Source organism: Oncorhynchus keta, chromosome 17 (genome assembly GCF_023373465.1).
Source record: "Oncorhynchus keta strain PuntledgeMale-10-30-2019 chromosome 17, Oket_V2, whole genome shotgun sequence".
Taxonomy (NCBI): Eukaryota; Metazoa; Chordata; class Actinopteri; order Salmoniformes; family Salmonidae; genus Oncorhynchus; species Oncorhynchus keta.
In genome coordinates, this window is record NC_068437.1 from 27161314 (window position 1) to 27412501 (window position 251188).

The 251188-nt window shown below is 42.4% G+C and overlaps 6 protein-coding genes and 2 long non-coding RNA genes across 18 annotated transcripts; 4 read left to right on the plus strand and 4 right to left on the minus strand.

The window, feature by feature from the left end:
• The first annotated feature begins 521 nt into the window (after positions 1-521).
• Positions 522-120051, plus strand: LOC118396714 (talin-2). 2 transcript variants are annotated; one of them, XM_052465767.1, is made up of 58 exons: positions 522-602; positions 36083-36114; positions 36556-36603; positions 56768-56941; positions 57667-57764; positions 57855-57984; positions 59744-59902; positions 60351-60493; positions 69720-69847; positions 70135-70198; positions 70324-70428; positions 71741-71896; positions 73036-73137; positions 73211-73287; positions 76080-76266; positions 76390-76503; positions 76956-77064; positions 77797-78005; positions 78297-78395; positions 78564-78731; positions 79017-79311; positions 80474-80640; positions 83238-83366; positions 85523-85636; positions 85779-86027; positions 88131-88259; positions 88361-88463; positions 89622-89830; positions 91435-91554; positions 91837-92034; positions 92649-92788; positions 93362-93455; positions 94305-94394; positions 94510-94632; positions 94853-94996; positions 95189-95350; positions 95549-95689; positions 96417-96598; positions 97455-97590; positions 97676-97777; positions 97885-98055; positions 98248-98394; positions 99206-99307; positions 99427-99546; positions 100773-100919; positions 109288-109454; positions 109717-109900; positions 110351-110476; positions 111205-111321; positions 111950-112135; positions 112626-112733; positions 112933-113038; positions 114632-114756; positions 117025-117150; positions 117238-117300; positions 117443-117625; positions 117728-117853; positions 119005-120051. In XM_052465767.1, exons 4-58 carry the CDS (start codon positions 56806-56808, stop codon positions 119131-119133), a joined length of 7644 nt encoding a protein of 2547 aa, XP_052321727.1. In that variant the 5' UTR covers positions 522-602; positions 36083-36114; positions 36556-36603; positions 56768-56805; the 3' UTR covers positions 119134-120051. The 2 variants fall into 2 exon arrangements, with proteins under 2 accessions (XP_052321727.1, XP_052321728.1); XM_052465768.1 differs by lacking the exon at positions 36083-36114 and having other exon boundaries at positions 525-602.
• On the minus strand, positions 79218-84089 carry LOC118396715 (uncharacterized). Its single transcript, XR_004828254.2, has 3 exons — positions 83964-84089; positions 83253-83360; positions 79218-79318 (listed from the first exon to the last, which is right to left on the minus strand). It is a non-coding gene; the product is annotated as an uncharacterized LOC118396715 (long non-coding RNA).
• A 32186-nt stretch (positions 120052-152237) lies between the features above and the next one.
• Positions 152238-165792, plus strand: LOC118396717 (tropomyosin alpha-1 chain). 6 transcript variants are annotated; one of them, XM_035791099.2, is made up of 10 exons: positions 152239-152469; positions 152900-153025; positions 153177-153302; positions 157228-157361; positions 157953-158070; positions 158237-158307; positions 159116-159191; positions 159603-159665; positions 159811-159880; positions 164101-165792. In XM_035791099.2, the coding sequence occupies exons 1-10, from the start codon at positions 152356-152358 to the stop codon at positions 164181-164183; spliced, it is 981 nt and encodes a 326-aa protein (XP_035646992.1). In that variant the 5' UTR covers positions 152239-152355; the 3' UTR covers positions 164184-165792. The 6 variants fall into 6 exon arrangements, with proteins under 6 accessions (XP_035646991.1, XP_035646992.1, XP_035646988.1 ...); XM_035791095.2 differs by lacking the exons at positions 153177-153302; positions 164101-165792 and adding exons at positions 160708-160786; positions 161925-162132; XM_052465770.1 differs by lacking the exon at positions 164101-165792 and adding an exon at positions 160708-160790.
• A 141-nt stretch (positions 165793-165933) lies between these two features.
• On the plus strand, positions 165934-171602 carry lactb (lactamase, beta). Of its 2 annotated transcripts, none has more exons than XM_035791091.2 (6): positions 165934-169486; positions 169647-169713; positions 169849-170039; positions 170185-170491; positions 170590-170755; positions 170877-171602. In XM_035791091.2, the coding sequence occupies exons 1-6, from the start codon at positions 169115-169117 to the stop codon at positions 171397-171399; spliced, it is 1626 nt and encodes a 541-aa protein (XP_035646984.1). In that variant the 5' UTR covers positions 165934-169114; the 3' UTR covers positions 171400-171602. The 2 variants fall into 2 exon arrangements, with proteins under 2 accessions (XP_035646984.1, XP_035646985.1); XM_035791092.2 differs by having other exon boundaries at positions 165934-169480.
• Positions 171603-172327: 725 nt separating this feature from the next.
• LOC118396718 (pro-neuregulin-4, membrane-bound isoform-like) lies at positions 172328-174452 on the minus strand. Of its 3 annotated transcripts, none has more exons than XM_035791100.2 (5): positions 174329-174452; positions 174007-174079; positions 173795-173888; positions 173423-173575; positions 172328-173301 (listed from the first exon to the last, which is right to left on the minus strand). In XM_035791100.2, exons 2-5 carry the CDS (start codon positions 174014-174016, stop codon positions 173226-173228), a joined length of 333 nt encoding a protein of 110 aa, XP_035646993.1. In that variant the 5' UTR covers positions 174017-174079; positions 174329-174452; the 3' UTR covers positions 172328-173225. The 3 variants fall into 3 exon arrangements, with proteins under 3 accessions (XP_035646993.1, XP_035646994.1, XP_035646995.1); XM_035791101.2 differs by having other exon boundaries at positions 174300-174408; XM_035791102.2 differs by having other exon boundaries at positions 174332-174405.
• A 4452-nt stretch (positions 174453-178904) lies between these two features.
• On the plus strand, positions 178905-237353 carry LOC118396719 (transmembrane protein 266-like). Its single transcript, XM_035791103.2, has 11 exons — positions 178905-179408; positions 181249-181348; positions 195054-195248; positions 224003-224157; positions 226620-226693; positions 227824-227880; positions 228248-228386; positions 228872-228987; positions 229689-229881; positions 235442-235504; positions 235607-237353. Exons 2-11 carry the CDS (start codon positions 181335-181337, stop codon positions 236257-236259), a joined length of 1659 nt encoding a protein of 552 aa, XP_035646996.1. The 5' UTR covers positions 178905-179408; positions 181249-181334; the 3' UTR covers positions 236260-237353.
• Positions 207856-213835, minus strand: LOC118396722 (uncharacterized). 2 transcript variants are annotated; one of them, XR_004828256.2, is made up of 4 exons: positions 213545-213835; positions 213119-213200; positions 210908-211084; positions 207856-210818 (listed from the first exon to the last, which is right to left on the minus strand). It is a non-coding gene; the product is annotated as an uncharacterized LOC118396722 (long non-coding RNA). The 2 variants fall into 2 exon arrangements; XR_008066427.1 differs by lacking the exon at positions 213119-213200.
• On the minus strand, positions 237310-248011 carry etfa (electron transfer flavoprotein subunit alpha). The gene is made up of 12 exons (XM_035791104.2): positions 247849-248011; positions 245604-245753; positions 245397-245478; positions 245147-245229; positions 244794-244893; positions 244088-244198; positions 243748-243849; positions 243576-243644; positions 242606-242688; positions 239077-239142; positions 238672-238752; positions 237310-237669 (listed from the first exon to the last, which is right to left on the minus strand). The coding sequence occupies exons 1-12, from the start codon at positions 247885-247887 to the stop codon at positions 237634-237636; spliced, it is 1002 nt and encodes a 333-aa protein (XP_035646997.1). The 5' UTR covers positions 247888-248011; the 3' UTR covers positions 237310-237633.
• Positions 248012-251188: the final 3177 nt, after the last annotated feature.

Genomic DNA, 251188 nt, shown 5'->3' on the forward strand with positions numbered 1-251188 from the left:
ATTGGTAAATATGAATACTGAAGGCCTAAATATTTATGGGAGATATTTTTAGATGATTACTGTATATTATGAAGTATTTATCATTGATATCGGCTACTTACCTGTTATGAGGTTTTATGAAACAGATGGTATTGCCCAGGGAATCGATAATAGCCCTTATGATCTCTTATTTATTATTAATCATACATTGAAAATGTGTGCTTACATTTTGTTTGTTTTTACTCGAAGGTTAGTGATTCTCTGTCTTTCTCCCCCTCTCCCTCCCTCACACACACTCACACAAATACACACACATGTAGTTATTGCTGTACAATTAGTGCTACTGAATATGCGCCACGTTCTTTGGTATATAGGGCTGTAGGTCTACATATACTGCATTAATGTCAGCCTACTGTATTGAAAAGACAGGCTGGAAATGTGTTGCGTGCGAAGCGCTTCCTCGTTTCTGCCCACAGAAATCGGTCAATTTTTCTCTTCGGTCGTTTACGATTCCACAAACTAGGAGAGGCTTGATACGGTGGAGGCAGGACTGCTACTGCTTACACTGTGATTGTGTGTACATCCACTTCAACCCGCATGCACTAACGATTGACAGATTTCAGGTAGGATTTAAGCTTTTTTGTCGTTCCAATGTGTTTTTAACACTGATGTTTTAGGTTAGTATGTGTCTTTGTATCTTTTATTAGGCTAGTATTTATTCACTTGTTTTCACTTAGGCTAGTGTGTTAATTTCATATGACGTTTGCCCATAATTGAATGATGGTTGATTTCATTGCACCTGCAAACACGTAGGCTATTTAATATGGGGCAATTGTATTACTTAATTATATATAATTGCCTATATTGAGTAAATATTTGGACTATAGTTTCCAGAACCTTGTCTTGCTAATGAGACATTCAGTCCGTTATCCGAAGGATGTGCGAACTTGTGAGGCAATCCCCTATTGACCGGTGTTACATTGTAACGTTTGATATTATGTAGGCTACATTGTATATTACACAGTCACTGCTGTCATATTTTAATGGTATGTCCTTCACCTATCAATGCCACTGTCATGTTCCCAAAACTAATAGAATTAGGCTACTGTAGCCTAACCGAACATTTCAAGGCACTAACGTTACCCCACCACTACTCTACTACTAGCCTACAGTACATCAAGACAACCATTTCCCAGATGATGAGATTGAGCTGTAACCTAATAAATGTTGTCCATGGGCTATTTAGAGCATCATTGATTAAAATGAGAACCGGGGGGAAAAAATTACATTTTGGGTGTTTTACTTTAGCCTACATGTAGGTACATTGCACGATAACTATAAACGACGAGCCTCCCTCCCCCTCATTGCCCTACATAAGCCAATAGCTTACATTATAAGCCTATGATGCTGAGTGCATGTTGGAAGCAGCAAACTGTTTGCGATTCCTGCTACTCCTGCCTTCTTGTTCATGTAGTTGCAGACCTGAGTTGGGTCCAGATTTAGTCACAGAAGGCTACGAGTTAGAGTCCTTCAACCATCGCCAGTGACACTGCATGGTAATACAGCTGCACTGCATTTTAAAGACATCGTAGTAGCAGGTGTCCAAAGGCGCATCCCAAGATATGGTCATAATAGCGGTCCAAATTGACCAGTCAAAGATCATATTTATATTTTTCTAGACTCATTTGGAGTGGTAAGAGGACACACAATAGCATGCGCCAAATATCATGGTAATACATGGTATTCGAGACTACTTGGTCATGCATATGCATAACTTGGTCAGATATCAAATACATTTAAATTTAAAGTGTGATCTTGTGGTCAGCTTTTGTCAACAGACACACTGCTTAATAGTCGATATGCCTAGGGCATTCTGCTCCACAGCAAGCTTACTTGTTAGGTAGCCTATATGTGTACCATTCATTTTGAGTCATGTGACAAGTTTTGTGCTAACTTGTATCCTTGGGACATCCTTAACCCTTCCTTAACCCTTACCGTAACCATTTGAAAGTTCAACTTTAATGGCGGTAGGGACATCCCAAGGACCTGAACAGCATGGACCCCATCTGACATGCTGAATTCCAAATTGACCCCTTACCCCCGAGGCATTCCTGTAGATCTGAAAGGATTGCTTATGTGTAATGGCAAGATTTCGACACAGCCAATCAGATGGCAAGTTGAATAAAGTTTATATGGGCATATCACATTTTGTGTCAAATGAAAGCTAATCTATATTTTGGGGAAATAAAGGCATAAATATGTTTTTCATCCATTTTCCACCCTAAAGATTAGGAATAAGCAAAGGCTTTGATTGCTGGTCACACATAGAAAAGGGTTCTTAAACATATTTATCATTTGTATTTAGTTTTGAAGAAAATATTCTGCTTTCTATAAGTTTAAGAGATATTGCTTCATGTCTTGTCATTCTGTTACCAAAACCCCACATATCTTTAAAATGTTTTCACATTTCTCTTCCTCATGAGGAGGGAGAATTATGTAAGTTCACAGAATTAACAAGTTAATGTAGACCTATCAAGTAGATAATGTTTTTACTGATAACAATTTGGTTTATGAATTATAAAGTGATTAATACGCATCACTCTGTTACCAAATCGGTAACAGATGGACTGAAAAATAAGTAACAGAATTACTGCAATTGAATTGGCCATAATGGGAAATCATAGTAGTCACAAACCAGAGTTGCAGTTGAGCACAGTAGAATACAGTCAAAAGTCGGTACAGTAGAAATACAGTACATGAGAGCACATATTAGTAGGCAGTATACTGTGATATACTCTACTGGACACTACTGTGCTCTTCTGTACTGAACTATACTCTATTTTATTTCTTTACTCTAGTCTGCTCTGCTGTACTCTACTTTTTGTGCTGTACTGCACTATACTCTACTCCACTATACTGTACAACAGGTGTAGACCTTAGCGTGAAATGCTTACTTACAAGCCCTTAACCAACAATACAGTTCAAGAAATAGAGTTATGAAATAAATATTTACTAAATAAAGTAAAACATAAAATAAAAAGTAACAACAAGGCTGTATACATTTACATTTACATTTAAGTCATTTAGCAGACGCTCTTATCCAGAGCGACTATACAGGGGGTACCGTTACCGAGTCAATATGCGGGGGTACAGGTTAGTCAAGTTAATTTGTACATGTAGGTAGGGGTAAAGTGACTATGCATAGATAATAAACAGCAAGTAGCAGCAGTGTCAAAACAAAATGTAAATAGTTCGGGTGGCCATTTTATTAATTGTTCGGCAGTCTTGTGGCTTTGGGATAAAAGCTGATAAGGAGCCTTTTGGACCGAGACTTGGCGCTCCAAACAATGTTTGGAGCCTTCCTCTGACACCACCTAGTATATAGGTCCTGGATGCCAGGAAGTTCGGCCCCATTGATGTACTGGGCCGTATGCATTACCCCCTTAGTCAGATGCTGAGCAGTTGCCATACCAGGCGGTGATGCAACCAGTCAGGATGATCTCAATGGAGGAGCTGTAGAACCTTTTGAGGATCTGAGGATCCATGCCAAATCTTTTCATTCACCTGAAGGGGAAAAGGTGTTGTTGTGACCTCTTCACGACTGTCTTGGTGTGATTGGATCATGATAGTTTCGTTGGTGACGTGGAAACCAAGGAACTTGAATCTCTTGACCTGCTCCACTACAGCCCTGTTGATGTTAATGGGGACCTGTTCGGACCTCCTTTTCCTGTTGTCCACGATCAGCTACTTTGTCTTGCTAACATTGAGGTTGTTGTCCTGGCACCACACTGCCAGGTGTCTGAGGCTATTTCTTCATTGTCGGTGACACTGTTGTGTCGTCGGCAAACTTAATTATGGTGTTGGAGTCGTGCTTGGCCACGCAGCCGTGGGTGAACAGGGAGTAGGGGACAGTAGGGGACTTAACACACACCCATGAGGGGCACCAGTGTTGCAGATCAGCGTGGCAGATGTGTTGTTGCCTACCCTTACCACCTGAGGGTGGCCTGTCAGGATGACCAGAGTTTAGTCCCAGGGTCCTTAGCTTAGTGAGTACTATGCTGTTGAACGCTATTCTCACATATGTTTTTCTTTTGTCCAGGTGGGAAAGGGGAGTGTGATTGAGATTGCATTATCTATGTGAATTGGAGTGAGTCATGACCAGCCTTTCAAAGCACTTAATGGCTACCAACGTGCGTGCTACGGTGGTGTCCAATTGTTGTAGTAGCTACTATCTTGTCTCATCGCTACAACTCCCGTACGGGCTCGGGAGAGACGAAGGTTGAAAGTCATGCGTTATATGCGATACACAACCCAACACAGCGCGCATCCAACCCGGAAGCCAGCCACACCAATGTGTCGGAGGGAACACCGTGCACCTGGCAACCTTGGTTAGCGTGCACTGCGCCCGGCCCACCACAGGAGTCGCTGGTGCGCGATGAGACAAGGACATCCCTACCGACCAAGCCCTCCCTAACCTGGACGACGCTAGGCCAATTGTGCGTCGCCCCACGGACCTCCCGGTCGTGGCCGGTGACCACAAAGCCTGGGCGCGAACCCAGAGTCTCTGATGGCACAGCTGGCGCTGCAGTACAGCGCCCTTAACCACTGCGCCACCCGGGAGGCCGAATGTTCACCTGTTTTAAAGGTCTTGCTCACATCGGCTCCGGAGAGCGTGATCACACAGCCGTCCGGAACAGCTCGTGCTCTCATGCATGCTTCAGTGTTGCTTGCCTCGTAGCGAGCATATAAGGCATTTAGCCCATCTGGTAGGTTCCTGTCACTGGGCAGCTCACTGTTGGGTTTCCCTTTGTAGTCCGTAATGCAAGCCCTGCCACATCCGACGAGCGTCAGAGCCGGTGTAGTAGGATTCAGTCTTAGTCCTGTATTGAATCTTTGCCTGTTTGATGGTTCTTCTGAGGGCATAGCGGGATTTCTTATAAGCATCCGGATTAGTGTCCCACTCATTGAAAGCGGCAGCTCTAGCATTTAGCACGGTGCGGATGTTGCCTATAATCCATGGCTTCTGGTTGGGATATGCACGCACAGACACCAGCTGTTATTGTACTGAACTATAATCTACTCTTTTTTTTACTGCACTTTACTGAGCTATACTGTATTAGACTGTACTGTACTGTGCTGTACTGTGATGTGATGTTAAAACTTGAGAAAAATGGATGTCGATAATTGATACCGATTTTGTCCTATCTGAACCAACCAAATTTGCTCTTGTTTGGGGGCTGAACTCATTAAAATAATAGCCAGTGTGTGGAATAATATACAAACATGGAAAGGAGAATATTACAATTTTCTACCTTTTTGTCTACATTTTCAGGATACATCACCATGAAGAGAATGACATTCATAACCATGCATTTCTGTATAGTACAGATCATTGACCCATGATGTCATTCTGTTACCATCCTTCTGTTACCGGGTGTTGAGCCACTTCACTTACTGTAGTTCAATAACCAAAATATATTTTTCAAACATCTTTCTGCAGACATCTTTGAATCTGAATGCGGAGTAGATATTTAAGAGTTTTTGGAGAATGTGGTCACATAAAAAAACTGATGGAGATTTTATTGTCATTTTGTTACCTTTGCATCAGCAATGTTCCTCAAGTAGATGCGTTTCAGGAAAATGTTCAGTGGCAATTGTTAAAAGTAGACTTCTGCATATCGGTGTATGGTTTATCAATCACTGGTTTTTGGTTGGCAATGGTTTTTAAATCAAAAAGTGAGTCTCGGTGTCAATCTGTTAATGTGGAATTGCCCATATTGCCCTATCAAACTCTTTCAGAGCTTCATTTAAAAATGAAAATAAAATAAAAATCCAGAATTTCATGATATCCAAATGGTAGTTACAGTCTTGTCCCATCGCTACAACTCCCGTATGGACTCGGGAAAGGTGAAGGTCGAGAGCCATGCGTCCTCCAAAACAAGACCCTACAGTATTTCTGCAAAGCTGTCATCAAGACAAAGGGTGGCTACTTTGAAGAATCTCAAATATAAATATATTTTGATTTGTTGATTCCATATGTGTTATTTCATAGTTTTAATATCTTCACTATTATTCTACAATATTAAACAAATAAATAAAAACTGGAATGAGTAGGTGGGTCCAAATGTTTGACTGCTACTGTGTGTGTAATATATATATATATTATTGTTTATTTTGCTTTAGAAAACTTAATTCAGCCCGCAGGCCACCAGTTGGGGCACCCTGCACTAGAGACTGTGTGCCAAAATCAGACTTAAAGTGCACTTAAAGTGCACCTCATAGATATCATCCTAACCAACTTGCCCTCTAAATACACCTCTGCTGTTTTCAACCAAGATCTCAGCGATCACTGCCTCATTGCCTGCATCCGTAATGGGTCAGCGGTCAAACGGACCTCCACTCTTCACTGTCAAACGCTACCTGAAACACTTCAGCAAGCCGGCCTTTCTATTCAACCTGGCCCGGGGTATCCTGGAAGGATGTTGATCTCATCCCGTCAGTAGAGGCTGCCTGGCAATTTTTTGTTAAATGCCTTCCTTCACCATCTTCAATAAGCTTGCCCCATTCAAGAAATTTAGAACCAGGAACAGATATAGCCCTTGGTTCTCTCCAGACCTGACTGCCCTTAACCAACACAAAAACATCATATGGCGTTCTGTATTAGCATCTAACAGCCCCCACGATGTGCAACTTTTCAGGGAAGCTAGAAACCAATATACACAGGTAGTTAGAAAAGCCAAGGCTAGCTTTTTCAAGCTCAAAAAACTAAAAAAACTTCTGGGACACTGTAAAGTCCATGGAGAATAACAACACCTCCTCCCAGCTGCCCACTGCACTGAGGATAGGAAACGCTGTCACCACCGATAAATCCACTATAATTGAGAATTTCAATAAGTATTTTTCTACGGCCGGTTATGCTTTCCACCTGGCTACCCCTACCCCGGTCAACAGCACTGCAACTGCACCCCCCCACAGCAACTCGCCCAAGCCTTCCCCATTTCTCCTTCTCCCAAATCCAGTCAGCTGATGTTCTGAAAGAGCTGCAAAATCTGGACCCCTACAAATCAGCCGGGCTAGACAATCTGGACCCTTTCTTTCTAAAAATAATCTGCTGAAATTGTTGCCACCCCTATTACTATTCTGTTCAACCTCTTTCGTGTCATCTGAGATTCCCAAAGATTGGAAAGCAGCTGTGGTCATCCCCCTCTTCAAAAGGGGGGACACTCTTGACCTAAACTTCTACAGACCTCTATCTATCCTACCTGCATTTCTAAGGTCTTCGAAAGCCAAGTCAACAAACAGATTACCGACCATTTCGATTCCCACCATACGTTCTACGCTATGCAATCTGGTTTCAGAGCTGGTTATGGGTGCACGTCAGCCACGCTCAAGATATCCTAAACAATATCTTAACCGCCATCGATGAGAAACAATACTGTGCAGCCGTATTCATTGACCTGGCCAAGGCTTTCGACTCTGTTAATCATCACATCCTCATCGGCAGACTCGATAGCCTTGGTTTCTCAAATGATTGCCTCTCCTGGTTCACCAACTACTTCTCTGATAGAGTTCAGTGTGTCAAATCGGAGGCCTGTTGTCCAGGCCGTCTCTATGGGGGTGCCACAGGGTTCAATTCTTGGACCGACTCTCTTCTCTGTATACATCAATGATGTTGCTCTTACTGCTGGTGAGTCTCTGATCCACCTCTACCCAGACGACACCATTCTGTATACTTCTGGCCCTTCTTTGGACACTGTGTTAACAACCCTCCATACGAGCTTCAATGCCATACAACTCTCCTTCCGTGGCCTCCAATTGCTCTTAAATGCAAGGAAAACTAAATGCATGCTCTTCAACCGATCACTGCCTGCACCTGCCCGCCGGTCGAACATCACTACTCTGGACGTTTCTGACTTGAATATGTGGACAACTACAAATACCTAGGTGTCTGGTTAGACTGTAAACTCTCCTTCCAGAGTCACATCAAACATCTCCAATCCAAAGTTAAATCTAGAATTGGCTTCTTATTTCGCAACAAAGCATCCTTCACTCATGTTGCCAAACATACCCTTGTAAAACTGACCATCCTACCGATGTCACACCCTGACCATAGCTTGCTTTGTATGTTTCTATGTTTTGTTTGGTCAGGGTGTGATCTGAGTGTGATTTCTGTTACATGTCTAGTTTGTCTATTTCTATGTTTGGCCTGATATGGTTCTCAATCAGAGGCAGGTGTTAGTCATTGTCTCTGATTGGGAACCATATTTAAGTAGCCTCTTTGGTGTTGGGTTTTGTGGGTGATTGTTCCTGTCTCTGTGTTACTTTGCACCAGAATAGGCTGTTTAGGTTTTCACGTTTATGTTTCTTGTTTTGTAGTGTTCGTGTTTATCTTTTTATTAAACATGAATCAAAATAACCACGCTGCGCTTTGGTCCGCCTCTCCTTCAACTCAAGAAAACCGTTACAACCGATCCTCGACTTCGGCGATGTCATTTACAAAATAGCCTCCAATACCCTACTCAATAAATTGGATGCAGTCTATCACAGTGCCATCCTTTTTATCACCAAAGCCCCATATACCACTCACCACTGCGACCTGTACGATCTCGTTGGCTGGCCCTCGCTTCATACTTGTCGCCAAACCCACTGGCTCCAGGTCATCTACAATACCCTACTAGGTAAAGTCCCCCCTTATCTCAGCTCGCTGGTCACAATAGCAGCACCCACCTGTAGCACGCGCTCCAGCAGGTATATTTCTCTGGTCACCACCAATTATTCCTTTGGCCGCCTCTCCTTCCAGTTCTCTGCTGCCAATGACTGGAATGAACTGCAAAAATCTCTGAAACTGGAAACACTTATCTCCCTCACTAGCTTTAAGCTCCAGCTGTCAGAGCAGCTCACAGATTACTGCACCCATACATAGCCCATCTATAATTTAGCCCAAACAACTACCTCTCCCCCTACTTTATGTATTTATTTTTACTCCTTTGCACCCCATTTTTTTACTCTACTTTGCACATTCTTCCACTGCAAATCTACAATTCCAGTGTTTTACTTGCTATATTGTATTTACTTCGCCACCATGGCCTTTTTTTTGCCTTTACCTCCCTTATCTCACCTCGTTTGCTCATTTTGTATATAGACTTATTTTTCTATTGTATTATTGACTGTATGTTTGTTTTACTCCATGTCTAACTCTGTTTAATGTGTCGAACTGCTTTGCTTTATCTTGTCCAGGTCGCAATTGTAAATGAGAACTTGTTCTCAACTTGCCTACCTGGTTAAATAAAGGTGAAATAATACAAATTTAAAAAAAACATTTTTCAGGTGTTATGCATCCATGCTGAACTGTTCCAGTGTTAGCCCTTGTCCAGTCCATGTTCAGAGCTAGAGTGGGTTCTCCCCATGATCCTACAGTACAGAGCATCTGTGCTCCATCAGTCTGCCATGTACCTAGTTATAATTATCTCACATAACCAGTAAATTCAGATGCAGCATGCACTTGCCAACGGCAACTGATAAAATCCTATACAGTTAATCTAACATCACCTCATGGAAAACACAGAGGGGAATTTAGCAGCTTCCGATTCTGTGGTTACATATGCAGGGTGACCAGAGGTTACAATATCAGCAGCCCTGTACCACTTTTAAAACTGGCTGAGGTACACAGCATATTTCTGGATCCCTCCAACAGAGTTCGGTAGTCAGATCCATGTGGGTGGCTCGTTCACAGGTAGAAACTCAGTTCTTTACTACTGGATGGCTTTCACCATATTCTATCAGTTATTGATGTAGTCGTCACACTATGCAAGATATAGGCCTACCTACAGTAGCACAGTAGATTACCTGTCTTAGAAAATTAACAAGTGAAGTCATCCTGTCTCTGTCATGTGTGCAGTATCAGATTATATTCAACATACACTCAGTACAGTCAATACACACTGAAACCTGATATCAGGTCAGACCGTATGGCTTATTACAGTTTATGTTTACCTCTTATTGTCATTTCCCCATCTGTATCGCCATCTAGCTGGAGTAATTAAACTTCAGCTCTCTCGTTAATGGTTTGCATTGACTTTATCTGATCAGAAGCCACCCATTTAAGAGGCCATTACGGTTGTGTTTACACATGCAGCCCAATTCTGATGATTATCAAAAGACCAATAAGTGGAAAAAATCTGAATTGGGCTGCCTGTATAAACACAGCTATGAAAATTACTCTGGATTATGGGAAGCTATTAAGGTCCAATTCATGCAAAATTGCCCTCTGTGTAAATTATTCAACTTGTAGGTTTATTGTATTTTGTGGAATTACTAGTACTTGAGATCCCATTTGGGACTCTGCAAAAATGTCATGGGAAACGGCACAGTGATCCATGTTAGAGAAATATTGTCTTTACATTTTAATTTTGGCAAATTAATGCATTTTGTGGCATGTGTTTTAGATAAACAGGTGCTAATGACAGTGTAATGAACTATGCTACTCTCTCTTCATCACTCATGATCAAAAGGCTTTAATAAATCCAATTAATTACCCATGTGTTTACTTCCTTAAAGAAGGCCTCTGCTCCAACAGAGCCATTCTGATTCTCATTGGCTATTTCCCAGGTCATAGAGGAAGGACAGGATCCCATCAGAAAAAAGCTGTCAAAAAATAAATATCATCATAGTGACAAAGGTCACTCAGTCAAAGGTTCATTAGAAACAGTCAGTCGTTCTTGATCTACTGCACAGTGCCAGTGAAGATGACAAGCTGCTGTTAAGTGTGTGAGAGAAGGCCCATGTTTCCCTGTCATCCGTTAGAAAGTAGTTTTCCTCCCAGCTGTTGCAGTTGCTCCGTCACTAACATAGCATTCCTGGACGGAATTCCCCAGGAAATGTTCAGTCAGAGGTTTGGGAAGTAAGGGATTGGGGAAGTGAGGGTTTTGGAGTCATCAGAGAGTGTGTGGGAGTTGGAAACTGCAACACACCCTGTGCTACTGTAGCTCTGACCCTGCCTTTGTGTTCTCTGTTTTCAACTGAAATAGATGTGCTGCTTACTGCTCTCTATATGGCCACAGCATATCAGACTCTGTAGGGCATGCCTGTTTTTTAAGGAACACAAGGTAGCTATCTTATTTTTTTCTTCTTGGGTTCAACAATATGTATTTCTAGCATGGTGGATGGGTTTAGCGATGACTAACAGTGGGTACTATGAACTATCCCTTTGATCCAGTGGCAGTGAAAGGATTGGAGAGTAGGTTTTATGTTTTTTTTTATTAAGTTAAGTCTGTATGGATGTTTGCTTGGGTGGTTGTTGGGGGGGTCTGTGTGTGTTCAGGTTAAATAGCAAGACATTATTTTACTTAGACAGTGAGAGACAGTTAATGTTTCATTGGTTCGATTTTGTTCTATCCACTAGATTTAGATTATGGTACATAATGCCATGTGACTTTTCTATGGCATTTTCTAGAATGATCTATGCATATTGACTGGAATGAAGTAAGTGAAGTCGCCTTGTCTCCTGGGAGGAATGAACTGAGTGGGGCTCATTGTTGGAATAATTCCCTCCTCATTCCTCAAATACACATTTTCCAGAATCACTTCCCTCACTTGCTCTCTCACAGTGTGTCAGAGCTTCTTTTTTTCCAGGGGAAGTCCTGGTCTTTTACAGAGTTAAAGGACAAGTACAATAGAAATAATGTTCCTGTGATTAAGAGGTCACTCTCTCGCTCTACACAACAGCTGAGCAATCCACCTCCACTTTCACTCTTACTTAGATATTATTGATGATGCATAGCTACAGTTAAATGGAACACAACATCTTGCTACCGGAGTCTGAGATGTTAGAGAGACAAGGGACTGTTTCTGAACACTACTGATGTGTGGTTGATTTTCTGGCACTTTACTGCAGCGGAAGCATCACTCAGCTGGGTGCTACGCTGTCGGCAATGGAGGATCAGCTACCTATGGAGGAGCGGCTGCTATGGGGGAACTGGGAGTGTCAGACAAGGCAATAGGCCCTGATGAAACGCTCTTGGCCTGTCTGACAGACTGACTTTCTCCCTGGCTGTACTGTACCATCGATGCGCCCTCCGCTCAAGCCATACTCAAGCCATCATCTATAAGTCTTTGCTAGGTAAAGCCCCGCCTTATATCACCTCACTGGTCACCATAGCAGCACCCACCCGTAGCATGCGCTCCAGCAGGTTTATTTTACTGGCCACCCCCAAAGCCAATTCCTCTTTTGGTCGCCTTTCCTTCCAGTTCTCTGCTGCCAATGACTGGAACGAATTGCAAAAATCACTGAAACTGGAGACTCATATCTCCCTCACTAACTTTAAACACCAGCTGTCAAAGCTGTCACTGCACCTGTGCATATCCCATCTGTAAATAGCCCATCCAACTACCTCATCCCCATACTGTTATTTGTTTTGTTCCTTTGCACCCCAGTATCTCTACTTCCACATTCATCTTCTGCACATCTATCACTCCAGTCTCGATCACTACAGTGGTTAATTGCTAAATTGTAATTATTTTGCCACCATGGCCTATTTATTGCCTTACATCCCTTATCTTACCTCATTTGCACACACTGTATATAGACTTATTTTCTATATTGTGTCATTGACTGTATGTTTGTTTATCCCATGTGTAACTCTGTTGTTTGTGTCGCACTGCTTTGTTTTATCTTGGCCAGGTCGCAGTTGTAAATGAGAACTTGTTCTCAACTAGCCTACCTGGTTAAATAAAGGTGAAAAAATATATAACTGACATTTCCTAACTGCCTTAATTCCATTCTTCCATCTTTAATTTGTTGTTAATTTATGCATTATGTATTTTGTTAACAAGAACCACAATGGAAAAAAGTATCTACACCTTTTAAATGCATTTTATCCATGTGTGGTTGTATTCAGTTTTTGTTTTTTTAAATGGTCAAATAATCGTATCATATTTACATAGATTACATTTTTTTGAAAATATTTTGATGTGGCTCCGCATTTCAATAAAGACGGGGTCTTTGCTCTTCGGATTATTCTAGAGATATTTTTGAGTGGCATGACAATGAAGCAGCTTTAGATGATGGTTATGAAACATGTTATCATCTGTATGTATATCAGTGACAGTAGTAATTGGAGCTGTGGTAGACTCTGCCATGGCAGCCATATGACATGGGTCAGTAGACTGACTCCAGTTTGTTAGGGCTCAGGTCAGTACACTGGTAGGTGCCATGCTGCCAGCCTGCTCATCTATGGGTCAAACAGGGTGCCTGTCTGAGCCAGCGGCCAATGTGGCAACATTTGGATATGTTCCCTCAAACGCCCTGTTTGGGTTAGGTTCCATGTTTGTGTTCTCGCAAATGTGTTCTCTCTTTGTGTAATACATTGAAGTAAATTTGAATATAGCAGTATGTATGTATGGTATCTTGAGGTGAGCTTCTAATGTGAAAGGTCCAATTTAATATTGAAAATGGGAAAGCTTTATTATTGTTAAGTTTCTATTCGGCCTTGGAGGATGGTTGGGAACTGAGTGAATTACTTTCTGATAAGCATTTCTTCAGTATTCAGATATTTTATAGAATTGAATACTGCAAACTGTCATTTCATTTAAACTAGGTTTTGACAGCAATTATGCATGGTATTGTATGCAGTCATCATTGGTATGTATTTAAGCAATAAGGCCCGATGGTGTGTGGTATATGGCAAATATACCAGGGCTAAGGGCTGTTCTGCACGACGCAATGCGGAGTACTAGGACACAGCCCTTAGCCATGGTATATTGGCCATATACCACAAACCTGTGAGGTGCCTTATTGCTATTATAAACTGGTTACCAACGTAATTAGAGCAGTAAAAATAAACGTTTTGTCATACCCATGGTATACAGTCTGATATACCACGGCTTTCAGCCAATCAGCATTCAGGGCTCGAACCACCCAGTTTATTTTATATATATATATATATATATATATATATATATATATATATATATATATCAAGGTCAGACGGATACTTATTAACATGCTGTTAATGTGTGTGTGTGTTTGTTTATAAATATTCTGATTGTTACTAGATAGGCAATACTTATAGAGAGTTTCTCATGGGAAAAGCTTGATCAAAATATCTGATGTATTGAAAAGAAAAGGAATGCCTTTGGACTTGGTTCTGCTTCCCCTACAGGGAAATCTATTATCTGTGGTAAGGATCATGAGATGTCTTCTATTCAGCTGCATGTGAAAAGGATGAAAGTTGAAAAGTTCAACTGATGCTCCTCAGGGTTTTATATGATTGTTTCCACCACTAACGATTTGAATGAGTACTATTGAGTATCTGGCCACAGAATCAATGTGGTCAGTTATGGAGCCACTAACTAGAGCACATACTGATCTACTGCACTGACAAACTGTTCACCTAACACTTGTTGGCTGCTTTTTCTTCACTCTGCTGTGAAACCATCTCAATTGTGTTGAGGTCGGGTCATTGTGGAGGCCAGGTCATCTGATGTAGCACTCCATCCCTCTTTCTTGGCTATCTTCTGTATAACACCCCTACCTTGTCACAACACAACTGATGGTAGCTCAAACTGATTGGCTCAAACAAAATAACTTTCAACAAGGCACACCTGTTAATTGAAATGCATTGCCTCATGAAGCTGGTTGAGAGAATGCCAAACGTGTGCAAAGCTGTCATCAATGAGATGGTGGCTACTTCAAATATATTTTGATTTGTTTAACACTTTTTTGGGGTTACTACATGATTCCATATGTGTTGTTTCATAGTTTTGTCTTCACTATTATTATACAATGTATAAAATAGTACAAGCAAAGAAAAACCCTTGAATGAGTAGGTGTGTACAAACATTTGACTGGTACTGTATATCAGCAATCCTTCCTCCAAAGGACCATTCAATGGATTACATTTAGTGAAAATCTCCCAAATCATCATGTTCTTGTTTCCTGAGTAATCACTCAATTTTAGCAGCAAGCTCTGTGGGGTCCTGATGGCATTGTCCCCCTTCCTACATCAGCATACTGGGAGTGCTCGGTGTTGGCAGTCTCTCACAGGACCACATAGGATCCATAGGAGTGGGATGCTAAGACTGCTGATGGAGCCACTCATCGATCCGTATTGATGAAATATCAGAGCTCAATATGTCAGTATACCAGTATACCTCCTCGACATAGTCAGTTAGATTTGATTCATTTTAATTAAAGTAGTTCTCTCTATTCTAAATGACGTTTTCTATCAGACTGGCAAAATGTAAATACTGTATAGTTTGAAAATCATCCCACTGTTAGTGTGTCATGATGGCAGTTGGCCAATGACTTTAAATGCAGACTCACTGGACAACAGATGAGGCCAAGGGCTGGGGGAGCAGGGAGCTTGGATTGAAATAGAACGACAAATGAACCAACAACACAATTATATTGTTCAACACAATTATATTGTTGTTGAACTGCACAGTTGATCTCATCTTATTTGTCTGCAGGAGACGACCCTACTGTCTATAGAGCACCACTGAAAATACTTCTGTCCTCTACTTAAGGCCGTCTGTATCGTGCTGCTCACCGTGCTGCTGACCCAGTGACACCTACAGGCTCCAGCCCTCTCTCCCTCCTCTCCAGAGCCCTGTGTCTTCCCCAGGCCAGCCCAGCCAGGCAGCCACTTTGCTCTGGCTCATGGCTACAGCGTCAGAACCTTGCCTCACAGGGAGAGAGGAGCGTGGGCCGCTTTGGCAGACAGCAAATTATTTTACATTTGGGAAGGAAATGCACTTGGCTGTTAGAAGCTGTGTTGAGTGAATGCCTTGCTTTAGTCCTGTGCATTCAGCACATCATCAGTAACCTTGTCTTAAAGTCGGAGCCATTCTCAGGTTACCCACTGGGGAAATGATATCTAGTATCACATCTGTAACAGTGGCTAATGAAAGATACCTTTTTAAATATTTATAAGCAATGAATTCACATATCATGAAAATATTACAATGTACCACCAATTTGAAACATTTGCTGTGAAATAGTATTTAATTTAGCAATAGTTTCTATTTTCTGACATTAGAGTGTTCAGCTTGTGTGTTGCTACCACTCCAGCTCTGGTTTTCATCATAGTTGTCGTCACTGTGTGGTCTTCCCTCTCTAACAAAAGAGCATGCATTGCCTTGTTTTGTGCAAGCTTTGGTCTGACAGTCACAGTACACTGAAGAGCTGGTTGGCAGCTTGTCTGTGTTGAGTACTTTGTGTTCTGTGCTTTTCTGTCTCTAATTGTGTCAACAGGACTCTTAGATCGAGCAGGAGCCCCCACAGCAGGTCTTGATTTAATTCAGCACTCCTATTACTTATCCCCTCCATCCGTCTAGCCAGAGGCTGTTAGCGACACCACACTCCTCTCAATTGGTTGTGTAGCTGAGGCACTGGATAGAGTGTTAATTTCTAGGAACCTGCCTGTGTATTTGGTGCATCTCTGGTACAGTAGGATTAGCTGTATCATTACTGAACTATGATCTGAGTTAGAATCACAACAGCTGTTAAGGAGGTTAAGATCAGTATTGTACTATACTGTCAGTATATTGTAGGCCTATATCCACAGAAGCGTGGGACTCTTCTAGTCTTCTGACCGATGTTGGAGCAAGAGATTGATTATTTGGAGCTAATGTTCAACAAAGCCTGCATATCATATTACTCTACATTCTATACTGAACAATAATATAAACGCCACATGTAAAGTGTTGATCCAAGAAATGTTCGTTGTGTTTTATGTTTTTGTTCAGTGTAGAATGTAGATTTGCCTCCTATTGTGCTCCCCAATAACTATTGTTTGTGACATTTATTTGACATGCTTGTTAGAAACTGTGCAGCTTCTATGGTAGATACTTTTTATTTATAGATGATTTATTGCATTTTAAACCATAAATACCACTATTGATTATCATCAAAACAAAACCATTTTCATTTTGACCATTTTCATCATAAAGCAGAGAGCTACTGCATTCATGCACTGTTCAGCACAATGTATTGAGCTCTATGAGCTGTGCTTTTCCACCGTGTAACATAACAGCAGACCTGTTCTGGGAAATGATGACCTCTCTAGTGTTCTTAACCTCCCAGCACAGCACCATGAACATGTCCCAATTAAATAGCTTCATCCTCAATTCCCACTGCAATCATGTCCATGCTTACACTCTGTCTCCTGTGCATCCTCTTGTGTGTGATAATCTGCTCTTTCACTATGCAATATTTATGGGATGAAGCAGCCACAGTGTCGCTTTGAGCTCTTTCCACATGTCCTATATGAAAAGAGAGGAATTCGCTAGAGACACTAAAGCTCTCAGTCTATCAATTTGTTACAAGTATCTTATTTACAATGTCAGGATCTACTTACTTTGGTGCCAGATGCATTCAATAATGAGAAATTATGAAAGTAGTGGGAAAAAAAGTTAACGTTTTAGTTATATCAATCTATAAACTGGGTGGTTCAAGCCCTGAATGCTGATTGACTGACAGCTGTGGTATATCAGACCGTCTACCACGGGTATGACAACCCGTATTTATACAGCTCTAATTACGTTGGTAACCAGTTTATAATAGCAATAAGGCCCGAGGAGGTGTGGTGTATATGGCCAATATATCACGGCTAAGGGCTGTGTCCATGACCTCCGTGTTGCGTTGTGCATAAGAACAGCCCTTAGCCGTGGTACATTGGCCAAATACCACATCTCCTCAGACCTTATTACTTTATTATATGATTCTGTAATGGGTAGGAAAGGTTGAATTCCAATACCTACAGTAAGACACTGACTTAGTGCAATCATACTCTCATTGTAGGGTTTTGAGAGCTGAGATGGGTACAGGGATATGTCAGGTACTATGATGGATCATGCTATTTCATCATAAGACATTTTTCATTAATGTATTTTTTTGTTCATCACTGCATGCATTCAATCATGGCTTTGAATTAATCATAAGTTACATACCCCCCCCCCTCTCTCTTTCCCTCTGTCTCTCTCTCTCTCAATCTTTGTAATGTACCCAAACTCAAATGCAATATTTAAAGATTATATAATAATAATAATAATAATAATAATAATAATAATAATAATAATAATAATAATAATAAGGACGAAAAGAAATGAAGCTTTAAGTAAATGTCAGAGTAAATGCTTGTGTCCAGCAGAGCAGTGTGCTAAAAACAGCATCAGTGGACATAGTGAAAATGGCATGGTGTCTGTATGGTAGCTGTCACTGTGGAGAGCCTGTTCACACAGCAGTTTACTCTGTTACTGTACCAATAAACATTACCACTGCTTTCTAATGCAGAGCCTGCAATGCACAAACTACTGAGGCTGTCTGGAGGGTTTTCTCCAGAAGACGATGTCTGGGCTGTTCCACGAAATGAGTGCCTTTTGTGCACTTTTGATGTTTTAAGTACAGATTGTGTACCAATATAAAATCCTGTTATATTAAATGAAGTTCCCTTTACTATAGACAACATGGAAAATTCAATCAATTACAGTGGGGCAAAACAAAAATTTGTCAGCCACCAATTGTCACGCCTTGGTCATTGTATTTTGTGTTTTTGGTATATGTTTGGGTAGGCCAGGGTGTGACATGGGTTTATATGTTGGGTTTCGTATTGGGGTTTGTATTAATTGGGATTGTGTATGATTAGGGGTGTGTCTAGTTAGGCTTGGCTGCCTGAAGCGATTCTCAATTGGAGTCAGGTGATTCTCGTTGTCTCGGATTGGGAACCGTATTTAGGTAGCCTGAGTTCGCGTTGTATTTTGTGGGTGTTTGTTCCTGTCTCTGTGTAATAGTCACCAGATAGGCTGTAATTAGTTTCACGTTTCGTTTGTTGTTTTCGTATTCAGTTATTTCATGTACCACGATATATTTCATTAAAGTCGTGAGTAACCTACACGCTGCATTTCGGTCTGACTCTCTTCATTCAACAGACAAACGTTGTTACAGAAACACCCACCACTCACAGACCGAGCAGCGTGTGAACTGGCAGGAGCTAAAGGACGACGTTATGGACAGCAGAAGCATGGATTATACGACGTGGGAAGAAATCGACAGGTGGGCGGCCGACCCGGAGTGAGTGCAGGAGCCCGCCTGGGATTCGCTTCAGCAGTGCGAAGAGTGCTACAGGCGAATCGAGTCAAAGAAAAAAACACGGCGGAAAAAACGGAGAGGCGCTGGTTTTAACAGGCAGCGACAGCTGGAGCAGCAAAGGGAGGATGAATTATTTGGAGAATGGACATGGGAAGACGTGTTGGATGGTAAAGGTAGTTACACTTGGGAGGAGATATTGGCCGGAAGAGATCGCCTCCCATGGGAACAGGTGGAGGCACTAAGGAGAGCAGAGGCAGCGGGAGATAGGAGCCGACGATACGAGGGAACACGGTTGGCAAGGAAACCGGAAAAGCAGCCCCAAAAAATTATTGGGGGGGGGGGGCTAGAAGGGAGAATAGTTATGCCAGGTAGGAGACCTGCGCATACTCCCTGTGCTCACCGTTGGGCTAGAGAGACCGGGCAGGCACCGTGTTATGCTATGGAGCGCACAGTGTTTTCAGTGCGGGAGCATAGCCCGGTGCGGCACATACCAGCTCTTCCTATTGGCCTGGCTAGAGTGGGCATCGAGCCAGGTAAGCTTGGGCAGGCTCGGTGCTCAAGAGCTCCAGTGCGCCTGCACGGTCCGGTCTATCCTGTGCCACCAACACACACCAATCCTCCGGTAGCAGCTCCCCGCACCAGGCTTCCTGTGCGTGTCCTCGATCCAGTACCACCAGTTCCAGCACCACGCACCAGGCCTCCAGTGCGCCTCGCCTGTTCAGCGCAGCCAGCGCTTTTCTCCTCTCCTGCGCTGCCGGAGTCTCCAGTCTGCCCAGCTCTGCCGGAGTCTCCAGTCTGCCCAGCGCCGCCAGTGCTCCCAGTCGGCCCAGCGCGACCAGTGCTCCCAGTCTGCCCAGCGCCACCAGTGCTCCCAGTCTGCCCAGCGCCACCAGTGCTCCCAGTCTGCCCAGTGCTCCCAGTCTGCCCAGCGCCGCCAGTCTGCCCAGCGCCGCCAGTCTGCCCAGCGCCGCCAGTCTGCCAGGATCCGCCAGAAGTGCCAGAATGCCAAGATCCGCCAGAAGTGCCAGTCTGCCAAGATCTTCTAGATCGGCCAGACAACCTGAATCATCCAGATCTGCCAGCCAGCCAGGATTTACCGGAGCCTACTACCTGCCTGAGCTTCATCTCAGTACTGGGCTTCCTCTCAGTACTGGGCTTCCTCTCAGTACTGGGCTTCCTCTCAGTACCGGGCTTCCCCTCAGTACCGGGCTTCCCCTCAGTACCGGGCTTCCCCTCTGTCCCAGGCTGCCCCTCTGTCCTGAGATGCCCCTCTGTCCTGAGATGCCCCTCTGTCCTGAGATGCCCCTCTGTCCTGAGATGCCCCTCTGTCCTGAGCTGCCCCTCTGTCCCGGGCTGCCCCTCAGTCCCGGGCTGCCCCTCTGTCCCGGGCTGCCCCTCTGTCCCGGGCTGCCCCTCTGTCCTGAGATGCCCCTCTGTCCCGGGCTGCCCCTCTGTCCCGGGCTGCCCCTCTGTCCCGGGATGCCCCTCTGTCCCGAGCTGCCCCTCTGTCCTGAGATGCCCCTCTGTCCCGAGCTGCCCCTCAGTTATGTGGGGATCTGGGTGAGGACTATTAGGCCATGGTCGGCGGAGAAGGTGGATGATCCCAGGACGCGAAGGGGAGGAACTAGGACATTAATGGAGTGGGGTCCACGTCCCGAGCCAGAACCGCCACCATGGACAGACGCCCACCCCGGACCCTCCCTATGCTCTTGAGGTGCGTCCGGGAGTCCGCACCTTAGGGGGGGTTCTGTCACGCCTTGGTCATTGTATTTTGTGTTTTTGGTATATGTTTGGGTAGGCCAGGGTGTGACATGGGTTTATATGTTGGGTTTCGTATTGGGGTTTGTATTAATTGGGATTGTGTATGATTAGGGGTGTGTCTAGTTAGGCTTGGCTGCCTGAAGCGATTCTCAATTGGAGTCAGGTGATTCTCGTTGTCTCGGATTGGGAACCATATTTAGGTAGCCTGAGTTTGCGTTGTATTTTGTGGGTGTTTGTTCCTGTCTCTGTGTAGTAGTCACCAGATAGGCTGTAATTAGTTTCACGTTTCGTTTGTTGTTTTCGTATTCAGTTATTTCATGTACCACGATATATTTCATTAAAGTCGTGAGTAACCTACACGCTGCATTTCGGTCTGACTCTCTTCATTCAACAGACGAACGTCGTTACACCAATTGTGCAAGTTCTCCCACTTCAACTATGACAGACAAAATGAGAAAAGAGAATCCAGAAAATCACATTGTAGGATTTTTTATGAATTTATTTGCAAATTATGGCACACACACATCCTACAATGTGATTTTCCAGTTGTTTTTTTCTCATTTCGTCTGTCATAGTTGGTGTACCTATGATGAAAATTACAGGCCTCTCTCGTCTTCTTAAGTGGGAGAACTTGCACAATTGATGGCTGACTAAATACTTTTTTGCCCTATTGTAGATATTATTTATGAATAAGACTTGCTAAAGTGCTAAAATTCAGCATTTTGACATGTGCCTCTATGCACCTTCTATGACTTCTAGGAAGATTTTAACCCACTTAACCCCAAAATGTCTCCAGGTTTTCATCATTGTAAAGTCCCAGTTATTTTGTTCCCTTGACAGACATTTATGAGTACTATTATCTACGTGATTAGTGATTTATATAAATGTCACTCATGTTAAGGTCAACCCTGTTACGTCAACTGAACTCTCGTTATTAAGGTGAAGCTATTCCTTTTCAAATATTTTTTGCAAAAGAAACATTGAACGTGTAATAGTCAAATCCTAGTGTATATAATTGGTTCTACTCTTTATGGCCATTTGCTTGTGTTTTGTGGTGGAAAACTGAGCAGACCGAGCATAACACACCAACCCTGTTACATATAGATAGACAGGCTAGAAATGTTAACACTGAAGCTTGCATTCAATTGCCACTCCCTGTTCAGCTTCCATTCCCCCTTTCACAAGGGGATTTATGGCTGTTTTAAGATATCGTCAGCCCTCTTACGGTCAACCCTGTTTCTTTATTTGGCCCCTAATAGGTACATACTATTGTCATTGCATTTTCTTCTATTTAACCTATTAAGAAATGTTTAGGATGAACTTCTAAGGATGAACATGTGCTCCTCATGAAATCAATTTACACTTCTCAAAAAGCACCGCATTGGTGGAACGACTCATCTAATATACAGCAGCCGACTGGCAATGCAAGGTGTAGTCAGAAGAGTTACTTTAAAAAACAATCTATTAATAGAAAAAAGTAAATGCAAGCACTTTTTGTCTAGTACCCAAATGGGTATGCTGTGTGTAGGTTTAAGATGATACTGTGTTAACTTCTTGCCACCTTTACCATCTGTTCTGTTTGATGCATGGCAGCTGCAGTCTGTCCCATGTGGGTCTTCAGTTTCCACAGACTTGAGATTACCCTTTACCCAGTGGTGGGCCACACAGGGCGGACAGGCTTTCCTCTGCCATCCCCAGGGGATGGCTCCTGTAAAGCCTGACTCGTTCCGGGCCAAATCAATTGTATTTATATAGCCCTTCTTAGATCAGCTGATATACAGTATCAAAGTGCTGTACAGAAAACCAGCCTAAAACCCCAAACAGCAAGTAATGCAGGTGTAGAAGCACGGTGGCTAGGAAAAACTCCCTAGAAAGGCCAAACCTAGGAAGAAACCTAGAGAGGAACCAGGCAAAGAGGGGTGGCCAGTCCTCTTCTGGCTGTGCCGGGTGGAGATTATAACAGAACATGGCCAAGATGTTCAAATGTTCATAAATGACCAGCATGGCCAAGATGTTCAAATGTTCATAAATGACCAGCATGGCCAGAAAGTGTCATGTAAAACTGACCAGCTGTGTGTGCCAGTCTTAGGTCAAAGGTCATACCATCACTATGAACACTCGGTTGGTCTCCCCATTTGATATACACTCATTGGCCAGTTTATTAGGTACACTGTTCATGAAAATGGTTAGCTCCTACAGACCGTGAGTCACGTGGCAGTTGCTTGTTATATAAAGCAGGCAGACGGGCAACAAGGCATTGTTACTGTTCGATTGAATATTAGAATGGGAAAAACGAGTGACATAAGCAACTTTGAGAATGATATGATCGTCTTGCCAGGCACGCCGGTTCAAGTATCTCAGAAGCGGCCGGCCTCCAGTGGGCATGTGATCACCAACACTGGACAATTAAGGAGTGCAAAAACATCACCTGGTCCGATGAATCCCGGTTCCTGTTGAGTCATGCTGATGTCAGTGTCAGGTGGCGTAACGGTGTGGGGAATGTTTTTATGGAACAAAATTAGGTTCCTTCATACCAATTGAGCAACGTTTGAACGCCACACCTGTGAGAGACAGAGAGAGAAAGAGCGCGAGCTAGCTCTACTACTGACACATGGAGGAAGCTAGCTGCTGTGCTGGAGGCTTACCATCTTGTCATGCGACAACAAAGGGACCATGGCAGTTCGCTCTGTACTTTGATGGCTGCAGCATGCAATCTGTTCACCTTCACAAGACATATTTAGTCAGTGTACCAAGTTCAGGCTTAGGTTGTCAAGGTGCCAGAACTTAGTTTTTCAAAGCTTGTGTTTACCACCTGAGGGATCTACAGTATGTCAGACTGGCTTTAATGCTCACCACCATTTCCTGTGACATTGATGTCAGTGGTCCTCTGTGTACCAGGAGCGTAGCCAGAAATCTGTTGGTGGGTGGGCCTGCAGAAATCTGGGTGGGCCAATAGAACAGCTAACTTCCTGCAGTTCTACAGAGAGGAAAATGTGCAGTTGATTAGCTAATCACATGCTATTCGGCACATTTTTGTCATGAGGCTGAGAAATGTTGAGTTAAAGCCGAAAATATGTGTGTTGACTGATAAAAGCTCTGGATTATGAGCTGTCTTGTTTGCTAAATGAACAAATTAAGTAGGCAGTGACATTGTGTGTATATAGCCATAGAAGCACAGTGACATACAGTATCCACCAATGCAGTCAAATTCATGTGTTATTGGGGTTGTGGCTTTCAGTTAGTTATTTTTGGCCACCCATCACATGGTGCATGGGGTGGCCAAAGTGAATGGTCATTCCATTGCACTGCTTGTTATGAATTTTATCTGATGGTGTGTGCATGTTTAGGTAAATTCACTAAGATCCCATTTGCATTGGTGGGAACAGCACTGAAAATCTGTACTTAAATTAAATTACTGTTACTCAAGTAAAACCTACGGGATCGGTGTCCTTAAACCGGTACAGTTTTTGCTCAATATGCGATAGTGTGACTAAACGTTGTATACAACAGCTAACTTTCCGGGTCATAGACATGTCTTATATGGGCAGAAAGCTTAAATGTGTGTGAATCTAACTGCAGTGTCCAATTCACAGTAACTATTACAGAAAAAAATACCAATGCTACAACAACAAAACAGTATCATGGCAACTTGTTTGATACATTCCCCTCTGAAGGTAAATAAGGTACTTATAATCAGTAATTTTGCTCTGATTTGTCATCCTGAGGTTCCCAGAGATAATATTTAGTATAGTTTTGTTTGAAAAAAATCTATTTTATATATTCAAATGTAGGGACTGGGTTCTATAGTTTAACCCCACTGCTGTCTCTGGCTCCACACCCACCCCGCCCGGCCATCTAAATATGTGAAGGTTAGTGTCTTTTCTGTAGAGAAGCTAATGATCCATTCATGACATTCCTGGAAGTGTGTAAACTTTTTTTTATTACCATAGGATTACCATAGGACTACAATATCGAAATGTCACTATCAATCATGTTACTTGTATGCAAATCGGACACATTACAGCATGGAATTAAACATAAAAATAGGTATTCGGGTAAGAATCATATAAGTAAAAAATAATCAAACAGTGCAGATATCAATTGCCGTAGTCAACTCCATCATCTTTTTCCTGCCAAGGTAGTATTTACCCTCCATCCTCCTCCTCTTCCGAACAGCTCCTTTACACTTTGAAGGGTGTTTTCTTTTCTTGGTTGGCCCATTTCCCCTCCCCCTCAGTTGTGCCACTACAAGAAAAAATGTATTTAAGTACATGGAACGCGTAACTTGTAACAGGATACTACCCACCTCTGCCCATTTGGAACACTGACAAGTAGATAGCTTTTTTTTTGCTCAATCTGATATGGTGGGCCTGGCTCCCCATTGGGTGGGCCCCGACCCATGCCTAAGCGGCTGCTGTGTAGACTAGATCCAGTATAATGTAATATAATCTACCCCAGTGAGATGGATATGTTTGATTCCCTTCACAGCTCAGACCTGGTGCAGAGCTGAGAGGCTAATTTAATTACACCCCCCCCCCGCATCCTTCCTGTCCCGTGGGAAGGCACAACTAATCATTTGGGATCTCTTTTTTTCCAGGAAAGGGGGGTGAGAGTGGAAGGGGGGTGTATTCCTGCATTGAGCAGGGGGGCAGGCCCTGTGACCCTTTTTTGTTTCATTTTCAACAGAATCTCTATTTTGGGATTAGATGGTGTCTCTCTGCTAACCTACTGAACTCTAAAGACCGCCGGGCCGGGTTGGCAACAGCTGCTCCCCAGATGTGCCCAACTTCTAGTTATCTTTTCAAAGATGATTAGAAATGTAGAACTTGATAGAAAGAGACTCTTGATGCCTTTTATGGCATAGTTCCTAATGGCTCATTTCACATGTCTGTCTGAGCATGTAAATGGTGATTTTGGATATTTTGTTCAAAAGTATTATTTGAGTGCTCTGCTCAGTTTGAATATTTGACCATGTTATTTGTATTTGTTTGATTCATTTATATGTCCTGTGCCCTCTGTGGTTTAGAGAGCTGTTACAAGTACTCTACATTCTGTACTCACTTTTTAAAGGGACACATTCAAAACAATTTGGAGTAACCATGATGTATTTTGCTATAATTGAGATAAAAATCACCCAGTCTGGAGTGGGTTGCCTGAAGCTGGTAAAGTTGTGGCTAAGCATCAGTCTTGTATTATTGTTGCCAACATCCTAACATTTAGCAGCAGTTATTTTCCATGAAAAAGGATAACCAACATCTGATATCATTTCAAATTTGCTGTCAAATGAAAGCAAAGAGTCTATATTTTGGGTTAATTAAGGCATTTTCCGTCCATCCCAATGTGGAATAAACAAAGGCTTTGATTTCAGGGGTCTTGAAAGAAAATCTACTTGAAAAAGTCTTAAGAGGTATTAGAAATACATCAAAACATAATAATGTTGAGGTAAAGGCCCCTGTATATTTAGTTTTGCAGAAATGATTTGCCTTATGTAAGTTTTAGAAATATTTCCTTGTGTCTTATCATTCTGTAACCAAAACCCCATAAACCGCTGCGCCACTCAGGAGGTGATAAAAGGCATTGCAGTGCAAGAGGCGAAACTACAGACGAGGGTTTGATCCCGGGCTGTATCTCAACCGGCCTTGATCGGGAGTCCTATAGGGCGGCGCACAATTGGCCCAGCATCATCCGGGTTAAGGGAGCTTTTGGCTGGGGGGGGGCTTTACTTGGCTCATCGTGCTCTAGCGACTCCTTGTGGTGGGCCGGGCGCCTGCAGGCTGACACCGGTCATCAGTTGCAGTGTTTCCTCCAACATATTGGTGCGGCTGGCTTCTGGGTTAAGCCAGCAGGTGTTAAAAATATGCAGTTTGGCGGGTCATGTTTCGGAGGACGCATGACTCGACCTTCGCCTCTCTCGAGCCCGTTGGGGAGTTGCAGCAATGAGACAAGATCGAAATTGGAGAGAAAAAGGGGGTTAAAAAAAGTGCTATGCCATTTTCCCCCATGTGGGCCAGCCCCCAAGCAATTAAAGTTCTAGCCAATGAGCTTCAGATCCTCGCCATTTGAGTGACAGCAGATGCACACACAGCAGAGCAAGACAGAGAGCAATGACGTAGTGCACGTATCTGCACATACAGTATGTGACAGTACGCCATTTCCTGGGACCACTTTTGGCTCATGAGCGCTACTTTCGGAACTACTGACTTAAAAGTATACACAGGGGTAACACATTACAAAAAAACTGTAACTGTAATCCGTTACGTTACCAGCAGAAATATTGTAATCCGATTAGATGATTACTTATAAATTCAGAAAAGTATTTGACACCATTCTGTTTTCTCAATGACATTTAAAACAGAATTTTAAAAAGGTGCAAATTTAAGTTCCTCCTGAGCATGTCTGACCACAAGTTCCTATGATGACACAGCAAATACGTTTGATGGGTTACAGGAAAAGAGCAGGATTAGGCTTTTGTACTGTAGGCTACAGTCCAAGCTATGTCTTCCAATGGTGCGACTGCTGTAGGCATCCAAAGATTATCCAACTTGAATAAATGCTTGGAGGTAAGGATGACCGCAGTGGTATGGTCTACGAGCAATATGAATATCACTTATTATTGATATCTACAGTGCCTTTGGATTGTTACGTCACAGCCTTATTCAAAAATGTATTTAATTATTGTTTTTCTCATCAATCTACACACAATACCCTGTAACAACAAAGCAAAAACATGTTTTTACACATTTTTGCAAATGTATTACATTTTTCTTTAAATCACATTTAAATAAGTATTCAGACCCTTTACTCAGTACTTTGTTGAAGCACCTTTGGCAGCGATTACAGCATCAAATCTTCTTGGGTATGACGCTACAAGCTTGGCACACCTATATTTGGGGAGTATCTCTGACCTCTCTGCAGATCCTCTCAAGCTCAGTCAGGTTTGATGGGGAGAGTTGCTGCATAGCTATTTTCAGGTGTCTCCAGAGATTTTCGATCGGGTTCAAGTCCGGGCTCTGGCTGGACCACTCAAGGACATTCTGAGACTTGTCCCGAAGCCACTCCTGCATTGTCTTGACTGTGTGTTTAGGGTCGTTGTCCAGTTGGAAGGTGAACCTTCACCCCAGTCTGAGGTCCTGAGCACTCTGGAGCAGGTTTTCTTCAAGGATCTATCTGTACTTTGCGCCATTCATCTTTCCCTCGATCCTGACTAGTCTCCCAGTCCCTGCTGCTGAAAAACATCCCCACAGCATGATGTTGCCACCACCATGTTTCACCAAAGGGATGGTGCCAGGTTTCCTCCTGACATGATGCTTGACATTCAGGCCAAAGACCTCAATCTTAGTTTCATCAGACCAGAGAATTGTTTCTCATGGTCTAGAGTCCTTTAGGTGCTTTTTGGCAAACTTCAAGCGGGGCATCATGTACCTTTTACTGAGGAGTGGCTTCCGTCTGGCCATTCTACCATAAAGGCCTGATTGGTGGAGTGCTGCAGAGATGATTGTCCTTCTGGAAGGTTCTCCCATCTCCACAGAGGATCTCTGGAGCTCTGTCAGTGAACATTGGGTTCTTGGTCAGCTCTCTGACCAAGGCCCTTCTCCCCTGATTGCTCAGTTTGGCCAGGTGACCAGCTTAAGGAAGAGTCTTGGTGGTTCAAAAACATATTCCATTTAAGAATGATGGAGGCCACTGTGTTCTTGGGTACCTTCAATGCTGCAGACATCTGTGCCTAGACACTGTCTCAGAGCTCTAAGGACAATTCCTTTGACCTCATTGCTTGGTTTTTGCTCTGACATGTACTGTCAACTGTGGGACCTTTTATATAGACAGGTGGGTGTGCCTTTCCAAATCAAGTTGAAGAAACATCTTATGGATGATCAGTGGAAACAGGATGCACCTGAGCTCAATTTCGTCTCATAGCAAAGCGTACTTATGTAAATAAGGTATATCACTTTATTTTTTATTAATACATTTGCAAAAATGCCTAAACCTGTTTCATTATGGGGTATTGTGTGTAGATTGATAATACATTTTAGAATAAGGCTGTAATGTAACAAAATGTGGGAAAAGTTAAGAGGTCTTAATACTTTCTGAATGCACTGTATATGTGTGGCATCAATATGCTTTGTGTTTGTGTTTGTGTGTTGGAGTGTCAGTGTAGTATGTCTGAGTGTGTGGTTCGAGTCCAGTGAGTGTACATCGAGCCTGTGCAAGACAGTCGGTGCAAAAAATAATTATCCAAAAGTTACGTTAATGATTACCATTTTGGACAGGTAACTAGTAGAGAGAGAGGGCCGGGGAAATGTTTTCCTGTACACTCTGTAATACTCTTCCTCTGGCTTGTCCAGACCTCTGGAGCGTAACCTATCCTCAGCCTTGTTAGCTACAGTTTGAAGTATGGTGTGGCAGGCTCCTTTCAGCTCCACTCGTCTGGACAATGGAGGCCATCTGATAGTGTAGGCGAATCCCTGTCAGGGATCTTTCCCTTCACAGCTATGAGCTGGGCCTCACTGAGGCCGGTCAAGTTATTATAGGCCAAAGCTATAAACAATTAACTGCCTGTCTGTCTACCCATTCTGATGTAGCTAGTGGAAAAGGGCAGGCTTGGCAGAGCACAGCTCCAGTGGTCTCTGCGCTGATGGTGGTGGTGTCACGTACAACATTAATGGTACTGGCACTGTAATAAACTCCACCACTGCAAATACAGTAGATACATCATTCTCATCAAAGTGTTTTCAATGTGCTTATGCCAGCTTTTCCTAATTTGTTTCTGTCCACAAGTGCATCAGCAAGTAGTATTGAGTTTGTATTGATAAAGGCTTATCATGTGAGCTAGCTGTACATTCTGTTATAACTCTTCCTAAGCACGACATTGGATAACGTACCTATGTACTTTGATAATTCTGCAGAGTGGATGGTTTACATATGTAAATGTTATATATAAAAGTAAGATGGATACAACTTGAAGCAGAGCTAAGCTGCTTCTCATACTCTTTCCTGCCCTGATAATGTTAGATCTCGTTCTATAATGACATCTCAATACAGGCACTCGTATGGAGAGACACAGATTATTAAGTAGACTACTATGTACCCTTACAGTAAGTTACAAAAGCCCGATGGCTTATCTATCCCCTCTCAGGATTCTACTGTGAAGTGGGACCGAATGAGAGAGGATGAGTCAGAGGTCTGGCAGATTGCTACAGGCTCTGAGGCGCGGTCACGAGAGAGATAGCTCCCATTCCATTGCTTTTCTACAGACATAGGGATTCTCCGGTTGGAATATTGTTGAAGTTTTATGTTAAAAACATCCTAAAGATTGACGCCATACATCGTTTGCCATGTTTCTACGGACAGCAACGGAACTTTTTGACATTTCGTCTGCAACTAGGGAACGCACTTCATGACTTTGGATTTGTTTACCAAACATGCTAACAAAAGTAGCTCTTTGGACATAAATGATGGACATTATCGAACAAAGCAAACATTTCATGTGGAACTGGGATTCCTGGGAGTGCATTCTGATGGAGATCATCAAAGGTAAGTGAATATTTATAATGTTATTTCTGATTTCTTTTGACTCCAACATGGCGGATATCTCTATTTGTTTTCTGACCGCTGTTCTCAGATTATTGCATGGTTTGCTTTTTCCGTAAAGCTTTTTTGAACTCTGACACAGCGGTTGCATTAAGAAGTATATCTATAGTTCCATGTCTAACACTTGTATTTTCATCGACATTTATAACGAGTATTTCTGTAAAATTATGTGGCTCTCTGCAATATCACCGGATGTTTTTAGAACTAGTGAAAATGTGCCAATGTATACTGAGATTCTATTATGTAAATATGCACTTTATCGAACAAAACATAGATGTATTGTGTAACATGAAGTCCTATGAGTATCATCTGATGAAGATCATCATAGGGTAGTGATTGATTTTATCTCTATTTGTGCTTTTTGTGACTCCTCTCTTTGGCTGGAAAAAATGGCTGCATTTTTCTGTGACTTGGCGGTGACCTAACAATCGTTGGTGGTGCTTTCGCTGTAAAGTCTATTTGAAATCAGACACTTTGGTGGGATTAACAACAAGATTACCTTTTTAAAATAGTATAAAATACATGTATGTTTGAGGAATTTTAATTATGAGATTTCTGTTTGAATTTGGCGCTCTGCACTTTCACTGGCTGTTGTCATATCAATCCCTTTAACGGGATTGCAGCCCTAAGAAGTTTTTAAGAACAAAATACCCTTTTCAAACATCTTTCCCATAAATAAAGGTGTTTTATCAACCAGCACATTTGAGTTCAGCCATAATATTTGTTGTAATATTTGTTCTATCTTTTCAGGGGGATGAAATTGATATTGTAGCCAGCTCTGCAATGCTTGTTTTAAAAAGAGAGACTTTGAAAAAAGTATAATTTTCAATTAATCGAAAATGAGACATGGCAATCTGCACAAAGGCAAAAGGATCATTTTTAAATAATGGAGCTTTTCTTAGTAATCTACTTGAGAACCATTTAGGGTTCAAGTAAAACTTTTGAATAAGTGAAGCTTTTAGAGAGAGGTTTTGTGCTTTTATATTTAACAATCTCAACCCACCCTATTCATTTATATAGATAGGTACACTTTATTTTGTCTGGTTTAGCGTCCCAGATAAAGAAATATATTTCTTGCTCATATGATTTGAAAAACAAATCATTATGGCAGTGCCATAAGTAAGTGAGGAAACTGAGATGACTAAGAATTTAATCAGGGGAATTTTTCCATAAATAGACAGGTATTTACCTCTCCATGGTTGCAGGATCTTGTCTATTTTTACAAGTTTTGTATTGAAATTCATTGTGGGGAACTTGTTTATATATTTTGTGAATATATATGAATACCAAGTATGTCTACTTCACCATCAGCCCATTTTATAGGTAAACTGCAGGGTAATGTGAAAGTTGTATTTTTAAAGGGTTAGGGTTAGACAGATTTTTCCCTTGTCAGCTTGGGGATTCGATCGAAGACCAACACTCTAACCACGAGGCTACCTGCCGCTGGCATTAAACAAATCGTGTGTGTCCATGTATGCTGATGATTCAACCATATACGCATCAGCAACCACAGTTAAGGAAGTCACTGAAACCCTTAACGAAGAGTTGCAGTTTGTTTTGGAATGGGTGCCCAGTAATAAACTTGTCCTGAACATCTCTAAAACTATGAGCATTGTATTTGGTACAAATCATTCCTTAAGTGCTAGACCTCAGCTGAATCTGGTAATGAATGGTGTGGCTGTTGGAGACTAAATTACCTTAGATTGTAAATTGTCATGGTCACAACATATAGATTCAATGGTTGCAAAGATGGGGACATGTCTAGCACACTCCAAAAGCAAGTTCTGTAGGCTCTAGTTTTGTCTAATCTTGATTATTGTCCAGTCATGTGGTTCAGTGCGGCAAGGAAATACCTAGTTTAGCTGCAGCTGGCCCAGAACAGAGCAGCACGTTTTGCTCTTAATTGTAATCAGAGGGCTGATATAAATACTATGCATGCCAGTCTCTCTAGGCTAAGAGTTGAGGAGAGACTGACTGCATCACTTCTTCTTTTTATAAGAAACATTAACGTGTTGAAAATCCCCCCAAAAAATTCCTAGTCAACTTACACACAGCTCTGACACACACTTATCCCACCAGACATGCCACCAGGGGCATCTTTTCATAGTCCCCAAATCCAGAACAAATTCAGGAGAACGTACAGTGTTATATAGATCCCTTATTGCATGGAACTTCCTTCCATCTCATATTGTGCAAATAAACAGCAAACTTGGTTTCAAAAAACAGATAAAGCAACACCTCACGGCAGAACGCCTCTCCCCTATTTGACCTAGATAGTGTGTGTGTATACATTGATATCTAGGCTACGTGTGCCCTTTTAAAAATGTATGTAGTTCTGTTCTTGTCTAATGATGTTCTGTATTATGTCATTCTTTATTATGATTGATATTTTGTGTGGACCCCAGGAAGAGTAGCTGCTGCTTTTGCAACAGCTAATGGGGATCCTAATAAAATACCAAATGGTAGATATAAATTCTCAAGTTGAGAATGTATGTTGGTTCAGCTACAGTATCCTATTGCAGCTGTTTGGCTTACAATTGTTTGTTGAATCAAAACTATATATATTTAAGTGTAGTTCAACTTGACAATTTTCAGTTCTGTCCTATTTCTCGACTATGTAACATGTATCTAAATATAGAGGTGTTTGTCCACATTAAAATATCTATAAAAGTTCTAGATATTTTCCATTCCCTAGAATGAATGTATTGTTTTAACAGTAGGTGGTTGTGTGTGTGGTCGAGATAATGAATTGTCACTATTGCATTTGATTTGAAGTCTGTGTCCGTGTTTATTAATAGTGAACTCATTAAGGCAATTAGGAGCCTAAGTAAGCAGCTACAGCCAAATGCTGAGCTCCAAATATTGAGACACTTATGATTCAAAGAGTTGTGAGGCTATGCGCTAAGTTGCTGCCAGCGTTATTGGACTTTGACAATGCATAACAGCACTAGGTGCATGCTTCCTACATGGATTATAGTGGGTGTTTTCGAGTGATTGAGCCTGAATTGTGTGGCATTTTAAGTCTGGGTTTGTTGTGGAAGGGAGGAATTCCGTCAGATGACTAGAGATTTGGGTTACATTCAGCCCAGAATCAGTGGCAGTATAATATTTAACCCATGCAGCTAAAGGAATGCTAATGGTGTCTACATGTTATGTTTCCACCCTGGTGTATTGTTTTCAGATAGAGCTGTGAATGGTCTTAATCTGACTCGTTCCCCTATTCCTAGTGGTAAAGATTTGCCAGCTGTTTATTCTCTTGGCACCAGGTCTCACAGGCACCACTCTCACTGAACTGGGTGAATAAGAATAGATTATGCTAATAATGACAAATATAATATATCACACAGACCAATAATGCCATCCAGATCATCACAAGAACAAAATGAACACCATCATTAGATGATCATTCAACACATTAATGATTTATGGTAACAGCTGACTTTTTAAACATTTTTCGTTACCTTTTTGTCGTTTACTGCTGCTGCTCAAACTTCAATTCATATTCCAAAATTACTGTATGCTCTAGCGCCTCAAACATTCACAGGAACGGAGAGGGATTTTGAATAAGGGTGTTTATTTAATCTAAATCAGCTCAAAGGCAGTGTTATCATTTGCAACACGTGATCTCTTGCCATATCCAGCCAGTGAACTGTTACTATATTGTATGAGTCACAGATAGCTCGATAGCTGCTGAACATTCTCTAGCTACACATCAGTATATCTCACAAATTAGTCCCTTCCCCTGTTATCATGCCTTAAACGCCTAGACTACTCTGAAGCTAAAACATGATGAAAATGACAGAGATAGTGTGTCAGGTATTATTTCCTGAAGAATGCATTATCTTATTTTACTGCTTCAGTCTACAAGCGATAGTCAGTAGAGTAAAGAAGTAAAGGTAATGCTATCCTTGTTGGAAGGATAAGGATTACGACCGCAACGTTCTCCAAATGGATTGTCTTCGTAAATGAAGTGCTGTTGATAGTAAGCCTAATAAATTAAGGAAATACAGTATGAGCATGTTGATCATATGTGTCATTATAAAAAAATTGGTCTGCTTATTGATTGTTGTAGACAACATTCCTGCAACCACATTCGCCAAAGACTAGATACTGTACACCCTTGAGTGTCTGTCCCAGACCCTATTCTTGCTCTCAGAATATTACTTAGCGGTCACTAAAGGGACCTAATTTCACCAGCACCAAAACAGATCAAATTATATATTTAGGCCTATCTCTATGTGCTTAAATTTCACTAACCTTGGTACATATTTTCACGTGTGCTACTCAATGTCCCTGGAATCCATTCAGTGATTTTGTGTGGACATATACTGAGTGTACAAAACAATTAGAACATCTTCCTAATATTGAATATTGAGATGCATCTTTCCTTTTTCCCTCAGAACAGGGCATAGATCCATGTTGACTGGATGTCCTTTGAGTGGTAGACCATTGTTGATACACACGGGAAACTGTTGAGCGTGAACAACCCAGCAGTGTTTCAGTTCTTGATACAAACCGGTTCACCTGGCACCTACTACCATACCCCGTTCAAAGGCACTTGAAAGTTTTGTCTTGCCCATGGCACATACACAATCAATGTCTCAAGGCTTAAAAATCCATCTTTAGCCTCTCTTCTCCCCTTCATCTACAGTGGTGGAGTGGGTTTAACAAGTGACATCAATAAGGGATCATAGCTTTCACCTGGATTCACCTGGTCAGTCTGTCATGGAAAGGAGATGTTCTTAATGTTTTTATACACTTGACGTAGACCGTGACGTACACTTCAGGGGTAGGCTACTTTCAGTGTGTTTTTAAGTGAATTGCTGTATATTTTGGGAACATTACAAATGGCCAGTTTGTGCATTTGATGGTTGTAGATTGAGTGCTGAAACATAAAGTAAGACCATATAATAAAACATTGATCAGTCTTTCTAACCGGGGCTCATTCCATCAGACATGTTGTCCTCCCTTCTGAGCAGTGATCAGACCCCAGCTTCCTCCCACAGCTGCTGCAGAGAGCCATCAGGAAGTACTCCTGTCCTCTGCTGGGTTAGCTCCATCCAACCAATGTCAAGACTGGGCTCTTCTCCCATAACTTATCCATTACTTTTACTGCTTACGGAACATCTTCCTCTATGACAGCTCTTTATTCCTCCCTAGGAAGTTAAAGAATTATAAATCATTACAGTTTTATGGATTTATCTTTGAGATGATGACACAGGTTGGCTTCCACAATGTACAACATGGGCAGGCAATCCTCAGGTCTTTTGCAGATGTGAGGACAGTTTGTTCCTTTCTACAGTAAATGCTTCACTGTGCAGAGGAGGAGTCAGTGTGCTAAATTGAATGACTCACTGATTCTGAAGAATAAAAAACCACCCCTGTAAAGTGTATCTTATTTCAACTAATATGTCTACCTCCCTCATGTTCTTGCAAGGTTGTTGACATAGTACTTTAGTGTGTGTTTATTTGTTTGTTTATCTAGTGGGGGCACTATGCATATTTATTAGATGATAGAAAACATTGCACTCCCCTGTGCCCAAGCAAAATGTATGTACTGTACAACTTCAGAAATGAGTAGCAGTAATTTTGACCATGTGACCATACCATGTGTATCCTTTACATACGGCTAATAAAACTTGTAAGTGTTTGATTGTTTTCCAACAGTCCCCACACGCAGTGGCTGAGTGACACATTTGGTAAATACCTAATATTATCCTCTGTAATTACATCCTCTTGCACAGATTAACCATTGATCATTTTAAAGCCAAGCTTTGAGCTTACCTAATGATGTTACCACTTGTGCTGTTGGGAAATGTTAATGTAATATGTGTAATTATGTTGTTTATTTTGTTTTTGTAACAAGATATGAAGTAATTCCATTTCCATTTTATGTTACCCTGTCATCCAAGAATGAAGATAAACCACACACTGCTTTGATTGATCACTGGGTGTATGTTTTGAGACAATACATGCTAGTATTCCTGGTTCATGCATTAGCAATCTGGTTATGGGGATAATCTTTTAGTAGGCTACAGCAGCAGAATGTGCGCTACTGAGAATCCATGATTCAGCAGTATTATATTTTCAGTCGTGCATATTGCCTTCCTTTTTCTTACTGAGCCTTTGTTTCTTTCCAGCTGTAAAACCTGCTGAAATCCTTGGGCATTTTATGCTTCAGCAATAAGGTAAGCTTTGGTCTTTTCTCTCTCTGATCAAGGCATAATAATAATCAAATGAGGTTGAAGTTTAAATTAAAAGCTCACAAAATAAGAAATAAAGTTGCTCTTCCATTCTCCAGTCACAATTTTTCACTTGAAATGTTGTGAGTGTGTAGGCAGCGATTAGCGAGAGAAACTTCAATGACCATTGATTGCCTTTGTCAATCTTCGCTTGGGCCTGGTGCTGTGAATGGCTAACTGCAGAGCAAAGGCCCAAGTGCTGTCAAAAAGGTGATATTTTTTTCCCCTGTGTTGTGTATATATTTCTACACTATGACTTTGTTATAATATTGTGAAATTGTGAAAATGATGATAATGCCCTTTTAGTGTAAGAGCTGTTTGAAAAGATTGCCTGAAATTTCAGCCTGTTTTGTTCAGATGGAGTTTTGGCCTGCCTGGTGTCATCATTAATAGACCAATAAGAAAGAGAATTCCAAACATCTCTGCCAATGACAGCTAGTTTTCAGTTTCCTCCTCCCCATTCAGGCCACTTCCAGACAGTCTGAGCACAATTCTTGCTTAAGCGATTATTCTTTGCTAAGAAGCTATTTTTGTATATTTTTGACCATTTTAATTGAAAACAATTATTTAATATTGAGATGTTGTAAAAACAGCTACATTGAACCTTTTTAATGGTTATTTCACTGCATGGAGCTGACAGAAGCCACCTGACCTGGGTATTCCACAAAATGCTGTTGCTATGGCAACCGACAGATGTGGAGCATGAAAAAGTGGCTTTAACTAAGTGCGGCAGGATCCTTCACATGCTCCAATCCCTAATCCTGTAGCTGCTCTTGTAGCTCCTCGGTAGGTCCGTCAGTCCAGGAACCAGCCCTGGCCTGCCCTGTCCTGGAGGGGCTCATTGTACCCTTCCCTATTACCCTATAGCACTGTCTGTAGGAAGCCTACAGACCCAAACACATTCCAGATGACCCTTCAGATATAAAGCATGTGTTGAACAATGAATGTGGGAGCCTAATTATGGTGGAGAGGGATGTGTTGAGCTGATCAGATGTTTGAGCTGGATTTCTGCTGGATGTTTTTAATCAGAAACAGGGCATAGCCTAAGGTCTGATTGTAGGGTGTAAATGCAGTTCTAGGTGAAAAGTGCTTACAAGGGAGTTCTGATTTGATGCCTAGATGACTTTCAAAAATGTTTAATTGCAGTGCACAACCATATCAATTCCTGTGAACGAGCTGTATGCTAAGGAGTAAACACAAACAAGTAGATTACCTTTCCTCTCTGCTACATTGTGGGGGCAGATGTTCCGAAGGGAGTTTTTCTGTTCTTTCCATAAAGTATGTTTGGATATGTGGCCAGTACAGGTCATGGGTGCTCTGGTTGGTGGGCTTGAATCAGAGGGAAAATATGGATATTTGCTGGGTAGTTAATGGTTCTCAGCTGTCAGCATGTGACACACCCAGACCCCATCTGAGACTAACCATAGAAAAAGGGGGTTGAAATTGTATGGGTAAAATGCTTCATGATTGGGAGAAGGCTATGTTTCTTCCTCCTCCTTCTCTCACTTTCTGCCATATTGTGCTCTGGATGTTTTTGCTCGAACAAAGTGTGAAGTCGCTGATGAACGTGGTTTGTGCTAGTTTTCACTTAATAAGAAATGTAGCAAAAAACAAATCCTTATTTGAAATAAATTGGAGTATTGGCATTTTATCCATTATTTTACCAGGTAAGTTGACTGAGAACACATTCTCATTTGCAGCAACGACCTGGGGAATAGTTACAGGGGAGAGGAGGGGGATGAATGAGCCAATTGTAAACTGGGGATTATTGGGTGACCGTGATGGTTTGATGGGCAGATCGGGAATTTAGCCAGGACACCGGGGTTAACACCCCTACTCTTACAATAAGTGCCATGGGATCTTTAATGACCGCAGAGAGTCAGGACACCCGTTTAACATCCCATCCAAAAGACAGCACCCTATCCCAATGCCCTGGGACATTTTTTAGACCAGAGATGTAGTGTGTTTGGAATGTGCTCAGTGTTCATTAAACAATGGAGGAGAGGTGCTGTTAGTTTGCTTTGACCTTTTATTGTTCACTCTGGATGTTGACCAATCATTAATTATCTTGAAAGGGAACATGTAGTAAAACGCTGCCTTCCTAATTCAATGTGTGGAGGGGAGTTTTGCCTGAGTGCTTTAACTGCTGGCTTGTTTAGTCTTGTTTGGTTACCTTGCCTCCATGGCGTGTAGGAAAGTTTAACTTTTTTTCAGGCCGTGAGTCCTGTGAGAGGATAATTGGTCCACAGCAGTAATTGCCTGTAGCCAGGGTTCTGGAACGATGTACAAGCAGTAGTAATGTGGTTTGATAAAAGGACAGGTCATACCAGCTGAACACCAAATGAGCAATGCTCCTCTAAAAGCAGTGGTTGGTACTTTTACCTTTTCACTTTAGTTAGTTTAAAGTACAGAAATAACAGGTCTCAGGTTTATACAATGTAATAGTTTTATAATGCACTCCTACAGAGAGCACCCTCACTGATGCAGTTAAATTAAGATGACAGTTTGGCTGAGAGGTGTTGTAATTTTTCAGGCACACTCCATCAAAATGAATCAATCTCTTTTCCTGCCTCCAAGATGGCTGAGCTCTTAATACTATCTTTGTTTATCTGACATTTGAAAGCAGATTTTGTTTTAAATGTTAAGCACAGCAGGGAAAGCTTTTATGAGGATGACCTTGCAGGGAGTGGCAGCTCTAAACCTGTAGTAACTGAAGTGGCCCAGCCTGCCCCTGCTGTCCAGCCTGAAATGTCCAGGAAAAGGTGGGAAATGCAGAGTCATGGCAACAGGGGCCAGAGTCAGTGATGTGGAAACAATGGGCCAACAACATAATCTCTCTCTGACCTTCTTCAATCAGAGAATAACAAGGTTGACTCAGTTCTGAAGTTCTTTATGATTAATAAAACATTCACATGGATGCTGTTCAAAATACATTATGCATCCTTGATCTAAATACAATTAGTCAAAAATCTGCGTGCAGATAAGGGAAAGGCTCATCCCCAACAGTAGTGTGATGGTGATATACACAACCTTTCAAAGGTTTGGGGTCACTTAGAAATGTCCTTGTTTTAAAAATAAAAGCTCATTTTTTTGTCCATTAAAATAACATCAAATTGATCAGAAATACAGTGTAGACATTGTTAATGTTGTAAATGACTATTGTTTCTGGAAACAGATGATTTTTAATGGAATATCTATGTAGGCGTCAAGAGGCCCATTATCAATGTGATGTTATTTTAATGGACAAAAAAAAGGTGCTTTCTTTAAAAAACAAGGACATTTCTAAGTGACCCCAAACTTTTGAACGATAGTGTATACTGAAAGAAAATATAAACGAAACATGCAATTTCAACGATTTTACTGAGTTATAGTTCATATAAGGAAATCAGGAAATTGAATTAAATTCATTAGGCCCTAATCCATGGATTTCACATGATTGGGCAGGGTCGCAGCCACTTGGGAGCCAGGCCCACCTTCTGGGGAGCCGGGCCCACCTACTGGAGAGCCAGGCCCAGCCAATCAGAATGAGTTTTTCCCCATAAAAGGGCTTTATTACAGACAGAAATACTCCTCAGTTTCATGAGTTGTTCAGATGGCTGGCCTCAGACGTTCCAGCAGGTGAAGAAGCCGGATGTCAACCTTTACCTGGCATGGTTACACGTGGTCTGCGGTTGTGAGGCTGGTTGGACATACTGCCAAATTCTCGAAAATGACATTGGAGGTGGCTTATGGTAGAGAAACTAATATTCAATTCTCTGGCAACAGCTCTGGTGGACATTCCTGGAGTCAGACGAGAGGCTGGACCAGGGATTGTTACCTGATTTACAGGACATGACACACTGGCCAGGATTTATGACCGGCAGGCAATGATCTGAGCATGCTTCTAAATACTGATGCTCTGATGCTCCCAGTCTCTTGATCTGAAGGCAAGGGGATATCTCCCAGAGCAACACAGATTGACCTACTACAGTATGTGCTGTATTAATGATGATTCAATTTCAAATCATAATTACCCATATGTTTAACGATGCACGACTAGTAATTCAATCACAAGAACCATTCATATTGTAGTTGTTGGTATATGATTCCCTAAGCTTTGTTCCTTGTAAGTCACTCTGTACAGTACCCGTATGTGTTACTGTAGGTGTACCTAAGAGCAGCGGAAAGCTCTGCCAGGTACATTGTGTTTATATGGCGTCTGTGCTGGTTTTACTGTGTGTGACAGACAGGAAGAGGGAGTATCCCAAATGTCTGTTAGCCTATGGAAGCAGTAGCACACTGATTTTCATATGCCCATTTGAATCAGTGCAGAGGTAAAGCATGTTTGCTCTAGCGCTGTTCAGAGAGGGAGGTCATAGATTCCGATGTTTGTTTCTGTAACCCCACCATAGCCTCTCTCTCTCTCTCTCTCTCTCTCTCTCTCTCTCTCTCTCTCTCTCTCTCTCTCTCTCTCTCTCTCTCTCTCTCTCTCTCTCTCTCTCTCTCTCTCTCTCTCTCTCTCTCTCTCTCCTTAATTACTGTCACATTACATGATGCTCCTCTCTCCCGCTCTCCTCTCCCTCTGGTAATAGTGCATATTACTCCAACTACGACTAGATTCAAACTCTAGAGTTACTGTAGCACGCACCAGTCAGCTTCAGTGCAGGAGCAGAGAGAAGAGCAACATTATTGCCATAATGGAGTCCTTTTTTGTTTTCGAAGAGACGGATAGCTGTTTTTGACCTTGATTCCATTTCATTTATCAGAATACTCTCATTTTTTCTAAGCTTTTTGTTTGGCCGATAAATAATAGGAAGGCTGTTTCCAAAGCCCTTACAAGTAGTCTGTCTATATGTGGTCTGATCCCATCTTGGATGTGCACCCAGTGGTGTTCGCAGAAGACAGCAGAGCAGTATTTCCATTAGCCGGATTTTGGCATAATTTTTTTTTTTTAAAGCCGATAAATAAAATTGGCACAGACACGCCGGGAGAAGAAGAAAACATCCCATTTTGAAATAATGCTTGTTAGCCTATTCATTTATGGAAATACCAGCAGATGTAAATACATTTGACCGGTCATGCTTATCAGTCTAGGTTCATTTGCATAATTGATTGGAATAAAATTGCTGTGTGTGTAAATTCACTGTCTTATTTATCACACGCACACAGCATACAGATAGATAAAGAGCCTTTGAGTGGACAGTCTGTCAGACAGCTGCTGCTACTGTACAACATCTCAAGCAGCATAGGCAATGGAAGGCAGGCTTCATCAGTGTGTCACACACAACTTTGCAGTGAGCTGGAGGCAGTATGCATTTTGAAAACATATATATACATAATTGTTGGACACCTGAAAATGTTAATACATGTTATGAGGTATGTCTTACCGTGCTTTAAAGTACACTAGACAAAAATCCAACCATATCCGTGGGGCAGGTTATTTTAAATAAACTTTCTTTCATTGTCCAGTAGCCAAAGGCACTATCCTTGTCATATTAGCAACCCGTGTGAGTTTGTTGCATATTAGACCTCCCCTCTTTCTACAGTCGTGGCCAAAAGTTTTGAGAATGACGCAAATATAAATTTCTTTAGATATTTTTGTCAGATGTTACTATGGAATACTGAAGTATAATTATCAGCATTTCATAAGTGTCAAAGGCTTTAATTGACAATTACATGAAGTTGATGCAAAGAGTCAATATTTGCAGTGTTAACACTTCTTTTTGAAGACCTCTGAAATCCACCCTGGCATGCTGTCAATTAACTTCTGGGCCACATCCTGACTGATGGCAGCCCATTCTTGCATAATGAATGCTTGGAGTTTGTCAGAATTTGTGGGTTTTTGTTTGTCCACCTGCCTGTTGACGATTGACGACAAATTCTCAATGGGATTAAGGTCTGGGGAGTTTCCTGCCCATGGACCCAAATATCGATGTTTAGTTCCCCAAGCCACTTAGTTATCACTTTTGTCTTATGGCAAGGTGCTCCATCATGCTGGAAAAGGCACTGTTCATCACCAAACTGTTTCTGGATGGTTGGGAGAAGTTGCTCTCGGAGGATGTGTTGGTACCATTCTTTATTCATGGTTGTGTTCTTAGGCAAAGAAGCAACCTTGGCTGAGAAGCAACCCCACACATGAATGGTCTCAGGATGCTTTACTGTTGGCATGACACAGGACTGATGGTAGCGCTCACCTTGTCTTCTCCGGACAATTTTGTTTCCGGATGCCCCAAACAATCAGAATGGTGATTCATCAGAGAAAATGACTTTACCCCAGTCCTCAGCAGTCCAATCCCTGTACCTTTTTGCAGAATATCAGTCTGTCCCTGATGTTTTTCCTGGAGAGAAGTGGCTTCTTTGCTGCCCTTCTTGACACCAGGCCATCCTCCAAAAGTCTTCGCCTCACTGTGCGTGTAGATGCACTCGCACCTGTCTGCTGCCATTCATGAGCAAGCTCTGTACTGGTGGTGCCCCGATCCCGCAGCTGCAACAACTTTGGGAGACGGTCCTGGCGCTTGCTGGACATAGTGGGTCAGAAGTTTACATACACTCCATTAGTATTTGGTAGCGTTGCCTTTAAATAGTTTAACTTGGGTCAAATGTTTTGGGTAGCGTTGCACAAGCTTCCCACAATAAATTGGGTGAATTTTGGCCCATTCCTCCTGACAGAGCTGGTGTAACTGAGTCAGGTTTGTAGGCCTCCTTGCTCGCACACGCTTTTTCAGATCTGGCCACACATTTTGTATAGGATTGAGGTCAGGGCTTTGTGATGGCCACTGCAATACCTTGACTTTATTATTCTTAAAGTATTTTGCCACAACTTTGGAAGTATGCTTGGGGTCATTTTCCTTTTTGAAGACCCATTTGCGACCAAGCTTTAATTTCCTGGCTGATGTCGCTTCAATATATCCACATAATTTTCCTACCTCATGACCTATTTTGTGAAGAGCACCAGTCCCTCCTGCAGCAAATCACCCGCCCAACATGATGCTGCCACCCCTGTGCTTCACGATTGGGATGGTGTTCTTCAGCTTGCAAGCATCCCTCTTTTTCTTCCAAACATAACGATGGTCATTATGGCCAAGCAGTTCTATTTTTGTTTCATCAGACCAGAGGACGTTTCTCCAAAAAGTACCATCTTTGCTTCATAGCTGAGCGGGCTTTCAGGTTATGCCGATATAGGACTTGTTTTACTGTGTATATATATACTTTTGAACCTGTTTCCTCCAGCATCTTTACAAGGTCCTTTGCTGTTGTTCTGTGATCGATTTGCACTTTTCCCACCAATGTACGTTCATCTCTAGGAGACAGAACGCGTCTCCTTCCTGAGCTGTAGGACGACGACGTGGTCCCTTGGTGTTTATACTTACATACTATTGTTTGTACAGATGAACGTGGTACCTTCAGGCATTTGGAAATTGCTCTCAAAAATATATTTTTTAAAATCTGAAGTCTTAGTTGATTTATTTTGATTTTCCCATGATGTCAAGCAAAGAGGCACTGAGTTTGAAGGTAGGCCTTGAAATGCATCCACAGGTACACCTCCAATTGACTGAAATGATGTATTTAGCCTATCAGAAGCTTCTAAAGCCATGATGGAATTTTCTGGAATTTTCAAAGATGTTTAAAGGCACAGTCAACCTAGTGTATATAAACTTCTGACCCACTGGAATTGTGATACAGTGAAATAATCTGTCTGTAAACAGTTGTTTGAAGAACTTTCTGTGTCATGCACAAAGTAGATGTCTTAACCGACTGGCCAAAACTGTAGTTTGTTCACAAGAAATTTGTGAAGTGGTTGAAAACTAGTTTTAATGACTCCAACCTAAGTGCATATAAACTTCCGGCTTCAACTGTATATAAGACCAACATCCTATGTACTGGATATTCAGCAGAGATTTACTAAAGATTCAAGATTATCAAGAAAAGTTACTCATTGTGTTAGTACTCTAGTGCTGCATGCAGATAAGCCAGGTAAAGGCTTTGTCTTTCTCTACCCTCTTGACCAAAGGGACCACTCAGGCTTGAAGAGAGGAATCCAAACGGATCCTCCCACAATCTTTTTAGAGTGGAGCCAGGGAATCAAGTCAGGATTGGAGCCCGTGACGACCCTGGGTAGGAGTACAACCCAGTCAGTGACTGCAGCTATTGGGTTGGAGTGCTGCTCTGCTCTCTTCTCTTATCCTCTAGTAGCTCATCCTGCCTTGGCCAAGTCACAAACTGATTATTCATGTCTTACAATGTATACTGTATCATCTGATTGCCATATTTTTTAGACATTACATAGTATATTATAAATCCCTTGAATGTTCTACAATTATTTCCACTAATAAGCTGTGCTCCATGGAAATTAGTGTAAGTGGAGCAAGTATCATTTTAGAACCACCAACATAATGATCGTAGAGGATTGACTCTGTTTTAATTACAAAATCCTCTGTTATGTTGGTTTAATCTAAGGATTTATCCTCAAGATTTAGGAATAAAGATTTTTGACCCGATTTTGAGTATCAATGGAGGTTTTGTAGAGGTAAACCATCATATTAGCTCAACAAAATGGCTGAGTGGTTTCCACTTAAATGCTCAGGGAGACAGGGGTCTATTTATTGCATGTATCTCAGAGGATCCGTGTGAAGCATTGCTGGAGGACGTTCTACTTTGCTGGGTATTTTTAGCTAGAGTAAAAGGAGCTGCTTTCTCCCTCCCCACTGCGACGAGGGCAAGATTGACCATTTCTGTCAGCATCTGTACCTCCAAATGACAGAGGAAAGCCTATATCCTCTCTGAGTCAGGGTCAGTGGAGACACAACAGACTGCTCCTCGTTACTGTTGGAGACATATTTCCTGTATGCAGGGGTCAAATGGTGAATTTCCTGATGGTTTAATGTTGCTGGTTGCTGAACCATTGGCCTTATTTATAGTACAGTGGGCCTCCACAACCAAAACCATATTTTATTAAATTTATGCTGTACTTTCAAAGCCGCTACTGATGACCTTACAAAATCCTTGAATTCGATTTTGTGCAATGCATTTTCTGTAGAGAAGGCCAAACATGGTTCATTGTTCATGGACACAAAGCTAGTCTGAAGATGTATTATTATTGGAAGAGTTTTAATTAGTTTCATCACAAAATTAGAGTGAAGGCCTCAGATTAATGGTTAATCATGGTGGTTGAGTGAAGGCCTCAGATTAATGGTTAATCATGGTGGTTGAGTGAAGGCCTCAGATTAATGGTTAATCATGGTGGTTGAGTGAAGGCCTCAGATTAATGGTTAATCATGGTGGTTGAGTGAAGGCCTCAGATTAATGGTTAATCATGGTGGTTGAGTGAAGGCCTCAGATTAATGGTTAATCATGGTGGTTGAGTGAAGGCCTCAGATTAATGGTTAATCATGGTGGTTGAGTGAAGGCCTCAGATTAATGGTTAATCATGGTGGTTGAGTGAAGGCCTCAGATTAATGGTTAATCATGGTGGTTGAGTGAAGGCCTCAGATTAATGGTTAATCATGGTGGTTGAGTGAAGGCCTCAGATTAATGGTTAATCATGGTGGTTGAGTGAAGGCCTCAGATGAATGGTTAATCATGGTGGTTGAGTGAAGGCCTCAGATTAATGGTTAATCATGGTGGTTGTATTTAGTTCAGCACACAAATAGGCCAAACTATGGCTAAGTGTTTTGAAAAAGGAAGTAGGTTAAACAAGGACATCTTGTCTTGATATGAAAATACTATTAGGAAGATATTGTGTTTGATTTTGCCATTGCCTTCTGTGTGCAATTGCTTGAGTCTTATGTGCAGCATGTTTGTATGAATGTATAATAGTGAAATAGATAAGTGTGTGATTACAGTATGTTTACTGCTACAGATTTGCTCTCCTATCCATCCTATTCATACAAAAAGTATTTTTGGTTCCAAAACCATCTGTGGATGTGGATTCATCTGACAGAGTTTAGTAACTCCTGTCTCGTTTGATATTCAGAACCCAATGTAGTTAAAGGCCTAGTGCCATCAAAAAATAGATTTTTCCACACTGAGGTTGGATTAATACTGTGAGAATTACGATAATGCCCTTTTAGTGTAAGAGCTATTTAAAAAGATTGCCTAAAATTTCAGCCTGTTTTGGTGAGATGGAGCTTTGGCCTGCCTGGTGATATCACCAGACGGTAAATTTGTTAATAGACCATTAAGAAAGAGAGGTAGTTCCAAACTTCTCTGCCAATAACATCTAGTTTCCAGTTTTCCCCTCCTCTCTCAGACCACTCCCAGACAGTCCTAACAAAATTGCACTTACAGTTGAAGTCGGAAGTTTACATACACTTTGGTTGGATTTATTAAAACTCATTTTTCAACCCCTTCACAAATTTCTTATTAACAAACTATAGTTTTGCCAAGTCGGATAGGACATCTACTAACTGATGTCCTAACATCTACTAAAAAGTCATTTTTACAACAATTGTTTACAGACAGATTATTTCACTTAGAATTTGCTGTATCACAATTCCAGTGGGTTTACAAACACTAACTTGACTGCATTTAAACAGCTTGGAAAATTTCAGAAAATGATGTCTTGGCTTTAGAAGCGTCTGATAGGCTAATTGACACCATTTGAGTCAATTGGAGGTGTACCTGTGGAGGTATTTCAAGACCTACCTTCAAACTCAGTACCTCTTTGCTTGACATCATGGGAAAATCAAAAGAAATCAGCCAAGACAACAGAAAATAAATTGTGGATCACAAGTTTGAAATTGCTCCCAAGGATGAACCAAATGCCTGAAGGTACCACGTTCATCTATACAAACAATAGTATGCAAGTATAAACACCATGGGACCACGCAGCCGTCATACCGTTCAGGAAAGAGACTCGTTCTGTCTCCTAGTGACGAATGTACTTTGGTGAGAAAAGTGCAAATAAATCCCAGAACAACAGCAAAGGACCTTGTGAAGATGCTGGAGAATACAGGTACAAAAGTATCTATATCAACAGTAAAACGAGTCCTATATGGACATAACCTGAAAGGCCGCTCAGCAACGAAGAAGCCACTGCTCCTAAACAGGAAAAAACTGCTTTCCAAAACGCAACGTCATTTTTTTAAATTAAAAAAGTTGCCTATAAACTTTGACAAAACACTTCAAACTACTTTTGTAATCCAACTTTAGGTATTAGTAAATGTTAATAATCGATCAAATTGATCACGGGGCGATCTGTATTCAATAGCAGCAAGTCTTGAAATCATGGTCCATATTCTCCCTTTCATAACTTCCTCCGGTATACTCGACGACAGGAAGTGCCTATTTCTCATATCACCAAGGATTAACTTCAACCCAATTGCCAAGACTGGCGACATCGTGTGGAAGCTGTAGGAACTGTAAACTGGACGCTATCTATTTTCCCTTGCCATAGACAATACAGAGACTGGCGGAGGGATATTTTTTTTGTGTTTTTTGTGAACAGTTTTCCTTAGGATTTTGCCTCCTACACACGTTCTGTTATAGTCACAGACATGATTTAACCAGTTTTATAAACTTCAGAGTGTTTTCTATCCACACATACTAATCATATGCATATACTATATTCCTGACATGAGTAGCAGGAAATTGAAATTTTGCGCGATTTTTAACAAAAAGCTGCAAACAGCCAATTTAAGAGGTTTTAAGGACAACATGGTCAAGGTATTGGAGTGGCCATCACTCAATCCTATAGAAAATGTGTGGCCAGAACTGAAAAAGCGTGTGAGGGCAAGGAGGCCTTACAAACCTGACTCAGTTACACCGGCTCTGTCAGGAGGAATGGGCCAAAATTCACCCAACTTATTGTGGGAAGCTTGTGGAAGGCTACCCAAAACATTTGACCCAAGTTAAACAATTTAAAGGCAATGCTACCAAATACAAATTGAGTGTATGTAAACCTCTGACCCACTGGGAATGTGATGAAAGAAATAATAGATGAAATAAGTCATTCTCTCTACTACTATTCTGACATTTCATATTCTTAAAATAAAGTGGTGATCCTAATTGACCTAAGACAGGGCATTTTTACTATGATTAAATGTCAGTAATTGTGAAAAACTGATTTCAAATGTACAATCATGGCCAAAAGTTTTGAGAATGACGCAAATATTAATTTACACAAAGTTTGCTGCTTCAGTGTCTTTAGATATTTTTGTCAGATGTTACTATGGAATACTGAAGTATAATTACAAGTATTTCATAAGTGTCAAAGGCTTTTATTGACAATTACATGAAGTTGATGCAGAGTAAATATTTGCACCCTGGCATGCTGTCAATTAACTTCTGGGCCACATCCTGACTGATGGCAGCCCATTCTTGCATAATCAAAGCTTGGAGTTTGTCAGAATTTGTGGGTTTTTGTTTGTCCTGTGGAGGATTGGTCACAAGTTCTCAATGGGATTAAGGTCTGGGGAGTTTCCTGCCCATGGACCCAAATATCGATGTTTAGTTCCCCGAGCCACTTAGTTATCACCTTTGCCTTATGGCAAGGTGCGCCATCATGCTGGAAAAGGCACTGTTCGTCACCAAACTGTTTCTGGATGGTTTGGAGAAGATGCTCTCGGAGGATGTGTTGGTACCATTCTTTATTCATGGCTGTGTCCTTAGGCAAAATTGTGTGTGAGCCCACTCTCTTGGCTGAGAAGCAACCCCACACATGAATGGTCTCAGGATGCTTTACTGTTGGCATGACACAGGACTGATGGCAGTGCTCACCTTGTCTTCTCCAGACAAGCTTTTTTCCAGATGCCCCAAAGAATCGGAAAGGGGATTCATCAGAGAAAATTACTTTACCGCAGTCCTCAGAAGTCCAATCCCTGTACCTTTTGCAGAATATCAGTCTGTCCCTAATGTTTTTTCTGGAGAGAAGTGGCTTCTTTGCTGCCCTTCTTGACACCAGGCCACCCTCCAAAAGTCTTCGCCTTACTGTGCGTGTAGAATCACTCACACCTGCCTGCTGCCATTCATGAGCAAGCTCTGTACTGGTGGTGCCCCGATTCTGCAGCTAAATCAACTTTGGGAGACTGTCCTGGCGCTTGCTGGACTTTCTTGGGCGCCCTGAAGCCTTCTACACTACAATTGAACCGCTCTTCTTGAAGTTCGTGATGATCCGATAAAAGATTGATTTAGGTGCAATCTTACTGGCAGCAATATCCTTGCCTGTGAAGCCCTTTTTATGCAAATCAATGATGACGGCACGTGTTTCCTTGGAGGTAACCATGATTGACAGAGGAAGAACATTGATTCCAAGCACCACCCTCCTTTTGAAGCTTCCAGTCTGTTTTTCGAACTCAATCAGCATGACAGAGTGATCTCCAGCCTTGTCTTCGTCAACACTCACACCTGTGTTAACGAGAGAATCACTGACATGATGTCAGCTGATCCTTTTGTGGCAGGGCTGAAATGCAGTGGAAATGTTTTTGGGGGATTCAGTTCATTTGCATGGCAAAGAGGGACTTTGGAATTCATCTGATCACTCTTCATAACATTCTGGAGTATATGCAAATTGCCATCATACAACCTGAGGCAGCAGACTTTATGAAAATTAATATTTGTGTCATTCTCAACTTTTGGCCATGACTTTAACTTCCGACTTCAACTGAAGCTAAAAAGCGATGTTTGTTTCTTTTTGACAATTTTAATTGAAAAGAATCACTGTATGGCACTTCATTGTTACCCTGAAATGATATGATGTTGAGATAAAAACATCTGCATTGGACCTTTTTAAAGATATGGGTTATAATTTGCTGCTGCATGTTCTGTAGATAAATCTGGCCCTTATCTGTGGATGTACTGTATTTATGATCATGGATTAATGCCTCTCCTACCAGGCTGTTCTTCACACCTACACTCTCTTCCAATTTTAGATGTGTTACACTCAAATTGATAAGGCTACCGGCCTTGAAATCAGAGGAAATGAACACACCTGACCTTGACTTTCTGCCATAGTTAAGTGCAAATGTTTGTGGTAGGTTGTGTTAATGTTTGTGGTAGGTTGTGTCGTAGTCATGGGGCTTGAATATTATTTGCTCTTGAGAGTTGGTGTTGGTATGATATGGATTTAATCAGATCTGGATGTAATATATATTGAACACAAAAATAAACACAACATGTAAAGTGTTGGACCCATGAGCTGAAATAAAAGATCCAAGAAATGTTCCATACGCACAAAAAGTATTTCTCTCAAATGTTGTGCACAAATTTGTTTTTATCCCTGTTAGTGAGCATTTCTCCTTTGCCAATATAATCCATCCACCTGACAGGTCTGGCATATCAAGACGCTGATTAAACGGCATGATCATTACACAGGTGCGCCTTGGCTGTGGACAATAAAAGGCCACGCTAAAATGTGCAGTTTTGCCAATTCCACAGATGTCTCAACCATAAGCCGCCTCCATTGTTGTTTTAGAGAGTTTGGCAGTATGTCCAACTGGCCTCACAACTGCAGACCATGTGTAACCACACCAGCCCAGGACCTTCACATCCGCCTTCTTCACCTGCGGGATCGTCTGAGACCAGCCACCCGGACAGCTCATGCAACTGAGGAGTATTTCTGTCGATAATAAATACTTTTTGTGTGGAAAAACTAATTCTGATTGGCTGTGCCTGGTTCCCAGTGGGTGGGCCTGGCACCCAAGTGGGTGCCCCTGCCGAGGTCATGTGAAATCCATAGATTAGGACCTATTGCATTTATTTCAATTGACTGATTTCCTCATAAAATTGTACCTTTTATATTTTGTTTCAGTATATCAAGTCGTCTTTAGTGGATGTGACTGCAGCTTCCAGGAAGTTATTAGCCCCATGTTGTTCAAACCTAATATAGGTAATGCTACAGACCAAAACGTGAGGGATATCCCATAGAGATTGTCATGTTTTATGAGATGACCAACAATAGATCTTCTGTTGACGTTTGCACAATCTCTTATAGTGCACCTAAGCATCACTTCGCTAAGCATCAGAGACGGAGATAGCAAGAGAGAGAGATAGAGACCCCCCCTCCCCCTCTCACTGCCTAGAGTTGATCCCAGGAGACATGCCCTGGGACTGCAGCAGATTGACCTGTCTTTTAATCAGAGGGGAATAAAAAATGGGGGGCTAATTTAGAGCACGAGTGGAGAGATGAGAGAAAGGAACCCAAGGAAAGCTTTCATTAGCATGTTCTCCTCAGTACATGGAACCTTTCATCCTTCAATCTCCCAGCCTTTCAGAGAAATGCTGATGATGGATTTATGCTCATACCACTTCAGCATGCCAGGGACATATTAGTTTAATTAACAATCATAATGATTAGGCTAGTGTAAAAATAAAATGTAAAAAATTCACTTTTTTAAAATCACTATTCAATGAATTTGAGATTAATGTACAGTTTAGGTATTTGCATGTTCATGAGACCGTTAGTTGGAGGTCTGAGGATGTTTTAATTCTTATTAGAGCTTGTTAAAATCCTCATCTTAACAATGACTAGGCTGGGATATGGAGCTGGTACACTAATCCACCGTTGATCCTGATATGGCTCTAGTTGTACTATTTACAACTAGTGCTGCTGCCGAGAGGGTTGATTCTTTTCGTAAAGCCAGATAAATGCTTTTAAATCTTGAACCCGTATTGTTTTTGTGTTCTTATTTTCTAATCGAGGATGAGCGTTGTTAAGAAATTACATGTTTATGATCCTATTCAAATGGTTTGTGTCTGTCATTTTAAGATTCTGTTTGTCTTTTCTCTACCATGACCTTGTTAAGGTGATTGGGATGGGTGTTTTGTTTGTCTATGTAGCCTAATAAGGGTGATGCAAGAATACAGAATTTAGTCTAGATTTTGGTGTTGCTAGAATAAAGAATAGAATTGAGAGGTTTCTGTTACTGCCTCATTTGATTGTAAACCTAAAATGTTTTATTATGGTGTGTGTACTGAGTGCATCAGTAAGAGCTTTCACCTGGTCAGTCTGTCATGGAAGGAGCAGGTGTAGGTCAGGTTATTTTGTTCTAGTGCTGAGCGATTAACCAAAATGTCTGTTATTTTACTTTTTTTTTAAACAACCAGTTGACCGACATCGGTTAAATTATTTTCATTCCATTTAGTTCAGGGGTTTTCTGTGAGCTTAATGTACACATTGCGCAGTTTCTCTAGAGGTAAATCAGACCAAGAACGAACTGTGCGATTTAGTAGGGAATTGTAGTGTCCAACAGGCCAATATTCTACATAGTTTAGCGCAGAAAGCGTGCCAGTTAACAAATGGAACTGGTACATTTCTTTATTTACTGTATGCAGGAAAATATTCTGCCTATTTTTATATTTAATATAGGGCAGACATATAAGTTCCCTACCTTCTCCCCTTCCACTTGACTACTCAATTTATGTGGTAATGCTGCAATCAATTGGTTGTTACTTTGTATTGAGCAAACATTCTCATACATTTTCGATAGCTGCATGTGTGACAACTCCACTAGTTTCCCACTGGGCACAGACGTCAATTCAACGTCTATTTACACATTGTTTCAATGGATTTCATTAAAATGTTGTGGAAACAACGTTGAGTCAACCAGTGTGCGCCTAGTGGGTTATTTTATTAGTATATTCATAATCACTGCACATTTGTGCAGCTAGTCTAATTGGTTTTGAACACATTTGAGAGGGTTCATCAGTACTGTATGTTATCATTTGACTTTATATATCCTCTTTTAAGCCATCAAGCAGCTAGCTAGCTGTAAGTGTGTATAATAAAACAGCTTGAAGTCATGGCCACAGCGATCTTTCCATTTACCTATAGTCTGACTTTGATTTTGATGGGGCATGAAAAAAATATTTCATGCAGTTTACTATTCTGTTATTAGTCTTAAAGCCACCGAATACTTGAACTGCATTGTGGCAGTATGTTGGGGATGTCCCAATTCCACAAAACGTATTGATCAGCTATGATCAAACAAGCTCCAATGAAGTGATCATGTCAGGGCTCCCATCTCAGTGCTAGAGGTGTCTGCATCTCAGTGCTAGAGGTGTCACTGCAGACCCTGGTTCGATCCCGGGCTGTATCACAACTGGCTGTGATCGGGAGTCCCTTTTGTCTAAATATTTGACTGGTGCTGTAATGGTCCACCAGGCTGAGTTGCAGACAGTGCCTGGGTGTCCTCATGAGCTCTCCCCTCTGCTATTGTTATTACAACAAATCATGTGACACATACTGTATCCCTTCCAGATGGCTCCTGACTTCAGCTCTTATTAAATTGTCCATGTTTACACTGCCCTCCCAGCTGCTCTTAGACACTTTCCTTCTCTTTGCAGATCTCTAATGTGTTGAGTACTAAACTAACCTAACTTAATACTAGAAGCCCTGTGGATGGAGGAGAGAAAGCCCTGGTAATGGTATAAGAGAAGACAGGGGGCTGGTAATACTATTTTAAGTCCACTTTGAAGCATCATGTTACAGGGATATAGTAGAAGCCCATTCATTCTGTATGTTGATATATCTCTGGTTGCGATCTGCTGTCTATGCTGTGTCCTCTCTGCTTAGTAATGGTTCGGTGTCGGCCTGAAAGCAGAGCTAATGAGAAGCTTGCTGCTGTTGAGTGATTGCCAGAGGAGAGAGAGGAGAGGAACTCTGTGAGAAATGGGTTCTCGCTCTGCTGCTGCTACTGCTACCTCCTACTAGCTCTGCTCCATAGTAGTGATTATCCTCCGGGGTTTCCTCATGTGGCTGCTCCTGAGCTGTTTCTCTTGCTCTCACTCTCTGTATTGCCTACAACAGGAATGGTATCATTTTTCATGCATGATGTATTTATTTGATTCCATAAAGAATATTTTTTACGATGGTTGCCATCACCAATCCATATCGGCGGCAAATGTAGACAGAGCTTTGTGCTTCCTACCCCTGCTAGGTGTATATATACCAAGGTCCCAATGGAGTGTCTGCACAGTTCCTGCTTTCACTTTTGATTATCCCCACACAGCTATACTCTACTGCACCCTCAGGCCTGTGTGGCAAAGCCCATACTCGTTGTGTTGTTGTTGTGTGTGTGTAGGGGGGGGGGGCTGGGTTAGCTGAGCATTCTGCAGCCTGTCTAACAAGGAATAACCATACACCTGAGCCACAAAAGTGTTGTAGGACCCCTGTGGCAGGCTGTATGGAGTAGGTCCTATGCAGAGCCATTACCTCTAACTCTTTGTGCTGATGGACTATCAGTAGAGAAGAGGCTCGCAGGGGGGCTGCAGGAGTAGGAGAGAGTCACTACTATGAAAGACTGCTAGTCAGGGAGAACATAATTCACAACCACTTCATTGGGAATATTTATTCTCTCCCTTTTCTCTGAAATGACTCACAGAACAATTGTATGGAACACACCTCCAAAGTATGAGGAAGCATTTTGTCATGGCTATATCTGGACTCTAAATGGAGTCAATTTGTTTATTCACAAGCACAGCTTCTATATGACCTTTGTCATTAAGAGGAACACAGAATGTCAACTCATTATCCATAATACAGTGTTGCCTTGTATAACATGAGAACATTTAGGGTTGACTGAAAATGTTCTTGTCATCCGGATTTGACAGTGCACTGGTTAAAGGAAAATATTAATTAACTATATTCTGAACAAAAAACATAACTGTTTGAGAGATCCATTGTGAACAGTTTTAACTCCTGGCTAAGGAAGATATACATCTAATAAATGGTGTCATTTGTGTTTTTTTTCTGCATGTTTTCTCAAGTAGGAATAAGAACTACAGTGCATTTCAATCGGTTTGGCCTTAAACGGATGGCATAACACCCACTGGTTTGACTCCGATGTCTGCTTGTAGGGGGAGAGGGCAAATAATGATGATACTCTATAATGTCATCATTCAGGTAGAAGATATAACCCTATTTGGTAAAATACCAAGTTTATATATTTAAAAAATATATATTATGGCAAGAACAGCTCAAATAAGCAAAGAGAAATGACAGTCCATCATTACTTTAAGTCATGAAGGTCAGTCAATACGGAAAGAATTTTAAAAGATTCTTCAAGTGTAGTTACAAAAACCATCAAGCGCTATGATAAAATTGGCTCTCATGAGGACCACCACAGGAAAGGAAGACCCAGAGTTACCTCTGCTGCAGAGGATACGTTCATCAGAGTTACCAGCCTCAGAAAATGCAGCCCAAATAAATGCTTCACAGAGTTCAAGTAACAGACACATCTCAACATCAACTGTTCAGAGGAGACAGGCCTTCATGGTCAAATTGCTGCAAATAAACTACTACCAAAGGACACCAATAAGAAGAAGAGACTTGCTTTGACTAAGAAACACAAGCAATGAACATTAGACCGGTGGAAATCTGTTGTTTTGTGCAATGAGACAAATGTGAGATTTTTGGTTCCAACCTCCATGTCTTTGTGAGATGCAGAGTAGGTGAACGGATGATCTTTGCATGTGTATTTCCCTTCGTGAAGCATGGAGGAGGTGGTGTGATGGTGTGCGGTGCTTTGCTGGTGACACTGTCTGCGATTTATTCAGAAATCAAGGCATACTTAACCAGCATGGCTACCACAGCATTCTGCAGCAATATACCATCCCATCTGGTTTGGGCTTAGTGGGATTATCATTTGTTTTTCAACAGGACAATGTCCCAACACACCTCCAGGCTGTGTAAGAGCTATTTGACCAAAAAGGAGAGTGATGGAGTGCTGCATCAGATGACCTGGCCTCCACAATCACCCGACCTCAACCCAATTGAGATGGTTTGGGATGGGTTGGACTACAGAGTGAAGGAAAAGCAGCCAACAAGTGCTCAGCATATGTGGGAACTTCTTCAAGACTTTTGGAAAAGCATTCCAGGTGAAGCTGGTTGAGAGAATGCCAAGAATATGCAAATCTGTCATCAAGGAAAAGGGTGACAATTTTGAAGAATCTAAAATATATTTTGATTTGTTTAACACTTTTTTGGTTACTACATGATTCCATAAGTGTTATTTCATAGTTTTAATGTCTTCACTATTATTCTACAATGTAGAAAATTGTAAAAAGAAAGAAACTCTGGATAAACCTACTTATTCAAAACTTTTGACTGGTACTGTATAAATCCAGTGTCCATTTAAACACATTTCCTTGACTAACTCAGAGTTATATCTGAACTGATCCGTTTAGTTTTTTTCAGGTGTGTAGGTTGGCGACGCCAATACACCACCAATCAAGATGGTGGCCCTTTCACTGAAGATCTGTGTCCGCCAGTGCAATGTGGTGAAGACCATGCAGTTTGAGCCCTGCACTCCTGTGTATGATGCCTGTAGGATAATCAGGGAGAGGGTTCCGGAAGCCCAGACTGGCCAAGGTGAGAGATTGGGGAAAGCTACTGTTGATGTGTAATGTCAGAATGTTTCACAAGCATAAGGATCACTTTCACTAAGAAAATTGAAATACAAAAACTACGCAATTACTCTTTATTTTACATCACTCTGTATGAAATACTCCAGTGTCATTGTAATGCAATTGTCAAACAAGGCATTAGAGTGCCTGATCTCCAGTTTTGTCGGTCTGGTCTTGAGCTTTTTAAGCAGGAGATAAAAATCGATGTCACCCACAACATTGCTTTCTGACTACAGACAGACAGAAAACAGTTTCAAAACAGTCGATGCGCTCTGTCTGAGGAAGCTGATTCAATCTGGGTTTGTGGGTGGTATTCTTCCCTGGGGGAGGTGTTAGTTAGGCAGGTTGGAGAGGCTCTCTGTGGTGTTAGCTAGGCATGCTGGAGAGGCTCGTTAAGCTGTGATCTCTCATTAGGCTTTAGGACAGATTCATATCAGCTAGGCTAGAGGGTCTGATGGCAGACATAATTACTCCTCTTTCCCAACTGAATGTCATAACATGGATTATTCATGTGAATGTCAATGAGATCAGAAGAAGAGGCATCCTATGTATCATAAACAGTAACTACATGAGACAACTACATTGTCAACATGTGTTCACTTAGTTGGATTTTTCCGTTTAAACATTCAATCAAGCAATTGTTCCCATTACTAAATGTTACCCTAACACGTTCTCTGCTATGTGTTTCAGCCTCTGATTATGGCCTGTTTCTCTCTGATGATGATCCCAGAAAAGGAATCTGGCTGGAGTCTGGGAGAACTCTGGATTATTACATGCTCCGGAACGGGGTAAATCCCAATCATAGAACCCAGGGCAGAGTCCCATCAAACATTCAATCAAAGGACTGCATATCATTCCCCTCTTTCCTTGTTTCTAAGGATGTCTTGGAGTACAAAAAGAAACAGAGGCCCCAGAAGATCAAGATGCTGGATGGGGCAGTTAAAACTATCATGGTGGATGACTCTAAAACTGTGGGAGAGCTGCTTGTAACCATATGCAGTAGAATAGGTGAGTAACCGCTCTCTAACTGGAATCTACACAAGTCAAACCATCCACTAGCCTCTCAGAGTAGGAGTGCTGATGTTACAGGTCTCAGTTTTGGGACTGGTGCTGCAGATGATAGTTCTTGTAACACAGGATAAATGATGAAACAGGAGAATGTGGCTTCTCTTTCAAAGGTTCTCTCAATTATTTTATTCAACATTCTCTCAAGCGCAAATTGTCTTTTTCTGTATTTTCTGTGTATTTCATTTGTCTCGTAATCCCTGACATATTATTTCATAAACATATTAAAAAAATACATCAAGAATATTAAATTCCAATCCAATTCACATCCTAAAATTCTTTACATTTATCCCCCAAACACATTTACTCTTAACTTTTATTCACCTGTTTACAGTAGGTTATAATTCTGTAGTTGACTGTTGTCCACTATAGCCCTATAGGAGACTAAAGCATGAAAGCCTTTTTAAAGACTGGTATAACTCATTAGAAGTGACTTTATACCCATTCTCAAAATACAGTCACCCAGTGTCAGAAGGGCTAATAGAAAGACAAGGCTATTGCGAATGACATTCATGCTAATTATTGAAAAATGACAGAACATGCTAGCATATTGCTAACCGACGCTAGCAACCAACTGACCGGAGCTGCCAAAAGCTATCTCGAACTAGCTAATAGCTAACCGGAGCTAGCTCTAAGCTAGCAGCTTTTCTGACATTTACAGTACAAGTACAGTACAGTACAAGTTCATAAACAGCACAGTTACAACATTAAATTGTCAGGCGTGTCTTTTTCAAAATAAAAACGTTCAGGTGTTCAGCCATCATTTCATTTTATACTCGACATGCGTTTTCTGTCTAGTACGAAATTACACAATTACTATGTTGTTCAAACCCATTACATTCACTTCAACAGGCAAGTTACACTGAATACCACAATATATTTTTGTATTTTTGCACTTTACTGACTGTAACATGGGATAAATTATGAAACAGGAGAACAGGACTTCTCTTTCAAAAGGTTTTCTCAATTATGAGAACACACAGGTTCAGGACCGCATACAGTCCCAGGAGGACTGACATTTCAGTAAAAGCATTCTTCTCCAATACAGAGAAACAATACATAAACACAAATGTGACCATACATTTTGTGTGTGTCACTCTGATCTAGGACCTGTCTATATAATCTTATTCATTAAGATCTAAAAGGCAAAACAGATCCTAGATCAACACTCCTACTCTGAGACCTGTTGTGCATACGGGCCCTGATCCTATTTATAGCTCACAGTTACTGGCTCTGCCATACATTATGGATGCAGATTCCCTAGCTTTTAGAACATGATATTTAGCTATGGTACTGGTATAGTCTAAGTTTTCTATGGGTATTTTTGATAGGGGGAAAAATGCTTTTTTACACCATGTTGAAATTACGAGTGGTAATTGTGAAGCCAAAGACTGTGCTGTACTCTCCTGTCATGTAGGTGTTCCCTTAGCCATGTACTGTATTTCAATTTTGCTGGGCTGCCTGTGCCCAATCTCAATTGGGTAAGGAGAAGAGAGATGTTTGGCAGATCTCTTCATTGGCTGGTGTTTGTTTATAGAGGGCTTTCTGCTTGGCTTCTCCTCTTCTGAGTTCCCACTTTAGTTTTCTGGCTGCTCTCCCGTTTCCCCCATTGGTACTTCTGATATGGCACAGCTCAAAGTGCTGGCTCTGTGCTCTAAACTGCTCCCTCTCTGAGAGTTTCCCGGCTGCCGCTCCTCTTCAGGAATCACCAACTACGAGGAGTACTCCCTAATCCAGGAGGCGGTGGAGGAGAAGAAGGAGGACGGTCATGGGACTGGCACCCTGAAGAAGGACAGGACTCTGCTCCGAGACGAGAGGAAGATGGAGAGGCTCAAAGCCAAGCTTCACACAGACGATGACCGTGAGTTTGAAAAGCACTTCCAAAAGAACACAATGTGTTTGTAGTCCAGTATTACATGCTTCCAGTCATCACCTCTACCCCTCTATCATTAAGTCCAATTTCTCACATTGGTAAGTCCAGTATCATCTCATTTGAACACGTTTTATACCTCAACGCAGTCAAAGTACTGTATCAATGTTTAATGAAATTAAGATGGTAATTTCTGTCCTTTGGGGGTGAGATAACATTTGGAAAACATGATTGTATAAATCATCCTCAAACCATCACAAAATATATTGTTATTCTCAGCAGACGGTTATGCAAATTACTGCCCTCGTGGTTTAGGACAAAAAAAACAGAACAAAAATCATTTTGGCTACATGTCTTTATTACTGTTTTATTTCACTGTCAGCGTGTTCAATCCCAGTAGTAGAAGTCTATGCTACTGTGTATTTTTCTCTGTTGTTAGTGAACTGGCTGGACCACAGCCGGACCTTCAGAGAGCAAGGGGTGGAGGAGAGCGAGATGCTGTTGCTCAGACGCAAGTTCTTCTACTCAGATCAGAATGTGGACTCACGAGACCCTGTCCAGCTCAACCTCCTCTATGTACAGGTCAGACCTCTCTCACTGTGCTCATTCCTGTCCAACATGTAGTAAACTGAGCTCTTCAATTCCTTTCTCCTCTACTTAACAGTTAATTAAATGGCTACACTGACTATTTGCATTGATCCACTTACTTTATTCTTATTTTTTGCACTGACTCTTGCACAGGTCTTGATGTACACTCACTGGACTCTAAACACACACTCATACATACTATCTATCTTAAACTAGATAAAACTATACTAAATATATTCACGTCACCAAATAGTTAATTAAAACACACTGTTTTGCAATGACGACGGTCTACAGTAGCCTCAACAGCACTCTCTAGGGTAGCACCATGGTGTAGCCGGAGGACCACTTGTTTCCGACCTCTGGGTACATTGACTTCAATACAAAACCTAAAAGGCTCGTTGTTCTCACCCCTTTCCATAGACTTACAAAGTAATTATGACAAGGAGGACGTCCTCCAACCTGTCAGAGCTCTTGAAGCATGAACTGACATGTTGTCCACCCAATCATAGCATCCGATAATTAATATAGTACTGAAAGCATAAGCTACAGCTAGCTAGCACTGCAGTGCATACAATGTGGTGAGTAGTTGATGCAAAGAGAGAGGAAGACAATAGTTTAACAGGTTTAAACAAATTAATTTTTTCAAAAATTAAGAAGCAATACAGAGAGTGTGAGTTATATTGTGTTGTATATTTTAATTTCACTTTTACTTACTTAGCTATAAAATGCAGCTAGCTAGTTTAGCCTACTCAAACAGAGAGTGATTATATTCTAGTTGGCTATGGCTATCCAACACTGAAACCCTTCCAAGTCAAGGTAAGTTTTTGGTTTTATTAATTTATTGCCACCCGCACCCGCCGGTGTAACTGCTCAACTGCTTGCTGCTTACTGTACTCTGTACTGCATGATTGTAGCAGGTTTACTAACGCGTTATTCAACATAGCTACTAGGACTACAACGTTAAAATGGTGACATCAATGTAGGCTGTGTGTAGCGGTTAGAGGTTATGATATGAATGTTTGGCTTGGGAAAGATTTTTTTTTGCCTGGTCACAGACAGCTGATTTGTTGTGCACTGAACTCTCCAAGCTAACAGAGTGAGTGAATGAGAGCATGTAGATGCTAGATGGAATTGTACAACGATAAAAGGGATCATGCTAGATTGTAGCATCCTAATGATGGGTACAGGGAAAATGTTTGTATCATATAGTAAGTAGCCTAACCTATCGATGTTACGTTGAGCTGGGTGAATGGAATATGAATGAAAGACATCCAGTATGCTGTAATAGAATAAGGCCATGCTCATAAAAAAAATGTTTTTTGATCATCCTCCCTCATCTTAAATGTCACCGACCACAACCGATGCATAGTCACTTTATGCCTACCTAAATGTACATATTACTAACCCGTACCCCTGCACATTGACTCTGCACCGGTACCCCTTGTATATAGCCTGATTATTGTTATTTTATTGTATTCATATTTTTAGTTAGCAAATGTGTCTTACTTTTTTAAAAACTCTACATTGTTGGTTAAAGGCTTGCAAGTAAGCATTTCATAGTAAGGTCTACATGTGACAAATACATTGTGATTTGATTTACCGTCCTCCCTGACTGGTCCTGTAGTCCTACAGTCAATAAAACAGACATCAGCTCAAATACAGTTGGATCTTCTGTCCAAGGCTATGGTGCTGGAACTCCTATAAAGCCTGGCTTGACGTACTGTCCTATATAGCCTTGCTGGTTCTGTTGGATCAGAGGCCAGCTGACTTATGCGGCCTTGCTGGTATTCCAGTTCTCAGAGGATGAGCTGGGCCTGGTTTACAGTATATGGATCAGGTTAGCTTGCCGTGCCGGTGCTGCTGTGCTTTGGTCAGTGTAACAGTATAATTTTAAACCGTCCCCTCGCCCATACCCGGGCGCGAACCAGGGACCTTCTGCACACATCGACAACAGTCACCCACGAAGCATCGTTACCCATCGCTCCACAAAAGCCGCGGCCCTTGCAGAGCAAGGGGAACTACTACTTCAAGGTCTCAGAGCAAGTGATGTAACCGATTGAAATGCTATTTAGCGCGCACCACTAACTAAGCTAGCCGTTTCACATCGTTACACTCACCCCCCTTTTGACTTTCCTCCTTTTTCCGCAGAAACCAGTAATCCGGGTCAATAGCATCAATGTAACAGAATAACTTTAGACCGTCCCCTCGCCCATACCCGGGCGCGAACCAGGGACCAGGGACCTTCTGCACACATCAACAACAGTCACCCACGAAGCATCGTTACCCATCGCTCCACAAAAGCCGCGGCCCTTGCAGAGCAAGGGAAACTACTACTTCCCCTTGCAGAGCAAGGGGAACTACTACTTCAAGGTCTCAGAGCAAGTGACGTCACCAATTGAAACGCTATTTAGAGCACACCGCTAACTAAGCTAGCCGTTTCACATCCGCTACATCAGCATGGACTGTCTGGTTTTGCACTGCAGCGTTGTTGCACACTATAGCATTGTTGTGCTCTACAGTGTGGATGGAGTCTGAGTGAGAGAGGGCTGCTGAGACAGGGAGTCCCCTGGGGGGTCAGCTGAGCCTGCATTACACAGGGCAGACTTTGCTCACTGCACGCCTCGCTGCATCTGCATTAGCTTCCCCTGCCTTGAGTTGAAGGGAGCTCCCCCCTAACACCTGAGCTCACAGAGGAGCATGCTATGCACAGTACTTTGTGCTGTTCTGTGAAGGAAGTAGTACACAGCGTTGTACGAGATCTTCAGTTTCTTGGCAATTTCTCACATGGAATAGCCTTCATTTCTCAGAACAAGAATAGACTGACGAGTTTCAGAGTAAAGTTTTTTGTTTCTGGCCATTTTGAGCCTGTAAACGAACCCACAAATGCTGATGCTCCAGACACTCAACTAGTCTAAAGGCCAGTTTTATCGCTTCTTTATTCAGAACAACAGTTTTCAGCTGTTGCAAAAGGGTTTTCTAATGATCAGTCAGCCTTGGATTAGCTAACACATCGTGCCATTGGAACACAGGAGTGATGGTTGCTGAAAATGGGCCTTTGTACGCCTATGTAGATATTCCATACAAAATCAGCTGTTTCCAGCTACAATAGTAATTTACAACATTAATAATGTCTACACTGTATTTCAGATCAATTTGATGTTATTTTAAAACTTCTTGTGACTCTCAAACCCGGATCCGGGAGCATAATCATCGCCTGACACGAATTAGCATAACGCAACGGACATAAATCTTCCTAGAAAATCTTCCTATTCATGAAAATCACAAATTAAATATATTGAGACACCGCTTAGCCTTTTGTTAATCACACTGTAATCTCAGATTTTCAAAATATGCTTTACAGCCAACGCTAGACAAGCATTTGTGTAAGTTTATCATAGCCTAGCATAGCATTATGCCCTGCTAGCAGCAGGCAACATTTTCAAGAAAATAAGAAAAGCAATCAAATTAAATAATTTACCTTTGAAGAACTTCGGATGTTTTCACTCAGGAGACTCTCAGTTAGATAGCAAATGTTCTTTTTTTCCAAAAATATTATTTTTGTAGGCGAAATAGCTCTGTTTGTTCTTCACGTTTGGCTGAGAAATCAACCGGAAAATGCGGTCACTACAACGCCAAACTTTTTTCCAAATTAGCTCCATAATATCGACAGAAACATGGAAAACATTGTTTAGAATCAATCCTCAAGGTATTTTTCACATATCTATTCGATAATATATCCACCGGGACAATTGGTTACTCATTAGAAGCGATTGGAATAATGGCTACTGCTGTACTTTACGCAAGATTTTCTGCGGGAGCCATCATGTGACCACTTGCTCAATGTGGTCCCTTACGGCTATTCTTCAACATAAATGCGTAAAAAGACGTCACAATGCTGTAGACACCTTGGGGAATACGCAGAAAGTGTAATCTCATTCGTAGCCCATTCACAGCCATATAAGGAGTCATTGGCATGCAGCGCTTTCAAAATATGGGGCACTTCCTGATTGGATTTTTATCTGGGTTTCGCCTGTAACATCAGTTCTGTTGCACTGACAGACCATATCTTTGCAGTTTTGGAAGCGTTAGAGTGTTTTCTATCCAAAGTCAATTATATGCATAGTTGAGCATCTTGTTGTGACAAAATATCCTGTTTAAAACGGGAACGTTTTTTATCCAAAATTGAAATACCGCCCCCAGAGTTCCAAGAGGTTTTAATGGACTTGTTTTTTTTTTCAAAAACAAGGACATTTCTAAGTGACACAACTTCTGAACGGTAGTGTACATGCACACCCAACAAGCACACACTCAGACACAGTACATACCTTGCAGAAGTATTCAGACCCCTTTGATTTTATCACATTTTGGTTAACAAAGTCTGATTAACATGTATTTAATTGTCACTTTTTTGTTTACAATCCACACAAAATACTATGTGGAAGATTGGTATCATTTAAAAAAAAATATTAATTGAAAATAAATCCCTAAAATATAGTTGTTGCGTAAGTTTTCAGCTCCCTGAGTCAATAGATGAAACCCCTTCTGCATTGATTACAGCTGTGAGTCTATAAGAGATTTGCACACCTGGATTTTGCAATATTTGCCCATTATTCTTAAAAAATTATTTCATTTCTGTCAAGATGTTGGGGATCATGGCTAGACAACAATTTTCAAGATTTACCATAGATTTTGAAGCAGATTTAAGTCAACTGTAACTTGCCCACTCAGGAACAGTCACTGTCTTCTTGGTAAGCAACTCCAGTGTAGATTTTGTCCTTATCCTGCAGGTTATTTTCCTGCTAAAGGGGAATTCCTCTCCCAGTCTCTGGTGTAAACCAGACTGAAGCAGGCTATAATCTAGGATTTTGACTGTGCTTAGCTACATCCCGTATCTTTTTATCCTGAAACTCCCCAGTATTTGCCGATGTCAAGCATACCCATACCATGACGCAGCCACCACCATGCTTGAAAACAAGGCTGTTACTCAGTGATGTGTTGTGTTGGATTTGCCCCAAACAAAGCCAACAAGGCTTTGCAATTAGGCCAAAAAGTGTATTCCTTTGCTGTTTTTTTGCAGTATTACTTGAGTGCCTTGTTGCATACAGGATGCATGTTTTAGAATATTAATTTCTCTATATGTGTGTTCTTCTTTTTACTCTGACATGTAGGTCATAATTGTGAGTCACTACAATGATGTTGATCTATCCTCAGTTTTCTACCATCACAGACATTGAACTTTGTAGCTGTTTTAAAATCACCAATTAACTTTTTTTTTATCCAGGGGAAGCTAATTGAGACCAGTGTCTCATTTATAAGTTTGCTCTGAGGACCAAGAAAAACATGAATACAACAATAACAAAAAAATATAAAAACTACAAGACAGTTATAAGTAAATCACATCAGTATATTACAACTTAACCAATTAAAATAGTTGCACACTTCAATGAACTCTTTTAACTGCCCTACTTGCACCAGGGAATCCATGTCAAGCCCTATTATTTCACACCGAGTGAGTCCATGTCACCTTATAATGTGATTTGTGAAGCCAAATTTGACTCCTAATTTGAATAACAAAGGGGCCGAATACTTATACTATTATAATGACTATTTTAGTTCTGCATTTTTTATTTATCTTCACTGAACATAAATATAAATGCAACATGTCAAGTGTTGTTCCCATGATTCATGAGCTAAACTATAAGATCTCCAAAATGTTCCATACGCACAAAAAGCTTATTTCTCTCAAAAGTTGTGCACAAATTTGTTTACATCCCTGTTAGTGAGCATTTCTCCTTTGCCAAAATAATCCAGCTACCTGACAGGGTGGCATATAAAGAAGCTGATTAAACGGCATGATCATTACACAGGTGCACTTTGTGCTGGGGACAATAAAAGGCCACTCTAAAATGTGCAGTTTTGTCACACAACATAATGCCACAGATATCTCAAGTTTTTAGGGAGCATGCAATTGCCATGCTGACTGACGGAATGTCCACCAGAGCTGTTGCCGGATAATTGAATGTTAATTTCTCTAACATAAACCGCCTACAACGTCGTTTTAGAGAATTTGACAGTACGTCCAAACCGGTCTCATAACAGCAGACCACGTGTAACTACTCCAGCCCAGGACCTCCACATCTGGTTTCATCACCTGCGGGTTCATCTGAGACCAGCCACTTAGACTGCTGATGAAACTGTGGGTTTGCACAACCAAAGAATGTATGCACAAACTGTCAAAAAACGTCTCTGGGAAGCTCATCTGCGTGCTCATCGTCCTCACTAGGGTCTTGAGACCTGACTGCAGTTCAGCATCGTAACCGACTTCAGTGGTAAATGCAGGCCATTCTTCCATGGCCTGCATACTCACCAGACATGTCATTCATTGAGCATGTTTGGGATGCTCTGGATTGACGTGTATGACAGCGCATTCCAGTTCCAGTCAATATCCAACAACTTCGGACACAGCCATTTGAAGAGTGGGACAATGTTCCACAGGGCATAATCAATAGCCTGATCAACTCTATGGGATGAAGATGTGTCGCGCTGCATGAGGCAAATAGTGGTCACACCAAATACTGACTGGTTTTCGGATCCACGCCCCAAATTTGATTTTGTGACCAACAGATGCATATCTCTGTTCCCAGTCATGTGAAATCCATAGATTAGGGCCTAATGAATTCATTTAAATTGACTGATTTCCTTATATGAACTGTAACTCAGTAAAATCTTTGAAAATGTTGCGTGTTGCGTTTATATTTTTGTTCAGTAAAAAAAAGACGTTTCTTCCACTGACATTACATAGTATTGTTGACAAAATATGACAATTAAATCCATTTGAATCCCATTTTGTATTACAATAAAATGTGAAGAAATATTTTTTCAAGGCATTGTACATAAATACTATACTGTACATCAATAGTTAACTTCCTCCTTGTAATCCAAGCTGCCTCTGAGCTATAGTCCATAAATACATCTATAGTTAAGTCTCTCTTTCTGCCTATCCTCCCTTTCACCCTTTTATCTCTTCCTCTGGCCCCGACTCCCTTCTCTCATTCTCTGTTTTTGCCCCACGCCCCCTTAATCCCATAAAAATCCTGACAAAATCACACACACACCCACACCCGCTGACTCTGGCACACATTGCAGTGCTCCATCATTCACTCCCTTCCTTTACAAACAAGCCCGTATCCTTTCTCACAAAAACACAATTATACCCTCTATCTATTCCTCCCTTTTCTCCTCTTCCAGCTTTCCCCCTGTCTTTTTTTCCCTCCACTCGGGCACACAGAGTCTCACACACATGGTGACAGAGAGAGAAGAGTAGCAGCATTCTTAGGCTGGAACACACCCCAGGCCACACATCCACTCTATGCAATGCAGTGCTCTCCTCAGCCCCGTCTCCTGCACATGACTGTAATAAACATGCTTCAAGTCAATGTCTATATTCTGGTACGATGGAACAGTCCTCATTCACCATGCATCCATTACCATAGGAGTCTGAGTTAGTAGGTTAATATAGTGAGTGTGTAGATTATGTTATCATCCCTGGCATTCCTTAGGGAGAGCCTCCTAGTGATGAGCTCCAATGTTTATTAATGATATGTAGCTTCCATGAGCTCATCCTCCCACCCCTCCACGCAGCGGGGGTCTCTGCCAGATACAGCGCCAGCCTTAATACCCAGACACACATCTCTACTCCACTACTACAGGAAATGCACTATTGAGCCCAATGGCAACAGCCTGTGAGTGTGTGTGTGGGGGGAGGCAAAAAGTGTTTGAGCTCATAGTTTTTCCAAATTATGGGGTTGTGTCCTGCTGTTGATGATGTGTTCAGTAATCCAGTCTACAGGTGTTCTAAACCTAATATGCCTTGTGTTTCGCTGTGAAACAACTATTCTTGTTATCTTGGTATGCCTATTGATTGATTTACCTGGTTAGTCAGGTGATTTACAGTGGTATTCTCTAAACAATTTTACATTTGTCAGCGTTTGTTTTTGGCTGTAGTATTCTGCCCAGGCTAATGGTTGAACTTTTTATGTTACTGTATAGTGGGCTGATTGACATCAGTGTTACAGCCCCAGGCTGAGTTAGGACATCTGGGTTGTAATGAAGCTCCTCCTCCAGTACAGTACAACCCTGCTTCTTCTAAAGGGGCTCACAACTGGTTGTCCTTGAATGGCCGTGTACTGGAGGGCAGATGGCCCCACTCATACTGATCAGCGCCACTCTAAAGAGGTGTTTGTTGAAGATTGTCTAAATCTCAGACTAGATAGTGCTGTTTAGCTTGCAGTTGATGTAATGAGACATTAACATGAGCTGGGCTGAGTCTGTGCCGTCTGAGGCTAAAAGCACGTAGGGAGGCTTTCTCACTGTCAGTCAGGCATCTCAGCATTAAGAAGCCATTAATCTTGCAAGGGAGGGAGAGAGGGAATAAATACAGGCCCCTTGAGGAAACACAAGGTACTGTATGTCAGCTAATTTTAAAGATGTGCTGCGTTCCTCTCCACACAAAATCAGTGTCACCCGCAATTACCTGAACGGTTTTAGAAAGTGTAGAGTCGGCCAAATTTTCAGGTAATGCTTTAATGGATGGATGAGACATTGAAATATAACAGATGTCTGAGATGATTGGTGACATAGTACATTCCAAGTAGGTCTTGATTGAAGTGTATTGAAAATGTAATTATTGTTGTGGCCAAACGGGCCAGGTTGCTACAGTACATGGCTGCTATCAGGCATTCTTGAGGCCTGGGTAGTCTTAATGTAGACCTTTTTTACATCCGGTCTATTGTTTTACATACACTTCGTGCATATTGTACTCATAAAAAATTACTCTAGTTGCTCTTTAACAGTTTATTAATGGAACATTGTGGATCAGTTTGCAATGTTGATGCAATATTCTGAGAAATTGCAATATATATATTGACGTATTTGTGATAATACTGTACGTCACCATTGACTGTGATGATGAATGATTGAGGCTGTTAGATTTGATATGTTAGCCAATGTCTTGGATTGCTTTACAACTAATCTTGTTTAGTTCCCCTGAGTGCATTAATCTAAGCGAAGTGTTTGTGTGATGTCCCTGCTCTTGGGTATTCACTTAGCAGGCATTCTTCTCTGAAGCAACTTTCAAACCAGAAACTGCAGCATTACTCTCTAGTTTGAACTCAGTATAAAGTCTAACTTTCTCTCTTCTGTCTCTCTTTCTCTCCTCTAGGCCAGAGATGACATACTGAATGGCTCCCACCCTGTTTCATTTGATAAAGCCTGTGAGTTTGCTGGAATTCAGGCCCAGATCCAATTTGGCCTCCATGTCGAACACAAACACAAGACTGGATTCCTAGAGTAAGCCCTTTTATCAGATGGCATTATCAACAATAACACTATTGTATCCAACACTACCATTCAATACATTTCAATCTTATTTAGACACAATACTAGCATCGTAGTTTAGGAGAAATCCTTATTTTTGTCATACCTATTTGAGTGCAGTACTTAACGGCATACGAGAATGATAACACTTGTGAATATAGGTACTGAGGCAAGAATGACCTTGTGTGAAAACATGTTTTGGAAAGGGAATGTATGTACATGATGAGTGTAAACTTGTAAAATTTGATTTATCTCCATAGCCTTAAGGAGTTTCTACCCAAAGAGTACATCAAGCAGAGAGGTTCAGAGAAGAAAATATTTGTGGTATGTTCAGTATTATGCAATATGTTGTGGACATATGGATTAAAAGCAGTGCAATTCCCAAATACTCTACTGTTTTAAACTCTGAAAGGTTTATATTGCTGTATCTATTTCCCTCTGATCGTCAGGATCACAAAACCTGTGGAGAAATGACAGAGATTGAGTCCAAAGTAAATTATGTGAAACTAGCGAGGTCCCTTCCGACATATGGGGTCTCCTTCTTCCTGGTGAAGGTAAGATATAAGGAGAGAGGCTTGTGTTCTCCAACAGACAGTAAAATGTTATGATTTACTGTGTAAATACATCTTACTGCAAGGTTAAGATTAGGTGTGTGTGAGTGTGTGAGTGTGTGACTGTGTGAGAGGAAAATCACAGCCAAAAACATAGAAGCACATTTTGGGTGTTTATTGCAACCTTCCATTTGATATGTGTCACTCTTAAACCAGCTCAGTGCTCACAGAACAAGCATTCCCTAACTGTAAGGCTCTTAGATATGATCAAAGTTTATTGGTTGCATTCACAGTTTAGCAGGTGTTATAGCGGGTGCAGCGAAATGCTTACGTTGCTAGCTGCTAACAATGCAGTAAAATGTCAAACAATTCAAATGTAAGTGATTTTCTTTCTCCAAACATACAAGAAACTTTGAATAAAAGATATAGAAGGAGTTCAACCTATCTGGTGGTGTTGAGACTACAGCCAATAAAAGCTCTATGACATTAGTTCAACCTGTGGTGCTGTGAGTCCCAGACCAGCAGATGTTTAAAAAAACTCACCAACTTACCTTGTATGAAATACAAGCTCACTGATTTAAGATACTCTCTCTAACTTGGCAAACCACTTCAGATTCCAAAATCTGACTTCCTGAGTTGAATACACTGTGAACAACTACTTGAATAAGCTAAGACAATGAACAACTGGAATAGTTCTCTATACATAGCTACCATGATAATGAAGATAATGTTATCTGCCCTTGTATGAAAATCCTTGAGTCCGTACAAGCTGCTCTTAAGCTTTTACCTTGTTCCATTATTGGAGCTCTACTTTTTGACCCTGAAATAAAAACAATAGCCTGGACAAGTGAAAAGGTAGTTTCCTCCTAACCGTTCATTTTGTGTAGTGTTCAGCTTTGCTGGAATGGAGCCAAGAGTAGGCTCATGATCTGAAGTGAGGCGTAATGGATTGTGTGTGGGCAAAGAAGAGGATGGCACTAGAGCCAGTCAGAGTCAGTCTGCTGCTGGAAGCTCAATCCTGACACACTGACAGCCAGGCTGAGGCTCCCCTAGCAACAGAGGCCTAGACTGGGGATGGAGGGACTGGGGATGGCCTGATCAGCAGAACAGCAGGGAGGCCCGGTTAAACAAGCCTGAACTCTGCAGGGTCAAACCCCATCCGCCCTCCTCCTCCTCCACTGGGGCTCCTGACTCAGGACAGACAAACAGAACAGTTTGCTGTTTTAATTTCTCAGAATAAAGAGATGCCCCCAGTTTTTCATCTGTGTAGGCGTTTAACACCTGTGAAAATATTATCTTATGTCTTGTCTGTTAGGAAAAGATGAAAAGCAAGAATAAACTGGTCCCACGGTTACTGGGGATAACCAAAGAGTCGGTGATGCGGGTTGAAGAGAAGACTAAAGACGTGGTTCAGGAATGGCCCCTAACCACGGTGAAGAGATGGGCTGCTTCTCCGAAGAGCTTCACCCTGGTATGACCTGGTCTCAGTCCACTCCAATCCAACATTCACAGGAACACATTCTACACCCTTACGGCTTGCACAGATTGCACCTAATGTGGATTTAGTATTCGTCTGGCGAACGATCAGCGCACTGTGTTTTAGGGACCACCTGCTGTAGAGGTCTGACTGCCGACATTTTTCACGTGATTCTCCATGGAAAATTGGTGCGCACTCGGTTTGCAGTTTATGTTCAGAGGTGCTAAGTACTCTCGGCCAGAAAACGCTAGTGGTGTGTCTGAGCCCTTAATTTACCTCTTCTGTCCCTTTGTCTCATTATAGCAACAGAAATACACTATATATACAAAGGTATGTGGACACCCCTCCAAATTAGTGGATTTGGCTGTTTCAGCCACACCCGTTCCTGACAGGTGTAGTGTAATTGCAAAATAGTATGTGTTGTTGATACTACCCCAATCCACAGTGTTATTGTTTTCAATAAACAGTTATGTTAGTGTATATATTAGACTGTGTAAACAAGGGATTTTACTAGAAGAATGTGAAGCACTTGGATGTTTTATTTATTTGAGTCCTTTTTCAATTTAGTGTTTTGGTTGTTGTCAACACTGCTGTTTTTTAAATTGTATTTCTTCATCTCGTTTTTTAAAACCAGATTGCGTTCAAGATTAATAGGGAGTACAATTTTGCCAACATTGATTTGTCTCGCTTAGGAAGCCTTTGAAGTATTTGGAGTTAGATATTAAAATGAGTATGTCTCATATTTTATCAGCTCTTTGAAGACTTCAGGATCGTAGTGGAATGGAGTCAAAGTATGTCTGTTCATCAGGAGAAGGAATGGGGAAGGTGTTGCCACCATACTCTTAGTCCAATCAAAGATTATTTCTAAGCACTACAACATCTTCCTGTCCTTGTGTAGAAGGAAATGAACTTTGTGAACTTAGAGCACAGCATGGCAAAGAGCTGTGACACATGCTGTACTCCCCATACGACAACACATACACTTCTCAATTTCCTTGATATGAATACTATGAGCCTAGATAATGACAGATGGGGATTTATGTGATGACAATATTGCCACGAGAGTAATCTATTCTTGTGGGCCTGTACTGTAACTTCATTGTCTCTCCTGACAATCTTGTTGTACCCTGCAGGATTTTGGGGAGTACCAGGAAAGTTACTACTCTGTTCAGACCACAGAGGGGGAACAGATCTCTCAGCTGATTGCAGGATACATCGACATCATTCTCAAAAAGGCAAGTCAAGTTAAACCAGAAACACTTCCCACAAGTATTTTCTTTTGACACCTTTTGTTATCCCCGTCCACAGAAGCAGAGTAAGGATCGTTTTGGTTTGGAAGGAGATGAAGAGTCCACCATGCTGGAGGAATCTGTCTCTCCAAAGAAGTAAGGATCCCTCATTCTGCACATATTATACAATACATAGGATGCTGGCCTATTTACATAGAGAATGTTGACCATCCATATTCAGGGACTACGGACAAGTTATTCCTCATGTCAATGTAAACCTTGATTTAATTGTGCATATACTGTAATCACATTTCTGCCTGCCCGGCATTACACCCCTGAGAAAAATAACACGACATGAGTTAGACTCTGCATCCTGAATTTTCCAATAACATACAGTACCTGTGAGATCATGTGTTCTCTGAAACATGATAACAGAATGCCCTCTGTTGTCCCTCTCTCCTTAAGGAATATTAGCTTTTATGTTTATTTTTTTCTAGCCTCCATAAGAAAAATACCCCAGGGCAAGGCGGATATGTTAGTATTCTGCAAACAAAAACGAAATCACCGGGAAGACAAGAATTAAAGGGATACTTTGTGAGTTTTATCTACTTCTCCAGAGTCAGATGAACTCATGGGTACCATTTTTATGTCTGTGTTTTTATGTCTGTGTTGAGGGGGTGCATTGGGATTATTTAAGATACTCTTTGTTTGAAGAGGTAGAGTTTCAGATGTTTTCAAAAGATGGGCAGGGACTCTGCTGTCCTAGCTTCAGAGGGATGCTGGTTCCACCATTTGGCTGCCAGGACAGAGAAGAGCTTGGCCTGGGTTGAGCTAGGGGTGGGAGGACCAAGATACCAGAGGTGGCTCGGGTTGGGGTATGAAGGTAGTTAGAGGTAGTTTCGCAAACCAATGCTAACTAGTGTTAGTGCAATGACGAAGTCGATGGACATCTTCTAGTCAGTCATTATGTTAAGACTAATTAGCAATCGTGCAAGCGCTAGTTAACAACTTCCTTCAAACTGCAAGCAGAGACATAAAAATGGTATCCACAAGTTATCTGACTCTGGGTAAGTAAAGGGCCTCATTGCCAAAATCCCGAAGTCTCCTTTTAATTTGTCATGTTCATGGAAGCCATTTTTTATTTATTGCTTCTCATCTCCGATGATCACAGCTAGCCTAGTTGTTATCTTTGCTTGGCATTGCAGCTTGACACCTACAGTATATAAACTCAGCAAAAAAAAGAAACGTCCTCTCACTGTCAACTGCGTTTATTGTTTAGCATACTTAACATGTGTAAATATTTGTATGAAAATAACAAGATTCAACAACTAAGACATAAACTGAACAAGTTCCAAAGACATGTGACTAACAGAAATTAAATTATGTGTCACTGAACAAAGGGAGGGGGGGGGGGGGGGGTCAAGATCAGAAGTAAGTAAGTATCTGGTGTGGCCACCAGCTGCATTAAGTACTGCAGTGCATCTCCTCCTCATGGACTGCACCAGATTTGCCAATTCTTGCTGTGAGATGTTACCCCACTCTTCCACCAAGGCACCTGCAAGTTCCCGGACATTTCTGGGGGGAATGGCCCTAGCCCTCTCCCTCTGATCCAACAGGTCCCAGATGTGATCAATGGGATTGAGATCCGGGCTCTTCGCTGGCCATGGCAGAACACTGGCATTACTGTCTTGCAGGAAATCACGCACAGAATGAGCAGTATGGCTGGTGGCATTGTAATGCTGGAGGGTCATGTCAGGAGGAGCCTGCAGGAAGGGTACCACACGAGAGAGGAGGATGTCTTCCCTGTAACGCACAGTGTTGAGATTGCCTGCAATTACAACAAGCTCAATCCGATGATGCTGTGACACACCGCCGCAGACCATGACGTACCCTCCACCTCCAAATCAATCCCGCTCCAGAGTACTGGCCTCGGTGTAATGCTCATTCCTGATGATAAATGCGAATTCGACCATCACCCCTGGTGAGACATAACCGCGACTCGTCAGAGAAGAGTACGTTTTGCCGGTCCTGTCTGGTCCAGCGACGGTGGGTTTGTGCCCATAGGCGACGTTGTTGCCAGTGATGTCTGGTGAGGACCTGCCTTACAACAGGCCTACAAGCCCTCAGTCCAGCCTCTCTCAGCCTATTGCGGACAGTCTGAGCACTGATGGAGGGATTGTGTAACTCGGGCAGTTGTTGATGCCATCCTGTACCTGTCCTGTAGGTGTGATGTTCGGGCATCTGGGCATCTTTCTTTTGGTGTTTTTCACAGTCAGTAGAAAGGCCTCTTTAGTGTCCTTAGTTTTCATAACTGTCACCTTAATTAATTGCCAATCTTCTGTAAGCTGTTAGTGTCTTAACGACCATCCCAGAGGTGCATGTTCATTAATTGTTTATGGTTTATTGAACAAGCATGGAAAACAGTGTTTAAACCCTTTACAACGAAGATCTGTGAAGTTATTTGATTTTTACGAATTATCTTTGAAAGACAGGGTCCTGAAAAAGGGACATTTCTTTTTTTTTCTGAGTTTATAACACAGATAGACTGTTGTCCTGTCACGCCGAGCCCAGACACCGATTGTGTCTCATAGCGGATCCTGCTGGGATAGACACTGAGCATCATATCACTCCCTGCTGTTTAGGGGCCAATGGACTCATGTTTTGTTTCTTAGCAAGGAGCATAATTGCTGCCTCTCAAAATAAGCAGTAATTAACCAATAGTGAATGTGACAATCTGTTTACAGGGGCAGTGGAACAGCTCTTTTCATGTGTTTTAGTCTACCAGTACTAACTCACTGTTATGGCTCTGTTATTACTATCCTATTGTTATGGAGAAAATACTGAGTATTATGTTTCCTTATCAGAAGATGCCCTGTAAAGGTCCTAACATCCATCTCCCTCTCTCTCTCTCTCTCTCTCCATCGTTCCCTCTCTCTCCCTCTTCTCAGGTCGACCATCCTGCAGCAGCAGTTTAACAGGGTGGGTCGTGTGGAGCATGGCTCGGTGGCACTGCCAGGTATCATCCGCTCCGGGTCCATTGGTGGCCCTGACAACACCTTCAACATGGGCACCATGCCCTCTGCCCAGCAGCAGATCACCACAGGGCAGATGCACAGAGGACACATGCCCCCGCTGGTGAGCATGCCCGCTGGCACCCATACCAATGTCACACAGTAGGAGCAGTGATGTGCAGAGAACCTTGCTTACACCATCACTAACTACGATCTTTGTCTGTTTAAAATGTGTGTGTGTTGTCAGAGCTTGGCCCAGCAGGCCCTGATGGGGACCATTAACACCAGTATGCAGGCAGTGCAGCAGGCCCAGGCTGATCTGGGGGAGGTAGATAACCTGCCTCCTCTTGGACAGGACATGGTGAGTTCCCTCCTCCATTCACTGGACTAATCCATACACCACAGCCACAAAATTACACCATTCAATACCGCTCAACTTCTCCCACACGTTGAACCTTTTAGTCCACGCAGCCTGGTCAGTGAAGATTAATTCACACGTTTTTTTGTGTTTTTGGAAAATATATTTTTGTACCCCATTGAATGTATTCTTTTAAAGTTTGGCATTTTTCCTCTAGATGTGCTTGGCTAAGCATACTGTAGAGAAGGGCTGAGTTTGTTCGTCTTTTTGAACTCCCATGGTTCACGTGTAATTAGGTGGTGGAAATTGACTGTAAATGTGAAAGATGTACTTTAAAGCTGGAAACTGGTTGTGAAGAAGCCCTTGTCCTGATTTCTTTTTATATATATATATATGAGCTGAAAATCCCCCACTGTGATGAAAGCCAATAGCCGTCCTTCTCCCTCTCCTGAAAGGCGTCCAGAGTTTGGGTTCAAAACAAAGTGGATGAGTCCAAACATGAAATCCACTCTCAAGTAGATGCCATAACTGCCGGAACCGCATCTGTGGTCAATCTTACTGCAGGTGAGTGCCCAAGAGTTTCCTTACTGACATTTTCAACCATGTACTCATGTAGAGTTTTCTGTAATATTTGCACAAGAATCCTTGTTTATGAAAGGCCTCTAGACTTAGGTCGAAAATGCCCTCTTAAAAATAACAGCCACTTATCTTCAAGGGCAAAACCCACAGGGATAGAATCAAAACACACATTTTCCAAGTCGATCTGGAACGACTAGGGAGGAGGGGTCTGAGTTCCCTTTAGATAATGGAGCATTTCCCATTTGCCCTAATAAATATTTCAATTGATGAATAAATAGTGAGCATGTTGTCCTGAAGCTTAACTAGCTGACAGCCTCTCCATGCTGTCCATTCCTCTCCCTGCCTCTTGTCTGGAGTTGTGCCATGCTGCTCCAACACTGCTCCCTGCAAGCCTTTCAATAGGTTTTAATCTATCCCAGCCATCTGTTGAATGGCACTGAGGCTCCCTGTTATCATCCAATAGAAACTTTTACCTCTCCACAAATGACTATCACAAATGACTATCACTCTCTCTCTCTCTCTCGCTCTCTCTCGCTTTCTCTGTGTGTGTGCATTTGTCTCCACAATACCATATCCAATGTGTTTTCATTATGATGGTGACACTGATTGTGTGTGTTACTATGGCACCACTCAGGTTGCTGCTTGTGGTTTGGGCTGAGAGAGTGGCAGAGCAGAAGGTATAACAAAGGGTTAACAAGGACTGTCTCTTTTCCCTAGGTGACCCTACAAATACAGACTACACAGCGGTTGGCTGTGCCATCACCACCATCTCCTCCAACCTGACAGAGATGTCTAGGGGGGTGAAGCTGCTGGCAGCGCTGGTGGAGGACCAGGTGGGCAGTGGGCAGAACCTGATGGGAGCTGCCAGGACCCTGACAGGGGCCGTCTCTGACCTGCTCAGGTCTGTGGAGCCTGCAGCTGGAGAGGTACAGACACAAAACAGCACTGTTCTATCAATCACATCTGCTCTATTCTCCATATTACAATGATTACACAGAGATTGAGACGTACTGCATGTAGACTCCCTTTTAACAAATACACTAGTGTGTTTCTTTTTAGTATGTTTTCGAAAACAATAATGATGTGTTGTGTAGAAATAATCACTGGGAGCTGGTGATGTGAACTGTATCTGAGAGCAGCGGAGTGCTGTGATTGTGCTGTGGTGCCGCGGTGGGGTCAGTGTTGTGAATGTGGCGATGTCACCCCCTCCCATGCAGCCCAGACAGACGGTGCTGACTGCAGCAGGAAGTATAGGCCAGGCCAGCGGAGACCTGCTGCATCATATGGGGGAGGGCGAGACCGACGAGAGGTTCCAGGTTGGACTGGACTTTCCTTGCTATTTCTATAGTAACTGCTGCCCCCAGTCCCCGTTTAAAGCTTCACACACACTTATGTAACGGCTTTGTTTTCTTTAGCTATTGTAATTGAATGGACAGCAAAAAGTCTGCTCAACTCAGTGAGTGACATTGATGAATGTGTTTCAGGACATTCTAATGAGCCTGGCCAAAGCGGTGGCCAACGCAGCTGCCATGATGGTCCTCAAGGCCAAGAATGTGGCCCAGGTGGCAGAGGACACAGTGTTGCAGAACCGAGTGATTGCAGCTGCTACTCGGTGTGCCCTTTCCACCTCACAGCTGGTGGCCTGCACCAAGGTACTGCCCTGACTGACTGCCACACCCCTGTCCCTGTCTCCTGTAGACATGAAGGACAGCTCAGGGCAAGAACTGAGATGAAATAAGAGCTGGCTTACTGAAATTAAATGGCTGTTTGTTTGTCCTATCTCTAAATTCCTAGTCCAGAGTAGCGTATGCTAAGTTAGTTTTGTCAACAATAAAATGATCATTCTTGTACACACCAAAATGAGTCCACTAGCACCTCTGGATGTGTTGTTTAATTTTGAGTGGCCAGTCGAGACTGATTGTGGACTGTTCGTCCAGGTGGTGAGCCCCACCATCAGTTCTCCGGTGTGCCAGGAGCAGCTGGTTGAGGCAGGGAAGCTGGTGGACCGCTCGGTGGATAGCTGCGTCAAGGCCTGCCTGTCTGCAACAGACGACAGTGAGCACCTGAAGCAGGTAGGTGCCGCGGCCAACACTGTGAGCCAGGCACTCAGTGACCTGCTGCAGCACGTACGCCACTATGCCAGCTGTGGTGAGCCCATCGGACGTTACGACCAGGCCACAGACACCATCATGACCGTCACCGAGAGCATCTTCACCTCCATGGGAGACGCAGGTGAGCTCTGGAAGGGGAGAGGCGGATGAAGTTAGGAGGGGAGAGACAGCTAAAGTGGAAGGGGAGGGGAGTGGTTCAGAACTTTTTGGGAGGTGGGGAGAGAACCTTTCACTCTTGATTCATCTTGCAAGTATTTTCACATTCCTGGCTAGTTCTGGCATTCAGCAGTTTGAGTCTCAAACCTTTAGCTAGCTATTATCAAAGGACGCAAGATGTAATAATTATCATTCAAGTAGACAGGACTATTCAGCCTGTTTCTTGTCTTTTGATTTTCTTGAGACTTTCACTGGGGTTGTTCCTATGTATTTTGACTGAGTGGGACCTAAGATGTTGTCAGTTTATGGTTTATATTAACCGACCTTCAATACCCTGCTGTCGAAACATTTTCAAAGCCTGAAATGTTTGTTATGGGTTGCCCATGAGTCTGAAGAATTCCCAACCCCAGCCAATCCTCAAGGGGTCGTAGAAAGCATATCATCGAAAACCACTACAGAGCTTCAAATCTGCTCTCAATCACATTCAGTGCGGCTTTGAAATGTAACTGGAAACATATGACTTTAAAAAGTTGTATAGGGCTTAACACTCTGACTTTCGTAAAACATCGTAAAATAAAACTGCAGTAGATCAGCCAAGTATAATTTATTATGAAATATGTCTTTAAAAGTCCCATTTCACTGATAGGGGAAAAAATGTGTCTCTAAGGCTGTAGTCTGTAAAGTACCCTCGTTGTAGTGCCTTTGATAGTCTTCTCTCCAGTTATTTCTAGCTGGAGGTGGGTGTTTAGCAATAACAGTTTTTATAGGCTGACTGGGGGAAATACGGTATCTTCTGTACAGCACTATAGAGGTTTTATAGTGCTTTTATTCTTCTATTTCCTCACAGAATACACATAAAGACAGATGTATTTTTTATAACCAGTGAGGAAGACAAAAGTAAACTGCTGTGGTACTATCAGTACGATACCAGAAGGTGAAAAGGAAATTATGTAGTGTGTGAGGTCCAATGAGGGATCAGTAATCAGTGAGTGTAGTCTAGGCCATGTTTCTGTGTAGATACTGTAGCACAGTCGGGAGATATTGACCCTGGCTCTGTCTCTCTCCTCTCTCTCTCTCTCCTCTCTCTCTCTCTCTCTCTCTCTTTCTCTCTCTCTGACCCTGTGTAGGGGAGATGGTGCGTCAGGCCAGGGTGCTGGCTCAGGCCACTTCTGACCTGGTCAATGCCATGAGGTCAGATGCTGAGGCCGAGGTGGACGTGGACAACTCAAAGAAGCTCCTGGCTGCAGCCAAACTCCTGGCTGATGCCACAGCCAGGATGGTAGATGCTGCTAAGGTACAGGGACAACCACTATGCTAGCCTACTTAGAGATCTACGATAGATTGTTGTATGCCATTAGTGTGTAAACTGTACAGTATGTCATGTTAGTGTATTGTCATTAGTGTCATGTCTATAAGTAGAATTCCACTGCTGTCATTTGTTGGAAAGGAGATTTATAGTATTCCTAATGTAGTCTGGGCTGTAGATTCTCTTTAGAGCTGAAATAATGAAAGTGCAGGACCAATGGTTCTTAATAAGCCCTTGGCGCTGTAGACAAGTATAAATGAGCAGGATATTATCAATGTGAAAATGCCAGGCAAGTGAAACGATGCTGATGCTTTTGCTCTGTGACACATTCATCACAACACTGCTGCCATTACAAAGAGGAAATAGGAATCTTGCACTGGTGGTTTCCTTGGAAACTGTCAGAAAGCAGACCGTGTCTAATGCTGCTCTGCATTTAATGCACAGTCACAGTGTTTGGAAATTGTTCAGAGTGCTACTGAGACATTAAATGTACAGTCAGTGTTGGGAAAATGTTCAAAGTGCTACTGAGACATTAAATGTACAGTCAGTGTTGGGAAAATGTTCAAAGTGCTACTGAGACATGTGGAGTACAGTCACAGTGTTGGGGAAATGTTCAGTGCTACTGAGACATGTGGAGTACAGTCACAGTGTTGGGGAAATGTTCAGTGCTACTGAGACATGTGGAGTACAGTCACAGTGTTGGGGAAATGTTCAGTGCTACTGAGACATGTGGAGTACAGTCACAGTGTTGGGGAAATGTTCAGTGCTACTGAGACATGTGGAGTCCAGTCACAGTGTTGGGGAAATGTTCAGTGCTACTGAGACATGTGGAGTACAGTCACAGTGTTGGGGAAATGTTCAGTGCTACTGAGACATGTGGAGTACAGTCACAGTGTTGGGGAAATGTTCAGTGCTACTGAGACATGTGGAGTACAGTCACAGTGTTGGGGAAATGTTCAGTGCTACTGAGACATGTGGAGTACAGTCACAGTGTTGGGGAAATGTTCAGTGCTACTGAGACATGTGGAGTACAGTCACAGTGTTGGGGAAATGTTCTGAGTGCTACTGAGACATGTGGAGTACAGTCACAGTGTTGGGGAAATGTTCAGTGCTACTGAGACATGTGGAGTACAGTCACAGTGTTGGGGAAATGTTCAGTGCTACTGAGACATGTGGAGTACAGTCACAGTGTTGGGGAAATGTTCAGTACTACTGAGACATGTGGAGTAAAGTCACAGTGTTGGGGAAATGTTCAGTGCTACTGAGACATGTGGAGTACAGTCACGGTGTTGGGGAAATGTTCAGTGCTACTGAGACATGTGGAGTACAGTCACAGTGTTGGGGAAATGTTCAGTGCTACTGAGACATGTGGAGTAAAGTCACAGTGTTGGGGAAATGTTCAGTGCTACTGAGACATGTGGAGTACAGTCACAGTGTTGGGGAAATGTTCAGTGCTACTGAGACATGTGGAGTACAGTCACAGTGTTGGGGTAATGTTCAGTGCTACTGAGACATGTGGAGTACAGTCACAGTGTTGGGGAAATGTTCAGTGCTACTGAGACATGTGGAGTACAGTCACAGTGTTGGGGAAATGTTCAGTGCTACTGAGACATGTGGAGTACAGTCACAGTGTTGGGGAAATGTTCAGTGCTACTGAGACATGTGGAGTACAGTCACAGTGTTGGGGAAATGTTCTGAGTGCTACTGAGACATGTGGAGTACAGTCACAGTGTTGGGGAAATGTTCAGTGCTACTGAGACATGTGGAGTACAGTCACAGTGTTGGGGAAATGTTCAGTGCTACTGAGACATGTGGAGTACAGTCACAGTGTTGGGGAAATGTTCAGTGCTACTGAGACATGTGGAGTACAGTCACAGTGTTGGGGAAATGTTCAGTGCTACTGAGACATGTGGAGTACAGTCACAGTGTTGGGGAAATGTTCAGTGCTACTGAGACATGTGGAGTACAGTCACAGTGTTGGGGAAATGTTCAGTGCTACTGAGACATGTGGAGTAAAGTCACAGTGTTGGGGAAATGTTCAGTGCTACTGAGACATGTGGAGTACAGTCACAGTGTTGGGGAAATGTTCAGTGCTACTGAGACATGTGGAGTACAGTCACAGTGTTGGGGTAATGTTCAGTGCTACTGAGACATGTGGAGTACAGTCACAGTGTTGGGGAAATGTTCAGTGCTACTGAGACATGTGGAGTACAGTCACAGTGTTGGGGTAATGTTCAGTGCTACTGAGACATGTGGAGTACAGTCACAGTGTTGGGGAAATGTTCAGTGCTACTGAGACATGTGGAGTACAGTCACAGTGTTGGGGAAATGTTCTGAGTGCTACTGAGACTATGAGAGAGGGTTTGATATTCCCTTTGCCACTGCAGAACTACGATTGTAGTTAGTGGTGATTTTGCTTGTTGTGTGTGTGTGTGTGTGTGTGTGTGTGTGTGTGTGTGTGTGTGTGTGTGTGTGTGTGTGTGTGTGTGTGTGTGTGTGTGTGTGTGTGTGTGTGTGTGTGTGTGTGTGTGTGTGTGTGTGTGTGTGTGTGTGTGTGTGTGTGTGTGGTGCGCATGCGTACACAGGGAGCTGCAGCTTACCCAGAGAATGAGGACCAGCAGCAGAGGCTGAGAGAGGCAGCAGAGGGGTTACGTGTTGCCACTAACGCTGCAGCTCAGAATGCAATCAAGAAGAAGCTGGTCAACAGGCTGGAGGTGAGTTGGGTGGAGAATGAGAGAATATTGTAACCTTTGTGCTAACTTTGAGTCCCTGTCCAGTTGTAGCTTTGTAGCAATCAACGTTTTCGACTTTACACTACTATGTCCTTTTTCACAAACAAACCCCATAAGTCCATCCAACACCATGACACACCATTAAAGACGAGAGTGTGTCAGACACCCCTACATAGATATGTGTGAAGATGTATAGATCCCCCCCCCCAAGCCTTAGGAAAGAGCATTGCAAAAGGCTAAATGAAATATAATTAATTTGCACATATGAAGTGTTGTATTTATTCTCTACATTATTTCTGTTCCTGCAGCAGGAATATGTGAATCCTATTAGTTGTGTGAATTAGTTAATCATAGTGTAAAGATCTGGGTTTAGGCCCTAGTATTAGTAGACCCCTGAAGACCAGACCCGCACTGCACTGGAGCTTCCACTGCACACACTAACCGAAGGCTGGAATCAGTTTGATATCTGATGCATCATTCTCTGTAGCCTGTAATGGTAATGGCTTCCACTCCAGAGAGGAATCAGCGATAATAAAAACCATTTAGAATGTAATGTGTTTAGATTAACTGAGCACAAACCTTCACCTGCCCATTCTTATGGCTGAAATGTCTCCTACTGATCTCCTAAAGCGTTGTATCTGTTTGGGTTTCAACACATTGCCATGTGTGTTGTCCTTCGCAGCACTCTCTGCTTTTAAAATAATACTAAATATGTAGTCTGTTTGTAGTTTCTGTTTCTGTTTCACCAGAGAGAAATGAAGTCTCTCTCTCTCTCTCTCTCTCTTCCTCTCTCTCTCTTCCTCTCTCTCTCTTCTCTCTCTCTCTCTCTCTCTTCCTCTCTCTCTCTTCCTCTCCTCTTGAGAGATGAGCCAGACAGGCAGCATTGTGCAATCTGTTTGTTTTCCACAGGACAAAGATAGCATTGTTGTTCAGGTTCGTGTTTCATCCTCCATCCTTCCACCCACTTCTCTCACCACTTTCCATTTTGTTGATACTTCAAAGAAAGTAATCTGGGTGTGGATTAATGGCAATACAAAAAGTGTATTGTACAGTGCTTATGTATTGCATTTTGAGAAAATGTTGTCCTCGTCCCAATATACACTACCGTACAAAAGTTTGGGGTCACTTAGAAATGTCCTTGTTTTTGAAAGAAAAGCAATTTTTTTGTTGTCCATTAAAATAATGTCACATTGATCAGAAATACAATATAGACAGTGTTAATGTTGTCAATGACTATTGTAGCTGGAAACGGCAACCATCACTCCTGTCTTCCAATGGCACGCTGTGTTAGCTAATCCAAGTTTATAATTTTAAAAGGCTAATTGATCATTAGAAAACCCTTTTGCAATTATGTTAGATATCCCATTAAGCTACAATAGTCATTTACAACATTAATAATGTCTACACTGTATTTCTGATCAATTTGATGTTATTTTAATGGACCAAAAACGTCCTTTTCTTTCAAAAACAAGGACATTTCCAAGTGACCCCAGACGTGTGTGTGTGTGTGTGTGTGTGTGTGTGTGTGTGTGTGTGTGTGTGTGTGTGTGTGTGTGTGTGTGTGTGTGTGTGTGTGTGTGTGTGTGTGTGTGTGTGTGTGTGTGTGTGTGTGTGTGTGTGTGTGTGTGTGCCTTTCATTCAATTATTTGGATTCCACAAAAATCCAACATTTTGGTCAGTTGTTGATGTCCTCTAAGAAATTCTTAAAGAAATCTTTGGCTTAGTTTGTGACACCTCATTATGTTTGATCTATCTGGGAAGCTCAATCTGATACTCTATACAAAGCAGTATTATAAACCAGGTAGTTTGAGTCCTGGATGCTGATTGACTGAAAGCCATGGTATATGAGACAATATACCACAGGTATGATAAAAAATTACTTGTTTACTGTTCTAATTACATTAGTAACCAGTTTACTGGTAAGGCACCTTGGGAGTTTGTGGTATGTGGCAAATATATCATGGCTAAGGGCTGTATCCAGGCACTCCGAGTTGCGTTGTGCTTAAGAACAGCACTTAGCCGTGGTGTATTAGCCACAAACCCCTGAGGTGCCTTAATTATACCACCCTCATCTATGTCTCTGATGTAAAACACATACCTACAACAATTGTCAATATCTCTCTCTGTTTCTGGAACAGATTGCTGCTAAGCAGGCTGCGGCTGCTGCTACTCAGACCATCGCAGCTGCCCAGAATGCTGCTGTGTCCAATAAGAACACTGCCTCTCATCAACAACTAGGACACAGCTGCAAGGTACAGTATGGGTAGAGATTGATTCACAGCGAACAGGATCACTGTTAGATTACTCTGGTGAAATACATACAGTATAGAATCGATTACTACATTGGCAGCATTTCATTGTATTGATTTAATCAAATGATATGTCTACTTGAAGGCAGTGGCAGACCACATCCCTCAGCTGGTCCAGGGGATGAGGAGTAGTCAGGCTCAGCCAGAGGAACTCAGTGCCCAACTAGCACTGATAATGGCCAGCCAGAGCTTCCTACAGCCTGGCAGTAAGATGGTGACGTCTGCAAAGTCAACTGTCCCCACAGTGATGGACCAGGCTGCAGCGATGCAACTTGGCCAATGTGCCAAGAACCTGGCTACTTGCCTAGCTGAGCTACGGACAGCCACCCAAAAGGTAAGTTCTGTACCCAGAGGTGTAGCACACACCCTCACAGCCCCCGCAAGGCAGAGGTTGGGGGATTTGGGGGCCCCCAACCACCCCACACCAAAAAAAGTATACTTTTTATTTTTCATGTTGGGGTTGTTGTCCCCCCGGAGGTTGGGCTCCCCAGATAGTGGACATGTCATAAGCTGTTAATTTTGGGGGGGAATTGCAGGAAATTGGCTTTAAAATGGAAACATTTTATCTCAGCCTCATTGCAAAATGTGTCAAATAGCAGGAAATTAGGTCAGTGATTCTTGAAATTCGGAACAAAATAGTTATCCGGTAGGGGGAAATTATTTTTATTCTTGAAATAAAATACATTTTGTTGGATTATTTGAGCTTAAAATGTAGAGTGCCAGTTTTCTTTATTTTATCTCTTTCGTACATTGTAGAAAAATAATGAAGACATGAAAACTATGAACTAGCACATTGTAGTAACCAAAAAAGTGTTAAACAAATCTAAATAGATTTTAGATTCTTCAAAGTAGCCACCCTTTGCCTTGATGACAGCTTTGCACACTCTTGGCATTCTCTCAACCAGCTTAACCTGGAATACTTTTCCAACAGTCTTGAAGGAGTTCCCACATATGCTGAGCATGTTTTGGCTGCTTTTCCTTCACTCTGAGGTCCAACTCATGCCAAACCATTTCAATTGGTTTGAGGTTGGGTGATTGTGGAGGCCAGGTCATATTATTGATGTCCTTTAGTAGTGGTTTCTTTGGCTTTTTTGAGGAATCTCAAATATAAAATATATTTTGATGTAACACTTTGGTTACTACATGATTCCATATATGTTATTTCATAGTTTTATTTTCATAGTTTTGATGTATTCACTATTATTCTACAATGTAGAAAATAGAAAAATTAAGAAAAACCCTTGAATGAGTTGGTGTGTCCAAACTGTTGACTGGTACTGTGTATTTAGGGGAATTTAAAGGAAAATATTTGTTTGGGGAATTTTCTAAATACTTTCAATATCATTGATTTCCATCTCGGCTCTATGGTTGGAAATGCCGTTGTCCGGCGCAAAGGATCCCAAATTCAAACTCTCCAAAGGAATAGTTGAAAAGTGTTTAAAATTCTAAAAAATAATGGATATTAACTTTAAAAATCTCATGTAGTTTCTTGAAATAGTCCACTGTGACTTTACATTTTTTTAAACGCAGAACTGTGATTCCTAAAAGATGTGTCTGGAAATTGGTCAACTCCGTCAGATTTGTCTAAAATCCTAAATTAATCAGGAATGAGCAGTGTCCGCTATACCGTCAGGACCCCTTATTCATGTCCTCATTACATGTAGTGCAAAAAGACCACTCATGGTCTGTAAAGTTCTCTACTTTTGAGATATTTAAACAAGCAATATTGGAATCACCATGGTCACAACCATAAACTGTCAACTCCATCTGCCTGATAGATTAAGATAGAATAAGAATAATGGTTCAAATATGTTACATTTAATTAGGTTTTAGAGTCATAATGCAACTGAGGAAAAACTAAATTGCTACTATGTATACCACTTAAATGAAGAATAAAAATGCAATTTCTGTTTCCGTAAAACATCAACTCTGTCAATTCTGATAGAATGGTTATGTTTTTATTGGGGATTGTCAACTCCATCACTGATGGCTAACCCCCTTAATGAAGATAATGTTTTTTGTCAATATTTAAAAATATATATTTTAATCAATGGACAATAATTGTATAACTGAAATGCATTTTATAGTGTCTAATGGAATTGACAAATCCAGTTAGTTGCTTTTTAAGAAGAGGAACGTGATTAAGAGGTTGTTCCTTTACATGGTGTGATAGCTTTCAAGAATCCCTGAGCTCTAAATCAGCAACATTTTCTCTCATCCTCACAGCAAAATGTGTAAAATAGCATTCAATTATGGAAATGTTTCTCTCTGCTCCATGGCAAAAATATATATAATTGTTTTGCGGGGGCCCCGCGAAAATGAGCTATGCCACTGCCTGTACCCTTCTATCCACAGCTACTGATAGTCATATTTTCATACAGGAAGCACAGCTTCTGGGCTCTGTGTGAGAGAGGTTTGTGCATGTGTGCTTCTGCAGGCCCATGAAGCCTGTGGTCCTCTGGAGATAGACTCTGCTCTCAGTGCTGTCCAAACTCTCAGGAGTGAGCTTCAAGATGCCAGGATGGCTGCGCACGATGGGCAGCTCAAACCACTTCCTGGGGAATCGGTCAGTTCATTATAGAATGCATTGATTTGTTCCAGTCATGCAAAGCAAATCTGCAGATGTGTGAAAATGCATGACTTGGTGCTCCTGTGTTGTCTCTACAGCTAGAGAAGTGTGCCCAGGACCTGGGTAGTACCTCCAAGGCTGTTGGCTCCTCTATGGCCCAGCTGCTGACCTGTGCTGCACAGGGCAATGAGCACTACACAGGTAGGAAAGCAAACACAGCGTGCACTGAGAATTATTGAGCAGTACAAGAGGAATGTTCACCTAAACTGACAGACATCATTGAGTGGCTGTGTAGAACGTTTTTTCTGGACTAGACTTATTATTTTCTGTCCTTTTAGTTAGATGTTATTATTTGACATGAGGAACCGTTTCTTCAAATGTCACGATCAGCTACAGGGTCTCAGTAAAGCTCTACTCTACCAAGTGAGGTAAGTGAGGTTATGAAGTAGGCAGTAGAAACCCTAACAATCATTCACTTACCTTCTACCAATAGATATCCAAGTGTAATTCAATTCTTGATTTAGTGATGATGTTATCACTATTGCCTAAGAGCAATAAACCCAATGGGTCCTGCTGCACAGCCTGTCATTTTCTTTAGCCTCATTCTAGCTCCATTTAGTCTCTCAGGAGAATTGATGAAGACAGATTTTGAATAGTGTATTCTAACCATGGCTGCTCCCTCCCTCCCTCCCTCCCTCCCTCCCTCCCTCCCTCCCTCCCTCCCTCCCTCCCTCCCTCCCTCCCTCCCTCCCTCCCTCCCTCCCTCCCTGGCTGTGCTGCTTCACGCTGGGGCCCAGGGTGCTACTCTCTCCTCATTCATCTTATTTTCACTAGATTCAACATTCCATTAGCAATGGGCTCCACTCGGCTGGATAATGAAATTTGATGCAATTTGCTGCATTCCCTCATCTTAGCTTTGTGTGTAATAAGTAAAGCCCCAATCTCACATGGTGCCTCGTTCTCCTATCTATCTAATTTGTTTTAACAATAGGGGTGCTTTAGGTTGGGCTCACTGTGCTATTCCTACTGTTCAGTTACACATTACCAACAACTCATTCTATTCATTTTGAGCACAAAAGCTGCAGTCTGAATGTGTGTATGTCTTAATACAGGACATATTTAGTGAAGTGATAATGAGATTGAAAGGAAGTGAGATTCAGCTTGCAGTTTGTCGAGTGAATAAATCATGATGCAGCTATCCCGAGTCAGTAGGTTGTTTAGCTACATCTTAAAGAACAATGCAGAGGCACACTGGGATGTTGACACCAGGTTTTCCGTCATTATTTCCTGGACTAGCTTTGTTAATCCAACTCCAAGACTTCCACTCACTCCAACACTGTCTGTCTCTGTTGTGTGTAGGAGTGGCTGCCAGGGAGACTGCCCAGGCCTTGAGGACACTGGCCCAGGCAGCCAGAGGTGTCGCTGCCAGCACTAAGGAACCCCAGTCTGCGGGGGCCATGTTGGATTCTGCCCAGTACGTCATGGAGGGGTCTGCCATGCTCATCCATGAGGCCCACCAGGCCCTGGTCTCCCCCGGTGACGCAGAGAGTCAGCAAAGGCTAGCACAGGTGAGGAACTCCTGACATGCTGATGTACACATAGATGTAATTCAATCATTGCATCCAAACTGCTTGCGTGTGTCAACAAGCATCTGCGTAGCCAGGCGAGTTACACCAGGAACGCACAATCCCTCCATCAGTGCTCAGACTGTCCGCAATAGGCTGAGAGAGGCTGGACTGAGGGCTTGTAGGTCTGTTGTAAAGGCAGGTCCTCACCAGACATCCCCGGCAACAGCGTTGCCTATGGGCACAAAGCCACCGTCGTTGGACGAGACAGGACTGGCACAAAGTTCTCTTCACAGATGAGTCACGGTTTTGTCTCACCAGGGGTGATGGTTAGATTCGCGTTTATCGTTAAAGGAATGAGCGTTACACCGAGGCCTGTACTCTGGAGCGGGATCGATTAGGAGGTGGAAGGTCCGTCATGGTCTGGGGCGGTGTGTCACAGCATCATCGGACTGAGCTTGTTGTCTTTGCAGGCAATCTCAACGCTGTGCGTTACAGGGAAGACATCCTCCTCCCTCATGTGGTAACCTTCCTGCAGGCTCATCCTGACATGACCATCCAGAATGACAATGCTACCAGCCATACTGCTCATTCTGTGTGTGATTTCCTGCAAGAAAAGAATGTCAGTGTTTTGCCATGGCCAGCGAAGAGCCCGGATCTCAATCCCATTGAGCACGTCTGGGACCTGTTGGATCGGAGGGTGAGGACTAGGGCCATTGCCCCCCAGAAATGTCTGGGAACTTGCAGGTGGGGAAAGAGTGGGGTAACATTTCACAGCAAGAACTGGCAAATCTGGTGCAGTCCATGAGGAGGAGATGCACTGCCGTACTTAATGCAGCTGGTGGCCACACCAGACACTGACTGTTACTTTTGATTTTGACCCCCCCTTTGTTCTGGGACACATTATTCCATTTCTGTTAGTCACATGTCTTTGGAACTTGTTCAGTTTATGTCTCAGTTGTTGAATCTTATGTTCATTCAAATATTTACAGATGTTAAGTGCTGAAAATAAACGCAGTTGACAATGAGAGGATGTTTCTTTTTTTGATGAGTTTAGTTGGTTCAGAGTTTGTTTTGTTAATATTTATTTCAACCTGCGTGTCCTGATCGCGTCTGGTGTGGATGGACGAAATCAACATGCAAGCAATGGCACACGCGTGTGCCCGGTCTAGTCAGCGTGTGACAGATTTCCTGTATTGACGTCCTATTCAGACAGTTGTGTTAATGTTCCAAGCACAGTCTTTTCTGTTGGGCTCTTTCCTCTCCTTTACATTCTGGATGATAACCAATTTGTAAACCCTGCTACTTTCCATAACAATTATCTGCTTTAAGGGTTGCTATTTTCTCTTCTCAGTCTCCTGCTCACAGGAACGCTAGCTCCAGTAAAACTGCTTATTTGCAGCAGGGCCCTTTGGGAGATAAACATATTGGTTGGCATATGTCTGTGACGGTAGCATAAATTAGTGACATGGATTGTCGTGCTCCGCTTGCAGGCTGATTTGCATTTAAGATGTTTTTCCTTCTCAGAGCTGTGCTCTGTGACTGTGGAACGTGGTTCGAATGTGTAATGTCAGCCCACTGACAGGCTGATCTGTGATGTGTTGCAGGTGGCCAAGGCAGTGTCCCACTCTCTGAATAACTGTGTGAACTGCCTGCCTGGCCAGAAGGATGTGGACATGGCCCTAAGAAGCATCGGAGAGGCCAGTAAGAAGCTGCTGGTGGACACTGTGAGTCCTGCTGCCAGACCGGCGAGGCTGCAGTTTGGAGTGTTGATTTTATTACACATCTGAACACGAGTACTTATAGAGAGTCGATGCTGTCCTAAACCTAAATACACAGTTAGCATATTTTACCTCTAGTCATTAATCATCTACGCAGACATTTCACAACTATCCAAGGAAAAATTGAACATAAACATAACACAAATACCATACGGATTATTATGTAACAAATAATACTGATAATAATGTACGGACTACTATACTTGTGTTTTTCCTGTATGTCTCCAGCTCCCCCCCTGCAGTAAGTCCTTCCAGGACGCTCAGAGTGAGCTGAACCATACTGCTGCAGAGCTCAACCACTCAGCAGGAGATGTGGTCCATTCCTCCCGGGGTACCAGCAGCCAACTGGCCGTGGCTTCTGGGAAATTCAGTGAGGACTTTGATGAGTTCCTGGACGCCGGCGTTGAGATGGCTGGACACACTCAAGTAGGTATCATTATCTGTAGCAGGTCACAACAGCCCCATAGAAATATCTGATTCCTCTCCTATGAAATAGGTCTGGACAAATGTTATGACGCCTGAATATACTGTTGGTGGACAGGAGCGGTTTAGATTTAATAGGATAAAATGGAAATGCCTCTGAGGTAGTCATGTTGAGTATCTTCACATTTTTCTGTCACTTGAGCACTTAAGCTATTTTGATTAATTTGTTAATTAGGCCTATTCATCTAATTTACTTAGGCACATGATTGTCCCCGAGAGCGCTAACACAGTCAGACGTAATGAGATCTTTGATGATGTTCTGGTTATTTTGCTCATTAATTTGGATAGATTGTGTGGGAGAGCAGTTGATGTAGCATGACACACAGGCCTTAATCAGGCTTAAATGAGTAGGGGACTGGCTGGCTGAGGTGGGGGACACCGTTCACATGATGCCAGTTTCATAGGCCATTCCACCAGATAGACAGTGTGACAGTTGTTGACAATACGTACAGTTGCATTTTCCTGGAAAGATGTGTCTTAAATAACATGTTGACCACTCTTCAACATATTTTATTCCAAGAAACAGCTGAGTTGTCTTGTGACTTTGTCGTTTGCAGTCCCAAGAGGACCAAATCACAGTGATTGGCAACCTGAAGAACATCTCCATGGCCTCCAGCAAGCTCCTTCTGGCCGCCAAGTCCCTGTCAGTGGATCCTGGAGCAGCTAACGCCAAGAACCTGTTAGCTGCTGCAGCAAGGTGAGGCCACTTTATATGGAGCTGAATGGCATATAATAAGGATCTCACTTATCACAAACTACTTGAGTATAAGGAGGTCTACATTAGCACAAAGTAAGACTGTAAGGAGGGACTTAAATTAAGTCCATCAAAACAAAAACATATTCATATACTGTATATTCTGATTCGGTTTTCATTCAACTCCACATTAAACAAGTACACTATCTCCATTCTATGAAACATCTCTGCTGTGGTTGTACGGCCCATTTCACAGCATGTTGCTAGGTTGAGAGATAGACAGAGATAGTAGGGTAGAATCCCCCTTGGTGGAGAGATGGCAGGCAGCTGGCCCCGCTGGGCTTTGAGCCTGACTGACTTCCCTCTCTTTAATTGTGCAGATGGAAGCCATGGCTGGAGCTTGTCTGTAATCACTAAGCACAGCCTCCACACTCCTGTACAGTGTGAGATTGTCACAGGGAGAGAGGGGCGATGGGCTCTGCCATGCATGTGTCAAGTAAAAGTGTATGCGTGTGTGTGTGTATATAGAGAGATGTGAGTGCTGAAAAGCCCTGTGCTGCTGCCCTTGTGTTTCAGAGCGGTGACAGAGAGCATTAATCAGCTCATCACACTGTGTACCCAGCAGGCACCGGGCCAGAAGGAGTGTGACAACGCTCTGAGAGAACTGGAGGTAGCTGTTTTACTGTACACTAAACAACCCTTTTTATGTTCAGGCTAGGTAATATTCATGTATCTACACAAAGTCTACACAAAGTAAAGGGTTTTGATGTAGTAACTTTTTGTGGATCTGTCTGTTAGTACATTCATACGTTCATACATTAGTCACGTGATATCTGACAGCACTAGTCTGGTTTTGTTGAAATTTAGGAAAATGATGTGTCTTGCCAAAGAGATCCATAATTAACAGCATTACGCTGATTGGCTCAAGGGGGGGGTCTGCATCATTCGTGGGGAATGAGATATTTACTGCTGCCTTGTTTTGTTTTGAATCCTGTAAAGCAATGGTTTACCATTCCAATTCATTAATGATGGACCAATTGGATTATATTTAACGGCTGAATGAGATGCATGTTGCTGAGGGTTTCTGTATTGACATTATTTTATGCTCTGTCTCCATGGGAAATAATTACCAAGTCGTTTACTTCCTCTTTGCCTTGAGCCCCTTCAGCCCATGTCCCCTCCTTTTCACACGCTCTGATAGTTATTACCGGTCTCGCTCTGTATCTCTCCTGCATAACATTGAATGACAGTCACCTTTCATTTCAACCCCTGGAGTACCACTAATTATACTTTTATGTAACTAACAGATCTGTGGGTTATTCTCCTAAGTGACTGAGTAATAGTGCTTGGCGAAATGACTTCCCTCTATAAGTTAAAGATTACTTCATAACAGACCTATTAAAAACAGTTGGACTTGTTTTTCATGCAGCACACATTTTAATTCCCCCAAGTTGGATATCAGATTGGTTCAGCAGTTTGTGCCCTCCTTATTGTTGAGCCCCTCTCCCTCTGTGTACAGGCTGTGAGAGGATTGCTGGACAACCCCAGTGAGCCTGTCAGTGAGCTCTCCTACTTTGACTGCATCGAGAGTGTCATGGAGAACTCAAAGGTAAAGCCTTACAAAACATTCACAGGCATCATAGACTTTAAATATCAGCAATATCTAACGTAATAGACAGCTGAAGAGGTAATCGTACAGTTTATTTCCATTTCTCCATGTGCAGGTTCTTGGAGAGTCCATGGCGGGGATTTCTCAGCACTGTAAGACGGGCAATGTGCCAGCGTTTGGCGATTGTGTGGGAGTGGCATCCAAGGCCCTGTGTGGGTTGACGGAGGCGGCTGGACAGGTGAGATCCCAGCCTAGTACTGACTGACTGTCTGGAGCCTACAGCCTCCCTTCCACTCCTCCCTGCTATCTGGTCTGGGTCTGGCACACAACCAACAGTCCCTATCAGCTCTAGACCTCTGTTCATGTTTAGTTACAGCACCTACATGTACCTCTCTCTAAATCAGAAACGAAGCCATGAGCGTTCCTCTCTCCTCTCTATCCTTCTCCCCACACTGCAGGCCTCCTACCTAGTGGGTGTGTCCGATCCAAACAGCCAATCTGGTCAAGAGGGTCTGGTGGATCCAATCCAGTTTGCCCGGGCCAACCAGGCTATTCAGATGGCCTGTCAAAACCTGGTGGACCCAGCCAGCAGCCCCTCTCAGGTGAGAAGACCAATGTAGTGAGACATTTATTGAGATAATGAATCTATTATACAAATAGTGACTTAATCAAATGGATTGTTATATTTGAACAACAACATAACATCAAACTTGTTCTCACAATATGCATCTATTGAGAAATGTTTATACTGCTTTGTTTGTCATTTGTTTTGTTTGTGTCTGTTTGTTTATTAGGTTCTGTCCGCAGCGACGATTGTAGCCAAGCATACCTCAGCTCTTTGCAATGCCTGCCGCCTGGCCTCGTCCAAGACATCCAACCCTGTGGCCAGGAGACACTTTGTTCAGTCAGCCAAAGAGGTTGCAAACACCACGGCCAACCTTGTCAAAACTATAAAGGTATGTGTACTCTCTGCCATGGTCCACTCATAAATGGTATTCTTGTACTTTGTGCCTTCAGGAAAAGTAGATTTATTGATGTTCTCTGTTTCACTTAAAATATTTCCGTCATTTGTAATGAAGACAGATAGATGGCTATATTGTGTAGCTGAGTTGGAGTGTTGGCTTAGGAGGTCATCTCAAGTTGTTTTCTTCCAGGCCTTGGATGGGGATTTCTCAGAGGAGAACAGAAACAGGTGCCATGTTGCTACAACTCCACTTATCGAGGCTGTAGAGAATCTATCCACATTTTCCTCCAACCCGGAGTTTGCTAGTATCCCTGCACGGATCAGCAATGAGGTTCGTATGAGTGCTTGTTCAGGGGGTGACTTTGTATTGTGCAATATGTAAGCTCTTCAGTGAAAATACACATTTGTCATTATCTATATGGAAATTAAAATGCAGTTCTTGCTCAGAGGACCATTTGTTTTTATCTCCTAAGAGGTTTCTTCAGTCTACATTGTCACGTTGTTTTATTTGTCTGCTTCCTCATACATTCTGTAATAGAAAGGAGATGGCAAAGCTACTCCTACTCCTACTCCTACTCCTCCTACATGTTCCATGAATACATTGGTGACTAGGGAATTCAATCACATTGAAATAGGACCTCCGATATATAGAGCCAGTACAGTGCAGGAAAGCGGGTGGAATTGGTTTGATGCACCATTTCCCTCTAATTTATTTAATGTCGGTAAATGGCTCAAGGAGAAATCGGATGTATTTTATGTTACAATGTAGCAGAAAGAGTCCTCACACAGCCTTAAAAGCGTTGACTGTTATCTGTTGGAGGGCAGTGTTTAACTGCTCTCACTCTCAGCACAGCTGCTCTAATCTTCAGCTTGTTAATCTAATTGTCGAGGGAGGCTTTAGCTGCCATCATAAAGACTCTAGGTGTGCCTCTGCATCTCTGTGTGAAGCAGAACAATATTAATAGTAAGAGATCAATGACATCTGTGTAGTGTGTTGCTATTGAGCTGTTAGTTAGTCACTGTCCTCCCCTCCCTCCCTCCCTCTTTCCCATTTCCAGGGCTCTGTAGCCCAGGAGCCCATCATGTGTTCAGCCTGCTCCATGCTGGACAGCTCCACCCTGCTCCTGGAGACTGCCCGCTCGCTCATCATCAACCCCAAAGACCCGCCCACCTGGTCCATCCTGGCTGGGCACTCCCGCACCGTCTCTGACTCCATCAAGAGCCTCATCACCTCCATCAGGTCAGCACAGACCCCTCTGGTTCGGCACTATGGTGCTCTAGATATTATCATGTTAAGGCCTTGCCGGACAACTCACCCAGAATATAATTCCACTGCTCTATCGATCGTGCATACATTCAGAATCTGCCATCCTAGAAGTTGTTTGTGTGAGTTCAAAGTGAAGGGCGTGGTACAAAACAAATTAATCAGCGATCGGATCGTCTCTAAGAAATCTATCCAATCAGAGTATCAAAGTTGATAACATCGTCATGTAGGCTGGCTCCTGAACCCAACCCATCGGTTTCTGGGACTAATCAAAACGGTCAGAATATGTTTGCGTTCTAGAAATCGTAGGGAGGGAGGCAAATCCAGACTCATGGTGGAGAAGAAACGTCAGTTTGGCCAGAGCGCTGTGGATGGGTAGCCAGGCAAATTGAGACTCGGGGTGAGGGGGAGTTCAGCTATCTCTGAGTAACTGTCGGTTCGACTGAGCAGTGAGTTGACATGTAATTTATGGTGGTTGGGTTTCCACCTGCCATGTAATAGGAAGAGGAATGCTCTAGGGCACTGATAAAGATGAGTAGGCAGAGTTCCGTGGAGGATCTGCTGTGCTGCTGGTGCTGCTTAGACAGATTTTTTATACTTAGAAATACCCTCCTGCTGTTTTGAATAGAAGTGTCTTCCCTCATTATCTCTCACACAGAGTAGATTGCCCCTTAGCTTCAGAACATTTTGCATCTGGTCAACCTCTAGAGACCATGTTTGCAAAAAGTGTACCTAGTATACATGATTTTCCTTCTTTGAGCTGTGATACTGCATGAATAACCTGCTTGTAGAAGTACTGCCTTGTTCCTATTTGTCATGATACTGTTGGTAGGGACAAGGCACCAGGGCAGAGAGAGTGTGACTTCTCCATTGATAACATCAACAAGTGTATCCGGGACATCGAGCAGGCTTCTCTAGCTGCTGTGGGCCAGAGCCTACAGGGATGTAGGGATGACATATCTTTGGAAGTAAGTTTGAACTGTCATATCATCACTATAATTGCTTTTTGTTCATTTTCATTTTCCCAATCGTAACTCTATGCTGCCCCCTTAGGCTTTGCAGGAGCAGCTGACATCGTCGGTGCAGGAGATTGGACATCTCATCGATCCTATCAATACTGCAGCCAGGGGTGAAGCTGCCCAGCTGGGACACAAGGTACTAGTCTGGGACCATTCCCCTACAGGGAGAAAGTCCTGTCTCCTGGATCCACTCCTCTTATTCAATCTGTGTCTCATACTGTTACATGATACTGTTTCTCCCAGGTGACCCAGCTGGCCAGCTACTTTGAGCCCCTTATTGTGGCGTCTGTTGGCCTGGCCTCTAAGATTGTGGACCAGCAGCAGCAGATGAACATCCTGGACCAGACTAAGACCCTGTCAGAGTCCGCCCTGCAGATGCTTTATGCAGCCAAGGAGGGAGGTGGAAACCCTAAGGTAATGTTACTGTACAACACAGGGCACAGAAGCCATATTTGAGCAATGGAGCAAAACTTAATTAGTATAGATTTGTGTGCACCTCGTTCCACAATCTATCGTATTGCTTATTGTAGTTGCATAGCCATGTGTATTGATAAGATGAAGATCTTTGAGTTTCACGGTGGTCTGGTGTGTTTACTGCGTGTCCAGGCGGCCCACACCCATGACGCCATATCAGAGGCTGCCCAGCTGATGAAGGAGGCTGTGGACGACATCATGGTGACTCTGAACGAGGCGGCCAGTGAGGGCGGCATGGTGGGAGGCATGGTGGAGGCTATCGCTGAGGCCATGGGCAGGGTGAGTGGGCCTGGTGTCCTGTACAGTAGGGTGTGTAGTACTGTATAGTAGTAGTGTGTATGTGTGTACATGTGCGTGTACAGTATATCACAGGAAGTCGGTGGCACCTTAATTGGAAAGAATGGGCTCGTGGTAATGACTGGAGTGGAATAGTGGAATGGTATCAAATACGTCAAACGCATGGTTTCCAGGTGTTTGATGTCATTCCATTTGCTCTGTTCCGTATATTATTATGAGCCGTTCTCCCCTCAGCAGCCTCCACTGGTGTATATGTGCATGTGTACTGTGGCCCCAAGCAGCTCAGGAGTAGAGCTCTACTGAGAACACTCATCTCTTCCAACTGCTTTAAGATGACTCCACCACAGTGGGCGGGCAGAGAAACATCCTCTAACTGACACTCATTAGTGAGATGGATGGGAAGTGTCAGGTCCAGGCCTCAGAGCTGTCAGCTGTCACTCATCCACTGGCTGTCACTCATACACTGGCTGTCACCCTCCGTCTCCAAAGATCTGTCACAGACTTGATAATAATAAATTATGCCTGCATTCTTGATTGGCTGAATGCTTCTATCAGATGTTGTTCTCTATATGTTTCCAGCCCTTTGAATTTGATTTCTGTTACTCCAGAGAAAATAACACATTGAGCGGCCTTAAGTGGATATCTGCATTCTGCAACATATTTATGCATAGAGTTCATTGAATAAAGAAAGGCTTTATTCAAATGTGTGGTAGATGCTTGGTTGATATTCATATGTGTAGATTATGTAGCTAGGTTGAATATTTTAAAAGGAGTCGTGCTTTTCCCTCTGCAGTTGGACGAGGGCACTCCCCCTGAACCAGAAGGATCCTTTGTGGATTACCAGACCACCATGGTGAAATACTCCAAGGCCATCGCCATCACAACTCAGGAGATGGTGAGCACAAACAACTACCTCATAAATATGCAATGTAGCCTTATAGATGTACCTCTTCATCATTTCTGAAATAACTAAATCACAGTCATGTTATGACCTTGTTCTGACTGTGTCCCCAGATGACTAAGTCTGTGACATGTCCAGAGGAGCTGGGTGGCCTGGCCTCGCAGGTGACTGTAGACTACAGCCAGTTAGCCCACCAAGGTCACCTGGCAGCTGCCACCGCAGAACCAAAAGAGGTGAGAGGTCAAGTGGCTCCTGTGGGTGCACTGTCAAAGCAGGATACTGTTTAAATATGGGATCGTTTTTCTGTGGCACCCCTATGGACATGTCCTATGGGAGATTCTTAATTGGTTTGCTCAACTCCTCTGTCCTATTTCCCCTTCCTCGGTCCTCTCCTCACCTCCTTTTGAAAAAGATCAAAGGTAACCGAGGGGAGGAGAGGAAATGTGGAAACAAATGTGCATGTATGAAATGACTCTCCTTCACTCGCGTGGCATCGTGCAAATGACGTTTACAGGGGTGGAATCCCAAATGAAATGTGTAAAGTAGTAAAAGGAAATGTAGCTAGAAAGTTCATAAATAAAAGGATAAGTAGCTTATTGTTTTTAAATATGTGCGTGCTTTTCTACAAGTAAACAACAGCTGATTCAAAGGGGGTGTGGCGGATCTCAAAAATCTTCCACAAAGGACTCAGGTGATACTTTTGTGCTTCCCCGGCAGGAGGAGGCTATTGAGGAGACCAGGACTCTCCTCTGTTTGCCTAAAAAGGAATTGACACTCTCCTTGACCCCTCAACCACTTTACCGGGGTCACAGAGGAGAGGATGGAGGAGTCGAGGAGAGGACAGTCTTTTGCCCAAATGAGAATCTCTCTTGTCTTTATACAGCAACTTATCAAAAGAGATTTGATATGCAAGATATTTGCATATGCTTAGAAAATATGCAGAGATGTCACACGGCGGATGGCATTCTTTGATATGATGCATCTTCCTTGAGGCTGTACTCAATAGTGTGAGATCAAACTTTGGAATATATTTCCAGCTCTCAAACCTCATTCTCTCTGTTGCTGCACCCACATAGCATGTGTTTAATGCTCGTCTCTGAGAGGGAGACCGCTATCTATATTATGTGTGAAGAGAGAGCCTAATAACCACACACTCTTATCAATTATCTTTACATAACTTGTTACCATAGCGACATTGTACCCCTCCAAGCCTAAAAGCCTATAGTGATGCTGATAATGAATTCCCACCCACCCATTCATTTCTGAGTCAGGAAATTAAAGGTGTACTACCATCAATCCCTCTCAGGTACTGGAAATCATTTTTTAACCAGCAGCCTGATAAGAGGCAGTCAGTCAGTCGAGGACATGATGAGACATAGTCTGCTGTGTGGAGGGAGACAGGGAGTGGGTGAGATGGCTCTGTAATAGTGATGGACTGGTTGTCTGACTGTGCTTGCAGGTGGGCTTCCAGATCAAGACGCGGGTCCAGGAGCTGGGCCATGGATGTATCTACCTGGTTCAGAAGGCTGGAGCCCTGCAAATGAGCCCCACTGACAGCTTCTCCAAGAGGGAGCTCATTGAGTGTGCCCGTGCCGTCACTGAGAAGGTAGGGGCTGATATAGTGGAATTATTTGCCTGAACCTTGTGGTAAATTGTGCTAACTTTGAAGTCTTTAGGTTTAATTTTAGGTTTAATTTATTTGCACCAAAGAAAATAAGCGATAAACAACCATACAGATTTGTTTATATATATATAGTTGATGTCTCAATTTTTCACAATTCCTAACATTTAGTCCTAGTAAAAATGCCCTGTCTTAGGTCAGTTAGGATCACCAATTTATTTTAAGAATGTGAAATATCAGAATAATAGTAGAGAGAGTGATTTATTTCAGCTTTTATTTATTTCATCACATTCCCAGTGGGTCAGAAGTTTACATACACTCAATTAATATTTGGTAGCATTGCCTTTAAATGGTTTAACTTGGGTCAAACGTTTCAGGTAGCCTTCCAACAATAAGTTGGGTGAATTTGGACCTATTCCTCCTGAGAGAGCTGGTGTAACTGAGTCAGATTTGTTGACCTCCTTGCTCACACGCGCGTTTTCAGTTCTGCCCAAAAATGTTCTATAGGATAGATGTCAGGGCTTTGTGATGGCCACTCCAATGTCAATTAGCCTGTTAGAAACTTCTAAAGCCGTGACATAATTTGTTGTCCTGAAGTCATTTTGCCACAACTTTGTAAGTATGCTTGGGTTCATTGTCCATTTGGAAGACCCATTTGCGAACAAGCATTAACTTCCTGACTGATGTCTTAAGATGTTGCTTCAATATATCCACATCATTTCCCTTCATCATGATGCCATCTATTTTGTGATGTGCATCAGTCTCTCCTGCAGCAAAGCACCCCCACAACATGATGCTCCCACCCCTGTGCCTCACGGTTGGGATGGTGTTCGTCAGCTTGCAAGCCTCCACCTTTTTCCTCCAAACATAACGATGGTCATTATGGTCAAGCAGTTCTATTTTTGTTTTATCAGACCAGAGGACATTTCTTCAAAATGTACAATCTTTCTCCCCATGTGCAGTTGCAAACCGTAGTCTGGCTTTTTATGCCGCTTTTGGAGCAGTGGCTTATTCCTTGCTGAGTGGCCTTTCAGGTTATGTCGATATAGGACTCGTTTTTCTATGGAAATAGATACTTTTGTACCTGTTTCCTCCAGCATCTTCACAACATAATTTGCTGTTCTGGGATTGATTTGCACTTTTCCCACCAAAGTACGTTCATCTCTAGGAGACAGAACGCGTCTCCTTCCTGAGCTGTATGACGGCGACGTGGTCCCATGGTGTTTAAACTTGCTTACTATTGTTTGTACAGGTGAACGTGGTACCTTCAGGCATTTGGAAATTTCTTGGCTGATTTATTTTGATTTTCCCATAATGTCAAGCAAAGAGGCACTGAGTTTGAAGGTAGGCCTTGAAATACATCCACAGGTACATCTTCAATTGACTCAAGTGATGTAATTTAGCCTGTTAGAAACTTCTAAAGCCGTGACATAATTTTATGGAATTTTCGAAGATGTTTAAAGGCACAGTCAACTGTATGTAAACTTCTGACCCACTGGAATTGTGGTACAGTGAATTATAAGTGAAATAATCTGTCTGTAAACAATTGATGGAAAGATTCCTTGTGTCATGCACAAAGTAGATGTCCTAACCGACTTGCCAAAACTATAGTTTGTTAACAAGAAATTTGTGGAGTGGTTGAAACACAAGTTTTAATGACTCCAATCTAAGTGTATGTAAACCTCTGACTTCAACTGTATACATATAAATTGGTGTGCAGGTGTGGTTGGAAGCCCAAGGGCTTGTATAAAAACCCCACCACAAAAAAAACTAAAAAAGGTTTGTTTAAACAAATGAATTGATCAGCAATCACAAAAAATGTAACAGTATATGTTGTGTTTAGATGTGTGAGAGAGTTAGGCTATATGGAGGAGATTACTGAGTAGTTTGGTTCATCAGGCTGACCCCTAGTCTTCGCTTGAAGTTATTGAGGGATGATGAGGTTTTAGCAATGTGATGATGAGAATTCTAGAGTATGGTACCTCTAAATCTGATAGAGAATTGACTATGTTAGGTGCGGCAGTGGGGAGGGTGAAGGTTATCACAGTGTCTTCTGTTATATAGATGCATTTCAGAATTAACCTGGAAGAATCCATTGACGGGTTTAGGTAAACTTTCTGGGAGGTATGAGTTTTTGTAGATGAAAATGCATAACTGGTGTAAATTGATGAAGCGTTTCAGGCCAGGTAATTAGAAGAGGCAAATTGATTTTATGATGAGTCATTTGTGTAGGTTTTTTATTTTATTTTTTACCTTTATTTAACTAGGCAAGTCAGTTAAGAAGAAATTCTTATTTACAATGACGGCCTACACCGACCAAACCGGACAATGCTGGGCCAATTGTGCACTGCCCTGTGGGACTCCCAATCACAGCTGGTTGTGATACAGCCTGGATTCGAACCAGGAACTGCAGTAATGCTCAACTTGCAGTGAGATGCAGTGCCTTAGACCACTGCGCCACTCAGGAGCCTTAGGTAAAAGGCATACAGTATGTACTGGCCCAGACAATAGTACAGTAAATGAGATATGGGTCAATGAAGCTATAGTAAAGAGTAAGGAAGCAAGCCTGATGTTATTATCTGAATGCCAAAATATATATTTCAGTTGATTTGTTCTGCACCTTGGCTTTTGTTACTGCATTTGAACATGACTAGGCTTCGAATAAGTTAGGATTTCTACTTTAAGTGAAAGAGAATGTAATTCCCTTGAATGGCAGTTGCTTACTGTGTTCTGGGTAGCAGAATCACTAAGGGGTTTTTGTGAAGAAAGAGTCCAGGTGTGAATGTCGTTTTGGTATCGGGAATAGGTGAGAATCGGCTCCAAGGATAATGGATTGTTATAATAGAGCGTTCTCCACTGTGCCTGAAAAACCTTGTCCCCCTGAGCCCTATAGCTGGGGGAAGAACTGGGGGAGTGAGTAAAGCAGACCTACATTAACTGTTATATTTGCTATGTGTTGTATTACATTAACAACTTGTGCTGTACAGTAGCCGTGAAGATGAATATCAATTCAGTGCTTCAGTTCATGTTCTCATGGTTACACTTCCTGTACATAGTGAAATTAGGCCAGTTAGTCCTTTCTGTGACCCTACCACTAGTAGAACATATCGCTGGTTTTCAATGAGTCTGCATTAGAATTTCTTTCTTCCCTCACCGCATGATTTCATTTAAGACTCATTTCAGACATGAATCATTTGTGGCCTCGTGCGTGTGGGGAGCTGAACCTGGAGGTGCCTCATTTGAATTTTACTCTCATGGTGTTTCGTTTGTGAGGGGCTGCAGACGTCTGTCTGTCTGTCTGTCTCTCTGTCTGGATTAGGAAGGATAGAGAGCACTGTGTGATGCAGCGTCCAGAGTCATTAGTTTAATGTGTTTGTGCAGCAGTAGGCTCAGGGCTAATGCACGGCTCCCCCTCTCTCTCTCTCCTGCTGCTAGCTCCCTTCTCAGTCCAGCTCTCTCAGATTGCCTCACAGTCAGCCCTCCCATTACCTTGATTCACATCTTGAATGCAAATGGGAAGCTTTAATCAAATGACGATTTCATCAACACGTTATTTGGTATGGGGGATCATGTACTGTAAGCCTTGGATCCTGAATGGTGGTTGTTATTCACAGATAATATCAGATGGTATGCTACAGCTCCTTTATTTTCTCATAACAACATAATTAGGTCAGAGTGAATGATTTGTTTATGATCATGCTGTGTTTGGATGCTTATTGATAAAGACCCAGAGGTGCTGCTGTTAATTCCCACCACTCTCTCACTTCAGTATCTTGCCTGGTATCTCACTTGTCCATTCAAGCTTAATATTATTGTCATCTATTGCCCACCAGGTGCCATTGGAGAGTTCCTCAATGAGCTTGACATCTTGATAAGCTCATTTCCTGACGATGGCTCACCGCTCTTCGTACTTGGCAACTTCAACCTCTCAATGTCTGCCTTCGATGGCCTCACTCTTTCCCAATCCCCTCCAACTCACAAGGAAATACGCTTGACCTCATCTTTACTACAGGCTGCTCGCCTTCTAATCTCACAGCAACCCCCTCCAGATATCTGATCGCTACTTTGTTTCCTTTTCTGTCTCCCTAATCTCCAGCCTAACCACTCAACCCCTACCCAGATGGTCATGCACCATCGCAATATTCTCTCTCTCCTCTTATATCCTATCATCTCTTCCTTCTGCTAAATCTATCTCTCTCCTGATTCTGCCTCTTTGGCCCTACTCTCCTCCCTTTCCGTATCCTATGACTCACACTGTTCCCTTTCCTCCCGGCCGGCTCGGCCGTTCCCTCCTGCCCCGTGGCTAAATTACTCATTGTGTGCTTACAGAACAGGCCTGCGGGCAGCTGAGCAAAAATTGAGAAAAACTAAACTTCCCGAAGAACCTATCATCCTTTCATTCCCTCCTCTCTACCTTCTCTTCCTCTGTGTCCACTGTTAAAGCTACTTTCTACCACTCTACATTTCAAGCTTCTTCTTTTAACCCTAGGCCACTCTTTTTCACCTTCTCCTCCCTCCTTAATACTCCACCCACTCCCACTCCCTTCTCTCTATATGCGGACGACTTTGTCAACCACTTTGAAAAGAAGGTTGAGGACATCTGCTCCTTATTCATTCAGCCTATTGAGTCCACTGGTCTCACTCACACAGAACTACCCTACTCCTTGACCTCTTTCTGCCCTCTCTAAATTACATCCTGCGACTAGTGAGGTCTGGCCACCCAACAACCTGCCCGCTCGACCCATCCCCATCCCCTCCTCCCTTCTCCAGACCATCTCTGGAGACCTTTTCCCATTCCTTACTTCCCTCATCAACTCATCACTGACCACTGGCTGCGTCCCCTCTGACTTCAAAATAGCCCAAGTTGCTCCCCTGGTGCCCCAGGGTTCGATTCTAGGCCCTCTCCTCTTCTCTCTATACACCAAGTCACCCAGGATTTGTCATATCCTCACATGGTCTCTCCTATCATTGCTGTGCAGATGACACTCAACTACTTTTCTCCCCCCCCTTTCTGACACCCAGATGACAACATGCATCTCTGCGTGCCTGGCAGATACAGTTGAAGTCAGAGGCTAACATACACCTAGGTTGGAGTCATTAAAAATGTATTGTTAAACAAACTATAGTTTTGGCAAGTCAGTTAGGACATCTACTTTGTGCATGACGCAAGGATTGTTTACAGACAGATTATTTCACTTATAATTCACTGTATCACAATTCCAGTGGGTCAGAAGATTACATACACTAAGTTGACTGTGCCTTTAAACATCTTAGAAAATTCCAGAAATGGTTTCAGAAGATTCTGATAGGCTAATTGACATCATTTGAGTCAATTGGAGGTGTACCTGTGGATGTATTTCAAGGCCTACCTTCAAACTCAGTGCCTCTTTGCTTGACATAATGGGAAAATCAAAAGAAATCAGCCAAGACCTCAGAAAAAAAATTGCGGACCTTCACAAGTCTGGTCCATCTTTGGGAACAATTTCCAAACACCTGAAGGTACCACATTCATTTGTACAAACAACAGTACGCATGTATAAACACCATGGGACCACGCAGCCGCATACCGCTCAGGAAGGAGACGCGTTCAGTCTCCTAGAGATTAACCTAATTTGGTGCAAAAAGTGTAAATCAATCACAGAACAACAGCAAAGGACGTTGTGAAGATGCTGGAGGAAACCAGTACAAAAGTATCTATATCCACAGTAAAATCAAATTCAATCAATCAATCAAATTTTATTTATATAGCCCTTCGTACATCAGCTGATATCTCAAAGTGCTAAAACCCCAAACAGCAAGCAATGCAGGTGTAGAAGCAAAAAACAAGTCCTATATCGACATAACCTGAAAGGCCACTCTGCAAGGAAGAAGCCACTGCTCCAAAACCGCCATAAAAAGCCAGACTGAGGTTTGCAACTGCACATGGGGACAAAGATTGGACTTTTTGGAGAAATGTTTGGCCATAATGACCATCGTTATGTTTGGAGGAAAAAGGGGGAGGCTTTCAAGCCGAAGAACACCATCCCAAATGTGAAGCACAGGGGTGGCAGCATCATGTTGTCAGCTGTACATAGTCTATCGGCAAATAGCCCACCCATTTTTACCTACCTCATCCCCATACTGTTTTTATTTATTTACTTTTCTGCTCTTTTGCACACCAATATCTCTACCTGTACATGACCATCTGATCATTTATCACTCCAGTGTTAATCTGAAAAATTGTAATTATTCGCCTACCTCATGCCTTTTGCACACAATGTATATAGACTCCCCTTCTTTTTCCTACTGTGTTATTGACTTGTTAATTGTTTACTCCATGTGTAACTCTGTGTTGTCTGCTCACACTGCTATGCTTTATCTTGGCCAGGTCGCAGTTGCAAATGAGAACTTGTCCTCAACTAGCCTACCTGGTTAAATAAAGGTGAAATAAAAATAAATAAATAACATTTAAAATGTTGTGGGGGTGCTTTTCTGCAGGAGGGACTGGTGCACATCACAAAATAGATGGCATCATGAGGTAGGAAAATTATGTGGATATATTGAAGCAACATCTCAAGACATCAGTCAGGAAGTTAATGCTTGTTTGCAAATGGGTCTTCCAAATGGACAATGGACAAACCAAGCATACTTCCAAAGTTGTGGCAAAATTGCTTAAGGACAACACAGTCAATGTATTGGAGTGGCCATCACAAAGCCTTGACCTCAATTCTATAGAAAATGTGTGGGCAGAACTGAAAATAAATGTGTGCGAGCAAGGAGGCCTGCAAACCTGACTCTGTTACACTGGCTCTGTCTAGAGCAATGGGCCAAAATTCACCCAACCTTTTGTGGGATGCTTGTGGAAGGCTACCTGAAATGTTTGACCCAAGGTAAACAATTTAAAGGCAATGCTACCAAATATTAATTGAGTGTATGTAAACTTTTGACCCACACAACATTTTTGGGCAGAACTGAAAACGCGTGTGTGAGCAAGGAGGCCAACAAATCTGACTCAGTTATACCAGCTCTGTCAGGAGGAATAGGCCAAAATTCACCCAACTTATTGTCGGAAGGCTACCTGAAACGTTTGACCCAAGTTAAACCATTTAAAGGCAATGCTACCAAATATTAATTGAGTGTATGATAACTTCTGACCCACTGGGAATGTGATGAAAGAAATAAAAGCTGAAATAAATGATTCTCTCTACTTTTATTCTGACATTTCACATTCTGAAAATAGTGGTGATCCTAACTGACCTAAAACAGGGAATTTGTACTATGATTAAATGTTAAGAATTGTGAAAAACTGAGTTCAAATGTATTTGACTAAGGTGTATGTAAACTTCCGACTTCAACTGTATCTCAACTTGGATATCGGCCAACCAACCCTAGCTCAACCTTGACAAGACAGAGCTGCTCTTCCTCCCGGGGAATACCTGCCCGCTCAAAGACCTCTCCATCATGGTTGACAATTTCAGTGTCGTCCTCCCAGAGTGCAAAGAACCTAGGCATGACCCTGAACAACACCCTGTCGTTCTCTGCAAACATCAAAGCAGTGTCTCGCTTCTGCAGGTTAATGATCTACAACATCCGTGGAGTACAACCCTACCTCACACAAGTCCTAATCCAGAAACTTGTCAGTTCCCGTCTGGACTACTGAAACTCGCTGATGGCTGGGCTCCCCGCTTGTGCCATCAAACCCCTGCAACTTATCCAGAACGCTGCAGCCCGCCTGGTTTTCAATCTTCCCAAGTTCTCCCATATCACCCGGCTCCTCCGAACACTCCACTGACTTCCAGTCAAAGCTTACTTTAAGCTTACCTATGGAGCAGCAAGAGGAACTGCCCCTCCCTACTTCAGGCTATGCTCAAACCCTACACCCAACGGGGCGGCAGCGTAGCCTAGTGGTTAGAGTGTTGGACTAGTAACCGGAAGGTTGCGAGTTCAAACCCCCGAGCTGACAAGGTACAAATCTGTCGTTCTGCCCCTGAACAGGCAGTTAACCCACTGTTCCCAGGCCGTCATTGAAAATAAGAATATGTTCTTAACTGACTTAAATAAAGGTTAAAAAAAAAAAAAAAAAAAAACCTGAGTACTATGTTCTGCCACCTCTGGTCTTCTGGCCCTCCCACCCCTACGGGAGGACAGCAGAGTCCCTGCCCATCTTCCGAAAACATCTGATACCCTACCTCTTCAAACAGTATCTTAAATAATCCTCCTCACTTCGACCCCACAAACCCTCCCCTCTCTTTCTAGCTCTGACTCTACTTCCGCTACTTTGAGGAAAATTGTTCTTTCTAAATGACTAAAAAGTCATTGTGTTGCTTCCCATGTGTGTTGCTTCCCATGTATGTCTGTTTGTCTGTCCATGCAGGTTTCCAGGGTGCTGTCTGCACTGCAGGCAGGTAACAAAGGTACTCAGGCCTGCATCACAGCAGCTAGTGCTGTGTCTGGCATCATCGCGGACCTCGACACCACCATCATGTTCGCTTCGGCCGGAACACTCAACCCTGAGAACGAAGAGACCTTCGCTGACCACAGGTGAGACTAGAGCAGGTCACAGTAATGAGGTGAACACTATTCTGTTGAGATTACCTTGGGCCAAACTCATTATGTCCACAGAAACCACAAGCCAAGTAGAGGTGAATGAAGGAATGAATAGAATGGATGGACTTTGACCTCATACAAGATGGCTTTCTTTTAAGGAAAAGGACTGTCTCTTCCCATGAACTGAGTGTTCAATTCAATACATTTTTATTTATACCAATGGGTGTTTGACAAGCTGTTGTGTGGTGTCCCTCAGGGAGAGCATTCTGAAGACAGCCAAGGCTCTGGTGGAGGACACTAAGCTGCTGGTGTCTGGGGCAGCATCCAGTCAGGACAGACTGGCCCAGGCTGCCCAGTCCTCAGTCAAGACCATCACCATGCTCACTGACGTGGTCAAAATTGGAGCCACCAGCATGGGCTCTGACGACCCAGAGACTCAGGTAATACACTGGCCGCACCCTGTTGTACTGAAATGACAACACATAATTGTAACGCTACAACAATCTTTCATTCAAAAACAACTTTTTTACCCCTGATAAATTTGTCGTATTTCTATGTCTACATATTTATATTACATACCTCTAAGTAGTCCAATAGTGATTTAACATGTATGCCCATGTATTCTATAAAGGTCATCCTGATAGGCTTGTACTGTTCTGTTAGTCTGTTGTCATTCTGTTTAGCCATTCTGTAATCAGGCCTTTTGACACACAAATTTTCTCCCTGTGTATCTCTCCACTACATTCTATCAGAAGTAGCATTGCTCCAGGTAGAAGTGATAAGGCCAGGCTCTGTTAAATCCTTTACCTCAGGTAGGCCTGATAAACCTGTACTCTGTCCATTGTGTTGTATTAATGTGGTCTCGCTCTCTCCCCCCTCCCTCGCCTAAGGTGGTCCTCATTAATGCGGTGAGAGACGTGGCCAAGGCTCTAGCTGAGCTCATCAGCGCTACCAAGTGTGCTTCAGGCAAGCCAGCTGATGACCCGTCCATGTATCAGCTGAAGAGTGCTGCTAAGGTACTGTAAGACATACACTGCTCTAACATAGAGAATATACCACGCAATGTTAGACACTTTGGAGTGTCCATTTGTCTATTCAGCCACCCTTGTTTTACAGAAATTAAGCTTCAGTATAAGGAGATGCAGATCATATCTATACAAGATGCTGTCTCTGTGTCATGGCTGTATGTTCTCCAAGAAACACAAATGGTGCTATTTCCAGAAGGATATGACAGCTCCATTATCACTGTGTGTGTGTGTGTGTGTGTGTGTGTGTGTGTGTGTGTGTGTGTGTGTGTGTGTGTGTGTGTGTGTGTGTGTGTGTGTGTGTGTGTGTGTGTGTGTGTGTGTGTGTGTGTGTGTGTGTGTGTGTGTGTGTGTGTACCAGTATCACCGAGATGGGTATTAGGGTGTGTGTGTGACTCATGCTTGTCACAGGGGGTGTGAACTCTGAGCAATCTGTGATCACCACTGTGACTAGGTCTAGAGGCTCCTTATGTCCCACACTCTGTGCAGAGAGAGAGCCACTGACTAGGGCTTTTACTGAAGCCCAGCCAAACCTTGCTTCAAGGGTTTTTCCTCCTGGTCTGAAATTTGTATAGTATTGTCCTTCTTTACTGTTGGCAGGCTGTCAACTGAGTCCCCATTCTGGTCTCTGGTGCTAGGGGGAGACAACTCCACCTGCTGGCCTGTCTCTCTGTGTTCAGTAAGTGTCCTCCTCACATCTCTCTCTTTATATCTGACAGGTGATGGTTACCAACGTGACATCCCTGCTGAAGACTGTGAAGGCTGTGGAGGATGAGGCTACTCGCGGGACGAGGGCACTGGAGGCCACCATTGAGTGCATCAAACAGGAGTTGACAGTAAGACGCCCTGAAAGTCTCCCCTTGCCACTCTGTACTAGTGATATATCATAAAGGAGACCCAGGCTGCCAGGCTGGTTAATGACAGGGTGGTGTGCCGGTGTACTGAATGCTGTACCTAAGTGTTTTTACTCAACCTTAAACTGTCTGATATCTAGTCCATCTTTGCCCCTCCTCCACAAAGCCCTGCAGTCTTCTCATTGCTCTTATCAGGGATTGTGTTGCAGACACAGGGGGAAAGAGAGCCAGAAATGTTAATCAGCTTGTTTTTCTAGTGATTTACTGCTAATCCTTATCAGTGTACCCTCAGGACCACAACAGGTGTTACCTAGGCTGCAGCGGCGAAATCCAAATCAAACACAGCCCACTTAGCTCATAATTACAGTGGCATCAGTAACACTAGGACATTTGTCCACCTCACTTGTTTACTTTAACAGTGGTTGTGAGCCCGGGGTGACTGTTGACAGTTCAAGACTAACAATGATAAAGGCCAGGAGCATTTTCTGGTCAGGTCATATGGTCAGAAAAACTCCTGTCCATAGTAATGATGCACCAACCTGTGAATGAAAGTAGGTCAACCAAAGTCGCTGTCAGTGTAGTCACAGTGACTCATGCTGTGTGTGCACAGGTGTTCCAGTCCAAGGACGTCCCCGAAAAGTCGACCACACCGGAAGAATTCATCCGCATGACAAAGGGCATCACCACGGCAACGGCCAAGGCTGTGGCAGCAGGAAACTCTGCCCAGCAGGAGCACGTCATCGCCACGGCCAACCTGAGCCGCAAAGCCATCTCTGATATGCTGACCACCTGCAAGGTGATAATCCATCCATCCAGCTCTGCCAACTCCGGCCTCACATCCTCTCACTGACACCACATCACTCCCATACTGCCGCTTTGCCAGGGAAAACATGAAAGCAGGGCAGCAGGGACTAGTTTAGATGTCTGGTGATGTCTCTCACTGTTCAATGTCACTCAGTCTGGAATGTTAGTCATGAAGTCCTTCAGGCGCATCACAAAAGTGGGCTTACAGCAGTGAACTGACCGGGGGTGAAAGGAGGAAAAGGCTTATGGCGATCTTAACGAAATTACTTTGGCTGCCCCACCTAACACTGCTGTAGCAATGCAGTAGCGATATTAAGGCTGTAGTTCTATACAGGAGAGCCTAGTGGTCTTCAGCATACCTTTTAGACACCTTTTTATATTACTTTGACTTGATAGTCAATATCATTAGGCAGAGAACCTTATTTTCTGAAAATAATATATAAACATCCAGTCCGTTGTTGTGTTGTCTCGCTCTCCTCTAGCAAGCGGCCTGTCATCCAGAGGTGAGTGAGGAGGTGAGGAATAAGGCCCTGCTCTACGGGTCAGAGTGCACCACTGGATACATCCACCTGCTGGAGCAAGTACTGCTGGTGAGATGGAGAATACAGTACATTACACAGACAACACCTACCTTCTGTTAGCTCGGCCTGATAACATGTGGCTCCATGATTTGTTGTGTGCGTGTCTGTCTGTCTGTCTGTCTGTCTGTCTGTCTGTCTGTCTGTCTGTCTGTCTGTCTGTCTGTCTGTCTGTCTGTCTGTCTGTCTGTCTGTCTGTCCATCCATCCAGGTGCTCCAGAAGCCCACAGCGGACCAGAGGCAGCAGCTGGCAGTACACTCCAAGTGCGTGGCGGGGTGTGTGACAGAGCTCATCCAGACGGCTGAGGCCATGAAGGGTGAGGCTGCCACACACACACATTCACCTAGAGAAGCATAGTTAGACCAGACTACAGCATATTGCAGAGACCCAGTATATCATTCTGACAATTTATTCAAACAGTAGCACACAATGTAAATTAGTTTAGGGATGTTTTCTTCCCAGGGTGTATAATGGCTTTGTGTGAGTAGAATATTCACAATAATGAAAATACCAAAACCACCCCATTTATCCACAGGTTATGTAGACAGATAATATAGAACATTTGCTGTAGAGTGGGCCTAACATCCTGAGTCATTGCAATGTAAATTGTCAACATATTAGTTCAGTAGGTTGGCTATCACATATATGTATACCAGGAATGTCTCCTCCAGAAGCCCTGCTGCCTGCCGTCCATATCTCTGACAGGACTAATATATTGTGTTTGGGTGAGAATTGGATCCCAGCATACAGCCAACGACCCACTGGGGCTATCCATTTCACATGCCTAATGTCTCTTGTTTTCCCTCTCTCTTTCATGCCTCAGATGGAGGTAAGGGAGAGATGAGGGTGTTTGGTTCCTGCTGATCACCGTTCACTCAGGCATATAGGGGAGCTAGAGAGGAGGGGTATTGGGGGAAGAGGGGAGGGATACTGAACAAATTTCCCCAGGGTTCAACATAATCTGGAGAAACATCATTCCATCTGCTTTTCCAAGCTGTTCCCAAACAGTCCTGTTTTATGGCCACTTTAAAACCTATAAAGAGTGACAATGATCCATCGAAAGTACACTTCTTCAAACTCTTATTTAACCTTATTTAACATTGCGGCATTATAATCACTATCAATTGATCAATCAAATGTATTTATAAAGTCCTTTTTACATCAGCAGTTGTCACAAAGTGCAATACAGATACCCAGCTTAAAACCCCAAAGAGCACGCAATGCAGATGTAGAGGCACAGTGGCTAGGAAAAACTCCCCAGAAAGGCATGAACCTACAGTAGGATGAATCCTAGTGAGGAAGAAGGCTCTGAGAGGTGGCCAGTCTTCTTCTGGCTGTGCCGGGTGGAGATTATAAGAGTACATGGCCATTAAGGCCGTATCATAGATGACCAGCAGGGTCAAATAATAATCACAGTGGTTATAGAGGGTGCAACAGGTCAGCACCACAGGAGTAAATATCAGTTGGCTTTCCATAGCCGAGCATTCAGAGGTCAAGACAGTAGGTTTGGGAGGGGCAGACATACCCTAGCCCCCCGGCACATAGCTAGACTATTGCAGCATAGATACTGGAGACGAAGACGTGGGGTCGGGGGACACTGTTGCCCAGTCTATCGACAGAACTCGGCAGAGTGGAAAACCTGCATGGTAGATCTGCTTGGCATTGTATGTTCAGAGGTATAATTCTTGTTATCATTGCATGTGTGGAGTTGTGTTTGTGTGTTCTAAATTGACTGGTGACTTGTGTTATGTGTGGTGGCATTTTTATAGAAAGGGCATAAGTGAAGTGGCATTGTCTGAACTGGTGATCTGCCTTGGTGGTGTATGCTTTGGTTATATTTGTGTCTGTGTTAAGAGTTGTAGGATTACTATGATGTGTTGGGATTATACCTCCCGGTGGTGTGGTTTAGGGTCAGAATGGGTGGACCCTGAGGACCCCACTGTCATCGCTGAGACTGAGCTGCTGGGAGCGGCAGCCTCCATCGAAGCCGCAGCCAAGAAACTGGAGCATCTGAAACCCAGAGCCAAGCCCAAGGTAGGCCTACCAGTCCCCTTCTCAACCTCCTCCGACCCCTCCCTCAACACCTCCCAGAACAGACCTCCACCACAGAACACACCTGTCTACTAACCTATCGACTCACTCATCAGGAAAGCTACCTGGGCCAAAGATAACAGAAGTTCACATTGACTTTGAAGTACAGTAATCTCTAAGTCTCAGAGCTGCTTTTAGAGGTTGTGAATATGTTGGCAGGGAATAGGAGTATTGTGTGAACTGTAGCCTACCTCTAAAACGATGCTGACTCAAGACAGCCTACTTGTGTGTTCTGTGAGCTCGCAGAATGCTGATATATTTACGTCTGTTAGAAGGTTTGGTTTGGGGAGCAATCTGGTGTTTTTAGAGAGAATCTGTAGAGCCGTCTTGCCAGGAGACAATTACATTACTGGGACCTGAAGCTTATGTTGGAATGAGTTCACATTTGTGATGATCTGTCTGAAGCCTATTGAAGGAAGGTCATCCTTTTTGTTGAACCCATTTCATTTGATTTATTGCAGCCTTCTTTTATTTTTACACTAAAATGAGAGGGGCCTTTCTCAGCCCAAGGTATTCTTCCACTTCATGGAGTGATATTAAACAAACCAACGTAACTTCTCTGAAAGGAAAAAGTTGTCTGTAAGAAAACTATGAACATCTTTGTGAGCTTTGTCTGTCTGAAATTGAAGTACAAAAGTTACACAGCTAGTATGAAAGGTTTGTGCGTGCGTGCGTGCGTGCGTGCGTGCGTGCGTGCGTGCGTGCGTGCGTGCGTGCGTGCGTGCGTGCGTGCGCACGCACCGCACCGCACCGCACCGCACCGTACCGTACCGTACACCGCACCGTACCAGTACAGCTGTAGATTGGACCTCAGATCCTCCCAATACTCTTCCTTCTCTCCCTGTAGTGCTCTTCGGTGTACTTGTTTTGTGTCTTTGGTGGATCAGATCTGGTCCCTCTCTCCAGCTCTCTGGTGCACAACTAAACATGGCCGGAGAACCTCCTGTTTTCATTAGAAACTTCCTGATGGCCTTCCGGTTCAGATTTCAGCAGGGCCCAGTGTTTATAAGATGGAGGTGTAGGGTGGTTGGCTTCTTTAGGATGGCAGTATCTGTCTGCCCTCTAGTGATCTTTTAAAAATGGTGCATACTTTCTGCTTCCACAAGGCAGAGAGAGGCAGGACAACGATTTTGAGATCTTTTTTTCTATTATGAAACAATCATTCTTACCAGCTACAGTATACTATGTGTACTACTATATCACGCAAGGTGTAGATTTACTTAGACCTCAAAATATCAAGCCCACAGTACACCGTGTGAAAGGGACACCGTATAAAAGATCTAAACCATGATGAGGTACTGTCTTACTGATTATCTACAACCCCTGCTGTTCACCTTCTGCTCCCTCCTTTCAACTTTCCCTCTCTGTGCCCTTTCTGCCCTCCCCAGCATGCTTCACTCTCCCTCCATTCTCTTGAGTTGTAGACCTGGAAGCCTTCTCTGCAGGCCTCTGTCTGATATGTTTGATATATTAGGTTGTTATTCAGTCCAACTATATATCAAACATATTCCTACAGTGTCCCGCCCTGTCTCCAGCCACGTGTCCCTTGTGTGTTGGTTCTGCTGGCATGATCTATGGTCACTGACTGGTGTAGTCTACTGAGACAGGAATTACATTATTTGTAATTCCAACGTAATTCATTATCCTTTTAGAATGGGTGTTTCTCTACTGTATGAATCTTGCAAAGTGTTTGGTTTGGATTTTCCAACAGCAAACAGTATTTGAAGATCTGTTGGAAGGATTCCCCATTATGAAATGTGTTGGTGGATGTGATTGGCCGGTTACTCAACATAGCACCATAAAACAACCAATGGAGTTTGTTGTTTTGTCTTATTGCCACAAGATGTCGCCCTAAGTGGATTTCCATTGTTAAATGTGTGGTTTTGCCATAGAGATAGATAGAGAACTCATATTTGTATTTGTGCCATTATAGCGTCTGTGACAGCATGGGCATTTCCATTCTGAAATAGTCCATTTTCTTCTTTACTATTGGCTGATCCCTCCTGATGACCTGGTCTGGCCCAGACCTCGTTCACTGATTTTAATCTGGAATTGTGATCAGGGTCACCAGGAGGGATCAACCATTGAAGTTGGAAGTCCCACCGAGTTGACTACATTAAAATGGTGGAAGCCCTCAAGCGCGCTGCCCATACTAACACAGCCTTTTGGCCACTAGAGGCCACTATCATTCTCTATGGGTTTTGCTTTCAGCAAGCAGATGAGACGCTGGACTTTGAGGAGCAGATCCTGGAGGCAGCTAAATCCATTGCTGCAGCCACCAGTGCCCTGGTGAAGTCTGCTTCTGTAGCCCAGAGAGAGTTGGTGGCACAGGGCAAGGTCAGCTACAACTGTTTTAGAATAATCGGTGTCTGAATGTAACCTCAGCAAAAAACAGTACTGTATCTCTCTCACTCTACTCTCCAGGTAGGATCCATTCTTGCCAATGCTGTGGACGATGGCCAGTGGTCTCAGGGTCTCGTATCTGCTGTGAGTTCCCATCATTGTTTATATTTTTATGTAGCATTATGACTAAACTTTACTGTGAAACTGTGCATGGGGAATCAACCTCATATCTACTGAGTTGTCTGTCTGAGGCAGTACCCTAATGTATGGTTGCTGTTCCCTGTAGGCTCGGATGGTGGCGGCAGCTACTAGTAACCTGTGTGAGGCAGCCAATGCCTCTGTGCAGGGCCACTCCAGTGAGGAGAAGCTCATCTCTTCAGCCAAGCAGGTGGCAGCCTCCACAGCTCAGCTCCTAGTGGCCTGTAAGGTCAAAGCTCAACCGGACTCCGAGGCCATGAGGAGACTGCAGGTATAATCCTACTAAACACAACCCACTGGGTTCCACTGCTGTCTCTCTGACTTCACCTCTACACACTAAGATGGCATTAACCGCGGGGTTTGTCTCCATAAGGCTGCTGGGAACGCGGTCAAGCGGGCATCAGACAACCTGGTGAAGGCGGCTCAGAAAGCTGCCTTTGATAAAGCTGATGACCACAGGGTGGTGGTCAAGACCAAGTTTGTGGGTGGCATTGCTCAGGTGAGATATCAATTTAGATTTGAAATGTTACTTTGTACATTTTCCAACTCTACCTCCTCAACTGTTCCCAGCTTTATAACGTTGCTTTCACATCCAAACATTTTCCTCTCTAAATGGTTCTGAAATTGAGGTAGGCCACTACAGTATGACTGAATCACACATCATCTGCATTTCAAATCTGTGATTGAGCAGGCATCCGCAGCTCCCTCAAGATCAAGTCACAAAGAGTTATTCTGCCCCAGCAGACTACTTATCCACTCCATTTTCATCCATGACCAAATGTAGAGTAATTGAAGAATGAATATCTACCCCGTGGTGTGTGTGTGTGTGTAACACTGAAGTGTGTGTGTAACACTGAAGTGTGTGTGTGTGTGTGTGTGTGTGTGTGTGTGTGTGTGTGTGTGTGTGTGTGTGTGTGTGTGTGTGTGTGTGTGTGTGTGTGTGTGTGTGTGTGTGTGTGTGTGTGTGTGTGTGTGTGTGTGTGTGTGTGTGTGTGTGTGTGTGTGTGTGTGTGTGTGTGTGTGTGTGTGTGTGTGTGTGTAACACTGAAGTGTGTGTGTGTGTGTGTGTGTGTGTGTGTGTGTGTGTGTGTGTGTGTGTGTGTAACACTGAAGTGTGTGTGTGTGTGTGTGTAACACTGAAGTGTGTGTGTGTGTGTGTGTGTGTAACACTGATGTGTGTGTGTGTGTGTGTGTGTAACACTGAAGTGTGTGTGTGTAACACTGAAGTGTGTGTGTAACACTGAAGTGTGTGTGTAACACTGAAGTGTGTGTGTGTGTAACAATGAAGTATGTGTGTGTGTGTAACACTGAAGTGTGTGTGTGTGTAACAATGAAGTATGTGTGTGTGTAACACTGAAGTGTGTGTGTGTGTGTGTGTGTGTGTGTGTGTGTGTGTGTGTGTGTGTGTGTGTGTGTGTGTGTGTGTGTGTGTGTGTGTGTGTGTGTGTGTGTGTGTGTGTGTGTGTGTGTGTGTGTGTGTGTGTGTATTTCCTTTGTATTTGTAAAAACGTATCAATCAAGTCCATGTACACTAAAGGGACTGGAGGAAATGATTTGATGATATTATAACCTGTAGGGACGGTGTGTTACAGGACAGATTGGAGATGAGCAGCCTGACGCATATATTTGACCATTTCCTTCTCCCCTCAGATCATTGCAGCCCAGGAGGAGATGCTGAGGAAGGAGAGAGAGCTGGAGGAGGCCAGGAAGAAGCTAGCTCAGATCAGACAGCAGCAGTACAAGTTCCTGCCCACTGAGCTAAGGGAGGATCAGAGCTGATTGGTCAAGAGCAAAGTAGATGGACATCTGATTGGAACCTATTGTTACACAGAGATGTAGCTTACTCCAGCGATTTGCTGTTTCTCTCACACACGGGTAGAGTGTATAACGTATTTGGGCCAGGACTGTTTCATGAGTGGAACTAGTGTGTGTGTGTGCGTGTGCGTTTCACAGAGGATGATATTGACATTATGACATAAGGACCAGCTGGCTACAGCTGTGCTTTATTAGCAGGGTTAGGACCTGCAATCTAGTTGAGACAGATGCCCTTATTGATTTTATGGTAGGATACTCAATAAGGACATCACAGTTAAATGAACATTACTGGATCCAATAATGGTAAATACTATGAATACTTTAAAACCTGTAAAAGCTCATAAAAAGGGATAGCTCCCTCTCCAACTGGCACAGGGATCCATAGCTTCAGTTCCTCACACAACATATTAGTGTTGATCTACTGTAGGTATTGCAGTACTCTGATGCATCATTTGAATCATTAGCCTGCATGCACCATTATGACTTGACAGGTCTGGTATCTTAATTTGATCACTCTGTTGCAGAGAATTTTCCTACGCAGTAAGAAATGCAAATTGTAGTGCATTCAAGGTTTAAAAAGGCTTCTAAATGTTGTAATTTCCACTTAAAATGTTAGACTTGATTTGCCCTAATGAATAATGTATCAATCAACCCCCACAAAAATGCCCTTTAATTATAATCCACATAATAATTAAAATGTCCTGTTGCTACAGGATTATTTTCCTGCTGTGAGAAGCAGGGTCAAATTAAGATCTGTACATATCAATAAAGCCACTAACCAATAGTTTAGCTTAGGATTGGGCATTTGTAATATGTTAGTATATGAATGTGATCTTTGGAATTGCTGTTGAATAATTAAACGTTTGGATTTTATGTACTATATTTCATGTAATAGAACTTCAGCTTCACACCAAATTCGTAGTGTCAGTGAGTGGGTTTGAGTGGATAGTAAAGCCAACAGCAGACACTAGTTCATCTCTTACAGCATCGTAATACCTTTTTAAAGTAATACTTCTCTAAGTAATAATTCTCCCTGGTGTGTCAGTAGGGAGATCCCTGCCTCGGCTCCCATGTTTGGACATTTGGCTATCACTCAGCAGGGAGCAGTCACGGCAGAGGGCTGTTAATGGGTTAAATCTCGAAGTCTATGTGCAATCTTTTTGTCAGACTGGTATTCTCTCCCCCAAGCCCTCTCACGCTCTTTTTGGTTTTCCTGCTGCCTGCAGGAGGAGGCTCTGTTTACATTCTTTCTCATATTTGTTCTCTCTTTCTTGCATTTGTGTTTTAATTCCAGTCTAATTGACAGTAGCCAGAGTTTGGTTGGGAGTTCCACCACGCACGCAACAGTAAAGCTATGCTCTGTCTGTCCGTTGCCTGTTCAGCTGGTGGTGTTTGGTTTATACTCAGATTCCATTGAGGTTGGGAGGTGAGCTTGTCCTCATGTTCCTCTAACCATAGCAACACATTACCACTCAATATACTGTGTCAGACTAACAAGAGAGCAGCATTGATTGGAATTGTGTATGCAACTGTGTATGCAGCTGTGTATGGCTTTTCCCCTCTTAAACATGTAGGAAACTGTAGGATGTGGTGTAGAATGGCACAGATTGCACTGAGGAGAGCAAGCAATGCCTTCCATGTCCAAACCATTCAGGATTACTACTAACGCTCCTGTCAAATGTATTAGTGATGAAACCACATACAGTACAGTCCTGACTAGGGCCGGGATGATACCAGTATTGCAATACTCGTTACTATCGTGTAAAGGAAACAAAACACAAAGCGGATTTAACTTGTTTAGAAAAACAGCCCTAATGTTGGAATGAAACATCATTCTGTTGTCATCCATAGTCACATGTATATATTTTCCAAGCTATAGCAGGCTTTTAAAGGACCAAAGAGTTTGGTCTGCTTCGTGTTTTTCATTTTTGTAATGGAGAAAAATATTGCGATACTGGTATCATCCTGGCCCTAGCCCTGAGTAGGAAAATAGTTCATTTATGTTATTCCAGTATTGGTGTAGTATAAGGTCATTAGTATTGTATCCACTCCAGCAGCTCGGTCCCTCATTGTCAGTCTGTGGTCTGCATTGTGTACCAGTGCCTTAATTGAAAACCCGCTGTAACAGCATCTAAAGGCTTGTCCTTCTGGATAAGAACATGTATCCCGTCTAACCCAAACTCTCTCTGGGCCATTAACTATCACCTAGTCCTATGCCATAACACAATGTATTGCCTTGGCTGGTAGCCCATCTGCCTGCCGTAAACCATGCTGGTATATAAAGTGCATCCATGGATAAGTTTTAGGTTTTAGACTATATACAGAAATGAATACACACTACACTGCATTCCATGAGCATGTGGCAAGTTGTTATTGAACTCTTAAAGATGAGAACTTGCTCTGCCTTGAAATTCATTCAACATACACATAATCCTTATGAATAGGACTAAATAACATCCTTGTTTCATTGTTAAACCACTATAAATTAAGTCTTTATCGATAAATGTAACGACTATCCTGAGATAAGGTATATTGTCTAAGCAATTTGTCTATAAGCATTAACTGGAATAGGAAAAACGACTAGCTGTTATTCAAATGTAGGTGTTGTGCTTTCTTTTAACAGACTGAATTAATTTCAACAGTTTAACTGATGCTGTATGTCTAATATTTATCTTGTCACAAAAGTATTTTTTGTATTCACCGAAAATAAATCATTTGAAACAAACATGGCCCAGTTTGTTAGTGGTCATTGTGTTTAATTTACTGTACGTATCATTCATTCTTGAACAGGAATCCTGAATGAACTTAAAGGAAATTGAATAGCGAAACAAAGCAAAGGCTGTATCAGCTCACCAACATTCTTTCCAGTAGAGGTCACTGTTAGTCTTTTCAATGTAGAGATTGGGGTCACTGGGTGTTTTGAAACACTGGGTGTTTTGCTGTAGTGGATGGAGAGTGCAAATTCAGGCAGACCAAATATGGTCATACAGTATGTGCTGTATTCCCCTGGTTCACAGAACAGACCCTGAACCATGCAGAGACTGACTGCCATTTGAGATGTTTGTACTTTCAGTTCAGTTGATCAGATTCCCAATAGATTCAAATGGATTACCCATTTCTATAATGTTGTCTGTATAAGTCCTCTGATGTTAAAAGTGATGCCATGAAATTCTGATCAGCTGTTCTACGTCGAGTAGACCTTACGTTGGCAGTGAGCACATTCTCCTCAGGTGACAAATCTTCCATTAAGTCTGGAGCTCACATGCCAGTCCTCCTCTCAGTGCCCTGCCCTGGGCTCCCCAGGACAGACTGTATGAAAGACGGTCAGAGCAGAGGTGCCCAGCAATGCGATACACATAGTCAGCCTAATGAACACCATATTTGGTTGTTTGACTGTTTTGGTCTCATGCGAGGCCACACAGTGGAGATGGGAAACTCAAGCCATGTGTCCAGCAGGGAAGGGGTTGCCATTCCATCACAACTTAGACCAGAGGAAGAGGATGATGTTTGTTTGGGGAGCTTTGGCTTAGGAATAGGACTATAACTCTCAATGAGCTGAATAATGGTGTGTAGAACCCACGATCTCCAGTGGATCTATCATCTTATTGCCATGAACTTCATGATTGCAGTCTGATTAGGAAACCACTTTATTAGACCTGCAATCAAGTTCTGCAAAATGTCTGTTTGGCACACCAGCATGAACAACTTCATGGCTCCAACACTAATAGCGATTTTTTTTGTTGTTGTTGTTTATATACAGTGCCCTCAAAGTATTCATACCCCTTGAATTACTCCAAATGATGTTGTTACAGCTTGACTTCTTAATGGATTAAAAATATATATATTTTCACCCATCTACACACAATTTTTGCTCAATTACTGAAAATGAAATAAAGAGATATCTAATTTAAATAAATATTCACACCCTGAGTCAATAATTTGTAGAAACACCTTTGGCAGCGATTACAGCTGTCCTTCTGGGTAAGTCTCTAAGAGCTTTCCACACCTGGATTTTGCAACATTTGCTCATTGTTCTTTAAAAATTTCTTCAAGCTCCATTAAATTGGTTGTTGATCATTGCTAGACAACCATTTTCAAGTAGATTTAAGTGAAAACTGTAACTCGGCTACTCCGTAACATTCACTGTCTTCTTGGTAAGCAACTCCAGTGTAAATTTGGCTTGTGTTTCCGGTTATTGTCCTGCTGAAGGGTAGAAAGCAGACAACCACGTTTTCCTTTACGATTTTGCCTGTGCTTAGCGCCATTTTTTTTATCTTGAAAAAACTCCCCAGTCCTTAATGATTACAAGCATACCCATAACATGATGCAGCCATCACTATGCTTGTAGTGGTACTCAGTAATGTGTTGTATTGGATTTGCCCCAAACATGACACTTTGTAGTCAGGACAAAAAGTGAATTGCTTTGCCACATTTTTTGCATTATTACTTTAGTACCTTGTTGCAAACCGGATACATGTTTTGGAATATTTTTATTCTGTACAGGTTTCCTTCTTTTCACTCTGTCAATTAGGTTAGTAACTGTAATGTTGTTGATCCATCCTCAGTTTTCTCCTATCACAGACATTAAACTCTGTAACTGTTTTAAAGTCACCTTTGGCCACATGATGAAATCCCTGTGTGGTTTCTTTCCTCTCCGGTAACAGAGTTAGGAAGGGAGCCTGTATCTTTGTAGTGACTGGGTGTATTGATATGTCACCCAAAGTGTAATTAACAGTGGTGGAAAAAGTAGCCAATTATAATATACTTCATTAAAAGTAAAGATACCTTAATAGAAAATGACTCAAGTAAAATAAAAAATCACCCAGTAAACTTCTACTTGAGTAAAAGTATGTGTTTTAAAATATACTTGAGTATCAAAAGTAAAAGTATAAATCGTTTCAAATTCCGAATATTAAGCAAACCAGACAGCATAATTTTCTTTTCATTTAAATGTACGGATAGCCAGGGGCACGCTCCAACGCGCAGACATAATTTACAAATGAAGCATGTGTGTTAAGTGAGTCCGCCAGATCAGAGGCAGTAGGGATAACCAGGGAGGTTCTCTTGATAAGTGTGTGAATTGGACCGTTTTCCTGTCCTGCTAAGCATTCAAACTGTAACAAGTACTTTTGGGTGTCAAGGAAAATGTATGGAGTAAAAAGTATAATATTTTCTTAAGGAATGTAGTTAAAGTTCAGATACCCCCAAAAAACGACTTAAGTACGTTACACCACTGGTAATTAATAACTTCACCATGATCAAAGGGATATTCATTGACTGCTTTTCTTTTTACCCATCTGCCAATAGGTGCCCTTCTTTGGGAAGTATTGGAAAACCTCCCTAGTCTTTGTGGTTGAATCTGTGTTTGAAATTCAGTGCTCGACTGAGGGACCATAGAGATAATAAACACTATTATTGCACACAGAGTGAGTCCATGCAACTTATTATGTGACTTGTTAAGCACATTTTTACTCCTGAACTTGTTTAGCCTTGCCTTAACAAAGGGGTTGAATACTTATTCACTCAAGACATTTCAACTATTAATTTTTTTCAATTTGTCAAAAAAATGTAAAAATGTAATTCCACGTTGACATTATTGTGTGTAGGCCAGTGACAAAAAAAATCTCAATTTAATAAATGTTCAATTCAGGCTGTAACAACATCATGTGGAAAAGGTTAAGGGGTGTGAATACATTCTGAAGGCACTTTATTTATGAGGGCTGTCGGATTAATCATTTAACTCAAGTTACTTTTTGTAATTTCAGTGAACACATTTTTTGTGATTAACTGCATTGTCTGAAAGTGTTTAAAATACACTGAAAACATCCACAATACATAATCTATACATGTACTGTAAAAACAACAATGTGATGTCCAAACAAGGTGACATTGAGGTTAAAGAAAGAGTTCTTTATCAATTTACCTGATTTTGTAAACTGTTACTTTGGACACAATCAAGATGTCAATATTCTTGTAATGCTTTTTGTATAAAAAATCTTACATTACAGCTCAAATCTCAAAAATTCTGAATTTGCGATTAATCACAGTAAATCCTGCGATTAACGAAATATCACTTGACAGCCCTAATGTTTATGAACCACCAAACCCTCCTCTCTCTCACACACTCATCACTTGCTCATACTCACTCACACACTCACTTTTCTCTAGTCTTGACTAGGTCCATCCTAAGGTAAGTGTGGAAGCCTAGAGAGAAAGACATTTGTTGGTGTTATAATACAGAAGTGGAGATCTTGCCCACTCATCTCTGCCAATCCTGCTCACTCGTGTATGGAGGCCAGCTGCACCTGGTAATAGTTTTGACGTCTGAGCTCTTACACAAGGGAGTATGTCATTAATATCCAGAGAACCTCTGAAGGGCCCCTGTAGGCGCTTAGAGGCTCGTGGACATCCAGCAATCCCAGGCACCCACACCAGGGAACTGTGACCCTCCAAATGTGTTACATTAACAGTGTGGAGTGTTTTTATTAGAGGGACTGTAGCTTGTGCCGTGCCTAATCCCCACAGCCTGGCAGCAATTTACTCCCTGCTTTGTTCTATGCTCAAGTTCACAGAGAAGGGGCCATGCCAAACCATGGCTAAACTGGGTGAAAATAGGTCAATGTTTCGCTTTCATTTATGTACACAGGTGATATTCATCAATGTGCAAGTAATTAGAGAGGGGTGTAAAGTATGTAGCACTTCATACACCTTGTAAAAGCAAATATTCAAATTTGACTGGACTATTGTCTGAATGCTTTTGTGTTGTTGATTGCATAAGATAGTTCAGTCATGTTTCATTCTGTAAATTAAACTGAACTGACACAGAAATGACTGGTGATAGATGTATCCATAATTATAGTGCTAAGGAATGTCTTGGTAACATGTCTTACTGTCATAGCTGATGATTGACTGGAGATGGTACCAAGGGTTGAGCAGTGCAATCCCACAGCATTCTTCAGATGTCTTAATTGTCAGGATGTTGCTAATTATATATTTTGAAATGGCTGAATATTAAACATTTATATTGGTCTCTGATGGTATTGCCTATTGAGTTATATTTCAAGACTAAACAGAATTAAAGGATCTATAAAATGAGAACAGCATGCAGTAAATGCTTGGGATAGAAGAAACCCATTGTCTGTGAATGGGCCCTTTCTGGTTTGCAGACTTTTCCTCATGAAAACTAGTCCAACATAAGTAAGGCTGAAGTTGGACTGAGTTCAGATAGCATCATGCTTTTTTTCTCATTTACAGTAAATTCATACTGAAGCAGCAACTGCTCTGATTCTACTCCTGCTGTAGAAACTAGAGAGAGGAAGCATAGAGTTTGAAAAATGTTTTGTCAGGAAAGGAATTATTTTTGGTTTAAGCTATGCTTTTTTCAACATCTTAGGGGCCCTACAGACATTGATGTTATATAGACTGTTAAAGTGTAGGCACTGAAGCTCTGAGTATGTGGAGTGAAATCAATGTTGAATGTGAAACTTAAAAGAAAATCTAAAGCTCACCGAACAGACAAAAGAGCTGAAACCATTCTTAGGTAAAATGCAATGTAGCCAATGTTTAGATAGTGATTATTTTTGTCAGGATGCTCCATTAAACACAGCCCAGAGCCTGGAGCACAAGAATGGTGGTGTAATGGTTTATTTGAACTGTATCCCCAAACCAAGTCGCAGGTTATATGTTATGGTGAAAGCCCCTGACAAGTCATGAAAAAATTCTCTCCTGAAGTTATTTTTCTGGCCTTGTCTCTTTCAATTATGTTTTTACAGCTGGTTTCCCAACTTCGTTTTGTATTTTCTTCTTTCTCATTTTAAAGTGTCTGCCTCGGCTTAATGTTACAATGCTCTGTTATCTTTGACAATGCTCTTAGAAACGATACCATTAAGCATTTAAAATTGGCCTTTCTCTACCTATAGCACATTACAAATAGCTAAGTGATGTCTTGCCTAAGTCAGAGTGAGGCCATTGTGAGCCTTCAGAGAATGGAGGACTTTAAAACACGTTTCGTCTTCTTGTGTGGACTAAATGGAATATGCTTGGAGGGGTATTGCTCTTTAATATAAACGCAGGTGACAGCAGCTAATGGATGAGCGGAAGGATTCTCCTTTGCAGCGCTGCACATTACTATTTTAGGCCATCAATGGGGGGGCTCGCCCAATATCCTGTCTTTCACTCACCAAACGTACAACAAGAGTCTTCTCAAGAGTACAGAACATAGTTCAGAACAGGGGTTTCATAAAATGGGGCGCTGTCTATGTTCCACATTTTGATCATCTCACAGTTTCTCCCTCTTTTCCAAAATTGTAGAGTAATGAATGTGATGTGTGGTATTGACAGGACAAGCCATTACATCTTTTGGTTATACAGCACTATTTGTTAAGTGTTTTTGACCTTAGATGGGGAGACCTGCACTGAACTGTATGTATGGCTGAATATCACTCCACAGAGCACCGTTTGGGCTATATACATCATACTATAGGAAGACATTTTGACATGGCTGGATGAGGAGAGTAATGTCCTTCAAGAAAGAAATCTCCCTTTGAGTGACAGGCACTGGAAAAAATATATAATAATACACTACAGTGTCTTCAGAAAGTATTCATACCCCTTGACCTGTTCCACATTTTGTTGTGTTAAAGCCTGAATTAAAAATGGATTAAATATGATTTTTTTTTCTCACCCATCTACACACAACAACCCATAACGACAAAGTGAAAACAGTTTTTTAGACATTTTTGCACATTTATTGAAAATGAAATACAGAAATGTCATTTAAATAACTATTTACACCTGAGTAAATACTTTGTAGAAACACCTTTGACAGTGATTACAGCTGTCCTTCTGGGTAATTCTTTAAGAGCTTTCCACAACTGGATTGTGCAACATTTGCCCATTTTATTATTTACAAAACTCTTCAAGCTCTGAAATTGGTTGGTGATCATTGCTAGACAACCATTTTCAGGTCTTTCCATATATTTTCAAGTAGATTTAATTCAAAACTGTAGCTCAGCCACTCAAGAACATTCACTGTCTTCTTGGTAAGCAACTTGGAGATTTGACCGTGTGTTTTAGGTTATTGTCCTGCTGAAAGGGGAATTCACCTCCCAGTGTCTGGTGGAAAGCAGACTGATCCAGGGTTGCCTTTGATCAATGGAAACAGAATGCACCTAGCTCAATTACTTTGCTCTGTTCATCTTTACTTCGAGCCTGACTGGTCTCCCAGTCCCTGGATGGTGCCAGGTTTACTCCAAGTGGGCTGTCATGTGCTTTTTACTTGCCACTCTACCGTAAAGGCCTGATTTGGTGGAGTGCTGCGAAGATGGTTGTCCTTCTGGAAGGTTCTCTCATCTCCACAGAGGAACTCTGGAGCTCTGTCAAAGTGGCCATTGGGTTCTTGGTCACCTCCCTGGCCCTTCTCCCCCAATTGCTCAGTTTGCCCGGGCGACCAGCTCTAGGAAGAGTCTTGGTGGTTCCAAATTTCTTCCATTTAAGAATGATGGAGCCCTCTGTGTTCTTGGGGACTTCCAATGCTGCAGACATTTTTTAGTACCTCCCCAGATCTGTGCCTCGACACAATCCTGTGGCTCTACGGACAATTCCTTCGACCTCATGGCTCGTAGACAGGTGTGTGCCTTTCCAAATCATGTCCAGTCAATTGAATTTACCACAGGTGGACTCCAATCAAGTTGTAGAAATACTATCTCAAGGATGATCAATGGATACAGAATGCACCCGAGCTCAATTTAGAGTCTCATAGTAAAAGAGTCTGAATGCTTGCAGTTGAAGTCAGAAGTTTACATACACCTAGGTTGGAGTTATTAAAACTTGTTTTTCAATCACTCCACAAATGCCTTTTTAACAAACTATAGTTTTGGCAAGTCGGTTAGGACATCTACTTTGTGTATGACACAAAGGAATTTTTCCAACAATTGTTTACAGAGATTATTTCACTTATAATTCACTGTATCACAATTCCAGTGGGTCAGTTGTGTCATGGCTTTAGACGATTCTGATAGGCTAATTGACAGTCAATTTGAGGTGTACCTGTGGATGTAATTCAAGGCATACCTTCAAACTCAGTGCCTCTTTGCTTGACATCATGGGAAAATCAAAGGAAATCAGCCAAGACCTCAGAAAAAACATTGTAGATCTCCAAAAGTCTGGTTCATCCTTGGAAGCAATTTCCAAATGCCTGAAGGTACAATGTTCATCTGTATAAACAACAGTATGCAAGTATAAACACCATGGAACCACGCAGCTGTCATACCGCTCAGGAAGGAGCCGCATTCTGTCTCCTAGAGATGAACGTACTTTGATGCGAAAAGTGCTAATCAATCCCAGAACAACAGCAAAGGCCCTTGCGAAGATGCTGAAAGAAACAGGTACAGACGTATCTTTATCCACAGTAAAATGAGTCCTCTATCAACATAACCTGAAAGGCTGCTCAGCAAGGAAGAAGCCACTGCTCCAAACCGCCATAAAAAGCCAGACTACGGTTTGCAACTGCACATGGGGAGAAAGATCGTACTTTTTGTAGAAATGTCCTCTGGTCTGATGAAACAAAAATAGAACTGTTTGGCCATAATGACCTTCGTTATGTTTGGAGGAAAAAGGGGGATGCTTGTAAGCTGAAGAACACCATCCCAACCTTGAAGCATGGGGATGGCAGTATCATGTTGTGGGGGGTGCTTTGCTGCAGGAGGGACTGGTGCACTTCACAAAATAGATGGTATCATGAGGTAGGAAAAGTATGTGGATATATTGAAGCAACATCTCAAGACATCAGTCAGGAAGTTAGTTTGGTCGCAAATGCGTCTTCCAAATGGACAATGACCCCAAGCATACTTCCAAAGTTGTGACAAAATTGCTTAAGGACAAAGTCAAGGTATTGAAGTGGCCATCACAAAGCCCTGACCTCAACCCTATAGAAAATGTGTGGGCAGAACCTGAAAAAGCGTGTGTGAGCAAGGAGGCCCACAAACCTGATTCAGTTACACCAGCTCTGTCAGGAGGAATGGGCCAAAATTCACCCAACTTATTGTGGGAAGCTTGTGGAAGGCAACCTGAAATGTTTGACCCAAGTTAAACAATTTAAAGGCAATACTACCAAATACTAAATGAGTTTATGTAAACTTCTGACCCACCGGGAAAGTGATGAAATAAATAAAAACTTAAATAATTCTCTACTATTATTCTGATATTTCACATTCTTAAAATAAAGTGGTGATCCTAACTGACCTAAAACAGGGATTTTTTTTTACTTGGATTAAATGTCTGGAATTGTGAAAAACTTAATTTAAATGTATTTGGCTAAGGTGTATGTAAACTTCCGACTTCAACTGTATGTAAATAAGGTATTTCTGTTTTAAAAGTTGTATACACTTGCAAACATTTATAAAAGTATGTTTTCACTTTGTCATTATGGGGTATTGTGTCGATTGATGAGAATTTTTACATTAAAAAATTTTTTAATCTGTTTTAGAATAAGGCTGTAACATAAAAAAATGTGAAAAAGTGCAGGGGTATGAATACTTTCCCAATGCACTGTATGTGTACATGTTTTCTAAACCATACTCCAGAATTTACTGTAAGGTGCCACGTGTCATGGCAGCATCCTGGAAAGACACTTGGCCAGCTGGTGTGAGGAAGTAGTCCTTGAGGTTTTTGCGCACGTATATAGCAACTCTGGTTGCCCTGCCTGCCGACATGTTTTTTGGGTCCAGAAAACTAGTGTCCACTTGTACCACCTGTCTCCACTCTTCTGGATGCAGGTGGGTGTGGAGTGGACAACAAACATGGGGTTGATGACTCTGTTGTCAGTGTTTGTAGTGGAAATATAATAATAGATGGCCACACAGACCTTCATAATGGTCTCAGGTTTTTCTGGGGCAACCTCAAGGGCTTCTCCCAGGATCCTCCATCTTGCGGGAAGGATCCCGAAGCAGAGCTCTGAAATTCTTCTGGCTCCTGAGTGGTGGTAGTTGTAGATCTTCTTGGTGTCGTCCAGACCAGAATACAATAAGTGTTTCCATTAGTTTTGAACAGGAAAATGAAGGCTATCAAATGTGTCCTGTAACAACTGTGTAGCCTAAACTTTGGCCTTAGGCCCCCATCCTCTTACTGGGATGCCAGATCACTTTTATGTGAGGTATATAAGTACAATGTCTATATAGGTATAATTTTCACATCATATGTATAGTCACATGTTTTTAGAGTATCTTACCTGGATATGGTCGCATCAGGTTTACCATCAGCCTCGTCTCCCACAAAGACACTCTGGCCTTGGTAGCGGCAGCTGGCCTGCTATGAATTGGGAGCCGAAATTGCTTCATGAGAAGATTCCTGCATCTCCTTCCTGACTGTGTGCCTACGTCAATCATGGTGAAGCCCATTTTTCCACGGAGGGATAAACAACAAAATCCCTCTTCAGGACATGCCAGATAGCTTGGCACAATTTTATGACGATGGCACAAATTCTCGAGATTCCTAGCTTATAACTTTGCTGCGTGCTGCAACTCGCCAAAAACCAAAGGGTCACAGACAGCCTTCCTGTAGCAATTACAGGCAAGCTGTGAGTTCTTTCCTGTGAGATGTGAGGGGCAAGCCGCTGAAGAAAGTATTTAAAATGTCTTTCCTAGTCGATGCTTCGCATAGGTTGGACAAGAGATGAGTATTCCCCCATTGTCCCCTCTTGTAGTGTTCAGTGGACGAGCTCGCCATTTTCTGTTGTTTTTTTCTTCTCCTCCTTAGTAGTAAGAGCAGTTCAAGCTCTTGCTGTTCAAACACCAGCAATTGCAGTTCATAGACATACATGTTTGCTTCTGTTTCTGTGGCTAAAATGTAGCGTCGTAAAAGATAGAACACCAGCCTAGCCTAACATGTAGCTTGCTAGCTAGCTAGTATTTGTAAACAGGCATATAGCACCGGATCCGGAAGTTCAAATGTCGTCGCTAGCTAGTTAAAAAGAGTGCCTCGACCCCTCTTGCTTGGTAAGCTACTCTAGCTCCCCAAGCCCCCTAGTGGATAAACACTACACAAGGTGGACTTCCTCTCTGGCTGGAACGCAACGAAAAGAGCAAAAAAAAAAGTCCACCCACTAAAAGGCCTGCGCATAGATCTACGCACGTAAACCGTCTAGCCACCTTTAGCAGCACCCAGTCCCCTGCTCCGTGACGGTAATGGATGCCTCTCTTCGTCTTAGGCACGGCAGCTCCTTTAGAGGAGGAGTGTAAGAAAGAGACAGCATTTCTGAGTCAGCAGGGCAGTAAGAGCTGAGCTATATTGGGCCAAAGCTATGAAGCTCAAACCTTCAGGGGCTAATTTTGGACACCTCTAAAAACTAAGGAGGTAATGTAAATGTATCTGCTGCAGCTGGTCTCAAATAAATAATAGCGCCTATAACAGTCAACCCATACTGAGCCTAATACCAAACCTGATTTTTTAAATGAACCTTTAATTAACTAGGCAAGTCAGTTAAGAACAAATTCTTCTTTACAATGACGGCCTACCAAAAGGCAAAATGCCTCCTGCATGGGACGTGGAATGGGATTAAAAATAAAAATAAATTAAATAAAAATATAGGACAAAACACACATCACGACCAGAGAGAGAGCACAACACTACATAAAGAAAGAACTAAGACAACAACATAGCATGGCAGCAACACATGACAACACTGCATGACAGCAAAATAACATGACATGACAACAACATGGTAGCAACACAACATGGCAGGAGCACAACATGGTAGCAGCACAAAACAGGGTACAAACATTATTGGGCACAGACAACAGCACAAAGGGCAAGAAGTTTGAGACAGTAATACATCACACAAAGCAGCCACAACTGTCAGTAAGAGTGTCCATAATTGAGTCTTTGAATGAAGAGATTGAGATAAAACTGTCCAGTTTGAGTGTTTGTTGCAGCTCGTTCCAGTCGCTAGCTGCAGCGAACTGAAAAGACGAGTGACCCAGGGATGTGTGTGCTTTGGGGACCTTTAACAGTATGTGACTGGCAGAATGGGTGTTGTATGTGGAGGATGCAGTAGATATCTCAGATAAGGGGAGAGTGAGGCCTATACAGAGGTTTACAGAGATGACCAGTTTACAGAAAAGTATATAGAGTGCAGTGATGTGTCCTATAAGGAGAATTGGTGGGAAATCTGATGGTCGAATGGTAAAGAACATCTAGCCACTCGAGAGCACCCTTACCTGCCGATCTATAAATTACATCTCCGTAATCTAGGATGGGTAGGATGGTCATCTAAATCAGAGTTAGTTTGGCAGCTGGGGTGAAAGAGGAGCAATTACGATAGAGGAAACCAAGTCTAGATTTAACTTTAGCCTGCAGCTTTGATATGTGCTGAGAGAAGGACAGTGTACTGTCTAGCCATACTCCCAAGTACTTGTATGAGGTGACTTCCTCAAACTCTAAACCCTAAGAGGTAGTAATCACACCTGTGGGGAGAGGGGCATTCTTCTTACCAAACCACATGCCCTTTTTTGTTGGAGGTGTTCAGAACAAGGTTAAGGGTAGAGAAAGCTTGTTGGACACTAACCTGAGGTGGGATAGTTCAGCTGGTATCTGATACAGACACATGATGGTGAGCAGTCGGAGAGCTCTGTCTCAAACTGTGCTGCTGCAGACTGAAACCGAGCCGCAGTGTCCCCAGGGATTTAAGCTGTCTCAAATGAAATGTAACACTCATCCCTCCGTCCCTTCCCCTTCTGGAAACTTTGCAGTGCACACTAGATGAGAGCCCAAATTGGCTGCACACAAATGTCCTGGCAGGGCTACTTTTTTCTCTCAATTCCATTGCTTCCCCTCCATGTATAAAAGCTGAATAAACAGTTACTCTGGATACTCTCTTGACTGATGCTATTTTTCATGAGGGTTTAAACTGTGTTGAACCAGAGTGATTAATCGATGTGGCTAAACTCTACTCTCTATTACTCTGAGAGCATGGCTGTCCATTCTTCCGGTGTACTGTTCACCCAGCAGCTCTGGTTGCAGAGACTAAACCAGAGACTGGGCTGGTTGAGGGAGTGGGATCCTGGGATAGCAAGCTCCAAGAGTTTTACGCCCTTTCCCCGTTTCTTTAATGTGACTCGTGATATGAATGTTCCTCTCAGCATCCTCAGGAGATAATGACAATAATCATATGCTGTTATCTCTAACAGTATGGCCTCAGGGCAGGGATCACTCAGACCACACCACCACCACTGGATGTCTATTGATTCTCACGTCTATGCATTCAGACAGTTGTTTGATTACTTTTCCCATCTGCTCTACCTGATGGGGAAGTCTAAATGTGACGGGAAACAGTCACAGCATCTGAACCAACACAGACAGGGTCACAGCCATGCTTTGGTATGAGCAGTAGACAGTTACTATAGAGTTGAGGGTTCCTGCAGAATTCCTTACTGTAGGGAGACTGCTGGGTCAGGTTGTAGTATGAACACTCTGTCAGCCTTTCACCAGTCACTCAAAACCACACTGGAATGTATCATTGCCATAGATTCCCACGCAAGCTCCAAATTACCGTTTTACTTTAACATTCAAAGTAATTTTGGGGTTTGGAGTTCATTCACAAAATCTAGTTTAAAACCCCTACTGGTGGATTTCATTTTAGAAATGTTATTTAATCATGAAAAAGGAAATTTCACATTTTGGGGAGATGATGAACACAGTAATACAAACTGGCCCAGATTTTAATTTGAGAGCTGATCAGATGGGCTATGCCAATCTCTGTACAGTATGTACTGGCCATACTGCTCAATGTGACAATAGATTGCCATTATTCCAGGTTAACTATGCAATAATACATTTGTATCATATATGTATGTACAGCATAGAATATTGGCAGAAAAGTGGTTCAGTAAGTATTCCATAACAAACCCTTATTCCTATTCTAAGATTCGCTTCTCCTTTACGTTGCTTTTTCATCTGTCTCTTCCAGTAGGTTATTACACAAGGAGGAGAGTATTGGAGAAGAACAGTGGCTCATTTGTAAGTGCATACCGAAGGGTTTTATAGCTCTGTGGAATGGAAAAAAATATAAAGTAGGACTTAGACCTCACAAAAAGGCTCTCCAACCGAGCCCTCCACTTCACACACAGAGGCTACAGCACAAGAGACTCCATATATGGACACGTATGGAAGTGTCTCTGTGTGTGTAGACACGGAAAGTTCTAACCTTGTGACATTAGGGGCAAAATCATTTAGGCAACAAGATGCTAGGCTACAAACTGCGTAAATGCAAAACTTGGAGTGTGAAGATATTCGTAAGGGGGTCAACCACTCAGAACGGGAAATTGTCAACACAAGACCACTCAATGAACAGTGGGTTTTCAGTTCAACTACTTGTAAAGATCTCCCCCATATCAGTAGCTTTCAACATCCTCTGATCCATGGAGGGAGAATTCCTGACCAGGACACGGCCCTGATGATGCTGGTAAGGAATCTCTTATCTGAAACTTGGAGAAATTCAAGCTGCCAGTAAACAGTCATTTACTTTCTCCTCCCCCTTGTTGGCTTCCCCATTGGTATGTGCAAACAAGCACAGTCAAAGTGCAAAATACAATGACCCCCAAGTTCAAAAATGTTTCCTAATTTGAACGGGTCTACATGAATATCTGCCATAAGCAAGCCCAAGTTAGTGTTTCAAAATGTATCGATAGGGCTGATATTGATATTAAAACACTTTTAGGCTTGTAGAACTTCTATTTTGTATTTGGGTTAAATTGTTGTATTAGCACCCCCTATGACTTTGAAATTAATCATGGTGCCCCCCCTCATTTATTTCCCCCTCTTCATGACAGAGCTGCATCAGATATGCCTGACATTCTTCCCTGTGTGTCTTCCCAGATGTGGAGGGGGAACACAAACAAACGCTTTGGGAGGAGTCCTGGCTAGCCCACAAATATTCCATCATTATGGCTACCACCCGCAGTGGTCGTTTTGGAGCAGAAAAAAGGACATTCTTCACATGGGTTTCTTTACCTCAAGTTCATGTTCTCTTTCCATATACTCCCAGTTAGCACATTTCGCTCCTTGGAAGCTGTGGGAATGTACGTTTTTGGTTTACCACTGGCCCTGGGAACAAAGCCATAAGTTTCCTGACCGGTAAAACGGAATGTTCTGATGTGAACATTTCACCTGTTATGGGAACATACATTTGTAGGTTGCAGGGAGGTTCTGAGAATGTTTTGCTATGGTTCCCTGAAAGTTTCACTAAAGTTCACAGAATGTTCTCAGAACACTGCTAGTTTAAGTTAACTGTTTTGAACTCCAAACACAGATAGCACACATGGAAATTAATTTGCTTAAGCATTAATCACACAAGCACATACATTTTTTTGTGACACGGTGCCAGTGAGATTCAAACCTAAACTCAACAAAAAAAGTAACTCACTGTCTCACTGTCAATTGCGTTTATTTTCAGCAAACTTAACATGTGTAAATATTTGTATGAACATAACAAGATTCAACAACTGAGACAGAAACTGAACAAGTTCCACAGACGTGACGAACAGAAATGGAATAATGTGTTCCAGAACAAAGGTGGGGGGTCAAAATCAAAAGTAACAGTCATTATCTGGTGTGGCCACCAGCTGCATTAAGTACTGCAGTGCATCTCCTCTTCATGGATTGCACCAGATTTGCCAGTTCTTGTTGTGAGACGTTACCCCACTCTTCTACCAAGGCACCTGCAAGTTCCTGGACATTTCTGGGGGGAATGTTCCTATCCTTCACCCTCCGATCAAACAGGTCCCAGACGTTCTCAATGGGATTGAGATCCGGGCTCTTCGCTGGCCATGGCAGAACACTGACATTCCTGTCTTGCAGGAAATCACGCACAGAACTAGCAGTATGGCTGGTGGCATTGTCATGCTAGAGGGTCATGTCAGGATGAGCTTGCAGGAAGGGTACCACATGAGAGAGGAGGATGTCTTCCCTGTAACGCACAGTGTTGAGATTGCCTGCAATGACATCAAGCTCAATCCGATGATGCTGTGACACACCGCCCCAGACCATAACGGACCCTCCACCTCCAAATTGATCGTTCATTGTGTAACTTGGGCAGTTGTTGTTGCCATCCTGTACCTGCCCCGCAGGTGTGATATTCGGATGTACCGATCCTGTGCAGGTGTTGTTACATGTGGTCTGCCACTGCGAGGACAATCAGCTGTCCATCCTGTCTCCCTGTAGTGTTGTCTTAGGTGTCTCACAGTACGGACATTGCAATTTATTGCCCTGGCCACATCTGCAGTCCTCATGCCTCCTTACAGCATGCCTAAGGCACGTTCACACAGATGAGCAGGGACCCTGGGCATCTTTCTTTTGGTGTTTTTCAGAGTCAGTAGAAAGGTCCCTTTAGTGTCCTAGTTTTTCATAACTGTGACCTTAATTGCCTACAGTCTGTAAGCTATTAGTGTCTTAACGACCGTTCCACAGGTGCATGTTCATTAATTGGTTATGGTTCATTGAACAAGCTTGAGAAACAGTGTTTAACTTCTTCGAGATAGGCGCTCTTTTAATTTTTGGATAAAAAACGTTCCCGTTTTAAACAAGATATTTTGTCACGAAAAGATGCTTGACTATGCATGTAATTGACAGGAATGAGCCTGCCCTTTCTGTCGTTTCCCCAAGGTGTCTGCAGCATTGTGACGTATTTGTAGGCATATCATTGGAAGATTGACCATAAGAGACTACATTTACCAGGTGTCCGCCCGGTGTCCTGCGTCAAAATTATTGCGTGATCTCTTGGTCCATGCGCGTTCCATTTCTTCAGAGGAGAAAGTCAACTGCCACGAATGATTTATCATCGATAGATATGTGAAAAACACCTTGAGGATTGATTCTAAACAACGTTTGCCATGTTTCTGTCGATATTATGGAGTTAATTTGGAAAAAGAGTTTGCGTTGTAATGACTTAATTTTCATTTTTTTCATACCCAAACGTGATGAAGAAAACGGAGCGATTTGTCTACACAAATAATATTTTTGTAAAAACGGAACATTTGCTATCTAACTGAGAGTCTCCTCATTAAAAACATCTGAAGTTCTTCAAAGGTAAATGATTTTATTTGAATGCTTTTCTTGTTTTTGTGAAAATGTTGCATGCTGAATGCCAGGCTTAATGCTATGCTAGGCTATCAATACTGTTACACAAATGCTTGTTTAGCTATGGTTCAAAAGCATATTTTGAAAATCTGAGATGACAGTGTTGTTAACAAAAGGCTAAGCTTGAGAGCTAATATATTTATTTCATTTCATTTGCGATTTTCATTCATAGTTAACGTTGCGTTATGCTATTGAGCTTGCGAAGAGAATTACACTCCTGGATACAGGTTTTTTTCGTAGCTAAACGTGATGAACAAAACAGAGCGATTTGTCCTACGCAAATAATCTTTTTGTAAAAACTGAATATTTTCTATCTAACTGAGAGTCTCCTCATTGAAAACATCTGAAGTTCTTCAAAGGTAAATTATTTTATTTGAATGCTTTTCTTGTTTTTGTGAAAATGTTGTATGCTGAATGCTAGGCTAAATGCTATGCTAGGCTATCAATACTCTTACACAAATGCTTGTTTAGCTATGGTTCAAAAGCATATTTTGAAAATCTGAGATGACAGTGTTGTTAACAAAAGGCTAAGCTTGAGAGCAAATATATTTATTTCATTTCATTTGCGATTTTCATGAATAGTTAACGTTGCGTTATGGTAATGAGCTTGAGGCTGTATTCACGATCCCGGATCCGGGATGGCTAGAATCAAGAGGTTAAACCCTTTACAATGAAGATCTGTGAAGTTATTTGGATTTTTACGAATTCTCTTTGAAAGACAGGGTCCTCACAAATGGACCTTTCTTTTTTTCTGAGTTTGTGATGTTCTGTTCTCCACATCCATGGAATTAGTCCACTGTGCCACCTGGATGGAACTAGTAGGCAATGTTTTTTTACTCATACAAAGCTGTTCATTTTAGCCTATTCAAAGAAACCCCTTTTCAAAGGAAACAAGTAATCATTAAGATCAGGTGTGGCAAATTAGTGGGCTCGGCCAAGACACCTGAACAAACTTAACAAGATAGAGCAGGGGCAGGCAAAACTTTTCCTGGAGGGCACCAACTTGACCAACATCTAATTTGTCAGTTCAGTGATTGCCTAAATTCAAAGCACCTGGTCTTCCAGGTTGGGCAAATCAAAAACAGGTTTACCTATCCCTGCGGTAAAGGATAGAGAGGTTTTTTTTTCAATGATGCTGAGAACCTGTTGTATATTTTTTTTAAATAACATTCTTAGAACGTTCTCTGAGCGTTACTAAAGTTTTCTTGTGGTTTTTATGAAAGATTTTCTTAACATTCTCTGAACAATTTGAGAACATGACTTTAAATAGAACCATGAGGAAATCTGTAGGAAATGTTATGCTGAAGTACTGAAATTCCCACAGAATAATTATATTTCTTAACATTCTCTGAACTATTTCAGAACATTCCCAATGTCAAACCAGTTGGAGAACACTCCTAGAACATTACCGACATTGAAATGAAATGTACCCATGTTTGGACTTGTTGGACCTTCTCCAACCTATCTCCTGATTCTGCCTCCTCAACCCTCCTCTCCTCCCTTTCTGCATCCTTTGACTCTCTATGTCCCCTATCCTCCAGGCCGGCTCGGTCCTCCCCTCCCGCTCCGTGGCTCGACGACTCATTGCGAGCTCACAGAACAGGGCTCCGGGCAGCCGAGCGGAAATGGAGGAAAACTCGCCTCCCTGCGGACCTGGCATCCTTTCACTCCCTCCTCTCTACATTTTCCTCCTCTGTCTCTGCTGCTAAAGCCACTTTCTACCACTCTAAATTCCAAGCATCTGCCTCTAACCCTAGGAAGCTCTTTGCCACCTTCTCCTGTCTCCTGAATCCTCCTCCCCCTCCTCCCTCTCTGCAGATGACTTCGTCAACCATTTTGAAAAGAAGGTCGACGACATCCGATCCTCGTTGCTAAGTCAAACGACACCGCTGGTTCTGCTCACACTGCCCTACCCTGTGCTCTGACCTCTTTCTCCCCTCTCTCTCCAGATGAAATCTTGCGTCTTGTGGCGGCCGGCCGCCCAACAACCTGCCCGCTTGACCCTATCCCCTCCTCTCTTCTCCAGACCATTTCCGGAGACCTTCTCCCTTACCTCACCTCGCTCATCAACTCATCCCTGACCGCTGGCTACGTCCCTTCCGTCTTCAAGAGAGCGAGAGTTGCACCCCTTCTGAAAAAACCTACACTCGATCCCTCCGATGTCAACAACTACAGACCAGTATCCCTTCTTTCTTATCTCTCCAAAACTCTTGAACGTGCCGTCCTTGGCCAGCTCTCCCGCTATCTCTCTCAGAATGACCTTCTTGATCCAAATCAGTCAGGTTTCAAGACTAGTCATTCAACTGAGACTGCTCTTCTCTGTATCACGGAGGCGCTCCGCACTGCTAAAGCTAACTCTCTCCTCTGCTCTCATCCTTCTAGACCTATCGGCTGCCTTCGATACTGTGAACCATCAGATCCTCCTCTCCACCCTCTCCGAGTTGGGCATCTCCGGCACGGCCCACGCTTGGATTGCGTCCTACCTGACAGGTCGCTCCTACCAGGTGGCGTGGCGAGAATCTGTCTCCTCACCACGCGCTCTCACCACTGGTGTCCCCAGGGCTCTGTTCTAGGCCCTCTCCTATTCTCGCTATACACCAAGTCACTTGGCTCTGTCATAACCTCACATGGTCTCTCCTATCATTGCTATGCAGACGACACACAATTAATCTTCTCCTTTCCCCCTTCTGATGACCAGGTGGCGAATCGCATCTCTGCATGTCTGGCAGACATATCAGTCTGGATGACGGATCACCACCTCAAGCTGAACCTCGGCAAGACGGAGCTGCTCTTCCTCCCGGGGAAGGACTGCCCGTTCCATGATCTCGCCATCACGGTTGACAACTCCATTGTGTCCTCCTCCCAGAGCGCTAAGAACCTTGGCGTGATCCTGGACAACACCCTGTCGTTCTCAACTAACATCAAGGCGGTGGCCCGTTCCTGTAGGTTCATGCTCTACAACATCCGCAGAGTACGACCCTGCCTCACACAGGAAGCGGCGCAGGTCCTAATCCAGGCTGTCGCTGTTGGCTGGGCTCCCTGCCTGTGCCATTAAACCCCTACAACTCATCCAGAACGCCGCAGCCCGTCTGTTGTTCAACCTTCCCAAGTTCTCTCACGTCACCCCGCTCCTCTCTCTCCACTGGCTTCCAGTTGAAGCTCGCATCCGCTACAAGACCATGGTGCTTGCCTACGGAGCTGTGAGGGGAACGGCACCTCAGTACCTCCAGGCTCTGATCAGGCCCTACACCCAAACAAGGGCACTGCGTTCATCCACCTCTGGCCTGCTCGCCTCCCTACCACTAAGGAAGTACAGTTCCCGCTCAGCCCAGTCAAAACTGTTCGCTGCTCTGGCCCCCAATGGTGGAACAAACTCCTCACGACGCCAGGACAGCGGAGTCAATCACCACCTTCCGGAGACACCTGAAACCCCACCTCTTTAAGGAATACCTAGGATAGGATAAGTAATCCTTCTCACCCCCCCCCCCCCTAAAAGATTTAGATGCACTATTGTAAAGTGGCTGTTCCACTGGATGTCATAAGGTGAATGCACCAATTTGTAAGTCGCTCTGGATAAGAGCGTCTGCTAAATGACTTAAATGTAAATGTAAATGTAATGGACTTTTAGGAAAATTCTGTTAAAGTAATGAAATACCAAAAAATGTTGTCTAGTGTTTGTTTGAAGTGTATTGGAGGTTAGTTGTAAGCTCATTACTTACCCTAGACAACATATGAGTTTGAATTAAAACAGAAAATCAAAATACATGTTTCTTTATTTCAACTGTGACAGATTGATTTGTACCTCAGCACAGAGTCAGCCCTAAAACAGGATATTAACTTCAACCTTACAAGCAGAAATATGTCAACTGAGTTTGGTACACAGATCAACCTAAGACAAAAAATAATGTTGTTGACTTTGAGGTTAGCCTTGATGGTTTGTGCTACTTGGAAATGTTCTTCAGTGGCAGACAGGAACTCCAGTGAGGACAAAGAGGTGCCCCATTCCTGGCCCACACAAGACTTACCCAGGCAAGATACATAGTTTGAGCAGTGAAAGTCCCTCTCTATCAAAATAAACCTCATATAGCAAAAGGTGGAATTCTGTGCAGCTTTAGTGGGGCACCTCTAGCTGAAAGGTGACCTCCTCCACCCCTGAGTCTCTAATTTCTTAGTTATGAAAGTGAAAATGTACTGTACCTGGTTGTGGCTAGATGTCGGTCTATGCTAATTTAGTGTGTGATATCAGTAACTTAGTGGAACATAACGTGCAGAGAGACCCGGGACCCTATGACACCAGGGCATTAATAGGCCATGGCACTTAGGTTACAGGAGGGTAGGTTTACGCCCCCCCTCCCCAACATACTCTCTCCATATTTGCTGTGCTAAATGTATGCCCATGCATGGCACTGTAATCCTTAGGGGGTGGACACAGGGATCCAAGGGGCTCTATATATATCTGAACCATGTCTGTAGAATCCTCAAATAGTATTTTACAAGGAACCTTCTAACACTGCACTCCTCAGAAACACAGACTGACTGGGTGTATAGTGGGTTCTCAACCAACTGTAGAGTACCATCCAGAATAGGCCATTGCTCTCAGTAACATTCTTGTTTGTTTGACTGACTGATTGGCTTGGGTTCACACGAGGGACCACTTTTTTGTGTGTCAAATGGTAGATGTGATTTTGTCCAGACAGGAGACAGCACAGGTATACAAAGGGTGACTTACAAAAAAAGCAAGCCCAAACAAGCAAGTCCCTTACCACTGGTGAAATAATGATGTAATATTCATAGGTAACACTGTACTCATGAAGTCAAATCAAATCAAATGTATTTATATAGCCCTTCGTACATCAGCTGATATCTCAAAGTGCTGTACAGAAACCCAGCCTAAAACCCCAAACATCAAGCAATGCAGGTGTAGAAGCACGGTGGCTAGGAAAAACTCCCTAGAAAGGCCAAAACCTAGGAAGAAACCTAGAGAGGAACCAGGCTATGTGGGGGGGCAGTCCTCTTCTGGCTGTGACCAGCATGGTACAATAATAATCACAGGCAGATCAGTTGAAGCTGGAGCAGCAGCACGGCCAGGTGGACTGGGGACAGCAAGGAGTCATCATGTCAGGTAGTCCTGAGGCATGGTCCTAGGGCTCAGGTCCTCCGAGAGAGAGAAAGAAAGAGAGAAAGGGAGAATTAGAGAGAGCACACTTAAATTCACACAGGACACCGAATAGGACATGAGAAGTCCTTGCCTATCCTTTTCAGCTACTCTGGCTCTGGCTGGGGCCTTATCTTCAACCTCTGGCCCGGAAGACTGCTTCCCAGATGTAAACCAAAGCAAGCATGACAAGAGTAAACTTAATTGTTTGTAGGCTTGGCAAGTACATAACGATTTCATTCAATTTTCTTCCTATGCATATATAAAGTTGTGTGGAATATGCTACTTAATGTATCTACAGTATATTTACTTTACCAACAGAGGTGTCAATCTGTTATAATGGCACACTGTGACGTTTGGAGCCCACTTCCTGTGAGGCTATGAGGCCGAGTGATTTTATTTTATTATTTTCAAATGTAACCTTCATTTAACACAGAAAGTCAGTTAAGAATACATTTTTATTTACAATGACGGCCTAGGAACAGTGGGTTAACTGCCATCTTCAGGAGCAGAACGACAGTGTTGTTTATTTTTTAATTTTTAAAATCTTGACAGCTCGGGGATTCAATCTAGCAACCTTTTAGTTACTGGCACAACGCTCTAACCCCACTAGACTACCTGTCGCACGTGTGACGCAAGAGTATTTTCAGCCATGACAAAGTCCCATCACTTCTCTCCCATGGGCTCTCACGTTTAGCTAACAAGCTCTTATACAACAGTCCAGTGCAGCTCAACTCAGCCCCTCCCTATGCAGCCAAGGAGGGTAACTGGACATTTCATACACACAGGGGACCCTTACTGTAAGAGATCAGCAGACCTGATAGACCCTCACTACCATCTTTATTATTAACGCTGAAACAGACCTGGCTGTGGTAACAGTCAAACAGACATTATTCTCATGATTCAACCCATCTGTAATACTCTTCCTATGTCATTTCGGATTTGTGTCTCATTCGACTGGTCTGGATCTGATCATGTCTGTAATCACAACCTAAAAGAGTAGTATAAACTCATCTCTAGAGGAACTTTCATTGTGAATTATCTTACATGCTGCCTGACACAATATAAGGCAAGCCAAAGGAATGAGTTCTTCACCAGGTATCACTTGGTTGGAGTAGTACAGCCATAGTACCGACTCCCTAAAGCACTGATAAAGAGTGAGGATCCCCCGCTGATCCACTGTGATCTCCATGCATGCCAGGCATGCTGCTATGTTGTACTGGGCTCAGACAAAGCCAAGTGTCAACTCTCTCACATAATAGAAATAACACAACCTTAGTTTGACAGAGGGTGACATGATGGGAGCCAGGGGAGAGAGTGGTGGTAAATGACCATGAAAGTTAACTCAATGCACTCTTTTATGGAGAACACTTTATTATTTCAAATGTTACAATTTGCATGAGGTTGATTATTTTTCTCAATAAAATTGTAGATTTAGCCTACATAAACACATTAATTTTCAAAATATGCTCTGATCCCTCACAAAAGCATTGAATTACACAGTAGTTATCAAGAGGTATTTTAATTATTGGATTTCAAGTAAACGCATAATTATACCACTTCAAGATTTTTTTTCAGTGTCAGGGAAATGTTCGGTTCTGTAGCTGTAAAGAGCTATCAGGACTGAAACATGGTTGACACACTAAGCCAAACAAAACTCGGACTACTCTCTACATTCTGAAACTTGCGTTACAAAATCATATTCACATTCATGTGTCGATTTGATAAGGGAAACCTATGTTTACCAAATCTACAATAATACCTTTCCTACTCTGACCATTCTAAGAATGACATCTTTCATCTATTACATCTATTGTTTAAAGCACCTAAAATATCCATATGGAAATATGATTTGGAGGTATATTGTCTCAACTCAAAAAGAAAACTTCATAATATAGCTTATTTTCATTTCCAGAATACTGTTGCAAATTCAGCATGCTCCACACTGAAAATACTATAGGGACAACTGAAGAACAAGCTCATGCAATATTAAAATTAATCTATACAGTACAATTCAACAAAACGTTGCTATGACCGCCTTGCACTGTCTGGTAAGAATTGAGGTATATGTTGTATATGTTGCAGCTGTAGTGTACAGTATATCTATGAGTACAAGTTATTCTAATGAATACAAACGATCGTGGCATATTCCCAGCATGGTGAAAAGTTGAAAGGATGAAAGTTGAACTGAACCCTGACCTCTAAACAATATTTGTTTTCCAAGATCGCTATTCTGAGTCAGAGTGAAAAAAAGGATGTCGTAGACAAATCTGCAGATAATATTTCCTATGCCAGTTATTATTATGCAATAGTTCTCTGCTGCAGCATGGGCTGGCTTAGCCCTGCAGGAACATCATAACATCTTAATACTACCTGTCACTCAAAGGCAGCCCATGACCTCCACAATGACTAACTACAGTTGAAGTCAGAAGTTTACATACACCTTAGCCAAAAACATTTCAACTCAGTTTTTCACAATTCCTGACATTTAATCCTTGTAAAAATTCCCTGTTTAAAGGTTAGTTAAGATCACCACTTTATTTTAAGAATGTGAAATGTCAGATTAATAGTAGAAAAAAATGATTTATTTCAGCTTTTATTTATTTTATCACATTCCCAGTGGGTCAGAGGTTTACATACACTCAATTAGTATTTGGTGGGGGGTTGCTGCAGACCAGAAGACTGCAGCCAAGGCAGCACTGGTCCTCACCTGCACTGTCTGTCAGATGAGCCGTATTGATTGGTACTATATGAGCCTTTAGGTTACTTTCTATGCACCTGTTTCGCTGAGATTGTTTTTTTTTTTTAAATGCTATTTATTTTGGAATGTGTCACAAATCAGTTTGCAAACAATGTAAAAATAATAATAATTCAGATAATAAAGCAGCATACAAACATGGTCTCATTTTTGCTTTCTTGAATAAGGAAGCTCCAAAATGTAGGTGTTTCAGCCTAGCTCAGTCCTTTCTGTGGTGGTGGTGGTGGTGGTGGTGGTGGTGGTGGTGGTGGTGGTGGTGGTGGTGGGGCAGCCAGCGGAAAAATACGTAGCGTAGAGGTTGGTAAAATTCTCTAGTTGCGCCGTGATTGGCTCAGTGTGCTGGCGCTCATGGGGAAACTATTGGCTCAGTGTTCCAGCACTCATGGGGAAACTATGTCACCGCAAAAGTAGAGCTCCAAAATTCAAGCCAATTGGGTACTGCCATAGAGTTACATTGGAAGTGCACATTCAAGAAAGCTAAAGGTCATTGGCCACAGATAAAAAGTCAAATCACGTTATATCTACCATTGCTTTTATTGGACTGATCATGTCAACATCATACTTTCAAAATCTTAGCTAGCAAACTAGCAGTCATCATCATGAATCAAGTCGACAATCTACTGGCAAAACTTTTTCAATCCTTGTCATATGAAGAGAAAAAAATAAGAGAAACAAGTTGGAAATCACAAATTCATCAATGAGTGGTTTGGAAGGAATCAGTGGCTAACTGCAAGCATTGCAAATAAATCACTAGCCTGGTATTCAGTGGAGTGGATGTGTGGTCCAAATCTGGGTTTAAGGGTATCTCTGCCAAGCTTGAAAGGATAAATATTCAACATTGGCCATTCTGTCAATCCAGCCTGACTTCTGCCGCATTCAAAACAACTGGAAACTGGAAACTGGGAAATCTCAGACGCCAGTGAGTTCAAGACAACTGGGAACTCCGGAAAGAAATGAGCTCCCACTAGAAAAATACATTTTGAACGGTCATCCAACACGGAATTCCAAGTCGGAAACTAGATATGTTGACTGAAACTAAGAAAGTAATACTGAGTGTATGTTGTGCAGTAAGCTGTTAGTAGCCCATGTGCCTCACCCTAATAATTTGGTCCCTTTCCCCCTCATAATTTAGTCTACTGTTCTGACTTGGTGGTGCACATGTGGCCTATAGCCTGTTTTAGAAACATACAGTCATCAAATATTGTAAGAGCTTTCATTGTCTGCTTATATGCCCCCTTTATTTATCCTATGGTTCTGACTTGATGTACAGGAGGAATACTGAAAGAATGGCCCATGTTCTGAATTCTGTCGCTGTACATTTCAAAAGTGCTGAACAAATAGCTATATTGACCACATCCATCCGAGTTCGCTCAATAATGTCTTAATTGAAATGACGGATATCCTCCTAACCGCTCGTTGTCCCCTTATGCCATAGTTTGTACATCTTAATTGTCGGTAGAAACTATCACGTTTCAGGTAAGACCTAGATGCAGACAGTGTCGAAGTAACAAAAGTTTATTACTAGTACACGGGCAGGCAAAATGGCAGGTCAATGGCAGGCAGAGGTCAGTAATCCAGATAAGGTGCAAAAGGTCCAGAACGGCAGGCAGGCTCAGATTCAGGACAGGCAGAAAGGTCAAAACCAGGAAAAACTGGAAACCAGGAACTAGAACAGCCATGAACAAGGGGAAAAACCGCTGGTTGGTCTCACAAAACCAAACGAAGTCGCAACAGACAAACAGAGAACACAGGTATAAATACACTGGGGATGATGAGGAAGATTGGCGACACCTGGAGGGGGGTGGGCACAAAGACAGGTGAAACAGATCAGGAAGTGACAGAAACCACATTTGTTTAAGCAAGTCAGCCATATCAGCTAGGTTTTTTTAAAAGGCAGTAAATGAGGCTGAATGAACTGTTTTGCTGCCAGACAAGTCTCTGCTGATAGCCATGTGTAGCAGTGGTAAGGATTCACGCCATGGTGCTTTTTGGGACAGCTTTATGTAGGGCCTAACAGTTTGAGGCCACCGTTTGTCACTGTTATAGTGCAATTATTGCTGGCATGTATTTAAAAACAAAATTGGGGGGTTTGCCCCACCGAAATGTACATGCTCAAATCTCCACTGTTTCCATGTATAGGTGATTGTACTGGCCTGTGTGGTACAGTCTTTCATATGTGTTGTAGTTTGTGGCATCGTATTGCTTAGTTATCATTTGTGTCAACTTTAAATTAAGTCTAAGCCACCGATTGTTAACTCCCTCCATTTTGTACTTTATAGTCTCTGTTGGTCCCAGTACTGGTTGATGTGATGGTGACCGCACACACTCAAATGGACCTACAGCTGGGGAAGATTCTTTCATCATTCACACACAGTAGACATAATGTAAACCACCATGTTGTCAACAAAATGCTGTCCTCTATGCTTAAAGTGTATTGTGTACGGCTCAATTTGTGGAAATGCTGTGATCACTCATTGTCTTTGGAACTCCATCGTATCGCTATAAACCCACTTTACTGTCAGTAATTTTCTCTATTCACTTATTCTTCTCCTGATTTAATAACATCTAGGCTCAGTAACACATTTAAAAGTGTTGTGGTGTACTGTTTTTGGTACCTTTTTTTCAGCTGTGTAATGTTGTCCTTCTGCTTATTCTGGGTTTCAGACTGAATGCAGTGGTAAATGTGCTGCTCACAACTGACAGCAGCAACATGGACAAGAAGGGTGTTGATATAGCTGTGTTTAGGCATGGCTTCCTTATTTTGAGTCTGTTAAGTGTGTTTCTCATCCTGCTGGAGCTAGTACTTTATATTAAACCTACCTTACGCATCCAGTTGTTTCTCCATTTGTAACACATCCATCAAAAATCACAAAATGCTGTTTTACATTTTGTCTAATTCCTATAATGAAAAATATGGTGCTCTTCGATGTCCCAGGTTTGTGGCATTGATTAATAAATAATTGTATCTTTACTTTCAAGTCAGATGTTTGTTATTTTATGTTTGAAAGGCATGTATGCATTGTCTACTATATTTTTCTACTATTTTAGATGTATTTAAAACAATTAAATTGTTGGAGTTCAGGTGTTTCTGATTGATGGGTGACTAGGTGCATTCTTTTCAAATAAATATGCTTATTCATTCATGATTATGGATACATTCTGCAACAGTTAATCTGGCTTTGAATCTGCAACAGAACATGTCAACAAGACGCCCTGAATTCTGTCACCATGAATTTAAATAGATTTCACCTCTTTCATATAGTTGGCAGGAATTATAGGGATTAAATATAGACCTCAACTGGCTGAAGGAGAAGAGGATCTGCTTAAATAAAGGTTGCCTATTTTGCTAATATCATGTAGGCAAAGAACTAGCCTAGTAGTCATGGCACATTGTAAATATCTGACTACCACTAGGGTAGTATTATGTACAAGACACAAGACCAAATGCATAATAAACCAAAACATTTTTGTTAGATACTATATAGAACAGTCAATTGAAATGTCCTGCTAGCTAGCTGACAGAAAAGATGACGTGCTGGAACGTGCAGGGATTTGTAGTCTTGCATGATGTCAATTTAGATGCTAATGACCTTTTTTTAATCTGAGATTAAACAAAGCCAAATATAATGATAGATTTCACCTTGTCTGAAAGACATTTACACGGTTATCAAAACATCACACCAAGGAAAGCCTACAGCAGACCTTGTTTGAAGTGGTTCTAAATTCCCCCATGTGAAAAATGAACGGTGAAAAAAACAATTGGAACCATTTCTGTGTTTGACCGCGAGGTTTTGAGTATTATGATGCGTTCACTGTGGAACTCTATGGTAGGCTGTGACAGAGCAGGCAAAAGTTGGACTGGAATGCAAAAATGCACTGAAAAGTTACTTACTGGCCCTTAGGGCCAGTGAGAGATGAGATCCACTGGCCCGACACATGTTTTTACTCGCCCCGTGTACCATCTTTAATGTCGGACCCTGTACGCGAAAGAAAATAAATGAATGTGCCAGAAAACAGTAGGCTAAATGGATTTTGACTCATTACCACATTATATGGGATGTGCAAATTCATGCTCTCTCCCTCCAAGTAAATATCTGACTGCAACAACAGCGCACACAACACACCCATGAATGGCAATCAACCTATGTATGTCAGTTGCTCTGATAATAAAAACAGCCCAAACTCAAAGTGAACAGCATTAGAAAGACTTGGATTATTTTAGAGGCTTATCTCATAGGGTTTGGCCCGAACACTTGGCATAGTGACTTAGTTGAACTTTACAGACCAAGGCAGGTGCTTGAAGAAGGCAATACTAAAAATATCCTCACAAGAAGGAGAGACTCAAGAAGGCCTCTTTCATCTTCCTGTCTACATTACAAGAAGTTATATATTTACACACTAATAACAATTATGGATTACTCAATTTAATTACATTTAATTTTACCAATGTCAACTTTAGCCTTTCGAGTGCTTCACAAATGGCTTGCCTCTCGTTTTGTCAATTGTGGCAAATTATTATCTGTTCAATTGATATGGTTAACCTTCAATGCGATGGATGATATGCGAACTGATCAATCCATTGATTTATCAATATTTCTTCAGGTTAATTTCCAAACTTAAACAATTGCTAAAAACCTGTCATGTCCTGTATGGCCATGCAGGTCCATCTTAAGTAACTCGTTCCCTGTAGATTGTGTTTTACGATTGCTCTTCTTATATCCATCTTGAACAGTCTGAACAGCAGTGACAGTTCTCTAACATTAGAACCAGCAGTGCAACCCCCCCCCCCCCCCCGACACACACACATTCTGAAATCGCATTTTTGTCCCTCCCAGTTTTATCATTGGAATGTGATACAAAATAGGGGGGGGGGCTTTAGGACCATGCGGACACCTCTGAGTGATCAAGTAGGCTGTTTGGAGAGTTTATCAGACTGGATTAAAAAATATATAATTGAAATTATGTTATGTCCCCTCAACTTCTACAACCAAAGTTGCACCCTTGATTAGAACTACAGTATATGGCTACTGTAGATTGTCAAAGGGAGTAGAGGGCGGTTGAAATACCATCACACTTCAGTATCCCATGGAGGCTGTCTGGCTACAGCCAACTAATACTTAAAGAGTTAGCAGGGAGACTACTTGATACATTATCTGGCAGCTCTTTCCTATTTTACGCCTCTCAGATTGTGAACAATGCCTCGAGGGGCTGGTTGACCTGAGTCTTTCACCAGCAGTACCTCTTCACTGACTGTACACTTGACCTGATCTAATACAACACCTCCCAGGAGGACCATTTCAGATCCATGGATAGCACTGGGCACTGGCACAGTTATGGTCCAGTATCCTGAGACAAAAGGACAAAAAAACATTAAACAGTATTCAATACTAAATCATCTCAAAATGACATAAGGGGAAAAAATCTCAATACATTGTACTTACTGTACATGCTGGCACAGGTGTGAAATTGGCTTTAAAACTGCAACATGTTCTCTTAGCATCCTGACAAAATGTGTAGAATAGCATTATAAAACAGCACATTTAGCATACTCCTGAGATGGACAGTTTCCTTCCCAAACAGTAGTATTTACTACCTTAGAAATAGGAACCTACATCTTGAAGGGGCTGTTCTCCTGCCCATCAAATCGGGCATGCCTAGATGGGATACAGCTTTTGTCAAATTTGAAGTCAAACGTAGTTTTTTGGTCATTTTAGCTAACCCTAACCCTTTACCTAACCTTAACCTAATTACACTAACCTTATAAGTGAATTCTCATAACCTGCTGCGCAAGTTCTCCTAAACCTGCCCTGAAAAGTCAAGTTTGACAAAAGCTGTATCCCTTCTAGACAAAACTATCAAATCCCATATATAGTCATATCAATGGTCAAATGTCTGAGAGCAGCGAATCACCGAGTAGATCCATAAAGAAAGATAGGGGAAGGGACCCCGATATGCCATCTCCAAAAAAGTATTGGATGTCTGAAGGAATTTAGTCCCCTCCCCTTCTCGACAGTACATATTTGAAAAGGCACATTCAAGAAGAGCTTGCACTCCAGCGCAACGTTCAGTGAAGCACAGACGCACAGTCTCTCTCCTCGGGTCTCTTTCGAAACATTTGGTGGAGCCAAACAAAAAATAAGCAGCCATGGATGCCATCAAGAAGAAGATGCAGATGCTCAAGCTCGACAAGGAGAATGCCTTGGACAGAGCTGAGGGAGCCGAGGGAGACAAGAAGGCAGCAGAGGACAAGAGCAAACAGGTCGGCATTATATATGGAACATCTAAATGATTCTAGAAAAGGCACCTGAATACCAGTGGCTCTGTTCGCGGCAGTCTCTAAACGTGGATCGGTCACCTCTTCAATGTGGATGTATCACTTTTACGGATCATTCGAAATAAGGAGTATTTAAGTGATATTTATAAATAACATATCACGACGGGTAGGCTAATAAGTGACCTGGATATGAATGATCGGAATAATTGTGTTTACTAATTACGCCCATGTCACTGATGGGTGGGTGAAGTTGTATTAATGTAGCCTAATTATAAAGTAGGAAATATAGAATAATTACTGTTGGGAATATGGATAGGCTATTGAAAAACATATGCTTCTTTCAGCATAAATGCAATAGTATATTCACTTTGATGTTCTATTCAACTAAATAAAATATTGTCCTTTGCATGTGTAGTTAGAGGATGAAATAAGTGAATTGGAAAAGAAATTACGGATCACCGAAGATGAACGTGATAAAGTGCTTGATGAGTTCCAAGCCGCGGAGGAAAAGTTTCTGAACGCCGAGGAGGTGGCCACCAAGGTATTTTATGTGGCTCGCATGATTTTCCCTAACTTCTCTCCTCTTTCTCCCTTTCTCTGTCTGTCTGCGTTCTTGCGCCTTGTGCGCGCTCACGCCCTCTGTTTCCCGCTGATCACCCCTGTGAAACTGTCCACACTAAAACAAACCTCAGCTCGAGGATGACTTGGTAGCTCTGCAGAAGAAGCTGAAGGGAACAGAGGATGAGTTGGACAAGTACTCCGAGTCCCTTAAGGATGCCCAGGAGAAACTTGAGGTGGCTGAGAAGACAGCCACGGACGTAAGTAAAGGGCACAAAATCACCATTCCTGCACACTGCTTCCCACATCGGTCTCACATCAAACTGTAAAATGTGTAAAATGACAGTTATGTGAGGCCTTTATTCGGCCTCATCACTCGGTCTAAAGTATTTTCTCAGATTACCAAATGTAGGTTGAATACTTTTTAGGTGTGATGCACCTGTCCAGCCCTAAATGTCTATGGGCCAGCTGGACTGTAGCTTATTATGATAAAGGAATCATATTTAAATCACAAACAATCATGATGTCATGCCAGATATTGTTGAACTGTCATTTTATATATTTTGTGGTTGTGTGTCTGTCAACGATCACAAATCACCTAAATCATATCAATATAAAGAACAAAGGTGTTTCAGTGTTCTGGTATTTGAATCTCTCTACATAGCCTACATATGAGACCCCAAAGTCAATTTAAGACACTAAATCCGATTCCTCTCCACAGCTCCTTAAGTGGGGACATTTACGAGTGGAAACTGAATTTGTTAAACGTGCAGTCTCCAAGCGGAGTGCGTGTGCACCGCACGGATAAATATAGCCCACTGCTTTATTTGGTCATTGGTCAAGTTAGAGCTTACTTTTTGGGCTGCGCTTGTTTCTTGCAATAGAACAGACTAGGCCTATAGTAAATTAGTTTCCCTTAAATAATTTTCTAACTATTATACCATCAACCTGAAGTATTTTCTAATAATTTTTCTAATTTTCTAATGAGATATATTAAGATTATTCTTGTATCTTATTATTAATGTACTTTGTTCTTGTTTTGAGGTACATTTAGTTAAACTCATACTCTAGAGTGTAATTTGGCTTCCTTGCGGTATAATTTGGCTTCATGCAGGGACGAACTTGAAATTAGGGAAATGCTCCATAAAAGGAAAACTGTCGCTTCATGCATGACACCGGGAGTTGCATTCAGGGGCTGAAAACAATATGTATAAAATACCTAGGTTTGTCGTGTTATGGCATGATAATCCTAGGCTAAATAAACATGGAAAAACATTAGCAAGGCAAGTTAACTTCTTCATTATTGAAGGGGGATTATCAAATGAGATGTGACATTCAGTTGACAATTGATTTTCATGTATTGAAAGTGTCTATATGGTAGCCTACATCTCAATAGACCAAAGGGACTCCCTATGCTCATCTCCTTTCCTTTAGGCTGTCATTGTAAATAATAATTTGTTCTTAACTGATTTGCCTAGTTAAATACATACAAATAATCTGCACTGATATGAAAGCGTTAAACTGGTAAATATATACATTCTTGGTTGGCATTCACCTATCCCATGTTTTCAGATCACTGCAAATGAAGGAAAGGAGATCAGGAAAAAACAACTTTGTTGAACTCCTTGAGTAAAATTCTACAAATGCATAGAATGCCTCTTGGTACTCTTTAGGAATTATACAGTCTGAATATCTTTTCAATCCCATGTGTACTGTCTAGATAATACCAGCAAATGGTGCTATACACCCGTGCAAGGTCCCTTAGTCAACGCTTGTAGTAGCTGGGCGGTGCCCTTATCATTACAGTACGTCTACCACAGATACACTTTTTATTATGACCAAATGTTGGTTAACCATTATAATATTACGAAAACAAGAAACTAAAAATAAATTATACTTGTGTATTTTCGTTTGTAGCCTTGAAAAGGTTATGAAAGCATGGTTACTTCCGGTGTTAACGTTCAGTTATTGCTGTGTGCGCTCCTCACAGACGACTCGAGTACCGCGAGCAGCCTCCCCCCAGGTACATTCCAGGGCGTTGTAGCGCTCCGTTTCCATTTCAAGGAAAGTGTTTTCTTAGAAAGTTTAAATAATGACCGGTATAACATCACTGGAGGCCGTTAAACGGAAAATAAAAACCCTGCAACATCAGGCAGACGGTGCTGAAGAGAGAGCTGAAAGACTACAGAGAGAATTGGGCTTGGAGAGGAAAACCAGAGAATCCGTAAGCATATCATAAAATAACTGCAAAAAAAAAAATCTCAAAGTGAAACAATGATATATTGCTTTTGAGATGTTTCATATGCGAGTGAGTAGCACAGACTTTAAAAATCCATGGTGATGCACTCATCACTGACATAGCGGAATTTCTCTGACATCCGTGCTTCTACACCTGCAGTGCTTGCTGTTTGGGGTTTCAGGCGGGGTTTCTGTACAGCACGTTGAGATATCAGCTGATGTAAGAAGGGCTATATAAATACATTTGATTTTATCCCGTTGTGTTAGCTAACAACCTAAATGTATCATGCTCATTGATTACGATTCGCAAACTCGGACAGATTACGAGCTCGAGGCGAATTTGATGATTGCCCCAAGTGTAAATCGTGTTTAGCTGTGGCGGTAGAGCGCGATTTCAATGATGCTGTAACCACCATGTTTCTGATGTCATAGTCCGTTTATATTTTCTCTTAATTGATGGCCATGATGTACAAAGGTAACGGTTTTCACAAACAGTTCTTTGTTTAAAATATTAGTTTGTTTAATGGCACAGTATCACCCCCAATATTCATCTCCTGGGTATGCTAGGCTTCTATGCACATGCTTTAGTGCACATAATAACCTAAAGTAAATTGTACTTTTTTTTTTACATAATTGCTGCACAGAGTTTAAACTATTTTCCATTTAAACAGGAAATAACGTCAAAGAATGTTGCAACAGAGCTGCGAACAACATCAATAGCAGAATGTCGTTTTAAACAAGGTTTCCTTATAAGGACAAATAGTTGTCGCGTGTTCTAAAGAACAGGGGGCCAGCCTCTGAGCTATAGAATCAGGAAATAAAGCCTGTATGCATTTGCTGCTAAGGGGGTTAATTGCCAACATCAACATGGTCACTTCATGTTAGTTTATTTGAAGGAGACGTTTTGGGTGGGGTTTGGAAAAACCACTAGATGAACTGATAGTCATCTTAATTTCACTGGCTAGTTTCCATATCTCCATTCACAACATGAGATGGACCCTGCGCACCACTCTAGTGTTAGTATGTGATCAGGCCTCTGAGCGGTTAACCATAGTAAGGTGGGGTATGCAAAATAGGTCAACTTTGAGCACCTTTTATCTCTTGAATGTTTTGGCATTCAAGTCCAAAAACTCACTTTCTGACCACTTCTGCAATGGGCTAATATGTATGTGGGAGGTTTCATTCAATTCAAATGGGCTGCTGTCAAAAAGGGATTGAAGTGTTTTTAAAGATTCAAAATAATTCGACTTTGGTACATAATAGAAACAAAGAATAGAGCAGTGGCTGTCCATATCAATTGTTTCTGCTATCAAATGTTCTGTTTTTATTACCACACTTCCTCAGTATAAAATCTCTTATAAAAAAAATATAAAAAATAGTGTGATTTCATAACTTATTGTTGTTACTAGTGGTAAGGTAATTAGAACAGAAGGGAGTACACTTGATCAGTCACACCACCAGTAAAATAACAATAAAGTAGACATTTTGAGAGGATGAAAGGCTGAACTTCATCTAATCTTCAGATATGGTCCTCTGGGGACTCTTCATTGGTGTGTGTGGCCTTTGACAGTGTAAACCACTTTGGTGCACCATGAGTCCTCGTTAATGTCACCTCTGGGGTCCAATAATGAGGCCAGGTATTCAGCCTGTCAGCCAGGAGCATTGTTGTCATTACACAGTGTGTGGAGTGCAGCTCAGCATAGGGGAATCTTCCTAGGAAGGCCATTTTCTCTCCCCAACAGGTGACACTGTCATTAGGCTGGCAGATGGAGATAGCACCATTTTAAATAGTCATTACCCAGACCTCTCACCTATAAAACACAAGACACTGAGGTGGAAAATTCACCAGTATTCTTTATGTTGATATGTTTGTACTGTATGTTTGTCTCTCTTAATGCATTTTACCCCACGATGCAGGTTCTGGCAAGTTCTTCTCTTCTCTCCTAGGCTGAGGCCGATGTCGCTTCCCTTAACAGACGTATCCAGCTAGTTGAGGAGGAGTTGGATCGTGCTCAGGAGCGTCTGGCAACTGCCCTGACCAAGCTGGAGGAGGCTGAGAAGGCGGCTGACGAGTCCGAGAGGTATATATTTATGGTGGGGAGGGAGTTAGACCATAGACTAGACTGAGTTTCTCTTGCCTCCTTACTGTAGTTAAGGCCTTTAGCGAAAGTAATGGCTGGCGGTGCCACTGACCGGTTCCAACAAACAACCTGTTTCAGCGGTGACTATGAAATCCTGAATAAATTGGCCATGAGGCTCTGTTTCCATTCCTTTGTTTGGTGTATAAACAAACCCTCTATGCTGCACAGCCCAATGCCTGAACATCTGAGACCAGATCAGACCCTGTCTGGGCCTGCCCTGTCATCTCCAGTGATCTAGTGGTGCAATATTTTCCCCAGTCCCATTAAAAAAGCTGTCCAGCTGCCCAGGCCTTGACTTTGAAAGGGCATATTAAAGTTTGCCTGCCAGCCAGCGTGGCTGTGCGTTGGGCGTCCCACGGCACTCTCAGAGAGCTGCTTGCAGTGTGTCTGCAGTGGTACCTGCCCACCCAGGTTTAGTCTGGCCTAGAGATATTGATTTGAGTCATTGAGTTACAGTGCATCTGTGAGCGTAGGAATGGGACTCATCCTAGCCTAACATCTGCTGCCTGTCTCTCCCCTTCCTCCCCACAGAGGCATGAAGGTCATTGAGAACAGGGCCTCCAAGGATGAGGAGAAGATGGAGCTGCAGGATATCCAGCTGAAGGAGGCCAAGCACATCGCTGAGGAGGCTGACCGCAAATACGAGGAGGTGAGTCTCTCAGCTGCTGTTGGCCACACAATAACATAATGGCACACTATGATTAAGTCCACCCTGACATACCCTAAATCATGTAGGGTGTATGTACACAGATATTGGGTGTATATACACAGCCATTTTGTGTATAGTGTAACTCCTTGGTGTTCTGCACCTAAAGGTTGCCCGTAAGCTGGTCATCATTGAGAGTGATCTGGAACGTACAGAAGAGCGCGCCGAGCTTTCAGAAGGGTAAGATTTTTTTCACTGACACCTAGGAGTAACGCTGCACATTATTAACATGCATGGATAAGGTTATTTAACGCCACGCCTGGCTCAAAGTTAACTTTTAACTTTTTATTTTGGACGTGTTGCTCACTCGTTGTTGCATGTACTATTAATTTGCATGTGTTTCATGTTTTGAATGGCCTTTTGTTCACAACATCCACGAACAGACTGATTCGAAGAGCGGAGGACGAGCTAAGAGTTTTGGAACAAAGCTTAAAATCACTTACAGCTTCGGAGGCAAAGGTACTGCAGACTAACAAAGTATTCTGTCAGGTCTATCTTTACAGACTTATGTACGACTTCTTCTTGTCACTTTCATTCACTCTGCTGAATGAAGCCTCTCTTTCCTGCTAGCACCTTGCTCTGCTTTGCTCTCTTCCTATGTGTGGGCTTATGCTCAGGATATCCTAGAACTAGAGCCTTTTACACCTCTAACCTGGTAGGAACTGTGCAAGAGTAACATCTTTCACATGCCATATTAGCATTCTTAATTTGACCAATCTGCAAGCTAAAAGGCATTTACAAAAGCGTCTTTGTAGTCTCCACCTTTATTGTTGTTGCATTCCTGCTGTGTTAAGTCACTTTGGTCTCCTTCCTGTAATTTCCCTAGTTCATATTTATTTTGTTTTGTTTATTCTCCCCCCTTCTGCTCTCCCTCTGTCCATCCTGCTTCCACTTGTCATCGGTGTCTCAATACGCCTCTCCATTTTGGCACAATTTCCTCTGGACCCTCCTCCACTTCCTCCGCACCTTCTCCCCTCTAAAACAACAGCAAATGCTCTGAGCTTGAGGAAGAGTTGAAAACTGTGACCAACAACCTGAAGTCACTGGAGGCCCAGGCTGAGAAGGTAGGTAGTCTGCCGCTGTGTTCAGACCCAGGCATGCTTTCCAAATCCCCCCCAGAGCCATGCAGGAGAAGGAACCTGAAGAACCATTTACAGCAGCACATGGGTCATTGGTTACAGTATCTGGCTTACGAAATTGGAGAGGGATAAGATTAGTAAAACGTTGTACTTAAAGATGTCAGGCAAATACCTTTCAGTATTTGTTCTGTTAATTGAAGATAAACCTATTGCATCTAAGCCTTGTTGCTTATGTTTCTTTTAGAACTGTTTGATAGGTCATTAGATGTAAGGTCTTTGTTTCATATATAAGATAAAGTGGGAGGGTTTTTAGGCTCTGTCTGTCTCTGTAGACTGGTGCAGATGTTACTGTTGGGTAGATGCATGACTCCTGTTTCTGCTTCTTTTGATCCACAGTACTCACAGAAGGAGGACAAGTACGAGGAGGAGATCAAGGTCCTCACTGACAAGCTGAAGGAGGCAAGTTTCACAACCCCCTCTATCTGGGGGCTTTGGCCAGAGGCCAGGCTATTCCAGTGCTCTGGGTACTGTCGGCCCACAGTATCACTGACTGTGTGACATTTAAACTGATTCTTAAGAACCTGTCTCTCTCTACCTACCACAGGCTGAGACTCGTGCTGAGTTCGCTGAGAGATCAGTAGCCAAACTTGAGAAGACCATCGACGACTTGGAAGGTATGACTTTTTTGCAGTTCATTTCAAAACTGTACTTTGATCTGTTTGGAGTAGGTCTACATATTATAGTGTCAGTGAGTCTCATTCATGGCCATTCGGTAAGTGTCTATGCTTCTTTCAAAATGTCTTGAACAAGAGGAGGAAACCCTCTTGCCTTCTATGCAACACCTCGTCAATATACTCTAATCTGTGCTGGTCTTTGCTACCTCTCTCAATTTCCATTATCATATTTATATTCTGAGCAACACGTGCCCCTGATTGAGTCGGTGTACTTTTGGGTCACATCTGAATGGAAATGACTTTGGTAGTTTGACATTTGACAGGTCATCCTATTCACGTTTGTTCATAGGTTGGGTTGTCTTTGCCGGTTGATCTGCAACAAATAAGTTTCATCTGCTTAATTAGAATAAGCTATTAGTCACAGTAAGGGATATGCTGCCCTACAACTGCTTGTTACAGTAAATCTTCCATCTGTAGGTTAAATCATGTGTCAGGAGGCTCTCATAGTAATTAGAAGGGCTGAAGAAACAGTCATATGGTCTTGATATCTCTGACATGAGATGTTCAGGACTCTGTTCACTATTTCTTGATGATGCTGAGGAATTTGTCGACCTCAATCACATTTCTGTTCTATCCTCTTCTGGTATAACTTTCTTTTTCTTCCTTTTCCACTCTGTCACTCTCCCTGGGCTCCCTCCGGGCTCTCCCTCCACCTTCCTCTGGGCTCTTGCTGATGACCCGGATGCCCTTCTCCACCCTTCCCACACACCCCTCCACCTCTGCCCCCTCCTCCTCCCTGTCTGTGCACTTGGCCCACGTCCCAATAGATGAGTTGTATGCCCAGAAACTGAAGTACAAGGCAATCAGCGAGGAGCTGGACAACGCCCTCAACGACATGACTTCCATGTAATTCTTCATCTGCGCTGCCTGCTTGTGCCTCTGTCGTCACCTCCTTGCACCTCCCATCCCCATTGTTCAGCCATCACAATCTTCTGTCTATCTGAAATCCATCTGTTTCTGTTCGTACAAGATAGTGGTTCACGTTACTGTTAGAAAGCAGCTAATTAGTTCTATACACTAGGTAGTCTAAAGGTCCTCGTCAAAGGATAGTTAAAGTGGGTTGTATATTGTAAGTACTGGCTAACTGTGGGAATTGTTTAAGCTCACTCAATGGTTTCCATTCTCACTTAGACTTGTGGTTGTGAGGACATTCTCTCCATTAAAGTCAGTTACCATTTTTAGCAGTGCAGTAGAGTACTTGAACCTAGACTTGTTTTGTATGAACAGAATACAGCATGGAGGTTCTTCGTTTACCCATTTGAGCTTCCATTTTAATAACTACCATATTGTATTACTTTTTACACAAAAGTAATCGTAATTCATTTTGTGATAATATTTTAAATGTACATTGTTCGACCAACAGATGAATGTCTTAATTTCAAAATATTCATAATATTTTGTTAGCCCTTAATGCATGTGAGGTGTCTATTGAAATGCAATATTTCAATGTGAGCCTTCTGGGTCTTTAAACTGAGTTTCTCCATGTAGTCGGTGTGCTTTTGTGTTCTGTACATTTTCCAAGTGTAGCTCACTTGTTTTTACTACTAACAAGGTCTACTTCTGTATGGAAGAAAGGCCCCATGCGTCCCCCTTAATTCCTTTTTGTTCATAACCACAGTTGAGGGGAAACTGTCACAATCTACAGTCTGGTTGGGTTTTATGCTGTGCCCCTTTGGCATCTGAGAAGATATCAGATGTGTCAAAGCTGGAGGTGGAGCACCATGTATGACAAATGTTTGGTCAACTGATGCTCCTCATGACTCCTTGGAAAGGTCTTTCATGTGATCAGAGGTTTGGTGTGGTTGCTGCAGTAGTTGTCGTACACTGTCTGTATCCCTCCATGGCAATACCTCCCAGTGGGGCATTGTGGCTCTAGCCTGTCCTTTGTGCTGTGGCGCCAGTAGCGCTGATGTGTTGCTGCGAGTCTGTTTTCCAACAAACCCCCTATAGCAGTACCTCACTGTACCTCTTCTCTTCCGCACAGATAAATTGTTTACACCTCATCAAAGACGCCTCCCGCCAGCTAAGCAGCATCGCTCTGCTCTCTCACGGCCTTTCTTCCATTTCCCAACCCTTCTGTCCATGCTTTCCTTTACTCCCCATGTTCTCATCCTGTCAGTGTTGTATCCCATCTCTTGTATAGAACCTCTGAATCTTTCTGTGTTGTATACAAATAAACCTTCTTCCTTCTATGTAAGCTTTATCTCCTTATTCTATCCTTTTCTGTTCCTTCTGAATTTAATTTAATTTTCATTTCTATTTATTTTTCAAGCGGCTCTAATAATAAAACTAGGGAGCCCTGATGTTAGTAATGTCATTGTTTTTTTTAATGTCTCAGGAACCCATAAACAAATGTTATGGTGCTGGCATTCTTACAAGTTCAGTTGAAAGTACCTCTGTTTTAATGTCCATTGGTGTTGATCAACATTTTCATTCATTTTGAGAGGCGAGATGTGAAATGTGCACTGTCCAGTGAACAGTTCTTGCAATTAGGCCTACTACACACTTGTAGCTCTTATTCAACTTTCCCTCATTTAATAGGTATATACCTAAGGGAGTAGTGATTATCTTACAGCCTTAATGAAGGTATGTTTATTTTAGGAGCATCATGGCACATACGGCTGTTAAAACAAATGTAGCTTCTAAGGTGACTGTCATTTGGCTCAATACAGTATAGGTAATGTTTTGATAGGGAGGTGGCACATGTTGGATTGCTATTGAATGAGTAGGGAAAGTAGTAGGCGTGAAGAGAAGCACAGTATGTAGGATTGTCTGCCTTTGCCTGTTGAAAGTGAGTTGGAAAGAGTAGTACGATTGACTCTTGAGATGCTGATGTTGATGCCATAAAGTCTGCAATTTGCAATATCATTTTATTGTTGAAATAAATGAATAGATATGCACTTTCCGAATCATTGTTTTCAATTAAATGCGAGCATCACAGGCACTAGCACTTAGTTAACTGCACCTAACTCTCAGTATTTATTAAGTCGAATTGTTAGCCATTTTATGTGTTCCAAGCACTTCATTCACTCACAACTAGAGTTTTGAATGTCCAGGCCACTCAATGATATGTTCTCCCACAGTCTGTGTTTAATGTAGAACCGTGTGGTATGTAATGGGAGCGTGGAATATCCTAGGCATTTATGACATCAGGTAGTGATCCTCCATACAGGGCTGGAATTTAGCAGCTTTTATACTGCCTTAGTTGCACCTATAAGACTTTAAGCAGGATCTGTACAGTACATGCCTTCTGGTGCTGGAAGGTATATTTAGACATTGAGTAGAACCCACTGGCAATTTGTAACTCTTTAGCTCAATTATCCACCCCAGAGAAATGTTGTTCATATCTCCATTCACAAAGTTCAGAGGCAATCCACCCATCCCCTTCTGCAGTTACTGCACTGTTCTGTGGAGAGTAGACTGAATGTATGTATCTATGCCATTTTCAAACAAGGTAAGGTATCAGGTGTGAAGTGATCCCACATCAAGCTTTCACTTGAGCTCTAGTCTGTTACTGCACTGATTTCCTGTTTCTTTCTCGTTCTCTCACTTTCCTACCTGCTTTCTGACTGCAAAGATCGGCTCTACCAGCAACTTCTTTCTAACGAACTAAGAGTGGTCTTGAATGAGGACTAAATAGTGTGAATGTTTCATCCATGAGCTTATGTACCGTAGTGACAGTATAATGCTGTGTAAGAAAGATGCGTGCTTGTATTGTGTTTCTATGATGCCCATAATGCTGGAGATGGTTACTGCTGGCGTAACAAGCTATCTACAATGTAATGGGTTAATCTATATACTTAGTGTATACTCTTACAACTAGGTACTGTAATGTGCCTTTATATACCATTAAATATAGAATACTATACGCACCACTATTGATTTCCCCAGTTTAAGCATGGTGAAGGCAATGCTATAAGAGCTGTGTACTGCATGTATGGTTACTGCCACAGCATAGTTACAGCATCGTTTTTTCTCTAACTGAAAGCGTTTTGCTTTTGATGGCTAATTATGTAACTCTGACTAACAGTACATTTTAATTCCTAATTGAAGTCATCCCGAATATAGATGGTCCTTGGCCTGCTGTTGTGGGGTGCTTTTGCATGTTGTGGGTTGCTTGCTTGGATTTTAATATTTTTGTTTTATTTGGTGTTTAACAGAGAAACTGGCACATGCTAAAGAAGAGAACCTCGATATGCACCAGATGCTGGACCAGACTCTAATGGAACTAAATAACATGTGAAAGCCTGGTTTAAACACTAGTTTCTGTATTTGCACCTCGCATGCCATCAACCCTCCTTCCATTCCATGCCCATGTTGAGGAACACAAACCCACGCTTTTCCTTTTGCACCATCCTGCTTTCAGTGGAACTCAACAAGGAAGGTATAGAATTTCCTTAATGAAACCCAAAATGAGAAACACTTCTATTTTTGCCAGCTGATTGTATAACGAGGTCAGCATTTTGTAATCATTGAGGTTAGTTTATTTTTGACAAGTTATCAGGTGAAATTACGTGCCATTTGCTACGAAGGTTATTTTTATCTGCATTTGATAGATTGAAGGGGATGAATCTGGCACATACCCATTTCACCCTGGTTATGCACATACCTTACATTTCAATCAAAGACAAAGTGGAAAAATGTTTCACTTAATTCAACTTCCACGTACGTACAGAATTAGTAGTGTAGGAGAACATGATTTTAGTTTTTGAATACTTTTGTATTAAACTTTCCTCAAGTAAGTATACATTGGATAAGCCTGTCCACATGTATATTGGTGCTGTGTTAGGGGGTTGTTCCACCAATTCGGTGCCTTTTTGAGAAGTGTTTCTTGATTTGACCTAATTTAAACATTCTGTCATCAAGAGCACATTCATGTTCAACGTTTTCCCATCTCAAGACGGGGAAAAAATACTATAGTAAGTGCCAAATAAAGTAACGGTTGGTCAGACTGTAACAGGGTTGGTCAGACTGTAACAGGGTTGGTCAGACTGTAACAGGGTTGGTCAGACTGTAACAGGGTTGGTCAGACTGTAACAGGGTTGGTCAGACTGTAACAGGGTTGGTCAGACTAATCTTAAATCATCCATAAATCCCCTTGTGACATGGGGAATAGAAGTTTGTGTGCAACAGGGAGTGGTAATTGAAGCCTGTACCTGGGTAACAGAGTTGACATGTTATGCTCGACCCACTCTGTTTTCCAATTTGACTATTAGATACATTTTTCAAAAGAAACATTGTTTTCGAAAGGAATAGTTTCAAAGAAACAAAATGATGGGAACTGTAAAGACATTTTAGGGTTAAATGGGGTCAAATCTTCCTAGAGGATTTTGGCACTTTAGCAAGTATTTATTCTATAAAAAAATCTGATTTATTGAATTCTCCATGTTTATATTAAATGGCACTTCCTTTTAATATAAACTGCTTTTCAAATTCAGTATTGGTGCACAATTTCTACTTAATATATCAGAGGGATGCAAAAAGCACTTTTCGTGGAACAACCCTAGGACATTTTAGGAAAGGCCAAAATTAATGTTTTTATTTAAAATTTTGCCTATATCAATCCATGGCTAGAAAGGGATCTACGTATACTGCTGGAGTGTATTTGTTTTTCTTTTCATCCTTGAACTCATTACAAAATCTCTATGGCAACATTCTTGCTAAATGCATTCCTGTTTTTTTTGTTTAAACCATGGTTCGAAACAACCATTTTTGTATTGTCTAGAAATATGATTTGAATCATGTGGGTCTGCCTCACTTGTTTTACTATTGTTTTATGAAATTAGATGTTTTAAATGTATATCATCTGACATGTAAAAAAAAAATGTGAATATAAATAAGATTGCACAGTTTGAGATTTTCTAAAGTGGAGTATTTTTATTTGGTTGTCCTTAATCAGTTTTTTATATATATATTGTAAAGTATATATATTTTTTATTATTTTTAAGATCCTACAAAACACAATCAATTTGAAGTCTTGAGGAATTAAGTGGACCCCTTAAATACAGTGCTGCATTATAAACCTTGTTAACCCTCAGCTTTGTGTGTGCTTCCAGAACAAATGGTAATCTGTTCATCTTCCAACCTTGTTACATTCACTGCTCATTCTGATCTAGGTGTTGGTTTGACTTCCAGAGGTCATGCAAGAATATAGTCTAGTCTACCTATGTAATTTGGCATCTATATTTTGGTACTAAGCTTGGTTTTATAGTTTGAATTTAAATGCATTGTAATAGGCCACGTGCTGTATCACTGGATTATAAATGACCCATCATAATACAACTAGTTGTATGCCAGGTGGAATTGCAAGGAGTGAAAATGTAAACAAGCTCATACAGAAGAGGGCATTGTTACACTCTAGGTGCCGACGGGAGACATGTGCTGGTTTGAAATCTCAGAGTATTTTGTCACCCTGGGGACTGGGTGATAACTTCAGTTTAAGGTAAGAGGACTATCAGCCAAAGAAAGGACATGGACCTACTACTACATTTGTATCATCTCTCAGAGATGTTATATTCATACTGATGACCATCTGGATAACATTTACATTTAAGTCATTTAGCAGACGCTCTTATCCAGAGCGACTTACAAATTGGAAAGGATACTAATGAAAAAGCAATCATGGGGCCATCTGTCTTACTGGTCCTTTTTTTATGGACATTACATATCTTTTATGCCATTTTATAGACCTGACTGCTAGTTATGCCTGTATTGTATTGATGATGTGAATGGCTGTGTGTGTGTGTGGTGTGTCATTGCGGTTTGGTTGTGGTTTGCTGTCATATTGTTGCTGCAGATTTAGTGCTCAAGTAATTGCCCCTAAGAGAAACATTTTGATTGGATAGAAAAATATAATGTATGAATTTGATACAATTTAAATATTCCATTCTATAAAACAAATTTTGTCAAATTGGCAATATATGAAGTGCATTTGTTGCATTTGAAATGGGGGGGGCTGATTTTTTTTTTTCCCCCACTCGAACTGGAGTGAAGGCAGTCGGGTAGGGATGGTGGATGGTAGTTGGAAGAGCGCACTTGTTTGAGCTGGAAGAGCGCACTTGTTTGAGCTGGAAAAGCGTTGCGGTAGCTTTCGAAGAAGAGGAACATCAAGACGAAGCAGCTGCTTTATAAGTGGGATGCGCTGTTGAGCGCTACATCCTGAGGGGTCCGTGCTGATTGTACTGAGATTGTGACAGTCGGTTAAATGCCGGTTAAATGGCGTCCCTTGAGAAGGCAAGCACAGTTTGTATGTCAGGAGAAGTCCAGTATTGTCATGAGTATACTTGGAATGTGGAGGGAAAATGAGAGGCAGATGAGGTCTGAGAGAGCGGGGGAGCTCGAGTCGGTTAAAATTGCGGGGGAAATGGTTTGTTAAAGAAGAATGGTAGAAAGTATAAGCAGCGTGAGCTGAAGACAGGAGGAGAAATGGAAGTGAATGAGGTCGTAGTATCGGAGGTGGTAGGTGTGATGTTCTCGGAGCCCGAGGCTTGCACCGAGGGTCAGGATAAAGATGAGTCCGTGACCGTAGGAGTGAAGTTTTGGGAAAAAGTGGACCCTTGCCTTTTTTGCGGATCCATTTGTGGTTTCGTGGTGGGTGAATACAGAGTTTGGTGCTGTGGAATCGGGGAGGGTAAACAAAGTGGTCTGGTGATAATTGTTTGTTTCTGCTGGTCAGAGGGAGAGGGTGCTCAACTTTAAACGAATTGGGGCAAAAAATGTGAATTGTTTTGCTCCCAAGAAAAGGGGGCAATTGAAAGGAGTGATTACTGGGGTAGCATTACATGTAAAAGTTGATCAACTGAAGGGGAAATTTCCCAGTGTTTGATGCTCGTCGTTTGGTACAACGCAAACGGTGGCATGAGTGGTGAAACAGAAGTCACTGCCTGTTCTTTTGAGTTTTGATGTCTTTTCCGACAAAGTTATGTTAGTGTATATATAAGTTGTCCTGTACACGCTTTTGTGCTAAATACATTACGTTGTTAGAGGTGTCAAGATTATGGGCATGTGGCAGCAGTGTGTAGGAGGGAGGGTCCAAGGTTTGCAGAAGGGCATGAGACAAGGGAATGTTTTTAGCATTGTTTAGCATTGGGAAAAGTAGTGATATATGTTAATTGTAGGGGTGCCCATGGGGCTGGGGATCAGAAATATCCTGTGTGAGAGAGCGAGGTTGAGGTTTCCATGGTTGTCATATGCTGAGGCAGTGAAGAAAGTAGAGGAAGATGGGTCAAGAGGGAGGGATCCTGAGAGGAGTGGTATGCAGTAGATATGTACCAGTACAGAGGGAGGGATCCTGAGAGGAGTGGTATGCAGTAGATCTGTATCAGTACAGAGGGATCGGTCAACAAGTGATATATGTTTCAGTAAGATTGGATTTTTAGCATTCATAGCAATGGTTATGAACTGTACTGCAGGGATGGAACGTTAAGTCTCAGAAAATTGAGGGTGTGGTGGCAGCTGCAGAGTTATTTGGGTGTGAGAGACTTGACATCAGAAGAGTTACATGGTGTGTTAAGTGGTGGTGTCCCATCCTTTCAAGTTGTTGACATGGGGTAGGACTAAATAGATTAAAATAGTGGGGTAGGGTGGTTTTATTTAATTGATATTTACATTTTCTATTATTCTTTTCCAACTTTATTTAAAAATAAATGTGTTTTTGGGTGTAGTGGTAGGGTCTTTTATTTTGTTTTACATTTGTGGTGGTAGGTAGTCTAGTGGTTAGATTGTTGAGCCAGTAACCGAAAGGTTGCTGGATTGAATCCTCAAGCTGACAAGGTAAAATAATGTCGTTCTGCCCCTGTACAAGGCAGTTAACCCACTGTTCCCCGGTAGGCCGTCAATGTTAATAAGAATTTGATCTTAACTGACTTGCCTAGTTAAATAAAGGTGAATGTTTAAAGCAAAGGTCAAGGGGGTTGTACTCCAGTATAGTAGCGGTAATGCAACATCTAGTGGATGCCAAACGCCGTTAAACCTCATCAAAGAAGAAAAATAAGCGTTTGAAATTGATCTGAGCTCCCAATTCGTCATTTGGCTAGTGCTGTCTGGATCAGGGATTGATTAATTTTGTCTGGCGCAAGCAGGGGACTCAGGAAATGTTTCAAACTCGATTCGATTGTAGCGATTTTCTACAGTAAAACAAACGTCAGTCGGTCGATAAGCTACAGAAAAGTAAATATGTCGTGGTTATTTTACTCGCCATTCAAGCGTTTTTGTGTCAAGTGTAAAGATTGTCCTGCAGTGACCGCGCGCTGCTATTCCTCTTTGTTGACTCCAATTCGGTGCCCCCAGCTGTCAAAACAACAGACCTTTGTCGTGTTACAACAGCAGCAGAGAAAATGTTTCGGACCTTCACGCCTAACTTCTCGGTTTTACTCAAGGTCAAAGTTTTGGATTGGGGGAATAGGTGCGGGCATTGTTTTAGCTTTGGGATTGAAATATCACACTGACATAGCTGAGCTCTCATGTGAAGAGGACTTCCAACATACTGGAAGATATGGTGCTGCCATTCAAGTTAGCAGAGACCTTGTTCAGCGGATAAAGGTACAGGTATTTGACGTTTTTTGCATTCAGAATGTTTTTCTCCTGAAATGAAATGTTTAATAACATGACATTCAGTTGACGCATGCAGCTCAACCTCATGTCAGAACATGTTCATAGATTTTCTGTCTGTCTCTGTCCATCGCCTCTTTCTTGCTTGGTGTGACAGGATGAGGTTGGAGCTCCAGGGCTGGTGGTCGGTGTGTCTGTGGATGGCTCTCAAGTCTGGTGCGAAGGTTGGTGTCATGCAGTACCTTTAGGTTCACTGTAGTAGACACAATACACTTACTACTCATATGTTCACAAATGATTGCAGTGCATAATACTGCTGTGTCAAGCAGGTCCCTAACTAACTGATGTCCATGTTGCAGGACTTGGCTATGCTGACTTAGAGAACCGTGTGCCCTGTGGACCAGAGACAGTGCTGAGGATCGCCAGCATCAGTAAACCCCTAACTACAGCAGCAGCAGCCCGCCTGTGGGAGGAGGGGAAGCTTGACCTCGATGCCCCTGTCCAGAAATACGTCCCTGAGTTCCCCCAAAAACAGTTTGAGGGAGAAGATGTAAATTGAGTTTCTGAGAAGTTGGAAAAAAGATACATTCCAAACGCGCATGATCCTCTCACCTCAAGCACTATTTTCCCCTACATTTTTCCAAATATTTGTTTTTGTGTGGTTCTTGAGGATGTTTTTTCTCTTTGACATGTAGGTGACAATAACTCCACGGTTGATTCTCTCTCATCTGAGTGGCATACGGCACTACGAGAAGGATGCCAAGAAAGTGAGGGAGGACAGGGAGAAGGCCAAACGACCTTTAAAACTGCCTGGTGAAGAGGAAAAGAGCTTGTCTGAAAACAAACCCAAGACCGAGGACAGCAGCACCAAGAGCAAAGAAAACAAACCGGCTCAGAAGAAAAAAGAGTTTGAGCAAGAAGAGTACTACCTGAAAGACAGCTTTGAAAGTGTCATTCGTGCCTTGGACCTGTTCAAAGACGACACTCTCGTTTTCAAACCTGGTAGGAGCTATGGAAGAGTTATCACTGTCAATCAAATGAGTCCTATGTGTATTCAAATTAATTTACGTGAAAGTAAACTAGTGTTTTGTCATCTGCAGGCACCACCTTCCTGTACTCAACCCACGCCTTCACCCTCCTCAGTGCCGTGGTGGAGAGAGCTGCTGGCCAGCACTTCCTGGATCACATGATGAAGATGTTCAGGGAACTGGGCATGCTCAACACTGTGCCAGATGAGAATGACCCCATTATCTATAACCGCTCAAGGTAATGAGTGATTTCCTTTTGCTTCACTGCATATCAGTGGTCAATTGGTCTAAGATCAGCTTTGTTATTGTGTTCTGATTATTTTTATTTTTTTCAAACAAACTGTATTTTTTTGCTGCAGGTTTTATCATTTCAATAAGAAAGGACGCATAGTAAACTGCCCTTACGTGGATAACTCTTATAAATGGGCAGGAGGTGGCTTTCTCTCCACTGTGGGAGACATGCTCCTGTTTGGGAATGCTCTGCTCTTCAGCTACCAAGTGGCCAACCTGAAGGACTGCACAGACCTCCTGCCTGGCTTCCTCAAACCAGAGACAGCCCAGGCTCTGTGGGCCCCTGTGGACAAGACAGTGGCCTCCTGGGATAAGGATGGGCTGTATGCACAGGGCTGGCTGGTGGTGGAGAAGGAGCAGAAGTATGGGCAGTGCAGGAGGCGCAGGCATTATGTCTCACACACCGGGGGCGCTGTGGGGGCCAGCAGTGTCCTGCTGGTTTTGCCCCGCAAGACAGTCCAGCATCCAGAAGGACTGACTACAGCCCTACCTCAGGGAATAGTGGTGACCATCATCACTAATATGCAGTCTGTGGGACTCAACAGCACAGCACTGAAAATCGCCCACGAGTTTGACAAAGCCAGAGGCTAATAAGAGTATATTTGTAAAGAATATGAAGAGGGTTAAAACTACCGCAAAGTGTCAAGGCACTACAATATCTTTACTAATGGCAGTGGATGAATGATTTATCAGCAGCACTCTTTTGTATATTTGAATTTGATACTGCTTTTTATACATTTCAGCCCGTTTTGTTGAGTAATAAAAGACCATGTTCGACATGGGTGTGCATTGAATATTAAGTCATTAGTTTGGTAGTGTTGTTAATCTTGATGCAGATAAGTGACAACCATTCTCACCTTTGCTGAACTGAGCCTTCTAATCTTGCCACTAGGTGGCAGCAGTGTACTGCTTTGCTATAAATAGGAACCAGTGACTTCTGAAATCACACTGTTCAATACTGATAAGTACCTCAATGGTTAATCTACTTCAGCAAACCAATTGTAGGTCATATTGCGGGGGAAGAGCATGATGGTATTGAGAGACCTGAAACTACCCACATAGTCAGCAGTTTTCATTAGGTCTTAAGTGTAATGTCTGTTCAAATGTTTGGGGTCCTCGCTTGAATCGAAATGAAATTCACCCCAACCCTGGTTTTCCTCGTTACTATCCATCCCATTTGAAACAACTCAGGGGCAGAGTGGTGAATTGATGTGGTCTTAATTGGCCATGAATAGATGACATGACTTCTGGTAGTTCATTTAAAGATGAGGGACTTGGCACCATCTGTTGGTTGGCTCTCAAATGTACATCTGAAATGGAACTGGGAATGTCTATGGAGATTACATTACACCACTCACTAAGTCCGAATTCTCTGTGTTCCAGACCCATTGAACCTCTTATGAATGCCAACACCCCAATGTAAACGATTGTATTTATAGCTGGAATTATCATCCTTACTTCTAGGTCAATTACATCACTTCAATAGTCTTGATTGACATTGATTACTGAAGACAACACCTTGTTTCCTCATACGCAATCACAAGTAATGTACGATTTATTATTGTGATTTGTGATATTACACATGAACATTCATTCAATAATACAAGAGGCTTACTGTAACTAATGCTCACTTCATGTTTGACTTGTATAAAAATTGAACAAATAGATGCATTATTGATACATTGAGAAAAGCATGTGAATTCTACATGAAGTATTCCAAGTATTGCCACAATATACTCTAATCTATGGTATCACAGGCTTAGAGAAAGTGCACATTCACAATTGAACTTCGACACACTCACTGACTTCTGTCAATCAAAGCATAGACTAAGCAAACATTTTACAGTCATAGTATTCCTTTGTGTGAAGGCATCATGTTTCTCTCCATGCCATTCCATCCACCAGCTTTAAAAGCATGTATTGTGTGTCAGTTGAAAATAGCCATTGGAATGAAACACATTGGCTGCGTTTACACATGCAACCTAATTCAGATTTTTTTTCTACTAGTTGGTCTTTTGACCAATCACAATGAGATTTTTTCACAGATCTGTTTCAGATCTCTTATTGGTCAAAAGACCAGTTAGTGAAAAACTATTAGAATTGGGCTGCCTAAACGCAGCCATTGTAACAGGTTGTAGTCAGTCCTACTACACCCAGTCACACAGTATGGAGAAAAAGTGTTGTGGCTGACTGTCTTTGTGTCTACAGTAGCTTCAGCTTTTGATGGCCACTCAAACAGGCTACAGCTTGACGTTTGACGCTTGCTGCAGAATGTTTGTGGGTAGAAGTCTCCTCTGTCCTCCTGGTCCTTCATAGCCACATCTCCAGCAGCATCCAGACCCACACCATAACGTACCACCGTCCATGAAACATTTTGTTATCCAATCCGATGTCCCCAAAACAATATACAACAGGCCTCATACTCTGGGCTCTACTCTCCAATACTGTTGTTCACTGCCTTTCTGCTGGTTATTTGGTTTGTCCTTCCATACCCTAACAATAAAACAAATACAAGGAATGACACAGACGTAGAAGAAACTGAATCAGACCTGACAACATTAATTCCTGCATACTTATCGATTCATGAATCAAGCTAAATGAATGTGTTACTTACTTGCAGGTGTAGTAGATTACTACTACCAACACGACTAGAATAAAAAGGACAATGATGACCACAGCAGCAACCAGTCCTGTCTCCCCTGCATCATGTGCAGTGGTGAACAGCTGGTACTGCTCACAACGACTGCCTTTGTAGTTCTCACTGCAGCTGAGGGAGAAGGAACTGCATTATTCTCAAGAAAGCTGTCACCAGTTGAGAACCAAGAGCCAGGGTAGGTCTGCCTGGTCTGAGCTGAAGTAAAACAAAGGCTAAAACCATGCAGAAGTTCCCAGAACTTCCTTAGCCCATTGCCAAGCAACACTACACCTGCTCATGGCTGACAAACTGTTAGAGACATTAGAGAATAGTGATGAGAGAGTAACTTACAGACAAGTAAGCGTATCCATAAATGAAATTTTAAAGCATTTTCCTCCATTCATGCAGTAAGAAACCTCTAACTCGTTGCATGGGTCACCATGGTCTACAAAAGAGAGAATAGAAACATTTCAGGTTAACAGACACATAAAACAAATACAGTTACATCATATGGAAATTCTCAATAGCATTCCTGATCAAATTATTTCGCCAAACTCTTTTACCTGCCATCATTTGAATGTTTATTTTCCTTGTTTCTATCCTGAAGAATGTGACAGGGTTCTCTAAGATCCCCACCTACAAAAGTAACAGCTCATTACTAATCTACATAGACAAAATGATCAATTTTCATAGACAACAAGATAATCAGAGAAAAGGCTTCATGTTTGGTACCTTCTTTCTGCACTAAAACAAGGTATAACAGAAGTAAACTGGTTATGCGTCCTTAATCATATCACTGTATCACTGACTTATCGCCATTGTATGAAAATAATAAAGAGGTTTGTTATTCTCTTACAAATAGTATTGTTATGAATCTGTCCTTACCACCTCAGGAAATCCCAGTTTGTGGTAAGGTTAGTGAAGGTTTCTTAGGTGAATCACAGAGACAGACTGTTGAAAATAACTCTGCCAACTGCTTTTTGTTGGGCCTTCAAAAGCACAAATGTGGGCGTGTTCCATTGAGCCCAGAAATGTTGTGATAGCTGTTTGTCCACATTGTAAATGGCATGCTAAATGTCAGGATTGTCTCTATTGATTCTGATTCATTTTGGTAGGATGCCTGATATAGTAAAATGGGGTCGTTTTCAATGACTGCCTCAGAATACTATATCCCCACTACAGAGTAAGTAAACAAAGCCTTCCTCACTGGAAATTACGATAATTTTACAATTTTGGCATTTCACTAATAAAATGTGCAGTAGTGGTTTACTTTCAAACAGACAATAGGTGTCTGCATTCACTGTAATGATACATTAATGGATTAGTTTGTTAAAGCCAAGTAATTATCATTGCATCACACAATCTATCCAGGTTGGGTGTGGATCACTTGTTTTCTGTGTGACTTCAACTTGGCTTTAAATAGACAATCTGTGGGTTTGGTGAGAGGCAATGGAATGACTGGTATGGTGAGAGGGAATTGGAACAAACAGCACAGGCATAGCTAGAATCGTGGGAACTTTGCTTTGCTCTGGCCATCTTAATTACATGTCTCCTGCCTCAACACTTCCAGCATTCTTGTAATCATTTTTCTGTGTACTTCTTCAAAACCGTTAGCCGTTCAAATCAAATGTATCGGACACATATACGTGTTTAGCAGATGTTATTGTGGGTGTAGCGAAATGCTTGTGCTTCTAGCTCCAACAGTGCAGTAATTTCTAACAAGTAATATCTAACAATTTCACAACATTTCCCCAAAATACACAACATCTAAGTAATGGATTAACAATATATACATATAGACTACCGTTCAAAATGTTGGGGTCAATTAGAAAAGTCCTTGTTTTTGAAAGAAAAGCAAATGTGTCTATTAAAATAACATCAACTTGATCAGAAATACATTGTTAATGTTGTAAATGAGTACTGTAGCTGGAAACATCTGATATTTAATGTAATATCTACATAGGCGTACAGGGCCCATTATCAGCAACCATCACTCCTGTGTTCCAATGGCACGTTGTGTTAGCTAATCCAAGTTTATCATTTTAAAAGGCTAATTGATCATTATGTATGCTCTCGTTGGCATGCCCTCATTACATATCCGTCGCAAAACCCACTGGCTCCAGGTTATCTATAAGTCTTTGCTAGGTAAAGCCCCGCCTTATCTCAGTTAACTGGTCACCATAGCAACACCTACCCATAGCACGCGCTCCAGCAGGTATATTTCACTGGTCATCCCCAAAGTCAACACTTCCTTTGGCCGCCTTTCCTTCCAGTTCTCTGCTGCAAATGACTGGAACAAATTGCAAAAATCTCTGAAGCTGGAGTCTTATATCACCCTCTCTAACTTTAAGCTGTCAGAGCAGTTTACCGATCACTGTACAGCCAATCTGTAAATAGCACACCCGACTACCTAATCCCCATAATATTACTTACATTCTTGCACTTTTGCACCCCAGTATCTCTACATTATCATCTGCACATCTCTCACTCCAGTATTAATTCTAAATTGTAATTATTTTCACCTCTAGGGCCCATTTATTGCCTATCTCCATACTCTTCTACATATGCACACAATGTACATAGACTTTTCTATTTTTATTTTATTTTGTGTTATTGAGTGTACGTTTGTTTATGTGTAACTCTGTGTTGTTGTTTTTGTCACACTGCTTTGCTTTATCTTGGTCAGGTCGCAGTTGTAAATGATAGCCTACCTGGTTAAATAGCCTACCTGGTTAAATAAAAGTGAAATAAAATAACACATTTGATAACCCTTTTGCAATTAAGTTAGCACAGCTGAAAACTGTTGTCCTGATTAAAGAACCAATAAAACGGGCCTTCTTAGACTAGTTGAGTATCTGGAGCATCAGCATTTGTGGGTTTGATTACAGGCTAAAAATGGCCAGAGACAAAGACCTTTCTTCTGAAACTCGTCAGTCTATTCTTGTTCTGAGAAATTAAGGCTATTCCATGCGTGAAATTGCCAAGAAACTGAAGATCTCGTACAATGCTGTGTACTACTCCCTTCACAGAACAGCGCAAACCAGAATAGAAAGAGGAGTGGGAGGCCCTTGTGCACAACTGAGCAAGAGGACAAGTACATTAGAGTGTCTAGTTTGAGAAACAGACTCCTCACAAGTCCTCAACTGGCAGCTTCATTAAATAGTACCCGCAAAACCTCTTTATTGTTGACGTTGACATTTAAACGTGTTAACTCTAGCAAGGCTACTGGCCCAGACGGCATTTCCAGCCGTGTCATGAGAGCATGCGCAGACCACCTGGCTGGTGTGTTTACGGACATATTCAATTGCTCCCTATCCCAGTTTGCTGTACCTAACATGCTTCAAGATGGCCACCATTGTTCCTGTACCCAAGAAGGCAAAGGTAACTGAACTAAATTACTATCGCTCCGTAGCACTCACTTCTGTCATTGTGAAGTGCTTTGAGAGACTAGTCAAGAATCATATCACTTCCACCTTACTTGGCACCCTAGACCCACTTCAGTTTGCATACCGCCCCAACAGGTCTACAGACGATGCAATCGCCATCTCATTGCAAACTGCTCTATCCCATCTGGACAAGAGGAATACCTATGTAAGAATGCTGTTCATTGACTACAGCTCAGCATTCAACACCACAGTACCATCCAAACTCATCATTAAGCTGGAGGCCCTGTGTCTCATCCCCGCCCTGTGCAATTGGGTCCTGGACTTTTTGATGGTTCGCCCCCAGGTGAAGGTAAGAAACAACATCTCCACTTCGCTAACCCTCAACACTGGCGCCCCACAAGGGTGCGTGCTCAGCCCACTCATGTACTCCCTGTTCACCCCTGACTACGTGGCAATGCACGACTTCAAATCAATCATCAAGTTTGCAGACAGCACAACAGTAGTGGGCTTGATCACCAACAACAACAAGACAGCCTACAGGGAGGAGGTGAGGGCACTCCGAGTGTGGTGTCAGGGAATCAACCTCTCACTCAACATCAACAAAGCTAAGGAGATGATAGTGGACTTCAGGGAACAGCAGAGGGAGCAACCCCCTATCCACATTGAAGGGACAGTAGTGGAGAAGGTGGAAAGTTTTAAGTTCCTCGGCGTATACATCACAGACAAACTGAAATGGTCCACCCACACAGACAGTGTGGTGAAGAAGGTGTAACAGCGCCTCTTCAAACTCAGGAGGCTGAAGAAATTTGGCTTGTCACCTAAAACCCTGACAAACTTTTACAGATGCACAATTGAGAGCCTGGTACGGTAACTGCACCGCCCTCAAACGCAAGGCTCTCTAGAGGGTGGTGCGGTCGGCACAAAGCATCACCAGGGGCAAACTACCTGGCCTCCAGGACACCTACAGCACCTGATGTCACAGGAAGGCCAAAAAGATAATCAAGGACATCAACCACCCGAGCCACTGCCTGTTCACCCTGCTACCATCCAGAAGGCAAGGTCAGTACAGGTGTATCAAAGCTGGGACCGAGACTGAAAGACAGCTTCTATCTCAAGGCCATCAGACTGTTAAACAGCCATCACTAACTCTGAGAGGCTGCTGCCTACATAGAGTCTCACTAGTCACTTTAAACAATGCCACTTTAATAATGTTTGCATATCTTACATTACTCATATCATATGTATATACTGTATCTTATACTATCTATTGCATCTTGCCGTGCAGTTTATACATCACAAACATTCAATGTTAAAATACACTTATGTCAAATATAAAAGTCAGGGATAAGTGCTACCACTTGTAATCATACTCACTAATGTTTAAAGGGAAATCTGCAGTTGCTTCATCCATTTTTGGACTTCTGAATTAATGATATATACCCATTGATTCTTGAAGAATGTAACTTAGAAATGCCTCATGAGCTTTGTTCGACTGTCTTACCCCATCAGAACCCAACATATATGCGTTTTTTAATTCCAATGTTTGTAAACAAAGTAAAAGTGGTTCAAACTATAATGTTGATATCATGGATGGTCAGTCCTTGCATCCATAGTTCTGTCTATGAATTTGAGAGGGGTTACATTTCTCCAGCTCCATCCATCATCTTTTTTTACCCAAACAGGGTGACAAGAACACTTATTTGTTGTTTCAACTACTGAATGCCGCTTTAAATAGGCCTACTACTTTTTTTAAATACAAGATTGCCTCAATGTCAGTCAAGTATCATAATTGGAGAAACCTATAGCCCCCCAAACTAGATCTAAGAAAGTTATGTGATTGATTGTTTCTTTACGCCATGGTTTAGCCAATTGTCTCAGACAAAATCCGTTTTATATTTTATCAGAAAAACTTTGAGAATGCCTTTTACCATCCAGTTAATATTTAGCAAGGTGATGGAACTGGATGCTGTCCTACTATCACTGCGATGTTATCGCGAGGAACACAGATGAAGCTCTGAAGAGGTGAAGTGAAGCGAGAGTGTTTTTACATCGACGCTTCTGGGGGGCTTGAAAAACCTCGTTGTGACTGCCACAAAGACGTCAGTTATTTCGGATTTTCATCTCACAATTCATTGTGAGAGATAGTTTGTTGCCTCGCTTCTGTGGATGACGCGGGATCACAATTCAGCACCTGGACAGCTCCTGGTCCTTAACCTATTACTGGGCACATGGAGTCCCTAGCGTGATTGTAGGGAAACCCTGTGAGCAGGCGAGATTTGGGCACTAAAATGCCATTCTTCCGAAATATGACGTTTAACTGAATATGTGGATAGTGGAGGACATTTAAAAGCATCTCCGTGAATGATGATGCTTACAATAAGGATCGGGCTTTTTCGTTGTGCCCTGTATTCTAAGCAGCAGCACGGGTCGTTAGCCAATCCAAATCTGAAGAGGATAGCAGCAGCCTACACACAGCAACCGAGCCCCGCTCACACTGATCATCGGCAAGGGAGACATTACCATCATCATTAGGAGGGCATGAGTCACGACCACACTTTCAACAATGTAGAGCATAAAAGGTAGGTTGTTTTTGTCAAAATAGCATATTGATAAATCATTTTGATACTTCCCGCCTATGACTTCTGCTCTTTCATCCATTCCGTCCCCCCTTTCTTTTACTGTCGTCTTAATGACCACCATAATTGTCTTATTCGTAATTTATCGTTGCTGCACTATTGATGGCTTTGCTAAATTATCAGGAAAACATATAATGTACTATGTTTAGTATATACTGTGTAGTAGCAACCTATATATCTGTTGTTACACGTGCTTTGAACCAGAATAATAGTCATTGTAGAAAGCTGTCCAGGGCCTTGTGAAAAATAATTGAGACATAGTAGCCTTAATCAGTTTAGCAGGGATCAGTGTTGACACGTCTTTAAAGGAAAACCATGTGTTTGTTGGGGGAACTTCACATGTAGGATACATGTTGGGTTCTGACTGAGGAGGTGGATACTAAAATGTAGACAGTAGACTATTGGGAAGTGATGGGTTTGGACAATATGAAATGGTTGCATGGCTGCATGTCTTCATTTCCAAGAAAATCAAGTAATTATTGTCTGTCTGGAGGGATGCAAGAGTTATGTTGGAGACAACATGGATATATGGCAACAGTTCATCTACGGCCTGCTATAGGGATCTCTCATCTTGATGATGAGTATACAGCAGTGTAAGTATTTACTCAAGTCTTGGAATTGATGGATATTTTATGCAATATTCTACCTGGTCCCAGAGAGCTTGTCTCAAAGACCTAACTTGTTTGATAGGTTGTCAAATCCAGCACATGACTTATGGCCACATCCACCCATTAGGAACGGTGATTGACAGGTTTCTTTAAAAATACGAAATCCTGCATACAGTATCTCAAATACTTTAATTTCACTCAGTCTTGTCTGCACAGGTCGGACAACCATTCCACTGCATAGCCTTCACTATTGCCTGTGCTGTGGCCAGATTTTCTATAGGTGCCAGTTGTGTGCAGTCTTTTTTCTTGGGCATTGCAGTGATGCAATATTACAGTCTAGTCCTTGAATGACCTGAATTGATTTATCTTGAATGACATCTAATCTGCTGTGCTACACTACATTACTCTGTTCTGCTATAGCTTCAAATACTGACTCCACACCCCAACTCGTGTGTCTGAAGGTTTTCCCTTTGCCTTTGTTTGTAAGACAGACACTACACTGACTTCATAGTACGCTATACATATGAACCTCTCCTCTTCGCCTCGGCATTTAAATGATTGAAGCTCAGGTTAAACGACCTCTACAGCCCATGCTGCTTACTAATATGTGTTTATATTGCTGCTGACAACTTCATCAGACTTTTCAAAAGTGAGGCACTAGCACATTGAGCTTCAGTTTATACCTGCAATGTGGGGAATGTAGCTGTCTGAAGTAATACCCCTTTTCAAAGACTGTGATTCTGTCTGGGTAAAGCCTATGTACCTGGCTGTTCTTCGCTCATGTTTACTCTCTGGAAAGCTGCTGGAATGGACTGTAAATGAGCTCTTCAATGTATCTATTTCCTATTGCATAAAGTGTGCTCATCCTTCCTTACTTGTTATGCAAGTGATGTGATGTTTCTGAGCCCCTGGTGCAGAGTTAAATATGTCAGAGGACTCCCATAGCAGAACTATACTGCATGAGAATGTTCATGTTTATATCAATTGATTGTTTTCGATCTATTCTGTGAATTCATAAAACATTTCATGAACATGACATTCAAAACAAATGTTAAATAGTTAAAAGTATAATGAACAAGTTATACATGAGATGTGTATACTGCATCGTTGTCAGAATGTGAATTGTTATGGAGAGACTGTGATTAACTTCCTTGTTTTCTAACCTTTCTCCACAGGTGTGGTGTGAGCCAAGTCTCCATTCTCTGGTTAAATCAGGAGTAACAATCGTGTCGACGTCCATTCACAGAAACAACACAGCAACATGAGCAAACCCCAGTAAGTAAGACACATGACTACTGATATTTATATCTGTTTAACACATCAAAACCTCTCATCCTGTTCTTATGCATTTTGCTCGTTGTACCCCGACTGCCCGCTATTACTAGCACAGGTTTTGTGATGGGAACCCCAGCATGGTTTGGCCTGATTATGAGAACAGCTCCTGTCTATTTCGTCATACCCTTTCAGCCAAGGACTTTGAGCCTGAGAAGCAGGGGAGCAGCAGGGGAACAGCAGGGCAATAGCAGGGGAACAGCAGGGCAATAGCAGGGCAATAGCAGGGGAACAGCTGGGCAATAGCAGGGGAACAGCAGGGCAACAGCAGGGCAAAAGCAGGGGAGCAGCAGGGCAATAGCAGGGGAACGGCAGGGCAATAGCAGGGGAACAGCAGGGCAATAGCAGGGGAACAGCAGGGCAATAGCAGGGCAATAGCAGGGGAACAGCAGGGCAATAGCAGGGCAATAGCAGGGGAGCAGCAGGGCAATAGCAGGGCAATAGCAGGGCAATAGCAGGGCAATAGCAGGGGAACAGCAGGGCAATAGCAGGGGAACAGCAGGGCAATAGCAGGGGAACAGCAGGGCAATAGCAGGGGAACAGCAGGGCAATAGCAGGGCAATAGCATGGCAATAGCAGGGGAGCAGCAGGGGAACAGCAGGGCAATAGCAGGGCAATAGCAGGGGAGCAGCAGGGGAACAGCAGGGCAATAGCAGGGGAACAGCAGGGCAATAGCAGGGGAACAGCAGGGCAATAGCAGGGGAACAGCAGGGCAATAGCAGGGCAACAGCAGGGCAATAGCAGGGGAACAGCAGGGCAATAGCAGGGGAACAGCAGGGCAATAGCAGGGCAACAGCAGGGCAATAGCAGGGGAACAGCAGGGCAATAGCAGGGCAATAGCAGGGGAACAGCAGGGCAATAGCAGGGCAACAGTAGGGCAATAGCAGGGGAACAGCAGGGCAATAGCGGAGGAACAGCAGGGCAATAGCAGGGTAACAGCAGGGAAACAGCAGGGCAATAGCAGGGCAACAGCAGGGCAATAGCAGGGCAACAACAGGGCAACAGCAGGGGAGCAGCAGGGGAATAGCAGGGCAACAGCAGGGCAATAGCAGGGGAACAGCAGGGCAATAGCAGGGGAACAGCAGGGCAATAGCAGGGCAATAGCAGGGCAACAACAGGGCAACAGCAGGGCAATAGCAGGGGAACAGCAGGGCAATAGCAGGGCAACAACAGGGCAACAGCAGGGGAGCAGCAGGGGAATAGCAGGGCAACAGCAGGGCAATAGCAGGGGAACAGCAGGGCAATAGCAGGGGAACAGCAGGGCAATAGCAGGGGAGCAGCAGGGGAGCAGCAGGGCAATAGCAGGGCAACAGCAGGGGAGCAGCAGGGCAATAGCAGGGGAATAGCAGGGTGAACAGCAGGGCAATAGCGGGGGAACAGCAGGGCAATAGCAGGGTAACAGCAGGGAAACAGCAGGGCAACAGCAGGGAGCAGCAGGGGAATAGCAGGGCAACAGCAGGGCAATAGCAGGGGAACAGCAGGGCAATAGCAGGGGAACAGCAGGGGAGCAGCAGAGGAGCAGCAGGACAATAGCAGGGCAACAGCAGGGGAGCAGCAGGGCAATAGCAGGGGAATAGCAGGGTGAACAGCAGGGCAATAGCAGGGGAACAGCAGGGGAGCAGCAGGGCAACAGCAGGGAAACAGCAGGGCAACAGCAGGGGAACAGCGGGGGAACAGCAGGGGAACAGCAGGGGAACAGCAGGGGAGCAGCAGGGGAACAGCAGGGGAGCAGCAGGGGAATAGCAGGGTAATAGCAGGGGAACAGCAGGGGAACAGCAGGGGAACAGCAGGGGAACAGCAGGGGAATAGCAGGGGAACAGCAGGGGAATAGCAGGGGAACAGCAGGGGAGCAGCAGGGGAATAGCAGGGGAACAGCAGGGGAACAGCAGGGGAGCAGCAGGGGAGCAGCAGGGGAACAGCAGGGGAACAGCAGGGGAATAGCAGGGGAATAGCAGGGGAACAACAGGGGAACAGCAGGAGAACAGCAGGGGAACAACAGGGGAGCAGCAGGGGAATAGCACAGGAACAGCAGGGGAATAGCACAGGAACAGCAGGGAAACAGCAGGGGAATAGCAGGGGAACAGCAGGGGAACAGCAGGGGAATAGCAGGGGAACAGCAGGGCAATAGCAGGGCAACAACAGGGAAACAGCAGGGCAATAGCAGGGGAACAGCAGGGCAATAGCAGGGGAACAGCAGGGCAATAGCAGGGCAACAACAGGGCAACAGCAGGGGAGCAGCAGGGGAATAGCAGGGCAACAGCAGGGCAATAGCAGGGGAACAGCAGGGCAATAGCAGGGGAACAGCAGGGCAATAGCAGGGGAGCAGCAGGGGAGCAGCAGGGCAATAGCAGGGCAACAGCAGGGGAGCAGCAGGGCAATAGCAGGGGAATAGCAGGGTGAACAGCAGGGCAATAGCGGGGGAACAGCAGGGCAATAGCAGGGTAACAGCAGGGAAACAGCAGGGCAACAGCAGGGGAGCAGCAGGGGAATAGCAGGGCAACAGCAGGGCAATAGCAGGGGAACAGCAGGGCAATAGCAGGGGAACAGCAGGGGAGCAGCAGAGGAGCAGCAGGACAATAGCAGGGCAACAGCAGGGGAGCAGCAGGGCAATAGCAGGGGAATAGCAGGGTGAACAGCAGGGCAATAGCAGGGGAACAGCAGGGGAGCAGCAGGGCAACAGCAGGGAAACAGCAGGGCAACAGCAGGGGAACAGCGGGGGAACAGCAGGGGAACAGCAGGGGAACAGCAGGGGAACAGCAGGGGAACAGCAGGGGAGCAGCAGGGGAACAGCAGGGGAGCAGCAGGGGAATAGCAGGGTAATAGCAGGGGAACAGCAGGGGAACAGCAGGGGAACAGCAGGAGAACAGCAGGGGAGCAGCAGGGGAATAGCAGGGGAACAGCAGGGGAATAGCAGGGGAACAGCAGGGGAGCAGCAGGGGAATAGCAGGGGAACAGCAGGGGAACAGCAGGGGAGCAGCAGGGGAGCAGCAGGGGAACAGCAGGGGAACAGCAGGGGAATAGCAGGGGAATAGCAGGGGAACAACAGGGGAACAGCAGGAGAACAGCAGGGGAACAACAGGGGAGCAGCAGGGGAATAGCACAGGAACAGCAGGGGAATAGCACAGGAACAGCAGGGAAACAGCAGGGGAATAGCAGGGGAACAGCAGGGGAATAGCAGGGGAATAGCAGGGGAACAGCAGGGGAATAGCAGGGGAATAGCAGGGGAATAGCAGGGCAACAGCAGGGGAGCAGCAGGGGAATAGCAGGGAAACAGCAGGGGAGCAGGCACTCCTGTGCTAGGCATTCCAAGAGAACTACCACCAGTCACCAGACTGTCTCTGCTGCCATCTCTTAGCATGCAGGAGAGATTTTCACTTGTCATCTTCTCTTATTAATAATGAGTCGCTATGTGGTCCCCCAAACAGCCTCTGCAGCTTGATGACAGCCCTGGTTATGGCCAAGGAAGGGGAGGGAGATTACGGTGTGGTGGGAGGAAGATGGGCTTGAGGTGGGAGAGAAATGAGGCTGAGGTGGGAGGGAAATGATGGTGAGGTGGGAGAGAAATGAGGGTGAGGTGAGAGGGAGATGGGGGTGAGGTGGGAGATGAAGGTGAGGTGGGAGGGAGATGGGGGTGAGGTGGGAGATGAAGGTGAGGTGGGAGGGAGATGGGGGTGAGGTGGGAGATGAAGGTGAGGTAGGAGGGAGATGGGGGTGAGGTGGGAGATGAAGGTGAAGTGGGAGGGAGATGGGGGTGAGGTGGGAGATGAAGGTGAGATGGGGGTGAGGTGGGAGATGAAGGTGAGTTGGGAGGGAGATTGGGGTGAGGTGGGGTTGAATGCATAATTGGTTCAATCAGCTGCATCTTCTGTTTAAAGCCAGTCCTACAGAGATCTCGGTCTGAGCTCAATGCAGACCTTGAGGTTATCAGGATTTTGTCCAAATGGAGCCTGTTTGAAAGAAAACACAGTGGGACAATATATTGCCCAATGGGCGACACACAGACTTGTGATGTGTTTTCTGGTTAACAGGAAGGCGTGAATTAATGATGTCGGTCCTCAGCGACACCCTGGTGAAATGACAGATGGGACATCTTTGTGTGGTGTGACCACGTCTGCAGAGATATTTTCCCCACTGTTATTTTAATTATAGAATAGTCCTTTAAATAATCTCTAACTCTCTATGATGTATTTCTGCATATACTAAGAGTAGTGAGTCAGAGAGGGAGAAATACACTATATATACAAAAGTATGTGGACACCCCTTCAAATTAGTGGATTTGTCAAATTAGATAAATATTGGCAGTAGAATGGCCTTACTGAAGAGGATGCCAACTTTCAAGCATGTCAATTTGTCAAATTTCTGCCCTGCTAGAGCTTCCAGTCAACTGTATGTGAATTGGAAACATCTAGAAGCAACAACGGCTCAGCCGCGAAGTGGCAGGCCACACAAGCTCACAGAACGGGACTGCCGAGAGCTTGCAACACTACCAAGTTCCAAACTGCCTTTGGAAGAACAGCCAGCACAAGAACTGTTCGTCGAGAGCTTCATGAAATGGGTTTTCATAGCCGAGCAGCCGCACACTAGCCTAAGATCACCATGCGGAATGCCAAGCGTCGGCTGGGGTGGTGTAAAGCTCCATTGGACTCTGGAGCAGTGGAAACGTGTTCTCTGGAGTGATAAATCACGCTTCACCATCTGGCAGTCCAACCGACGAATATGGGATTGGCGGATGCCAGGAGAATGCTACCTGCCCCAATGCATAGTGCCAACTGTCAAGCTATTTTTCGTGGTTCAGGCTAGGCCCCTTAGTTCCAGTAAAGGGAAATCTTAACGCTACAGCATACAATGACATTCTAAACGATTTTGTGCTTCCAACTTTGTGGCAACAGTTTGGAGAAGCCCTTTCCTGTTTCAGCATGATAATGGCCCCATCGCAGCGCTAGCTGTGCCACCAGAAACTCTGGGTTCGCGCCCAGGCTCTGTCGCAACCGGCCGCGACCGGGAGGTCTATGGGGCGAAGCACAATTGGCCTAGCGTCGTCCGGGTTAGGGAGGGTTTGGCCGGTAGGGATATCCTTGTCTCATCAGGCACCAGCGACTCCTGTGGCGGGCCGGGCGCATTGCACGCTAACCAAGGTCGCCAGGTGCACAGTGTTTCCTCCGACACATTGGTGCGGCTGGCTTCCGGGTTGGATGTGCGCTGTGTTAAGAAGCAGTGCTACTTGGTTGGGTTGGGTTTCGAAGGATGCATGACTTTCAACCTTCGTCTCTCCCAAGCCCGTACGGGAGTCGTAGTGATGAGACAAGATAGTAACTACTAACAATTGGATACCACGAAATTGGGGAGAAAAAGGGGGGTAAAATAAAAAATTAAAATTAAAGACAATGGCCCAGTGCACAAAGCGAGGTCCATACAGAAATGGATCGGTGTGGAAGAACTTGACTGGCCTGCACAGAACCTTGACCCCATTGAACACCTTTGGGATGAATTGCAAGCCAGGCCTAATCGCCCAACATCAGTGCCCGACCTCACTAATGCTCTTGAGGTTGAATGGAAGCAAGTCCCTGAAGCAATGTTCCAACATCTAGTGGAAAGCCTCCCAGAAGAGTGGAGGTTGTTATGACAGCAAAGGGGGGACCAACTCCATATTAATGCCCATGAATTTGGAATGAGATGCTCAATGAGCAGGTGTCCACATACTTTTGGTCATTTAGTGTAGTTAATACTCAAGATATAACCCCCCCTGTGAGTAAACTGATTTATAATATATTTCACATTCAGTATAGAATTGAACATGTTAAAGTTATGGAAGCTTTTATTTATTCATTTTATTTTCCAATTGTATTCAAAGGCAGTTTTTATATTGATTGACGCAAACCAGTGAGGAGCATTTACTGACAAAAAGAATGATCTGTATTGCCTTTCCGAGTGTCATCCAATAATATAATTTTCTGTATTAAATCATATTGAATAAACTAGCTGTAGGCTTTTCTCATTGCAGATGATCCATGCTAGTTTGATGACAAGTACTCTGTAACAGTAGTGGTTGGTGTGTGCTTTATATGTAGTAAGGTTGTTTTCTTTCTCCGGGCCCTATTCAGAGTTATTTGTACATTTTGTTCCATTCAGCACACAAATATAGTACACTACACACCCTGCGGAGTCATATGTGTTTAAAACAGGCCAGCTAACATTTACTGTAACTACCTTCTGTGGTCACGTGAGCCCCTGTCATAGTGCAGTTAGTCTCTCTGTCATACAATGTCTTGATCCTGTCTCATTACAACAGGATGTGCTAATTAGTAGGTCGCCGTTTCCACTTTTAGCTCACAAATGGGATGTTTAAATCTCCTACAGATGATGTTACATGACATGACATAACATTTTGCATGTTTTGCGGGCAGATGTTTCCAGCACTTCAAACCGTAGGTCCCATGGGGTATTTACTGAGACAACAAGGCTACTACAACCAATAGCATTAGTCAGATATACAGCACCAGTGTCAATACTCTGATTTAAAGCCAGTTAATTGTGGTTTAATAGCTCAGTGAGTTCCATTCCCTTCGAATCCACACAGATCCTCAAAACATTGGTTTAAGAGAACTTTAAGTTACACATTATAGTATTCTTTGCTGTGTATTATCCATTGAATAGTATGTTATAAAGCCTATTGCAGTAAATTAGATTAGTCTATGATCATCAATAATATAATAGCTCACTATTGGCTGTCATTTTTATAGCTTGTTGCTTGACTGCTCTATGTAGCAGCTGGTGCTGGAGGTCTGGCAGATGTTTGTGCAGAGGTTTCTGCTGAGCCTGACATCACATCCATGTACATACATATCTTCTCATCTCTCTATATACACATCTTCTATGTCTGCTGATAGAGTGGCCCATAGCTGGGATGGTACAGGAGCAGGAGGAATTAGCTGTATCGTATATTAATAAACCCTTATAATGAAAGCAAGCTCATTCAATGGCACAAAGTCCTCAGTCTTCTCAAGTTGACGCTCACAGTATTCAGGATGAAGATGGGGAAAGTGCCCCCAACACATGCACACTTTGTAAAGCGAAGATGCGCATATTGATTTTTCATTATCTTTTCATCATCTTATTACCTAAAAGATCTGATTTTACAAATGTGCTGGTGTATCAATGGCCATCATCAATGGAGTCAGGGGCGGTGGCTGGAAATGTGGCTTAAGTTTGGCACGTTGGTGCGGCTTTCCTGATGGTATCAGAGCACTGAATTGCTTTCCATTGAGGAACAGCCAACCAGGCTTACATGCTTATTGGGTGAGACAGTGTGACAGAGTCGTAGACAGCGGGCCTGGAACAGTGTGGTGGTAAGCACTCAAAATGACAATGATACGGATGCCCTCTACATAACATGAGGCTTTGCAGAAGCAGCACTTTGTAATTCTATGACAGACATGGATGGCTTTATTTTACAGTGAGAGCACTGGAAATAATGAGAACACTGTATGAGCAAATGGGAGGTATTTTTAAAAATGTTTCAATTGGGATTGCAGTTTTTATTTACCCCTTGTTACACAAGGCTACGTTAGTCTGCATTTCTTTAATGCTTTCAAATAAATAGCTCTATCTTGTTGAATGTCAGAGTGTGTATTTCTACAGTAAATTGAACAACCTCTACAAAACCACATTTGAATGTGCATGTAATGCTGTATTCAGTGCTAGATTTAATTCAATTGTATATTCTGTTGAGGTCAGCAGTATTTGAGAGGACGAGGATGTTTGTACTTTGAGCACCTTTCCTACAGCAGACTGCAGTCTATGAACCCAACTATCTGTTCGCAAGAAAAAGGTCCTACAGTTGAAGTCGGAAGTTTACATACACTTAGGTTGGGGTTATTAAAACTTGTTTTTCAACCACTCCACACATTTCTTGCTTACAAAAAATAGTTTTGTCAAGACATTTAGGACATCTACTTTGTGCATGACACAATTAATATTTCCAACAGACAGATTATTTCACTTATAATTCACTGCATCACAATTCCAGTGGGTCAGAAGTTTACATACACTAAATTGACTGTTCCTTTAAACAGCTTGGAAAATTCCAGAAAATGATGTCATGGCTTTAGAAGCTTCTGTTAGGCTAAATGACATCATTTGAGTCAATTGGAGGTGTACCTGTGAATGTATTTCAAGGCCTACCTTCAAACTCAGTGCCTCTTTGCTTGACATCTTGGGAAAAACAAAAGAAATCAGCCAAGACCTCAGAAAAAACATTGTAGATCTCCACAAGTCTGGTTAATCCTTGGGAGCAATTTCCAAATGCCTGAAGGTACCACGTTCATCTGTACAAACAATAGTACGCAAGTGTAAACACCATGGGACCACGCAGCCGCCACACCGCTCAGGAAGGAGACGCGTTCTGTCTCCTAAAGATGAACGTACTTTGGTGCGAAAAGTGCAAATCAATCCCAGAACAACAGCAAAGGACCTTGTGAAGATGCTGGAGGAAACAGGTACAAAGGTATCTATATCCACAGTAAAACAAGTCCGATATTGACATAACCTGAAAGGCCGCTCAGCAAGGAAGGAGCCACTGCTACAAAACCGCCATAAAAAAAGCTAGACTACGGTTTGCAACTGCACATGGGGACGAACATCATACTTTTTGGAGAAATGTCCTCTGTTCTGATTAAACAAAAATAGAACTGCCATAATGTCCATCGTTCTTTGGAGGAAAAAGGGGGAGGCTTGCAAGCTGAAGATCACCATCCCAACTGTGTTTTGTTTCAGCAGGGACTGGTGCACTTCACAAAATAGATGGCCACATGAGGAAGGAATATTATGTGGATATATTGAAGCAGCATCTCAAGACATCAATCAGGAAGTTAAAGCTTGGTCGCAAATGGGTCTTCTAAATGGATAATGACCACAAGCATACTTCCAAAGTTGAGGCAAAATGGCTTAAGGACATCAAGGTCAAGGTATTGGAGTGGCCATCACAAAGCCCTGACCTCAATACTATAGAAAATGTTTGGGCAGAACTGAACAAGAGTGTGCGAGCAAGGAGGCCTACACACCTGACTCAGTTACACCAGCTCTGTCAGGAGGAACGGGACAAAATTCACCCAACTTATTGTGGAACTTATTGTGAAAGGCTCCCGAAACATTGGACCCAAATAAAACAATTTAAAGACAATGCTCCCAAATATGAATTGAGTGTATGTAAAATTCCCCACTGGAAATGTGATGAAAGCTGAAGTAAATCATTCTCTCTACTATTATTCTGGCCTTTCACATTCTTAAAATAGTGGTGATCTTAACTGACCTAAGACAGGGAATTTTTACTAGGATTAAATGTCAAGAATTGTGAAAACTGAGTTTAAATGTATTTGGCTAAAGTGTAGGTAAACTTTTGACTTCAACTGTATATAGAGGACAAGAAATTGAGAGTACTATTTTTCCCCTAATAGTTTACAATACTCAATCTTGTCTTTGGTATGCTGTCTTGTAATATACTTGCAGTGTACAAAACATTAGGAACACCTTCCTAATACTGAGTTGCAGCCCCTTTTGCCCTCAGAACAGCCTCAATGGCCCATGTTGACTCCAATGCTTCCCACAGTTGTGTCGAATTGGCTGGTTGTCCTTTTGGTGGTGGACCATACTTGATACACATGGGAAACTGTTGAGTGTGAAAAACCCAGTAGAATTGCACTTCTTGGCACACTCAAACTGGTGCGCCTGGCACCTACTACCATACCCCAATTCAAAGGCACCTATATCTTTTGTCTAACCCATCTACCCTCTAAATGGCACACATACAGTACACAATCAATGTCTCAACTGTCTCAAGGCTTAAAAATCATTATTTAACCTGTCTCCTCCCTTTTATCTACACTGATTGAAGTGGATTTAACAGGTGACATCAATAAGGGACCATAGCTTTCACCTGGAATCACCTGGTCAGTCTAATGTTTTGTACACTCATTGTATATCCTTTTACATATTTTATCAACATTATCAGGCCAGTCCTTTCATGGTTATACTGTAAGTCAGTATAGCATATAAAGCCTTTCATGGTTATACTGTAAGTCAGTATAGTATATGAGGCCTTTCATGGTTATACTGTAAGTCAGTATAGTATATAAAGCCTTTCATGGTTATACTGTAAGTCAGTATAGTATATGAGGCCTTTCATGGTTATACTGTAAGTCAGTATAGTATATAAAGCCTTTCATGGTTATACTGTAAGTCAGTATAGTATATGAGGCATTTTATGCTTATACTGTAAGTCAGTATAGTATATGAGGCCTTTCATGGTTATACTGTAAGTCAGTATAGTATATGAGGCCTTTCATGGTTATACTGTAAGTCAGTATAGTATATGAGGCCTTTCATGGTTATACTGTAAGTCAGTATAGTATATAAAGCCTTTCATGGTTATACTGTAAGTCAGTATAGTATATGAGGCCTTTCATGGTTATACTGTAAGTCAGTATAGTATATGAGGCCTTTCATGCTTATACTGTAAGTCAGTATAGTATATGAGGCCTTTCATGGTTATACTGTAAGTCAGTATAGTATATGAGGCCTTTCATGGTTATACTGTAAGTCAGTATAGTATATGAGGCCTTTCATGGTTATACTGTAAGTCAGTATAGTATATAAAGCCTTTCATGGTTATACTGTAAGTCAGTATAGTATATGAGGCCTTTCATGGTTATACTGTAAGTCAGTATAGTATATGAGGCCTTTCATGCTTATACTGTAAGTCAGTATAGTATATGAGGCCTTTCATGGTTATACTGTAAGTCAGTATAGTATATGAGGCCTTTCATGGTTATACTGTAAGTCAGTATAGTATATGAGGCCTTTCATGGTTATACTGTAAGTCAGCATAGTATATGAGGCCTTTCATGGTTATACTGTAAGTCAGTATAGTATATGAGGCCTTTCATGGTTATACTGTAAGTCAGTATAGTATATGAGGCCTTTCATGCTTATACTGTAAGTCAGCATAGTATATGAGGCCTTTCATGGTTATACTGTAAGTCAGTATAGTATATGAGGCCTTTCATGGTTATACTGTAAGTCAGTATAGTATATGAGGCCTTTCATGGTTATACTGTAAGTCAGCATAGTATATGAGGCCTTTCATGGTTATACTGTAAGTCAGTATAGTATATGAGGCCTTTCATGGTTATACTGTAAGTCAGTATAGTATATGAGGCCTTTCATGCTTATACTGTAAGTCAGCATAGTATATGAGGCCTTTCATGGTTATACTGTAAGTCAGTATAGTATATGAGGCCTTTCATGCTTATACTGTAAGTCAGCATAGTATATGAGGCCTTTCATGGTTATACTGTAAGTCAGTATAGTATATAAAGCCTTTCTTCTATCTGTCATTCGCTTTCAGAACTCCAGATTCTGACAATTGTAATCAACTCTATTAATCATTGAATTAGCCAACGCATGGGTGAAGTTTGTCATCAATACTCTGAATCCATACTCTGAATCCATACTCTGAATCCATACTCTGAATCATCATTTCAAAAGCTTTTACTCTACTTTTTTGACAAGCTGCATTAAAATGTCCTCCATCAGACTCAATGAGTTGGACTTGAAAGGTCCAAGTCTCAGCCGGGTATTTTATTTTGATATTTCTATTGATTGTCATGTGGTGATTTATGGCTCAGTGGTGTAAATACACTGGAGGCAGAGCCATGGATGCCTTTTATTCTAGGGGAGTCAATTCTTGGCAATGATTACATTCCAGAAGGAAATGGTCTTAGATATATAGATATATAGATATAGATATTCCTATATTACCTACATTATATTTGTTGTGAGATACTTCTTACATTAGAGCATATGCATTGCACCATGTTCTTTAAACTGGTACAGTTTGTGTGGTGTGACTATGGGAGCTAGGGCACTTGATGCTCAGGGAGATCTATGTTTAAGCTTCCTTGTTGCATTTGCTAATATTGCATGTCTTTGAAAATATTTCTAGCCTTTGGTGTGCTGGGTGCCCTTGCCTTGCCTGCCAGATGGAACAGCCTGGTCTCATAGAGTAGACGTAACATAGTAAAAGTACATCCGGAACACTGAAAATAGTATGATATGTTGCATTTGGTATGGATATATTTAGACAGAATGTTACTTAAGGCAAAAAACAAATGGAGGGTGGTTGGTTGGGGTGAATGGGTAGGCGTATAACGTGAACGTCTAGCAATCCAAAGGATACGAGTTCGAATGTCATCACGGACAACTTTAGCATTTGAGCTAATTAGCAACTGTTTAACTACTTACTACTATTTAGCTACTTTGTAACTATTTAGCATGATAGCTAACCCTTCCCCTAACCCTAACCTTAACCCTTTTAGATATCCCTTCCCCTAACCCCAACCCTAACCTTAACCCTTTAACCTAACTCCTAACCTTAACCCTGCCTCTCACCCTAATCCTAACCCCTAGCCTAGCTAGTGTTAGCTACAGTTAGCTACAACAAATTGTAATTCATAACATATCATACATTTATCAAATTATTTGTACATTTAGCAAATTTCTTACATATCATTCGAATTGTAATTGGTAACATATCATATGAATGCATGATGGACATTCACAAATTAATACATACCATACGAAACATAACATATCATACCAAAGGGAGTGTCTCAGATTTACATTCAGAATAATACTAAATGCTCTGAGACCAGGTTGGGTGGAATGGAGCAGTATACAAAAGTGCACCAAGCCACCCCCTCCCCAGGATGGCAACAAGCCACTGAAGCGGCCCCTGCACATAATGGAACCTAGTCTCGCCAATGATTGTTTGGAAATGTGATTTTGATGCAGTGAACAGTCTGTCATGACTGATAGCATCTTTGTTTTGCGGCTAGTAAGGAGAGGTGCAAGTGTACAGATAATGTTGGAATGCACTGGCTCTCAATGTTAAGCATGTGTAGTATGTGGGGGCATTCTTCCCTGAGGCAAACACATCCCAGTAGCCAATTGTTAGTTACAGCATCATATCAGTACACTGAAATGCATAGACTTAGTAAGGATTTATAAGAGTACTATTATACCACCCTGTCAGACACTGTGTCTGAAATGATTGTGGGTACCTATGCAGATAAGAAAGCAACCTTTGAAGTAAGCAGGTATGTTAAATATGAATTAGTCATAAGTCAGTGAAGAGCAGGGGATGTTTTCCTCTCCAGGGCTGACTACAGTACATTAACATTTCATAGGTCCCTCTCTCCCTCCTAGTGTGTACACTATTTACCTCCACATATCACCAGGCTGTTAGTCCCCAACTATCTACAGGCTCTCCAGCACAATGTATTTTGTTCTCTCTGGCTTGTAATCAATGGCCTCCTCCCTTGCTAAGCTCTGGGGTTATTGATGTCTTCACATTGGCTACGCTGTGCAGAGTGCCAAGCAGGTTGGGATTCCTGTTCTCATCTTTACTGGCTGAGCTGGAGAGAGGATGGGGTACTACCCACACCTGGGTTTTAGTGTTGAAAATTAATTGAATAGGAGAAATACTCTGAAGTTCTGTTACAATGAGATTGTGAGAAAATATTAATTTGTTTAGTTGCATATATAAGTGCTACTTACAGTGTGTACATGGTGTTCCGTACATTGTGTCCTCCAGGGCCCCTCCCCAGGCCCAGGCCAGAGCCTCAGAGCTGGAGGTGATCTCCCAGCAGGTGGAGGAGGACAACCAGTGTCACGCTCCGGTCCAGGTGGTCAGCTTTGCATACAGAGACCTGCCTCTGGCCGGGCTGGACATCTCCCTGGCCGGATCCCAGCTCATCTCCAACCTGGACGAAGAGGACAACAGAGAGGGGTAGGTGGACACAGAGATTGTACCTGAAAACATCTCCCCTGTGTGTTTGATAATTGTACTATTAGCATAACTGACACAGAACTAAGCACTATCCATATTCTACCTTGACAGAGAAAATGTTTGCCTTCATTCTCTATCATGCTAGTAATAGCTCATCATAATGGTACCTGACATGATACTGAATCACTCAAATTCAAATTCATCATACCGATGGTGAGGGATCCTATGGGGATATGTGTCTGTAAATACTTCAGTATCATCCTTACATTGTGAAGGCATTAACTGATATGCCTGTGAGCCTACACTATTTGTCTCAGTGACATCATTTCTCTTTGCTATAAAAAGATTACTACCTTCAACGTGCACTTTTGGCTCAAAACAAAGAGTTTTGTAAGCATTATATTGTTCTTGAAATGTCAGGTGCTGGTGGCTGTGTTGTCTATGCCCATGGGCCCTGTTTGTCCTGGCCGGACATGTTTCTCACATGGCCCTATCACTGCGCTGCAGGCTGAGTGTGTACAGGACACACCCCCTCTTGTTCTGCCTGTCCTCTCAGGAAGCGTGACTCACAGGCCATTGGCGAATGGTAGTGCGGCTCTCTCATCTATGCAGAGGAGGTAGACCAAAACTACAAGCCTCATTAGAGCATCCGCCCGCCATTCCACACCATCCAAGGCCTGCTCTGTTAGCTGACCTCACCACGCCCGGCTTGGACCTGGCCCGGCGCAGGGCTCTGTGGGACGCAAGGGGGGACAGATGGGTCCTAGTCCCATGCCACACACCCAGGCCACAGAGTGCAGGAGCTGGCAGCACTGGCATCACTGTGGGCATCTCAGGAGAACATGTCCATATGACACTATCATCCCATGATAGAGCACACAGTGATGTGGTAGTCATGGGATATCAAGTTGCATCTCTAAGGGATTTCAGGAGTCAGGCTTTTATGGTTCATTCCCTGGCTAAATAGCTATTTGTTTTGATGAAATTTTCTGGGTTGGAATTATATTTCCCTCCAAGCCTTTTTTCCCTGTAGCGCCATCACACTAATAAGAGAAGGCAGAGGTACCAGTGAAGCTGGAGATATGGCATGTTCATTGAACTCTTTAGATTGGAATTCCAGATTTCCAAACCACAGGCATTCCAAGGCCTACTCGTCACCAGAGTTTCACTGTGGGCTCATGTTTCCCTCCATTGGAATAATTTGTGGAAACAGAAGAAATATGCAGCCACGTCATGGTTTCTTGTTTACTCTGTGACTCATGTCTGTAGCATTAGAGGAATGACAGAGAGATAGGTTGGTATTGCACATTGTCATTCATTGCGGTCATTGAAATATGAGTGTACGTTGTTATCCCTACACTTATTTTTAAATGTAACCTTTATTTAACTAGGCAAGTCAGTTAAGAATAAATTCTTATTTACAATGACGGCCTACCCCGGACAAACCCGGACGATGCTGGGCCATTTGTGCACCGCCCTATGGGACTCCCAATCACGGCTGGATGTGATACAGACTGGATTCAAACCAGGGACTGTAGTGACGCCTCTTGCACTGAGATGCAGTGCCTTAGACTGCTACGCCACTCCTTAACCATTCATATTTTTTCCACCTTGTCTTAATAGATTTAAAAGTAAGCTCTCCAAAGAATAATAAAGTGCTTTCTCTAAATGTAGCGTCTTATGTCATGGTCAATATTTGGCATATACACAGGGACTGATTATCTAATGTTGAACATTTTTCCTCATACTACCTCGTTTTCTTTTCTTCGATGTCCTTATAAGATTAGCTTCACAGTTCTACTCAACCAGATTGGCATTCCAGACAATGACTAAACGTTATTTTAAACCTGACACAACACATTTCCTATCCCAACACCAAGTATGAACACCAACAGATTATTATTGATCCACATGATCAAATGTGGGTCTTCATCAACACATTTCTTTATGTGTTATTTAGTTATGTGTTAGTTATGTGTGATTTAGTTTTTAGGTCTTTAAGTTTCTGAAATCAGGCTGATTGACACTAAATGGAGCCCTTAAAGAGTGCTTGGCTTTGTTGGGCTCTGTATATCAGTGAAACGGAAAAGATAGAGTCTTGGAGTGCATGTGGTAGGTTTTGCATTGTATCTAGCAGCTGCACATGGCTTTCTATCAGCAGACGTGGGCGATTATGTAGGAGGTGGATGTTCTTGCGGACTACAGGGGGCACATGCAGTACTAGCAGATTCAGAGCAGTGGTGAGCTCTGGATTTATTAATAGACTCCTGGATGGAGCTACCTTCTTGCCCAGAACATGCTAGAGACTACGGTGATGTGGTCTGCTGCTTTCCTCTCCCATCTCCTTATTTAACTCTTCTGATTAACCTGTCGTATGCTTTTGTCATTTTATGACGTTCAGCTTCTGAAAATCATCATCACAGGGTTGTGACTTTCAAACCTTAGACCATAGAAAGGCAGATCCCAGCCTGTTGTTGGTCAAATTGTACTACACACTTACAGTCTGGTTGTTACAGTCTATTTAGCAGTTTGTGAGTGGTACCGGATTATGGATGGTCGTTTGGTAGAGATGTGAAGCTGCATTAAGGTGAATCTGTGAGAGTGATGCCCTCTTAGTGACCTATATGGTGGGTTGACCCCTCAGACCAAGACTCAGTGGAGTCCAGGAGTGTAATTTCTAAACGTTGCGCATGTACAAAATATACCACAGTACATGCGTTGGAATTTAGAAAAACTAAACTTGCTGGGAGAATATCCTTGCCTCCATGCAGACTTTAGACCATGCGTACGCACATTTTTCTTGTGGTTTAAAAATTGTATTGCAGGCAGGCAAGTAAGTATTTTGTGCGAATGGGGCATAGGATGTGACACTTATTCATAAAACATTAAAAAAGAAAAACATAATAACAAGTTGCAGCCATTTGCCATTAGTGAGTAGAGAGAAAATCTATGTGTGTTTATTTTTGGAATCTAAAGTAATTAGACATAGGAATGTATTTCCTATTTATTTTATTTTCATAACCATTGCAGAATAAATTCCTCACCTTTTCTGGCCGTGATGGGTTCATATTCCCGAAGTAGCCATACAACGAATTACCATGCACATCTCTCATTTGGGCCTAGTAGCCTTGTAAAAAGGCTAGGTATTTCAAGTTTTGCTGTATGCGATCCCATAGACAGCGCGGTTTATAATGCACCGAATTTAACAGGTGGACAGACAGTTGACCTTTTACATTGAAATATACATGTATGCTACTACTGTAAGTACTGTAATAAAAAAATACACTAGCCTAGTCAATGTTACAATGTGGAATTCAAAACGTTCTTCTGACAGGTCCACAACAATTGTATTTTCTTTCAGAAACTGTCACATTCCTTTGCATAATACAGATTAAGTTAATGCAAAATATTAAAAGATTCTGCCAACACCTCCAAAAACATTAGTTAAAAGGGACATAAATTCCAATAGCTCCAAATTATACAGCATTCTTGTCGTCATAAAAGGTGAATGGTTGTTTTTTTCCAGGTGGAGTTATAATGCTCATTCACGAGCGCACAGTTTAACACATAAAAAATAAAAAATAAATGTTAGGGGTGGATCAGCTTAATATTGCGGAAAGATTATTGCTTCCATCAATGTAATTGTCGGCATCATTTCCAATCCCCCATATCTTTTTTGGTAAATATATATATCCATGTACTGTATATACACACACATATGCATACATATACACATATACACATACCAAATATAGATATACATACTTTTTTTGGAATATACCTTTATTATTCCCTGCAAACCCTACCATCCTTCTCCCAATTGGAGTAAACTAATAAACAATAACACTTAGGCTTCTACCTTCAGTTTATGCATCTCATACACATTTTACATACATAATATATTTTACAATAGTTACATTTTGTTTGTTTTTAGTCCTTCCTCTGTTTCTGATGTCCATCCAGTTTGATTTCTATTTGTAACTGTGCTATTTCATAAAATTCCTGAACCAATATACATTTTACAGACCCCGTATGTTTTACATTGGTTATCTTGTTATTAGTCCCACCCTTCAGCTCCATTCAACCCCTCCCGTCTATCTCTCAACACCATCCATTTTGGATTTCTATTTGCCATATATATTTTAATGTTGCTGTGATGCTTGACAAAAGTACTGAACCTTTCTATTCTCATAGCTTCTACAGATTGTGAATTAAAAATAAAATGTTTTTCTCTTCCCAAATATTTTGCAATTTAAATGGGACAGCTGTCAGTTTTTTGGTCCTTAAATGAAATTGGTATATGTTTTTATTTATCACACTTTTCTTTAACCATTTATGTTATTTTATGCAGGGCCGACATACAAGTGTCTTGCTTTTTTCCCCTTCTATTGGCCTCTTCCATTTTTGTGGTGATGCTGCAATTAGTTGGTTGTAATTTTGTGTAGAGCAGACATTTCCATATGTCTGTGTTAGCTGCATGTGTGACATAACTCCACCAGTCCTATTTATGATATCATTCATTAAAATTATTTTTAAAAATTAAATATCTTCGAAAAATACGTTTTTTTTAATCAATTTGAGATTTGAGTTTAACCACAATATTTGTTGTATTATTTGCTCTGTTTTTTCCAGGTGGATTAAACTGAAATTGCAACCAACTTTCTAAGGCTTGTTTAAAAAATAACAATATTTTGGAGATTATTTCCTTTTCAAATAACCGAAAGTGAGCAGGTGTAATCTGAAGAGGGAAAAAGGCCATTCTTGAAAATGGAATGAGACATTCCTACCAATTTACTAGAGAACCAGTTGGATTTAAGTATAACTTTTGTATGACTGATGCCTTTAGTGAGAGGTGTAATGCTTTAATATATAATCATTTCTGCCCTCCGAATTCATATTCGTTATATAAATAAGCCCTTTTAATTTTGTCTGGTTTTCCATTCCAAGTAAAATGTACAATTTTTTGTAGGCAAAACCATAAGCAAATAGGTAAACTGTGATATTACTAAATAGTTCATCAGAGAGTTAATCAGGGTGATTTTTCCACAAATGGACATGTTTTTTCATTTCCATGGTAACAAGATCTTATCTATTTTTGCTAACTTTCTATAAAAATGTATTGAAGTGAGATCATTTATCTATTTTGGGATTTGTATACTGAGTATGTCCACATCTCCATCAGACCATTTAATTGGTAAATTACATGGTAATGTAAAAAAAATTAGTGATCCAATACGTAATATACACTTACGTAAAAGTACACTTCTGATAATTTGGTTTTAATCCAGAGAGGATAGCAAAAGTATCCAGATCCTCTTTAAGGCCGTGGAAGGATTTTAAATGTGGTTTTAAAAGAAAAGATTAATCATCAGCATACAATGGCACCTTCGTTTTTAAGCCACAGATTTCTAATCCCTTAATATTATTGTTGTATCTAATTTTAACAGTTAACATTTCGATGGCAATAATAAATAGATATGCCGATAGTGGACAACCTTGTTTTACTCCTCTAGATAGTTTTAAACTTTCTGAGATGTAGCCATTATTTACTATTTTACACCTAGGGTTACTATACATAACTTTAACTCATTTTTATAAGAGATTCCCCAAAATTGAAATATTCTAGGCATTTATATATAAACTCCAGTCATACTTTATCGAAAGCCTTTTCAAAATCAGCTATGAAAACTATCGGGGACCTGGTGTCCCCGATTTTTCATAGATTTCTATTGTTTCCAGTACTTGTCTTATATTATTGCCAATGTACCGTCCATGTAAAAAAACCTGTCTGATTAGGATGAGCTATGTCTGACAATACTTTTAAAATTCTATGCGCCAAGCAATTTGCTAGGATTTTTGCATCACAACACTGAAGTGTAAGAGGCATCCAATTTTTAAAATGGATTGGATCTTTATATTTACCACTTGGGTCCTGTTTCAGTAATAATGATATTAGACCTTCTTGTTGTGTGTCTGATAATCTACCGTTTATATAAGAGGGGTTAAAACATGCTAATAATGGTCCTCTGAGTATATCAAAAACAGTTTGGTATACTTCTACAGGTATGCCATCCAGCCCTGGAGTTTTCCCAGCCTTAAAGGCTTTAACTGCATCAAGAAGTTCCTTCTCTGTAATTTGGCCTTCACATGAGTCTTTCTGTAAAGATGTTAATTTTACATTATTATTAGGGAAAAAATCCATACAATTAACTTCGGTTAGTGGAGATGGAGGAGACTGAAACGAAAACATAATCTTGAAGTACTTTACTTCCTCTTTCAAAATATTATTCGGTGAATCGTGAGTGAACCCATCATTTGTAAAAAGTTTCAATACATTTTTTTGGTAGCATTTCTATATTGAAGATTGAAAAGTAATTTGGTGCATTTTTCAATATATTCCATCCAGTTCGCTTTATTTTTATAATATATTACACTTGATCTTTCTTGAATAAGTTCCTCCATTTCTTTTTGTTTATCCTCTAACTTATTCTGTGCCTCTATGGTACAGTTTTTATTGCTATCTAACCTTACTGTTAGTCCTTCAATTTCCTTTGTTAATATGGACTCTGTTGATCTAAATTGCTTTTGTTTTATAGTACTGAATTGCATGGCCTCTAAAGGCACATTTAAAAGTGCCCCATACAATAAGGAGATCTGCTGTACCAATGCAATGTCTGAAAAAGTCAGTTATAAATTATTCTGTCCTAGTTCTAAACAAGTTATCATCTAGAAGGCTTTGATTCAATTTCCAATATCCGCGCACACAAGGAAATTATGTAAGAGTAATATATATGCCAATTATGTGATGATCCGGCCGCATTCAGTTTAACACAGTTTTACTACGGGTCTGATTTTGGCGTGCGCCAAGTTTTTAAATCTCAATATTTGTATAAATACGTATTATTTTCAGAAATGGGGCATACATTTATTTAGTGTAAAATTCATGCAAGGTTATAAATGAGGCCCCAGACCACTCCAGAGCTACCAGTGGGGCCAGGGCTCCTTTCTGAGCTGCCAACCCAGGCCCACAACCCCTCTCTGGGTATATCATCGTCAAGATCAGCATGCCACCCATAGTCCCAAGCTTCCAGCAGCAGGAACAGCAGCATATGCCACTGATCTCAACGGGCCTGTGTGATGAGCCGCAGCAATGGCAGATTGTTCATGTGGGTCAACCTGGTATTGTGACTGGAGGAGAGCGAGAGAGGAGGGACTCTCACCCTGCTCCCACCATCCCATTCATTCACAAAGATGCCTGCCAAAGATTAGTGTGAAATGGCTCCATTTGATGAATGTGGACTGGTCTCCATGTTGGGTGGAGGTGGAATGACTGACTCTGTGGTGTGCTGGATCTGAAGTGAGAAGCACAGGGCTGATACATACAGTGATGGTGAGAAGTATGGTATTAGATTAGTTTACACATGGCCAGACTAGGTAGATTAATTACAAATTTGCTCTGAGTGCCCTACTGGCATCAAGTCCTCCAGCTACTTATCCTGTAACAGTTGAGACATGACTGTTGCTCAGCAAAAATGATACAAACGATGCAGTTAATGATGCACTCACTTGTACATTTCAACAGACAGTAGAATTAAGATTGAAGTGATAGGAACACCACAGAATGTAAGAATACAGTACAGAATGAATTTGGACTGAATCTTGGCAGGAGTAACACTTAAACAACACAATGTAACTCCAAATCAATCACACTTCTGTGAAATCAAACTGTCCACTGAGGAAGCAACACTGATTGACAATAAATTTCACATGCTGTTGTGCAAATGGAATAGACAACAGGTGGAAATTATAGGCAATTAGCAAGACACCCCCAATAAAGGAGTGGTTCTGCAGGTGGTGACCACAGACCACTTCTCAGTTCCTATGCTTCCTGGCTGATGTTTTGGTCACTTTTGAATGCTGGCGGTGCTTTCACTCTAGTGGTAGCATGAGACGGAGTCTACAACCCACACAAGTGTCTCAGGTAGTGCAGCTCATCCAGGATGGCACATCAATGCGAGCTGTGGCAAGAAGGTTTGCTGTGTCTGTCAGCGTAGTGTCCAGAGCATGGAGGCGCTACCAGGAGACAGGCCAGTACATCAGGAGATGTGGAGGAGGCCGTAGGAGGGCAATAACCCAGCAGCATGACCGCTACCTCCGCCTTTGTGCAAGGAGGAGCAGGAGGAGCACTGCCAGAGCCTTGCAAAATGACCTCCAGCAGGGCACAAATGTGCATGCGTCTGCTCAAACAGTCAGAAACAGACTCCATGAGGGTGGTATGAGGGCCCAACGTCCACAGGTGGGGGTTGTGCTTAGAGTCCAACACCGTGCAGGACGTTTGGCATTTGCCAGAGAACACCAAGATTGGCAAATTCGCCACTGGCACCCTGTGTTCTTCACAGATGAAAGCAGGTTTACACTGAGCACATGTGACAGACGTGACAGAGTCTGGAGACGCCGTGGAGAACGTTCTGCTGCCTGCAACATCAAATCAAATTTATTTATATAGCCCTTTGTACATCAGCTGATATCTCAAAGTGCTGTACAGAAACCCAGCCTTAAACCCCAAACAGCAAGCAATGCAGGTGTAGAAGCACGGTGGCTAGGAAAAACTCCCTAGAAAGGCCAAAACCTAGGAAGAAACCTTGAGAGGAACCAGGCTATGTGGGGTGGCCAGTCCTCTTCTGGCTGTGCCAGGTCGAGATTATAACAGAACATGGCCAAGATGTTCAAATGTTCATAATTGACCAGCATGCTCAGATAATAATAATCACAGGCAGAACAGTTGAAACTGAAGCGGCAGCACGGCCAGGTGGACTGGGGACAGCAGGAGTCATCTTGTCAGGTAGTCCTGAGGCATGGTCCTAGGGCTCAGGTCCTCCGAGAGAGAGAGAGAAAGAAAGAGAGAAAGAGAGAATTAGAGAGAGTATACTTAAATTCACACAGGACACCGGATAGGACAGGAGAAGTACTCCAGATATAACAAACTGACCCTAGCCCCCGACACAAACTACTGCAGCATAAATACTGGAGGCTGAGACAGGATGGGTCAGGAGACACTGTGGCCCCAACCGATGACACCCCCGGACAGGGCCAAACAGGAAGGATATAACCCCACCCACTTTGCCAAAGCACAGCCCCCACACCACTAGAGGGATATCTTCAACCACCAACTTACCATCCTGAGACAAGGCCGAGTATAGCCCACAAAGATCTCCGCCACGTACAACCCAAGGGGGGCCGCCAACCCAGACAGGAAGATCACATCAGTGACTCAACCCACTCAAGTGACGCACCCCTCCTAGGGACGGTATGAAAGAGCCCTAGTAAGCCAGTGACTCAGCCCCTGTAATAGGGTTAGAGGCAGAGAATCCCAGTGGAAAGAGGAGAACCGGCCAGGCAGAGACAGCAAGGGCGGTTCGTTGCTCCAGAGCCTTTCCGTTCACCTTCACCCTCCTGGGCCAGACTACACTCAATCATATGACCCACTAAAGAGATGAGTCTTCAGTAAAGACTTAAAGGTTGAGACCGAGTTTGCGTCTCTCACATGGGTAGGCAGACCATTCCATAAAAATGGAGCTCTATAGGAGAAAGCCCTGCCTCCAGCTGTTTGCTTAGAAATTCTAGGGACAATTAGGAGGCCTGCGTCTTGTGACCATAGCGTACGTGTAGGTATGTACGTCAGGACCAAATCAGAGAGATAGGTAGGAGCAAGCCCATGTAATGCTTTGTAGATTAGCAGTAAAACCTTGAAATCAGCCCTTGCCTTGACAGGAAGCCAGTGTAGGGAGGCTAGCACTGGAGTAATATGATCAAACATCCTCCAGCATGACCGGTTTGGCGGTGGGTCAGTCATGGTGTGGGGTGGCATTTCTTTGGGGGGCCGCACAGCCCTCCATGTGCTCGACAGAGGTAGTCTGACTGCCATTATGTACCGAGATGAGATCCTCAGACCCCTTGTGAGACCATATGCTGGTGCGGTTGGCCCTGGGTTCCTCCTAATGCAAGACAATGCTAGACCTCATGTGGCTGGAGTGTGTCAGCATTTCCTGCAAGAGGAAGGCATTGATGCTATGGACTGGCCCGCCCGTTCCCCAGACCTGAATCCAATTGAGCACATCTGGTACATCATGTCTCGCTCCATCCACCAACACCACGTTGCACCACAGACTGTCCAGAAGTTGGCGGATGCTTTAGTCCAGGTCTGGGAGGAGATCCATCAGGAGACCATCCGCCACCTCATCAGGAGCATGCCCAGACGTTGTAGGGAGGTCATACAGGCACGTGGAGGCCACACACTCTACTGAGCCTCATTTTGACTTGTTTTAAGGACATTACATCAAAGTTGGATCAGCCTGTAGTGTGGTTTTCCACTTTCATTTTGAGTGTGGCTCCAAATCCAGACCTCCATGCGTTGATAAATTTAAGCGTTTCCATTGATCATTTTTGTGTGATTTTTTTGTCAGCACATTCAACTATGTAAAGAAAAAATTATTTAATAAGAATATTTCATTCATTCAGATCTAGGATGTGTTATTTTAGTGTTCCCTTAATTTTTTTAGCAGTGTATATCAGCAGAAGCCAGAGTCATATTCTACCTACCTGGTATCGGTAGATGGATTTCTGAAAAGAGTAGAGGGGAGTCAAACACACAGAGGAACAGTCCTCTCCATCAAATTGGCTGTGCAGCAGGTACCACATGCCGGGTAGCACAATAGATTACATTTAAGGCCTTGGTTGGAGGGTTTGTTAATATTCACAGACATGCAAAGGGCGAGATTGCTTTTTGGGCTGAGAGCAAGAGAGTTCAAGTGTCCTGGTGAAAACTCTTTCTTCGGAAATAGCCTGTCTGCTGCCCTGCAGATGTAGGCCGATCCATCTTCATTCACCTTATATTAAAAGCCTATTTCTTCAGCAAAGAATAGGCTGAATCCCTTTTGGCACTTACCTCACTATGTCATGGTACAGGTGTGCAAAAATAATCTCCAAGTTATGTGGCATTTCAAAAACATTCAGCATCATAGGAGTTTAAGATTGAGTGTCGGCTTGCTTCCTGTAACGGGTGCACGTTTCAGAATGACTGGCAGTCGCATGTTACTGTATATGAAGTCCAATTAGAAATGGATGATAAACATTTCAAATCCCACATATTCCTACCTGTCACGTGTGCTCCCTCTCTGGCCTCGAGGTCACCAGGCTGCTCGTTATGGTGCACACCTGTCACCAGCGGTACGGGCATAATGACACTCACCTGGACTCCATCACCTCCTCGATTACCTGCCCTTTATATGTCACTCCCTTTGGTTTCTTCCCCAGTAGTCATTGTTGCTGTTTCTATTCCAGTGTCACGCCTGTGCGTTGTTTGTGGTTCTTGTTTTGGATTTAGTTGTTTATTTATTAAAACACTCACTCCCTGAACTTGCTTCCCGACTCTCAGCGCACATCGTTACACTACCAAATTGACTTGGACTTTTCATTGTATAATTCCCTGCAAAGTATTTTCCAATTCCCCTGGTGTTAGTGTGATGAATTGTTAATAAATGCGGAACCTCTCAGATGTACAATTGATTACCTGTGATAGCAGCAGAAGCCATATTCAGCATATTTAGTACTTTGTTGGTTTTCCTCTCTCAGGGACTGATTCTAATGGCTGTGATGACACAGAGGATTCAGCAGTGGTCTCAGGGATTCTGCCAGTTGTTACATTGACATTTGTAATGATTTTAAAACAATATAGTGCAATTGGAAAGCAATGCCTTTAAGTGCTTGGATAGGTAGTGGGTTTGTCAGGAAAAGACAGCAAGAAGCCTTTGCAGACAAGGAAAGAACTTCCCCAAACTAAAGTTAGCTGCAAGCTCACAGTGCTAGTCCATTTTCCTCTGCCTATGCATGCTGAGTTCAGCAGATTGGTGTGAATTGGTTGGAGTTTCTACATGGAGAACCCATAGAGCCATGAAGTTATTAGAACAGAGGGAGAAATATTGGACAGGCTTGGACAGGTTTAAAAATCACTTCTTTTGTTGGTAGAAATATCTCACATCTACCTCATTACCATATATTTACAGGTTTTAAAATTGAGAGAACAACAAGGCTGGCCCAAGCCATTTTCAAACTGATTTACTTTTTGGAATCGACGGTAAAGGTGACTGCTGCCATTGGTCTGGTTCCTAATGCCTTGCCAGAGAGAGCAGACTGGTTCTGGTGAAAATGTGCAATCAAGAGCTTTGATCAATTTCAGAACATTGGCACAGCACACCCGGTTTAGAGCTCCCAATTTAGCCCTTTTCATACTTAGGATTCAATGGAGCTTTTCTTAAAACTTGAGTGTGTGAGGATGTTGGTCTACTGTTGCCTCATTCATGGGTGAAGTAGGCCAAATGCTGCTCTTGTCAATTTCTTTTTTTGCCATCAAACCTGCCTACTTCTCACTTAAAATGTAGTTGTGTTTCATTTCCAAGTTGTTGTTTTTTACACCAGAAGGTGATTCCACAACGTTATAATACAACGTTACATTTGGACATTCCCAAATGCAAAAAGCTGCTAATGTGTGTCATCTTTAGTAAAAGTACAATAATGACAAATTACAACAGAAATAATGTATTTATTTAATGTTACAATATTTAATGTTAATGTTTTTCAGAGGAAAGCAAAAAAAACAGAAACTCATTTAAGCCCATATGGAGAAAATTCTCCCTGATCTCCTTTATAAGACAATCGAGCAAGCGCCTGGAAAATACACAAATTATCAACATATATCAATTAATAATTTACTTGAAATGTTACTTTTAAGGTTTACTGACAATAGGCCCAGTGCTAAAATACCTGTAAACCAAAGTGAGTTATCACAAAAGATAAGAGGTAAACATAGTAGACATTTAGCAATGATGGAAAAGCTAAATAAAATAATTGTTTTAACATTTAAAGTTCTTACAGGTGTAGGATCTTAATTTGAGCCAGTTTGCTACAGCTAGTAAATAATCCTGCACAACAAAATTTTTTAATTATAAGTCATGGACATCTTTGTAGAGGTTGCTACATTTTTTGTTAAGGCAAATCATGACGTTTGAAAGTGGAGATGTTAAACTTTAGAAGCGTTTTTAAAACTCGATTACACTACAAGTTTACATTTCCTACTGTACAGGAAAATTCTCAGAAACAAAAGAGTGTATGATCAAATTAAGAACCTACATCTGTACATGGTAAATGTCATCTTGGTACTGGAGACACATATCTTGGAGACTGGACAAAAAGCAGGTACGATTGGGGCAGCAAAGATCCAGAAACTGGGCAGGGTCACAGGCAGAGCAGGACTGGGGGCCTGGGGTTGGACAGGCCAGGCACCAAGCCAGGCAGGGAGGGGTTGACGTCAGGCAGGTGGGTGCTACCTAGAGGGGCTCGGAGCCCCTCATACAGTGGGAATGAATCAGAAAAGAGTAACATTGAGTTAGTGGCAACGGGGCCAACAATCATACTCATCAATAACCATGAGACTACAGGCAGTACCAAATAGAAGACAGCTGCTACATTTAGTGCATTCAGAAAGTATACAGACCCCTTGACTTTTCCCACATTTTGTTACATTACAGTATTATTCTAAAATGAATCAAATATGTTCATCTATGTTCACAGAATACCCCATAATGATAAAGTGAAAACAGGTTTAGAAATGTTTGTAAATGTATTCAAAATGAAAAACAGAAATACCTTACTTACTTAAGAATTTAGACCATTTGCTATGAGACTTGAAATTGAGCTCAGGTGCATCCTGTTTCCATTGATCATCCTTGAGATGTTTCTACAACTTGATTAGAGTCCACCTGTGGTAAATTCAACTGACTGGACATGTTTTGGAAAGGCACACACCTGTCTATATAAGATCCCACAGTTGACAGTACATGTCAAAGCAAAAACCAAGCCATGAGGTCAAAGTAATTGTCCGTAGAGCGCCGAGACAGGATTGTGTCGAGGCATAGATCTGGGGAAGGGTACCAAAACAATTCTACAGCAATGAAGGTCCCTAAGAACACAGTGGCCTTGATTATTCTTTAATGGTAGAGTGGCCAGATGGAAGCCACTACTTAGTAAAAGGCACATGGCAGCCCGCTTGGTGTTTGCCAAAAGGCACCTAAAGGACTCTGACTATGAGAAACAAGATTCTCTGGTCTGATGAAACCAAGATTGAACTCTTTGGCCTGAATGCCAAGCATCACATCTGGATGAAATCTGGCACCCTCCCTACGGTGAAGCATGATGCTAGCAGCATCATGGACTGGGAGACTAGTCAGGATTGCGGGAAAGATGAACTGAGCATAGAACAGAGATCCTTGATGAAGTCCTGAGTGCTCTGGAGCAGGTTCTCAGACTGCGGCGAAGGTTCACCTTCCAACAGGACAACGACCCTAAGTACACAGCCAAGACAACGCAGGAGTGGCTTCAGGATAAGTCTATGCATGTCCTTGAGTGGCCCAACTAAGCTCAGATATGAACTCAGTCAAACATCTCTGGAGAGACCTGAAAATAGCTGTGCAGCCACACTTCCCATCCAATCTGGCAGAGCTTGAGTGGATCTGCAGAGAAGAATGGGAGAAACTCCCCAAATACAGGTGTGCCAAGCTTGTAGCGTTATACCCAAGAAGACTCGAGGCTGTAATCGCTGCCAAAGGTGCTTCAACAAGTACTGAGTAAAGGGTCTGAATATTTATGTAAATGTAATATTTCAGTTTATTGTTAATAAATGGAAAAACATTTCTCAACCTGTTTTTGCTTTGTCATTCTGGGGTATTGTGTGTAGATGGATGATTTATTTATCAATTTTAGAATAAGGCTGTAACTTAACAAAATGTGGGAAAAGTCTATTCTGACTGAACAACAAAAGCCATACTGAAACCTCAGGCAGTACGCTTAAAATATAGTAGACGGTGCTAACCGAAGTCACTCCGTAAAAATAAATAAATAGAAAAACTTTGAACATGCTTCCTCTTCCAAGAAAAGGAATACAGTGAAAACGCAGCTCATTCAAGACATGCACACACCCTTGTTGTAAAAGAGTAAAAAATGTCAACAAAAAAAACACATCACGAGGGGTTAAATGCTAATGTTGTTGCCGGTACGTGAATCCCTGTCACCATGATTGAGTGCAGCAACTGTAACCGCTGGCCAGAAAAAACATTGACTCTCTTTGAAGAGCAGTTGGCGGACAGATTCTGCATCAGATTAAAATGTGAGGGCAATCTGGCTGCAACATGTCACACCATTTATTGAGTTGATTAGGCTGGCTGGGCAGGCGTTCCCTTTCTCCCTCATCGCTCCATACTTCCCCATTAGTAGACGTGGAGCTGCACTCCCCTGCTAGAATCTTTAAACGAGCTCCAGGCCCAGTTGTAGGAGAAACGTAGGGAAGTCAAGCTTCAAGACATCAAACACATCCAAATGAGCCACTGCATGTGGCAGTCTAACAGCAATTCAGAGGGGCTATATGGTAACGTCAGCACTCAAACCCTGGTCATCAGGTCCGAGAGCAGCGATCGTGTCCAAGGACAGCCAACTTGACCAATGGCTCAAAAAAAGTGAACTCTGTTGGGAGAGCAGTTTGTGATCATAAAAATATCTGATTTGTTACAGTATTCATTACACATGGCAAATAAAAAGAAAATGTGTCTTACCTCACACATCCAACACTCATCTTTGACTTGACAGGCTGATAGAAGATTCATGGCTTCTGGCTGAGTTGATGATTCAGATGAGACACTTCATGGTCCCCACTTCGTTTGTCCTCTCCAGAGTTACTACCGTAGCCATATCATCCTCCAATGGGGACTGCAAGAGCTTCACATCTGAACCTACCAAGAAGATACAATTTGAATAAACATTACAGTTTGAAGACTCACTGTGCTACACACTGTCAGTGGAAGGTGTCATTCCAAGAGGTGGCCTTTGCACAAAAAGTCATGACAACTCCGTATGTGACATCCCGTCCCAACGGGGGCTTATGTTGAAAAATCCTAAGTGCTTTTTACAGTGTAACACACTGTAATTGGAGGGGAAATGCTGCTTTAAAAGTTAATAAATGTACAGTTTTTTTCAATTGCAAACATGCATTGGTCAAATCTGAAGTCACATTGTCAAAACTCTCCACACAGTCAGTGTGTATGTGGACCAAACTGAATCATTTTTCATTGCCTTCACACAAAATGTATTCAATGACCACATTCTCTGAAATCCATGAACGTTTTTCATTCATACTCCACCACCTGCAAAACTATATATTTTCAGCACGTTTTCAAATGCTAACACACCGTTTCCAAAACTGTGAAAAACATATTCAAAACAGAATGATGGCAAATGTTGTGCATTTCTGCAGTCACCAGACTGAAACATATAGAACATCTCAGCAGAATATTTACAGTTTGTCAACTGCTTAAACACAATTTCTGAAACCTTGCTCCATTTCCTGAAAACATTAAACACAAAACCTCATCTTCAAGAACTATTTACATAACCTGACTAATCTCGCAAAATGAAACATTCGTCTCAAAACAGTTTTACCTGTGTTCAAAATCAAACACTGCTCTCAAATAATAAACAAAGTGATCAAAATGATTTACACTCTAAAGCAGTCAGTAAACAATACACCGGAAATAGAAAACACATTGTTCAAAACATACAATTCTCAGGGAGAAGTACATTCAGAAGAGAAGTGTGAGCGTTGTGTTCAGGGCAATACAATTTGTCCATTGTACAGTATACAGCCTACAATGCACTGTACTACAGTATACAGCCTACAATGCACTGTACTACAGTATACAATACTAAAAGGGACAAAAATCAAAGGAGTAAAGATGTGATCAATGTGCTTCTTCTTGTCTTTGGGCTGGGTCTTTGGGGCGGCAGCATAGCCTAGTGGTTAGAGCGTTGGACTAGTAACCGGAAGGTTGCGAGTTCAAACCCCCGAGCTGACAAGGTACAAATCTGTCGTTCTGTCCCTGAACAGGCAGTTAACCCACTGTTCCCAGGCCGTCATTGAAAATAAGAACATGTTCTTAACTGACTTGCCTGGTTAAATAAAGGTAAAAAAATAATAATAATAAAATAAAAAAATGGGTCAGGCCAGAGCACTTTGTCGACATCACGAGCAATATTGTCCCTCCTGAGGCAACGGGGGAAGTAGCCTCTTGTGTGCCGTATCCAGCCCTGACATGATTCCTCACCTATATCACCACAGGCTAAATCCATGGCTTGCAGCAGATTTACTCTGGTGTAGGGTTGTCGATCATACACTTTCCATCTCCAAGAGGAGATGAAACTGCCCATTGATGTTAAACCATTCCCTTACTTGAGCAGCTCGGTGGAAACTGACATTGTCCCACACTATCACATAGGTGGGAATGGGGTTCTCATGTAGCTCTTGACCCTGCTGCTCAAATAAAATATCTCTTAGATTGGCAATACATCTTAGAAGGTGCTGGGTGTTATATGGCCCGAGTGCAACATGGTGATGTAGAACACCATGGTTGCTTATAGCAGCACAGATTGTGACATTGCCACCTCGTTGACCAGGGACTTCAACAATGGCCCGCTGTCCAATCATGTTTGGGCCTCTCCTTCTCTTTGTTAGATTGAAGCCTGCTTCATCGACAAAGATGAACTCATGGGGTCTGTCCAAGGATTACAAGTCAAATATTGTTTGTGTAGAAATACAATATACTGTATGTAGGATTTTGTAAGTCGTACAGAGACGGTCCTCTACTGTAGAGTACAATTAGGCTTCTGATTCACACACATTGTATGTACTGAAGAGTAATGTCATTCACATAGTCTACAGTACTAACACATACTATCTGGATTACAGTAAATGTTTCTGAATGTACACTTACTTGCACATACTGAGCTCACAGTTCTTTCCCCCTTGGTGAGTTGCGCTCAAAAGGTACTCTGTATACTTGTTTCATTCGCATCCTGTTACGATGGAGGACACAGTCAATAGTGGAAATGCTCACAATGTTGATTCCCTGGAAGTGTGTGTTGTCTTGTATCACTCGTTTCTGGATTTCTCTGAGTCGTATTGCATTATCTTGAAGGACCATGCCAACTATAACGGCCTCTTGCTACCGAGTGAATATAGCTGTCCTTCCACCTACATGTGGCAGCCTTGCAGTTCTACAAAAAGTCGTTGTGCAGTTACAAAACATATTCATGCAGTACAATACATACAGTGATTAACTTTACAAATGTCTACTGAAACAGCTGCATAGTGTAGTACAGTAAATTTGCAATTACAAAAACACAGTAGTATACTGTACCTGTTCTCTTCTCTGAATGGACACAGAAAATCGTCTCAAATTGGGTTGCACTCTAAGTCCTGCTTCCCTCATTGTCAGTCCATGGACAATAACATGGTCTATAACTGTTGCTCGAATTTCATCAGATATTTCCACTCTTCGTCTTCCTCTTCCTCTTCGTCTTCCTCTTCCTCTTCGTCTTCCTCTTCGTCTTCCTCCTCCTTGTCACCCACCTCGCATACACACTCGTCCTCTCACATTGTTTCTTCTATCCATTCTCAGACTCTCTCCTTCCCACCTTCAAAAACCTGTTTGCTCTCTGAACTGGCTTATATTGGTTGTGTCGCATCATTTGAAACAGGTTAAATCAATTTTGAGTGGTTGTGTTCAATCAATGACATGTCTTCTCTATTTGTATTTGATTGTTTCCACTTGTGTTTACCAGTATGGATGACAAGTGCATTAGAGTGCAGAATGTGTTTTGAGAATGAGAATGTGTTTAGAGTTTTGCTGAAAAGTCTAAGTGAGACCTGCAAATTGTGTTTTACCATGTGAAATGGTTTAAGGTATTGACAACAGACTGCATAATTACCTAAATGAGTCCAGGCAACTGAGAACTTTGTTCAGCCAATGGGTTTTAGTGTTTTAGCAATTGAGAAAAACTGTAATCATTCTAAACACAGCTGATTGCAATTTCAGCTGAAAGCATACCCAAGTGTCCTGTTTTTAGTCTCGTTACCAAACAGACAAAAGAGGACGGCTTCAGAATGATTTAGTTTGGAAACATGGATCAAGGAAGACAGGTTGGTATGGAAAGAAGAGTGACAGGGAGAGGGAGAATGCGTGGAGGACAAAGGAGAGGAAGACCAAGAGCGGTGGTCTCTGATGAGATAAGGGCCACAATTATTGACCATGTTGTAAATCATGGTCTCTCTTTGAGAGGCCGGTTTAAGGGTGCAACCAAATCTGCAGCGTTCAACAGTTGTTTCAATAGTACAACTTTTCCAGCAAAACATCCTTCAATGATAATTTAACTACATATTACAGTACAATATAGTATGTTCACATGTTTACATGTACTGAAATATATTGATTGTTTTGTGTTTTTCAGTAGGATCCAAAGGTTGCCTCCCACAGGAGGGAGGGGCAATTTGTGGGGAATTTGAGTGCTGGCAGAAAATATCACTTTTGGAAATGTGAATACGGTCAGCACAACGACAATGGACAGAGTCCTATATAAAATAAGGATGAAGCAGTTGTACACTGTACCCTTTGAGAGAAATGGTGAACAAGTGAAAGAACTCTGGTATCAATCTATCCAGGTTAGATGTCTGTTCAATAACCAAACAGGGTACATACACAGCTGTGCATAATGTCAAGTACTGTAAAACTGTGGATGTATTGTATTTTAGAGAGTAATGGAGATGGAAGCCAGGCAAACTGGCTTTGTGGATGAAGCTGGATTCAACATGGCAAAAACATGCTGCAGGGGGAAAAATGTGATTGGACAGAGTGCAACCGTGGATGTCCCAGGCCAGAGAGGAGCTAACATCACAATGTGTGCAGCACTGTCCAATGATAGTTTGCTGTTACACAAACCACTCATTGGCCACTACAATACAGAGAGGCTCATTTATTTTCTGGATGACCTGCATAATCAACTTGTACCAGTAGAGGAGAGAGGGGCAAGAAACTCCCCTACCCTCATCGTTGTGTGGGATAATGTGGCATTCAACCACTCTGCTGCAGTCACAGACTGGTTTGCTGCACATCCCAGGATGTCAGTACTATTCCTGCATCCATACTCCCCCTTCCTAAACCCCATAGAGGAGGTTTTCTCTGCGTGGAGGAGGAAGGTTTATGACCACCATCCACATGACCAGATGTCCTTACTGGATGCTTCTCCTGAAGACTGCCAGGGTGTGGAGACACTTCTCCTGAAGACTGCCAGGGTGTGGAGACACTTCTCCTGAAGACTGCCAGGGTGTGGAGACACTTCTCCTGAAGACTGCCAGGGTGTGGAGACACTTCTCTGCCAGGGTGTGGAGAGACTGCCAGGGTGTGGAGACACTTCTCCTGAAGACTGCCAGGGTGTGGAGACACTTCTCCTGAAGACTGCCAGGGTGTGGAGACACTTCTCCTGAAGACTGCCAGGGTGTGGAGACACTTCTCATGAAGACTGCCAGGTTGTGGAGACACTTCTCCTGAAGACTGCCAGGTTGTGGAGACACTTCTCCTGAAGACTGCCAGGGTGTGGAGACACTTCTCCTGAAGACTGGCAGGGTGTGGAGACACTTCTCCTGAAGACTGCCAGGGTTGGATTAGACATTCCAGGAGATACTTTCCAAGACGCATTGCCAGAGAAGATATAATATGTGATGTTGATGAGAACTTGTGGCCAAATGCAGGAGAGAGGGAGAACTAGAACCCTCACAGTACTGTACAGTATGAGTGATTATACTATACATGTTGATGATAACTGGAACCCTCACAGTACTGTACAGTATGAGTGATTATACTATACATGTTGATGAGAACTAGAACCCTCACAGTGCTGTACAGTATGAGTGATTATATTATACATGTTGATGAGAACTAGAACCCTCACAGTACTGTACAGTATGAGTGATTATACTATACATGTTGATGATAACTGGAACCCTCACAGTACTGTACAGTATGAGTGATTATACTATACATGTTGATGAGAACTAGAACCCTCACAGTACTGTACAGTATGAGTGATTATACTATACATGTTGATGAGAACTAGAACCCTCACAGTACTGTACAGTATGAGTGATTATATTATACATGTTGATGAGAACTAGAACCCTCAGTACTGTACAGTATGAGTGATTATATTATACATGTTGATGAGAACTAGAACCCTCACAGTACTGTACAGTATGAGTGATTATACTATACATGTTGATGATAACTAGAACCCTCACAGTACTGTACAGTATGAGTGATTATATTATACATGTTGATGAGAACTAGAACCCTCAGTACTGTACAGTATGAGTGATTATATTATACATGTTGATGAGAACTAGAACCCTCACAGTACTGTACAGTATGAGTGATTATACTATACATGTTGATGAGAACTAGAACCCTCACAGTACTGTACAGTATGAGTGATTATATTATACATGTTGTTGAGAACTAGAACCCTCACATTACTGTACAGTATGAGTGATTATACTATACATGTTGATGAGAACTAGAACCCTCACAGTACTGTACAGTATGAGTGATTATATTATACATGTTGTTGAGAACTAGAACCCTCACAGTACTGTACAGTATGAGTGATTATATTATACATGTTGTTGAGAACTAGAACCCTCAGTACTGTACAGTATGAGTGATTATACTACACATGTTGATGAGAACTAGAACCCTCCCAGTACTATACAGTATGAGTGATTATATTATACATGTTGATGAGAACTAGAACCCTCAGTACTGTACAGTATGAGTGATTATATTATACATGTTGTTGAGAACTAAAACCCTCACAGTACTGTACAGTATGAGTGATTATATTATACATGTTGTTGAGAACTAGAACCCTCAGTACTGTACAGTATGAGTGATTATACTATACATGTTGATGAGAACTAGAACCCTCAGTACTGTACAGTATGAGTGATTATACTATACATGTTGATGAGAACTAGAACCCTCACAGTACTGTACAGTATGAGTGATTATATTATACATGTTGTTGAGAACTAGAACCCTCACATTACTGTACAGTATGAGTGATTATATTATACATGTTGTTGAGAACTAGAACCCTCACATTACTGTACAGTATGAGTGATTATATTATACATGTTGATGAGAACTAGAACCCTCACAGTACTGTACAGTATGAGTGATTATATTATACATGTTGTTGAGAACTAGAACCCTCACATTACTGTACAGTATGAGTGATTATATTATACATGTTGTTGAGAACTAGAACCCTCACATTACTGTACAGTATGAGTGATTATATTATACATGTTGATGAGAACTAGAACCCTCACAGTACTGTACAGTATGAGTGATTATATTATACATGTTGTTGAGAACTAGAACCCTCACAGTACTGTACAGTATGAGTGATTATATTATACATGTTGATGAGAACTAGAACCCTCACAGTACTGTACAGTATGAGTGATTATATTATACATGTTGTTGATGGGTTTATTATTATTGCAGCCCTGGAATTTCAGGAATTAGTTTTTTGTTTCAACTTTGTATTTTTCACAAGTAAATTATGATATGCCAAGGTAAAGAAAAAATAAAGCATATTGAAGCCATTTGCTGCGTTTCTGATTCATTCTTGTTATATATACTTTAGTACAGTCAATAAAGTGAAAAGGTGTTATTCTTATTCTATAATGAAATACTGATTTATATGAAAAATCATTCAAACTTCAAAGAGAAAAGTTCATAATTTATGTAATGCTCCCTGTTAATGTTTTTTAGGTCAGTGTGTTATGAGTGACAATGTACTGTATGCTTTCTGACTGAGAATTGTTGCCAGTGTTCTGGTCGAACGAGCTTATTTTGAGATTAACTGTTTGGCCAAGATGCATGTTGGTAATGCAGACTGTGTGAAGAGTTTTGAAAAAGTGGCTTCGGTATTGAAAAGTAGCAATTGAAAAAATATATAATATCCCACTTCGGAGACAAGTAGGGAAAATGCCTAAGAAAGATTTTGAGAGCTGGAGAGCTCCTCTTTGTTTACGCCAATTCAGCATTGTTCACACCCTCTTAAGCCATAGCCCCACCCATCTCTTTAAAAAACGTGTAAAGAAACGCGTGGCCAACCGTCAGCATGGTTAAGCCCTCCATTATCTCAACCAATCATGACTAGCTAGGAGTGATTATGTCTTTCTCCCTATGTACAGTAGCTCAGGCTAAACTAGGCTCCTAATTTAACATTCACATTTACAACTCACATACAAGTTTGTAATTAAGGCACATGAAGATTTACATGTTTAAGAAGGCATGTCTGCAAAAACGGCCTTACTGGGAAGTAGGAACTAGTGTCATCCACCCCCATTGCGCTGGCGTGTCACATATGAGTGTGCATAGGAATTGGCATGACAACGACCAAAGAAATAGTTATAAATTGTACATTTGGCATGATAATGACCATAGGAGTTAAACCGATCTGGGACCAGGCTACAATGGTGGCAGATGGGATGAGTAGGCCTGGTGCCTTAACTTTGTCTTTAATCTTGGCTTGATTAGGACTGACTGTAAATTAAAGCAGTATTTTTCTGATAGGTTCTTTTCAGTAAGACTAGCAGGGGCCTGAGCCAAGCACAGCCCAGCCTGTGGAGCAGAGCAGGAGTAAGGGCCACCAACAGTGTGCCTGAGTGTGGTCAGTCACACACCTGCTCCCTGACACACAGTGATATATCTGTCCACTCTGTCATCTCTCCTCTCTGTCTGTTGTGAGGGCTGTATCAGCTGATGTCGTGTCCAGCAGCTCACCTACTCTCCTCTCCTGGGCTGTATTGATCAGTCCCATGGTTTAATTCTCCTCCTCTGTCTACCACAGTTCAATCTCCCCTCGCTCCCACTTTCACTCCCTTCCGCAACTTACTCCTGATGCCTTTATAAACCTTTCTGGTCCATACCCCTCTGCAGCTCTCATTTCCTCCTTGCAAATACTGTGTGTGTGTGCGTGTGTGCGTGCGTGCGTGCGTGCGTGCGTGCGTGCGTGCGTGCGTGCGTGCGTGCGTGCGTGTGTGTGTGTGTGTGTGTGTGTGTGTGTGTGTGCGTGTGTGCGTGTGTGTGTGCGTGCGTGCGTGTGTGTGTGTGGAGCTCCTTGAAGTATTGCCTGTTCTATAGCCACTCTCACTCAGTTTTACCACTGATACTACTTCAATTCAAGTCTTCAGTGCTCCAGGTTTTAAATTATTTCCTCAAAATGTAATTTCTGAGCTTCGAGATGTCGGGGCCATTTACACTCCTTCCAGATAGGGTTTATCTTGACCATTGTATTAAATTAATACATTTTCCTTCTTTGCTGGAGGGAGACCTGTAAATTAATTATGAAACCATATACGTTAAAATGAGCCTTTTTAAACCAAAACTTTATGGAGGTGTTTCCTAAAAAAAAGTGCTTTGTCATTGTGCTACCCTGTCACATAGCTGTGGCAGAAATGTTTTAACTACTGGCCAATAAATAGAATGAATGAAAGTATTTTCTGTTATCACATGGAATCCTCCTCTAATTCCCTGTCACCTCCAGAGTTGTGCTCCTAATCTGTTGGCACATTTTGGCTCAGTGACTGGCAGCGGTGCAGTGGGCAGCAGTGTGTGCCAGTTAGCCCCTGGGAGTGCTCATTGACACAGCATGGCCCTGCTCCAGACACCAGCCCCTCTGTGGACCTTGGCACCAGGTGGACAGGATATCTAGTCCTCCACCGGAGGTCCAGCTGTAGCCGCAAAATGGCTCCGCTCACTGGGACACTCTTACTCTCCAACCTCTCTCTCCCTCCCCTCTCTCTCTATTTTCTCTCTCTACCCCTCTTTGCATAGCCCCGGTGGCTTCAAAAATAACTGCCTCTCTGTCTGTTTGCCTGCTCTGTCCTGAAGCCTGGAAGTAGAATCTTTCTGCCTCTCTTGTGCTTAGAGACGGATGTTGATCATGGTATTTCTTCACTCTGGGAAAGGTGACAGAGTAGTGACAGGGAAGTAAAGCCCTGTCTGCCTCGCACAGATCTGTCATTATTTATTGACCGTAAATCCCTGGGAGCCTCTCTCAAGCCTAGTGTCTGGTAGGAGGGACACAGAGGGGAGACAGGTTGGATTTAAGGCAGACACAATGTACCTAGACAAGCGACCAGCTCACCTGGGAAATTCCACTCATGTCCACACATGAAAATGCATGGCGATGTACAGGGAGGAGGATCACTGGAGCCTACATAGGGTACCAGTACCGAGTCGATGTGCAAGGTAAATAAAGTAGATATGTACATATAACTAGGAATAAAGTGACTAGGCAACAGGATAGATAATAAACAATGTGATGAGTAAAAAACATTTGTGCAAAAAGGGTCAATACAGATAGTCTGGATAGCTATTTGGTTAACTATTTAACTATCTATTTAGCAGTATTATGGCGTGGAGGTAGAAGCTGTTCAGGGTCCTGTTGGTTCCAGACTTGGTGCACCATTATCGCTTGCTGTGCGGTAGCAGAGAGTAGCAGAGAGAATACTCTCTGAGAATACTCTACAGTCCCACAGCCAGCATGGTGATGGCTGGAACACAACACAACAGAACAGAGTCTGCTTCCAAAAGGAATGAGGCACACTGAGCACAGAGATCTGGCTGAGAAATATCTCTCTTTATGTCTCTAAATAAAGAGATCATGAACATCAACATCATGTTTAGAGTTCTTTAGCTTCAACATAATGCAACATAATGCATAGGCTCTCGAAAGTGCCAATACATTTTGTTTGTAAAGCTGAGTAAATATGGCCATATCGTGAGTGGTGCCACAAGGCAAACACAAGCTCTGTGTTGGCCAACAAACCCTGTCACAAATCAGTAGTATCTGTAGTATGTGTGGCTGCCCTTGACCTGCTCAAAAACATCCTGTGGCGTACTGCATTAGCATCGAATAGCCCCCGCGATATGCAACTTTTCAGGGAAGTTAGGAACCAATATACACAGGCAGTTAGGCAAGCAAAGGTTAGCTTTTTCAATCAGAAATTTGCATCCTGTAGCACAAACTCCACAAAGTTCTGGGACACTGTAAAGTCCATGGATAATAAGAGCACCTCCTCCCGGCTGCCCACTGCACTGAGGCTAGAAAACACTGTCACCACTTATAAATCCACGATAATTGAGAATTTCAATAAGCATTTTTCTATGGCTGGCCATGCTTTCCACCTGGCTACCCCTACCCCGGTCAACAGCCCTGCACACCCTACAACAACTTGCCCAAACCTCCCCCATTTCTCCTTCACCCAAATCCAGATAGCTGATGTTCTGAAAGAGTTGCAAAATCTGGACCCCTACAAATCAGCTGGGCTTGACAACCCGGACCCTCTCTTTCTAAAATTATCTGCTGAAATTGTTGCAACCCCTATTACTAGCCTGTTCAACCTCTTTTGTATCGTCTGAGATCCCCAAAGATTGGAAAGCTGCCGCGGTCATCCCCCTCTTCAAAGGGGGAGACACTCTAGACCCAAACTGTTACAGACCTATATCAATTCTACCCTGCCTTTCTAAGGTCTTCGAAAGCCAAGTTAACAAACAGATCACCGTCCATTTCGAATCCCACCATACCTTCTCCGCTATGCAATCTGGTGTCCGAGCAAGTCATGGATGCACCACAGCCACACTCAAGGTCCTAAACGATATCATAACCGCCATCGATAAAAGACAATACTGTACCGCCTTATTCATCGACCTGGCCAAGGCTTTCAACTCTGTCAATCACCACATTCTTATCGGCAGACTCAACAGCCTTGGTTTCTCAAATGACTGCCTCGCCTGGTTCACTAACTACATCTCAGACAGAGTTCAGACCTCTGGCAGTCTCTATGGGGGTGCCACAGGGTTCAAATCTCAGTCTGACTCTTTTCTCTGTATACATCAATGATGTCGCTCTTGCTGCTGGTGATTCTCGGATCCACCTCTACGCAGACGACACCATTCTGTATACTTCTGGCCCTTCTTTGGACACTGTGTTAACTAACCTCCAGACGAGCCTCAATGCCATACAACACTCCTTCCGTGGCCTCCAACTGCTCTTAAATGCAAGTAAAACTAAATGCATGCTCTTCAACCGATAGCTGCCCGCACCTGCCCACCTGTCCAGCATCAGTACTCTGGATGGTTCTGACTTTGTAACGTTCGTCTTCGTCCTCCTCCGACGAGGAGTAAGAAATGTCAGACCAATGCGCAGCGTGGTAAGTGTCCATAATATAATAAAGCAAAATTAACACTGAACAAAAACAATAAACAACAACAAAACAGTCCCGTAAGGTTAATGACAAAAACACTAAACAGGAAATAATCACCCACAACTCAAAAGTGAAACCAGGCTACCTAAATATGGTTCTCAATCAGGGACAACGATAAACAGCTGCCTCTGATTGAGAACCATACCAGGCCAAACATAGAAATCCCAAATTATAGAAGAAGGAACATAGACAACCCACCCAACTCACGCCCTGACCATACTCAAACAAAGACATAACTAAGAGAACTAAGGTCAGAACGTGACATACTTAGAATATGTGGACAATTACAAATACCTAGGTGTCTGGTTAGACTGCAAACTCTTGTTCCAGACTCACATTAAACATCTCCAATCCAAAATCAAATCTAGAATCTGCTTCCTATTTCGCAACAAAGCTTCCTTCACTCATGCTGCCAAACATACCCTCGTAAAACTGACTATCCTACCGATCCTTGAGTTCGGTGATGTCGTTTATAAAATAGAAAATTAGATGCAGTCTATCACAGTGCCATCCGTTTTGTCACCACCACTGCGACCTGTATGCTCTCGTTGGCTGGCCCTCGCTTCATATTCCTCGCCAAACCCACTGGCTCCAGGTCATCTATAAGTCTTTGCTAGGTAAAGCTCCGCCTTTTCTCAGTTTACTGGTCACCATAGCAGCACTCACCTGTAGCACATGCTCCAGCAGATATATTTCACTGGTCACCCCCAAAGCCTATTCCTCCTTTGGCCGCCTTTCCTTCCAGTTCTCTGCTGCCAATGACTGGAACTAATTGCAAACATAACTGAAGCTGGAGACTCACATCTCCCTCTCTAACGTTAAGCATCAGCGGTCAGAGCAGCTCACAGATCACTGCATTTGTACGTAGCCCATCTGTAAAGTGCTCATCTAACTACCTCATCCCCATATTGTTATTTATTTTATTTTTTTGCTCCTTTGCACCCCAGTATCTCTACTTGCACATTCATCTTCTGCACATCTATCACTCCAGTGTTTAAATGATAAATTGTAATTACTTCGCCATTACGGCCTATTTATTGCCTTACCTCCCTAATCTTACTTCATTTGCACACAATGTATATACACTGTAGATTTTTTTCCCCTATTGTGTTATTGACTGTATGTTTGTTTATTCCATGTGTAACTATGTGTTGTTGTTTGTGTGGCACTGCTTTGGTTTATCTTGGGCAGATCGCAGTTGTAAATGAGAACTTGTTCTCAACTGGCCTACCTGGTTAAGTAAAGGTGAAATAAAAAATAAAAAATGTGTGTGGATGTGATTTGTATGTATTTGTGCCTGATTGGAACGCTGCCTTCTGCTGGCTGAAACGGAGTCGAACACATGGTAGAAAGCACTTCTCAACGACTCCACCATTGAGGTTTCAAAGAGAACTAATACAATTAAATACATTTCCATCTCTGATTTGCATATCATGACATTCAGCTTTGTTTCTGCATTCCTCCCCCCTTCTGGTGTCAGGTCTAACTGGCTGAAGCCATGCTGTGGGCGGAGGGCAGCCCTATGGCAGGTATGTCTGCTGAGTGCAGGCTTCAACTGTTTCCTGGTGGCTTGTGTCATCCTGGTGGTCGTTCTGCTGTGTCTGGAGCTGCTCATCGACACCAAGCTTCTGCAGTGTGAGTGACCCTGGACCTGTCTCTGTATTAGAACCTGGATCTCGGCTTATAGATACATGAACATTTGAGTTACTTGCACATATCTTCAATTGTGATTCGACCCTTAGTGATGTTAAAACACACAAAACAGCTGTGGGGGCTGTGACCTCTCCTCTATAATATCAGCATCATTAGTATTCCTCAGTAAACAGTGACAGGTCCAGGACCTGGGGCTGTGACCTCTCCTCTATAATATCAGCGTCATTAGTATTCCTCAGTAAACAGTGACAGTGACAGGTCCAGGACCTGGGGCTGTGACCTCTCCTCTATAATATCAGCATAATTAGTATTCCTCAGTAAACAGTGACAGGTCCAGGACCTGGGGCTGTGACCTCTCCTCTATAATATCAGCATCATTAGTATTCCTCAGTAAACAGTGACAGGTCCAGGACCTGGGGCGGTGACCTCTCCTCTATAATATCAGCATCATTAGTATTCCTCAGTAAACAGTAACAGGTGGTCTAATGCCACTGTGACCCATAGCACATGGAGAGGACCTCCTCTGCATCCTCTTGCTCTGGAGAAGGAGGTGGGTGTCCTCATTACATTTACATTACATTTAAGTCATTTAGCAGACGCTCTTATCCAGAGCGACTTACAAATTGGTGCATTCACCTTATGACATCCAGTGGAACAGCCACTTTACAATAGTGCATCTAAATCTTTTAAGGGGGGGGGGGTGAGAAGGATTACTTTATCCTATCCTAGGTATTCCTTAAAGAGGTGGGGTTTCAGGTGTCTCCGGAAGGTGGTGATTGACTCCGCTGTCCTGGCGTCGTGAGGGAGTGTGTTCCACCATTGGGGAGCCAGAGCAGCGAACAGTTTTGACTGGGCTGAGCGGGAACTGTACTTCCTCAGTGGTAGGGAGGCGAGCAGGCCAGAGGTGGATGAACGCAGTGCCCTTGTTTGGGTGTAGGGACTGATCAGAGCCTGGAGGTACTGAGGTGCCGTTCCCCTCACAGCTCCGTAGGCAAGCACCATGGTCTTGTAGCGGATGCGAGCTTCAACTGGAAGCCAGTGGAGAGAGCGGAGGAGCGGGGTGACGTGAGAGAACTTGGGAAGGTTGAACACCAGACGGGCTGCGGCGTTCTGGATGAGTTGTAGGGGTTTAATGGCACAGGCAGGGAGCCCAGCCAACAGCGAGTTGCAGTAATCCAGACGGGAGATGACAAGTGCCTGGATTAGGACCTGCGCCGCTTCCTGTGTGAGGCAGGGTCGTACTCTGCGGATGTTGTAGAGCATGAACCTACAGGAACGGGCTACCGCCTTTCTCATCTTTCATGGGTTACAGTCAGGAGTCCCCACCTCTGTGGTGTCACAAGCTCTATGAACGATGGTAGGGCGATTTGAGTTACAGTCAGGAGTCCCAAACCTCTGTGGTGTCACAAGCTCTATGAACGATGGTAGGGCTATATGGGTTACAGGTCCATATGGCTGTATCTTAACGTATTCAAGTCTTAACAAGTTCCTGGAGGCAGATTGAAGAGACGGGACGGTTGGGAGGTAAAGTAAGACAAATAAATGGGGAGAGAGAGGTTGTCTTTCTGCTGGGTGAATGTACAGAGAGAGGGAGGGATGGATGGAGGAAGATTAACGGACTGATTGACAGATCAGTGAGCACAACAAATAAAGACAGAAGGGAAGAGGTGCTTGAAGAGAAATGCTGTAGCTGACAGCCTAATGTAGTACGATGCTGGCCACAATTAGGCTGATGAATAGGCATGAAGTCAGACAAACCTGTGCATGCACATCTTTGCCTATATAATATATACAGTATATATACAGTGCATTCGGAAAGTATTCAGACCCCTTGACTTTTTACACAATTTGTTACGTTACATCCTTATTCTAAATTGGATGAAAAAAAGTTTTTATCATTAATCTACACACAATACCCCATAATGACAAATCGAAAACAGGTTTTTAGACATTTTTGTAAATGTAATTAAAATAAAAACAGAAATACCTTATTTATCTAAGTATTCAAACCCTTTCCTATGAGACTTGAAATTGAGCTCAGGTGCATCCTGTTTCCATTGATCCTCCTTGAGATGTTTCTACAACTTGATTGGAGTCCACCTGTGGTAAATTCAATTGATTGGACATGATTTGATAAGGCTGTAATGTACCAAAATGTGGAATAAGTCAAGGGGTCTGAATACTTTCTGAATGCACTGCATATGCCATTTAACAGACAATTTTATCCAAAGCAAACTACAGTCAAGTGTGTATACATTTTATGTATAAGCAGTCCTGGGAATCAAACCCACTATCCTGGCATTAACAATGGCCCTGCTCTACACACTGAGCTACAGAGGGCTATGTGTCTGTGCTTGGGTCTGTCTCCAGGATTTACCAAATGATCTGAACCCCGAGTAAACTAGTCATCTTGAAACGGTGTCTCTGCTGTGCTGTCTTCACAGTTAACAACGCGTTCCAGTTTGCCAGCATCATCCACTGGATCAGCCTGGCCATTCTATCTGTGTTCTTCACTGAGGTGAGCCACCCCCCCCACCCCCCACCACAGTGGCAGCAGGCTCATTTAAAGCTGATGTAGCAGAGGGTTGATTTAATGCTCTAGTGTGCTATAGTTGATTGAGACAAAGGTGAGCTGGAGAGGTGCAGTGGTGTATTCTGATTACAACGCCCTATTAAGCCCTGGCCTTTCTTTTATCAACACTTATCGACTTATTAGAGCGTTGGTCAATGTACTCTATTGGTCCATCACATACAGTATATTGTTAAACGTAAACACAGCTATTTAATTTGCTCCTAATGTTTGTTCACAGCGTTACAGCCTCCTCTATCTCACTCATTCTGATACTATTTCCCTTCACAACTTGCTGTGACTGTTGCTGTGATTGCTCTTGATGTATTACGTTTAGTCAACACAATCACTTTTATCTAAAATGCAGATAGAGCTTTTCTGTTGCACCGTAGCTTTTAACTAGCACCAGACCTCAGATAAACCCTATTGATTACCGTTTCCTCAGGCCTAGCAGTTTATCTTTGTAGTTCTCTGTTCACCGGTCTGCTGCTCTATTTGGTTGAGAAACAGTACAGTGGTTCTTCCTTTAAAAGTTGTGGCGTACTGCAGCACAGCTTGCGGGGTGCCGCAGAATTCTATGACAAGTTATTTATGTGTCAGCCATTGTTGCCAGAATGATGCAATTTACCACAATCTGCCACCATCTACCATGTGTATGTGTTTTAGTTATCAATGCAAGCTAACCCTTAGTGATTCATGTAAGTATTGGCTGTGGCAGGACAGCTTCTGCTCAGGTGGAATCCTGAATATGTAAAAAGAAAGGAGAGGAGTGCAGTGGCCTTCTGCAGCCCCTGATGAGTCAGCTGCAGCTGGTGCAGTGTGTGTCTCTAATTGTTTGAAGGAAATCTGACCGCTGTGGCAGTGAACTGTAGGAGTATGTCATTGATGAATTGCCGGTGGATAGATGAAAGAGAACTGAATCACAACTGCAATTCACTTTCGCTGAGACATTAGTATTTTTAGGGGTGTATTTACAATTAAAGGAAATGTATTCTATTGCTATGGTTCTCTTCCCCAATCCTTTTTACCCTTTCCCTCCCTATCTCCCTCCCCCACTCTCCCTCCTCCCGCTCTCTCAGACGGTGTTCAGAATTGTGGTGCTGGGGATCTGGGATTACATCGAGAACAAAGTGGAGGTAAGCTCCCTGGGGGACCATCCTGAGGTGGGGCTCAGAGCAGCCCACCACTTCCACAGCAATAGTATTCTCCAAATGTCAGACCTCAGACTGGAAACCCCCCACAGGCCTGGAGGGAATGTTCTGAAACTTGGATATGTACAGTGGGGCAAAAAAGTATTTAGTCAGCCACCAATTGTGCAACTTCTCCTACTTAAAAAGATGAGAGAGGCCTGTAATTTTCATCATAGGTACACTTCAACTATGACAGACAAAATGAGAAAAAGAAATCCAGAAAATCACATTGTAGGATTTTTAATGAATTGGTTTGCAAATCATTCAAATATTGTCTTCTTGCTAATATCTTTGTGTGTGTGCTTGTGTGTAGGTGTTTGACGGTGCAGTCATAGTCCTGTCCCTGGCCCCCATGGTGGCCTCAACAGTGGCCAACGGCCCTAGCAGCCCCTGGGACGCCATCGGCCTCATCATCACCCTGCGCATCTGGAGGGTCAAGAGGATCATCGATGGTGAGGCTGGGAGGGCCTGAGGGTAGATGTATGGGGTGCAGAGGGTGGATGAATACAGTCTCCTCTGTGTCATGTCCTTAACAACAATATTTCTGCAGCTCCACCCTTATGGATGTTATTATCCTAACTGGCTTTTTACTGAGCTTTACGGATTTTTTTTTACCATGCATATTACCAACCACAATCAATACTTGCTTTACAACACAATGACAAATACATACATAATCTGATACAGATACACACACGTTGTACTGTTTCTTGACTCTAAGCTGTTTTTAATTGTTACGCCCTCTTGTGGAAGTTCCATGTTTCACATGCACACACATGTACAATGACTGATTTAAGACAGGAAACATATTTTTCTTACTGATCATAATCCCTATTATGTGGCCTACTACTGATATTTTAAAAATAAGTTATGTCAGTGTGACTGTTTATCCCTACCTAGCAGTCTCTATAACAGTCTGCCCTGTGTTCTGTCCCAGCCTACGTGCTACAGGTGAAGGTGGAGATGGAGATGGAGAACCAGCAGTATGAGAAGGCCAAAGCTGTCAGGGAGGAGCAGCTGGAGAGACTCACCCAGATCTGCCAGGAGCAGGCAGTATGTTCACACAACTGTCGAACTAGTTACCATTACCTGTCATTGACCAGTAGAGGGCAGCAAATTGCCAGAAATAATTGCTAAAATAACACATTCAAATTCACACACATATTAGTGGAATAACCAAACCTTTAATCTGACAAACACTGAATTGTGTCACACTGACCCTTTGAATACATAAATAGATCATATATCCTTAATAGGAGATACTACCAGGTTCTGTATTCAGTCATAATGATTCACAACATTCCTGTTATTCCCATCCTGGGATTTCCATTCAGGAAAATTATAAAGTCACATTTGTCCATGTAATATAGTAAAGCTGAGGGATTAGGACTGTCACTGTACAACCCTGCTGGGTCCTGTTGACCCAAGAGGGAAAAGGTTTATGTTCTAACCATTAGAGCGATCTGTAATATGTACACACGTATATGTCATCTATTTATGTGTGCAATGGTCAGTGTGACACAAGTCAGGGTTTGGCCATATAGCCAACAGCTACCAATAATGTAGTTAGTGGATGAGATACAGTGTGTGGACGTTAGGGCCAGAGCTCTTAAAGGTGTTTGTATGCAAGGATAACACATGTATGTTCTCCCTTTGTCCTCCCCCCCTTCTTTCTCTCTCTCGCTCTCTGTCTTTCTTTCTCGCTCTCTTTCCTTCTTTCTTTCACTCTCTCTTTCTCGCTCTCTCTCTATTAGTTTGAGATCAGGCAGCTTCGGGCCCACCTGGCTCAGCAGGACTTGGACCTGGTAGCAGAGCGAGAGGCTGCCATGCAGATCCACCATGTGTGGGGCAAGCAGAGCAGCAGCTTCCAGGAGGTGGACGGCCTGGCCCCTGGGGGCCCCGATCAGCGAGGCCAGGCTAAAGCCAGGGAGGCAGCAGCCCCTAGAGGTACCACACCCTGATCCTGTAGCATTACATCAGAACACTGCAGATTGTCTCATCAAGATAAAACCATGTCATAGGGTTCTATCTCTAGGGATTGCCTGCTGGCTGTGGTTTCTAACCAGAGGTTCTCTCTTGAAGCCAGGGGAATAGAGGGATGCCTTGGCCAAGTCAGATCAGATTTTCCAGGCAAAGTGGCCGAATGAACAGAGTGCTCTGTGCTTTGGGTCTTGTTTGTTAAACAGAGGTTGGCTGGGTCGAAAAGAAGTTCTCCGTTCACCTGGAAACCACAACAGACATCTAACAAACCACACCAGATTCCAGGGAGGATAGAATAGTAGAGTACTGTACAAGGAAAATAATTCCACAAGAACAGCAGCCTGATGGGATGCCTACAGTGTGGGACCTCTGAGTCAGAGACCTCAGTGCTATGGGAGTGCTGTTTGAATGAGGACAAGATCCTCTATGTAAATATGCACTCCCCTCCGTGTTTATTTGGACAGTGAAGCACTTTATGTGTTTAGTCCCCTCCCCAATGGGCTCCCGGTCTAAGGCACTACATCTTAGTGCAAGAGATGTCACTACCGTCCCTGGAAAATGCAGATGCTAAGCTACAGGACTGTTTTACTAGCACAGACTGGAATATGTTCCGGGATTCTTCCTATGGCATTGAGGAGTACACCAAATCAGTCAATGGCTTCATCAATAAGTGCATCGATGACGTCGAACCCACAGTGACTGTACATATATACCCCAACCAGAAGCCATGGATTACAGGCAACATCCACACTGAGCTAAAGGCTAGAGCTGCTGCTTTTAAGGAGCGGGACTCTAACCTGGATGCTTACAAGAAATCCCGCTATGCCCTGAACCATCAAACAGGCAGTATCAATACAGGACTAAGATCGAATCATACTACACCGGCTCCGATGCTCGTTAGATGTGACAGGGCTTGCAAACCATTACAGACTACAAAGGGAAGCACAGCCGAGAGCTGCCCTGTGACACAAGCCTACCAGACAAGCTAAACTACTTCTATGCTCACTTCGAGGCCAATAACACTGAAACATGCATGAGAGCACCAGCTGTTCCGGACGACTGTGTGATCACACTCTCCGCAGCCGATGTGAGTAAGGCCTTTAACAGGTCAACATTCACAAGGCCGAAAGGACCAGGCGGATTACCAGGATGTGTACTGCAAGCATGCGCTGACCAACTGGCAAATGTCTTCACTGACATTTTCAACCTCTCCCTGTCCAAGTCTGTAATACCAAAATTATTTAACCATAGTCCCTGAGCCACACTAAGGTAATCTGCCTAAATGACTACATCAGTAGCACTCATGTCTGTAGCCATGAAGTGCTTTGAAAGTCTGGGCATGGCTCACAACACCATTATCCCAGGAAACCTAGACCCACTCCAATTTGCATACCGCCCTAACAGATCCACAGATGATGCAATGTCTATTTCACTCCACACTGGCCTTTCCCACCTGGACAAAAGGAACACCTGTGTGAAAATGCTATTCATTGATTATAGCTCAGCGTTCAACACCATGGTGTCCTCAAAGCTCATCACTAAGCTAAGGACCCTGGGACTAAACATTTCCTTCTGCAACTGGATCCTGAACTTCCTGATGGGCCGCCCCCAGGTGGTAAGGGTAGGTAACAACACATCCATCATGCTGATCCTCAACACAGGGGCCCCTCAGGGGTGCGTGCTCAGTCCTCTCTTGTACTCCCTGTTCACTCATAACTGCATGGTCAGGCACGACTCCATCACCATCATTAAGTTTGCGATGACACAACAGTGGTAGGTTTGATCACCGACAACACCGAGACAGCCTATAGGGAGGAGGTCAGAGACCTGACCGGGTGATGCCAGAACAACAACCTCTCCCTCAATGTGATCAAGACAAAGAAGATGATTGTGGACTACAGGAAAAGGAGGACCGAGCACGCCACCATTTTGATTGACAGGGCTGTAGTGAAGCAGGTTGAGAGCTTCAAGTTCCTTGGTGTCCACATCACAAACAAATTAACATTGTCCAAGCACACCAAGACAGTCGTGAAGAGGGCACAACAAAACCTATTCCCCCGCAGGAGACTGAAAAGATTTGGCATGGGTCCTCATATCCTCATAAGGTTCTACAGCTGCAGCATCGAGAGCATCCTGACTGGTTGCATCACTGCCTGGTTTGGCAACTCCTCTGCCTCCGACCGCAAGGCACTACAGAGGGTAGTGCGTATGGCCCAGTACATCACTGGGGCCAAGCTTCCTGCCATCCAGGACCTCTATACCAGGTGGTGTCAAAAGATGGCCCTAAAAAATTTCAGACTCCAGCCACCCTAGTCATAGACTGTTCTCTCTGCTACCGCACGGGAAGTGGTACCGGAGCGCCAAGTCTAGGTCCAAGAGGCTTCCAAACAGCTTCTACCCCCAAACCATAAGACTCCAAACATCTAATCAAATGGCTAATCATACTATTTGCATTGCCACCCCCTCGTTTACACTTCTGCTACTCTCTGTTATCTATGCATAGTCACTTTAATAACTCTACCTACATGTACATATTACCTCAAATAACCGGTGCCCCCGCACATTGACTCTGTACCGGTACCCCCTGTATATTGTCTCGCTATTGTTATTTTACTGCTGCTCTTTAATTACTTGTTACTTTTAATTCTTATGTTTTTTAAACTGCATTTTTGGTTAGGGGCTTGTAAGTAAACATTTCACTGTAAGGTCTACACCTGTTGTATTCGGCGCATGTGACTAATAAAATTTGATTTGGTTCGAATCTAGGCTGAATCACATCCGGCCGTGATTGGGAGTCCCATAGGGAGGCGCACAATTGGCCCAGTGTCGTCCGGGTTTGGCCGGGGTAGGCCATCATTGTAAATAAGAATTTGTTCTTCACTGACTTGCCTAGTTAAATTTTTAAAAATGAAGGTGTCTTAAGTGTTTGGACAAATTCACTTACAGTGTATTACATTTAGTCAAAAGTGTAGTATTTGGTCCCATATCCCTAGCCCGTAATAACTACATCAAGCTTGTGATTCGACAAAGTCGTTGGATGTATTTATAGTTTTTTGGTTGTGTTTTAGATTACGTTGTGCCCAATATAAATGAATGGTAAATAATGTTTTGAGTCATTTTGGAGTCACTTTTATTGTAAATAAGAATGGTGGATGCTACGATGATTAAGGATCATAATGAATGAATAGTGAATAATGATGAGGGAGAAAGTTACAGATGCACAAAGATCATGCTAACCTCTCACCATTACCAGTAACAGGGGATGGATGATATTTATGCCTCTGTAAATTTCTCTCATCATTAATCACAATTGATTCATTATTATCCGTAATCATGGTGGCATCCACATTAACATATAAGTGTTAAGAAACATATTCAATTATTTTTACAATAAAATGACCCCAAAATGATAATACATTATTTTCTATTGGACGCAACATAATCTGAAACGGCACCAAAACAAACTGTAAATGCATCCAACAAGTTTGCAGAGTCACAAGCTGGATGTAGTCATTGTGTGCTAGAAATATGGGAACAAATACAAAAATGTTGACAACATTTTATACACTATAAATACGTTTTTCCAAATAATTATGACACCTTCAAATGGGGGGACTAGATGCATAGTGCTTTCATTTCTAAATGGTAAAACAGATCTATGAAAACACCCTCAAATAAAAGGTGACATTCTATACTGTCGCCTCAAATAAAACATTTGATTACAAATGCAAAATGCTGGAGCATAGAGCCAAATTAGCTTCACTGTCCAAATAAATACATAGGGGAGTGTATCTGTAAACCAAGAGATTGGTTTAAAAAGATGTCGCACGTTTGTATGATGACCATTGTATCTAACCTAGGATTCAATCCGATCGTGGATTATAGGCATTGCTGCTTATAAAGGTCAAAATCATGTTTTTCATAAAATGTGATGATATTTGAAGGAAACCAGATCAAAGTATGACGACTAATGACTGTTGCTTCTACATTGATAAAGTTTGATCATAAAGTTACTGGTTCCCTCCCCATGTCAAACACTTGGATTCATGGACAAGGTAACGTCACCTTAATCTCATTTTAATACACCAATGGTAAAATGATATTATTTTGTCTAATTTAAATAAATTCCGCCTAGTAACCAACATGGGAAAGGTGTGTTTGCAGAGGGGCGTGGTTTATATAGCTAGATAGCTACTCTACTGGTGCCAAAATTTCACTGTAGGGTGTCAGCAAATATAATTAAATCTTTACCATATTGATCTATGGCAAAGATACTTATATGTTTCCCCTTTCATCTGTGTCTGGTGTTCGCTAGTTACTGGTTAGCTGGGTCTTCATCTGTGTCTGGTGTTCGCTGGTTACTGGTTAGCTGGGTCTTCATCTGTGTCTGGTGTCAGCTAGTTACTGGTTAGCTGGGTCTTCATCTGTGTCTGGTGTCAGCTAGTTACTGGTTAGCTGGGTCTTCATCTGTGTCTGGTGTCAGCTAGTTACTGGTTAGCTGGGTCTTCATCTGTGTCTGGTGTCAGCTAGTTACTGGTTAGCTGGGTCTTCATCTGTGTCTGGTGTTAGCTAGTTACTGGTTAGCTGGGTCTTCATCTGTGTCTGGTGTTAGCTAGTTACTGGTTAGCTGGGTCTTCATCTGTGTCTGGTGTTAGCTAGTTACTGGTTAGCTGGGTCTTCATCTGTGTCTGGTGTTAGCTAGTTACTGGTTAGCTGGGTCTTCATCTGTGTCTGGTGTTCGCTAGTTACTGGTTAGCTGGGTCTTCATCTGTGTCTGGTGTTAGCTAGTTACTGGTTAGCTAGGTCTTCATCTGTGTCTGGTGTTAGCTAGTTACTGGCTAGCTGGGTCTTCAACCAGCATGGAACAAAGGAAATATTATCAAAACATAAGTCTTTAAAATTCTGAACAAACACTCCAATGAATACAGGAGCCATAAAACTTTCAAAGGGAGACGGATCATAAGTTGCGGGAGACAGGAGAAACAAAGCACTTTCCTTTAGTAAAGACATAAATCACCCTGCTCCTCTCTCTGCTATATATCTGAGATGAGATATCTGAGGTTTCACAGAGAGGCTGTGTCAGACTGCAGCCTTTTAAGTGGTCCTCACATGCTCATGTGTTATTAATCGCAGAGTGATTGTCTCTGACGCCACATTTTAGTCCGAGCATCCCCTGCCTTCTTGGAGCAGTCTTAAAATGAATATTTGAAGAAACATAAATAAAACCCATCTGTCTAGTGGTCCTGAGGGAATGGGGATGGCACTTAGAGGTAAACTGTGGCAGGTCAGAGATGCTAGCCACAGGCCCTTCTACCCACCACCTCACCTCTTTTTACATTCCTTACCTTGCTTCCTATGGGTTCAACCTTCTGGTCAGGAATATCTGACTGATGCATTCTGGGAGATCTTTACAGAACAAACATGGGAATAGATTGTCACAAGCTCTATTAGATAAGGGTACCAAACATCTAACTCTAACATTTTCTGAGAAAAAGTACATACCTATTTTGTTTCTTATTTCTTTCAGATCATGTTGTTCAAGATGACATGAACAACTACATCAGCCAGTACTACAGTGAGGCAAGCAGTGGTAAGAATAAACAATTGTCTACACCCTCACAGGTTTGTTTGTGTACTTTGCTTTGCTCAGCAGGATCATGTGTTGAGTCCAAGTTGTTTGTGATTCTTGTAGATGTTGGGATCCCAGACCCAGCTCGTGTCATCACCACTGCAGCCATAGACGTGCACCTGCCCAATAACCCCAGCCAGCTGCCCTCGTCTCTGGTGAGTGCAGATGCAGCGTCCAGCTGTCTGCAGCGGACGGGTAGCTCCGTGAGCGAGGCCTCCAACACCACCGTGTCCCGCTCTCGCTCCAGCTTCAGCGCCCACCAGCACAGTATAAGTAGCCACACCCTGGGCTCCAACACCGACTGCAGCTCCACCGTCCGCGAGGCCTCCACCTCCACAGACTCCTACAGCGGCCAGCGCTGTTACCCCCCGCCCTACTGCAGCCCCCTGGCCCTGGGCTTGGGAACACAGCCTGGCCCTAGAGGACACCCCAGTGCCGTGGTGCAGGAGCTGCTCTCCTCCCTGTCTGAGGACTCCTGTCTGGGACAGAAGGGCTTGGACCCTGTCAACCTCAAACTGCCCAGCCCTGCTGGCTCCGCCAAGACCAGCCCTGAGCTGGAGCACAGGCTCAATATCTACAACAAGAGGAACAAGGAGAGCCGCAGAGGCTTCCACACCAAGCCTCTCATCCACCTGCAGGCCAGGGAGCCTTTCATGGAGGAGAAGTACAGGCTGTCTCAGGCAGATGCCCCCGTCAGCAGCCTGCCTGAGACATAGGAAAGGGTTACAGGTGGTACTGTATCTCTTAGCCAGCACTGACTCACTCCTCAAATACCCTCCTGAAACTCACTGACTAAAACTAAAGACATGAACTCAGAGGCATCCTCCACTGGCATACAGCCATCTTCCTCATTGCCAAAAGCACCTTGGAACTGTGAATGGCAGCTCTGCCAGCACAGCCCATCGTCCATTGAGGACAGGGAAACATGCCTTAATGAGCAGGCACTGAACATCTATCAGGAAGTGCCACTATAAATGAGTATATGGAGTCACCAAAAGAAACCAGCATTAGGGCATTAGCCCAAGCTCTGAGGTAGCAGGGCTCAGCAGAAATGTGACTGGCTCTGATGCTTTTGAATGTGATATAATTTAGCGATGGGGCTGGGTGTGTGTGGGTGGAACTGGGTGGTTTGTTTGTCTGATATACTTACTTAGGGATTGGAGACACTAGACTGATCACAAAACAACTACTAACTGGCAATCATGTTATGATGTCATGAGCCACACTAATCAGACATTTTATAAACAAACCATACTGAAAGTCAACCTGGAGTCTCTCGACCTCAACATTAAGTACAGTCCTCTCTGATCGGACTAATGCAGGGTACATTTGATCTGTGTTCTGTGTTGAGCTGTGTTCTCGGCTTATTTCTTACCTTTGTCTTTCTACATTATCAATGCTAAAGTTTGTATTCAAATGATATGACAAAATATTTTTAAGCCAGACAATTGAGCGATTGAGGGATATTTCAGCTACCAAATCTCAAGGGATTTGTAATTGAAGATGTTATGTAAAGTGTTGGTCAGAAGAAAAAGTATTATAGCATGGACCTTTAAAAATATCTGCTTTCAGACATGGAAATCTAATCCTGTGCACTTAAATGTCAACAGGCATTTTGTAAATTGATCATGAAGGGAATTCAGTGCAGAGTAAAAGCAATTAAAAGCAAATGTGGTAAAAGAACAGTCATTTACAGTCAGTTTTATCATCGATACCAAGACCTTTCGGGGGACTACACATTAATAAAAGTGCATTAGTGAGGCAGGTTTAGACTTCCTGAAGATTGCCTTTATTGTGACGCTACGTTAAATACATATTACAAAATATGCATTAACAGGGAACAAAAATATCACCTACGCCAGGTAAGCAAAACATTATTTGTGGCATTATCATAGCTAGGTCCATAAGAACACATGTCCGGTTTATAAACAGTGTTGTTCTGTTTCCATTTAGGAAGGAGGATGATAACATTATTAGTGTTCCCAGAAAAGTAGCTCCAGAAACGTTAAGGCAGAGATTGTAGGAGAGCTGTAACCATGTGGTCTTGGTACCCAGGTAGTGAAGGTATGGCTGCTGAGCTGAATTTTGGCTCACTTGCTCAATGCTGCAGTCATCTCAGGGACAGCCTAGTGAGACAAAGAAAAAACAGAGTAGTTTAAGATGGTTGCACCCCCTAACCAGGCATATCTAGCAAGGTTGACACAATGTGTGCTTGCGACATGGAAATGGAAGGTTGAACTTTTAGATAAATGTAGGTTGAGTCTCACAGTTTGGGGTGACACCATTTAAGATCAAGTCATTGATAAACCATTTCATTTTCTGAGAGTAACTGATCAAAGGGACATGAGCGGGGTTGCCTGCTGAATGACATATAGTTTATCAGTATCAGTAGCGCCCGAGTCGAGTATGTCCCACAGATCAGTTTTCAATTGAAGGAAGAGGAGAAAGACCATACATTTGAATGAGTTATCCGAGGAGTGATCACATGTAAGCTGATAACCAGCAGGTCACAACTCTGCTGCCACGAGCTATTATTACTAATCACTTTTACGGAGTTTCCCCATAACACCTGGGCCTCTCACACACCACCACCATCATAGTAAATAAAAGATGAACAACATTACACACACATGAAAATAAATGCTAATACACTTTCACCGAAAGCACGGGCCCTCTTGTTCAAGAGTATGGCAACCCTCTGACACACTGGCCATATGTGCCAGCCAGCCAGAGGGCAGCTGAGCATGTAAAGTAATGGCACAAGGGAAGAGAAAATAAAACATGAGAACTTATGGTTTGAAGGAGCACTGTTGTATCTCTACACAACAGCAGGCTCTGGCCACAACTCACCTCTGATTAATTCAGCACCTCAATAATTCAACACATTTCCATTAGGTGGAATAATAATGGTTCTTGCAACACTGATCAGGGAAATAGTGAATGTAATATTCTGATTGTCACAGTTGTCATTTCTTGGTTATTGAAATGCCGGGGTCTTGCTGATCATCTAGTCAGCGCTGTGCTGAAAGCTAACCCAGTGATGGGTTAGTTTCAGTCATGGCAAGAGTGTTTGGTAATGTTTCCTCATGGGTGAATATTCCTCCAACACAGTCGGCCTACTATCTCACCTTGAACAGATCAGCCACCAGACCATAGTCAGCCACCTGGAAGATGGGAGCCTCTGGATCCTTGTTGATGGCCACAATAGTCTGTAGTGCAAAGCAGAATGTGTTTCATAAATAATGCAGCATGCCTACTCTGTATACATGACAGAACGTTCTGGTATAAGGGGCGGCAGGGTAGCCTAGTGGTTAGAGCGTTGGACTAGTAACCGAAAGGTTGCAAGTTCGAATCCCCGAGCTGACAAGGTTGTTCTGCCCCTGAACAGGCAGTTAACCCACTGTTCCTAGGCCGTCATTGAAAATAAGAATTTGTTCTTAACTGACTTGCCTAGTAAAATAAAGGTAAAATAAATAAATAAAATAAATAAAGGGACAGGGAAGAAACAAGTAAGAATGGTAACAATACTGTACCTTGCTGTCCTTCATCCCAGCCAGATGCTGAATAGCTCCAGAGATGCCAACAGCGATGTACAACTCCTACAGAGACAACAAGATGATAAAACAAGCTGTATCAGCATAATACAAGCGCTTGGTGCACCGCCACATCTATGTAGTCCCAGTTGTTTCAGGCTGCTGAACACAGGTAAGACACCTGCAACGGACTCAATACCAGTAGTATAATATGTGGGCCTACAATATTTATTGAATAACTTTCCATCAATCTCCAGAAAACCATCACGACACCACTAAGGTCGTCATTGGCACCCTAGTACAGATGCAGCTGATTGCAGGACAGTCCTGGGTTAGAGTATGGAGCTGTTCTAGTGCTGACCCTGACCAGGTCTGTGTAATCTCTCAGAGGGAGAGTGCTGGGGGGGGGGGGTGGCGTAGCAGAGTGTAGGACCCTCCCAAGCATCCACCTCACCTATGGGGAAAACACATCAGAAGCTTTCAGCGTAATGCACTGCCATATGAATATTTCAGTGCTACTTAATGTTATTGGAGTAGTCTCAGAGGAGCAGAACATCAATTTATGAACACAAGTCTGCCAACGACTGGAAGTGAGGACCAATATTTCACCATGAGAGGCACTGTCCTATCCAGCAAGTGTACTGTCCTTGCAGAGATAGAATGACCACAAAACATGTTGTAGTATCACTGTATGGAAAGATCAGAGTACATACAAAAATATTAAAATAAAAAAACTAAAACAAAAAGGTACTAGCAAGAGTCCAATGTCTAACCTAGAGTTAGTCTCTTTAAGCTCTTCTAGCAGCTTTGCATTTTCAATTCGAAGGCTAAACAGGGCTACCTCCTGTGGTGTTGCTAAAAATAGCATAAAGCACTGTTTCAGCCTACTATTTCACACCCAGCATTCCCTCAGGTGTGAAAGAAACTCCCTGCAAGGAACATGATTGTATTGGTAGCTAGTCGTTCAACTGTGGTGATGCTATTGTTAGCCGATAAAAAACGACAAAAGACCGCAACATGACAACCTGGCTGCTCTGTTGCCAAGCTGTTATCCGAATGTGGTACTCGTCTGAAACGTTGCTCAGGCATGACACCCCACAGCTTAGATTACATAAACAATACAGCGGCACACTGTCTGTAAACGTCAGGACAGTAGGGTGAAGACAGTCTTATAAAGACTTTAGGCTACTGAATGCTAGTGTGACGATTTTTTGATATACATACAGTGGGGCAAAAAAGTATTTAGTCAGCCACCAATTGTGGAAGTTCTCCCACTTAAAAAGATGAGAGGCCTGTAATTTTCATCATAGGTACACTTCAACTATGAGAGACAAAATGAGGAAAACAAATCCAGAAAATCACATTGTAGGATATTTTATGAATTTATTTGCAAATTATGATGGAAAATAAGTATTTGATCACCTACAAACAAGCAAGATTTCTGGCTCTCACAGACCTGTAACAACTTCTTTAAGAGGCTCCTCTGTCCTCCACTCATTACCTGTATTAATGGCACCTGTTTGAACTTGTTATCAGTATAAAAGACACCTGTCCACAACCTAAAACAGTCACACTCCAAACTCCACTATGACCAAAGAGCTGTCAAAGGACACCAGAAACAAAATTGTAGACCTGCACCAGGCTGGGATGACTTGCAGCTTGGTTTGAAGAAATCAACTGTGGGAGCAATTATTTGGAAATGGAAGACATACAAGACCACTGATAATCTCCCTCGATCTGGGGCTCCACGCAAGATCTCACCCCATGGGGTCAAAATGATCACAAGAACGGTGAGCAAAACTCCCAGAACCACACGGGGGGACCTAGTGAATAACCTGCAGAGAGCTGGGACCAAAGTAACAAAGCCTACCATCAGCAAGGGCATTGAAGATGAAACGTGGCTGGGTCTTTCAGCATGACAATGATCCCAAACACACTGCCCGGGCAACGAAGGAGTGGCTTCGTAAGAAGCATTTCAAGGTCCTGGAGTGGCCTAGCCAGTCTCCAGACCTCAAACCCATAGAAAATCTTTGGAGGGACTTGAAAGTTCGTGTTGCCCAGCAACAGCCCCAAAACATCACTGCTCTAAAGGAGATCTACATGGAGGAATGGGCCAAAATACCAGCAACAGTGTGAAAACCTTGTGAAGACTTACAGAAAACGTTTGACCTCCGTCATTGCCAACAAAGGGTATATAACAAAGTATTGAGATAAACTTTTGTTATTGACCAAATACTTATTTTCCACCATAATTTGCAAATAAATTCATAAAAAATCCTACAATATGATTTTCTGGATTTTTCTTTCTCATTTTGTCTGTCATAGTTGAAGTGTACCTATGATGAAAATAACAGGCCTCTCATCTTTTTCAGTAGGAGAATTTGCACAATTGGTGGCTGACTAAATACTTTTTTGCCCCACTGTAAATATGCAAAAACTATGAATACATACTGACAGAAACACTAAATGTCAAATTTAATTTCATAAAAACTATAACTGGAGCAGTTCAATATTGGATATAACTACTATTTAAAGCCTGCAAATAGTTGATTAGCTAAATATTCCTCCTGTCAAAAGTGGATCATTCAAATACACATAAGAAGGAACACAGTTTTGTGCTATTCAAGGGGACATTTGTCAAATAAAAAAGATGTCAGACAGACATTAACACTTATATGACGTCGTTCTTCGTTCCTAACAATGCCGGAAGGTAGCGATCAAAAATTACCATTTAATACTTGAATCCTCTGAATGGTTTGCATGAGGACTATGAATAACTGACTGACAAATATGAGCAGGATAAAAATACTGCCATTAAAATTTGATTTAATACATTAAAGCTGGAATCCGTAATGGTGAAACTGCCACATCCGTTTGTGACAATGGTGTTACTTCAAACAACGAACACTGTTTTTCCCCCTCAGACATCATTGCATATTATTGCACGAGCGATAGTATAGCAGAGTATGTTTCATAAACAAAACATTAACAATAAATGGGCTTTAAGCCCAAATGTGACAAGCTTGTCAAAACATTAGCTAAATCCAATTTGGGCAGAATGGCCTGGTCTGTGGCTCTGAGCAGATACCCACTGCACTGTGCTCTGCTCTCTAATGGATCAGCTAAATCATTTAGGTGCATAAATGTGCCATTAACTACATTTCAAATGTGTGGATAATCACAGCTGGGATATCCCATTTGAACCGGATAATGGGAATTTAACCTTTTTAAAAGGGGCTAAGGGATCCATCTTTAGAACACTGAATTCAAGGAATTGTGTTTGCATCTAAAGTAACAGGCCTTTGTCAAGCTGCTGGCAACTTGCACAATAATCAATACTGGCTGGGTAACTCAGAAATTATATCTACGCATTTTCAGATTTATTTTGTTGTAAGTATACACCCATGTTTCCACGAAAGGTTTATCTTGAATAATTGTGCAATATTAATACAGAATACACCATTGTGAGCACAACATTGCCTATCAAAGAATAGGATGAATGTTAAATTATCTAGAGTTTGTCACTTACGGGGGCCACGATCTTGCCAGTCTGTCCAACCTGCATGTCATTGGGGACATATCCAGCATCCACAGCAGCTCTGGAAGCACCAACTGTGGGGAGAATCAATTCAAACCTACTTTACTGCTGTCAATCAAATTTCTTCACCAATATTTTAATTGTAAAGTCATACCGTATAAAAAAAAATCATGACAGCTATGATGGAAACAGGACATTTCGGTAAAATTGTATAAATGCCAACAGATCATTTGTTCGTTCGACATGGTGGGATCTTTTGTGTCGGTAAAATTCATTATGTGAGAAATGGCAGTGCCTTTATGCGCAAATATTGATATAATAACAATCATAAGGTGTGTGGTCCTACCACTACGACTCGGAAAACCATGCAGTTTATTAAGCTACAGATTAAATAAGTGATGATGAACTTCACAGGGTGGTGAAAGTGGATGGTGATCTTGATACTCCTTTCCAATAAATATTGAGGGTCTTATTCTGGTGACATGATGATCGATGCTTGACTGCCATTTGACAAATAAAAATATTCTATTCATAATATGTTATCCATAATAATCTCATGTAGACTAACCTAGCAGCACAGCCTACCAACACTATCTGCCAGCTGGAGTACACGTGCTAAGACCAGAGTAGGCACATTTGCTATTTAATGCAACAGTTTGTGACAAAACTATCGGTAGAATTGGAAAAGCGATGGAAACATATTAAACTTCAGATTTTTATTCGGTACATGAAATGTGTGTGCACTACATCATCACGCACTGACTTTTAACCGCAAAAAATCTATTTGGTAGAAACACAACACTGGTGGGAAAATGCACATGTTTTCTTTATGCAGATTCTAGAGTATTTGCATGAAAGTCTGTCACCAATTGGATGAAGACCTAGCTACGTATTCAAATGCAGAACTTGCATTTGTATATGCAGGTCAACATTCAAAGACTCATTCTAATCACACACTTACCTGCGGCATTCATTTTGTCAGCAAGGTCATACAGCAGCTTGAAATTGTCTCCACTCTTCAGGCCCCTTCCTAGAAGAAGGGCAAGACAGTAATGATTTCTTTAAACATTTGGCATACACATCAATTCATTTGTCAAGTAAAAGCAAATAGCATGAAGTTAGGTGTCTCTCACCTCCGGACACCACAACCTTTGCACTGGTCAGCTCTGGACGGTCACTCTTGGTCAAGGACGCTTCCAGCCACTCGGACATCCCAGCAGGAGCGGACACAGCAACTGAAATAAACAAACAACAACACATGAGGAAACATCAGAGGATCATATTAAATAAACTGCATCTCAAGGACAAACTGTCTCATGTCTCCTTGCTTTTAACTATACCCTGAAAAATACTGTATGTTATCCAGCCAGGAATTTTTTATTTTATTTTATTTTAGAATGATAAACAAGAACAATGGCTTTTGTATGTGTGCTTTTCGGGTGTGTATCAGTGCATGGTTAGTACTGGAGCTACCTTCCTCTGATATAGCACTGCCTCCCTCCACCTCAGCGGGCTCAAAGGATGTCCCTCTGACAGTGAAAACCTTGACATTGTCATTAGACTTGACAGTGCTGAGAGCATTTCCTGTGAATGAGACAAACAACAGCGATGTTCAGTTTTGTAACTACCACATGCAACTCTTTTGATGACAACTGGGAATTAAAATAGAAAATTAATTTCACACAAATAGAGTCTAAAAGATCAAATATCTTCTGGGCTCAAGGTACACCATGAGTTTTCCATAAGACCTATTTGGACATGACAAACAGCAAAGGTTGAAGTGGATAATTTTGATTTATTCATAGCTCATTCGTGCAACTGAAAAATTAGGCTTTTGGGATCTAATCAAAGCTGGTATTGCTGAAAAGCTGATTTAGCTTTAGATTTATAAACAAACTTGTTCTCTATGGTACATGTAAGTACTGTGTACATGGAGAAGTGGTGAGTTACTGGTCTAATTTGTAAGAGCAGTCCCAAACGCAGTTAGAAATTGACATGGTTTCCCATAATAATTTCAAACAAGATCCATATAGAGTACCAAAAAACATCTAAAGCAGTCTAAACTGCATTGGTGATTCATAATGTGGTCAATAAATATGAACGCCATCTTAGGTTGGCTTGGGGGGGAAACAATAGGTTTCAAAAGTTCAAATATACACGTTCACAAAAAGCTAGTTACCAGCATAGATGGTTCTCACAAAGGTGTCAGGGGATTTGATCTCGATGATGTCTGAAATAGGAGCAACATCCAACTTGGCAGCCAGTCTGGGCAACAGGTTCTACAAAAGACAGGATGGTAAATAAGCAGGGATACAAGGCAATCTGTAACAATCAGCCAAAGATGCCCCACAAATAACTTCCAGAAACCATGATTGAAAAACCCAGCATACTGATAACAGCTATGTTTGATTTTTTTACACTAGCCTTATGAAATTAAATCCATGATATGAAATCATCTGCAGGCAGACAGCTTGCTGAGGAGTAACAAATGACCTCACTGAAGCTATGTATATAAAGGTGTTATAAGCTTACTTTCCCAAAGGCAGATGCTCCAGCACAAATATGGGTGAAGTTGAACTGCTTCTGGGTTGCCAGGATAAGTGGAGTCAACGCTTCTATGGAAAGACATGCATGCAGGTTGCAGTTAACACCACATGCAAATTGGCAGAAAATAACACTCAAATTTAACATACTAACTTTACATAGAAGTAAAACGTCCAACTCATTTACAGCTTCAGTGAATCTGTCGGCTGCATCTACTTCACACTGTGGATATACATACCTGGCAGAGAGCCTTTGTAAGCATCATTTTGAGCAATCAAAACTGTCTTCACACCGAGGACTTTGCTGATTTCCTGTGCAACCTGAACAGATTATAAATATACAGCAAATCAATCCCTTGAAGAAAAACACTAACAGTGTAGGTCTGGATATCATCCATTTTCAACAGGTTATTAGTCTGATGATCAAACCCACGATTTTAACTTACCTTTGTACAGTCTGTTCCAGCAACCAAACAGGACACATCTCCTCCCAGTTTCTTGGCTGCAGTGATAGCATTCAGTGTAATGGGGGTCAGTTTGTCATTGTTGTGTTCAGCCACCACCAAGGTGCTTTGAAACCTCTGGAGGAGACCAGACTATGGGGAAAATATATTTTCAGTAAATAGGACATAACATTAACATAACACTCAGCCCCAGTCCTGGCCATTCTGCTTCCCTCCTCCTATCCCGCAAATCTAGAATAGTGTAGCCTACAGTGTCGGCCTGTAATGCAATTTTATGAATGCCCATCCATGTCGTACCGTCTGATTCATAACCATGGCCTAATCATTTTGGCTATTTAACATTTACATTTAAGTCATTTAGCAGACGCTCTTATCCAGAGGGACTTACAGTTCCATAGAATACAATGTAGAGGACAGTTCCATACAATATAATGTTGAGGACAGTTCCATACAATACAATGTAGATGACAGTTCCATACAATATAATGTAGAGGACAGATCCATACAATATAATGTAGAGGACAACTCCATACAATATAATATAGAGGACAGTTCCATACAATATAATGTAGAGGACAGTTCCATACAATATAATGTAGAGGACAACAATATAATGTAGAGGACAGTTCCATTTAATATCTGCATATCAGCTACCCAAGTTTACCAGGAGTTATTCTGAGCCTATTTGCAATGAGAATCGATGTGTTTACACAGTGAGAAATGAGGAAGCATTTTCTTCTTCGCTATGATCAGCTCGTCAAAAATGTATGAATGTACAATTGAAATCACTAATTCATGACAATTTAGCCCACAGAGTTAAACTCTCGGACAGCAGTCGTGAGTAGGCTAATTTCATTCCATATTGTCCATTTTATTTTGACCTGTCCTATTTTTAGGTAAAGTCATATTCAAATGGAAGCACGTTTGTATTTGAAAGGGTGACATTTAGGCTATTTGATAGGAGACATGTGCATTATGTAAAAATAAAAAGTGTCTGTTAACATTGTCAGAAATAAGATCTCCAGTCTAAGCTACAGAAAAACCACATAGGCTAGTACACTTTCTACTATGGCTACATGATTTATGTTAGATGATTTGAGCGTTGGTGGAGAGCCGCAGCGCTGTGTCTCTCCAACAGCACCCTGGAGAGGTGTATTTTGCATATTTTGCGCCCCTGACTTTGGCAAAGTGGGCAGCGCTCCTCATGGGGCGGCATCAGCGCTCACCTAAATAGCCCATATGCCACTGGGTGAGAGAGGTTTTCATTGTATTTAGGTAGAATTATGTGAGGTGTTATGTGTCTGCCTAATGGATGAGCCGGCCTTGATTACATGGTTCTAATGCCTATCAAACTTAAACACCCATGATTAATAGCAATGAATAATATGACAGCATTTTGGGTAGTCCAATAAACAACAAGGCAACATTAATATTGACTTCATACAGGATACTACTGGTTCTGTTCAGATGTAGCTTTTTGGGGAAAGCAACATCTAGTGGGTTATTTATTGGAGGTCAGTTATAGCAGAAAGTGTGAACTAGTACATAACATCACCTGAGGGGAGGAGGGAGCTGTGAAACCCTTCTGTAAACAATCTGACATAACATCAGAGCTAGACATGGGCTTATACAACCTTTGACAGGGAGTAGCAAGCCTATCACCAAGCTAAAACATGACAGTACCAGCTGCTCTATCTGAACCTGTGTCTGAATGACAGTTTCTAGAGTAAAGGTCATTCACAGCAGTCTAGACAACGTCACAGCACAATACACGTATAATAGATTTAGTGTACATTAAATTATTGTCGTTATTGAAATGGTGCTTCAATGTCTTTAAAATCATTGCATGGCCATTTTTTTGGTAGTTTCTTAAGTGATTGTTTACGAGGTTGCATAAGTAAGCTAGCTAACTGCTAGCTATTTTCAGCTAGCAAAGGACGCTAGCTGTGCCATCAACTATGATCAGATGATCAAACTGTGGCAATCGATTTATTTCATTTTTATGAATATAGAAAAGAAAATATATGCCATTTCGTTCACTGTGCACAGCTAGCTAACGAGTAAGCTAATTTAGCTAGTTGACTGGCTAGCTTCCTTGCGAGCGAACGTTAACTGTCTATTAGGCACCAGCGACATTGTGCTGATTTGCATTTGCATATTGCGAATGAATAGCAAGTTACTTAGCTAGTTAATATAATATAATCATATGCGTCTATCGTGTACTTACCAACTGTTTGAAATATGATTTGTTGACAGCTCTAAGCATCTTGGACCCTGCTATTCAACGTTGCCAAATGCTACTTTACTTCGAACGAACTCTAACAGCTGTAGAATGTTCTCGCGAGACAAAACTATGGGATGGACTAAAATCACTTCCGTTTTAGATGAGAGCGGAATACAATTTTATTTCAGAGACATTTACATTTACATTTAAGTCATTTAGCAGACGCTCTTATCCAGAGCGACTTACAAATTACCACGGTCTCCACAAGTAGCTTCCATGGCAACAAGGTCAGATTCCACAGTAACAAAGTCAGATTCAACAGCTTATTTTTGGTCTTAATTTAAGGTTAGGCGTAAAGTTATTAGTGAGGTTAGGTTTAAAATCACATTTTATTGAAGATAAATTGTACAAATGACTTTGTGTCTATAGAAGATAGTGATGACCGTCCTAGACCCTGTCACCCTGTAGCCTTCGTGTCCATGATGACTGGGTAGGTGGGTGTGAACAAAATCAAATCAAATCAAATGTATTTATATAGCCCTTCTTACATCAGCTGATATCTCAAAGTGCTGTACAGAAACCCAGCCTAAAACCCCAAACAGCAAGCAATGCAGGTGTAGAAGGACGGTGGCCAGGAAAAACTCCCTAGAAAGGCGAGTATAGCCCACAAAGATCTCCGCCACGGCACAACCCAGGGAAAACTAGATAGGCCTTCTATTGTCACCAACAAAATCATTATGCATATCCATTTAATCCAGATCTGTAAATATACTAATTTTAATGAGTAGCCAATGTGGCTACTAAATTCTATGAGAAGAGTAAAGGGACCGACATTGAACCGGGCAAGACGATGCACGCCAAATAAAATGTGATAACTGGTTCGGGGCCAGTTCTTGCTTTGCCATAAATTACTTTAGCCATACATGTAGGTTGGAGAGATGTAACCAATCCGTAGTAGCCTAGACCATGCCCAGCAACCGTGACCCCATTGACCTCATGGGTATACGGTGGGCAAGGTGAGCACGGGCTAGCCCACACCAAGGTCACGCCAAGCCCACACTAGCCCAGCACGGGCTAGCCCACAACAGCCCAACACAGTCCACCAAGAGGCCAGATAATATTTTGCTTAGGGCCCCAAAAAGGCTAGGGCCAGCTCTGACTGCATGTGTGGGTATGGATATGGGTAGATAGACCTGCAAGCCACTGCAGACCCTTATAATGAGTTCAGATTTTTTGTGGCCCCCATCCCCATCAAAGTTGCCAATCCCTGCCCTAGAACAGGGTTTCCCAAACTGGGTCCTGGGGCACCCCCTGCGTGCACATTTTGTTTTTTGCCCTAGCATTACACAGCTTATTTAAATAACCAACTCATCATCAAGCTTTGATAGTGCTAGGGGGAAAAAAAATGTGCACCCAGTGTGGGCCCCAGGACCAAGTTTGGGAAACCCTGCCCTAGACCATACCCAGCAAACATTACCCCATTGGCCCCTATGGTTATTCAGTGGGCAAGTTGGGCCAAGCCCAGCACGGCAGTTGAGGCTGGTGGGAGGAGCTATAGGAGGATGGGCTTGTTGTAATGGCTGGAATGGAATAAATGGAACAGAGTCAAACGTGGTTTTCATATGTTTGATATGTTTGACACTATTCCATTTATACCCGTCCAGCCATTGCAATGAGTTCGTCCTCTTGTAGCTCCTCCCACCAGCCTCCTCTGCAGCACCGGCTAGCCCACACCAAGCCCAGCTGAAGGCGGTGGCTCATTAGAATATTTGGGGGCCATGGTTTGCACTTAGTTCTTGTTTTGCAACCATTACTGAGTGTCATTCCACTTCCAATTTAAGGGTTCTGTTGTGTGATACCCAGTTTAGTTTAATATTGTACAATGATGAAGTCTTTAAAAATACTTAAATACGTGCATGTGACATATGAGAAACTATGTAGGTCTATTACTTATGGTTTATAAATTATAGGCCTATGTATGATAGCAACAACTTGGCTGTATTTCTGATACAATGTATCATGTTTCCTGAATACCTTAAACCATTGAACATTATACAGTTTATGCATTGAATTAAGTGTCAGAAATAATCAATAAATATATAAATTCCTATTAAATAGCAAAGGTGCAGAGGCCAATATTGGCAGCCTACATGGGGCCAATATTTGAGCCCGCATTGAGCCCACATCGTGCCAATGTGGACATGTTTACTGGGTAAGTGCAATAAGGGAGACATTTTCACCCAGGCAAAAGCTTAGTCTTATCTTAGATCTTAAACTGTAAGCTATTTTTCATGCCCAATGGTAAAACATAAATAAATAAAAAACGTTGTTTCCACATCATTTAAACCAAATAAATATACGTGATGAAGTTGAGTCAACATTGAAAACTGATTGGATTTGCATTTTTTTCACCAAACTTGTAACCAAAATCCAACGACATGGTGACATTTGTTTTGTTGATTTCACGTTGAAGTCACGTTAGTTGACAACTCAGCAAATGTAAATCAAAGTGGGCTGTGTGTCTTGATTGTTTGATTGCAGTCTTGGGACATGTCTAGATTGTGATGAATAAATGTATAAATGATTGTAGGAATTAGACTTTTAAACTATCTAGGCCAAATGAATAACGAAATAAATTATACATTAAAAAAAAATAGTCAGCCTATGAAGACGTTTTATTTAAACGTCTCGGGGTGGGAAGGCTGTCATTCATGAACATGTAACAAATAAAGATTAAGTAGCCATTCACAAAACTAAATTATGATTTTCATAAACAATAGTTATGCATTGCCAACTCAAATTAGACAGATTTGCGGTTTGAATTGCAATTTATTCCATATAGCCTATTCCATTTTTGAGTTTTGTTTAGTGATTAACTGGCCTATATGTCTATAAATGCAATTGCGTTGAAATATAAAGCATTTATTCATAATGATTGGTTAACGTTTGCTTATAGCCTATCCATTTCTAGTGCAACTTTTATGCTAAATGTTTATTTCTTTAAACAGCTTTTGGAATCAAACTTGAAGAATGCTTCAAATAAAAAAATATGTAGCTTTTTTTAGGATTAATTGTTTTCTGGACGACATCAACATCCCTTTATCCAAATTACGATTTGTAACTTAAAATAATTTTTATCTGTATTTGTATCTGGGGTGAGGGTCAATGTCAAAGGTGAGGTTCGAGACACAGTCGCAGTTTGATTTTCAGGAGAAGGTTGATGTTGCCACATGGCCTTTTGAATAAAGACATCTTGAACAAATAAACGGGTAGGTAATCTGATATCATGCATTTCTTTGCGATAATGTATTTATTTATTGCACATGCACAAAAATGGATGGAT

Coding starts and splice junctions, on each gene's coding strand:
- etfa (XM_035791104.2), bottom strand. CDS start 247,887: ATGCTTAGAGCTGTCAACAAATCATATTTCAAACAGTTG. Junction 244,199..244,793: donor TGTGAGAACCATCTATGCTG/GTAACTAGCTTT, acceptor TCTCATTCACAG/GAAATGCTCTCAGCACTGTC. Junction 239,143..242,605: donor CTGGCAAGATCGTGGCCCCC/GTAAGTGACAAA, acceptor TTGTCTCTGTAG/GAGTTGTACATCGCTGTTGG.
- LOC118396714 (XM_052465767.1), top strand. CDS start 56,806: ATGGTGGCCCTTTCACTGAAGATCTGTGTCCGCCAGTGCAATGTGGTG. Junction 78,006..78,296: donor TGGAGCCTGCAGCTGGAGAG/GTACAGACACAA, acceptor CCTCCCATGCAG/CCCAGACAGACGGTGCTGAC. Junction 94,633..94,852: donor TGACGGAGGCGGCTGGACAG/GTGAGATCCCAG, acceptor CCCACACTGCAG/GCCTCCTACCTAGTGGGTGT.
- LOC118396719 (XM_035791103.2), top strand. Junction 226,694..227,823: donor TATCTGTGTTCTTCACTGAG/GTGAGCCACCCC, acceptor CCGCTCTCTCAG/ACGGTGTTCAGAATTGTGGT. Junction 229,882..235,441: donor GGAGGCAGCAGCCCCTAGAG/GTACCACACCCT, acceptor TATTTCTTTCAG/ATCATGTTGTTCAAGATGAC.
- LOC118396717 (XM_035791099.2), top strand. CDS start 152,356: ATGGATGCCATCAAGAAGAAGATGCAGATGCTCAAGCTCGACAAGGAG. Junction 158,071..158,236: donor CTGACCGCAAATACGAGGAG/GTGAGTCTCTCA, acceptor CTGCACCTAAAG/GTTGCCCGTAAGCTGGTCAT. Junction 159,881..164,100: donor GACCATCGACGACTTGGAAG/GTATGACTTTTT, acceptor GGTGTTTAACAG/AGAAACTGGCACATGCTAAA.
- LOC118396718 (XM_035791100.2), bottom strand. Junction 173,576..173,794: donor ATGGATACGCTTACTTGTCT/GTAAGTTACTCT, acceptor CTTCTCCCTCAG/CTGCAGTGAGAACTACAAAG. Junction 173,302..173,422: donor GTAATCTACTACACCTGCAA/GTAAGTAACACA, acceptor TTTTATTGTTAG/GGTATGGAAGGACAAACCAA.
- lactb (XM_035791091.2), top strand. CDS start 169,115: ATGTCGTGGTTATTTTACTCGCCATTCAAGCGTTTTTGTGTCAAGTGT. Junction 170,492..170,589: donor CACTCTCGTTTTCAAACCTG/GTAGGAGCTATG, acceptor TGTCATCTGCAG/GCACCACCTTCCTGTACTCA. Junction 170,756..170,876: donor ATTATCTATAACCGCTCAAG/GTAATGAGTGAT, acceptor TTTTTGCTGCAG/GTTTTATCATTTCAATAAGA.